This window comes from Leopardus geoffroyi, chromosome B2 (genome assembly GCF_018350155.1).
Source record: "Leopardus geoffroyi isolate Oge1 chromosome B2, O.geoffroyi_Oge1_pat1.0, whole genome shotgun sequence".
NCBI lineage: Eukaryota > Metazoa > Chordata > Mammalia > Carnivora > Felidae > Leopardus > Leopardus geoffroyi.
The window spans coordinates 5,188,997-5,437,237 of record NC_059332.1 but is presented as its reverse complement, the minus strand read 5'-3'; the positions used below and the strand labels follow the sequence as shown (position 1 = coordinate 5,437,237).

The 248,241-nt window shown below is 44.6% G+C and overlaps 4 protein-coding genes, 2 long non-coding RNA genes and 1 pseudogene across 13 annotated transcripts; 2 read left to right on the top strand and 5 right to left on the bottom strand.

Annotated features, from left to right (window-relative positions):
- Window positions 1-17,315: 17,315 nt before the first annotated feature.
- On the bottom strand, window positions 17,316-33,603 carry LOC123607951. Its single transcript, XR_006717001.1, has 6 exons — window positions 33,300-33,603; window positions 31,431-32,504; window positions 23,376-23,458; window positions 22,072-22,135; window positions 18,732-18,862; window positions 17,316-17,567 (listed from the first exon to the last, which is right to left on the bottom strand). It is a non-coding gene; the product is annotated as an uncharacterized LOC123607951 (long non-coding RNA).
- A 171-nt stretch (window positions 33,604-33,774) lies between these two features.
- MRS2 (magnesium transporter MRS2) lies at window positions 33,775-68,402 on the top strand. Of its 2 annotated transcripts, XM_045497229.1 has the most exons (11): window positions 33,775-34,062; window positions 35,858-35,931; window positions 39,467-39,503; window positions 40,733-40,845; window positions 49,434-49,607; window positions 51,433-51,563; window positions 52,000-52,116; window positions 53,398-53,550; window positions 53,793-53,910; window positions 65,477-65,590; window positions 66,126-68,402. In XM_045497229.1, the coding sequence occupies exons 1-11, from the start codon at window positions 33,891-33,893 to the stop codon at window positions 66,234-66,236; spliced, it is 1,314 nt and encodes a 437-aa protein (XP_045353185.1). In that variant the 5' UTR covers window positions 33,775-33,890; the 3' UTR covers window positions 66,237-68,402. The 2 variants fall into 2 exon arrangements, with proteins under 2 accessions (XP_045353185.1, XP_045353186.1); XM_045497230.1 differs by lacking the exons at window positions 65,477-65,590; window positions 66,126-68,402 and adding an exon at window positions 54,632-57,156 and having other exon boundaries at window positions 33,788-34,062.
- Window positions 68,127-139,045, bottom strand: GPLD1 (glycosylphosphatidylinositol specific phospholipase D1). 4 transcript variants are annotated; one of them, XM_045497223.1, is made up of 26 exons: window positions 138,802-139,045; window positions 134,371-134,646; window positions 131,768-131,823; window positions 119,206-119,284; window positions 115,994-116,091; window positions 115,460-115,570; window positions 113,575-113,623; window positions 112,542-112,596; window positions 103,252-103,359; window positions 102,997-103,024; window positions 102,764-102,903; window positions 92,377-92,442; window positions 90,610-90,733; window positions 88,226-88,365; window positions 86,105-86,291; window positions 83,270-83,380; window positions 81,906-81,980; window positions 81,653-81,809; window positions 81,022-81,163; window positions 80,141-80,246; window positions 79,962-80,055; window positions 73,694-73,870; window positions 73,192-73,352; window positions 71,965-71,991; window positions 71,792-71,842; window positions 68,127-70,199 (listed from the first exon to the last, which is right to left on the bottom strand). In XM_045497223.1, the coding sequence occupies exons 2-26, from the start codon at window positions 134,465-134,467 to the stop codon at window positions 70,113-70,115; spliced, it is 2,526 nt and encodes an 841-aa protein (XP_045353179.1). In that variant the 5' UTR covers window positions 134,468-134,646; window positions 138,802-139,045; the 3' UTR covers window positions 68,127-70,112. The 4 variants fall into 4 exon arrangements, with proteins under 4 accessions (XP_045353179.1, XP_045353180.1, XP_045353178.1 ...); XM_045497224.1 differs by lacking the exon at window positions 138,802-139,045 and adding an exon at window positions 134,846-135,314 and having other exon boundaries at window positions 90,610-90,730; XM_045497222.1 differs by lacking the exon at window positions 138,802-139,045 and adding an exon at window positions 134,846-135,309.
- On the top strand, window positions 137,762-161,110 carry ALDH5A1 (aldehyde dehydrogenase 5 family member A1). Of its 2 annotated transcripts, XM_045497226.1 has the most exons (10): window positions 137,773-138,303; window positions 141,625-141,708; window positions 143,086-143,256; window positions 144,849-144,965; window positions 146,260-146,403; window positions 148,291-148,434; window positions 150,455-150,613; window positions 155,019-155,188; window positions 156,754-156,812; window positions 157,789-161,110. In XM_045497226.1, the coding sequence occupies exons 1-10, from the start codon at window positions 137,986-137,988 to the stop codon at window positions 157,992-157,994; spliced, it is 1,572 nt and encodes a 523-aa protein (XP_045353182.1). In that variant the 5' UTR covers window positions 137,773-137,985; the 3' UTR covers window positions 157,995-161,110. The 2 variants fall into 2 exon arrangements, with proteins under 2 accessions (XP_045353183.1, XP_045353182.1); XM_045497227.1 differs by lacking the exon at window positions 144,849-144,965 and having other exon boundaries at window positions 137,762-138,303.
- A 204-nt stretch (window positions 161,111-161,314) lies between these two features.
- On the bottom strand, window positions 161,315-166,123 carry LOC123607950. 3 transcript variants are annotated; one of them, XR_006717000.1, is made up of 4 exons: window positions 165,373-166,123; window positions 163,063-163,192; window positions 161,890-162,012; window positions 161,315-161,424 (listed from the first exon to the last, which is right to left on the bottom strand). It is a non-coding gene; the product is annotated as an uncharacterized LOC123607950 (long non-coding RNA). The 3 variants fall into 3 exon arrangements; XR_006716998.1 differs by lacking the exon at window positions 165,373-166,123 and adding an exon at window positions 164,920-165,359; XR_006716999.1 differs by lacking the exons at window positions 161,315-161,424; window positions 165,373-166,123 and adding exons at window positions 161,495-161,673; window positions 164,920-165,359.
- Window positions 166,124-167,210: 1,087 nt separating this feature from the next.
- KIAA0319 (KIAA0319 ortholog) lies at window positions 167,211-229,559 on the bottom strand. The gene is given in 22 exon segments (XM_045500411.1): window positions 167,211-167,442; window positions 169,965-170,055; window positions 172,472-172,594; window positions 174,520-174,662; window positions 177,824-177,962; window positions 178,532-178,670; window positions 180,296-180,341; window positions 180,343-180,427; window positions 183,908-184,056; window positions 184,715-184,847; window positions 186,915-187,038; window positions 189,744-189,972; window positions 209,672-209,708; window positions 209,711-209,796; window positions 211,232-211,328; window positions 212,394-212,474; window positions 213,581-213,682; window positions 215,115-215,207; window positions 217,996-218,045; window positions 218,047-218,183; window positions 218,268-218,364; window positions 229,023-229,559. Coding segments are annotated over 21 exon segments (2,325 nt in total). The 5' UTR covers window positions 218,277-218,364; window positions 229,023-229,559.
- Window positions 227,206-227,637, bottom strand: LOC123609399 (annotated as a pseudogene).
- Window positions 229,560-248,241: the final 18,682 nt, after the last annotated feature.

The following is a 248,241-nucleotide window of genomic DNA, read 5'->3' as shown; positions in this document are numbered from 1 at the left end:
AAACCGAGCAACCCTTGGACCACTTAGTATCTAATTACTGGCTATTGGGGAGGGGAAGGCCTTGATTCATAGCTTTTGCCAATTTTTGTGGTTAAAATACTGCAAATGTGGCTGGTTTCCAGCTACCAATTTGTGGTCACTGAAGGCAAGAGATGCACGGTTGCATGCCGTTATTTGGTATTTCCACCATATCATTACAGTAGACATGGAACTTCATAGATAATAGTAAAATCTAGGTGGTGATGAATTTTGAGCATCTATTACCTTTGTTTTTAATATAACTTATTTAACTGTACATTTCTACAATTTAATTTTTTTAGTGGCTATGTTTGAGATTTTTGAAAATTTCACAACTGCCTCTCACAAGGCAGTAGAAGGCAGCTCTCAGCAGCCATGTTCCTGAACAGCTACCCTATGCTAGCAAAAGGCAGTCTAGACTCAACACGTTGACATGATCGCATGTTTTCACCAACACCACCTCTTTTCCTATATTCTCTGTCTCCATAAATGGACCCTCATCTACCCATCTGAACATGCACATTTCTCTTCCTCACAGAACACATTTAACTGCAGAGACACAACAACATAGCCACCTATTCAGTCTCTCTGCTCCTTCTGTTTGTTGAATTCGTTTGGGAGCTGTCCTCTCTTATGCAGAAACCCAAAACTGAGCCAAGGGAGGATTTCAGAAGCCACAAAGGTTACAGAAACCCTGATCACGAAGGGCTGAGGTGGCATGAGAAGCCACTTCAGGTGGATGCTGGGGAATGTTCTAGCGGTCACACACAGGAGAGTTTTGTTTCTATGCTTCTTCCTAAGTGTGAGAAAGATATCGGGAGTGAGAGATGGCAAGAGATTCTCAAAGAAGTTTTACTGTGCATCAAAAATATTGCCATAAAGGTATTTGGTATTTCTTCAAGAGCCTGAATAAATTTCTGAAATGCTTCTGATTCTGTCTTACTGTGGAAATAATAATTATTTCAAGGTAGGGGCGCCTGGTTGGCTCAGTTGGTTGAGTGTCTGATTCTTGATTTTGGCTCAGGTCATAATCCCACAGTCATGGGATTGAGCCCCAAGTCCAGTTCCTCACCAACTGTGGAACCTGCTTGGGATTCTCTCTCTCTCCCTATCTCTCTCCCTCTGTTTCTCTCTCTGCCCCTCCTCCACTCATGTGCACACAGATAGGTGCACATGCTCTCTCTCACTCTAAAATAAAAATTTAAGGGGGAGCCTGGGTCGCTCAGTAAACTTAGTGTCCGACTTTGTCTGAGGCCATGATCTCATGGTTCGTGGGTTCAAGCCCCACATCGGGCTCTGTGCTGACAGCTCAGAGCCTGGAGCCTGCCTCAGATTCTGTGTCTCCCTCTCTCTCTGCCCTTCCCCCATTCACACTCTGTGTGTGTGTCTCTCTCTCTCAAAAATAAACATTAAAAAATTTTTAAATAAAATTTAAAAAATAATAAGTTATTTCAATGTAATACTGTGCTGAAACCAGACCACACTGCACCCTGAGTTTTATAAGGGTTCTTCAGGGGTACCTGGGTGTCTCAGTCGGTTAAGTGTCCAACTTCAGCTCAGGTCATGATCTCGAGGTCTGTGAGTTCAAGCCCCACGTTGGAATCTATGCTGACAGCTCAGGGCCTGGAGCCTGCTTCAGAATCTGTGTCTCCCTCTCTCTGCCCCTCCCCCCCCCTCTCTCTCAAAAATAAATAAACATTTAAAAAAAAATTGTATAATGTTTCTTTAGTCACCAAGTTCTATCCATTCTCCCTCTCAAATATTTCTTGATGAGTAAATCCATTCGTACATCTCCAAATCCATTTCCACTTTCTGAATTCAGGGCACCATCATCACCTAAAATGTCACCTTGTCTCCACCTGTGTTTCCCTACTATCCATTCTCCACAGAAGAGCCTGGAAGACTGTTGGAAAACACACATCTAATCATGTCACTTTGCAGCTGAAAACTTATTGGACGTCCCCCGTTTTTTGTACGATGATATCCAACATCATCAACAGTGATCACAACAGCCTGGCTTTGCTGGCTTATAATGCTTGAATCCCATTCTCTTCTCGCTCGATTCTCCCTGCAGCTTCCCAAAGTCAAGACTTATCCTTCCACGTCCTTGAATATTCCTTTGCACATACTTTTCAGCTCCTTATCCCCCACTGCCTTTTTGGCTCCTTGCAACCAAGTCCCAATTAAATGTTATTTCCCCAGGAAAGATTTACTACCTCAGTTCCCAGATCAGAATAGCTCTGCGCATATTTTATATTTTCCTCCACAGTTCTTACTGATTGTAATGATAAGCCTTTGTATAATTACATGTTTAATTTTTGTCTTTGTAAAATTAGATGTTTAGTCTTTCTATAATTATATGTGTAGACATATAAATACCCTGAAGGGAAAGACTTGTGTCCATTTTATCCATCCATCTATCCCCAGTGCCTAGCACAGAGGCTGATATATATGTAATATATATATTATAGTAAGTACTAAATAATTTTCAGTTTATAAATTAAGCTGGGGCACCATTTTTTAAGCGTCTGACTCGGGTTGAATGCCTGAGTTAAGTGCCACTTCCGGATCCGGGCAGGAGGTCCGGCCCCTCAGAGCCACCAGGCAAGAGCATCCGGTGTCAATTGGGTGGACCCACCCGGAACCCCCGCGTGGAGTCGCAGGAAGAGGCGGGCCAGCCAGGAAACTTCCAAGGGGGCACAGGCTTCGCGCCTCCCGGAGGTCTGCCGGGGCTTCCCGGCCCTTGCTCTTCTTGAGCTCCGGGACCTCGCACAGTAGACGACGTAGCTGCTGCCGAGGCCCAGGGGGACCAGTGGACGCCCTTCCAGTCCCCGGACAGGCTCTGAGGTTACCACGTTCACCACCGGGGTTTGTACTCGGCTCTGATGGTTTCCTGTGCAGGAACTGTGTTTTCCGTCGAGACGTGGCTGGCTGACTCCATCTTCCACCTTAACACCCTACGTGTGCTGGTGCTGTAACCCTCCAGTCCGAGAGGGACCCCGCAGAGCAACCCTCTGCACTCTCTGCCGGATTTGCAGGCCACGTTTGACGCCAAGATGCCCACCTTCCAGCTTTTCTCTGTCCCGGCCAACATTCCCTTCACGTCTAGCTCCCGCTGACCTCCCACCGTGTTTCCCCTCAAAGTCTCTCTTCTGCTGCTTAAGCCCCGACCGAGCCGTAGTTCCAGAAATGGAGTGGATGAGCCAAGTCCTGCTGACGGTGGACATAGTTAACTCTGGGGACTTGATGGAAATCACCATCTTCGGACAGCCCCTGTGTACAGAATCGGGTGAAGAGCATGTTCCTGAGCCTGGCAAACTGGCACCGGAAACATCGTGCCCGAGGTGAGGCTCTCGGAAAACCTGCAGATGGAGGGAGCCACCCACGAACCACCGTACCTGCCTCTCTTCCAGCCTTTATTACCTTAGCAAAAGTGTTCTGCATGCATGCAGTGTGCTGGGCATCCCTTAGTGAGAGGAGTCTAAATAGGACCTTGGGAAAGTAAACAGATCTGACACATTCAGGCCCGTCACTGCCCACGCAGCCTCAGCTTGGCGTCACCGCTATGTCGGGGCCTCAGCTTCAGAGTCTCCACCTGAGAAGTGAGGCTGCGAGCACCTCCCCTCCTCCACCACGCCCCTCACTCAATGAGGAGTAGTTTGGAACAGTGAGCATTTTTCCTTATCCATCTGAGAAGATGAAACAACTTGAGGAGTGCTTGAAAGCTGATGTATCAGGTCCCTGGATTCCTAAACATCTTTTTGCATAAGTATTTTCAAGAGCATTGTAAGAAAGTCCTGCTTCTGCTGCTCAAGTTCAAGAGAAGCAAGTATGCATTACTCTCCGCATTCTTTTCTTTCTTTTTTTCCTGTGTCTTGAGCGGTAGTGCCTTGATTATTATGATGCAAAAGTAAGTTTGTGGTGCCTGGATGGCTCAGTCAGTTGGGCATCCAACTTTGGCTCAGGTAATGATCTTGAGGTTCGTGAGTTCAAGCACCACCTTGGCTCTGTACTAACAACTCAGAGTCTGGAGACTGCTTGGGATTCTTTGTCTCCCTCTTGCTCTGCCCCTCCCCCACTCATACTCTGTCTCTCCTTTCTCTCAGAAATAAACACTTAAAAAATTTTAAGTGAGTTGGTAGTGCCATTCTAGTAAAGAACTGAATTTCCTCTTTGTCCAATGGTACAAAGACCTTTGCTCACTTAAAATTAAATATAGGGAGAAAGGAAGGAAGGAAGGAAGGAAGGAAGGACGGACAGATGGACACAGCCAGATGGGGAGGAATGCACCTGCACAGGATGCCAGACTCTTACCCACCACTGAGTTTTGACAGTCTGTCAAGGCAATAGAGATATTTATGACATGTGGAACATATTCTGCTAGTTTTCCTTTGAAGAACGTCCTCACCGTTACAACTGGTGTTCTCATCTCAATCTCAGAACAAACACCTTCAGCTTCTTGAGACTGTTTCTTGGACATGCATTTGAATAACAGTGGCTGCTTCTGATAAGCCCTGCATTCCTCTTGTCCCATTAACTCAGCTGATGTCAGTAATGACCAAACTCTTCTTCATGTCTGTGTACTGAGTTGCCTACCCCAGGTGGCTGTATCTAAAGTGCCCAAAAGTGTAAGAAGGACTGTCCTTATCTCCTATTCACAGCCAAATCATGTAGATTCTACTTAACATGCCCTAAGCCTTCCCCTTCTCATTTTACCCCCTCGCCCTACCGAGGTTTAGAGCTTAGTAAGAATGCTTGCTCTATACATCACTATGTATTTAAGGAGTTATGAGTAATAAAAAGTAATCATTTCCTACTTTAGTTGATTTGGTGCCATTTAGAGTATAAGATGAGTAATCACAATCTCCTGAAACAATAAACTTGAACCTTCATTTTTTATGTAGCTTCCTGTCATAATGCAAACCCCAAAGAAACCTATAGCAATTTGTCTTTAAATTCTACATAAACCAGGGGCACCTGGGTGGCTCAGTAGGTTAAGCATCCAACTTCAGTTCAGGTCATGATCTCATGGCTGGTGGGTTCGAGCCTCGCATCAGGCTCTGTGCTGACAGCTCAGAGCCTGGAGCCTGCTTCGGATTCTGTATCTCCCTCTGCCCCTTCCCCACTCACACTCTGTCTGTCTCTTAAAAAATAAATAAACATTAAAAAAAATTTTAATTCTATATAAACCAAATGTCACATTTTTCTAAGTTACTATTTTCTTCTTCTGAAAAACATACAATTTCATGGCAAGAGATTTAATATCAGTGAAAAGCTTCAGTTAATTAGGGTATGATCTGCAAGCCCCACGGTAAAATGGCAAGTTTAGAGCCAGAGAGAAGTTGAGAGAATTCACACAGAGGGTTTCTATTTTCTCTGAACTGCAGAAGGAAATATTATCTTGCCGAAATCTTCTGGCACTTAGCATCATGGTAAAGGCAGGTATTTAATAAATATGTTACATGAATTAATCTAAGAGTTAAGGGTGATGCAGACATAAGAAAGAACCAAGGTATCTTGAGGAGAGCCAAACAACTACTATGATAAACCCAATGTTGTGTTAGGTGCTACTGTGAAATGTATTTGTTCATATATGATTTCTGCCTTTATGGATCCCTTAAAAAGGATATTTATAGAATCCCATTTCCAACATGAGCTAAATATCCTGAATCACTCTCCTTGTAAAACAATTACAAAATGCTGGATTTAAAAATATTTAAGGCTTTCAAAATAAATTGCCAATTTAGCAAGAATGAAAATCATTCAGAAAAGCCAAAAGCTGAGTGAAAACAGAAAGCTGGGGAGGTAATCAAGCACTGAAATCAGCTTCAACCCTAAGAACACCTGCCCATGCCCTGGTGACCTGAGACTCATGTTCTTTTTCTATTTTTTAAGATTTATTTATTTTGAGAGAAGGGGGGGGGGGGTGGCAGAGAGAAAGGGAGAGAAAATTCCAAGCAGGCTCCACACCAGTGCAGAGCCTGACTCGGGACTTGAACCCTGAGATCATGACCCGAGCCGAAATCAAGAGTCAGACCCCTAACTGACTGAGCCATCCAGGCGTCCCAGTCAAAGACCAAATTGAGACTATTTGCCATGTCTGATCAAAGTTCCAGAAGGAGACATAGATACAATGGAACAGAGGCATTATTTGAAATGTTTTCCAGAATGGCTGAAAGATATAAATCCTCATATTCAGGAAGTCAAATGAATCCCAGGTAGGATAAATTCAAAGAATCACCATCTAGGTACATTGAAGTGATTCTGCCATAGAAAATATACAAAATATGATCCTAAAAGCGGTTTGTGGAAAAATACAAATTACCACAAATGAAACACATTGATGGCTGACTTCTCAAAAGCAGCAATAGAAATAAGAAGACGGTGAACTAAGATCTTCAATGTGTTGAGGAAATAATTCTAAATATGAGATTTCTACCCCAGCAAAATTATCTTTCTCAAGAATGAGTGCAAATTAAGAGCATTTTCCACCAGTAGGAATTCTCTGAAGAAAATTTCAAAGAACTTAACTCAAGCATAAAAGAAATGATCTTGAATAAAAGTCCAAAAGGCAAGTAGGACTGATGAACAAAGACAAAGACATCATTAACTATATGGTCAACATTTTTAACAATTACGTAACACAGTAAGAACAATGTCTGATGTATGGTGTTTACGACACAATTTGAACTAACATACTGGAAAATAATTGCATATAAATGGAGAGGGGAGTGGCGGCAAAAGTTTAAGTATTATAAGAACTTTCACACCCACGAGGATGGTTGTGAGAATTTAAAGCCATAAAAATGAGTGTGGGGGGCACCTTGGTGGTTCAGTTGGTTAAGCGTCTGACTTCGGCCCAGGTCATGATCTCGCGGTCCGTGGGTTCGAGCCGCGTCGGACTCTGTGCTGTCAGCTCAGAGCCTGGAGCCTGTTTCAGATTCTGTGTCTCCCTCTTTCTGACCCTCCCCTGTTCATGCTCTCTCTCTCTCTGTCTCAAAAATAAATAAATGTTAAAAAAAATTTTTTTTAAAGAAAATGAGTGTTAATGAGTATGTGGAGGAATTAGAACACTCATACATTTCTGGGGGGAATGTAAAATGGTGTAGCCTCTTTGGAAAAGAGTCTGGCAGGTTACTCAAAAGTTAGACATGGTGTACCATATGACCCAGCAATTTCATTTCTAGGCATATACCCAAGAGAATTGAAAACATATGTTGGCACAAAAATGTGTATACAAATGTTCACAGAAACAGCGTTTATAACAGCCCCAAAGTGAAAACAACACCATCAGCTGACGAGTGGGGATACAACATTTGGATTTACATGGGAATTGGAAGCTGACAAGTGAGATGCTAATCTTCACGCTGTCCCATGCCCCGTGTTCCAGCCTTTGTTATTGGGACCAAATTTACTTCCCTTCCTACCTTTACTCAACAGTGTGTGTTTTTCTCTGGTGATGCCTCAGTTTCTCATACGAACACATTCCTAGCAGGTCCACCTGACAGTCTAGCAGACGTGTTCAGATGCATGTGAATCCCTGTAGTGGACACAGCTGAGACCTGAGCTAGGACGCCTTCCTTCCACCCCCACTTCTCTCCTTCCCTCCCTTCCCTTCTCTCTCCTCCTCCCCCTTTCTGTCTCTCCTTTTACACACACACACATATAACATTCATTTGCTCAACTATTTGGCAAGCACTGTTCTAAGCACTTGGAGCAGTGACAAAATAGACAATGTGTCACCCTTCTGGACATTTTAGAGAATGGCATGGCAAGTGCTATGAACAGGAAAAGGGTTGTGACAGACAGTGACTACGGGATACTTTACGTGGATTAAGGAAGGCCTTCCTTTCTTTCTTTTTATTTAAATTCCAGTTAACATGTAGTGTAATATTAGTTTCACATGTACAGTTGGATTTTTTTTGGATTCCGTACATCATCTGGTGCTCACTCCTTAGTCCCCATCTACTTGTGTTTTTTGTTTTGTTTTGGTTTTTGTTTTTTGTTTTTTAGAGAGCGTGAGCAGGGAAGGAGGGGCAGAGGGACAGAGAGAGAGAATTTTCACAGTGCAGAGTCTAAATGGGGCTCGATCCCACAATCCTGGGGTCACGACCTGAGCCAAAATCCAGATCTGGATGCTCAACTGACTGAGCCACCATTTTTAACTTTTTAAGGAATTTCCATACTGCTTTCCAGAGTGGCTATACCAGTTCCTAAAGAATGTGTAAAACTCAACACCCCTCCAAAAAACCAAATAATCCAGTTAAAAAATGGATAGAAGACATGCATAGGCATTTTTTTAAAGAAGACATCCAGATGGCTAACAGATACATGAAAAGATGCTCACCATCACTCATCATCAGGGAAATACAAATCAAAACTACAATGAGATACCACCTCACACCTGTCACAATGGCTAAACTTAAGAACACAGGAAATAGCAGTGGTTGGCAAAGACGTGGAGGAAGGGGAACCCCTTAAAACTGGTGATGGGAACGCAAACTCGTGCAGCTGCTGAAGATCTTTTTTTTTTAATTTATTTATTTATTTTGAGAGAGAGTGCGCATGTGAGTGGGGAAGGGGCAGAGAGAGAGAGAGAGAATCCCAAGCAGCCTCCACATGGTCAGTGTAGAGCCTGACTTGGGGCTCAAACTCACGAACCGTGAGATCATGACCTGAGCAGAAATCAAGAGCCAGTTAACTGACTGAGCCGCCCAGGTGCCCCTAAGGAAGGTCTTTCTGATGAGGTGAACATTCAGCTCGGCTGAATGACAAGAGATACTCAGCTGTGCAAAAACCTGGCATGTAAGCATTCCATACAAAGAAAACAGCAGTGTATATGTTATATCTTATATATTATATGCCATAATCTGAGAGCTTCCCTCACCCCTAAAGATGGAAGAAGTGGGATTTTACACAGAACCCACCCCTGGTTGGCTTGTTCCACTCATCCAGGTAGGATGCTGGAATCCACCTTGAGTGGCACCCCAAATGGGAGACCGCGACTCACAGGACCCTCAGCTGTGGGGACCCTCCACCAGATCCCTCTTGGGGCACCGCCATATTTCCAACCTACTGCACGCTCTCATGGGGCCTCTGGGCATATGGTTTTCAGGGTTTCTAACCTCATTCCACAGGGAGGGGAACTTCAGGGAAATCCCAGCCTAGGTGCAGAATCACAGCAAGGAAAAGCCAGCGGGAAGCCCTCCTCCCTTGCTTTTAGGGAATTCCGGACTCTGCATATCTAAGCTCTGGAAGACGAAGAGTGGAAATTTCTCCAATCCCTGGAGGACATTCTGATAGAGCAGGAGCATAAAACCCGGATTCCCCAAGAGGAGTAAGGGACTCAGGGCTCTTGTGCCCCTACGAGGGTCAGAGGGGACAGTGGTCAGCACCGGCTGGGCCTCCTCTCAGGCAGCCTCACTGATCGTTCCTGGCTTTCAGGGCCCTCCCTGACAGGGCTTAGCCATCTCGGCAGTGATGTCTTTTGAGTGAGTATGGGAGAGAGGACTATTTGCCTTCTGGATTCTTCCTGGGCTCATTCCTCCAGATTGTCTTCGCTCATTTTCTTTTCCTCATGAGGATTCCTTCCATTTCCTCTCCCATCTCTTCAGGGTATCATATCCAATCAGTTCTTCAAGACCCATCTCAAAACTCACCTCAGCTGGGCGGCCCTCCCTGAGTGCTGTTACTTCATTAATGTCTTCTTGGCTGAATGCCAACAAACACCTAGACTCTTATTCATACCCTCTTGTTATTTCCCCTCTCTTCCTCCCTCCCCACTTTCTTCTTTTCCTTCCTTCCTTCCTTCTTAATAATAAACTTACTCATCTCAACCCTTTTTGAAAAAAGTTATTACTAAACTTGGAATGTGTAATGATAATATTTCAAACATATGTGAGGGGTATAAAACATTAACAATAGGGGCACTTGGGTGGCTCAGTCAGTTGAGTGTCAGACTCTTGATCTCGGCTCAGGTCATGATCTCAGGGTTCGTGGGATCAAGCCCCAAGTCCGGCTCTGTGCTAACAGCATGGAGCCTGCTTGGGATTCTCTCTCTCTCACTCTCTCTCTCTCTCTCTCTCTCTCTTCCTCTCTCTGCCCCTCCCCCACTTGTTTTCTCTTTCTCTCTCCCAAAATAAATAAGCTTAAAGAACATTACCAATAATACAAAGATATGTATGCCCCCCACCACACACCAGTTCAAGAACAAAATATTACCAGGGGTGCCTGGTGGCTGAGTAGTTTTAATGCCCCACTCTTGATCTTGGCTCAGGTCATGATCTCATGGTTCGTGAGTTCTAGCCCCGCATTGGGCCCTGTGCTTACAGCAGGGAGCCTACCTGGGATTTTCTCTTCCCTCTCTCTGCCCCTCCCCCACTCGTGCACACACATGCACTGCTCACGCTCACTTGCTCTCTCTCTAAATAAACTTTTTTAAAAATGTTTAAAAAGAACAAAATATTACCATTTCCCATGATATCTCAGTGCTCTCCTGCCCACCCTACCCCAATGGGTAACTGTGGGGAAATAAGTTCAAGAATTCCTTATACTTACATAAATGGGTTAAAAAAAAGCTTGGGGTGGAAAGCTGCCACCACAGGGCGAAAGTGCCCAAGGTTAGTTAGTGAGATATTATAATGGAATCACGGGTAACTTGTTATATCACCTGCAGGCAACGACTTGCCATCTGGTGCCAATATGCTTTAATTACAAGCTCCACTTGTCCCCCAGACCCTTTGTTTCTTGCACACACAAGTTAATGATTACCATCTGATTGTTTTCTTCACATTCATCACATGTGTAAGATCTTAAGAACTCAATAAATAGAGACAAAAAGCCTGTTTGGGGGCTTTTGCCTCCTCCCAGACATTAGCCTCTCTCATTTTCTTTTTTTTTTTTTCTTTCTTTTTTTTTTTAATTTTTTTTTTTCAACGTTTATTTATTTTTGGGACAGAGAGAGACAGAGCATGAACGGGGGAGGGGCAGAGAGTAGCCTCTCTCATTTTCAATTCTGTGTCCGCTCTCTTGATGGACAAGAGAGAACTCCAGACTCATAGTCTGCGACAGGTAACCACTATCCCGAACGTTCTGTCTATCATTCTCCCTTACTTTTCTTTGTAGTTTCACCACTTTCTATCTCTAACCAGTGAATTATTTAGTTCTGCATGCTTTTGAATTTTACACCAGTAGAATTTTACTACAGGTACTTGTTTTGTGCATTATTTTTTGGACTCTGCATTTTGTTTGTGAACTTCCTTCCATGTTGGTGCATGCTGCTGAGTTCATTTTCACTGCTGTATGGTGTCCTTGGGATGACTGCATCATTATTTGTTTATCCATTCTGTTGTTCTTCCACATTAGGATTGTCTGTATTCTTAATTATGAGCTATACCTCTATAAGCATTCTTGTAGATGTCTCCTGATGCATCTGTGTGGGAGTTTCTCCAAGATATGTACAAAGTATTAGAAATGCCAGCTCTAAGAGTACACACATATCCAACTTTATAGAGATGCCAAATGACTTCCAGAGTGGTTGTCCTAGTTTACAGTCTCACCAGTGGTGGATGAGAGCTCCTGGGGCTCCACATCCTTCATGACCTCAGTCTGTCATCTCTTAATTTTTGCCGATGTGGGGGCAAAATCTTGGAGGGTTTAGTTAGAATTTCTTTGATTTCTATGAAGCTAAATATTCTTTCACATGTATTTATCGGTCACTTAAGTTTCCTCTTTTGTTAAGAGCCTGTTCAAACCTTTTGCCCATTTTAAAAATGGAGCTGTGAGGTATTTTTTTCTCCTTACCTTTCTGGATATTGAATAGCTCCTCAGATATTCTCAATATATGCAGTCCTGTATTGGTTGTATATTTTACCAATATCACCTCCTTGTTTGTGGAGTTTTTGTTTTCTATTTATGGCTTTCTTGGAACTGAAGTTCTTAATTTTAATTAAATTAGATGTATAAATATTTTCCTTTGAGCTTTGTGTTTTCTGTGTATTATTTAAGCAATTCTTTCTATCTTGGAGTCAGGATGATATTCTCTTACATTACCTTCTAAAAGCTTTACAGTTTTGCATATGGCATTTAGGGTTAATTCACCATGAATTGATTTTTGTGTGTTGTGAGAGAGGGATCAAATTTCATTTTGTTCACATGGACAAAAAGTTGTTGCCATAGTTTATTATATAGTGTCCAATATAATATGCTGCTACCTCTATTATATGTTGCTACCTCTATCATATGCCAACTGTCCAAATATAATGTGGATCTGTGTCTGCTTTCTCCTCTGTTCCATTGGTCCAATTAGCTAGGCTTGCAGTAAAACTGTGCCATCTTAAGTATTATGGCTTATAAGAAGTCCTGATATTTTCGTGAGGCATGTCCTAACACGTTTTTCTTTTTTTTTTTTTTAAGGATATTTTTGGTATTTTACTCCCCCATAACAAAAAGAGATAGGTTAAATAAATTAAATTGGAAATGAAAAAGGAGAGGATAATTGAAGTTGCTCCAGATATTGAAAAGAAAATCAGAGCATGTGTATACAACATTATACCAATACATCTGAAAACCAATACAATAAAAAATTCTGCAGGGGCGTCTGGGTGGCTCAGTCGGTTGGGCATTTGATTCTTTATTTCAGGCCAGGTCAAGATCCCAGGGTAATGGGATTGAGCCCCTTGTCAGACTCCAGGCTGAACATGGAGCTGCTTGAGATTCTGTCTCTCCCTCTCCATCTGCCCCTCCACACTCTCTTGCACGCACTTGCTTTCTCTCTAAAAAAAAAAAAAAAAAAACTAAAATAAAAAATAAGGGGCACATGGGTGGCTTAGTTGGTTAAGCATCCAACTCTTGATTTTGGCTCAGGTCATGATATCCCAGTTCGTGGAATCAAGCCCCTCATCGGGCTCTGCGCTGACAGTGCAGAGCCTGGTTGGGTCTTTCTCTGCCCCTTCCTACTCGTGCACTCTCTCTCTCTCTCTCAAAATAAATATAAGTAAATGATAAGATAAGATAAAATTTCTCCAAATGTATAACTCAGTCTGACTCAGCAACTGATTTTTTTAGAGAATTTTGTTTTCTAGTTATTGCTGACAATGTATATAAATGCAATAGATCTTTTTATAGTGTCCAGAAACCGAAGCTCTCCTGGATTTTGCCAGATAACATTTAGATTGGAATTTTTACATTAATGTAATTTGCTTTTTGTTGTTGTCCTTGGCCTATATATATTTTGACATAAAAAGGTCATGCTACCTTCTGAAAGATTTGGTATTAGATCAAAATTATAGCTCTTTAAATACTTGGTAAAACTCACCAGTGAAATTGCCAGTGAACTCATTTGGGTCCTGTTAGTTGTTTTTGTTTTAATCAGACTTGGGAAGTTATGTATTTTAGTACTATGTCCATTTCACTCTTCTTCAAGTTCACTGGCATAAAGCCATCCATTGCATCCTCTCATCTGCTAAAGGTCTGCAGGGTCCGTGGCAGGTCCCGTCTTGTCCATTTCCACCATTGTTCCTTTTGGCTGCATTCTTCTACTCTTCGTTAATTTCACCAGGGTTTTGTCAATTTTATTAGTCTTTTCAAAAAAAAAACCAACTTTTGGCTTTATTGATCATCTCCATGGTATGCTTTATTACTTTATCACTTATTTCCGGTTCTTTGAAAAACATCCCCTTTCCTGTTATTTCCTTGAGTTTACTTTGCTTTCCACCCCCCCCCAACTGCCTAAGATAAAAGTTTATTATTTATTATTTTTTAGCTTTTCCATATCTATCCATTATCAGAAGTTGTCCAGAAAACCCAAAATAAATATTTCACTACAAATTCTATAAAGCATTGAGTACAAACAGTCCTTTTATGCCATGTGTAAAATAAAATGTGGAGAGAAGGGGAAGAAGAGAGGCATTCTGGTGCAGGAAGCAGTGTCACCTTGGCAGTGTCTCCCTGGACCCTGAGGACTCTAACATGGCATCCGTGGCGGTGGCACCTGGCCAAACACCATGTCACTGCAGAGGCAATGGTGCACAGGTTCTGGCTCCCGCCTCCTCAAGCAGCAGATGCCTCGGGAAACAGCACCAGAAGGAGCGAGAGCAGAAAATGAGGGACATTCAGGAACCATGCTGATGAAAGGGCTCATTCCCTGGGAACTCCTAGAAGTAACTAGAGGGAACCTTCGGGACGAGGGAAGGTTATGGGATGCACAGGTACTTTTCATAGGAAGCAAGAGCCTGAAAAGATGTGCCTTATTAATTTTAACCAACTTTACCCCCTGGCCCGATATGGTCTGGGAAAATCTAGGACTTTGAGCCATGAGAGCAAGGGAGCAGGGTATATGCAAAAAAATGGATAGAATCTAGTAATGTTGAAAAAGACAAGTTAGTAACTATTTTAAATATCAGTGTGGGGTTTTTTCATTTTATTTTTAATTTTTTTTTAATTTACATCCAAATTTGTTAGCGTATAGTGCAACAATGATTTCGGGAGTAGATTCCTTAATGCCCCTTACGCATTTAGCCCATCCCCCCTCCCACAACCCCTCAGGTAACCCTCAGTTTGTTCTCCATATTTATGAGTCTCTTCTGTTTTGTCTCCCCTGTTTTTATATTATTTTTGTTTCCCTTCCCTTATGTTCATCTGTTTTGTCTCTTAAAGCCCTCATATGAGTGAAGTCATATGAGTGAAGTCATATGATACTTGTCTTTCTCTGACTAATTTCACTTAGCGTAATACCCTCCAGTTCCATCCACATAGTTGCAAATGTCAAGATTTCATTCTTTTTGATTGCTGAGTAATACTCCATTGTTTATATCTATACCACATCTTCTTTATCCATTCATCCATCAATGGACATTTGGGCTCTTTCCATACTTTGGCTATTATTGATAGTGCTGCTATAAATGTGGGGTGCATGTGTCCCTTCGAAACAGCACACCTGTATCCCTTGAATAAATGCCTAGTAGTGCAATTGCTGGGTCGTAGGGTAGTTCTATTTTTAGTTTTTTGTGGAACCTCCATACTGTTTTCCAGAGTGGCTGCACCAGTTTGCATTCCCAATTATCAGTGTGGTTTTAAGATAAGAAAACAACTCTGGATTAGAGTTTCGTCCAAAGATGCTGAGATTTACATTACTGTTTCTTCACAAACAGGCCATTCCACAGACCCCGCTCTAAAGGGGTAGAGTTAATGAGATTCTTTAACCAGTAAAGCCACTTGTAAACTACAGAAATTCTCAGAGGGATTCATCAATGCCCCATGCCTTCTGGAGGCATTTAACTAGCCACCTGGAGAATTTCCATCTCTAGACAATTATTTCACAATAAGGAAGAAAAAAAATTGCCTGAGGTTTTCAACTACAGTTAAACTCATTGGAGTCAACATGTCAGACAGTCGGTGTAGCTGCCCCGGGTCTGTTAGGCACAAAACTTTGCTCTTGAGGGATTGCTCATTTCCCACACTGGATAGCATATAGATGGGATCAAAAATTGTATATTCCAGATGACAGAGAATCTGACCTCCAAAATCAGCTCACTCAATAGTTATTAGTAATGATAGAATTTTATTACGAGAAAGAGATGAAGAAAATTGCTGAGATATTTATATTTTATTTTATTATTTTTTTTATTGTTTAATGTTTATTTTTGAGAGAGAGAGAGCACGTTACAGAGCATGAGCGGGGGAGGAACAGAGAGAGAGGGGGACACAGAATCCCAAGCAGGCTCCAGGCTCTGAGCTGTCAGCACAGAGCCCAACTCAGGTCTTGAACCCACAAACCGTGAGATCATGGCCTGAGCTGAAGTCAGAGGCCTAACCCACTGAGCCACCCAGGCACCCCAGATATTTTATATTTTATAATGCACACACACTGCAATGCATTCATCAAATGACTTAGGTCAGGTTACTTCGTAAGCATAAGGTATACTTTAGAGTCCCTGTGTGCAATCGAGTTCAAGCTGCCCTTGGTGAGATATTGCCTGAAATCACACCCTCACCTGGCTTCGTAATTACCAATCACCCTGAAAGCATTTCCGTACTAAGTCACTGTACACAAACCTATGACCTTACCCATTCTGAGTCTCTAACTTCCAGTCCTGGATCTTAACTGCCTACATGCATGCATGCATGCATTCATTCATTAGCAAATACTCAGAATCTACTCTGGACAAAGCGCTATTTCTCATTTACACAGTGTGGCTAATATTGGGCCCTTCCTCCCCCATCTGCACCTTCTGTTTCTCTCTCCTATACGTCACAATACTCAACTATGTAGCCTGGAATGAAGGGAGGAAGGGAAAAAGAGAGAAAGAAAAAGAAGGGAAGAATGGTTTGTTTCCAGCTGGATTCAAGCAGATCCTGGTGTCATGAAGGTGCACGCACCCTTCAGCACCCCCAATCCTCTCCCCGGTGGTGAAGCTCCCCAGTCAGGACCAGGGGTGGTCAATTTCCCTTCAGTCACCAGATGGTTTCTTTTTTCAATGTTTACTTATTTTTGAGAGAGGGAGAGAGGATCCCAAGAGGGCTCTTTGTGGACAGCATAGAGACCAGAGAGACCCATGCAGGGCTGGAACGCACGAACCCTGAGTTCATGACCTGAGCCAAAGTCAAAAGCTTAACCCACTAAGCCACTCAGGCACCCCTGCCAGGTAGTTTCTAATCCAGCTTTGGAGACAGGGACCATGGGAACGAACCCCAAGTGAAAAACATTACGCACCTGGGGCGTTGCCTGTTGGCTGTTATTAAACCACCTCTCCTACAAGGGCCTCTGGGTGGCTGCACTTCGGTTCAGGTCATGATCTCACAGTCCACAAGTTCAAGCCCCATGGAGGGCTCTGTGCTAACAGCTCAGAGCCTGGGGCCTGCTTCGGATTCTGTGTCTCCCTCTCTCTCTCTGCCCCTCCCCCACTCATGCTCTGTCTTCCTCTCAGAAATAAACATAAAAAAATATTTTTTAACCACTTCTGCTACAGAGCACAATCAGGATGCAGCCAGGATGAGCCCCATGTAGGAGCTGGACATGAACCAGAGGACCTCAGCTCCAAAACTCAACAATGGGCTGCCTGAGTTGCCACTAATATCCACCGATCAGGACGAGGCCCTTCCAACCAATCAAGATGAGGCATTTTTCTTTCCCTTTCTCTCCTTAGTATACTGGGCCCAGGGGGAACCTGGGTTTTGTCTGTTTAAGCAGTGTCCCCACTCTGTTCCAGGAGACTACATTAAGTATCCTCTGTCAGGGCTGTGTCTCTTTTCGGCTCCAGCCGTAGCCTCCCTAAAGCCTTCTTGTGCCTTTGTTTTTGGGGGGTCTCATCTCATCGCTGTCATTGTAGGGCCAAAAACGCACTTCCGGTAACGTTTTTGAAGGATTTCCCTGGTGTACCATCTCAGAAACTAGGAGACGCCCAGCATTTAATAACTGCCGTATGTCCCACAAGTACTGTGTGAGATACTTCATCTCAAAAACCAGCGGTCACGGGACTAGAGAGTGCCTGAATTCTGGCTCTCCACAGTGAGCGTGGCACTTACCCTCTCTATGCCCACAGTCTTCTCATCTGTAAAATAGAAGCAAGGATATTACCTATTCCATAGGTTATAGCCAGGATAAGACAAGACACTCCATGTAGAACATTTAGTACAGCTAATTATGAATGCTACGCTTCTTGGGTTTTGAAAAAAACCTTCATATTCTAAACCACCCTTTTTGTGTATGATCATAAGTACAATAAATTACAGGATCATAATGTTGAGAGGTTAACACGTTTAGCCTGTAATATAGATAAAAGACTATATATCTATCTTTTTAAAAACAGCATAACCTCAGAGTGAAGTGTAAAGCTGCCAAGAAGGAGCTAGTCCTGTTTGAGGAGCATGTATGTGTCTGTGGGGTCAGCCGGCCAGGCTGCAGGGTCACCCGCAGACTGGGGGGCTTAACAGAAATGTATCATGTCTGAGTTCTGGAGGCTAGAAGTCCTAGATCAAGGTGTCAGCGGGGTGGTTTCTTCTGAAACCTCTCTTGTGGCTTGTAGATGGCTGTTTTCTCTCTCTGTCTTCACGTCGTCTTCCTTCTGTGCAGGCCTGTGTCCTAATCTCCTCTTCGTGTAAGGATACCAATCTTTGAATTAGGACCCACCCTAAGAACCACACTTTGACTACCTCGTTAAAGACCTAGCATCAAGTGCAGTCACGTTCTGGGACAATAAGGCCTTAGGACTTCAATACATGAATTTTGAGGGGTACACAATGCAGCTCATAATTCATTATTTGTAATGAATTATTTGCCGATTCTAACCAGTCACCACCCCCTTTATTTTACATGCTTTTGTCCTAAAGAGCATCTAGCCCTTACACCGATTTGCTTCCTTTCTGGGAAAGTGGATAGGCCTGCAGGTCTGAAGTTGAGTTTAAAACTAGTGGCAAATGAAAAACACAAATCATCGAGTGTTTCAAAAAGCCTTTAAGTGGGGCGCCTGGGTGGCGCAGTCGGTTAAGCGTCCGACTTCAGCCAGGTCACGATCTCGCGGTCCGTGAGTTCGAGCCCCGCGTCGGGCTCTGGGCTGATGGCTCAGAACCTGGAGCCTGTTTCCGATTCTGTGTCTCCTTCTCTCTCTGCCCCTCCCCCGTTCATGCTCTGTCTCTCTCTGTCCCAAAAATAAATAAACATTGGAAAAAAAAAAAAAAAAAAAGCCTTTAAATGATAGTTGAGTTGCATGAGGTACCAGAGAAGGATGTGGCAGGAGTCAGGACTACAGCGATCTTCAGCTGATTCCCACTGGTTTGTTTCTGTGTATCTGTTGGCATGATGGTTCACAGCCCTCTCTGGAGCTCTCTGGATGGGATCTGAAACCAGCTGTAGGGGGGAAGGCAAGGAGACATGGAAGAAAGAGGCAGGCCATTTCAGTTTGGTAGGTGGCAGTTGTAAAAAACAAAGGAGCTTTCATGTCAGGTTTGTCTCGTCGGGAGCAAGATGAATGGATCCCTGCATCTGCCTGCCATATCTTAAAAGTTCATAAAGAGGCCCCAAAAGGGTTCAGTCACATATACCATGCAGGTGTTCTCAACACCACATCACCATCTCAAGGCTGTGTCCTTAGAGCAGCCTCTGGGGGCAGGAAAAGCAGGAGGACCCCACATCCCCAGGACGGGGGAGGGGGAGAGGAACCTCTAATACCCGAGTCCAGCTCGCAGGTCAATCGTGTCTTTTCAATGACCTTCTCCAACGTGGCAATATACATCATATGTATCATTGATTTCCTTTATTCTCGTACCCTCTAGTTTCTGGAAACAGAAGGATGAATCACTACATTATCTTACAGAATACCAGAACCCCTGGGAGAATGGATCAGTTATGACACAGAAGGTGTAGAACAAAGAGCCTGGCTTTTTATTTTTTTTTTTCCAGTTTATTTATTTTGAGAGAGACAGAGAAAGCAAGCAGGGGAGGGGCAGAGAGAGAGGGAAAGAAAGAATCCCAAGCGGGCTCCACACTGTCAGCATGGAGCCCAAATGTGGGGCTGGAACTCCTGGAACCGTGAGATCATGACCTGAGCCGAAACCAAGAGTCAGATGCTTAACCGACTGAGCCACCCAAGTGCCTCAAGAGCTTGGCTTTTTATTTATTTATTTATTTATTTATTTATTTATTTATTTTTATTTATAAGAGCTTGGCTTTTTAAATGATTTCTGCTTTGTGGCAAGAAGCTGCTAGGCGGATTTCACTTGCCTGCGGGACGTCTGGAAGGAGATATAATACTGGAAATTTTCTCTGAGTAATTTCACCTATGGCACAATTTGCTCTGTCACCCAAGGAGTTTGTTGTAATACTCTGGTTCTTGGAACAGAAAAGCTGTTTAAACAAAGCAGTTTCTCCTCCGTGGTGATTTAACAATCTAGCAATGAGGAGGGAAAAAAAAACTAGGCACAAAACTAGGCTACCTAAGCTCAAAATTCTTTCCACATTTCAGGCAAGTATACATCCCCTTCACTTACAATTAAATCCCTTGAGTCACTCTCAACAGAAGCAAGACTTTGATTCCAAGTTAATAAAATTGTTACTCATTGTCTTCAGCTGGGGTCTGTGAACTGGCAAAAACTTTAGGAATGGTTTGACTCTGTCTCTCGGCTCTAAATTATTTATATGCATAATCATTAAGTAAGTGGTATAAATATCTTATTTACATAAGGCAGAAGTGGTGTTTACAGATACAAAACCAAAGCTTAATTAGCAGTCAGTGTCTCCCCCCACCAAGAATTCAAGGTGCTGGGGGAGGGGCTTACTACTGCCTCTCCAAGTTATCATCAGGTTTCCTTAATGTGGAAATTAGAAGGATGCATATCTGAGGTTGCTGATTTCTTTGGTGGTGGTGGTGAACTGTGAGTTTCCTTTCACGATTCAGATTTGGAGCAAAGCAGTGAAACTGCATTTTAAGGCCTGTTCTCCAATATCTCAGGGACTTCTTTCATATTTTCCCACAATGGACAGACTTTTTCCACTGACCTTAATTCTATATGACTTCAGAACAAAAGTTTCTTTTTTTTTTTTTATTTCTTCCTTTCTTTCCTTCCTTCTTTCTTTCTTTCTTTCTTCCTTCCATTCTTTCACAAAGTTAAAAATCACTACCTTTAGGGGCGCCTGGGTGGCTCAGTCGGTTAAGCGTCCGACTTCGGCTCAGGCCCCACATCGGGCTGTGTGCTGACAGCTTGGAGCCTGGAGCCTGCTTCAGGTTCTCTGTCCCTCTCTCCCTCTCTGCCCCTCCCCTGCTCACGCTCTGTCTCTCTCACAAAAAAAAAACTTTAGGGGCGCCTGGGTGGCGCAGTCGGTTCAGCGTCCGACTTCAGCCAGGTCACGATCTCGCGGTCCGTGAGTTCGAGCCCCGCGTCGGGCTCTGGGCTGATGGCTCAGAGCCTGGAGCCTGTTTCCGATTCTGTGTCTCCCTCTCTCTCTGCCCCTCCCCCGTTCGTGCTCTGTCTCTCTCTGTCCCAAAAATAAATAAACGTTGAAAAAAAAAAAAATTAAAAAAAAAAAAAAAAAAAAAACTTTAAAAAGTAAAGTGTTTAGGGGCACCTGGGTGGCTCAGTCGGTGGAGCATCCGACTTTGGCTCAGGTCATGATCTCACGGTCTGTGGGTTCAAGCCCTGTGTCGGGCTGTGTGCTGACAGTTCAGAGCCTGGAGCCTGCTTGGGATTCTGTGTCTCCCTCTCTCTCTGCCCCTCCCCTGCTCATGCTCTGTCTCTCTGTCAAAAATAAATAAACATTAAAAAAATTTAATAAAAATAAAAAAAAATCACTACCCTTTAACACCAGCAAGATGACTTAGATGACTAAGTCTCTGGCTCTATCATCATTAAAAGGCTACTTCTGGCAAAATCTTAGATGCCCAGTTTGGACTATCAGTTGTTTAGTAAGCACTTTGGAAGGGTTTCCTTAGTTCACTGACAATTAGTGAGGTAAAATAGTACTACCACTTAGTACCTGGGAGGGTTTTGTTTTGTTTTAAGGCATGATGTCTTAAGCCCTGGTGGACTGTAACAAACAGAAGACTTTGATGAAAGAGAACTACCCCCTGCTGTGAAAAGCCAGGAGCAAAGTTAACCATTACAAAATACCAATTTTGCAAGAAATTATGTCACTGATGCAGAAGTTACTGGTTAACTGCAGTCCAGTCTCTGAATTAATGGAAGGAGCTGCCTTAGTGAACTATAATGTTCTGATGTCATTTAAAGTTTGGAAGTTCCAATTTTGAAGATTGGTATCGGTCAACAAGACATGACTAGCATAGCAAGTAGTATTATGGAAGCCAGACACCCTAGTACTTTCTCCTCACATATATTGATTTCTAACTTAATTATAAACTAACTCCAGAAGTTTCAATGATTGTGCAACAGAACATTTTTCAGCCCATCAGATTTATGGCCTATTTGATCATTTCCCAGTGACATTTTCAGATAGTGCAGAAAAACCATAAGGGGTGTAGATTTGAAAAGAACTTCTTAAAACATCTACATGAACAAATGAGAAGGCTGTAGGTCCATTTAAGTTCACATGCAGTAAAACCTTACCTATTTAAAACCCAGCACACCCTGAACTCTGCCTGATTTTTCCCATGATTAACTCAGTTTTCATCTGAAAGAGACAAATGAAAAAAAAATTAGTATCACGAATTTACTCGAGGCAGAAGGAGGAAGAGAGGAAAGAAAAAACAAATCACCACATTACATTTATTGCAAGATGCATACCTTTCTTCATCGTCTCTGAAGTCAGGATGTGCCTTACAGTCAAGGTAGTCTTATACCTGTCCTTGACCAAGTAGTGGTGTGTTGTGTGAGCAAGAAGGAATCAGGCCAAACGGTTTACGTTGCCACCACCCAAGCTGAGAGATGTGCATGGTTAATACTTCATATGTGAGGCTTAGTTCACTTTTTTATTCTTTTAATATTTATTTATTTTTGAGAGAGACAGAATAAATAAAATTTATTTTTGAGAGAGACAGAGCACAAGCAGAGGAGGGGCAGAGAAAGGGAGACACAGAATCCGAAGCAGGCTCCAGGCTCCAAGCTGTCAGCACAGAGCCTGACACGGGGCTCAAACCCACGAACCTCAAGATCATGACCTGAGCCTAAGTCAGACACCTAACCACTGAGCCACCCAGGCACTCCAATCATGGTATAATCTTTAAAAAATTCATTTAAGGGGCGAGCCTGGAGCCTGCTTCAGAGTCTGTGTCTCCCTTTCTCTCTCTGCCCCTCCCCGGCTTGTGCTCTCTCCCTCTCTTTCCTTCCCTCTCTTTCTCTCTCTCTCTTTCCCTCTCAAAAATAAATAATAAACATTTTTAAAAATTAAGATTAAACTATGATTTAACATTGGAACAACAAGTCTTAGGAGTGTCTTAACCAATATTTTGCTTACATTTTCCCATTTATGTACAAGACTGTTATACAATAGAAACCCATGTCTAAATAAAATCTGAAAAAGAGCTTTCAGTAAGTAAAACCTTTAAAAAAAATCTATGAGAAAGTATTGTGTCCTCATTTATTTGAAATTATCTTCCTCATTTGTTTGAAATTATTTTCCTTCTTAGGGTTCCATTAAACACTGGGGCGTCTTGTCATCACAGGTGTCTTAACTGGAAGAAGGAATGTCATCCCGTGGGGTCAGTCCTCACAGATCTCTCTGACAGCCTTGCCCCAAGACCTCATCCTACCTGACAAGCCCCTGCCCCTCCTGCAGCCACCACTTCTCCACCCCCCAAATCAGAGAGCCCCTGAGAGCACGGGAAGCAAAGCCGGCAGCCGCTTTCTCGGGATCCTGCCATCATCGGCCAACCATGATTGTAAGATGTTATGGCAATCAGAAGTCGGTTTACCTGGTATAAAACCCAGTGCCAGCGCATCACTCAGTAAGCAATTGCATTTAGCGTCATGACCCAGGTCACCAAAGCTTCACTGACTGTCGCAGAAAAGAAGAACACAGTCAGACACATTCCCAGTAAGAAGGGTTGAAACAAAAAGTGTCATCTAGCTAACTACCCATAACTAAATCTGAGCCTCATTCCCTGCACCCCCTCCTCAGCTTAAATGATGCCGTCCTGTATGGTAATTTGGATCATAGGAGACATTTCCTTAGGCATTTAGGACTATATTAAAAATGTGTGGTTGCATCTCTATCGGTTTCAAAATGTCACTTCTATGTCTGGTAAACTGCAGAAGGGGTGGCCCCAGACATTTCCCACATTCCCGGAAGAGTGAAATTCCATTCTTCCCAGATTATCCTAGATGGTTCAGACCTTAACATGGGCTTCCCGTTGTGCTGGGAGAGGAAGGAGGAGACAGTGATCTATCCTATGACAAGTTGGGTGTTTAGAAGACAGGAATGGTAAGATTAATAAAACTTAATACATTTTTGAAAAATGTATACATTTTACGTAAATTCATGTAAATTTAACAAATAGAACACACGTCACACAGGGTTTTGCTCTACTGAATTCTCTCTCTCCCAATCTGAACTACTTTAAAGTAAATTTTCATCAGATTCACCGTATCGTGTTCTTGGCTGTCCTCCACAGCCAGTTCAAGCGTATGATAGTTTGAAGGGCATGGACGTGTATTTTTTTAAAGCCTAGAAGTGTAAAACTTATTAGGCCTACTATCTTCACAAGCGAAAACTTAAAACTTTTGATAGATGCTAAATATTTATAAAAAGGAAAAAACTAATAATGAAACACACACACACACTGCCTCAGATTCGACACCTCCTCATCGTACCTGCAGATGTCCTATAGAGGTGGATACTACACCGATTAGCAGGGGTCTGCGCATATGTGCCCTCCTCAAAGTACAAGAGGTTGGTTCGAACACCTTCAGTCTGAGAAATTCTTTAAAACGGTTGCGTGGGACAGCAATCTTTTGTGTAAATTCTACCTTGGCCTGCTGCTTTCCAAAATTACAACTGCGAAATAGATGCAGTGGCAGGTGGGCACAAGCTTAGATCATAAGAACGGAGAGGTGTTTGGATTCCCGACGTGGATGGTGGTGATGGTTACATTTAGGTGCCGACTTGACGGGCACACAGAGTGCCCAGGCTGAACAGTATTTCTGGGTGTCTGTGAGGGTGTCGGCAGATGAAATTAGCACTTGAAGCAACAGACTCCGTAAATTGTTGTTGCCAGTGTGGTGGGCGTCATTGAATGGGTGGTGGGCTTGACTAGAAAAACCAAAGCAAACCAGCAGAGGAATTCACCACTTATTTGTCTTCGGCCTCCCTGCTTGACCTGGGATGTCTGCTCTCATCTTCCGCTCCCAGACTGGCCCTTCCACCATTGGGTCCCCCGCCCTCGGGCCTCAGACTCAGGCTGAATCACACCACAGGCTTTCCTGGGTCCGCAGTTTGCAGACAGCAGATTGGCAGACGTTGGAACTTCTCAGACATTATCAAGTGGGCCAGTTCTTCCTGACAAATCTCCTTTCCTCCTGTTGGTTCAGCTCCTCTGGGAAATCCTGACTAATACACTAACTGTGCCTCTGATTCCTAGGTTAGGAATTCCCTGTATCACTTAACTCTGAAAGCATGTATTAAAATAGTCAATAAATGAACAAGCAAGCACAGGAATAGTGCTCCCTCCTGTGGCCAAAGTTCTGAAAACTTTTCAAATGTGGGAAAGCTATCTCTTGGAACCCCCAAGTGGATCACAGACCCAGACCCCAGAGATCCCAATTTGCCACTGCAGGTCCTGGGTATAGACAGGATCATGATTTTATTTTTTTAATTTTTAAAACATTTTGGTAATGTTTATTTATTTTTGAGAGAGACAGACACAGAGCACGAGCGGGAGAGGAGCAGAGAGAGGGGGAGACACAGAATCCCAAGCAGGCTCCAGGCTCTGAGCTGTCAGCACAGAGCCGACACTGGGCAAACCGTGAGATGAGATCATGCCCTGAGCCAAAGTCAGACACCCAACCAACTGAGCCACCTAGGCGTCCCAACAGGATCATGATTTTAAAAGCTGGACTCGTGGTTTGTGGTAACGGATGCAAATAAATCAGGACACATGTTTAAGTCATAAAGAATAAAATTTAATTCAATGCTACAGTCCGGTAATGTTAGATTTGCACTTTTGAATGTCTACTATGTGTGAAGAAAATGTCTGTCAAAATTTAAAGAGGTCTAACTTGCAAAAGGAGAAACGGTCTTGGGGTTGGTGGATTCTTCTAATTCTTATAAAATACAGGGGTTCCCAGTCAGAAGTGATTTTGCTGCCCAGGAAAAAGTGATCACGCCTGGAGACATCTTTGGCTTCACATCTCAGGGCCCGTGTGCTGCTAGGACCTAGTGGGTCAGGGCTACTTCTAAATGTCCTACAATGCCCAGGACAGCGCTCCCTGCCAATAATGAATCACCTGATCCAAAATGTCCGTAGAGCTGAGGTTGAAAAACCTTGATACAAGAATGCTCTGTAATCCTTTCCATTCCTATGCAATATATAAACCTTCAGCTTGTACGCAGTACTTATTCAGTGCAAAACCAAGTACGTTTTGCTAAATTTCCAGCAATAAAGCCAGTAACTCAGAAAGGAAGATTCTTATGAATCATGAATCACGTCTGACTACATTCTCTTGGATTATGTATTTTTTCTTGGAACATGATATGCTAACAATTTTCAGCCATTGTTTTTCAAAATAGAAAATGTATTTGGGTGTTTTGGTTGATACCCTCCATGAGATATAAATTTAGATATTCTTGTCCCTCAGAGAAATACTAGAAAGGTGAAATTGTTTAAATTAAGTCTACATGGGGCTGAAATGTTTTCATTAGAAAAACATGCCTGCTAGCAACAGGTGCATCGAGAGCAGGAGAAAGGAGAGAGAAAGATTGACTTTAACATAGTCACCCCTCTGGCAACCATGGAAAAGCATTTCTTTTAGGACCAGGATCCCCAGCCTGGGATGCACAAATCCTGAGGCTCTATGACAATAAGGAGAGTCTGAAAGCTACTGTCAACATTTTAGAAATGACTTAATAATAATTGACCATTTATTTACTCGAAAACATATTAGACTCACTAAAAAGCAAAACAACACGTGCAGACACTTACTACGTACAAGTTTATTTCATCTGATGTAATAGTGTAGGAATTGCCAGATCTCTCTGGGAAGGAGGGAAGTAACCCAAAGCATCCTTTGTGATTAAACAAGAAGTTGGAGACTACTGCCTTGAAGAAACCTGGCAGTTAGATGAGGCTGTCTGGGAAACTAAAGCAGTAACACAATGTTGCACGGACCTTGTCCTCCGGTTTACTGCTTGTGGTGCTTAGTGCATGCTTGGTATATAACAGAAAACGCAATACGTAGTCGGGGTTGAGGCAGAACTTTCAAAAGAGTGAACTCCACTTCAGAATGATGGCAGTGGCAGTAAGAAAGCCCCAGGGAAAACAGTGGAGGGACAGTGCGCCAGACTTCCAAACCCATCAGAGAGAGCCTTCCTCCCACCCCACCCCCCACCCCCGCCCCCCAAGGATCTACATTCATTTTTACTAAGGAGAAGCCTGGGTTGTTTTCTTAGGGAACTTAATGAAGACTCAAACTATGGTAACTTCTAGTCCCCTTCACGTTCACTACCTTCCCACTGTAGTCAAATACAGCAAGCTCTCAGAGTGACTCCACTATTTTATTGGGGGCTCCTACCACTTGGGCTAGTCCATGCTGGACCACAGGGCCCATCCCCTTAATCTCTTGGGGCCCTCCTGCTCCAGGTTCCGGTATTGGTTGGTGTCCCCTGGAGAATGTGGTCTGGACCCTTCCTCCTTTCACATCCTCCCCGGGCAACCTCCTACATGCCCACAGCTTCGCTTATTTCTACTTGCCCAAGCCCCACATTTCTCCGTCTAGCCCACCGCGTTATCTCCTACTCCAGACCAACGTTATCTAGATATGTGCCCGGCAATCTCCAACTCAACAGGTCCAAATAGAATTCCCACTCTTTCCGCTGAACTCTTCTTCCTCCGGGTTTCCCTTACTCAGTACATCGCACTAGCCACCACCATCTTGCTTCTCTCAGAATCACGGGTTCATCGTTACTTTCTGCTATTGAATGTATGGTGTCCCCAAATGCATATCTTAAAGCCCAAACCCCCAGGACTTCAGGACATAACATATTTGGAGAGAGGGCCTTTAAAGAGGTAATAAAAATGAGATTATTAGGGTGGGCCCTGATCCAATCGAACAGGTGTCCTCACAAGAAGAGGAGATTAGGACACACAGAAACACCAGGGACGTATACGTGCAGAAAAAGGCACAGGGAAGGGCACCGTCTACAAGCCAAGCAGACAACCTACCAACACCTTGATCCTGGGCTTCTAGGGTCCAGAACCGTGAGAAAGAAATGTCTGTTGTTTAAGTCTCCAGTCTGTGGCATTTTGTTACGGCAGCCCCAGCAGGCTTATATGCCTTCTCCCTCTTACCAATCACCTGGTCCTACCCGCTCCACTTCTGTAGATCTCTCCAGTCTTTTCTCTCCATGACCGTTCTCCCTGCCCTCACCCAGCGCCCCCTCAAGTCTTGTCTGGACGCCTACAGAAGCCTCCCAATGGTCTTCCGGCTCCTCCTCTTCCCCTGCCCCAGACAGTCCCGTCTCCAAAGACGTCTCCAGGGTGGTCATCTAAGAATGAAAATGGAACCCTTCCCCCTAGCTTAAAGCCCTTTGATACTTTCCCTATTTCTCACAGAATGAAATCCAAACTCCTTAACTTGTATAAATCCCAGGACAATCTAGTTCCCACCTGCCCCTCTGGCCTCACCTAGACCCACTCGAGGGCCTCATCCACCATGCGTCGTCAGACACCTCTGGCAATTCTTCCAATGACCAAAAAAACCCCACTTGTTTTCCCACGCATTTTTCCCCTTTTTAGAAATGTTTCTCAGTCCCTCCTTGTTGCTAATGTTTATGCATCCCAGTCTCAACCAAACTGTCATTTCCTGAGAAAGGGTTTCCCTGACCTCGCATGTTGGTTCTCCGCACCCAAGTGCCCTGAGACCCTGCACTGGTCACTGATAGTTCTTCTCACAAGGGAAATTAAACAGTCGTCTGCATTATCATGTTTCTCAGGTGAGCTCCCCAAGACTAAAATCAATCTCTTTATTTTGTATTCCCTGGACCAAGTACAGTGCCTGGACCATATTTGTTGTGAAGGGATAAGAGTAACTAGAACATACATCTGAGGCTCCGAAGGAATTTACTTCTTACTAAAGGCCCACAATTCTTTGGCAGGAGGCTTTGATTTGAATTCTGAAGCCAAATATTAAAGAGCCACAAAAGTTCGAACTTAACAGTAAATTAAGCTGAAGGGAAACATAAAACTATAATGTGTTGTTTGCTTTTGATCTGTAGCGTGTATTTCCCCTCAGTAAAATTATTTTGTACTGGAAATGACTGGAGGAGCTTGGCTGGAATAACAGGTTTGAGGACACCAGTAAAGACTTAAAGGAGGTATTACGGGGAGAGAAGAGGGGCAGGGACTGAGAGAGGGCAGTGAAATAATCATCGGGTGGTAGTGAGGGCACAGCTGGGGCCCCGAATTTTATGGGCCCCCATCAACTAGGATTTAAGCTACAGGAAAGCAGGGTATGCATTTTCTGGGGCTGCCGTAACAAAGTACCAGAAAACGGGCGGCTTAAAACAACAGAACATTATTCTTTCACGGTTCTGGGGGCTAGAAGACCAAACTCATGGTATCAGCAAGACCTCGCTCCCACTGAAGGCTCTAGGGGAGAATCCATCCATGCTTCTTTTGGTTTCTGGTGGCTTCTGGTGCTCCTTGGCTTACAGCTGAATCACTCCAATCTCTACTCCCACCTTTACATGGTGGTCTGCTAGGTCTGAGTGTTCAAGCCTCCCTCTCCTTTCTCTGATAAAGACTACTAGTCACTGAATTGAGGGCACACCGTAAATCCACGATGATCTCAACTTGAGATGCTTAACTAGTTGAACCTGCAAAGACTCCTACTTCCAAATAGGGTCACATTCTGAGGTTCCGAGAGAACATAAATTTGGGGGGGGGGGGGGCAGCATTCTACTCACTACAGACAGGTACTTTGTTTCCTTCAAGCATTTACCCCAGAACCTAAAATAATACTTGGCACATTGTCATGCTCAGCAAGTACTTGTGAAATGAATAACTTCATTAATGAATAAAAGAAGTGCAAAGGATCCAGGGTGCTGAGGAATACAGGTGTTTCCGCTGAAGTGCCAAGATAGGGTACCAGCACCAAGGTCAGTTACCAACTTCTGAAGGGAATTTATAGAGAAGCCACTACACAGGTGGACCTCTCACGCAGGTGGAAGATGTCAAAGGATCAGAAGACTGAAGACTGAGGCCAGACATGGTGTGGAAGATTTAGAAGCACTTCCAGAGAAAGGGGTAAGGAGAGTGCTGGCCACTCACTCCAAGTTTATTGAGAGGGACGTCTTAACATCACTCTGAGAGCTTGAAGATGTCACAGGCTTGTACCTTAGCAAAGGATAGCAGCTCTATGCTGGGGAAGTAATTGTGCTCCCCTCTAATGGTGCATGAATCCTGGGGTGAACACGTGACAATGGGAAATCAGTCTGGGTTGCTTTTTAAAGGATCCTTCCCAAAAGAGCAGCAGGTCGGGAAGAGAGGAGCCTGGTCATTTGAGGCAAGAAGAGGCAGAATTTGTAAGCGATCAGGAGGGTCACTGTCCGCATCAAAGGACTGGCAACCAGACGGGCCTGGAGGGAAGAGGGGAAGGTCTTCCAGAGAACCCGTGGACATGCCCTCAATGGGGTCAGCTTCAATATCTGCCCTGCCTATAGAGAGCACGATGCTGCCTTTCAGTCAAAGATTCATTCATTCTAACTTGGCTTCACTGCCCTGGCAGAGTCAGAAATGGCAGCCATGGAGTAAGAAAAGGAGTGGGAAGGGGTTGGGGGGAGCTGTCCAAAATCTCTATCCACACCACAAATTCTTGTTTGCCTCCAGGCCCAACAAGGAGAGAGGTACCAAGTCCTTTCTTTGAATGAAGATTGCAGCTGTGATTAGTATAAGGGGTCTGATACTGCAAATTACTGAATTGAAATTGGTATATGGAGTGGACGTTTTCAATTACTGAATTGATAACAGAGTGAACATAGGGACGAGGGACCAGAAGAGTCATGGGACCTACCCAAGTTTTCAAGAGGCTGGAGAAGGACTAGCCCCACTCAGCAGGATTGGAGGGACAAAAATAAAGTAGTTTCTAGGATTACACCCCTGAATGCTACATGTTCCAAGTACTAAGTCATAGAGGTTTCAGATGATCAGTTACATAATCCAGGCTAGGTAGAGAAGGGAGAACAGCCAGCAAGGGTCTGATGGGAAAATATAATTGTGGGTATAAAGCCTCCAGAAGGCTAGTGTCAGAGAGTGTGTTACTGGTATGGCTTCCCTGACATGAAACATTTCTAGGTAAGAATACAATCCAGAGGTGGGGATGAGGTAACCGACATGCTTTGGAGCTCAAGAGGTGAGAAAAGAGATTAAAGAAACTTAAGGCAGGGTGCTTGGGTGGCTCAGTCAGTCAAGCGTCCAACTCTGAATTTCGGCTCAGGTCATGATCTCACGGTTCTCAAGTTTGAGCCCTGTGCTGACAGCGTGGAGCTTGCTTGGGCTTGTCTCTCTCTCCCTCTCCCTCTCTCTACCCCTCCCCTGCTTGCTCTCTCTCTCAAAGTAAATGAACTTAAAAAAATTTTTAAGGCTAAATTGTTATATAGGTGCAGAAGTCTTCTGGGACCTTGTCACGGCTTGGGCTGAATAGGAAGATGACTATTCAGACCCCAATCCCTACCCCTACAGAAACTGCTCCTGTCAAGATCACCAGGAAACTCCAGTGTCACTTCCAACATAAGCAATTCCCATTTCTCATCTTACCTGTCAGTAGCATCTGACGTAATTGAGCACTTCCTCTTTCTTGAAACACTTTCTTCACTTTGCTTCAAGGATTCCACCCTCTGATTTTACTCCTCCTTCCTGGCCACCCCTTCTCATATTCTTCTGCTGGAGCCACCTCTTTTTTCGACGATTAAATGCTGGAGGATCTAGGGCTCAATCATAGAAACTTTTCTCTTTGCTGTCTCGCTTCCTAAGAGATCATACCCAGTCTCATGGCTTTAAATACCTCTACACAGCTCCCAATCTATATGTTAGTACCAACATCTCCCCCAAACTCCAGACTGCCTACTTGATATCAATGCTTAGATATTTGATTTAGCATGTCCAGAATCAAACACAATGCCATAACCTGATCTCCAACTTTCTCCGCTCTCAAATTCCCTCTCACTAGATGCCATCATGATTGCCCAGTTGTTTAGGCCAAAAAAAAAAAAAAAAAAAAAAAAAGTAGTCAACTTCTATGCCTCTTTGCTTACATCCCATCTGCAAATCTTGTCAACTTGGTCTTCAATATATAGGACCAAGCTCGCCCTGTCTCCCCATCTCCATCTTGGCACAAACCATCATTGCCATCTCTCTGCCTCCACACTTGACTCTCTGTAATCTCTTCCCCACACAGAATCATCCATTTAAACATACCTCAGATCTTTACCTCGCTGCTCATTGAAGTCCCCCTATGGCGCCTACCCTTCTCAGGTTAAATTCCAAACCCTCGACATGAATTCCAAGGTGATGTGTCTGGCCATTTCCCAGAGCTTTTCTAAGGCTCTGCAAGGCCATCTTAAACAGAGCTGTCTCATTGAGCTGGGGGGTCAAGTTTTTTTTTAAAAGAATTATCACATATTGTCTCAAAGACAGGTCTCTGAAGGCGTGTTTTAGGAAGAACTGTTTCATCACTGAAGCGCTTAGTAAAATGAAAAATCTGTGAGGTACGTTCTTTCCAGATTTTAAGGCTTGATGTTATCCTTTGCTCTCAGTGCTGAAGTCAAACACCCCCTCTTCTGTGAAGTCTTCTGTCTGCTGGCTTCCTGATTCAGCTTCATTCCCAATACCCTACAGAAAAAACAAAAAGTTCTCCATTGTTGTGTTTATACACAGTGATTGGGAATCTGTGAAGCTCGTGTCTGTCTTGTGTTACTACTCTGGAAGCCACAAGTCTACTAACTCACGCTTTAAAAATATGCATATATATATACTGGGTGCCAGGGTGACTCGGTTCATTGAGCTTCTGATTCTTGCTACCGGCTCAGGTCCTGATCCCTCAGTGATGAGTTCAAGCCACTAGTGGGGCTCCTGGCTGGGCATGGGGCCTGCTTGGAATTCTCTCTCTCTCTCTCTCTCTCTCTCTCTCTCTTTCTCTCTGCTCCTCCCCTGCTTGTACACATGCATGCTCCCTCAAAATAAACATTAAAAAAAATAAAAATATACACATATACTGTATTTAATCACTTCTAAAACCCACTTTTTAAATAAAGACTGAAATTAGGAGGCGCCTGGGTGGCTCAGCTGGTTAAGCCTTGGACTTGATTTCAGCTCAGGTCATGATCTCATCGTTCATGGAATGGAGCCATGTGGGGCTCTGCACTGACAGTGTGGAGCCTGCTTGGGATTCATTCATATTCCCTCTCTCTCTCTCTCTCTCTCTCTCTCCCTCTGACCCTCTCCCACTGGCTAGCCTGTGCATGTGCACAGGCTCTCTCTCTCAAAATGAATTAAAAAAAAAAAGACTGAAATTGGGATGAGTCTTAAAATGATAGAAAGCATAATTTCTCAGCACTTTTTCTTTCTTGCTGGTACATAAAATAATGCTACCTTGGAATTGATACTATCTTACAGTTGATTAAATACTGAGTGTAAATCTTGTGAGTTTATGTGCTTCCATCTTCACCAGCACAAGTTTAGTCCATCATTCCTTATGGCAGTTGTTTCTGCTACAATACATTTACATATAAATTGAGTTAGGAACGCGGTATAAGTTCCTCACTTCCAAACTGCGTATCTGATCCTCAGTACGAAGACGCTCCAGAAACGGCAAAGCATTATAGTGTATTTCTTCACATCCAACCATCACCAATCACTAGCAATGACCCACCCTTTACGCTCCAGCCTGACCTCTGCAAGGTCGCAGGGGTTAAGCGCCGGCTCCGCAGCTGGGGTGGCGCAGGTAAGCGCGCCCCGCCCACCTACCCACCACCACCCCTCCCACGACTTGCCTCGTACGGGACGCGAACTCTGATTGGCCAAGGGACTCAAGGAGCTTGCCCAAAGTCACCTTCCGAGCATGCGCAGGAGAGGAGGTGAAGGCGCGGCGCCACCCGCGCATGCGCCGTACGCAGCCGTCGCTCTTTAAAGCGCGGGGCCGTGTCTTGCCGGCCGACCCGCCACCGTCCGGCATGAGGGGTTGGGGTATTGCTGTCACCTCCTGCTCGCTCAAGCACCATGGAACGCCTGCGGAGCCTGAGCCGGCTCCTGCCCCGGCGCACGCTGTGCGCTCTGGCCCAGGGCCTGACGCCTGGGGCGCGCCCAGTTGCCGCCTGCGGCCGCGCGGCCCACATCCTCGGGCGGAGCCGGGCCGCGCCGCTGTGCGGGCCCCGCCGGCCCCCAGTGGCAGGTACGGCCCTCTCCGCGGCCCTGGACGCCGATCTTGCGTCGACCTCAGGGCCCTGACCCGACCGTCCGACCCTGCGCAGGCCTCAGCCCCGAGTCCGCCCTTGGGGCTCCCGCCCGGAAGGTCCGCCCAGCGCCGAGGTCCCCACGCCCCTCGCTGCAACCCTCCCTCTGCAGTGCTCCAGGGGGAAGAATGTTCTTAACGAGAATTTCTCCCTAATTCCTTATATGGTAGCTCTGAAGCCGAGATTGGGTTCGTCCGCCTGAAATAATTGTCTGTTACTTTCTCTTCCCAGTCTTCTTTCCCTTCCTGATGGACACTGGTAACCCTTTTCCCATTGCTCAAGTGAGGAATGGGGACGCACCTATAAATAAGGCTGAAAACTTGGGAGACTTCGTAGTAAGAGTTGCTCCCGAGGAAGCTCTTACTTAGTTTTCCAGGGCAGTGTGACAGCCACAGGGGTCCGAGCAGTGGCGAGGAGGAGGAATCGGAGCTGTTAATGTTTTCACCATGTGATACAGCATAATGATCACATTTCCCCAAGTGTGAGAATGTGGGTGAGAATACTCAGAAACGAGCGACGTTACAATGTATGGCTCCTCAAAAGTATTGCGCTGCCCTCTCGTTAAGTTTTCTCAGTTTTATTCTCAAAAGCTGTCTGAAGTACAACTCGCCATCACCACGTCCTTCCCCACGCTCAACAGGGAGTCTATTCGGGTACATCGCATTTCCCCTCCTTTAATAATGCTCGGGATCCCAGTTTCAGCCCATCTGATGTTTTAGGACAAACGTTGAGATTCACAATCCCCAATTTGGAAACACTTTATCTAACTTGTGGTTGATTAGCAAATGCCGATTTACTATCGCTCTTTTACTTTTATTCACCTGACTCTTATAATTTGTATTTTGTAAAGGGGAAACAACAAGCCCCAGATGCTAACAATTACATGAGTCACTAAGTGTATGTAATGGGAAAGAATAAGATCGGAAAGGAGACTGTCTCCGCATTCTGTGGAGTCAGTGTGATTACTTTGGAAGTGTAAAATAATTGGTAATTTTTTTTACACCTTCTTCCCATTCCTTTTTAGTATTTTGAATACAGCATCCTTTGTGTCATTAAATCGACATGGTTATTCTTCAGAACTCACTGCAACTCAGTCTAATTACATGTTTTAAATAGATTTATTTTCGAATAAGGATTTGTTTTCATTCCAATTCATTGGGTTATCTTATGAGTATGGGATCTGCATTCCAGTTCAATGGGCTATCACATAAGTATTTACTGTGTAAAGTATATGTGTGGAAAAGTTAATACATGGAAGTAAAATCTGTAGGTTTCATGACTTAGAGATCCAATAATCCTGATCCTAGAATGCTGAAACGGGTTTTACTTGCAATGTGTTTTCTAAAATATGTCTACCAATATAATTTTCATGAGAAGCCTTTTTAAATTCTGCAAAAAAAGATGGACATTTTCTTTTAATCTCAGAACAGTGTTATACGTTTGTGCATTCAACTCTGAGATAGCAGTAATCATTAGAAAAAAGGTGGTTGGAATCCGTAAATTATTCTAGTACCTCATCTAAGCCATTACTTTTAAAAATCATTCCCTGCCAGATCTAATATAATCACCTACAAGTGTTAAAAGGGACATTCCTCTAGGAATTCCTCATTCCTCTAGGAAAAATGTTTCCCAAAAATAGTCTGAAGACTTCCGCATACTATAAGAGCTCTCTATCTTAGCCATACGTTGAAACCTGTTGTATGACCACAGAGAATTCCTTGATTTATTCTTCAGGTGAAATGCACCGGTTTAGAACTTCTGATGTCTCTCAAGCCACTTTAGCCAGCGTAGCCCCGGTGTTTACTGTGGTGAGTATGGATGGTACGTTTGATAACTTACAGAAAGTACTTCCCGTACTTATTAAGTTAACTGGGGTGGACTGGTCAGCCAAGATAATACTTATTTTTTGTTTCATAGTGAATCATTATACTTGTAAGTCATGTCGTCTTTGTGTTTTGTTTGGTGACCTGAGTGCCAGCTAGATTTGCTTAAGAGCAGCCTTGAAACTTTGGTGTTGAATGTGGAGGTCTTCTTTTGAGACTAGAACTGGTCGTTCAAATCACAGCTCCTCACTGCCTCCTCAAGATTTCCCCGTGAATATGTTTAGAAGTCCTTGAAGGCTGTTGGCCATACAGAGGCTTGAACCCGTGCTATGCAATATAATATATGCGGAAGCATGTTGAAGTGAAAAAGTGTAGTGTTTAAGAGTGTATGCTTTTTTTAAAAATTTTTTTTAACGTTTATTTATTTTTGAGACAGAGACAGAGCATGAATGGGGAGGGGCAGAGAGAGAGAGGGAGACACAGAATCTGAAGCAGCTCCAGGCTCCGAGCTGTCAGCACACAGCCCGACGCGGGGCTCGAACTCACGGACCGCGAGATCATGACCCGAGCGAGCTGAAGCCGGACGTTTAACCGACTGAGCCACCCAGGCGCCCCAAGAGTGTATGCTTTAAAGGTTCATGATCTCTGCGATGATCTGAAATGATTCAGGGGGGGAAATGAGTAAAATAATAAGAATAATGTGTATCACAGACACGTATCTAAGAAAGAGAAATAGGCCATTGGGGCAGAATCGTAGCAAAAGAGGACTCTAGGTGAAAGTTGCACAGGGTTTGGTTGTAAGATATTGCAGCTTTTTTTGTAGGGCTTTAACTTTTTCAAAACAGTTGAATTTAAAAAAAATAATGTGCCTGTTCTGAACGAGCATTCCTAAATTCAGAACTCAGCTCTACCTCTGTTAACTGAGCAGACTTGGACAAGGTGTGATAACATTTTTGTGCCTTAGTTTTCTCATTGGTATACACTGGGGGTAATAGTACCTAGTGAAGTTCAAATTAACTCTCAACTGTGTGTGAAACCCTTTAGATTCAGGAATAATACAAAGATGTCCACTCTTACCATTACTGTGTAATACAGCACCGGAAGTCCTAGCCTCAGTAATGACAACAAAAAGAAATAAAAGGCATCCAAATCAGCAAGGAAGAAGTCAAGCTTTCACTATTTGCAGACAACATAGTACTCTAGGTGGGAAACTTGAAAGACTCTACCAAAAAATTGCTAGAACTAATTAACACATAAATTTACTAAGTCACAGGATATAAAATCAAGGTGCAGAAGTCTGTTGCATCTCTATACACCAATAAGGAAGAGGCATAAAACCGTTAAAATAGTGCCTCACATGGTAAGCGCTTGATATATATTAGCCATTATCATCATTATTATTCAGGCTTATGAACATAAGAACTTTTCTTTATAAACTGTACGAAGCAGGGGTGCCTGGGTGGCTCAGTCAGTTAAGTGTCCGACTTCAGCTCAGGTCATGATCTCATGGTCTGTGAGTTTGAGCCCCGTGTCGGACTCCGTGCTGACAGCTCAGAGCCTGGAGCTGGCTTCAGATTCTGTGTCTCCCTCCCTCTCTGCCCCTCCCCCCATTCACAATCTCTCTCTCCCTCCCTCCCTCTCTCTCTCTCTCTCTCTCTCTCTCTCTCTCAAGAATAAACATTAAAAAAAATTTTTAAGAATAAATTCAGAAATTAAATACTGAAAGAAGGTTCTTTGCAGGTGAAATCATTGTGTACCAGAAACACTTAAGAAAATCAGGTGAGGGGCGCCTGGGTGGCGCAGTCGGTTAAGCGTCCGACTTCAGCCAGGTCACGATCTCGCGGTCCGTGAGTTCGAGCCCCGCGTCGGGCTCTGGGCTGATGGCTCAGAGCCTGGAGCCTATTTCCGATTCTGTGTCTCCCTGTCTCTCTGCCCCTCCCCCGTTCATGCTCTGTCTCTCTGTGTCCCAAAAATAAATAAACATTGAAAAAAAAAAAAAGAAAAAAAAAGAAAATCAGGTGATACTATTTGAAAGGAGAGCTCACTAATCAGCTCATTTTCTAGGTGATGTTACTTTATAAGATAAACATTTTTTAAAATCATAGTTTGTATGATCTTTATCAAAATAGTAAAGAAAAAATGGTGAATATTGACCTGCAAAAGTATTCATATATCGTTAAGTTGGAAGAGGAGGCACGGCTGCAAAGAAGTGTGTGTAACATGAATGTATTGAAGAGGAAAAAGGCTGGGAGAACGTTTAGTAAAATATTGGCATGGCTTTCTCTAAAATTTGTCATTTGGGGTGATTAGTTTTATTTCACTTTATTTTCAAACTTTCTTCAGCTGGCATGTGTATTTGTGAAATTAAGGAAACCTAGTCTGTATTACACAAAATAGTTCCTTTTGATGTAAATTTGCCCTTTGATGGCTTATGGTACTCATATTTATGTTGATCTTACCTTGCTCATGAGAAACCAGCTAAAATATATACTGTGGGATGTTGTTCTTTTGCTGTTAACACAGCATGCATATGTTTCCATGGTAATAACCCAGCATTTGTTGCTTCAACTATATCTTAGGGTCTTTCTGGAAATGCATATTTAACAGTAATTAGTGCAGCCTAGTACATAGTGATTCATTAAATGTTATTTGACACATTCAAACTTGACAAGTATTCAGTACTTGTGGACAAGTGTTGTAGAAAAATGTTCCCTCTGCTTTCTGGGAAATAGGTAGATTTTCTGCATTGGGTCCTCTCTTCAAACTATCAGAAGAGGCCTTTTCAGTAAATCGTTATTGATCCCCCTACACTCACCAGAGAGACTTGATAGCCTCCAGTAGACCCTGATTCACAAGATGAGCCACAGTTGGTCTCCATCTACTCAGAAGGATAAAGGATAGGAAACACAGAAGGGCAGCGTCAGATGTGTCCTCTTCAAAAGAAGCCCTTGCAGCCATCCAGCAGCTTCTCTGGATCCCATGTGACAGCTCAGGTACAAGGAGTTGATGTTCTTAAAGGTGGGTATGAGTTACACCTTGGCTCAGAATCCCCACACCTTGTAGTGCCGGTGTCTCCTATAACCAGCTCCAGGGCCCATCCAGGGCTTCCGAGAGGAACGCGGCCAGTTACAAGAGCAACCATGCTCCAGGAAAAGCAGAGCCATGGCTTCCCACGAGGTTTCTAATTTGTCCACAGTCTTCCTGGTCCTGTGCCGTCTACCAGGTATCAGGCATTTTTACCAGAAGCAATGTTGCCTATGACACATTGATACTCCTTTATCAGATTTCCAGTGGAACCAAGACAGAAAGTTAATCCAAGGTCACATTTATCCTAGCAAATGAAAGAGATTCTTTTAAACCTTAACTCATAACTGAATTTAACCTAAAGAAGCTGTTATGGTTTATCTGTGCATTTTTTTTTTTTTTGTATTTGGGAGATATAATACCATATGGTATAATACTATAAATAGTCTACTCATTTGGGAGAAAATAATATTTTGTTTTTATTATCTTTCTTCAGACAAAATTTGACAAAGAGGGAAACGTTACTTCTTTTGGTGAGTATGTTTAATTTTCTTGTAAATTACTTTTCTTTTTTAATCAGTGAGTGAATGAATCTGATGGAAATTAAACAATTGTAGTTTTTTGAGTAGGATTTTCTTTGCGTATGTGGGCATATTGAAAGAGATCTGTCTTCAGCATTTGTCCATCTGTCCTAATTGGAACTGGCAGTACCTGGACAATTCTCCCAGAACTGGTTTTTGTTTTTTTGTCAGGAGCCACTTCCTCTCTAACCGGATGTTAAAGGGATATTTTGAGAGCAGAGGCTGGTATGCAGCTGAAGTGCACTTAATTTCTCTTTAGTCTCCCTTTCACTGCCCTAGTCCACATACACATCTTCTGTCCCACATGTAAGACAGACTTACAGAATAGTATTGACATTGCAGTGGCAGTGGGTGACAGAAGACGGGAAGGACAGGGCACTAGACGGACTCTGCTGCTGATGGACAGTTACTTTTTAAAATGAAACTAAGCAGAGCTTTACTGTCTGACCTCAGATGCAGGCCGCAGATCTCTCATGTGCTTCCAACCCCATGATCCTGTCCCTGCCATTGCTGAGATCCTGGTGGGATATTTTGGGTGTGTTTTGCTCATTATGTCCTTCAAATGACTGTTGTACTTCGAGCTCTGTCACAGGTGTGATTTGACACTACAAGTACAGATGCTACTGTAACCATATCATTTCTTGAGTTTCTTCATCCATCATGCTTTCTCTTAGGTAATAAGTTTAGTTTTCAGGTAGGAGAATCTAGTGAAGAACTGACTTTATTTTCTCATGTTCTGTTAGTCCAAGAACCAAGAATGTTGAATTATCTCTTCACAGATTTAAAATACTGAAGATAGAAAACAGGAAATGTAGTTCTTTACAATATGTATTAAAAAACAAAAAACAAAAAACAAAAAAAAAGATGGTCCATCTCTAGAGCTTGAAATCGATACCATAAGTCCTAATCATGTATGGCTGTGGTTATTTTGGTCCCCGGGGGCTTCTATGTACAAAGACATTTTATGAAGTATGGATAAGACCAAAAAAGAATTATTAGAGTTTGACCAAATTTACTTAAATTTGTTTTGAGGCTAAAATGGCCATTAAAAAGACTAATTTTGGCTTGTTTCTGGTAGTAGAAAGTGATCTTGGTGGTGGGAGGGGTGCTCTGATACAAAACTAAACTCCTCACTTTATTGGTTTGGCCCAATCTTTTTGTTAAAAATCTTTCTTTTATAGAAAAGAAGAAAACTGACTTATATCAAGAATTAGGTCTTCAAGCCAGAGATTTGAGGTTTCAGCATGTGATGAGCATCACAACAAGAAACAATAGAATTATCATGAGAATGGAGGTAAAGGGTTTTTATGTCATCGTCCTTTCCTGCTTCCTAGCTGTCTTGATCAGTATCTAGGTGAAAAGTACCTTTGTACTGACAATGGATGTGTGAGACCTAGGGTACTTGATAACATAACGTGTCATTATGAGCATAACTCTTCCGTGGGTTCTGTACATATGTTCAGCAGGCATGACTCTTGCTCTATTTTGTGTTGGAAGAGTTCTGACTGCAGTCTCTGTTCTTGCTGTTGGAATTTGGTTTCTAGTTTCTGAAATGGTAGGGGAAAGAATCTTGATTATAATAGACATTTTCAGTTGTATACAGTTATGTGTCATCATAGCATAACTTTAGCCACCAAGAACATATATTCTGGTTCTTCAAATAGCCCAGGAATATCCCTTAAAATTTATAATCTTAACTTAAATTTTTATTTTAACAGAAAGCTTTCTAAAACAAGGTCTTCCCCTGTCTACTCAGAGTACACTAAATACAATGTAATTTTCCTTAGTGATTCAGAATAAATTTGAACCTATGTAATTTGGATGGGCTAATGTCTAGAGTTCAGAAATAGATGAGACATGGTTCTCAATGGTATTGGCCCTCCAGTAGACATGAGACTTGCTTTCTTTAAAAAGTCTTTGATGGCAGATTTCTGTCATTTTAACTAGAATTTTTAAACTAATAGTGGAAGCAGTCTTCAGAAAATATTCTTCACTTTTGTTATTGACAGCTAGAACCCTTTAAAAAAGTATTTGTCCACCAAAAAACTATAAGAACTGATATGTGAATTCAGTAAATCACAGGATACAAGATCAACAGACAGAAATCCATTGCATTTCTGTACACTAATAACAAAGTAGTAGAGAAATTAAACAGTCCCATTTACAATTGTATCAGAAATAGTAATAACAATAATACCAAAAATAATAAAATACCTAGAAATAAAACATTGATAAAAGAAATTCAAGATGACATGAAAAAATGGAAAGATATTCCATGCTCATGGATTGGGAGAACAAAGAGTTAAAATGTCCAGACTTCCAGAATCAATCTGCAGATTTAATGCAATCCCTGTGAAAATACCAGCAACACTTCTTTGATTTTTTTAAAAAATTTTTACTTTAATCACCAGTGCTCATCATGACAAGTGCAGTCCTTAATCCCCATGACCTGTTGTCCCCATCCCTCCACCCACCTACCCCTCTGGTGACCATCAGTTTGTTGTCTATAGTTAAGGAATCTTATTTTCTTGGTTTGTCTCTTTTTTTCCCCCCTTTGCTCCTTTTTTCTTTCTTTCTTAAATTCCATATATGAGTGAAATTACAGGGTATTTGTCTTTCTCTGACTTACTTCACTTAGCATTATACTCTTCAGCTCCATCCATATCTTTGCAGATGGCAAGATTTCATTATTTTTTATGGCTGAATAATATATGTATATATCTCATGTCTTTATCCACTCATCAATCAGGTATTTGGGCTGCTTCCATATCTTGACTATTGTAAATAATCTGCTATAAACATAGCACATGTATCTCTTCAAATCAGTATTTTTGTATTCTTTGGGTGAATACCTAGTAGTGCAATTACTGGATCATAGGGTAGTTCTATTTTTACCTTTTTGAGGGACCTCCGCACTGTTTGCCACCGTGGCTGCACCGGTTTGCATTTCCACCAACAGTGCATGAGGTTCCTTTTTCTCCACATTCTCCTCCAGCATCTCTTGTTTTTTGTGTTGTTGATTTTAGCCATTCTGACAGGTGTGAGGTGGTATCTCCTTGTAGTTTTGATTTGTGTTTCCCTAATAATAAGTGATAATGAGCATCTTTTCATGTGCCTGTTGGCCATCTTCTTTGGAGAATATGTGTGTCTTCTTTGGAGAAACGTCTGCCCATGTGTTTTGCCCATTTTTATTTGAACTATTAGTTTCTTGGGTATTGAGTTTTATAGGTTCTTTTAGACACTAACCCTTTATTGGATATGTCCCTTGCAAATATCTTCTCTCATTCCATAGGTTGCCTTTTGGTTTTGTTAATTGTTTCCTCTGTTTCCTCTGCAGGAGCTTTTTATGTTGATGTAGTCCCATTAGTTTATTTTTGTTTTTGTTTCCTTACCTCAAGAGACATGTCTAGAAAAATGTTACTATAGCCAATGGCAAAAAAGATACTTACTGCCTGTGTTCTCTCCTAGGGGTTTTGTGGTTTCAGGTCTCATGTTTAGGTCTTTAATCCGTTTTGAATTTGTTTTTGTGTATGGTGTAAGAAAGTGGTCCAGTTTCATTCTTTTGCATGTTGCTGTCTAGTTTTTCCAGCAACATTTGTTGAAGAGACTGTCTTTCCCATTGGATATTCTTTCCTGCTTTGTCAAACATTAATTAACTATATAACTGTGTGTTTATTTCTGGGCTTTCTATTCTGTTCCATTGGTCTGTGTGTCTGTTTTTGTGCCAGTACCCTACTGTTTTGACTATTGCAGCTTTGAAATACAACTTGAAATCCAGAATTGTGATGCCTCCCGCTTTGCTTTGCTTTTTCAAGATTTCTTTGGCTCTTTCAGGGTCTTTTGTGGTTCTGTACAAATTTTAGGACTGTTTGTTCTAGCTCTGTGAAAAATGCTGTTGGTATTTTGATAGGGATTGCATTAAATGTACAGATTGTATTGTGTAGTATAGACAGTTTAACAGTATTTATTCTTCCAGTCCATGAGCATGGAATGTCTTTCCATTTCTTTGTGTTGTCTTGAATTTCTTCTTTCATCAGTGTTTTATAGTTTCCAGTACAGGTCTTTCACCTCTTTGGTTACATTTATTCCAAGGTACCTTTTTTTTTTTTTTAATTTTTTAATACTTATTTTGAGAGAGAGAGCGAGAGAGAGAGAGCAGGGGAGAGGGCAGAGAGAGGGGAGACATAGAATCCAAAGCAGGCTCTAGGCTCTGAGCTGTCAGCAAACTCATAAGATCATGACCTGAGCTGAAGTTGGACGCTCAACTTACTGAGCCACCTGGGTGCCCCAGTATCTTATTATTTTTCATGCAATTGTAAATGGGATTTTTTTTTCCTAATTTCTGTCTCTGCTGCTTCATCATCAGTGTATAGAAATGGAACAGATTTCTCTACATTGATTTATACCCTGCGACTTTACTGAATTCGTGTATCAGCTCTAGCAGTTTTGTGGTGGAGTCCTCAGGGTTTTCTATATGTAGTATCACATCATCTGCAAATAGTGGAAGTTTTACTTATTCCTTGCCAAATTGGATAATTTATTTCTTTTTGTTGTCTGATTGCTGTGGCTAGGACTTCCAGTACTATGTTGAATAAAAGTGGTGAGCAAGCACATTCTTGTTCCTGATCTTAGTGGAAAAGCTCTCAGTTTTTCACCATTGAGGATGATGTTCGCTGTGAGTTTTTCATATATGGCCTTTATTATGTTGAGGTATGTTCCCTCTAAACCTACTTTGTGGAGGATTTTTATCATGGATGTTGTACTTTGTCAAATGCTTTCTCTGCATCTTTTGAAATGATCGTATGGTTTTTATTCTTTCTCTTGTGGATGTGATGTATCATGTTGATTGATTTGCAAATATTGAATCACCCTTGCATCCCAGGAATAATTTCCACTTGCTCATAGTAAATGATTGTTTTGATTTATTGTTGAATTTGGTTTGCTGGTATTTTGTTGAGGATTTTTGCATCTGTGTTCACAGAGATACTGGTTTATAGTTCTCTCTGGTCTAATCTTTATTTCCTTTTTTCTGCTGGCTTTAGGCTTTGTTAGTCTTTATCTAGCTTCTTCAGGTGTAAGGTTAGGTTGTTTATTTGAGATTGTTCTTCTTCAGGCAGGCCTGTATTGCTGTATATTTCCCTCTTAGGACCATTTTTGCTGCATCTGAAAGATTTTGGACCATTGTGTATTCATTTTCACTTGTTTCCATGCACTTTGTTTCCAGCTTTCTTCTTTTGTTTCCTGTTTGACCATTCATTGTTTAGTAGCATATTATTTAACCTCCATGTATTTGTGTTCTTTCCAGGTTTGTTCTTATGGTTGATTTCTAGTTTCATAGTGTTATGGTCAGAAAAGATGCACAGTATGAATTTGATCTTTTTCAATTTGTTGAGGCTTGGGTTTTTTTGCCTAATATGTGATCTATTCTGGAGAATGTTCCATGTGCACTTGGAAAGAATGTGTATTGTGCTGTCTTAGGATGGAATATTCTGAATATATCTGTTAAATCCATGCGGTCCAGTGTGTTATTCAAAGCCATGGTTTCCAGGTGCTGGGTGGCTCAGTCATTAAGCATCTGACTTCGGCTCAGGTTTTGATCTCATGGTTCGTGAATTTGAGTCCCACATCAGGTAATCTCGAGCCCTGTTTCTCTCTCTCTCTCTCTTTCTCTCTCTCTTTCTCTCTCTCTTTCTCTCTCTCTCTCTCTCTCTTCTTTCTCTCTCTCTCTCTCTCTGCCCCTTTTGGGATTCTCTCTCTCCGCCTCTCTCTCTTTTTCTCAAAAAAAAAAAAAACAAAAAACCATTGTTTCCTTGTTGATTTTTTTTTTTTTTTTTAAATATCTGAAATTTATTGTCAAATTAGCTTCCATACAACACCCAGTGCTTATCCCAAAAGATTCCCTCTTCAATGCCCATCACCTAACTTGTTGATTTTCTGATTGGATGATCTGTCCATTGATATAAGTAAGGTGTTAAAGTCCCCTATTGTTATTGAATTATTCTCACTTAGTTCCTTTATGTTTAACTATTTGATCTATTTGGTTGCTTCCATGTTGGGTGCGTTAATATTTACAATTGTTACATCTTCTTGTTGGATTGTCCCTTTTATAATTATATAGTGTCCCTCTTCATCTCTTATTACAGTCTTCGTTTTTGTTTTTGTTTGTTTTTGAAAACTTTAAGTTTGTTTATTTTTGAGAGATAGAGACAGAGTGTGAGCAGGGGAGGGGCAGAGAGAGAAGGAGATACAGAACTCAAAGCAGGCTCCAGGCTATAAGCTGTCAGCACAGAGCCTGATGCAGGGCTCAAACTCATGAACCATGAGATTATGACCTGAGCCAAAGTCGGGCATTCAACAGAGTGAGCCACCCAGGTGCCCCAATTACATTCTTAAAATCTATTTTATGTGATCTAAATATTGCTATCCCAGCTTTCTTTTCACTTCCATGTGCATGACAAATATTTCCACCCCCTCACTTTTGATCTGCATGTGTTTTTAGGTCTAAAATGCATCTCTTATGGACAGCATATAGATTGGTCTTTTTTTTTTTTAATCCATTTTGTTACTCTGTGTCTTTTGATTGGAGTGTGTAGTTCATTTACATTCAAAATAATGTATTTATGCCATTTATATGATTGGTGGTTGTTTCTGAAGATTTTCTCTGATCCTTTCTTTCATGGTTTGCTGGGTTTCTTTCGTGATATACTTGGAGTCTTTTCTCTATATTTTTTTTCATATCACTGGTTTTGATTTCTGGTTATCATTAGGTTTATATACAACGTCCTTTGCAGTCTGTATTAAGTTGATGGTCATTTAAGTTTGGACCCATTCTTTACTTCTCCCCTCCCGCCCCCACATTTTAGGTATACATGTCATATTTTACGTCCTTTTATTTTGTGAGTTCCTTGACTGATTTTTTTTTCTAGAAATGTTCATTTTTACTGATTTTGTGTTTCTTACCTTCATACTGTCATTTTTGGTCTTTCCTTTGCAGTCAAGGATTCCCCTTTAACATTTCTAGCAGGATTGGATTAGTGGCCATGAGTTCCTTTAGTTTTTGTTTGCCTGGGTAACTCTTTATCTCTACTTCAATTCTGAATGACAGCCTTGCTGAATAGAGTATTCTCTTTTTTAATTTTTTAAAAATATTTATTTGTTTTTGAGAGACAGAGTACAAGCAGGGGAAGGGAAGAGAGAGAGGGAGACACAGAATCTGAAGCAGGCTACAGGCTTTGAGAGTTAGCACAGAACCTAATGTAGAGCTCGAACTCACGAACTGTGAGATCATGACCTGAGCCAAAGTCAGACGCTCAACCAACTAAACCACCCAGGAGCCCCTGGATAGAGTATTCTTTCTTGGCAGCAGGTTTCTCCCATTTTGTACTTTGAATGTATCATGCCGTCTCTCTGTCTTGGAAAATTTCTGCTGAAAAAAATCTGTTGCTAGGCTTAAGGAGTTTCCTTTGTATGTAACTGTCTTCTATTGTCTTGCTGCTTTTAATATTACTTCTTTATCACTGTATTTTGCCATTTTAATTACAATAGGTCTTCGTGTGGATATGCTTATGTTGATTTTGTTGGGAGTTCTCTGTGCCTCTTGAATCTGGATATCTGTTTCCTTCCCCACATTAGGGAAGTTTTCAGCTATTTTTCTTCAGATAAATTCTCTACCTCCTTTTGTCTCTCTTCTTTTGGGACTCCCGTAATACGAATGTTATTACATTTGATGGAGTCACTGATTTCCCTAAGGCTGTTCTGTTGCATAATTCTTTTTTCTCCCTTTTGTATAGCTTGGTTACATTATTCTGTCTTCTAGGTCATTAATTTATTCCTCTGCTTCTTCAGCCTGCTGTTTATTCCATCAAGCGAAATGTTTCTCATTTCATGTATTGAGCCCTTTATCTCTTTGTTTCCTCATCTCTTTGTCAAGGGTCTCACTGATGTTGTCCACTCTTAAGTCCATTGAGTATCCCTATGATCATTGTTTTAAATTCTCCATCAGGTTTGTTACCTAACCTGATCCTGTTTTATTTAGATCTCTGGCTATGGCCTTGTCCTGTTCTTTTATTTGGGACAAATTCCCTGTCTTCTCATTCTGTATGAGTATCTCTACCTGTTTCTGTGTGTAGGAAAGTCAGCTACATCTCCTGTCCTTGAAGGGAATGTTCTTACGAAGAAGAGGTCCTGTGTAGTGTCTGCAGTGTAGTTTCCCTTGTTCCCCAGGGCCTGGTACTTCTGGTACTATCTCCAATCCATGCTCAACACCAAAAATACCAAATAATCCAATTAAAAAATGAGCAGAGACATGAACAGACATTTTTCCAATGAAGACATACAGATGGCCAACAGACACATGAAAAGGTGTTGAACATCACTCATCAGGGAAATACAAAACCACAGTGAGATATTATCTCACAGCTATCTGAATGGCTAGAATCAAAAATGCAAGAAACAGCAGGTGTTGGTGGGAATGTGGAGAGAAAGGAACCTCGTGCACTATTGGTGGCAATGCAAACTGGTACAGCCATTGTGGAAAACAGTATGGAGATCCCTGAAACAGTTAAAAATAGAACTACCCTATGATTCAGCAATCACACCACTGGGTATTAACCCAAAGAAAACGAAAACACTAACTTGAAAAGATATATGCACCCCTGTGTTTATAGCAGCATTATTTACAATAACCAAATTATGGAAGCAACCCAGGTGTTCATCAGTAGATGAATGGATAAAGGAAGTGAGGTATACACACACACAATGGAATATTAGCCATAAGAAAGTATTAAATCTTGCTATTTGTAACAACATGGATGGAGCTAGAGAATGTGATCGTAAGTGAAAAAAGTCAGAAAGACAAGTGCCATATGTATTCACTCATGTGGAATTTAAGAAACAAAAATGAACAAAGTAAAAAAGACACAAACCAAAAAACCAGACTCTTAGCTACAGAGAACATACTGGTGGTCACCAGTGTGGAGAGGGTGGGGGGATGGGTGAAAGAGGTGAAGGGCATTAAGAGTACACTTACAATGATGAACACTGAGTAACATATACAATTGCTGAGTCACTATATTGTACACCTGGAACTAACATAACACTGTGTTAAGTATACTGGAATTAAAATAACTCTTTCCCCTGATAAGTTTTAAAAAAATTATCTCTTTGAAGGAGAAGTGTGTGACAAAGCAAATTTAGCAGAATGCTAATTATACAGTCTAAATGATATGTATGTAGGTGTTCACTGTGATTTTTCAACTTTTCTGTATAAAAAATTTCATAATAAAACATTAGGAAAAAAATGTGAAAAATCTCTAATTTTTATGTCACTAATACAGTGGCCACAGGCTACCTGTCCATATGACTCTTCTCACTAAAAGGATGCCAGTCTTGAGAATAAATTTCTAATTTCGTGGTGTTCTAAATTAGAGCATTAAGATTATGTTTTATCTTTATATTTTCAAATAGCTTAATATGTTTTGGTAACATTTTAAAAAGGCAACTTTCCCATTTCAGCCAAACTAATCATGATTAAGTCATTTCTGAAAGTCCACCAAAACGTGACTTTTAAGAAAACCTTTTCTTTGTTCCCTGTTATTCTCATGATTACCCGTAAGTCTTCATATGTAGTTTGATTCCAGTTCTGTTGAGGGTTAGAGGTATCAAGACTTACATATATTTTAGGCTTCCTTTCTTTAAAAAGTATATCTTAGGGTTTTTAAAAAAAAAACCTAATTAACAATGATTTGGTTTAGGCTTAATCCAAGTTTAAAAAAGTATTAAACCCTACTTTATGGCTGTTACTCTTCTCCTGCAGCTCTATAACTTGCATATATGCATGTGTATGTGTTTGTGTATACATATATATGATTTTTTTTTTTACAGTATTTGAAAGCTGTGATAACTCCAGAGTGTCTTCTGATACTAGATTATCGTAATTTAAATTTAGAGCAATGGCTATTCCGGGAACTCCCCTCACAGTTGGCTGGAGAAGGACAACTTGTCACATACCCTTTACCTTTTGAGTTTAGGGCTATAGAAGCACTCCTACAATATTGGGTAAGCCTATATTTTTATTTAGCTTCTTGAATTTGTTCTTGTTTATTAAAAAAATTTTTTTAACATTTATTTATTTTTGAGAGACAGAGACAGCACAAGTGGGGGGAGGGCCAGAAGGAGAGGGAGACACAGAATCCAAAACGGGCTCCAGGCTCTGAGCTGTCAGCACAGAGCCCGATATGGGGATTGAACCCACAAACTGTGAGATCATGACCTGAGCTGGAGTTGGATGCTTAACCGACTGAGTGTCCCTGTTCTTTGTCTCGTTTAAGACAAAGTTGGTATTGTTGCAATGGCACTTTCCCTAACCACACCCTGCCTCCAAACGAAAACATCTCTAAGGGTCCTGTATAGAGAAAGAAGTTAATTCTTAAGCTATATGACCCAATCAAATAGATCTAAGGTCCCTAGGTATAGTTTACAAAGTTTCTTTAAGAGTCCTATTAGGACATTCCCTTAAGCACATTTTAAGTTGGCTGTCTTTTGTGCAGTGTTGATAACTGTATTCGGGGGTGATAATTCAAAATATTTAACATCCTAAGTATCATACAAGAGAACATATCAAAAAAGTTTTATATATATTCCATTTTATTCTGTAACTAAATTGTATATTGTAAAACCGCATATACATGATAAACGTTATAGCTCAGATCACTCATCAGATCATTCTAATACTTTCCACATCACTCTTTGTACAATGCTTTGTTTGAGACAGCTAGTGATGCCACTGTTTGAGACGTAGTTTGACCTAGGAGCCACGTGTAATTCTTCTAATGACTCCCCCATTATGTTGATAGTCACTGAGTGTTTGGAGACCCTGTCAGGCCCTGAACAAGGATGGTCACTGGCCTCCTGGCCCCCACAGATTGTTCATTATCTGTCCTTCTCGTTAGGTTAGTGTCCGGAGCTAGCTGCATGCAACAGTTTTAGGAGCATGCTAACCAGAGTGAGGGAAGGAAGCAGGGAAAGGGCACGCACAGTGGGTGAGGACCGGGTGAACCTGCGTCCCTTCTCTCTCGTCTGCCCTGCTGTACTGAGGGAGCTGGAAATGGCTGCATCCCCCACTCAACCCGGGCTAATGAAGCAGGAGCTCAAGCTGGTATGAGCCCATGCAATGGTGACTAGTTGGAGCAGGAGACGGAGAGAAGAGAAGGTGCAGCCAGAGGTCAGTGACAGGTTACATAGGCTGAGGAAGCTCTCGGTTCTCATGCTGAGACCAACAGTAAATGCTGGGATTTATGTCATTAACTAGTTTTACTAATTACTGCTTAATTCTGTTACACTCTGTACCAACTGTTATATCCATATTTAACCACTGGAATAGCTCTGTCAGTGCTTTCTTGCTAAATGTCTGCCATGCTTCTATATACCTGAATAATAGACTTTGACTTGACACTGATTTGTTTTTTTAAAGTCCCAAGTTACGTTTTGATTTTCAGAAGAATTTGTTATATAGGAATTTTGAACTGCATTCTGTTGACTGAGAACATGGGTTATCAACTGTAGAGTTTGTGTTGTAGCCGTGGAACGGCAGGTTTACTTTTAGTCCATCAGTCTTGTGTTCCTTTCATAATGAATGTTTATGCGGGAAGACTGTATGAGAGCTGATTCCCTGTTGACCAAGTGCAGGCCGGGTGACAACATCACGTGTGCTTATCTCATAACCTGGTAGATGTAGTTCTTGAATTGTCCAGAGTCAGCATTCCAGCAGTGACGTGTTCCCAGCCATTACAGATTTTTGTGTTTAATCAGAAGATAGATCACTGACCCTGAGTATTCTAAAAAGATTGTTTTAATTCTTATGAAAGGTCATGTTGTTATCTAGATCAGCACTCTTCAGGGGAAACTTAGCGTTTTGCAACCACTGATCCTTGAGACATTGGAAGCTTTAGTGGATCCCAAACATTCCTCTGTAGACAGAAGCAAACTGCACATCTTGCTACAAAATGGCAAAAGGTAAATACAGGTGATTTACCTATTTGGGAGATAGACACAACAGTGAAATGCGTTGTATAAATTCAGATACAAAATTAATATGTTTCTTACCTGTTTTAAAAATACCAACTAGTCTTGGTAATGGTAATGACTTACTTTCCATGTCTTCAAAATAGGAAAGTAGCCTAGGTGGGAAGTTGAGCTAAAAAGGGGACACGGGCTAATGTTTATTGAAAAGCTGTTTTGCATGAAATGCTGCATTAGGGTCTTTCATGTATTTTTGGTTTGGGAATTGATTCTTAATGTGCACGGTAAATATCAAAATTTTTTTACAAGTCAGTGTTTACCATCAATGTAGAAGTGATCAAGTTGATAAGATACTTTAAAAAGGCACTTTTCTTGTAGTGAAATGTGTAAGTTTATGTTATTGATCATTTCTATACAACTACTCTTCTAGTCTGTCAGAGTTAGAAACCGATATCAAAGTTTTCAAAGAGTCCATTTTGGAGATCTTGGATGAAGAAGAGAGGCTGGAGGAGCTCTGTCTAACAAAGTGGAGTGACCCACAAGTCTTGTGAGTATGTAGTCGTGCTTTGCTACTTATTTTGGTCGGATCTGTCACCTGTCTTCCTCAGGGTGGTTTTTCATAGAGAACGTAACGTTTTCTGAAAAGCAGAAAATAGAGGCACCTCTTATCCCCGGTTGTTTCACTATTTCCCCATATGTATTGCATCTTATTCAGTGTAAAAAGGATATATTGAGTGCACACTGTGCTGGTCTACGATGAGTATAAACACACCATTACCTGTATCTTCAAAGGACTGGCCACCAAAGTGGCCCACACATCTACCCAGACAACCTAGGGAGCACAGTGGAAGAGAGGGAAATATTCACGTGGGGATGGGGAGATGGCGGCGAAGGAAGGGAAGACATGGAAGACATGGGAAGATATGTTCTGTATCTTTTGTCTAGTGTAAAAACGCTTAATCTTATAAATCTTTTATGTCTTACAAAATTAGAAATCATTTACTCTCCTTATGCCCACTCAAGTTAAATGCTTACTTTTTAAGTACTCAATATTTTTTTGTTCTTTGTAGATGAGTTTTAGAAATTAATGGAGACATCTTTGTCATGTCCATAGTTTCCACAGTCTACAGATTTTTTAAAGCATTTTGAGACATTAGTTACCTATATTTTAAAAAGGAAAAATTAAGATTAAAAGGGCTATTATAGCAGCGAGATATAATAGCAGGAACTTGAACACACTCTTATTTGCTTTTTATTAGGCCAGGCTGTGTCTAATATACTTTGTAAGTGTCTTTCACAGAGCACTTCACTCCTTCTTACTCCCTATGGTAGGGTGGTAGGGAGTATAAGTAAAGGCTCACAAAATAACTATTGATATCATTCAAGAACACTTTTCTTCCTATATGAAAATAACATTAGGTATCTATCTTGGAAAGGAAATGCTATGTTCGTTTTTAGTTTTACCTGATTTGCACTCATTTGCACTCCTTCACCAGCATTTACACATCTGGATTTTCCTATAGGTGATAGTGCATATTTGCATGAGAATCCTGTGAATTGGGGCCCTGGAATACAGTGAACCCGGCTATCCTGCATTGGGGATAGGGCCTGTGCGCCCCCCCCCCCCCCGCCCCACTTAGTCTAATAGTGCTTGGGGTCGCCTGACAAAGCCACTCACAGACTCACCTCCATCACAATAAAAGAAAAGACAAAGGCCAGTTTTGTCATCGGTAGCTGAATATTGTATACAGAATCAGGAAGTTTTTGGTATGAATGTATGATGCATGTATTGGGGGTATGTTAATTATGTTAACGCTTTTAATTGAAGTGAAAAGAGCAGTGCAGGAATCGACCATGCAGAAGAGATGGAATTGCTGTTGGAAAACTACTACCGATTAGCTGAGGATCTTTCCAACGCAGCTCGGGAACTCAGGGCACTGATTGATGATTCACAGAGTATCATATTCATCAATCTGGACAGGTAAGAAAGCATTCTATAAATCAGTCAGTAAATATTTTCTTTTAAAGTAATTCTAAAGTGATAAAGCTTTTAAGGCCCTGCCATTTTGGGAGGAGTTACATCATCATCTATAAATGCCACATGGGAGTATGTCCTCTTTTTAAGGTGTAGATTTAATCTGTGTGGCCTCCAATAGATTATTTCGTGAATTTGCTGTATGGCTAGTGGGCCCTTCTCATCCAAGTACGTGTTGTCCTCTCCAGCCACCGTAATGTGATGATGAGGCTGAACCTGCAGTTGACCATGGGAACCTTCTCTCTTTCACTCTTTGGACTAATGGGAGTTGCTTTTGGAATGAATCTAGAATCTTCTCTTGAAGAGGTGAGACTGCATTTCAATAAGCTAGGGATTATTTTTTATGTTTTGAAGGTCATTTTTTAAAATGGATTTTAAGGGGTGCCCAGGGGGTTGGTTCGAGTCCCACGTTGGAGGTAGAGATTGCTTGAGAATAAAATCTTAAAAAAATACAGTGGATTTTAAGAAGAGTCTTAAAATGTATGCACCCCTAGTGAATTAAAATGTGTAGTCTAATTCATTCAAAATTCGGGCGGTGTTTTTAGCCCCTGTTACAACGTAAATATAACTGTAGCCTAGGTTACCTCAGGTTTCTTGAAACCTGGAACCACACGTGGGAAAGGTTTGACAAAACAATGTCGCACCGTGCACACTGCTCTTGCAGGATCCCACTGTGGGGCTCTGGTATGCAGGAGCACGGTGAGATGGTGCTCCCGGAGGATCTTGCCGTAGGTGCGGGTAGTGCGGGATCGCACCGTGAGGAGACCGTGGTGCAGGTCACAGGATGCGATGGTGAGCCCGCAGGATCTTACTGTGTCGTTCCGGTAATGCCGGATCACACCGTGAGGCAGTGCTTGTGCGGCGTGGCACCATGAGGCGACGGTAACGCGGGATCCCCCTGTGCGGTGTGTGCAGGATTGATTGTGAGGTGGTGCTCCTGCAGGGTCCTGCCATGAGGTGGCGGTAATTCAGAATCACAGAGAGGCCATGCTAATGAGGGACTTTTTTCCTAATTCTTACGTGCCAGGCATTGGTAGCTTGCTTATTTCAGTCAAGTCACAGCTCTGAAGATGGAAGTGTTACCCTACTTGACAGATGAGAAAACTGAGGCCCAGGAAATTGAGGTAATTTGCTCAAGGGCTCAGTGCTATAAAGTAACAGTTAGGGTTTGAGCCCGAGACTTGTCCTTTGCACTTGGCTGCACTTTCACATTAACGCAACACTAAACTGCCAGAGTTCTTCATATCATCGTAGCCTTGTATTTTCAGAAAATACCTTACTGTAAGACTTCCAGAAAATAATCTGAATACGCACTCAGCACTCTTTTTGGCTCCATGTCCTACGTAATCTGTAAGGTCGTTCTCTGTCTCTTTCCCTGTCGTCCTTGTCCAACCGGTGTCCTGTCTCATCAGGACACTTCCGCTTCTAAAAAGTGGCCTGTAAAAGAAGCACGTCTGGTGGTCACTCTTCTGTGAAACTGTCCAGTGGCTTTTGATTGCCCTTAAAGATCCAGGCTCCCTGGGCTGCAGGACTCTCCCTGGTGTGTGTGCCCTCGTCTGCACGTTGAGCCAACCACTCGGCCCCACTGTCCGTGCTGCATTGATCTTTCTGTACAGGCTCACTTCCTCCCACACACGTTCCCTCAGCTCCCACCTCCTCTGCCTGATTGGCTCCTACTTCCTCTCAGGTCTCAGCTTACTTGTCACTTCCAAGGACAGTCATCACCGAGGCACAGTGTTAGTCATTTTAGTTCTCCTTGTACTGAGATGTAAAGAAAAATAAATGCAGTCCATTCGTTCGTTCATCCTCTAAACACAGTTCCGGTGCCTGTTACACACTAAGCACTGCTTTCAGCCTTGGGGAAACAGCAGGGAGTCCCTGCCCATGTGGGGGTCACGTGACAGTAGGAGAGCGCATAGAAATAGACATGTAGTACGTTAGGTGAGAAGTGCCATGAAAGAAAAGCCCGGCACAAGGATGATGCTCACAGGAAGTGAGATGAGGAGATGGGCTGGTCAGGGAAGGTCCTTCCGAGGAGCTGACTGTACAGAGCGGGACGGTCTGTGGGAAGGTACGCGAGGCACAGGGGGCCGCACACGTACTGACTGCAGCAGGGATGGGCTGCCCTTCTTTAAGGAGGAGAAGGCCGGAAGGGGCAAGAGAAGGCGAGTCAGGAGGAGAGAGGTAGGGAAGGAGGTCACAGAGAAGACAGGTGGGAGATCGTGGTGATTTTGTAGAGCCAGATAGGGTTTGGATTTATTTTAGGTGTGCTGGGCATCTGTTCTGAGGCCAGGAGTTTTAGAATTCTTCTCTGATAGCTCCCGGCCCGTGCGGTCCCCTCTGGTAGCTCCTGGCCTGTGTGGTCCTCAGTGTGGAGCCGCCCCGTTGAGATGAGAGGTGAGTGGTTCGGGGGGATTGGTTCCCACACAACAAGATTCAGATCAGTACCTCACCCGTTACAAATTCCGTCTCTGGGGATCCTGAAGGATAGGAAAAACTTCTTGTTTTTTTCTTTTTAAGATAATTTTAGAATCTTCCAAGAATAGTCCCAGAATTCCCATAGAGCCTTCATGCGGTGTCTTCAAACACCAACATTACATCACATTCACTCTGTCATTGTATCTGTATGTGCAGCCTTTTTTCCTGTGCAGCCTGTTTTCCTAAGCAACACATGTGATGCCCCTTCACCTGTAAATATTTCACTATATACCTTTCAGTATGTACTTCCTAGAAACATGGGCATTCTCATATATAACCACAATGCAGATGTCAAAATCGGGAAACTGACATTGAAACAGTGCTGTTTAACAGTCTGCGGACCCTATTTGGATTTAGGCTTTTGTCTCGGTGCTGCTCTTTGTCTCTTAGAAGACCTTGGATCACATAGTTACCCTGTCTCCTGAGACTCTTAATGGAGACCAGCTTTCTGATCTTTGTCTTTCATGGCCATGACACTCACTAAGAAAGAGATTCGTTATTTGACCCTTGATAGCCTTTCTTTGTCCTGAGGTTCTGGTTATGCATTGTCAGTATGTTCTCACATTGAGTCCCATCAGGAAGCACATGATGTCTGTTTGTCCCGTTATTGGGACCATCGGCTAGGGAGGTGTCTGCCAACTTTCTCTCCTGTGAAGTGACTCTGTCCGTGGAGTGAAATGTCTCGGAGGGAGATACTTTGAGACTGTGTAAAAATCCTGTCATTCTTCAAATTTTCACCCTCTGGTTTTTGCATCTGTCACTTGACCAAAAACTAGTTCATGCCTGAATCAAATATTACTGTGATGGTTACCAAATGGAGATTTTTTTTTCTTTTTAAGTTTTCATTTTAATTCCAGTTAGTTAACATCCAGTGTAATATTAGTTTCAAGTGTACAATATAGTGATTCAGCACTTCTACACATCACCGGGTGCTCATCACATGTGCACTCCTTAATCCCCACCATCTGTTTCCCCATCCTCCCCCCACCTCCCTCCTGGGGACCATCAGATGGTTCTCTACAAGAGTGTGTTTCTTACTTTATCTCTTTTTCCCCCCTTTGCTTGTTTCTTAAATTCCACATATGAGTGAAATCATATGGTATTTGTCTTTCTCTTTTTTTTTTTTTTAACATTTGTTTGTTTAGAGAGAAAGTGCAAGCAGGGGAGGGGCAGAGAGAGAGAGGGAGACAGAATCCCAAGGAGACTCCACACTGTCAGCACAGAGCCCGATGCAGGGCTTGATCTCACCAACGGTGAGATCATGAGCTGAACCAACATCAAGAGTTGGTAGCTTAACCAACTGAGCCACCCAGGTGCCTCATGACTGACTGTGTGTGTGTGTGTGTGTGTGTGTAAAAAACACATCTTTTGTATCCATTCATTTATTGATGGACACCGAGGGTTCTTCCATTGTTTGTTGTAAATAATGCTGCCATAAACATAGGGGTGCATGTATCCCTTTGAATTAGTGTGTTTGTATTCTTTGGGTAAATACCCAGTAGTGTGATTGCTGAATCATAAGGTAGTTGTCTGTTTTTAACTTTTTGAGGAACCTCCACACTGTTCTCCACAGTGGCTGCACCAGTTTGCATCCCTACCAACAGTGCATGAGGTTCATGTTTCTCCACATCCTTTCTAGCATCTGTTGTTTCTCGTGCTGTTGGCTTTAGCCATTCTGACCTGTGTGAGGTGATACCTCATTTTAGTTTTGGTTTGCATTTCCCTGATAATAGGTGATGTTGAGTATCTTTTCATGTTGTCTCTTCTGTTGGCTATCTGTATGTCTTCTTTGGAGAAATGTTTGTTCATGTCTTCTCATTTCTTAATTGGATTATTCGTTTTTTGGGTGTTAAGTTAGATCAGTTCTTTATATATTTTGGATACTAGCCCTTTATCCAATATGTCATTTGCAAATATCTTCTCCCGTTCCATAGGCTGCCTTTTAGTTTTGTTGATTGTTTCCTCTGCTGTGCAGATTTTTCTGTTGATGTAGTCCTGATTGTTTATTTTTGCTTTTGTTTCCATCGTCTCAGGAAACCTATCTTGAAAGAAGTTGCTGTGGCCAAAGAAGTTACTGTCTGTGTTATCTTGTAGGATTTTTATAGTTTCACGTTTCACATTTAGGTCTTGAATCCATTTTGACCTTATTTCTGTGTATAGTGTAAGAAAGTGGTCCAGTTTCACCCTTTTATTTGTCCAGTTGAGCCAGCACCATTTGTTGAAGAAACCATCTTTTTCCATAGGAGGCATATTCTTGCCTCTTTTGTCAAAGATTAATTGACCATATATTTGTGGGTTTATTTCTGGGTTTTCTGTTCTGTTCCATTGGTCTGTGTGTCTGTTTTTGTGCCAGTATCATACTGTTTTGATTATTACAGCTTTGAAATAGAACTTGGAAGTCCAGAATTGTGATGCCTCCACCTCTGCTTTTCTTTTTCAAGATTGCTTTGGCTATTTGCGGTCTTTTGTGGTTCCATACAAATTTTAGGATTGTTTGTTCTACCTCTGTGAAAAATGCAGTCAGTATTTTGATAGGGACTACATTAAATGTGTAGATTGCTTTGAGTAGTATAGACAGTTTAACAGTATTCTTCCAATCCATGAGCATGGAATGTCTTTCCATTTCTTTGTGTCGTCTTGAATTTCTTCTTTCATCAGTGTTTTATAGGGTTTAGAGTACAGATCTTTCACCTCTTTGGTTAGGTTTATTCTAGGTATCTTTATTTTTTTTTATGCAATTGTAAATGGGCTCTTTTCGTAATTTCTTTCTCTGCTGCTTCACCATCAGTGTAGAGAAATGCAACAGATTTCTATACATTGATTTTGTACCCTGCAACTTCATTGAATTCATGTATCAGCTCTAGCAGGTTTTTGGTGGAGTCCTTCAGGTTTTCTACATATAGTGTCATATCATGTGCAGATAGTGAAAGTTTTGTTTCTTTGTTACCAGTTTGGATGCCTTTATTTCTTTTTGTCTGATTGCTGAGCCAAGGACTTCCAGTACTATGTTGAATAAAAGTGATGGGAGTGGACATCCTTGTCTTGTTCCTGATCTTAGGGGAAAAGCTCTTAGTTTCTCACCATTGAGGATGATATTAGCTATTGGGTTTTCTGGTATACAGACTATTTTGTTGAGGTATGTGCCCTCTAAACTTACTTTGTGGAGGGTTTTATCATGAATGGCTGTTGCCATTTTTGTCAAATGCTTTTGCTGCATCTGTTGAGATGATCAGTACGGTTTTTATCCTTTCTCTTGTGGATGTGATGTATCATGTTGATTGATTTGCAAATATTGAACCACCCTTGCATCACAAGAATAAGTCCTACTTGCTGGTAATAGGTCTTCAAATTTCCTATTTCTTCCTGATTCAGTTTTGGCAGGTTATATGTTTCTAGGAATTTATCCATTTCTTTAGGTTGTCCAATTTGTTGGCATATAATTTTTCATAATACTGTTTTACAATCCTTTGTATTTCTGTGACACCACTTATTTCCCATTTCGTTTCCGATTTTTTTTTTAATTTTTATCTTTTAATATTTATTTTTTGAGAAAGAGAGCACAAGCAGGGAAGGGACAGAGAGAGAGGGAGACACAGAATCTGATGCAGGTTCCAGGCTCCGAGCTGTCAGTGCAGAGCCTGACATGGGGCCTGAACTCACAAACTGAGATCACAACATGAGCCAAAGTCGGACACAACCCACTGAGCCATCCAGGCGCCCTCATTTCTGATTTGAGTCCTCTCTCTCTTCTTTTTCGAAGAGTCTGGCTAAAGGTTTATCAATTCTGTTGATCTTTTCAAACAACCAGCTCCTGGTTTCATTGATCTGTTGGGTTTTTTTTTTTTTTAGTTTCTATTTCATTTCTGCTCTTTTCTTTCCTTCTACTAGCTTTGGGTTTTGTTTTTTCTAGTTCCTTTAGATGTAAGGTTAAGTTGTTTGAGATTTTTCTTCTTGAAGTAGGCCTGTATTGCTATAAACTTCCCTCTTGGCACCACTTTTGTTGTATCTTGAAGATTTTGGACCATTGGTTTTTCATTTTCATTTGTGTCTCTGTAGCTTTTTTTTTTAATTCCTCTTTGATTTCTTGGTTGATTTATTCATTGTTTAGTATCATGGTATTTAACTTCCATGTGTTTTTGGTCTTTCCAGATTGTTTTCTTATGGTTGATTTCTAGTGGTCAGAAAAGATACGTGGTATGACTTCAGTCTTTTTGACTTTTTTTGAGACTTGTTTTGTGGCCTGATATGTGGTCTGTTCTGCAGAATGTTCCATGTGAACCAGAGAAGAATGTGTATTCTGCTGTTTTAGGATGGGATGTTCTGAATATATCTGTTAAATCCATTTAGTCCGATGTGTCACCATTTCCCTGGTGATACTCTGTTTGGATGATCTGTTCATTGATGTAAGTGGGGTGTTAAAAGTCCCCTACTATTATTATTGTATTGATTACTTCCTTTATGTTTGTTATTAACTGTTTAACGTATTTGGGTGCTTTCATGTTGGGTACATTAATGTTTACAATTCTTACATCTTGTTGGATTGTTTGCTTTATGATTATTGTAGCATCCTTCTTTGTCTCTTGTTGCAGTATTTGTTTTAAAACTATTTTTCCCATCTAAGCATTGCTACCCCAGCTTTCTTTTCACATTCATGTGCATGATAAACGTTTCTCCATCCCTTCACCTTCAGTCTGTTAGTGTCTTTAAGTCTGAAACGAGTGTCTTATAAGCAGTATATAGACGGGCCTTGTTTTTTTATCCATTCTGTCACCCTATGTCTTTTGGAGCATTTAGTCCATTTACATTCAAAGTAATTATTGATAGATATGTACCTTTTGCCATTTTGTTACTTGTTTTAGGGTTGCTTTTGTAGTTCTGTTTTCCTTTGTTCCCTTGCTCTCTTCTCTCACGATTAGTTGGCTTTCTATAGTGATATACTTGGATTCCTTTCTTTTTATTTTTTGCATATCTATTACTGGCTTTTGATTTGTGGTTACCATTAGGTTTGTAAATAACATCTTCTGCTAATATAGCGGTCTGTGTTAAGCTGGTGTTCACTTTAGTTTGAACCATCCTTTACTCCTCTCCCACATTTTAGGTATATGGTGTCATACTTTACATCCTTCTATTTTGTGAGTCCCTTGATTGATTTTTTACAGATATACTTATTTCTACTGCTTTTGTGTTTCCTACTTTTCATACTCTCACAGTCTTTCCCAAGAGTCCCCTTTAACATTTATAAGGCTGAGTTAGTGGTGATAAATTCCTTATACTTGTTTGCCTGAGAAACTCTTTATCCCTCCTGTTCTGAATGATAGCCTTGCTGGATAGAGTAATTTTGGCTGCAGATTGTTTTCCTTTCATCACTTTGAATATATCCTGCCACTCCCTTCTTCCCTGTAGTTTCTGCTGAAAAATTAGCTGATAGCCTTGTGGGGTTTCCTTTGTATTTGATGTTCTTCTTTTCTCTTGCTGCTTTTAATATCCTCTCTTTATCACCACTTTTTGCCATTTTAATTACCATATGTCTTGGTGTGGACCTGCTGGGTTGATTTTGTCGGACTGTCTCTGTGACTCCTGGATCTGGATTTGTTTCCTTTCCCAGATTCTTGACGTTTTCAGCAGTTATTTCTTCACATAAATTTGCTCTCCCTTTTCTCTTTTCCTTCTGGGATCCTTGCATTGCGAATGTTATTACACTTGATGTATCACTGGGTTCCCTAAGTCTATTCTCGTTTATAACTTGTTTTTCTCTCACCTGCTAATAAGCTCGATTACTTTCCATTACTCTGTCCTCAATGGATATGTTCTTCTGCTTCCTCCATTTATTCTATCTAGTGTATTTTTAATTTCATTTATTGTGTTCTTCATCTCTGATTGGTTCTTTATGTCCTTGTTAAGGGTCTTACTAATGTCCTCCACTCTTAAGTCCAGTAACTATATGATCATTGCCCTATATTTTCTATCAGGCATGTTGCTTATCTCCATTTCGTGTAGGTCTCTTGCTGTGATTTTGTCCTGTTCTTTTATTTGGGACATATCCTTCTGCCTCATTTTGTCTCCCTGTCTGTTTCTATGTATTAGGAAAGTCAGCTATGTCTCCTGCTTTTGAAGGCAGTGGCCTTGTGAAGAACAGGTCCTGTGTGCCTGCAGGACACCGTCCCCTGTTCACCCAAACCTGGCGTTTCAGAGGTGTCTCCTGTGTGTTTGGAGTGCACCGGACTGTTGTGTCTGGGCCACGTTTACCTTCGGTCCCGCTGTCTGCAGTGGCTCTTTGCCTACTCTGGGCGATGTTTGGTCTCTGTGGTGTTAGTGGGCCAGTCTGGTGCCACCTTGGGCTTGAGTTGAGTCACACCAGGCATTTGTCAGAGATGCAGTAGCACCGAACTGCAGGCTGCTTTCCAGCATTGTCCCCTGAGAAGCTTTCATTGGCAGACAGGGCCTGCAGTCAGATCAGCTTTCTGCCCCCAGCTCACTGCTGGGGCCACATTCTGACCTTCCCCTGTCCCCGGGCAGGAGGTACTCTGGAGCGGTGCTGGCCCCCATTGGGGCTGCTTGCACACAGCCAGGCTTGGGGGCGCTGCTTCTGATGGGCCCCTGCCCTGGAGTGTGTGGATGCACAAAGTGCCCAGGGTGTAGGAGTGTCCGTGTTCTCAAGGTTTGTTGGGTCTCCTGGGGGAGGAGACCACAGTGCTGGCACTGAGGCAGGCCTCGCTATGGGTGCGGAGGGAAATGGCACCTGCCAGGTCCTTTGTTTTGCGTGTCCCGGAGGGACAGACACCTTTGGGAGACTCCTCCAGGACACGCTCTCACACTGCTGCTTCTATGCTGTATCTCCCCTGGGCTGTTTCTCGTGTTGGCTCTTTAAAGGCAGGGACTCAGTTTCCTCTTGACCTCTCGGCTCTCCCAAAGTTGAGCCTGCTGATTGATTGATTGATTGATTTCAGTTATATATTTTTTAATTTTATTTACTTATTTTGAGAGACAGTGAGAACAAATGGGGGAGGGGCAGAGAGAGAGAGAGAGAGAGAGAGAATATCCCAAGCAGGCTCCACACTGTCAGCACAGAGCCTGACACAGGGCTCGACCCCATGAACTGTGAGATCGTGACCTGAGTCAAAATTGAGACATGCTTAACCGAGCCACCCAGGCACCCAAGTCTGCTGATTTTTTTAAATTCCAGGTTTTAAGTTTTGCTGATTATAAGAATTCACAAAATTTAGCTTCTCTGGTTTACAAAGCCAGTGTTATGTGGATTTGTCTTCCTGTGCAGGCCCCCCTGTGTGATGGTCTGTTTCTCTCCCCTCTTCTGTGCCAGCAGGTTCCTCCCTCGTGCACAGCCCCACTTTCATTTAGCTCCCCACCCTGTCTCCATACTCCCTGCCCTCTTGGATGTAGCTTCTTCTCTACATTTATTTGCAGAGTCTGTTCTGCCCGTCTTCAGGTCGTTTTCTGGGTTAGTAACACTAATGTGAGTCTAGTTGTGTCTAGTTGTGTCCTGGGACGAGGTGAGCTTAGGGTCCTCCTACTGCACCATCTTCCAAATGCAGTTTCTCTGTATTTTAGTAGCACGTGGAATTTCAAGCTCGGTTGGAACTTGGCTTACCTCTCGAGTGTATCACATTTTGGCATTCCCAGATGTTTGATTCATACGCGGATTACTGAATCAGTCTGCAGCAGAGATAGTAGTGATCCGTGTACACTAAGTCTCATTTAAACATAACTTTTACTTGGGACACCTGGGTAGCTCAGTGAGTTAACTGTCCAACTTCAGCTCAGGTCACGATCTTTCAGTTCGTGAGTTCAAGCCCCGCATCGGGCCCTGTGCTGTGACAGCTCAGAACCTGGAGCCTATTTAGGCTTCTGTGTCTCCCTCTCTCTCTGTCCCTCCCCTGCTTGCACTCTGTCTCTCTCTCTCACACAAGTAAATAAACATTAAAAAAAAATTTAAACATAACTTTTACTTAATAAACTAGGGCCTTTTTTTTTTTTTTTTGGATGACTAGAAAACGTGTGAACATTAACAAAAGTTAACTCATTTAGCATTTGTCTCCCTGATAGTTTATGTCTAACTCTGAGTTCATGTTCCATCCAGGGAGGTGGGTTTCTCCTTCATGCATGGTATGAATTTCTAACAGTGATAGTTTATCATTTGTGTAACGGAATTACCTGGGGGACAGGTGAGTTCTCAGTCACTGGAGCTAACGAGGCTGTGGTTGATCACCAACTGACAGAGCTATAGATGGAATCCCTTCCCTGTGGGATAGTAAACATCAAGTCTGGTTCTGTACATGGATGCATTACACTGCAAAAATACAACGATTCTGAAAATCACAGGGGAAATACTTACTGTATAAGTCAGAGCTTCCCAAACTTCCTTGGTCCATGATGCTTAGTGTCTTTCCATAGTATCACTAGACCAAAAGTTTTTTTATTATATTGTAGTTTTTGAGATGTTACCTAACAATTTTTATATGAAGTAGTTAAGTCAAACAACTTACTAGTGGTTCTCAGAGTACATTGCAGATGTCACTGTGTTCCTCTTAAAAACTTAAAACATTCTGGGGGTGTTGTGATGCTCAGGACACCACAGCTCACAGTTTGGGAACTGTAGCCATACGCAAAAAATGTGTGTATACTCTCTGTGTGTAACTGATCAGGTTTGTATGTATGTAAACAAAGACTGGAAGAAAACAAAGTACAAGTTATGTTTGGCTTATAGATGATTAAAATAATTTTTTTTACGTTTATTTATTTTTGAGAGACAGAATCAGAGCACAAATGGGGGAAAGACAGAGAGAGAGGGAGACACAGAATCCTAAGCAGGCTCCAGGCTCTGAGCTGTCAGCACAGAGCCTGACATGGGGCTGGAACTCCCAAACCGTGAGACCTGAGCCAAAGTCAGAAGCTTAACCAACTGAGCCATCCAGGCGCCCTGATTTTAAAATATTTAAGCCCTTTTATTTTTTATTTTTTTTTTAACGTTTATTTATTTTTGAGACAGAGAGAGACAGAGCATGAATGGGGGAGGGTCAGAGAGAGGGAGACACAGAATCTGAAGCAGGCTCCAGGCTCTGAGCCGTCAGCACAGAGCCCGACGCTGGGCTCGAACTCACGGACCGCGAGGTCGTGACCTGGCTGAAGTCGGCCGCTCAACTGACTGAGCCACCCAGGCGCCCCTATTTAAGCCCTTTTAAACCATGTTTTGCTTCTAATTTATTTCTGATTCTTGGGTCTCTGGGTGCAGTCAAGGCCTGTTCTTAGGTCCTTCCTACAGGAAGGAGCTGGACAGACAAGAGGCTTCTTTTAAGCTCTGGGGCAAGAGTGGTGTGGGAAATTCTACTGCTAAGGAACCCAGCCTTTTGTGATTAAAATTAACTGTGTTCTCTTTTAGGACCATAGGGTGTTTTGGCTGATTACAGGAATTATGTTTATGGGAAGTGGCCTCATCTGGAGGCGTCTGCTGTCATTCCTCGGACGACAGCTCGAAGCTCCTTTGCCTCCTGTGGTATGTGGTGTGGAGAGTCTGGCTCGCAGCAGTGCAGCACAGGGGTCACATGTGGGCTCCCAAGACACTCAGCCTGGGCTTACGTGGTCACAGGCTCTGCAACCCTGAACACATCACTTAATTTCTCTAAGCCTCCCTCACTTTCCCCATCAGCCAGTTAAAGTGCTAGTGGGAGAGTTAAATCATAGATGGAAAGTACTTGTTAGCACAGTGCCTGGCACAGTAAACAAGTTAGAAATACTTCTGTGTGCAGCACTGTGACGAGCATTATGTATTTAGACAGATGTTAGCAATTCTGCCGCAGGCTTTGTCATAACCCCAACTGAAATGTAGAAAATGTAGTGTTCTCATCAAGATAAAAGTTTACCCTTTTTCTTCCCCTTCTACTCCTTGTTCACACCAGGAGTAAACACGTAAGATGCTGATACAAGTCTTACGGTCCTTCCCTCATGTGGTAGGTAGTTCTCATTTTACTAGGGGCTTTTCTTTTCAGACAGACACCAACTAAAATGATTAATTTCCCTTCTTTATTTAGATGGCCTCTTTACCCAAAAAAACCCTTCAGGCAGACAGAAGCATGGAAATGAAACACAGCTTCCGGCCAGATGGCCCCGGATCAAGCAGGAGTGTCCTGACAACCCGGTAGAGACTGGACTATTTTTTTATAGTAGTCACGAGAAACTTCTGATACCTTTATTTTCTTTTATAGAATCAGAGACTTGAAAAAAATCACTGATACTTAAATTATAATGTCTGATAAAAATATTAGGGCACTCACAGTACTAGAACTTAATTGCAAAGTACTTGCTTTGTAAAAGGCCAAAATTCTATCTTCCACAAACTGAAAAGGCTGTTTTTAGAGACAGGATGTGAGGCATGGAGAGACTGATTTATACATATCCAAAAAGTACAGCCTCACGCCAAGCAAAGCCTGAAAACTTGATGAACCCGTGTGATGAGACCAGGTAGCAGCTCTTAGGAAGTTCCCAAGAACAAGATTCCCTGTGCTGACTCTCAGGTGACTGGAAAGGTAGGAAAATCTATATTAACCTCAAAACACACTTGGAAAGTTTGTGCTTTAAATCAGTCTTTTCTTGAATTTGCCTCCTTTTTATATAAGGCAAATAAAAATGAAACGATTGAACACCAGCTTACATGGATTCCATTTAATCAAGATTTCACTTTCTTGAACCCTGGAACAATTTTTCTTTGCTTGGCTGTAACAAAGCCTTTAGAAATAGTGTCAAAAGAAACTATTTCCCTTCTGTTACTTGGTTGTTCCCAGACTTTAGACAGAGGGGTCACCTCGACCACCCCCGAAAAAAAGTGTACATAGCCACCGATGGGCTTCCCAAAACCAAAAGGTGGATAAACTTCAGAATTTTGTCTGCAGTCAGGTTGGGATTCAAAACTGTGGCTATTTGTAAGTCTCAAAATTGCTATCCTACTTCCCATCTTAACTACCATTTTTATATTTTCTGGAGGTTAGTTATGCAGAACATTATAGCTTTCCTTCCCTTCAAAAGTGACACGGAAGATTCCAGAGAGTCCAGAGCAGCTCTTGTACTCCAAAGAACAAATATGCCAGTGATGTTGGGGTCACCTGATACTACAATAGGATGTCATATGGGGAAGTCTAGGAGTCCATTTACCAAGTGGTTTGGTGATAGCTCCTGGAACAGCATTTTTATTCCTAATTTGAAAGAAAACGGATGAAGTTGTCAATTTTCCCCACTCCCAGGTGTGGTTACAGGAGGCCTTCAAAGGTGGAAGATAGAATGGCAGGAGCTGTGGCCTGAGCTCGGGGCAGAGTGGCCCCCAAGTATGCTCTGTGGTGTGGGTGTTGGGACATGGATAGACGTGGCTCTCTAGTGTCCTAAATCTGTGTGGTGGTTTTCAAGACTAATCCTTCGATTTCACAGGACACTCTTTGGCCCACCTCAGAGCACCTGCTGCTGGTCTTGTGCTATCACTGTAAAGTAGGTTATAAACATTAACTGTGACAGGGGAAGAATTGAAAACCTAGAGGACTTTGATTTGACTGAGATCAGACACAATTGAATTTTGGCCTTTTTCCTCTTGGTGTGACTTAGTTTGCAGACTTGGGTAAAATAACTTTTTTGATGAGTCCCATCTCGTCAATAAAAGGGAAATGGCAATTACCTCTTTAGAGAAGTCACTGATGGTTTATCAGGTTCTCTAAGGTGCTCACATCAAGGAGGATTTCAAAAATGGCAGCTAGCTCTGCTTAGCGGACAGTAAGTAATAAGATGGCCTACACTGAAAATTATAAAGTTCAGTGGTTTTAAATTTTGAAACAGACTGAGCACATAAACTTCTGTAACCAAATACTTGGTTACGTAAGCGAGCAGTCTTATCGCCTGTTTAACAAGTTCAAGGAACAATATTCTTCAGACTGTCCATTTTTGGAAGGCAGAAAATAGCATCCTAAAATGACATCTGAACACTTGCTTTATTCTTGATAAACCGATTGTGATGAATAACCACTAAATAAAAAGATAGTGGGGAGTCATTCTAAGAGTTGTACACAGCTTTATTTTTTGGAATTGCAATGTTAAACACACTTTAAGTGGTACCTGTGGAGGTGGGCTAATGGATGGTGCCTGGACTGGGGCATTCAGAGATCTGAGTTTATTCTAAGACCCACTTCATATCTTTCTAGATCTGCAGTACAAAGGCATAAAACCATTCTGATCTCGAAGCAAGTTGTTACATATACATAGAAAAACAGACCGCAAGTATGTACATGTTTTGATATCTTGAAATAAAGGTAACTGAGTTAAATTATTAAGTTCAGATTTGTGTTAATGAGAGCTTAAAACCCTACAAGATGTTTCCATTTCTGTTACGGATTTCAGAATCCATGCTGAGAACTACAGTTAGTGGAGTGAAAACGTAACCACATAATGCATTGGACTCTGTGCCAGGTTGACCTCCGACAGTAGGAATACAAATTAGCACTTCTGAATATGGCTAAATGTCCTATATAAAATCCTACACGAAAACTTGCCTCCAACCTTATACATTTTAACCTTCTCTGCCTGGTGCTTGCTATCTGGTATGTTTAGGCATTAAGAAGAATGTAAGTCGTTAGGGCCTGTGTTGAAACACGATCATTATCAGTGAAGCATGGACGTCTTCCGAGGTGCTGGCAGCGTAAAGGAACCCACGCTTGTAAGGAAAGGTCCAGTACTAGACAGGCGTCCGTTCTGCACTCAGACTTCTCAACTTGTATTACAGTCAACTAATTTCTGGGCCCTAAAGATGAATTTCCCTTAAACTAAAAAGAATAATTCACATAAGTAGAACTAGCAATAATTGTTACCCAAATGAAACCAAATGATATTTGTGCTTTTTGCTGTTCCCTAGGGAACCATGCAGATGGCCTGCCTCTCTTTAGGAAAGGGGACAGTCACAGGACTCATCCAGAGGTGACTTTGTGTCCTGTTTCCCTGTATGTACTCACCTGTGCTCACACTTAACTCTAGTAGCTTTCCCTAGATTTCTAATTCAACTTTTACTCTTCTGCTGGACTCCTTCTTTGAACCAGTCTCTACTCTGCCTCTAGAGAAGCTGGGTTCTTGTCATTACTTCTCCCTGCACTTTTAGTACCTTTCACTAGTGTGCTTCCCTGTTACAGAATCAGTAGTAATGGTTTCTCACATTTTTAGTGAAGCTAAAACCCTGGGGTAGATTCCTTTCCCTTGACTATGCCACCCTGCAGGACTGGCGGATGAAATCTGCTAAAACCAGCCCAGAAACAAGAGAGACCAAGGCCTGCTTCTCTGCCTGGCCCCTTGCAGTGGCCGCTGGCTCAGGCCAGATCTCTTCTCTCTACATAGTTTGTACCAACTCAGTGCGACAGCAGCTCCTCTTGGGAGGTCCTAGAACAAGTGGAAAGTCACCAGACGCCACAGTTAGGACAGCCGCTTCTACAAAAGCATTTGAGGGCACTACAAGGTAAGGAGGTTTTAGTCTTGTATTTATCCTTCACTATACAAAACACTGAAAATGAAATAATCCTCCCAAGAAGGGACCAAATCAGTTACAGCAGGTGCCTTTACAGTTGTGAGGTTATCCTTCACCCCCTTACTTTTCACTATACTAGTTCTCTAATTTGTTTTCCTATATACTACACTATTTCACTTTGATTGGAATGGGTCACCGTTTTTAAAAGGAAATTTTTAGGAGCAATTGTGATAGAGAACCACAGAGAGGTCTTTCCAGGCATCAGAAAGACGTAGCTAGTCCTGTGAAGAGGAGAGACATCATACAAAGGTCTGAGCACAGGCAGTAAGTCAGGAATAAGTTTAAATGCAAGGGAAGCAAGGACTGAAACTCTGGAAGGGGAGGGGACCTGGCTCACCAGAGCCCCTGTCACCTTCTACTGCATCGTCGTCCCAGATGGGGACATCTCCACTCCCAGGAGCCCCGCCCCCAGCAGGAACGCTCCCCCTGGAGATGACTGGGCACAAGAGACGGATGCAGAGGAGGACAGCCTTTAGTCTAGGCCAAGGCTGTAGATGTGAAGTGCCCCAGAGAGTCGGGCTCCCAAAGAGCTCCTTCCAGCAGCAACGACAACTTGATTCTGCAGAGGACACAAAACATTTTGATGATTCATAATGCCTTTAGTTTCTGCCATAATCCGGGGGGCGGGGGGGTGCAGCGCATTCAGTGTTCACCCCCGGGGAATGGTCGTTACCAAAGAGAACGTGCAGCGTTGTACGCAGTCAACCATAACTTACTTCTAGATGATCTGTACCACTCCTCAGGTGGCAGAAGGGATGCTGGGTATGTGATTCTTACATGATACATGGGTTCTTGATAACATCTAACTTTCAGAAAATGCATTTTAAATGCAAGCCAAGCTTATGACACATTCTGTCACCAGATATTCTGAGAATCCTCCCATAAACTTCATCTCTTTTTCTGGATAACCCTAAACTTTTACTTAACCAGGCTTGACTATATAGACGGTAAAGCAAGACCGTTTGAACTGGTGGCCACCCGAGAGCAGTTTCACTAAACGGCAAGAAGCTGGAGGTCACCCACCCTGCCACCCTCCATGATCGACGAAGGCCTCCCATCCCACCGTTAGTACTGGGCCGACTTTCAGACTATGCTTTAGCCTTAATCCTGTCAACTTCCCACGTGTATAAATCTTGTTTCTCTCTCAAAGCTCACACAGTTCTGTAGAATGTCCTCTCCTAAATGAATGAATGGGTTCAGTACTTGAGCTTTATATTTGAAGATAAAACTCTTTAACTGCTGTACCCATTAAAATCCAAAATGTGCATACCTTTTGGTCTAGCAGTCTGCTAAGAATATCATTAGCAGCACAATTAGTTTCTTGTAATGGTTAGAGAGAGGGAGAGAGAATTCCAAGCAGGCTCCATGCTGTCAGCACGGAGGCTGACACAGGGTTTGATCTCCCCAACTGTGAGATCATGACCTGAGACCAAATCAAGATCGTCAGATGCTTAACTGAGCCACCCAGGCGCCCTGAGGCTTGCACAATTCTATAAAAATGGAAGTAACGGAGAAAAGGAACCAAATAAAACCAATACGATGCAGCCATTGAAAAGACCCCAACAGCTCCATGTGTACTGGTCTGAGAAGAGCCATCAGATGCTCTAGAGCACATGGAGGTGACGAGGCCGTGCAGGTAGAGCGCGTGCACGTGCACGTTTACGTGTTTGTCCCGGAATCCGGACGAAACCAGGCCAGCATATTAACAGTGGTTATCTGACGTGACAGGGTTTGCAAACTCTCTGAAAGGGCCAAGATGATGATTACTTCAGGCTGTGGGGGACCTCGGTCTCTGGGACAGCCAATCGCCCACCCTTGCATTACAGTAGCTGCCACAGAGACACGGGAGCAGGAATGTGTTCTGATAAAACTAGGGACGCTTCATACAAGTCTCAGGTGTCACCCAGCCACTTAAACTGTAATAATCATTTTTAGCTCATGGCCTGTACAAAAACTAGTCCCACAGGCTGTAATTTGCCAGCCCAGCCCTGAGGGTTGAAGGGGAAAGTGAGGAGATTGTGTATGGATGTTATTTCCTTTTTTGTGTTCCTCTTTTTCACATACAATCTTTTAGATGAAAGACCACCACCCCCCCCCCCCCCGCCCCCAGCCTTAGGATATAAACGTGCAAAGGACAGTCTTCATACCCACCTTGTTTTTCGACCTCACGGTAATCACGGAGCTCCCAAACCTTGAACTTGCCTGTAAAGCAGTGTCTGTTAATGGTCTTTTGAAAACATACTGTAATATCTTATCAGTTTAAAATAAGGGAAAGGGCGCACTTCTGTGGTTTCTCTTTCTTCATTCCTTCAGGAGGTACTTACTTCAGGAGAAATCAGTACGTACTGAGCCTGAAAGGAAGGGGAGAGAAGGGAGACTTGTGTTACTGTCGATGCAGGTTTTAACCACTCATCCTGAAGCCCCACACTCACATCTACATTCTGGAGAAGTCCTCAACTCGTGCATGCCCTTTGACACCAGAAATTCCACTCACAGGAGTGTAGCTCAAGAAGACAGATGGACAGAAATGTTCATATATGGATATTTATATCCTTACTTATAACTGTGAAATGAAATGGACTGAGGGACTAACAGTCCCTCAAATAACGTCTACGTAAACTATGGTGTGTCCACAGATAAAACAGGCAGCCAGGAAGTCCACTGTATGAGAATAGAAGGCATGGAGAAATGTTAACTACGTTGGCAGGGAAGACCAGATCAAGTTACAAAATTGTGGACAAGATGATCGCGGCTGTTAATAAGCCCTATCCACACACACACTGTAATGGTGAAGAGTGTCCTAAAGAATCAGCTCCTGGTGCAGGGCCCTGGCCCGCCCTCTCCTAGCACCCTGACCTGGCGCGCCTTCCTCACGGACATTCAATGTCTTCATCTGGCACAGTACCCACATAGTAGCTTGGAGGTGGCTTGGAGAAGCAGCGGTGAGGGAGACAGATCTATCAAGTGTTAACGCAGTGCCAAGTACAGAGTAAGTGCACAATAAATGGGAACCGTTAAGCCGAGAGAAAAGCATACCAGAAGGATACACCTCAGGTTAACAGAAGGCATCGTCTCTGCAGAGTGCAAATCTAGGTAGAGGACTCGTACCACTTGTATTTTCTAAAATTTTTACAATGAACTGTACTTTTGCAATTAAATAAGGTTGTTTAAATTTAAAAATGGTGTTTTAGGCCCAGGCAGCTTAAAAAAAACCTACCTGAGAAAAGGGATGAACAGGAAGCAGTGAACAGGAAACAAAAAGGGCATTTTGATGGAATCCCAGGGGGCTGCTGTGGGCCCTAACCAAGCAAGGCAGGCTGGGACCAGAACGAGCAGGACCCTACATCCAACTGGACTTGAGCTACAGCGGCAAGTAGCCATGGAAGAATGCAGGGCTGCTCGGGCCTATGCCACACAGGCAAGTGATCGTGCCCTGACCGCCAGACAGCTCAGAAACCGTCAGAGTTGCGCAGTGGACACGATGTCACAAGGCATCCGCAGGTAGCCGCCTTTCCCAGCGTAGCCTAGGATTCCACATGGTCCCACGTTACCTTTTCCTCAGGACATGGAGCTGCCCAGGATTTGCATCTGCCCGTCATGTCGCCAAAGGTGGTCTGTTTGCCATTGTAGACGTACACCCGGCCATCTTCCCCTCCCAGCAGCCCGGACGTGATGTCTGTTATCCGCAGTGGGGCTGCCACGAGGATTTCATCTGCAGACGACAGAAATCAGAACTGGGTCCTAACCCAACCCCCCGCAAGTCCCATGAGCGCATCCCCTAAATCGTCTACCCGGTTTCATCCCAGCACAGTCAAGGCTCTGGTCCCCAGTCGATCATTCCTGGACAACAACTGACATGCATGGCTCTCATGTTACCACCTTCAAGAAGTAGAACTTTCTCTTGGCTCTGGTCTTACCAAGCTCTAAAATCTACCTAAAGGCCTTGGGTCACTGAGCTGTCGATGCTAAGGGCAGAGCCTAGATGACCCAGTTCGGGGGCGGTCTGATGACTGGGGAGCCAGTTCTTGGCCAGAGGCCCTGTTCCTCTCCTACCTAAGCCGTCGCCATCCAGGTCACTCAAGTGCAGAATGCCACCGAATCGGGAGAAGCGGCGGTCTCCGCTGAAGGTGCCGAGCAGAGGTGGCTGCGTGTCCAGCGTCAGTTCATACATCCGACTGGTTCCACCCTGGTGCAAGGTCATGGTCAGGAACGCCATCTTAGACTTCTCATCTGAAACAAACCAGGGCATGGTGTCTGCTGCCATCACAGGAATGAAGAGAAAATGTAAAGCGCTGAATGGAGTCCTATTCTCGCTCAGTCTTCTGTACCTTGAGTGACACAACTGCTCAGAATCCCATGGGACTGGGGGGCGTGGGGGGGGGGGAGGTTAGTGCTGACCAACAGTGGCCATGAGGAGACCAAACACTGGGTAGGCTCAGTGATGTCCCATCAGACAGGTCTGACCCCTGCAATACATTCTCCAAACAACCATCTTGTTTTACATCACAAACTTCCTGTGAGATACACAGTCTAAATTCTTCACGAGGCCTTCCGTGGGCTCAGGAGGCCTTAGAGAATTGGCTACTTACAGCTCTAGTGTTTGGGGGCCACGTCCCCCTTCTCACCCACACGTCACCCATCACAGATTTAAACTACAGCCCCTTCTATTAAGTCTGGGCCTCTGAACATGATGTGCTGTCTGCCTGGAACCAGCATCCTTCCCCCACACCCCTCTGCCGGCCGACTCCTGCGCTTCTGGAACGCGGCCCTGCTCTCGCCTCTGCTGCAAAGCCTTCCCTTCCCTCCCGTGTGCAGCCACAACACTCTGTGCCTGTTGCTTCCCGTGCCCCTCGCAGGGGAGCCTCGCTTCTGTTCACTGGGCCTCTCCTGCACCTGGCTGTCAGTTCCATAAGCAATGGGACCGTGACTTAGTCACACAATGTGCTTGGTTCAGTGCACGTATGGTATGGATGGTTTTTAAATGGGTGAATATTGAACAGTTTTTAAACAAAGCTAGAATTTCGCCTATATAGATCATCTGGAACACAACATCGATTTCAGAAATAAGTACCTTCTCAAAAACAACAACGGCATCTGTCGGTTGGGGTTGCTGGTCCTGGGAGGCTTACGATGACCCAGTCAATGCGTCCATGAACAGGTGCAATCTTGTGTCATTGTCTTTGTGTGTAGAACTGACTACAGTAAAACCTTGGATTGCAAGTAACTTGTTCTGCGAGTGTTCTGAAAGACTAGCAAACATTGCTAATAAGTTTTAACCTGATCAATGAGCGATGTCTTACAATGAGTCATACATGACCCTGAATGTCACATGATCAGAGCTGAGCCACTGGTTCTTGAAATTCGCTTTGATGTACGAGTGCTTTGGATTACACGTGTGTTTCTGGAATGAATTATGCTTGCAAACCAAGGCCGTACTGTATTTTCTTGGACAGCCTTCCCTCATGCCCTGTTCATAGCCAGCTGTCAACTAGAACCAACTGAAAGCTCAAAGCACAGCCAAGAATAGCGGTGGGAATAACAGTGAGGACAAAAAGGAAACAGCCAGCACTTTGAAAGGCTCAGCAATCTGGGCTCTTGAACATAAAGGTACAACCTGACCCAGAACAATATTCCCAAGAGGACAGTGTTTCCATAAACTACAACTGCTAATATTCAGGGTGAAAGCCTAAAGTATGAAGAAACGTCAAAACGAGAGGACATTCTTACGCCCTTCTGCTTCCTGAAGGGACTCGAGCTCCCTGGGGTCACAGAACACAGTAATGCTGGGAGCTCTGGCCACAGAGAGGAGGATGAAGTGCCTGCCTGCAGGGGCGGGGGACAAACGTGGCTTCTCCCTCTGGCTCTGCCTGCCTGCAGGGTGGGCATATCATGTTGGTTTTGCTTCCCGTGGGATGCACACAGACCACAGCCAGGTCTGCCTTCTAGATGCACTCCTGAGTCTACACCTCTGCCGCTTGTACTGCAGGCCAGATGTGATGGCCTGCAGACCCAAACTCTCTCTCGGAGAAGTCACCCCATGGTCACTTTGTGGGCCAAGATCAGAAAAGCCTGAATGTGGCTGCCCATCCAGACCACATTCTCCAACCCAGTTTTTGGAAGACACATATTTTGATAGGAATGATTCATGAGTCCACTTCTCAAATGGCTCCAAGTGCAGAAGGTTGGGGGAGGGGAAGCAGTGATTAGCACTTCCAAAACTCTTGCTTTTTATCATAGTCACAATTTCAGCACAGTGTTGCTTTCAATTCTCAGAATTTGAAAAGGACTCAAAAATCAGCAAGCCATGAAGACATGGGAGAACCTTAATGCAGAATATGCATAATGCATAAAGAAGCCAATCCAAAAAGGTTGCGTACTAGGATCCCAACTGTATGCCACTGTAGAGAAGGCAAAGCCATGGGGAGGTAGAAAGATCACTGGTTCGCCAGGAGGGAAGATGGATGAAGAGGTGAGCACAGAGGATTCCTAGGGCAGTGAAACTATAGTGGATACAGGTCCTACGTTGGTCCAAACCCATGGAATATTCACAAAAAGTGAATTTTAATGTAAACCATAACCTGGGTTCTAATGGTGGGTCCGTGTAGGTCCATCAGGTATAACAGATGCACAGTCTGGTGCAGAAGACAGCAGGGCCCACAGTTCGTGGCGGTGGGGGGGGGGGGGCAGGAAGGGGTTACGGGAAATCTCTGTACTTTCCACTCGATTTTGTTGTAAACCTAAAACTGCTCTAAAAAAAAGTCTATAAAGGATTCAGATACTTTAAATTTTTGGCCATTCTTGGGGCGCCTGGGTGGCGCAGTCGGTTAAGCATCCGACTTCAGCCAGGTCACGATCTCGCGGTCCGTGAGTTCAAGCCCCGCGTCGGGCTCTGTGCTGACAGCTCAGAGCCTGGAGCCTGCTTCCAATTCTGTGTCTCCCTCTCTCTGACCCTCCCCCGTTCATGCTCTATCTCTCTCTGTCCCAAAAATAAATAAACGTTGAAAAAAAATTTTTTTTAATTTTTGGCCATTCCAAATACCTCATTTCTGACAGATGGTAACTAGAACTTCTAAGGATCATGTCATAATGTGTACGTTATATACACCTGAAACATATTTTTCAATAAAATAAATTTTAAAATACTTCATCTTCAGGTTGATGCAAATTAAACAGTGGCTTACAATACACATTTTAAGCAACAAGGGGAAAAGACAAACCCAAGGTTATGTTTCAGATTTTCTGCATCTGTTATTTGAATAACAAAAGTAATCCAGCAGACCTTGGGTTTTTTAAAAGGGACAGATCAGGGTCGGGGGTGAAAGTTTTTTTAAACACACAAGTGTTTTAGTCACTTCTCAAGACTAAGTTCACTTACTGTGACAGCAGAACACACAGCTGTCGTAACACACGGGTGTGTCCCTGCAGCTGGACCCCTGCACGAGCCACAGGAACGGGGACACCACTTTGCGTTGTGGCTCAACACTTGCGACTCATAAACTATGAATCATGTTACTTCCCGTGGCTGACTTTCCGGACTACCGTGAAATAGTCAAAACTAGAAGTGTCAGACTTGGGAATGCCAGGATTTTTTACATACCATTCATTACAAAAGGTGTGGAAAACACCCCCAAAAAAGTATAGTGAAGTTGTACAATGCATCTGTTTCTTTCTGGAGACTGACACCCATAGACGTGTTAAACAAAATGGAGTTTGTTATGGATTATAAAATTTTATACCCACTTAAGCCATTTCTAATTTTTTGCTATTATAATTAACACTGTGAGAAAGATCTTTCCCTGCAGCTCTGAAATAACTTTCTGAGAGCAGATTCTTAGAGACTATCCATACAGCATCCAAGGGAATGAGTATCTTTAAGGCTTTTGCCATTTAACCAAACCTTTCTAGAAGGGCTATATCAGTTCACATCTCAGCAGCACTGTGTGAGTGCCCACCTCCTCTCAACCCCTTTCAATACTGAAAATGCTTTGTAGGTCATCAACACCCTAAAGTCCCCACTGAATATGTAAGCCGTTCATTGTGGCCACGTTCTGAACCAAAGATTCTGCTGAGCCAGAGACAGAGCCCAGGGTGAAGGGGACAGGCCCGACAGGGTCAAGCTCCAGACCACCCGCATCTGGTGAGTACATCCAGTTGTTCCAAGTTAGGTGACCCTGTACCACAGAGCCGTGATTCCCATCTACACCAAAGCACTCCCGTGAGCCCCTGGGAGATGCAGATATGCTGACCCTCGGAAGGGAACACAGTGATGCTGTCTGCCGTCCACGTGAACTACCTGTTGGAGGCAGTTCATGGTTTTCACACTAGTTCCCTAGGATCCTTTGAGTGACATCATATCTTTGCCAACTGGGATTTTAGGGGTTATAATAAAGTGCAGGTACCACGAGAAAATCCATGTGGATTAAAAATGAGGGTGGTCATGTCTAATCTGATTCCAGGTTTCAGAAGCTATACAGCAACCAAAAGGAGCCAAGTTCTTAGGACATAAATACAGCACGTGCCACACAGGCAACCACACGGGGCCCCAGGCTTGGCTTGATGCTTTCCAGTCACCCACCTAAAATTCTGAATAATTTGTAACAAAGGCCTCCACATTTTCATCTCGTACCAGGACTCACAAATAATGTGGGTGAAATACAGACAAAATATAAGTAAAAAATAGGTAAATCTGGGGTGCCTGGATGGCTCAGTCGGTTAAGCAACCAACTCTTGATTTCAGGTCAGGTCATGATCTCACAGTTGATGGGCTTGAGCTCCGCGTCGGGCTCTGTGTTGACCGTGCAGAGGCTGCTTGGGATGCTCTGTCTCTGTCTCTCTCTGTCTCTTTGCCCCTCCCCCGCTCACATGCACTTTCTCGCAAAATAAATAATAAAACCATTAAAAAATAGGAAAATCTGAACAAGATTCAACTGGTGGATTACATCGTGTCAATAACCTGGTTGTGACACTGTTGTGGTTTACAAGTATTATCTTGGCAAAAACTGGATAAAATGTCATGTGGATCTCCCCATGTTATTTCTTACAACTGCATGTGAATGTATAATGGTCTCAAAAAAGGTTAAATTGTATAATACCCATGTAATAAGATATATAAATTAACCTTTTTATAATTTATACAGTATTTTGTAATAGGAAATTACTAAGACCGTAGGAACGTTAAAACAAAGTTTAGAAAGCTCTAATCACAGCATTCCAGTAGAAAGAGACGTGAGGCAAGTAAAATCACTAATGTGTGTTGCAGGAGTTTGGAAATCACTACCTTGACTGTGTAAAAAGGGGTGGGGAGTGGGGAAGAACAACTTTTCCAAAGCTAAGTCAGCAAGTTCCTGGTGTGACAATGCTGTGTCCTGAATCATGCAATGAAAGATCTCACCATTCTTTTGCCCAATCCGCTCTGCTTATTATATCGTATGAAACAAAAATCTTCCCGAAAAATAATTTGACAGTATGCAGTTAAGAGCCTTACTATTAGACCCTCTAGTCCAGAAACTCCACCTCCAGGAACCGATTTTAAAACTATTCAGAAAGGCAAGGTTTTCTGTACATGGATGTTCAATGAGACCCTGTTCACAACAGTGAAAAATTGGAAACATCCTAAATTTCCAGAATAGGGATGATGTTAGTAAATGTTGGCATGTGCACGTGGAAAAAAAAAATGTGATAGGTATCGAAAACCACATTTAAGAAGAATCTTAGTAACACGAGAACACGCACAAGATATAGAATAAGAAATCAGGTGTGAAAATGCGTATATATTATACACACAACACATAGTATGAGCTTAAATTGTTAAGTATCTGGATAAGGGTGATTTCTATATACATCTTTTATTTTCACAAATTTCTACAATAAACGTGATTCGCTTTGACAATCTTGAAGTAAATATGTTTTTGTCGGCTTTTTAAAACTCTTCCCCCATAAAGTAAATAAAATAATGGTTTATGAACAAATGTCCTCAGAACAGACCTAGTCCTGGTGAATGGATTTACAGAATCTTCTGGACTCCCCTCTCATCCAAGCACAGTGGGACAGGAGCTTTAAAAACACACTAGCTCACTTCCATGGGGGATTTTCAACAAATCTTTGAGAGGGACGTTATAATTTGTATTTTGCAAACGATGATGTTAACATTCAGGGAGGTTAAGTAACTTCCCCCGGGCTTGTGCAGCTTGTGATTAATGAGAAAAGGAAATCCTCAAAATCAGGTCTGTCTGGCTCCAGATTTCACAACTCTCCCCCAGTAGGGCACAGTCAAGGAGCCACGTGAGAAACAAGCAGCCAGGTTTCCTGGCGAATGACCTACCGTGGGTCGGGGCTCCAACCAGCAGCACCTGTTTCCGGGTCCCATTCACCATCACGTGACCACTTGACAAGGAAGTACCCAGCTTCCCCATTGCCTGTGAAATGCAAGGAGTCAGTATGGTACAACTCAGAGAACGCTCCGTGGCGCCCCCTGTCCTGGGGAGGGAGCAGCGGCCATACCTTGTCTCCAGAAATGGTGAACCAGCTTCGGCAATTTGGCGGGAAATAGCCATACACCCGTCCGAGGCTCTGTTTCTCATCCTGAGTGCGGTACAAACGGCCCAGACTGGAATGAAGCAGGCGGGGGTCAGCTGCTGGGGCCCGGGATTAAGAACTGGCCGGGTGTTCAGGTCCAGGACCGAGCAAAGAGAAGCCCCCTCTTCCCCACCCCGCCCCCCCTCCCCGGGATCCTTGGCATGGGAGCAGGGGTGGCTTCCAGAGCGAATCCCAGTATTAAGACTCTCCAGGTCTGGGGCTCACCACTCGGCCTCCAGCTGACAGCAGGTATAGGGAGGCCTACGGTCACGGCTGAACGGTGCTCCCCCAAAATTCGCATGTTGGAGTCCTAACCCCAGCACCTCAGATTATGTATATTTGGAGATAGGGTCTTCAAAGCGGTAGTTATGTTACAATGAGGTCATGAGGGTGGGCCTAATGCAATCTGACTGGTGTCCTTGTAAGAACAGAAAGACCAGGGAGGCGCACGGAGAAGAGGCCGTATGAGGATGGAGAGGCGGCCCTCTGCAAGCCAACGAGAGTCCTCAACCCTGCCAATACCTTGACCTTGGGTTTCCGGTCTCCGGAACGGTGAGAAAATGACTTCCTGTGCCTTACGCTACCCAGTCTGGGGCACGCTGTCACGGCAGCCTGGCAAACGGATGCGCCTCTCTACCTCGTTCTTAAACTTCTAAGGAGGAGGATTTGCAACCTCGCCCCAGAGCCGCCTTCGCTTTTCCTCGCAGAGTAAGGCCTCGGCCCCTGTGTCTGAGCCCCACACTTCCACGGGCTCCCACGGCGGCCTCGGGTGCCCACCGGTCCCCGGCCCCACCCTGGGCGCTTGCCTGTTGCTGTTCCTCCAGGTCGGGCTCCCGACCAACAGCAACGTCCTGTTGTCCACGCTGAGCCCGTGCAGGGAGTAGCCTAGCCAGGAGAAGTCCTCCTTGCCCCTCGCCATCCAGTCGGCCGCCTCCACGTCCAGCTTTTCTACGCGAGACCACCAGCGCTGTTTACCCCACACGGGAGGGGGGGCGCCGAGTTTTTGCCGGAGCTCTCAGATACCCCCCAAGCTGTTCGCGGGGCCCCCACCGTCAGAAATGGATCCCCCGCTTCACACGAGAAGGAAATCTCCAGAGCTCACTTCTGTGGCGCACAGGATGCAATACGGACGGGGGGGGGGGGGGGGGGGGCGGGGCGGGCATCCCTGGGATGCCTTCGGGCTTCCCACGCTTCCACAGAGAGACTCTGCCAACAACCCACCGGCCCCCTTGGATCTGGACCTAGAAGCTGGATCCCTTTTTGTACATCCTGTAACTCTATCCACAGCACCTGCGGGAACACCCGCCAGACTAAACGCTGGTAGATTTCAGTGAAATGATCACGGAGTGAGGAAGAAAGGACACGAGGCCACGTGCAACAGCACAGACTAGAGCCGGGAGGCCTCCGCCCCCCCCCCCCACCCCCAACAGGCATTACCTTTGCCGCTCCCGTTGGGGCCGGAATGAAATGCAGCTACCATGCCCTTCTGTTTCCCTCCACCCGGTGCAAAGGGGGAGCCCATCACCAGATCGGGCGCTCCGTCGCCATTCACATCCGCGGCCAAGAGCGTCCAGCCCAGGTTACAGTAGGTGTCCTGTAGGGGAGACCAGGAAACCGCGTGACTCCCAGAGGCCGACGGCGGGATGCGGCGAGGTCTGGTTCGCCGCCCTCGGCCAAGGCGCAGACATACCTGGCAGGTGATGGTGACGTTGGGGCGAGAAGACATCCCTCTTCGTGTGGGGCCGAAGTAGACGTACACGGCACCCTAGGCAAGGCAAGGCACGGGGCGGTCGGGAGGCTTGGGTGGTGAGCCCAGAGCCCCAAAGAAGAGCAGGACACGCAGGAACGGTGGTAACATAAGCCACACGAGTCCCTACTGTCAGGAGCTCAGTGACGGACGGAAACCCGGCCCATGCATCTGCTGCTGGGCTGAGACGGTTTTGAGGTCACCTCCATCAGACTGGTGGAGCCCCCAACGCGGACACAGTCACTGTCACTCATCTGTGCGTGCCACCCACACCTGTCCGTGCGTTCGCAGGACCACTCGCCCGCCTCCCCCGCCTCCCCCGTTCGAGGCCAGCTCGGTTCCCGGCTCCTCCGTGACCCAGCCCATCAGTCCTCTGGACACGACTTGCGTGTGCCTCGAGATGCACACGCCGTGCCATCACTCTGTGACGCAGACCATTTCCTGTCCTCTCACTTGCCGGTCTCCATCCTCATTCGTTCTAGAAGCATTTATGTGCCACTTTGGGCCAAGCACTGGAGGAACCATGATAAATAACAACACTCTGTCCTCCCGAAAAGCTAGCAAGCGGGCAATGACAACACCACGGCATGAGGGGCAGAGGGTGCCGTGTGAGGCCGGGAAGTGTCACCCACACCGGGGGTTGGGGGACAGTTCCGGCACGGGTCTCATGTGGCCTCTAAAGGAAAAGGGAAGAAAGGACTTTCCAGCAGGGAGGGAGCTGCCCAAGCTGGGTGGCTCGTGTGCAGGGGCCTGTGGGCCCAGGAGTGGAGGGGGGAGGGCAGAGGGTGAGCTCGCAGCAGGCGGTGGGTTGAGCGGGGGTTTGGTGACGAAGGGCCTTTGACCTTTGTGCTCACACATGGCACAGAAGCTGGGCCTGCCATGCACGGGGTACACGCAGACAAGAGCCCACATTCCAGGACCGGACCTGGGCAAGGAACAGGGACGGGGTGGCGTCTGTGCATGAGCGGGAAGATCCAGGGAGGTCACCACTCTGCTGGGATGACGGGGCCTCTGGATCGGCTGGAATCTCCGTCCCCCTCCAGCATCCAGCATCCGAGGGGGTCGGGGGAGTAATTTCTGGTGGAATTGAGGCCACGCTAAGGCCAGCAAGGCAGGGACTAGGTGGCACCTAGTAACCTGCGGTCACGTCAAGGACCCCAACTGGGGGACCCGAGATCATCTCCCTGTACACACTGCGGCCGACACACTTGGCTGTCCGCTTCCTGCAGAGGCTCTGTCCAGCCGGGCCTCCCGCCCTGGCCTCCCCCCTGCCCCCCCCCCCCCCCCGCCCCCAGCATCAGCCTTACTTTGTAGGTGAGCTGCTCGGAGCCCACGGACGGGGCTCCCACGGCCAGGTCAGGCACGCCGTCCTCGTTAAAGTCCAACACGGCCAAGGCCGAGCCGAACCGACCTGAGGGCTGAAGAGACACAAGTGACTCCCCCCAGGCCGAGCCACAACCTTCAGAAGCACACAGGACTCCCCGGGAATACAGAGACCCAGACCCCTGCCCTGGAGCCCCAGGGCCCAGGAAGGAAGCAGCAACCTGTGACACTCCTGAGACGCCCAGACTCCCCGCTGGGCGGCTCTGCCCTAAGGACATTTTTGGCAAGCCTGTCTTGCTTTAAGGGAGGGGGGGTGCCAGGAAGAAGAGGGTCCGTCCTCACAAGTTGCAGAGTTAGAAACCGGTCTAATGTACATTCTGCCCCACGTTCAGGGCCACACTCCCCCTGGGAAGCATCCGAAATGATCATCGCACCCACCAGCAACAACAGCTAATGTCTGATGAGCACTCAGGATGTTCTAGAGCCACACGATGGCCAGAGCAGGGGCCACGAGCTAAACGTGGCTCTTACAGTTAAAGTAATTCGCACCGAACACATTAAAAATTCAGCTCCCCAGAGGCACCAGCTGCCTGGCAAGTTCTCAAGAGCCGATGCACTTAGTGGCCCTCCGATTGGACGGCAGAGCTACGGGATGTCGCTACAGAAAGCTCTGGACAACACTGCTGAGGACCCCGTTCTAAGCACCTTACACGGACTAGGGCAGGCGCGTTTATTAATCCCCCCGTTCGCGGTTTACAGGTCGAAAACCCAGCCCGTTCAGGGACAATTTTCTTCCGAGGTGGATTTCCTAGACCTTTCATCCCCCACCCTCTGGAACCAGCCTCAACCCAAAAGCAACTCCCTTCGTCCTCCCGTTCTTACACAACTTCTAGAACAATGACCAGTCTTGCACAAGTGAGTGGTTTGCCACATACACACGGCCCAGAGTCCACATCAATTATGTGCTGGCTCATGGCGCTACACCCGCGTGCATGGTGCCTCTGAAGACTGCCCCTTCCTGCGAGGCGGGAACTCGACAGACTAGAAAGGAATGCTCCAGGGCACAAAGCACGTGGGCCACGAGATGCATTTCGCCCTACAGACAAGGACACAGAAAGGCTCACTGCAGACTCGGGCTGGACCGAAGGAGTCCCCTCCCTAGTCCCCGCCTTCCTCTGGCCATCTTCCTTCTCCTCGCAGGTCACTGGGAGACGAGAACACAGAGCTGCCCCCTCCACGTCCCAAGTGCGTGACACTTGATTGTCCCCAGGCGGCAGCCGCCGCTCTCGCTCCCCGTCTGCAGGAGCCCAAAGGGTCAGACCCTACCCAAAAGGCTGACACGGGAGTGGCTTTGTGGAGAAGTCAGGAGCAAACAGCAACGGGCAGACTGATTTCGGAACTTTCTCGTGTGGTATCAGAAGGTTCCAAAAAATGCTGTCCCTCCGGGACTGTGTAACCTCGCACACTGGCCAGCCGGCTTCGGACAAACGCTCACATACAGGGCCCCTTCCGTCAGGTCAGGTCCTAAACCCCGTGCTTTTCATTTGTGGACATGGGTCCAAGAACGTTGTCATCTTGTTTGGTCTCCACAGCATTAACTCGACAGCAGGGGGTTTTGCCGTTTACCCGGGACAGGAACCAGCTTCTGATCCAAGTCTGGGGCTCCCTCCCCCGGTGCTTGGTATTCGGAGCACGCAGTCCTGCCCCAGCTCCCACACTCGTCTGTGCCAAGGAGCGTGGCTGCAGACGGCTCTTGTGAGAACGAATGCCAGTCAGGTCCCGGGGGAACCTTCCAGGCTCCTGGTGCTCCCAAGAGGGGTCAATGCAGACTCTGTGCTGAACAGCCATGTAGTCCGTGTGGGATTTTTCTGCTGATGAACCACTTAAAACCGAGGAATGAGGGGCACCTGGGTGGCTCAGGCAGTTAAGCCTCTGACTTCAGCTCAGGTCATGATCTCACGGTCTGTGAGTTCGAGCCCCGCGTCGGGCTCTGTGCTGACAGCTCGGAGCCTGGAGCCCGCTTCGGATTCTGTGTCTCCCCCTCTCTCTGCCCCTCCCCTGCTTGCATTCTCTCTCCATCTCTCAAAAATAAACATTAAAAAAAACAAAACAAGGAATGAAATCCAAAGTCTGGAGTTTAGGGGACAGTCATGCCCTAGGTGCTGGTTCACACAAGACGTTAATTTAGGGGAAAGTGGGTACAGAACTCTGTCCTGTCCCTACAGCTCGTCTGTGAATCTGAAATTCTAACCAAATAAAAATTTGTGTATAAAAAGGGGGAGGTTTACAAAAAGTGGGGATGTAATATCAAGAAATCACGTCCTGACTGGCTACTCAGAGCAGTTGTAAATAGGTGTGTTTTCAGAAGGTATTCGACTAAACACATCCAGTTGATGATAGAATGGCATCAATGAAGTGGACGGGCTTTGAAAAACGGAAAAGCGTGGAGCGCCTGGGCGGCTCAGTCCATTGAGCATCCGACTTTAGCTCAGGTCGTGATCTCATGTCTCACGGGTTCGAGCCCCACGTCGGGCTCTGTGCTGACAGCTCGGAGCCTGGAGCCTGCTTCAGATTCTGCGTCCCCCTCTCTCTCTGCCCCTCCTCCATTAGCACTCTGTCCCTCTCTCTGCCTCTTCCCTGCTCAAGTGCTGTCTCTCGCTCTCAAAACTAAAAACAAGCATTTAAAATAAGCATCGGCCACCGGCTGTGTGTTGCTACCGTCATTCTTGTGACTGGCTGTTCACTCTGGAGACTCAGCTGAGAAAGACAGGCAGTGGCTTATGGACACCAAAAGGAAAAACTGGAGATGGGCGCCTCACCTCGAAGCCCTCCAGGATCACGTGGGCCTCCTTGTCAAGATCCAGGTCGATGGGGGGCAGGCCCAGGGCGTTGCCGTAGAGGAGGTACACGCGGCCGACCTGGACGTGGCCGGGGCGGCTGTATCCCGGAGCGCCCACCACCAGGTCGCCGTGCCCGTCCTGGTTGAGGTCAGCTGAGGTCATTGCCCTGCGGGGAAGAAGAGAGGACCCCCCGCAGTATCTGCTGAGAACTATGGGTAAGACGGTCTCCTGTGTCCTTCCTCCCTAGAACTTCCTCTTGTTGACTTCTTCACCCCGCCTGACTGCGGAGAGCATTCACGTCTGAGTTGACGTTGTTCGTGTGATTCGGTCTTGCTCTCCAAGAAACACAACGACGACGACACTGAGGCCACCAAGGCCTCTGGGCATTTCTGGGCCCTATGACCCGAGCAGGTGAAAAGCATCCTCACAGAGCCTCAGGTCCTCTATGCAAAACCCAGAATAGCTGTGCACGGTCCTGAGCTCGCCTGGCAAGAGAGGACGACTGCACCCAGCCCGTGGCACGGGCTCTGACAGGTCAGGTAACAAACAGACGCAAACTGAGTCTGGGACAAACTCGTGTTAAGTACACATGCTATCTCTACCTTAGCTGCACAGGGTGCCGTGTGCTGTGAAAAATACTAACTGTTCAATGTAGTTAGTAGATCTTGCTTGCTTTCTTTTTTTTGTTTATTCATTTATTTTTGAAAGAGAGCGAGACAGCACAAGCAAGGGGAGGGGCAGAGAGAGAGAGAAAACACGGCATGAACCCGTGAGATCATGACCTGAGCCGAAATCAAGAGCCAGACACTGAGGCGACGGAGCCCCCCCAGGCGCCCTAGTGGGTGATTCTAAATGAGAATCTATGACGGAGCAGGTACAGAAGTAGACAAACCCAAAGGCTCAAAGGTCTTTGCTGTGGCAGCTAGAAAGACCAGAGATCATCTGTTTATTCTCGTTCTTATGGCCACAAAAGCAATAAAAGGCAGAACAGAGGGAGACAAGTAGTTTCCAAGGAGCTGACAGGCACCAGGGAGACACTGCTGTTCCCTGCGCTCTGAGGCTGAGTGCAGGGGAGAGACCTCTGTCTTCACTGCTGCTCCCCCACCCCCACACCCCCCTGTCCTCACACCCCCCCTCCCGTGACCGCAAGCCTAGTAGGAGGCCTCCTTTGGCTCCTTCGGGAAGGCGGCCACGAGGAGCCATTATGCACGACTGAACGGCCAGTAAAAACAACATTCACCCCCCATTCCTGTGCTGGGGCTGCACGCGTTGGTGGCCCAAAAAAGAAGAGCTGTCAGTAAATGTTTCCAAGGGAAACAATGTCATATGGATTTAAGGAGCGTGGCTTAAAAAAGAAGTGTCCCCAAACCTCCAGAAAACAATCACTTCTATATACTGGGGCTCGGTTTCGGTTGATTATTAAAATCAGAGGCATCCCCAACATTGTATTTATAATTACCGTGGTTTACTAGGCTTTTGTCATATGAAGTTAGGATATTCCGATCACTGGATTAGCCATCTGTTCATATGCTTCTAATGTCATTAGGTTCCCAAACGTCTGTGACATTAGGTCTTCAAGAACATTGAAGCTTTGCAAATATTCTGTAATACTTTATTGTTGTAATTATTCAGTCAGGTGAAAGCTCCTTGTATTTAAACACATTTTCACCAATTTTAAGGAGATCGTGGTTATTGGGTTTTGAAAATTTTTTTAATGTATATTATTTTGACAGAGAGTCCGAGCAGGGGAGGGGCAGAGAGAGAGAGAGAGAGAAAGAGAGAGAGAGAGAGAGAGAGAGAGAGAGAGAGAGAGAGACAGATCCAAAGCAGGCTCCAGAGTCCAGGCTGTCTACATAGAGCCTGATGCGGGGCTTGAACCCACAAACCGTGAGATCATGACCTGAGCCAAAGTCAGACGCTTAGCTGACTGAGCCACCCAGGTGCCCCAAGTGGTTATTATAAAGATGAAATTAAATTAATATTTTTGTTGATGGTGACCGGAATGGAATATGAGGTGCTAACAGGTGCCATCCGAAATCTGTTCAATGACTGAAAGTCATGCTGATGATAGCATTCAGGAAAGGAGAAACTTCTACCTACCAACCGAGTCTTGCATAAGGAGAAGACAGGAAGTAAGAAGCCAAGGGGCTGGAGACGTGCTTCAGCGACTGCTGAGAGCCGCCCGTGAACATTGTCCGTATGTTCCTCTCCAGAGCCTGGTACGCAAAAGTAAGGGAATCCTGGAAAACAAAATTAGTACAGGCAGGTAAAGACACATGGCATCATCGGCAAAACTATTATTTCTTGTCAAAAGTATTAGACTGTCTAAGGGAAGCCAGTTTTGACAAGTGCTAAATAAATAAATAAATAAATAAATAAATAAAGCGCTGATTCCAATCAATAGCTAAGACCACTTGGGATGGGCAGTCAGGGCAGGCCAATCACTATCCCAGTATGCGGGGGGGAGGGGGGGAGCAGTTACAGCCCCAGGTCTCACGCCAGCAGGTAAGGAAGTTTGCTGCGGCTTAGCCTGAACCAAAGTCAGGATGGTCTGTGCTCTGTGTTAACCTGAAGAACAGAACGAAAGAAAGCTAATGGATTAAAATAGCTTAAAAGTTCATTCAATATAGAACTGATTGTGTATCTGTGTGTCTATGCATGTGCAGGGGCATGTCTACGTGTGTGTCTATGGGTGTGTGTGTGCAGATCTCTGTGTGTGTGTGCGTCGTGTGTGTGCGTTTCTGTGTCCGTGTGTGCGTGTCTGTGCATATTTTCACCCCCAAGAACTGGACCACCACCGAGATGCCCAAAACACCCTCCAAACCACAGCAGGTAGAGGCGCGCCAGGCGGGAGAGCTCAGCTGCAAAACACTGGAGCGGGGACCGGGCCGTCCGTGTGGGATGCTCAGCTGTTCGTAACTTGCTCGCGCACCCAAGCGGCCCTGAATAATCCGGCCACATACCAGATCCGTCCAAGCCCAGGGGATACAACTCTAAATCCACCTGAGGGTGTCACGAGACCAGACCAGAATTCCGAGGGCTGCCCCGGGCGGAGTGGCATCGGCCAGAGCAGGGGGACAGCCCCTCGCAGCTCGGGCTCCAGAGAAGAGCCCACTGAGGGCCCTGCAGGAAAGGCCCGTGCCTCCTGGTTTTCCCATCCAGCCCCCCTGGCGGGCTGCACACAGACGCCCAGCCTAATGCCCAGCTCTGCCTCGCTCGTTCAGCCAGGAAGCATTTAATCAGCACCTGCTGTGTGCCAGCCACCACGACAGGCCTCAGGAACATAAAGTGTTTCTCTTACAGGACTTCCCTTTTTATGAAGGGGATCCAAGTAACTAGGACAAGAGGATAAGTGCGTGATGGAGGATCCCGGGTCAGGACTGGCTGTGTAATTTGTGGAGCCCAGTGCAAAATGGAAGCACAGAGCCCCTAGTTCAACAGTGAGTAGGAATTTTAAGGCAGCAACAGCAGAGCGCTAACCCAGGTAAGGGGCCCTTCTCGGGGCGGCCGCAGCCCGTCCCCCGTGTCGGCACTGCCTGCACCCCACAGAACAGACCCGCCCAGGCCCTTGCCCGACTCCCAGAGGTGCCGTTTAGACGATGTCGCGTGAACCCTTCTCCCGGCGTTAAGAGCTCTTTCACAGTCCAGTGCCTTCCCAAACCTCTCCGAGTACCTTGTATCCCTTGTCTTGTTTTCCAGGCCAAAAAGTCTACCCGTATTTCCAAATATTCCCCAAGCTTTCCCAACCCACGGAGATACATGCTCACTGATGAAATATAACCTCCTGTTCAAGGCCTAAGTCAAAGAGGGAAGTTTTGTCTCACAGGCAGAGTATTGCCCACCCGCGTGTTATTTGTTGCATACTACGTACATATGATTATCTGTGTACTTATCACCCCAATTAGACACCTTTTCTCAAGGTCAGTCTATTTCCCTTTCATCTTACACGCCCAGTTGAGTGTCTGACACTTAACGTTCTTTTTATTAATTTTTGAGGGACAGAGACAGAGCATCAGCAGGGGAAGGTGAGAGAGAGATTGAGAGAGAGAGAGAAAGAGAGAGAGGGAGACATAGAATCTGAAGCAGGCTCCAGGCTCTGAACTGTCAACACAAAGCCCCATGCGGGGCTCGAACCCATGAACTGTGAGATTGTGACCAGAGCCGCAGTTGGACGCTTAACTGACTGAGCCACCCAGACGCCCCAAACTGTCTGACACTGAAAAGATGATCGCATGGATGGATTTCATATGCGGCATCCGCCAGGGCCACCTCAGGCTCCGCGGGACCTGCCAAAGGCCACAAAGGTCCAGACTCACATCTCAGGACGTCTCTAGAGAAAACCAGATTTGGAGGCCAAGGGTATTTGCTGGCCTGGAGGCGCACAGGGCGCTCAGTGAACAAGTAAACAGCCAGTACGTCTGCAGGTCAAGATCGCAGTGGGCAGCTCCCCCCTCCCCCCCCCCATAGCAACAGAAAACTCTTACCGAGGTCCAGGAATCCACGCGGAAGAACACTCCTCTTTCAGTATAGTTTATATTTTTTCCAGTCTCTTTAGTGAGGGACGCAGTCAAATTCCTATGGAAATCACTTTTCTGTACTTTGGAGCTGCTGGAAGGGAGAACCACAAAATGGGACAGACTGAGGAAACAACAGGCCCCCGAACGATGGACACGAAGTCAGGTCCATCTCGGGTGAAAGACCACGAAATCCTATTATCTGGAAGGTGAAAGAGAAAAACCTTCCCAGGACATGCCACAGAATTTTACTGAACACATTTCCAAGGTTTAAGAGCCGGTGCTTATAAAAAAACTACTTCCTGGAGCCTCAAACTCTTCTGGTATAAAAGGTGTGAAGTTCTTCCAGATTACTAAAAATAACAACAACAAGACGGGATTTCAGCATTTCATGCAAATGGTCAAGAGATAGTCGGTAGGTGGGGCGCCTGGGTGGCTCAGGTGAGCGTCGGACTTCAGCTCAGGTCGTGATTTCGTGGGTTCGCGAGTCGGAGCTTCGGATTCTGTGTCTCCCTCGCTCTCCCTGCCCCTCCCCCGCTCATACCCTGTCTCTCAAAAATAAACATTAAAAAAAGACCACTTAAAAAAAAAGAAATGGTAGGTGCTTGGGACGCCGGTATCCAGGCACACAGATTTATCTTCAAAGACACACTGGAATGAACCATGCAATAAAAGTATGTTTTCCAAGTCATATATTTTAAGAGGCAGAAAATCAGATGCGCAGAGGAGCGGGACAGAACAGCCGGGAAACGGGAATGAACGCAGGGGCCCGTGTACAACACCAGCCGGTGTAGGGACTCTGACACCCTAGACATTACAAGCTCGAGCCAGAGGCATTCAATTCAGTTACATTAAAAAAACAAAGGCTTACCTCATTTAAATAAATTAAACCGTGAGGGCTTAACTCTCCTGTTCTGCGGCTCTACACTCTCTCTCTCTCTCTTTCACTGCAGCGGCGTCCGAGTATCTACCCCTCGCTCACCCTGAAATATCCACGGAAACACCACTTCGTCTCCGAGGGCTCTCCTGTGACGGGGTCAGGGCACTCCATGCTACGTCCCTCCTGATGCTTGAGATTATCTACGAGTTTTGTTCAGTGCCCATCTCCCTGCCGGACACATACCCTGGGGCGCAGGAACCGTCTCTGTCCTGCTCACGATGAGGCCTCAAAGCCTAAACCAGCCCCTGGAGCCAGCGAGGAGGAAACACCCTCTCGTTACTGACGTGCAGAATACGAACACGCTTAGTAAGCGCACGTGGTCGGGACGGGGCCCCACAGGGACGCCAGCCCTCAGAATACAAGTCGGGCCCCCTGGCCCCCCTCCTCAGGAACCACCTGACCATCTTCTGCTCACCCGGTCTCCTCGAGGACCACCCAGATTTCACCCTAAGTTGATGAGTACTAACAGTGATGGTAATAACACCATGAACTACCATTTTGACTCCTTAGCGAGCGACTCGCTGATATGCCAATTGCTTTACATCCATGCTGGCACGAAATCCAGGCCGTGATTCTGGGAATATGGACATGTGTTTTTTTCTATCTTGCCAGGAGGAGGAAGTTGCACCTCAAAAAAAATTAAGCACCTTGCTTGAAAAATCACACGGCTGTAAGCGGCGGACCTACGCACCTACCTGTCTACAGATCCTGTCTTCGTGTCTACCGAGCACCCCTCGGTGTGTTCCTTGTTCGGTTTGCATGTTGTTTCTCTACGAACAGGTTTGGAATCCACTTACCCCTGGGCGCTGGTTTGTTGGCCGCCGCAGGCAATGAACAGAGGGTTCTCGGGCAGACTGCAGTCACTGGGGACACAGATGAATCAGGCATTTTTCTACTACCTTCTGTCCAGGCATGAATTTTACTGAGAATCGGCGGTGCACTTGAAGCCGCGTCCAGAAGCCTTAGTCTAGAGGCGTTCGTGACGGAGCCAGACGGCACTGCTGAAGGACCGGGGGCCTCCGTGCTGAGGGTGTATGAGCCGACTGCAGACAGCCCCACACCCTGGTCACCCCAGACCCCTCCCCGCGAGGAGGAGGAGAGGGACACAGGATCTAAAGCAGGCTCCAAGCTGTCGGCACAAAGCCCAGTGTGGGGCTCTGAACCCGCCCCCCTCCCTCCTGTGCACCTGCTCTGGTCACCCCAGACTCACGCCGCCCTCCTCCCTCCCAGTGAACCTGTTCCACTGCCCCACGCTACCATGAACCCTCTGGGAGTTGGAGACAAAAAGAAAGGGATTCCCAACGGCACCCCTCTCTGCCCGATTATGCCCGCATATGCTCCAATAGGTCTTATTTCCTTCATCTCATTCCTTTAAAAACAAAGATTTGTAAACTGACACGGCCACTAAGAGAACATAAGAGGTAAACTTTCCCTCTCCCTCTGGAAGGAAGCACTAAGCAAGGGAGTATTACATTACAAGAGTCTGTTCTAGGGGCACCTGGGTGGCTCAGTCGGTTGAGCATCCGACTTCGGCTCAGGTCATGATCTCACAGTGCATGAGTTCAAGCCCCGTGTCAGGCTCTGTGCTGACAGCTCAGAGCCTGGAGCTGCTTTGGATTCTGTGTCTGCCTCTCTCCCTGTTCCTTCCCCAATCATGCTCTGTCTCTCTCTCTCTGTCTCTCTCAAAAATAAATAAACATTTAAAAAAAAATCATCTCTCTCAGAGCCAGCGTTCAGCTTCGGAAAAGGTTTTTCCTCAAATGCTCTGTTCTCCAACACCAGGATCGGGATGGCAGCCTTACGGCAAGAACGCTACAGTTACAAATCCTTTTTGAATTATGCAGAGCTCCGGCTGCAAACATAACTACCATTCTTCCGCTGTTTCTTCCAGAAGCTACACTAGGAGTTTCCAGCGACAAATCTGCTTTGGAAGATAATTATCAGGACGCTGAGAAATCCTTATAATATGACAGTGGACACACTGTTTCTCCCGCTCCTGAATTTGCCTCCTTTTTCTTTGGAGCCTTTCTCCATATTTCCCCCAAGTTCCACAAACTCTGATGAATCTTTCTTTGTGTGTGAAGAGACAATCAATTCAAGGAATTTTCCGCCTTGAATAAACAGAACGGAGATCAAGAGACAAATCTGTTCCTTCTCAGAGAGTTCTCCTAATTAAAGAGTAAGGTTTAGGGGCACCTGGGTGGCTCAGTCGGTTAAGCGTACAACTTTGGCTCAGGTCACGATCTCACGGCTCATAGGTTCAAGCCCCGCATCGGGCTGTGTGCTGACAGCTCAGAGCCTGGAGCCTGCTTCGGATTCTGTGTCTCCCTCTCTCTCTGCCCCTCTCCCACTTGTACTCTGTCTCTCTGTCTCTCTCAAAAATAAATAAACGTTTAAAAAAATTTTAAAGAGTAAGGTCTGGCTGTCCATAACTATTTGGACAACCTACCCAAAACAAATGCCAAAACTATTCTCCACTTGAGGATCATTACACACGGATTTTATAAAACAAATAAATGTTGGAGCACCTGGCTGGCTCAGTCAGAAGAGCATGAGACTCTTGATCTCGGGGTTGTGAGTTCGAGCCCCATGTTGAGTATAGAGATTATTTAAAAATAAAATCTTTAGGGGTGCCTGGGTGGCCCACTCAGTTAAGTGTCCAACTTTGACTCAGGTCATGATCTCACGATTCAGGGGTTCAAGCCCCACATTGGGCTTTGTGTTGACAGCTTGGAGCCTGCTTTAGATCCTCTGTCCCTCTCTCTCTGCCCCTCCTCTGCTTACACTCTCTCAAAAAGAAAACTGAGCCTGGGTGGCTCAGTCGGTTAAGCATCCAACTCATGATTTCAGCTCAGGTCATGATCTCACAGTGCATGAGTTCGAGCCCCACTTCAGGCTCTGTGTTCACAGCTCAGAGCCTAGAGCCTGCTTCAGATTCTGCATCTCCCTTTCTCTCTTCCCCTCCTTCCCCCCCAAAAATAAACATTAGAAAATTTTTTTAAGCATCTGAATCATAGGGGTCCCAAAAGATGAAGAGAGAGAAAAAGGGGTAGAAGATTTATATGAGCAAACCATAGCAGAAAAGGTTCCTAACCTGGGGAAAGACACAGACATCAAAATCCAGGAAGCACAGAGAACTCCCATTAGATTGAACAAAAACGAACTATCAACAAGGCGTATCATAGTCAAATGCACAAAATACTCAGGCAAGGAGAGAATCATGAAAGCAGCAAGGGAAAAAAAGTCCTTAACATACAAAAGATGACAGATCAGGTTTGCAGCAGACCTATCCACAGAAACTTGGCAGGCCAGAAAGGAGTGGCAGGATATATTCAATGTGCTGAATCAAAAAACCATGCAGCCAAGAATTCTTTATCCAGCAAGGCTGTCATTCAAAATAGAAGGAGAGATTAAAAGTTTCCCAGACAAACAAAAATTAAAGGAGTTAGTGACCACTAAACCAGCCCTGCAAGAAATTTTAAGGGGGACTATCTGAGGGGAGAAAGGTTGAAACAAAACTAAAAGGACCGAAAGCAACAAAGACTAGAAAGGAACAGAGAATGCCACCAGAAACCCCAACTCTACAGGCAACACAATGGCAATAAATTCATATCTTTCAGTACTCACTCTAAATGTCAATGGACTAAACGCTCCAATCAAAAGACAGAGGGTATCAGAACGGATAAGAAAACAAGATCCATCTATATGCTGTTCCAAAACCAAAGACCTAAAGATGCGTTCAGATTGAAAGTAAGGGGATGGAGAACAATCTATCATGCTAATGGTCAACAAAAGAAAGCCGGAGTAGCCATACTTACTTATATCAGACAATCTAGACTTTAAAATAAAGACTGGGGGCGCCTGGGTGGCGCAGTCGGTTAAGCGTCCGACTTCAGCCAGGTCACGATCTCGCGGTCCGTGAGTTCGAGCCCCGCGTCAGGCTCTGGGCTGATGGCTCAGAGCCTGGAGCCTGTTTCCGATTCTGTGTCTCCCTCTCTCTCTGCCCCTCCCCCGTTCATGCTCTGTCTCTCTCTGTCCCAAAAATAAATAAACGTTGAAAAAAAAAATTTAAAAAAAAAAAATAAAAAAAAAATAAAGACTGTATCAAGAGATGCAGAAGGGCATTATATCATAATTAAGGGGTCCATCCACCAAGAAGATCTAACAATTGTAAATATATATGCCCCCAAAAATGAAACCACTCAACTATATAAATCAATTAATTACAAACGTAAAGAAATTCATTGATAATAATACCATAATAGTAGGGGGCTTCAGTACCCCACTGACAACAATGGACAGATCATCTAAGCAGAAAATTAACAAGGAAACAGTGGCTTTGAATGACACACTGGATCAGATGGACTTAACAGATATATTCAGAACATTTTATCCTAAAGCAGTGGCATACACATTCTTCTCCAGTGCACATGGAATATTCTCCAGAATAGATCGCATACTGGGACACAAATCAGCCCACAACAAGTACAAAAAGATCGAGATCATACCGTGCATATTTTCAGACCACAACACTATGAAACTTGAAATCACCCACAAGAAAAAAATTGGAAAGACAACAAATATTTGGAGACTAAAGAACATCCTACTAAAGAATGAATGGGCTAACCAAGAAGTTAAAGAGGAAATTAAAAAGTACATAGAAGCCAATGAAAATGATAGCACCACAACCCAAAACCGCTGGGATGCAGCAAAGGAGGTCAAAGAGGAAAGTATATAGCAATCCAGGCCTTCCTAAAGAAGGAAGAAAGGTCACAGATACATAACCTAACCTTACACCTTAAAAAGCTGGAAAAAGAAGAGCAAATAAAACCCCAAACCAGAAGAATACAGGAAATAATAAAGATTAGAGCAGGAATCAATGCTATCAAAACCAAAAATAACAGAATATATCAATGAAACGAGGAGCTGGTTCTTTGAAAAAATTAACAAAACTAATAAACCCCTAGCCAGTTTGGTCAAAAAGAAAAAGGAAAGGACCCAAGTAAATAAAATCAAGAATGAAATAGGAGAGATCACAACCAACACAGCAGAAATATGAACAACAAGGAGCACCTGGGTGGCTCAGTCAGTTAAGCGTCCGACTTGGGCTCAGGTCATGATCTCACAATTCACAAGTTCAAGCCCCACGTCAGGCTCTGTGCTGACAGCTCAGAGCCTGGAGCCTGCTTTGGATTCTGTGTCTCCCCCTCTCTGCCCCTTCCCTGCTCATGCTCTGTCTCTGTTTCTCAATAATAAATAAACGTTAAAAAACAATAAAAAAGAAATACAAACTATAGTAAGAATATTACAAGCAATTATATGCCAATATAGTTGGCAATCTGGAAGAAATGGACAAATTCCTAGAAACATATACACCACCAAAACTGAAACAAGAAATAGAAAATTTGAACAGACCCATAACCAGTAAAGAAATTGGTTAGTAATCAAAAATCTCCCAAATAACAAGAGTCCAGGGCTGGATGGCTTTCCAGGGGAATTCTACCAAACATGTAAAGAAGAGTTAACACCTATTCTCTCGAAGCTGTTCCAAAAAATAGAAATGGAAGGAAAACTTCCAAACTCATTCTATGAAGCCAGCATTACCTTGATTCCAAAACCAGACAAAGACCCCACTAAAAAGGAGAACTATAGACCAATTTCCCTGACAAACATGGACACAAAAATCCTCAATAAGATACTAGCCAACCAGATCCAACAATACATTAAAAGACTTATTCACTATGACCAAATGGGATTTATACCTGGGATGCAGGGCTGGCTCAACATCTGCAAAACAATCAATGTGATACATCACCTCAATAAAAGAAAGGACAAGAACCACATGATCCTCTCAATAGATGCAGAGAAAGCATTTGACAAAATACAGAATCCTTTCTTGGAAAAAACCCTCAAGAAAGTAGGGATAGAAGGATCACCTCAAGACCGTAAATGCCATATATGAAACACCCAACGCTAACATCATCCTCAATGGGGAAAAACTGAGAGCTTCCTCCCTAAGGTCAGGAACAAGACAGGGATGTCCACTCTCACCACTGTTATTCAACATAGTATTGTCAGTCTTAGCTTCAGCAAACAGACAACACAAAGACATCAAAGGCATCCAAATCGGCCAGGAGGAGGTCAAACTTTCATCCTTTGCAGATGACATGACACTCTGTATGGAAAACCCAAAAGATTACACCAAAAACCTGCTAGAACTGATCCATGAATTCAGCAAAGTTGAAGGATATAAAATCAGTGCACGGAAATCAGTTGCATTCCTATACACCAATAATGAAGCAACAGAAAGAGAAATCAAGGCATTGATCCCATTTACAATAGCACCAAAAACCACAATAAAATACCTAGGAATAAATCTAACCAAAGAGGTGAAAAATCTATATACTGAAAACTATAGAAAGCTTATGAAAGAAATTGAAGATGACACAAAAAAATGGAAAAAGATTTCATGCTCCTGGATAGGAAGAACAAATATTGTTAAAATGTCAATACTACCCAAAGCAATCCACATATTCAATGCAATCCCTATCAAAATAACACCAGCATTCTTCACAGAGCTAGAACAAACAATCCTAAAACTTGTATGAAACCACAAAAGACCCCAAATAGCCAAAGACCCCAAAAAGCAAAGCTGGAGGTATCACAATCCCAGACTTCAAGCTGTATTACAAAGCTGTAATCATCAGGACAGTACAGTACTGGCACAAAAACAGACACTCAGATCAATGGAACAGAACAGAGAACCCAGAAATGGACCCACAAACGTATGGCCAACTCATCTTTGACAAAGCAGGACAGAATATCTAATGGAATAAAGACAGTCTCTTCAGCATGTAGTGCAGGGAAAACTGGACAGCGGCATGCAGAAGAATGAACCACTTTCTTATACCAGACACAAAAATAAACTCAAAATGGATGAAAGACCTAAACGTAAGACAGGAAGCCATCAAACTCCTCGAGAAGAAAGCAGACAAAAACCTCTTTGACTTTGGCCACAGCAACTTCTTACTCGACATGTCTCCAGAGGCAAGGGAAACAAAAGCAAAAATGAACTACTGGGACCTCATCAAGATAAAAAGCTTCTGCACAGGAAAGGAAACAATCAGCAAAACTAAAAGGCAACTGACGGAATGGGAGAAGAGATATGCAAATGAAATATCAGTTAAAAGGGTTAGTATACAAAATCTATAAGGAACTTATCAAACTCAACACCCCAAAATCAAATAATCCAGTGAAGAAATGGGCAAAAGACATGAATAGACACTTCTCCAAAGACGACATCCAGATGGCCAACCGACACATGAAACCATGCTCAACATCACTCATCATCAGGGAAAGACAACGCAAAACCACAAAGAGATACCACCTCACACCTGTCAGAATGGCCAACATTAACGACTCAGGCAACAACAGATGTTGGCGAGGATGTGGACAAAGAGGATCTCTTTTGCATTGTTGGTGGGAATGCAAACTGGTGCAACCACTCTGGAAAACAGAATGAAAGTTCCTCAAAAAATTAAAAATAGAACTACCCTATGACCCAGCAATTGCACTACTAGGTATTTATCCAAGGGATGGATACAGGTAAGCTGTTTCGAGGGGCACATGCACCCCAATGTTTATAGTAGCACTATTGACAATAGCCAAAGTATGGAAAGAGTCCAAATGTCCATTGACAGATGAATGGATAAAGAAGATGTGGTATATTGGGGTGCCTGGGTGGCTCAGTCAGTTAAGTGTCTGACTCCAGCTCAGGTCATGATCTTGTAGTTCGTGAGTTCAAGCCCCACATCAGGCTCTGTGCTGACAGCTCAGAGCCTGGAGCCTGCTTCGGATTCTGTGTCTCCCGCTCTCTGCCCCTCCCCTGCTCACTCTGACTCCTTCTCAAAAATAAATAAACATTTTAAAAAAATTTAAAAGAAGATGTGATATATATATATATATATATATATATATATATACACACACATATACATATACAATGAAGTATTACTTGCAATCAAAAAGAATGGAATCTTGCCATTTGCAACTATGTGGATGGAACTAGAGGGTATTATGTTAAGCGAAATTAGAGAAAGACAAATATCATATAACTTCACTCATGTGGAATTTAAGATAGAAAACAGATGAACATAAGGGAAGGGAAGCAAAAATAACATAAAAACAACGAGGGGGGACAAAACATAAGAGGCTCTTAAATGCAGAGAACAAACTGAGGATTGCTGGAAGGGTGGTGAGTCGGGGGGGGGAGGGCTTAACGGGGAAGGGGCATCAAGGAAGATGCTGGAAGGGTGAGGAGTCGGGGGGGAGGGCTTAACGGGGAAGGGGCATCAAGGAAGATGCTGGAAGGGTGAGGAGTCGGGGGGGAGGGCTTAATGGGGAAGGGGCATCAAGGAAGATGCTGGAAGGGTGATGAGTCGGGGGGGAGGGCTTAACGGGGAAGGGGCATCAAGGAAGATGCTGGAAGGGTGAGGAGTCGGGGGGGAGGGCTTAACGGGGAAGGGGCATCAAGGAGGACACTTGTTGGGAGGAGCCCTGGGGGTTATATGGGGATTCCCATATAACTGGATTCCGTTCCTGAAGTTATTATTGCACTAGATCCTAACTAACTTGGATGTAAATTTAAAAATTAATTTAAAATTGTTTTTTAAACTAAAAAGAGAAAATCTTTAAAACAAATAAACGCAGGTCATTCACACTCACATGACCAACATAAACTGAACTTCCTTCCAATGGTGGTCCTAACACTAGGAGCCAACATTTATGAAGTGCTTCCCACACACTGAACCATTTACACGAGCGCCCTCAGGTGGACCTCCCAACAGCCCCGTGATCAAAGACAGAATTATTTCTGCCCCCATTTCACAGATGAGAAAACAAAGCTCAGGGAGATTCTTAGGCTTTGAGAGAGCAAATAGTTTTTCCAAGCTGTGTTCCTGATGTCTGTAGTGGCCACACTATGGGTGGTCTTGGGGGTGAGGGGGACAGGCGGTGCACTTGTAGTACTTGCATCTACCAGCGCTGTTAGTAAACGTGTGCCGGATGGCATTTGGCCCTGAAGCATTGAGTTTTACCTGCTGGGTATCCAAGGACATATGTGGACGAAGGTCAGAGCTCCATGATGCTTGGAATTGTGTGAGGTTCATGGGTATTGAGAGAGTTGCCCTAATAGAATGCCCATACATTTTTTAGGAAACCTCTGGAGGCCATCTTCTGATTCTTGTGCTTATCTCGTACAGGGACCATCTACAGTTCTCCTGTGACTTTCAAAGGCATCAATAATTTGTGCTTCAGTGTTGATAAGATTGTATGAGCATTTTCTGTGAGCTCAAATCACCTGTCACTTGTTTTGATGGTTAAGGGTAGGGAATTGAAAGTTAAACTTGGGTTTCAGTCTCTGCTTTGCCACTGTGTGATTTTAGTTACATAATCTCTTAAAAAATATTTTTTTTTTAATGTTTGTTTATTTTTGAGAGAGAGAGAGACAGAGACAGAGCACAAGTGGGGGAGAGTCAAAGAGAGGGGGAGTCACAGAATCTGAAACAGGCTCCAGGCTCTGAGCTGTCAGCACAGAACCCGACACAGGGCTTGAACTCACAGACCATGAGATCATGACCTGAGCCGAAGTCGGATGCTTAACTGACGGAGCCACCCAGGCGCCCCAAGACCTAATAGTTTTTGACTCGAGTTTTAACTTACTTAAGCTCAGGGAGGTTTAGCTACTTGCTTGGGATAACCCAGCAGTGAGTGGCAGGTCTGGAAAATTCCAAAGCCCATCCTCTACCATTGTGTGCACCCAAAACCCACGGCCACAGAAGGAGGGCCTGGAGATTTCACCGGAGGCTTATTTCACTATTAAAAATAGTATTTATATTGGATCGTTTACCTCACTGTTCCCCAGCTACTTAAAACAGGTTTAATATTTACAGTCTAATGTCAAATTTATCACGCAAGGGAATTCTGTTCCAAATCACAATATATAATTATGGTTAACGTTCTCTGAATACTAAAAGTGTTTTTATTTTCATGTTTATTTATTTTTGAGAGAGAGACAGACAGACAGACAGAATGTGAGCAGGGGAGGGACAGGGAGGGACAGGGAGAGAGGGAGACACAGAGTCCCAAGCAGGCTCCAGGCTCTGAGCTGTCAGCACGGAGCCTGACGTGGGCCTTGAACCCACTAATGGTGAGATCATGACCTGAGCTGAAGTCGGACGCCTGACCAACTGAGCCAGCCCCGGATACTAGCAAACGTCTTTAAGGCCAAAAGAACAGCATCCAGCATATAATATCCCAGAGCTACACACATTTGGGCCTCTCCAATTTATAACCCCAGTCCTATACTCCTTACCTAGAGCAGCCGCCATCTGGCACAGATCCGGCCCTAAAACCCTCTTTCCCACTGCCCTTGTCTGCATGGGGTGCTGCCTCCGCTGCTCCCTCTCCAGACCACCCCCCACCCCACTTAGCTGCACAGCGCACGGGGGCTGCATACTCAGTGGGGTGGTTGCAAGCCAGATCCGAGAGGAGCCTTGGCTCCCTCATCCAGCAGGGAGACTCTGTGAGCCCGAAGGTCTACTGCGGCTGGAAGCGGGCTGGTCTACCCTGGTCGGAGGCCCCGGTTAACACTCATCCTGGACACGCAGGGCGGGAGCTGGCGCTCCAGACGCTGTTCCACACGGGCTGAACGTCAGACTCCAACCGAAGGCTGCGATTTACAAACGCATCCACTCCTCGTCTCACTTCAGAGGAGGGAGTTTGGTGCCGCGGCCTCTGAAACCCTTTAACCCTGAGATGGCGGCAGGCGGAGAGGAGGCTCACTGGGCCCTGGCTGCCGCAGCCTGCGCACAGCTCGGGTCCTCCCTGAAGAGGGGACGCGGCACAGGGATGGACAGGGGGCCCTCCCACTGACCACAGTTCTGCAGGATCCACCTCTCCGTCCCCAAAACCGGAGACAGTAACACATGTAACCACATGGGAGCGCGTCGGAGCTTTGAGGTGAGGGAGGGAGTTCCTTGCTCTCCCTCCTCGGTTATGAGAGAGGCTAGCACTTCATGAGAGCTTTGCATTTGATCAGTGGAAAACCTGAGCACGATAGTTGGGGGGGGGGGGGGGGGTGGGGACAGGGCAGGAGGACCGCGTACAAGGAGAGCCAGATCTCACCTGGTCCCGTTCTCTAACATGAAGCTCGTCAGACGGAAGATGTTCGTGGACCAATACGCCATGTCATCCAGTCCCCCCAGGAAATATTCTTGGAATTGCTCCACCAAAAACGGGGATCTTCTGGAATAAGTGGGATAAAGCTACAGTAGAGAAAAAGAAAAGTTACCAATAAGTGCTTTTCCTGGTGTCTTTGTAATCCTTTAAATTGAGATTGTGAAGAATGAAGTCTTTACCTTGGAAACGGCTAGCATCTCACCATACCTGCAACACGAACAACAATTTTGCCTGTGAGTGTGGTTTGTACAGAGAAGCGAAGCAGATAATGAAGGAAAAAACTCCATTAACATGTAGCTACTATCATGCAACTGCCTTTGAATGAGCAAAATCCCGTAAATCCAAAACCCAACTCAGGAAACTCAAACGTCAGAAAGCGCCCTAAGGAAGTCACACTGAGATCAGTTGTAAGCTCTCCTCTGGGCGACACCTACATTTCCAAGAACTGAAGGTAGGTACAGTCAACGATTGCACTTTTGGTGATGACTTCTCGGCCATAGAGCTTCTTGTAAATTCCCAGCAGATCTTGGACGGGCACATACCTGAGAAAGGCGTTAGAATAAAATAAGATTCTGAAATTAAAGATAAATGGCCAGCAAGAGCAGCTACTGTTCACTCCATGATTACTTTGGGCCAGGAATTATGCAAAGGGCTTTCCATGAACTATTTATTTTGTCCCACCTACAAGCCCCGGTGCTTGGAATTACTACATTCCTGCTTGACATCAGAGGAAGCTAAAGCACAGAAAAGTGAACTGATTTCCCCAAAGATGCACAGCAAACAACTGTACCTTAACCCAGTATTTATGGAGGTACATTGAAAGACAGGAAATGAACTCTAACGTGTCAGAAGAATTAGTCTTGTGAATTCAGCTCAAGAAGCAATATATTTTTATTCTTTTGAGCACTGAATTGCTATTGAAAGTTCTTAGTTTTAAAACACCAAAATTGGGGGCGCCGGGGTGGCTCAGTTGGTGAAGCGTCCAACTTCGGCTCAGGTCATGAGCTCATGGTTTGTGAGTTCGAGCCCCTCATCAGGCTCTGCACTCACAGTTCAGAGCCTGAAGCCTGCTTTGGGTTCTGTGTCTCCCTCTCTCTCTGCCCCTCCCCCATTCATTCTCTCTCCCTCTCTCTCTCTCTCCCCTTCTCTCAAAAATACATAAACATTACAAAATATTTTTTTAAAAACACCGAAATGGCTCCTCACCCCAACATCCTGGTTTAGACCACACAGAAGTAAGTGAGACAGTAAAAAGAATTCTAAGTCAGGTTTTGATTCACAATATTCCTTATTTCAGTCAAAAGAGCAGCATACATTAGATTAATGCTGAATCATCTTCCGTTTTTATTTCTGAAACCTTAGAATACACCAGACAGAAATCACAACCAAATAAAACCTGATTTTAGTATATTTATGAGAAAGACTCTACGGAGAGATCCTTTTTTTTTTTTTTTTTTTTTTTTATAAGAGCACCAGAGTGGTCCTCCCAATAAAAATAGCTCCGGGCTGGACAAAATAACAAAAATATTTTTTTTAGATGAATCACAAAGCTAGCAAGAAAGTGAAAATTTTCCAAAGGCCCAAAATAAATTGAAACTGGAAACTTGAAGAGGTAAGCAAGTGGGGAAGCCAGGCTCTGCCCCAAGCTCTTGGCAATTTTGAAGGGCTGCAGAAGGTATGGGCTAAAGCACAGAAACCAGCCAAAGCTGGTTTCCACCTCGGAGGAGACTCTGAACTAATGGCTACGCCTCTGCACGAGTATTAGCTAGAAACCAACCTAACCTGTCAAGGTCAGCCAAGAAACTGACAATGGATAAAGGGGAAAAGATATAGATGTCCCCCAACATTGGTAACTACCACCAGTCGCACAAATGGTCTGTCCTGCATTCGTGCTATCTCTGTAGTCAGAAAAACTTCAAGGGCTGAATGTAACTCCGTATGGTCCTAGGTTAACAGTGTCTCCCGGGAGCCTGCAGAAGTCGACAAACCCTGCCTGGAGACATGCAACTCGAAGTCCAGCCGTGAGGAATTCAAGCACCATGGGACATAACCAAGAGAGCCAGCGTAACGACAGTGATAGTCGCTAAAGGAGACTGGAAGGCAATAAGCATTCATTGGCGATGAAGAGGGTCACCACGTCATGAGGAAAAGGTTCAACTCACCAGAAAGATGTAAGATTTTTAAACTTGAATGTACCTGACAACATATCTTCAAAACGTCTATATAGCAAATGACAGAGCTTCAAGAAAATGGAAAACAATCCACCATCACCAGGGGAAATTTTTTTTTAACAAATTTCTCTCTCAGTAATTATTAGATCGACCTAATGTAAATAAAAAGGCTAGTTTATCATTTTAACAGTAAATTTAATAAGCTTAAGCTAATAAGCATACGTACATTAGACCAAAAGTTGGAGAACAATCTTTTCAAGCGCATAAGGACTATTTACGAGTGTTGATCATGTTAGGTCTCAAATCAAGACTCAACAGGAGACTCCTGGCAAAGACGGCAGAGTGGGAGGACCCTAAATGGATCTTGTCCCATGGGTACAACTAGACAACACTCACATCAGTGCAGACAACCCCAAAAATGACCCAAAGACTGGCAGAAGAGCCTCCACAACTAAATGTAGAGAAGAGGCCACATTAAAGAGGGTAGAAAGGGTAGAGACATGGTGTGGGCTAAACCCCACAGGTCTGGCTACCAGAGGGAGGGAGCCATGGTTTCAGAGAGGGGCAAGAAGCAGGTTATCACACTGGGGAGCCTACTTGGTTCCTTGAAAATGGACGAACCTCTTGCCAGAGTCATCAGAGAGAGAGAGAGAGAGGGAGGTCGTAAATAAACAACCCCCCCCCAAAAGAGGAAAAGTAACAACTGACACCACAGAAACACAAAGAATTGTAAGAGAATATTAAGAAAAATTCTATGATGACAAATTGGACAATCTAGAAGAAATGGATAAATTCCTAGAAACATATAACCTACCAAAGCTGAATCAGGAAGAAGTAGAAAATTTCAACAGACCAATTATCGTTAATGAAATTCAATCAGTAATCAAAAAACCCCCAATAAACAAAAGTCCAGAGCCAGATGGCTTCACAGGCAAATTCTACCAAACATACAAAGAAGAGTTCATACCTGTTCTTCTCAAACTATTACAAAAGATAGAAGACGAAAGAAAACTCCCAAATGCATTTTATGAGGCCAGCATTACTTTGATACCCAAACCAGATAAAGACACCATTAAAAACCAGAGGTACAGGCTAGTATCTGATGGACACAGATGCAAAAACCCTCAACAAAATACTAGCAAACCAAATCCAACAATACATTAAAAAAACAAAACAAAACAAAACAAAACATTCACCATGATCAAGTAAGATTTATTCCTGGGTTCAAAGAGTGGTTCTGTATTCACAAAATCAATGAGACATATCAATAAAAGAAAGAATAAAAGCCTTATGATCATTTCAATAGATGCAGAAAAAGCATTTGACAAAGTACAACATCCATTCATGATAAAAACCCTCCACAAGATAGGTTTAAAGGGAACATACCTCAACATAAGAAAAGCCATATATGAAAAACCCACAGTGAACATCATAATCAGTGGTGAGAAACTGAGAGTCTTTCCTCTAAGGTCAGGAACAAGATGCCGATGTCCGCTCTCACCACCATTATTTAACATAGTATTGGAAGTTCTAGCCACAGCAATTGGACAACATAAATAAAAGGCATCCAAATTGGTAAGGAAAAAGTAAAACTATCACTATTTGCAGATGCCAGGATACTATCTATAGAAAACCCTACAGACACCACCAAAAAAATACTAGAGATGATAAATGAATTCAGTAGGATCACAGGATACAAAAGTGAATGTACAAAATTCTGTTGTATTTCTATATACTAATAACGAAGTAGCAGAAAGAGAAACTAAGGAAACAATCCCATTTACAGTTGCACCAAAACCAATAAAATCTCTAGGAACAGAAGAGGTGAAAGACGTATACTCTGAAAACTATAAAATACTGATGAAAGAAATTGATGACGACACACCAAAAAATGGAAAAACATTCCATGTTCATGGATTGGAAAAACAAATATTGTTAAAATGTCAATACTACCCAAAGCCAATCTACTATTCAATGCAATCCCTATCAAAATACCAAGAGCACTTTTCACAGAGCTAGAACAGTCCTAAAATTTGTACAGAACCACAGAAGACCCCGAGTAGCCAAAGCAATCTTCAAAAAGAAAAGCAAAGCTGGAGGCATCACAATTCCAGACGTCAAGTTATATTTCAAAGCTTCATTAATCAAAATAGTGGGATACTGGCACAAAAATAGACATAAATCAATGGAACAGAGTAGAAAACCCAGAAGTGAACCCACAACTATATGATCAATTAATCTTTGACAAAGCAGGAGAGAATATCCAATGGGAAAAAGACAGTCTCTTCAACAAATGGTGCTGGGAGAACTGGACAGCAACATGCAGAAGAATGAAACTCGGCCACTTTCTTACACCATACACAAAAATAAACTCAAAATGGATTAAAGAGCTAAATGTGAGATCTGAAACCATAAAAACCCTAGAAGGGATCACAGGCAGTAATTTCTTTCACATCAGCCATAGCAACATTTTTCTGATATGTTTCCTGAGGCAAGGGACATAAAAGCAAAAATAAACTATTGGGACTTCATAAAATAAAAAGCTTCTGCACAGCAAAGGAAACAATCAGCAAAGCTAAAAACATCCTACTGAATGAGAGAAGATATTTTCAAATGACATACCTGATAAAGGGTTAATATCCAAAATATATAAAGAACTGATATAAGTCAATACCAAAAGAACAACTAAACCAATTTAAAAATGGGCAGAGAACATGGACATTTCTCCAGAGAAAACATCCAGAGGGCCAACAGACACATGGAAAGATGCCCTCAACATCACTCATCATCAGGGAAATACAAATCAAAACTATAATGAGATACCACCTCACACCTGTCAGAATGGCTAAAATCAACAACACGAGACAACAGGTGTTGGCGAAGATGTGGAGGAAAAGGAACCTCGTACGCTGTTGGTGGACGTGCAAACTGGTATGGCCACTGTGGAAAACAGTGTGGAGGTTCCTCAAAAAGTTAAAAATAGAACTTCCCTACAATTCAGCAATTGCACCACAGGGTGTTTACCAACAGGATACAAAAATACTAATTCAAAGGGATACGTGCACCCCAATGTTTTCAGCAGTATTATCTACGAGAGCCCAATTAAGGAAGCAACACAAATGCCCATCAACTGACGAACAGATAAAGAAGGTGTGGTCTATATATACATGATGGAATATTAATTGGCCATAAAAAAAGAATGGAATCTTGTCATTTGCAACAACATGGAGTGAACTAGAGAGTATAATGCTAAGTGAAATAAGTTAGAGAAAGACAAATACCATGTGATCCCATTCAGATGCGGAGTTTAGGAAAGAAAACAAATGAACAAAGGAAAAAAAGAGAGAGAGAAAAGAAGAAACCGACCCTTAAGTATAGAGAAGAAACTGATGATTACCAGAAGGGAGATGGGTGGGGGGAGGAGTGCAACAGATAAAGGGGATTAAGAGTACATTTATCATGGTGAGCACCAAGTCATGGACAGATTTGCTGAATCACTATATTGTACACTAATATAACACTAGGTTAACGATACTGGCATTAAATTTAAAAACTTAAAAAGACTCTACACATTTTATAAGAACCTGAAGGAAATAAATATACGAGTAAAAAGTAAGGAAAGAGAAAGGGAACATGTAACAGAGAGGATCAATAAAGCCAAAAGTTCATTCTTTAAAAATAATAAACCTGAAAAATATTATTTGAGATTCATTGGAGAAGATGTAAGAAAAAACAGGATAAAGAACATTTATGGATGACAAGGGAACACAAGTACAAATAAAGAAAAAAATAAATTATGAACAACCTTATGCTACAGTGTTTAAACAGAGGAAATGGAAAAGTCCTAGAAAAATAAAACTCCTTAAGAAGAAGTTAAAAAACTCTATAGCCCTATAACCATTACAGAAGTTTTTAAGAAGTCTCTACAAAGAACACCTGGCCTAGAGGGCTTTACAAAGTCTACTAAACATTCAGGAAAACGAAGTTTTGATCTTACACAGACTTCCAGAGAACAGAAAAGGAAGGAACACTCTCCACCAGATGTCATGAAGCCAGCCCAACCTTGATACCAAAACCAAACAAGGACAGAAGAAAGGAAAATCACAGTACAAGCTCACCCATATACAAAAACGCAAAAGCCCAGGCAGCAACAGATGTAACAAATATGAAACAGAAAATAAGCTATGCCCAAGTTGGTTTGTCCCAGGAATTAAACTTGATTAAATATTGGCAAATGTAAGATTAATAGAATCACTGTATTAACAGATTAAGGAAGAGAGAGCTATTTCAACAGATGCAGAGTTCAATCCATAAGAAGTTAATTCATAACAAAAACTACTAGCAAACTGAAATAGAAGGGAATTACCTTGAGTTGATAAAGGATAGTCACAAAAACCCACAGCAAATATTATACGTGATGAATTTTGAAAGCATTTTCTTAGATCACAAACAAGGTAAGCATGTTCAGTATCACCATTTTTAATGTTTATTTATTTTTGAGAAAGAGAGAAACAGAGCATGAGCAGGGGAGGGTTAGAGAGAGAGGGAGACACAGAATCCGAAGCAGACTCCAGGCTCTGAGCTGTCAGCACGGAGCCTGACGCAGGGCTTGAACCCACGAACGGTGAGATCATGACCTGAGCTGAAGTCAGATGCCTAACCGACTGAGCCACCCAGGTGCCCCACAGTATCACCACTTCTACGGAACTGAAAACATTAGCCAGTGTGATGCACCAGAAAAAGGAAATTTCTAGAGGAAATAAGAAAAGCAAAATGGTGACAATCTGTAGATGAGGCATTGTGAGTCTACCGTAAATTTGAAAGCATCTCCAGACACATTTAAATTAGTTACTGGATACAAAAGTCAAAATTAGAAAGTCACTTGCATTTCTACACAGCAACAATCAATTAGAAAATAAAACTGGTACCAAAAGTTACCACTTATGGTAGCAAATAAAAAGTCTCTGCAACCAAATCAAATAAAATATGTAAGACCTTGATGACAAAACTTGTGAAACTTTAAAGTCATTAAAGAAGAGTTAAATAAAATATATAATAGATTTACGAATAAGAAGACTCAATATTGCAAAGTTGTAAATTCTCTTCCGATGGAGCTCTAGATTCAATAAAATTCTAATAAAAATTCCAACAAGATTTTTCTTAGAACATGGCAACTTGCTCCTATCACTTGATTTGAAAGAGCCAAGGCAAAAGAATACGCAAGGTATGTCTAAAGATAAAGGACAGGCTGAGAGACCAGCCCTACCACATGTCAAGATGTGTTATAAAGTCACTGCAATTTTTCAAAATCAGTATTGCACACGGACAATTAGATCAATAGAACAAAACAGAAAGCCCAGAAATGGACCCAAATACCTCTGGAATTTAATTTATGTCAGAGAGGGCATCACAGACCAGTGAGGAAAGGGTAGGCTATGGATAAGTGCCCTGATCTGGAGACGATCAGTTCTGTCTCCAGAAAGAAAGAAAATCAGATTTTATCTCAGAATATACAAAAAATTAACTCCAGGTAGATGAAAGGCAAAGTTTAAAAAATAAAACTATAAAAGCTCTTGAAGGCTAAGTAGGAGAATAATCTCACGCCCTCAAGTAGGGAAGGATTTCTTAAATAAGACATCATAAGTACAAATTACAAAGGAAAAGACCGATATATTCAATTACTATAGGTTAAAATTAAGTTCTGTTTATTGAAACACGTAAGTAAAAAGACATGCCGCACACTGTAAAAAGATATTTGTAACAAATAATGATAAACGGACCAAACATTAGGAGCCCTAATATGCAAAGAACACTCAGAAACAAGCAAAAAGGATAAGCAAACCAACAGAAAAATAGGCTAAACACCAAATCAGATTTTCACTTACTATCAAACACGATCAAATATGAAAGAACGGGGGCGCCTGGGTGGCGCAGTCGGTTAGGCGTCCGACTTCAGCCAGGTCACGATCTCGCGGTCTGTGAGTTCGAGCCCCGCGTCGGGCTCTGGGCTGATGGCTCAGAGCCTGGAGCCTGTTTCCGATTCTGTGTCTCCCTCTCTCTCTGCCCCTCCCCCGTTCATACTCTGTCTCTCTTTGTCCCAAAAATAAATAAATGTTGAAAAAAAAATTATTAAAAAAAATATGAAAGAACGTTCAACCTCATTATTAGTCATCTGGGAAATGCAAATTAAAACTTTAATGAGGTACCATTACACACTAAACAGGTTATTTTCAAGTTGGACAGTACCCAGCATTGGAGAAAATGTAAACGTCAAAAGAAAAAAATACATATAACTACCATATAAAACTGCGGAGAGCAGAAATTGGGAAGACCTTTCTGAAAGTCTGGGCTTGCTTAGTGGAGTTAAACATGCACATGCCCTACGACCCACCAATTCCATGTCTAGTGGTGATTATGAGAGAGGTTCCTCTCTGGTGTATGTACAGAAACGTTCATGGCAACGCTATGTGTGAAGCAAAAACACTCCATATGGCTTACGTATCCATCCACGTGAGAACAGAGTAATTCACCTGCTCTGCCCATGAAATGGATACCACGTAGTGGTGAAAAATGAACGAACTACCGCCAAACACATCCATGTGACTGTATCTCAGAAACAGAAACGTAAACAAAATTTGAGGAATACGTGCTTTACAATTCTATTTATCTAAAGTTTAAAACCGTGTACTACTGGGGCGCCTGGGTGGCTCAGTCAGTTAAGCGTCCGACTTCGGCTCAGGTCATGATCTCTCAGCTTGTGGGTTGGAGTTCCGCATCGGGCTCTGTGCTGACAGCTCAGAGCCCGGATCCTGCTTCGGATTCTGTGTCTCCCTCTCTCTCTCTCTCTGCCTCTTCCCCATTCATGCTCTGTCTCTGTCTCTCAAATATAAATAAACATTTTTTAAAAAACTTAAAAAATGTACTATTTTGGATATGGACACATCCCTGTGTTTTAGACTATAGAGAAAAGCAACAAAATGATTAACAGGAAACCCACAGTAGTGGTTACCCCAGTGGGAGAGAAGGTGAGGAGGGAGGGCAAGGAACTTGTAAGATTCCAGTAAGGCTCCATTTCTTAAGCTGAGTGGTAGCTGCACAGGTGTACATCATCTTTTTTTTTTTTTTTTTTATAAATATGCATTTTTAGGGGCACCCGGGGTGGCTCAGTAGGCTGAGCGTCCGACTTTGGCTCAGGTCATGATCTCACAGTTCGTGAGTTTGAGCCCTACATCAGGCTCTGTGCCGACAGCTCAGAGCCTGGAGGCTGCTTCGGATTCTGTGTCTCCCTCTCTCTGCCCCTTCCCTGCTCATGCTCTGTCTCACTCTGTCTCTCAATAATAAATAAATGTTAAAAATGTTTAAAAATATGCATTTTTACATGGTATAATTCACAAGTTTAAAGAATCTACTTAGACCGTTCTAATCTGCAATTTTACCTTTTAGAATTTACAAATACAGACGCCTTCTAGTTACATTGTAGGTTATATTTTCTAGAGGGATAAGAAGGGTCAATGCCATTTAGAGAACACATATGTGAGTGTACTTGCTCTTACCAGTGCCGTGCGAGGTAATTAAAATTAAACTCAAACTGGCTCAACACGTCTCCTCCTAGGGTACAAGAAAAATATGTACATTTGGTCAGTCAGAGACAATATGTAGCATGCTTCCTTAATACAAATTTGGATAATCCAGGTTATTTATCACATCGTCACACGTTTCTGTTTGTTGTTTCAGATATAGGCATATCTTTAAGAAAAAGGCGATCTTTTATATCTTAGGCAGTGAAACATATGAATTAAGAAAAAATACCCGTATTAAGAGTTTTTCACTTGAAGGAAAGACAAGCCATGAAAGTTCTTTAAAAACCCCATTCACCATCTACTTTGGATATTGGGAGGTAATTTACTACGGGAAAAAATGGAAGATGCCACTTTAAAGCTGAAATATTAGGTGATATTAGCTAAGGAGTTTCAACCTGATATAAAGTAAAGCTTTTCTAAATTATGACACAAGCCAATGATGAAATGTGATTTTGTTTAAATAAAAAAATACACATACGCAACTTTTCGGAAATACATTTCTATGTTAAAGTATACCCATACTATGAATTATTAAGATAGCTAGTTAGTATATGTACCGGTAAGATAGGATAAAAAATACATATTTTACTTTAAATATTTGGGGTTTTTTTAGTATAAATTGAATTTTACACACACACACACACACACACACACACACACACACACACACACTCACGAATGAGAAAGAGATAATGCACCAAGCCTACAGGAACTATGCACGTCTTTGCCCAAGGACGCTCCCAGAAGCATTACTTACTATCTAGACACCTGCCTGTTTATTAGACATTTTACAAAGTGACTTAATACCTATTTCATAGAGTATAAAAATTACATTTTTACTCAAGGGAACCACATCGCCAGTTCTAATTCACTATGAAATGGTCTCAGTTAAGGAGAAAGAAGCAAGTTACTAAAATAGGGGAAAAAATACAGAGTTAAGATAGTGACTCCATAGCAAGTGAGATATAACCACTGCAAAAGAAAATTTGGCAAGTGTAAATAGTACCGAAGTCACCAGCCGAATGCGCCTCCGAATAAGAGCCATGAAAATCAACCTGAAAAAGAAAGAGAAACACCCGATGTGTGTGTATGTATACATCACAAACTGTAGCCCAAACCCCTACCCCACAGCCAAACCAGTAGTGGGAAGGTGAATGTCTGTCTAACTGAATGAAATGCTAAGGGTACATATGGATGGACTCAATTTTCAAAACGATGTTTCATTTTATTATTTTATTTTACATTAATAAATATCTATTATATTAAAATACTTATTTTAGGGGCGCCTGGGTGGCGCAGTCGGTTAAGCGTCCGACTTCAGCCAGGTCACGATCTCGCGTTCGCGGTCCATGAGTTCGAGCCCTGCGTCAGGCTCTGGGCTGATGGCTCAGAGCCTGGAGCCTGTTTCCGATTCTGTGTCTCCCTCTCGCTCTGCCCCTCCCCCGTTCATGCTCTGTCTCTCTCTGTCCCAAAAATAAAATAAACGTCGAAAAGTTTAAAAAAAAAAAAAACAAACTTATTTTATTTGTTAAAAACTATATTGGCCGCTGAGTTGTATACCTGTTGTCTGGTAGTAAATAAAGCTATTGCAAATGTTTGCGCCTCAGAGGATATATACACAATCTTGACTGAGCCCAAGCATAAGCTTCTCACAGAATGGTACTAATGTCAACTGGTGACCAGAAGGGACTTCCAGAAATAAGTTACCAGGTAAGATCATCATTTTCAGTTTGGGGAATGGCGTTTTCATATAGAACATTCAAAAAGATGGGCAAAATGGATGAAGTGGGGGAAGGAGGTGCAGGCTTCCAGTTAAACGGATTAATCACGGAAATAAAAGGTACAGCATTGGGACACAGTAATGGTAGTATAGTGGTGTTGTGTGGTGACAGATGGCAGTGACACTTGTGAGCTCAGCATAATGAACTGAGACGTCCACTTGCTATGTTGTACACCTGAAATTAATGTAACAGCCTATCAAGAAAATTTTATAAAAGAAAAAACAAACATGCGGAACCATTACTTTCAAATAGAACTAAGTGGCAGGTCTTCACATCCTTATTAATACACAATATGAATAAAACATGAAATTTCCCCAATATTGTTTGTGACTAAACAGAACATCACATTTATCGCTGTTTTCAGTGCACATTAGTGAATGGCTAATGCCTGTGTGATGAATGTATAGGCAGCAGGAAGATTAAGAGGCATAAATAGTAATGGGTGGAAACCTAACAAATCCTGCTTTGGGCAAGAAATCTTGCTTCCAAACAATAGCCAAATTATGGAAAGAGCCCAAATGTTCCTCGACTGATGAACGGATAAAGAAGATGTGGTTTATACACATAATAGAATACTACTTGGCAAAGAGGAAGAATGAAATCCTGCCATTTGCAACAACGTGGATGGAACTGCAGGGTGTTAGGCTAAGTGAAATGAGTCAGAGAAAGACCGGTATCACATGATTTCATTCATATGTGGAATTTGAGAAACTTAACAGACGATCACAGGGGAATGGAAGGAAAAATAAGATAAAAACAGAGGGAGGCAAACCATAAGAGACTCTTAAATACAGAGAACAAATTGAGGGTTGATGGGGGTGGGGTGCAGGGGAGAGGGGAAAATGGGTGATGGGCATTGAGGAGGGCACTTGTTGGGATGAGCACTGGGTGTCATACGTAAGAGATGAACCACTGGGTTTTACTCCTGAAGCCAAGACTACACTGTATGTTAACCCGCTTGAGAATAAATAATAAATAATAAATTATCCTTAAAATAAATAACATGACCTCTGAATAACCTCAAGTTTTCCCCTCCTCTAAAAGGGTGAGCTTTTAATCCTGGGTGGGAAACACTCCCATAGCATCATTAACCCAAAGACAGGTACTCACAGCTGCCATTGTCCTGAGGAACCCTTGCTGGATCCCCAAGCTGTGCCAGCTGACATCGGCCACCATGTGAGAGGTGATTCCCAACAAGAACGCCACCAATTTCTCTGTGTCCTGCCAAAGAAGCGAATTAGAGTCCTAGGTGCTTGGGTTGGTCTATAAAAATCCTATTAACAGTTTTAATAAGTATGATTTCCATTACTGAGACTTAAACACTAAAATTAGAGGCAGGTACATTGTAGTTTCCAGTTACAAAAACCACAAAGGACTCTTCAAAATATTTTACAGATTTCAGATTAATTACCCTTGGAGCAAAACAGTGAAGTGACATACCCCAAACATTTATAAGTGGTTTATTCAGATATTAACTGGCCACATGCTATGTTTGGCATTGAAGGTATGCAGGGGTGGGGGTGGGGGGCAGCCCTCCCAGAGCCTGGCGTGGGGACGGGGGACAAACAGAGTAGATGCAGACATAAGCAAGGGACTCAGCGGGTCTAGAACAGAATTTCTTCTTGGCTTCAGGGCCGTGCCTACCTTCTCCCAAGGAAGAGGATAGTTCTCTCGGATGTAATGAACGCTCGCATTCAGAAATGGGGTCCAGTGAGTGCTCTCAGACACATCATGGAATTGCCCTGATGAAACAAAAGGTGTCAGGAGTCTTTCTTGAAAAGCTGGAGATTCCCAAATCTGCCGCCACTGCTGCCCGCTACGACCCTCCTCCTCCTCCTTCCCTCCGAGTCTCTTAGTTTCTTCTGTTGATGTTCAGAGGAAGCCTCTAGAACAGAAGAGCCAGCACAAAGAGAGAGAGAAAGGAGCCTGAACTGGCTCACGGCATCTTGACATCACCTGGGCTGCCACGGAAGCTGGAAGGGTTTCCAATTCTGTGCTCTAAAGGGAAGGAGAGGAGGGGGCGCCTGCGTGGCTCAGTTGGTTAAGCCTCCTACTCTTGATTTCAGCTCGGGTCATGATTGCTCGTGAGATGGAGCCCCACATCAGGCTCTGCACTGACAGGATGGAGCCCGCTTGGGATTCTCTCTCCCTTTCTCTCTGCCCCTCCCTCAAAACAAAATAACTTAAAAAAATAATAAAGGGAAGGAGAGAAGGGGTGTGTGGTGTGAGGGGAGGTGCAGTGGGAGGGGGGCGTATAGGTGTGGGGGGGTGTATATGTGCATGTGTGCAATCTCCATCCATCACAGTCCACCCCACCAGCACAAAGGACAACAGTAGATATACTCCAAAGGCTTTCAAGTATTTTTAATTTACAACAATTGTTTTATAATGGCACCGGCCCCAAGCATCAGCTGAGTGTCTTAATTCCCTTTATTTCCACAGCAGGGATAAGAAAGACAGGACCAGACATCTACTCGAAAACTCCCAAAGCCACACATTCTTCCTGGGGTGTCCAATGTCACGAGGGGCAACTGAAACCAAAACTCCAGAGTTTAGGTCCCTCAGTTCAAGTATTTTCACTGTCGCTAAAGTAAAAACAGCCTAACCAGTTTTCGATCATTGGTTTTTGTGGAAATGATTTTCAGAGACATTGCAACTAAGAAATTTGATTTGTGCTAATGGTTTTCCTAGAGATAAAACTTATAATTCCTATTTTACAGAACTCAGTACAAATCCAAAATTAAGTATAGAGGTAACCGTTTTGACAAACCTCCCCTTAACCAAATTGCCTTTTGTTCCCCTCTGGAATCTGACCAGAAGCAAAAGAAAGCCCACCCGGGGCCTGGGGGTGGGGGTAGGGGGGTGGCAGCCAGCAGGTACCTGTCCCCACAGCCAAGCTGTGTTACAGGAGTCGGCAGGGTTCCTTCCACTCCTCGCTAAGATGGTCCTCATTGTTGTAGTTACAGGATTTGTTCAGTACTAGGTAAAGTGATGCAACGGAAGTGTAAAAACAAAGCTGTTTCTTTGGCAGCTGAGCATTTGAGAACATTTGCTTTCGAAAGATGCCATAAAAGTGAACCCCTAAACACGAAAGAGACAGGTGCTGTGGAAGTAGGTATGTGTGAGACCAAGGGGAAATCTGGAAAATTTCATAAAAGTCTAAGTAAGAGGAGTCTGCATCGAATTCCTCATAATTGGCACATATTTTATAATTTTCTTATTTTTTTATTTTTTGAGAGAGACACAGAGTGCAAGCAGGGGAAGGGCAGAAAGAGAGGGAGACACAGAATCTGAAGCGGGCTCTAGGCTCTGAGCTGTCAGGGCAGAGCTCGACTCGAGGCTCAAACCCATGAACTATGAGATCATGACCTGAGCTGAAGTCATGCTTAACTGACCCAGGCACCCATATTTTATAATTCTAAGCGACCTCACTGATGAATTGGTCTGTGCTGTTTGGGGGAGGGCATCTACCACTGTGGGAAAAATGGAAAATTCAGGAGAGTGGGGACCCGTTTTATACTCTTCTCAAAGCCTGCAGTACTGTGTGTTTAATTGGTCTCTTAAAATGGCACATAGTTAAGCAAGTTTTCTCAAGTTTAATTGACAAAAAAAAAAAAAATCTTTTTACTTCTTTTTTATGGAAGAGATCAAGGAACTGTTAAATTATCGAGACATTATAGCTCCCTGAACACAGTGTTGGGAAGGGCTAAAGAGGAAATAGGTTTAAAAAAAAAAGCTGTAACAAGCAGGCAAAACAATAACAAGATTAAGAAAGGATAGTTAACAGACTAAGAAGGAAGCAGAAGAAAAAAAAAGAAAAACCCAACCTTCCAAACGTGAGAAATACAAAAGCTTAATTATCTGGGGTCATGACTACAGGTGTGGCACTAAACATTCCACTGACCCTACGAGCATCACTGTATTCAACCAAACATTGGGATAATGGCTATGACTCCAAGATTCCAAAAATGGTTTATGTGATGACCAGCGTACTGGATGTCTTCCATTTGTCCCTCGGATCCACGGTCACCCTTCTCTGCCCCACCCTGTGCCCCTAGGACCTGTTCAACTGGTCTCATTGCCCTCCAGCTTTGCTTGGGTTGGGTTTGGCCAATGGGGAGTGTGGAGAGGAGATCAAAGAGAAAGGAGAGAGAGGGAGATGGGGGTATTCATTTTCCCAGCTCCCCTGCTGTGGGGTCACAGGGACTGGCTGTGTCCACAGCTGAAGGTCTGGCCCCAGCAAGTGGTCCCCCATGCAGCAGCCTGTCCATTAACTGCCCCCTCCCTACACTGTCCTTCCCAGTTCTCTTATATTGTGCCCCTGTCTTTGTAAATGGTCACCTTATAAAACACCCCAAATCACTCCACTGGGGAGCACATTCCATGCCTGCTGGGGACTCCGACTGACACACCCATAAGCCCAATTTGCTGATAACACCACCTCAGGTCTGCAGAACACTTGACAAAATAATATGCATTAACACCAACAAAAATCCAGTAAAGAGGCAAACGGGCGTTTTTACTACGTTACAGGTGTGGAAACAGAGACTCAACACGGCCAAGAGTTTTTGAAAGTCACATGCTAACAGAACAAGAACCCAGACCCTTCAATCTCTTTCAAAATGTTTTCTCTTCCGCCACCAAGCAGTAAAGTAAGGGCGCACAGGATCGTGAAAATTCTCAGAATTTCCGTGCCCGAGTAGGTAGGATTTGATTACGTGGAAAATGCAGCTAACGTGAACCAAGTCATTGACCGACAATAGTGGAAAATATAATGTGCCGTGTGTTTTAAATCCTAGCCGTTCCTACCGCTCAAGTGAAGGTGACATCGTGTGGTCTGTAACACTCCACCTTACCTCTTTCGCAGATGCTGGGGTAAAACGCATCAGGAAACACGGCTCCCGCCTGATACGCGTCCTGGTGTTCAAGCAACAGCTGGGGAGCAGGAAAACGGAGAGATGAGGGGCAAGAGGCAGCAGCCTGGGACAGGCCCACCAACAACAGGAGGATGGAGGGCAGGCATACGTGATAATAAAAACTCACGCGTAATCCAAGACAACGCCCTACAATGGAGAACCTTGGGTTCTGTCCTAGCAAACACAGGCGGATCAAGAAGCAGCAAAAATCACTTATTTGCTCCGTTCACCCAACAGAGCGGGATTTCCCCAAGGCTAGTTCGCCAACTGCTTTGTAGAAGGATTTTCAATGATCCGGTGAAAAATCAGTGAGAGAGAGGAATACAGACATACACACGTGTACATAAAATACGCACATACACACAATATACGCACATATACATTTACACAGTTGACCCTTGAACACAGATTCAGACTGTGCAGATCCACTTATACGCAGATTCTTCTCACCAAATGTAGTAGAGTACTCGAAGTGTATTTTCTTTAATGTATTTTCTCATTAATGGTTTCTTTACCTTGCTTTATTAGAAGAATATGGTATATAATACATATTATACAAAATAAGTGTTAACTGACTCATCAGTAAGGCTTCTGGTCAACAGTAGGGTATTAGTAGTTAAGTTTTTGGGGCGTCAAAGTTATATTTGGATATTCAACTGCCTGGGGGATTGCCCCCACCCTGCCCCCGCAGCCCCTGTGTTGTTCAAGGTTCGGCTACGTACACACAAGTTTATAGCTGCTACCTGTGCTTTAGAGTAAGATTATGTCTTTTGCGCTTGGGGAGGGAGGGGTCTTCCTTGGGTGACTGGCTCACTCCATTCCATTCTGACCCCCTTCAGGGGGCCCCAGAGGTCTCTAGAGGCTAGAAAACAAAGACTACATTTCCCAGACTCCGTGGTGGAGCCCCCTCTCCCCCTCTGCTTCTTCAGCTAGCAGGAAAGTGCCTGGTTTTGCAGCAGAGGTCGGAGGGGCCCAGGTGTTCACAGGTAGAGTACAGAGCACCTATTTTGCTAGTAATGAACATGGCTGAGCTGACAAGGTCCTGGAGCCAACAGTCCAGATGGCAGCTTCTTACTCTCCAGACTGTGTAGGAGGCAGTTGGATCTGGATCTAGCAACTGGGGCCGTGGCTGTTTGACTAGGCACAGGTGACCCTGGCAGGCCAGTTCCCGGTGTCGTTCTGGGAGCCCTTCCTGGATGCTCAGCCCAGAACCTGCTCTTCGAGCGCTCACACGTCATCAGCACCGAGTTCCCCAATCCTGGGCATTGAGCCCCTCTCAGCAGAAGCTAGCCAGAGGGGTTTCTGTGATCTGCAGATGAACTCTGATGGCCAAAATGGGCAAAGTAAAAGCTTGGCAACCTAAACTTCTTAATTTATCCGTAAGGATTTACTAATCCCCATCGCCACCATGATGCTTGGCTCAGAGATACACGTTTGATGAAAGCTAGCTCAGTCAGAGCCCTCGCCGAGACTCCTCATCTCAAGCCATGGGGAGGACACCCTCTTCCCTTTAGGGATTTTCAGCTTGAAGGCTGAGTTCTGGATGGCCCGTGTCCCCCACGGGGAGAAAGACCGCCACTTGACCTGCGGGTGGAGTTCTGCTCCAGGGCTGTAAGTTACGTGGGCCCCTAAAGTCTCCTTGTTCTCTAAAGGTAGCTCGGGTTGGACTTTTGTCACTGCAAAATAATAGTTACCTTTATTGAATATTTACCTTGTCAGCCACTGTCCTAGTTACTTCACATGATAAAGACTCTAGGTGAGGGAGAGCCTGTTACTTAACATTAAAACAGAATTCTGAAGTAAGTTTCGAAAAGTAAATGTGTCAGCAAAATAGGACACTGCCGGCGGGGTGGGGGGAAATGTGGGGGAGGATGTGTCCTTCAGACGTAAAAATGTATTTTTCAGCTACAGAAATAAAAGTAGTAGGATCCTGGAGTCGAAAGAGATCAAAGAGAGTCAAGAAACAGACTCAAGCATACAAAACATTCAGTGAAGAGGAAAGGGGGGGAGTAACCAACAAATGGTGTCGTCGCAACCCTGTGGCCATGAGGGTTCCAGCGTGGCATAACAAGAGACAAATACGAGGTGAGTTAAAGAGTTAAAGGCAAAACAAGAAGCCACAAAATTAGGAACAAACTTAAGGAAATAATTGCACAACCTCAGAGTGGGAATGATTTTTCTAAGCAAAGCATACAGGCAAAATCCATAAAAGAACAGAACGGTGCACTTAAGTACCCCAAAATGTAAGCATTTTGCATGGTAAAAAGCACCAAAAGCAAATTTAAGCGAAAAATAACCACGAGAATCATTTGATACATGATGGGGGCTCATATATTTAATAAGTCATTTTTCCACATCAAGATAAATATCCTAATTGAAAAACAAGAAGATATAAATGATTCACATAAGTACTAGAAATAGTTGATAAGCACTTGAAAGTATATTTAACCTCATTCTTAATTCACTAAAATGCCAATTAAATCTCTAACAAAATACCATTTTTCACCTACCAAATTAGCAAAAATGAAAAAAAAAAAAAAAAAAAAAAAACAGGCTCCAAAAGTGAATGTTTCCAAACCTGAACATACCTATCAAGAAATTTCAATGAAATACATGAGCAATTAAGGATATTAATCCTTCCTATAGGTCTTTCCTGTTTAGTTTTTTCTTGTTTCTGGGCCAAACGGACTCCACTAGCAGTGCCAGGGCTGAAGGGGTTTGCCAAACATGGTTAGGAAACTGGCCACAAACAAGGGGACTGAGCACGTAAGAACACGTATCAAGAATGACAAAGGCCAGGCTTCTCACTGTTGGAGAAAGGAGTCACAGATACATACATAAGAAGGCTAGAACGAATCCTGTGATGATGGATCATAACTGGAGATATTTGGGGGTGAACTCATGGTTTTAAATAAATAGGCAGATAAATAGACACCAAAGCCAACTAGAGGCAGAATCTGGGACAATGGAAGCCTCAACATAAACAATAGTAATGTAATATAAACCATTAAAAAGAAATCCATGAACGTATATGGATATAAGTAAATATACAAATGTGGAAGAAGGAAAGGCTCTACTTTACAGTAGAATGTCGATAAACGTAGAAAGGATAATGGAATCAGGTAAACAATTTGGCCACCATCATAATAATTATTTCAGGCAAGAATTATCTTTTTTTTTTTTTTTTTTTTTTTTAATTTTTTTTTTTCAACGTTTATTTATTTTTGGGACAGAGAGAGACAGAGCATGAACGGGGGAGGGGCAGAGAGAGAGGGAGACACAGAATCGGAAACAGGCTCCAGGCTCTGAGCCATCAGCCCAGAGCCTGACGCGGGGCTCGAACTCACGGACCGCGAGATCGTGACCTGGCTGAAGTCGGACGCTTAACCGACTGCGCCACCCAGGCGCCCCTTTTTTTTTATTTTTTTTTATTTATTTTTTTTTTTTTAATTTTTTTTTTTTCAACGTTTATTTATTTTTGGGACAGAGAGAGACAGAGCATGAACGGGGGAGGGGCAGAGAGAGAGGGAGACACAGAATCGGAAACAGGCTCCAGGCTCTGAGCCATCAGCCCAGAGCCTGACGCGGGGCTCGAACTCACGGACCGCGAGATCGTGACCTGGCTGAAGTCGGACGCTTAACCGACTGCGCCACCCAGGCGCCCCTTTTTTTTTATTTTTTTTTATTTATTTTTTTTTTTTTAATTTTTTTTTTTTCAACGTTTATTTATTTTTGGGACAGAGAGAGACAGAGCATGAACGGGGGAGGGGCAGAGAGAGAGGGAGACACAGAATCGGAAACAGGCTCCAGTAAGGCAAGAATTATCAATGGATGCTAAAACCGATGGGAAAAACAGGGTATTTACATTACCTTAATATCTCTCCCCATAAAATATTTACTTGCTAGTTAAAAAATAGAATATACTGGGGCGCCTGGATGGCTCAGTCGGTTGAGCATCCAATTGTTGATGTTGGCTCAGGTCATGATCTCATGGTTCATGGGATTGAGCCCCACATCAGGCTCTGCACTGACAGCGTGGAATCTGCCTGGGATATTCTCATTCTTTCTTTCTCTCTCTCTCTCTCTCTGCCACATCCTCTCCTCCCCTCTCAAAATGAATAAACCTTTTGAAAAAGTAGAAAATACTTATTAAGTTTCCATTGTAAAAATGGAAAGACCCCATCTTACCAAAAAATTAACATCACTAAGACTTCTGCTTCCGGGAAGATCGAAGAGATGCACTTTTCTTATTCCCTCTTGCTAAACATAACTAAGAACCCGGGATGTTGTGCGCAAAGTGAGACTTAGAAGCCTCTGGAAGGTGGAGGGAAGTATGCAGATGGCTGGGGAAACTCAGGACCTGAAGACGACACCGTGGAGAGTTCTCTTGATTTTCTTTTGGCCTCTTATGTCCCCAACTGGATACCAGAAAAACTAGAAACTCCTATGAGCATAGACTAAACACACAAACGAAAGCCATAACAAAAGCCTGTTGTAACCATGCGACCAGGAAAGAGGCAGACCAGCAAGACAGAAAACTTTTAGACAACAGCCTCTCTACTGCAGCCAAACAACACAGAAAAGACTGTGGCCCCACCTTTACCAGGACTTTCATCTGTGCTGTCCTGTCTCCCATCCCTACCCCTCAGGGTGAGTGGAAACCATGGGGAGATCCTAGACATACAATCCCAACTGGCAGTGACATGGCACCTCACCCCATCCCCACTGGGTGGGACCAGAAAAGGCCCAGGGGAGAGTAGGACGTTCACCACCAAATGACACACACCCCAGCATCTGTAGAGGCCACAGTGAGGAGCAGTATTAGGTACTTCTACCCCTCCCAGCCAGGGAGGCATCAGTGGAGACCCCAGGGGGAACCTTGACCTCTACCCCCAGTTGGCAGTTAGGAGAGTTAGGAGGTGGGTATCTGCCCACTGCAGACCTCTCCCAAAGCGGTGCTGGAAGAAGTCAGCTAAAATAGAAGGTTTCAGGGGGGCTGAAACCTGGGGGCTCAGCCGGTTAAGCGTCTGACTTGGGCTCAGGTCATGATCTCATGATTTATGAGTTCAAGCCACACATTGGGCTCTATGCTGACAGCTTGGAGCCTGGAGCCTGTTTCAGATTGTGTGTCTCCCTCTCTCTCTCTGCCCCCACCCCGCACTCGTGCTCTCTCTCTCAAAATAAATAGACATTTAAAGAAAAATTTTAAAAATAGGTTTCAAGTAAGATCCAGAGTCTCAAAACCTGATACCCAAATGTCCAGGTTTCAATCAAAGATCACTCATCAAACCAGGAACCAAGAATCTCAAAAGGCATGAAAAGAGACAACCAACACTGAGATGGCAGAAATGTTACAATTATCTGACAAATATTTTAAAGCAGCCATCATAAAACTACTTCAATCACAAACACACTTGAAACAATCCCCCCCCCTCCAACCACCACCAAAGCAGTCTCAGGAGAGAAATATATGAAGAACAGCCAAATGGAAATCCTAGAAACGAAAAATACAATAGCTGAAATAAAAGTTATTATCACCAGAAACCGTACGCTTGACATTGTGAGCCTTCTTTTTTCTAGTTAATTTATTTTTTTAAGTTTATTTTTATTTACTTTTTGGAGAGATTGAGCATGCATGAGCAGCGGTGCGGGGGCAGAAAGAGAGAGGGAGACAGAATCCTAAGCAGGCTCCATGCTGTCAGCGCAGAGCATGATACAGGGCTCAATCTCACAAACTGTGAAATCATGACCTGAGTGGAAGTTAAGAGTTCTATGCTTAACTAACTGGGCACCTAGGTGCCCCGACATCGTGAGCCTTCTGATACAATCCAATGAGAATACAGCATCACCTCCATGTTCTATGATATTTCTGTCAAAAAATAACCTGCAATGGGTCTATCATGGAGAACCATCAGACAAAACCAAATTAAGTTGCATTCTAAAGAGTTATTGGACTTTGCCCTTTCCACAATATCAAGGTCATTAAAGACAAGGTGGGCCTGAGGAACTGTTGTAGGTCACATGGTGCCGGATTGGTTCTGGAACCATAAAGATTATTGAGACACAACTGGTGAGATTCGAATGAAACCTGAGGATTGGGTCAAAGTGTTGTTCAGTGTTGATTTCCTGCTGTGATTATTATGCTGTGGTTACATAGGAGCGTCCTTGTTTTCAGGAAATACACAATGATGTGTTAAAGGATAATGGGTATCCCATCAACAACTTACTCTCCAATGGTTCAGGGGGGAAGAAATCAATATGTATAAATAATGTGGAATTGCATGAAATCTCTGGACATTAAAGATCCCATTTTCCTGTCCAATAAATGAACTCTTGAACTGGGCCAGAAGCAGCAACTATTTGACAAGCAGTTGCTCATAAAATTTCAGCAGGACAGCAAAGTTAATTAATACATAGGAGGACAGTTTTAATTGATAACACCAATAATCAAGAAGATAGTCATCAGAAATTGTTCAACTGGTCAGCACCAAATTAGCAGGGTTTTTCCTTCTCTCCTTTAGCTAAATCATGGAATCACCCCTTCCTTTTTTCCTCATAAACACTCCTTGGTTTCCCTGAATGAGCAGCACACTTTTCTGGTTATTCTAGAATCTGTACTCTCCCAACTGCAATTCTGAGACTCAAATAAAGACCTTTGTTCCTTTTCAGTTCCACCTCCTTTCCTTGGTTGACAACACAAAGGATAAAAAGGGAAATATGGTAAGTTGTCAACAATTAGGGAAACTGGGTAAAGGGCATAAATGAATTGCCCGATTTTCCAGCTTTTCTATTGGTCTTTAATTACTTCCAAATGAAAAGTTAAAATATAGAACTGGTTGATTGAATTATGGTGCATTATGGATAACAGAAAAATATGTATTTGTTCTCAGTGATTCTGAAGTTCTCTACTGACATGGAAAGACATCACCAATATATTAAATGAAAAATCACAAGGTGCGGTGTGCAGAGTGTAATTTGGTGGGGTGAGGGTTGTACTAATAAATGAAGAGATGACACCTAGAATGATATAAAGCCAAGTGTTAATGCAGGTAGTCTCAAAATTTTTCTCTATGGTGAGCATCTATCAGTTCTCTAATTGGAAAAGAAAAAACCTCTTCTATGGGCAGGTAGAAGGAAGAAGGGCAGAAAGGACAGCAACCAAGCAAATAACTACCATTGCTATGATTTCATGGTTAAAACACCACATTCTGCATTCTTATAGAACATACATGCATATAATAAGTCCAACCATAACAGTGTGAAATTAGAAATTGTAAGAAAAACTAGGGGGGAAGAAACACATGGAGACCCAACAACATGCTAGTGAACAACCAATGGGTCAATGACGAAATCAAAGAAGAAATTAAAAAAATATATATGGAAACATACATAATGGAAACAATGACTGAAAATCTTTGTGGAGAGCCCCTACCTGGCTCAATCAGTGGAGAGTGCCACTCTTGATCTCAGGGTCAATGAGTTCAAGCCCCACACTGGGTATGGAGCCTACTTGAAGAAATCTGGGGCGCCTGGGTAGCTCAGTCGGTTGAGTGTCCGACTTCGGCTCAGGTCATGATCTCGCACTCTGTAAGTTCCAGCCCCGCGTCAGGCTCTGCAGACAGCTCGGAGCCTGGAGCCTGCTTCCGATTCTGTGTCTCCCTCTCTCTCTGCCCCTCCCCTGCTCATGCTCGGTCTCTCTCACTCCCAAAAATGAATAAATATTTTAAAAAATTGTTAAAAAGGAAGAAATCTTTGAGGTGCAAAGTTTATAGCAGTTCTATGTGGGAAGTTTATAGCAGTATAGGCCTACTATAAGAAACAAGAAAAATCTCAAATGAAGCATCAACCCATACCCCTAAACGAACTAGAAAAAGGACAGAGACCAAAGTTAGTAGAAGGAGATAGTAAAGATTAGAACCAAAATAACTGAAAAAAAAAAAAAATCAATCAATCAATCAATCAATGAAACCAAGAGCTAGTTCTTAGAAAAGATAAAACAGAATAAACCTTTAACCAGACTCATCAACAAAGACAAGTACTCAATGAGTAAAATAAGAAATGAAGGAGAAATAGCCAACATGATAGAAATACAAAGAATTAGAAAATACTATGAAAATTATATAACAAATTGGAGAAACTAGAATAGGAAAATTCATAGAAACATAGTCTTCCAAAATTGAATCAAGAAATAGAAATTTTGAACAGACCAATTATTAGTAACAAAATTGAATCTGTAATCAAAAAACTCCCAAACAAAATTCCAGGACTGGATGGCTTCACAAGTGAACTCTACCAAACATTTAAAGAAGAGTTAATACCTATTCTTCTCAAACTATTCCAAAAAGTAGAAGAGGAAGGTAAATCTCTAAATTCATTCTATGAGGCCAACTTTACCCTGATACCAAAAGCAAAGACACTACTAAGAGAACTACAGGCCAGCATCTCTGATGAACCCAGACACAAAAGTCCTCAACCCATATTAACAAACCAAATTCAATAATATGTTAAAAGGATCATTCCATGATCAAATGGGATTTATTCCTAGGATTCAAAAGTGGTTCAATATTCTCAAGACCAATGTAATAGGTCACATTAACCAAAAGGATTGAAACCATATGATCATCTCAAGAGATCCAGAAAAAGCATTTGACAAAATACAACATTTGTTTATGATAAAAACTCTCAGCACAATGGACGTAGAGGGAACCTACCTCAACATAATAAAGACCTTGTACAACAAACCCACAGCCAACATCATACTCAGGAACAAGACGAGGATGTCCTCTCTTACCACATTTATTCACCATAGTACCGAAAGTTCTAGATGCAGCTATGAGACAAGAAATAAAAGCATCCAAACTGGTAAGAAAGAAGTAAAACTGTCACCATTTGCAGATGATAGGATATTGTATATAGAAAACGCTGAGGACTACAAAAAAAAAGAAAAACTATTAGAGTAAAGGAATTCAGTAATGTTATAGGATACAAAATTAATATGCAGAAATATGCATATTAATATGCATTTCTACATGTGAATCATGAAGTAGCAAAAAGAAAAACTGAGAAAACAATCTAATTTATGATTGCACCACAAGGAACAAAATATCTAGGAATAAACTTAACCAAGGAAGTGAAAGGCTATACTCTGAAAACTATAAGACATTGATGAAAGAGATTAAATAGGACAGAAATGGAAAGATATTCCGTGCTCATGGAAGGATTAATGTTAAAATGTCCATATTACCCAAAGCAATCTTCAGATTTAATGCAATCACTATCAAAATACCTATGGCATTTTTCACAGAACTAAAGCAAACAATCCTAAAATTTGTGTGAAACCACAAAAGGCCTCAAACAGCCAACTCAATCTTGAGGAAGGAGAACAAAGCTGGAGGAATCTTGGAGTGTATCCAGATTTCAAGCTACGCTACAAAGCTGTAGTAATCAGCACAGAATGGTACTTGCACAAAAACAGACACATAGGTCAACGGATCAGAATAGAGAACCCAGAAACAAAGCCACACATATATGGTCCATTTCTCTATGACAAAAGAGTCAAAATATACAATGAGAAAAAGACGGTCTCTTCAACAAATGGTACTGGGAAAACTGGACAGCTATGTGCCAAAGAATGAAACTGGGCCACTTTCTTACACCATACACAAAAATAAACTCCGAAAAGATTAAAGACCTAAATAGGAGAGCTGAAACCATAAAAATCCTAGAAGAAAACATAGGTAGTAATCTCTTGGGCATTGGCCTTAGCAACATATTCATGGATAACTCTCCTTGGGCAAAGGAAGCAAAAGCAAACAGAAACCATTGAAACTACGCCAAAACAAAAAAAGATTTTGCGCGTGTGCGCGCGCGCGCACACACACACACACACACACACAAAGACAAGAAACACACAAAAGAACTCAATAAAACAAAGTAACTTACTGAATGGAAGAAGATATTTTCAAATGATGCATCCCATAAAAGGTTAATATCTAAACAACATAAAGAACTTACACAACTCAACACCAAAACAAAACAAAACACCAAACAATCCCATTAAAAAATAGGCAGAGGACTTGAAAAGACATTTTTCAAAAGAAGACCTACAGATAACCAATACACAGATGAAAAAATGTTCAACGTTACTAATCACAGGGAAATGCAAATCAAAGCCACAATGAGATATCACCTCACACCTGTCAGAACAGCTAGAGTCAAAAAGGCAAGAAAACAGCAAGTGTTGGCGAGGATGTGGAGAAAAAGGAACCCTTGTGCACTGTTGGTGGGAATGTAAATTGGTGCGGCCACTGTGGAGAACAGTATGGGGTTTCCTCAAAAAATTGAAAATAGTATTACTATATGACCCAGTAATTCTGCTACTGGGTATTTACCGCCCCCCCCCCACCCCGCAAATGAAAACAGTGATTCAAAACAATGTATGCAACCCTATGTTTACTGCAGCATTATTTACAAGAGCCAAACTATAAAAGCAACCCAAGTGTCTATAGATATGTGAATGGATAAAGGAGAGGTGATTACACACACACACACACACACACACACACACACACGAATATTACTCAGGCAAAAAGAGTAAAATCTTGAAATTTGGGATAACATGGGTAGACTCCACGGTATTGTGCTAAATGAAATAAGTCAGAGAAAGACAAATAGCACGATTCCACTTAGATGGAAATGTAAGAAACACATGAACAAACAGACTCTTAAATACAAAGAAACTGGTGGCTGCCAGGGAGAAGGTCATGGACGGAGGGGATCAGCAAAATAGGTGAAGGCGATTAAGAGGTACAAACTTCCAGTTATAAGACATGGAAATGAAAAGTACAGCACAGGAGATACAGTCAACAATATTGTAGTAATGCATGGGGACGGGTGGTGACCACACTTAGCGCGGTGAGCACTGAGGAAGGTATAGAATTGTCGAATCGTGATGCTGTACATATGTAATGTAGCGTTACAGATCAGCCACATTTTAGTAATAAGAAAACAATGGGAAAAAAGTATCAGGGCAATAATGACGCCCAATGTGAGGTCGGTTTGCTGTTTTTACAGTTCTTATAAATTAATGAACTGATTTTCTCCACTCGATGCATTATTCTTTTTGTGTAAGTCAAATCTTTAAAGAGAAAATATATTAACAAAAGATAACCCCAGAATCAACAAAACTCCACAGAGCCTGCCCCTAGATCTCCAGCCTGTGGGGGACGGTCTAGGCACACAGCTGGCATCCTTCAGGCCACTTCCTTCTGAATCATTTCACCAAACTGTACCATTGAGTCCAGAAGTTACCGAAGAGCAGGTTGGAATAGGGAGAAAATGATACTACAACAATTCCCACATACAGAGAGATATAAAATAGATCAAGAAAAGGGATTGGATAGTATCAGAAAAGGTGAAGTAATCCTGATCTTCATAAATTGAAAGCTGAAGGGTAAGCACTCAGGGCACTTAGTTATTTCTGATGACGACATCACTCTGCATCAGGGCGGATGCAGAGGGGAAGGATCGGTGTCCAGTTCATGTTTCAAATTAAGTTAGTGACGCAAGCATGAATATTTCTACTAGAAAAAATCGCTCTGTACACACTCAGGATTGATCGACCGTTCGCATGATCAATTAGGCAATCTTCCTCCTCCCCCTCTTGCCTGGCTGCTTTCCACCAGGGTCAATGAGGATAACCAACTGCTGTTGAAGTGTCAAGAAAGTCGAAACTAACGTCTAAACGAGGCATGAAGATATGATAGATTTCAGTGATGTTACCATCCTGCTTTCCATACTGAATTACCGGGACTTACTGGCAATAATTGGATCCAATCCTGACATGAGGAGCAAATGTTAACCACTCTTATCAAATGGAAGTACTTAATCCTCTGTCACAGCACACTGTTTAGCTATAGAACTAGCAAGAGTGTATAGGGTCAGAACGGGGGCAGTCGATTTGAGGACAGATGGTCCTACGAAGAATACAGTAGGAGGAGACGTCAGAAGAGCCTCTCAAGGGGCGCCTGGGTGGCGCAGTCGGTTAAGCGTCCGACTTCAGCCAGGTCACGATCTCGCGGTCCGTGAGTTCGAGCCCCGCGTCGGGCTCTGGGCTGATGGCTCGGAGCCTGGAGCCTGTTTCCGATTCTGCGGCTCCCTCTCTCTCTGCCCCTCCCCCGTTCATGCTCTGTCTCTCTCTGTCCCAAAAATAAATAAACGTTGAAAAAAAAAATTAAAAAAAAAAAAAAAAAAAAGAAGAGCCTCTCAACATGGACTTCTGAAGAAATCCTTCCTGCTCCTTGTACGGATGCAATTTTTATACAACACACAGTCAGGAGGTGAAAAACAATTTATCTCAGGTGTGGCTTCTCTTTGTAAAAACAGTAAGACGCACCGTTTTTAGACAATTCTTTCTCAGTTTCTCATATTATGATTTGTCATTAATGTTTTTTGGCACCGATGGAAGAAAGTTAATGAGCGAGAGAAAAAGTAAACGTTATACCTCTTTGTAGTTAATTCTCCCATCTTGAAGGTGGAGAAACTCCAGAGCTCTGTGTCCTGAAATATTAAATCAATTAAATTCAACTGTAACTGAAAACAGAACTTACTCGAGATATTTTAAAAGGAAAATGTAATTTTGCCATTGTAACTGTCAAGGAAGTGGGAAATGGAAATTCAGTGTGTACACACTAGTAATTTTCATCAGGCATAAGATTCTTATGATGTTTATTTTGTTAAACTACAGATCAAATCCACACGGGGATTTGAACTTTCTACTTAGGTAGCACTATAGACCTGGCTAGGCTAGGTAGCAGTTCCCTCCTAAGTAAAATTAAGTAAATAATACCCACCTTACAGGTTTGTTGAGAGAGTCACACAAAATAAATGCTGTGTGATGAGCACAATGGCTGATACACACTAGGAGCTCAGTAAACAGAAGGTGTCATCATTGTATTTTGCCTCAACAACCCACTGAGATAAATAAGCCTAAGCAGGAAATATGATACATGGCCAAAAGCATGGAATGAATCAATGACTCTCAATTTTTTTTCCATCAATTAGATGGACCAAAAAAAAAAAAAAAAATCATCTCAGGTCACCTGCTCCACCCACATGCCCATACACCCACACCCTGAATCTTCTTAGAATCTAGAAGATGAACATGCCTTGCGAAGTCACTTCCAAGGGTGATACCTTATTTTTTATTGTGCATCACATCCAGTTTTATAATCCATACAAAAACACAGCCACTACTAGAAGCATTAATACTATACGATACAAGCTCACGGCCCACACAAACGAACTGTGTAGAAGATTCCAGTGATTTACAAATCCAAACCACTGAATGAGGCCAAATCTAATTAACTCGCCTGAATGTCAACCTTCCACACAGGCTTTATAGAAGAAGTGAAAATAGGAACCAAGACATTTATAAAACCCTCTAATTAGTAAATGTTGGAGTTTTGTCTTCTACATAAAAATCTTCAAAATCTGGGGCACCTGCGTGGCTCAGTCTGTTGAGCGCCCAACTTCGGCTCAGGTCATGATCTCATGGTTCGTGGGTTTGTGGTTTGTGCTGACAGCTCAGAGCCTGGAGTCGGCTTTGGATTCTGTGTCTCCCTCTCTTTGTCCCCCCTCTGCTTGCTGTCTTTCTCTCTCTCTCTGTCTCTCAAAAATAAACATTAAAAAAATTTTTTTAATCCTCAAAATCTGTACAGGTTAGGAGTGGTCTTCAATTATGCTCAAAGTTTTATATTAATATACTACATTTAATATATATTTAATATATATTAATCTATTAGGATCTTTGTCACAGCCTAAAAAATAGCAAGCAATTATCTGATTTTTTTTTAATTTTATATTTCATCTGTGTTTAAATTCTAAGGATTGAATACTTCAGTATTTCTACTTATACTTGTTCTCTTTCAGCCCACTTATAGTTTTAGCCAATTTCAGTGTCCCAGAACTTACACTTGGAAAATACTTTTCAAATTCATTGGCAAGTTTGGCTTCCTTATTCTACGGGAGAGGAACAGAGAGGAAATGAACTGCTTTTGTGGCACGTACTTAGTTTACAGAGCTGGTATTAGAACCTCGGTCTCATTCTCTTTTCTGTTGTTTCCTGACTCTCGCTAGCAATAGATGTTTTTGGAAAGAATGCTGGACTGGCTGTCAGGACAGCCAGTCCTAGGCCAGCCCTCTAACGAGCTAGCTGGGAGATTCTTCTACATCCATGTCCTTGTACGTGAACCTCAGGGACTGGTCTCAGTGACCTCTAGTGCCCTTCCAGACAGTAAAATTCTGTGATCATAGGTTCTTGGGCGCTAGAACTCAATACCTAGGTCTATCCTGCACTGATAAGTTTTCACACTTTATTTGTAATGTTGTTCTGCTTTGTACCTTCTGGAAGTGGCCTAACTAGAAAATATTATTGTTTTTATCTAAAAGTAAACCCAGACATCAGGTATTAACTGAGATTAATCCAAAAATTGTTACAGAATATAATCCCATCTGCTTAGATTATAAATTGGCTGACTTTTTCCAGGAGTTAAAAAATAGTACAAATGCCCTTCATACGAGAACTGAATGTACTGTGCACCAATATCCGATACTCTGCCTGTAGCCGGCCCTTCCCGGCTGCTGTCCTCATCCTGGGCACCTCTAATGCCAGTGGCCAAGCTCCCTCACATCCTTCCCCTCCCTGAAGCCAACCCCTTGACTTGGGGGATACATTCTTGGGGCCACAAGTGGCCTTTCTGCACACTTGGAAATACAAAACAACAAAAATATCTTCCTCACTCTTACAGAATTCCACGCATCTTTCTCCTCTCTGCATTTGATCAGATGTTCTGCTTCTGGGCAGCCCCCAGCTCATCCAGCTTGTCTGCCCACCCAGAGCAACAGCCAGGGACCGTATCATCAAAGATGCATCGTTGCCAGGCCTCCTGCCCGCCCCTGACTCAGGTCACGGCCCGCCGCTCTCCACCCCCTGGCTGCTGGCTGCAGCTGGGGGAACTTGTTATCAATACACAGGACCAACCATACATCTCAATGCCTTTAGACGGATTTAGAGTCCTAATAGCACAGCAAGGTGCCGGCACTTACCTATTTCTACGTGCGTGGAGATGCCACATGGTGAACCTCTTGGGCACAGGGAGCCCAGTGCGATCAGCAGCCCGGGCCAGAACCTGCATGCAGACATGCCCTCGTTCCTCACCACTCCGGTGACACGATGTGTCTGAAATCCAGGCCCAGGCTCCCTGCTTTCCCTCTAAGTGGGTCACTGACACGGGAAGCCCAGCGTCATTTCAAAATAATAACACTGCCCAGCAAACTGTTTAACTACTGTTTAACTTCACCAGAACAGCAAACAAACTCCACCTAGGAGGGGGGGAAAAAAAAAAGCCATCAACCCAAATCTGAATGTCCTGAGGTTGAAGCATTGCCACTTTCTGACCCAGGGGGCCTCCAGATTTCTTTTTAACCCGAAATTTGTATGGTGACACTAGCAAAGTTTTTCTCCAAATATTCTTTGCTTTCTTAAAGAGAGAGAGAGAGAGAGAGAGAGAGAGACACTCACCTGTCTATATTGACAGTCAACATCCCCTCACAAGGGCTGATCTCTCGGGCATCGTTTCCACACACGTATCAGGTGCCCTGCGTCCTTGGCCTCCCAAGCCACAAGTGCTGGGAAAGCTTTTATGACAATCAGCTGGCACCAGCTTCTCTTTCAGTATTTGGCAACAGATACCAACACCCGCAAGGGGATTACACAAGAGCAACCACTCCTGGTCTCTCCACTTCTGGTTGCCCTTACGGGGCTTATCTCGAGCCTGTTGCGCGGTCAGATTCCTGCACCCCAAGAAAAGATATCGATTCCACTGGGGGCGGGAGACGTGGGACCAATTTAAGACTGGGAAACAAGAATTCAGAAAATGCTAGGCTCAGAATCCACCTGTCACGAAGGATCTAATCTACCGCACTTAATCCATGGGAAAAATTACGTGACGCTCTCAAAGCTCAAATTGTGCATAAGATACGGGAAAAGCAAGGAAGGAGATCCTAAAAGGGTGGGCAGAAACCATACTCATGCTCAGGCGAGCAAAGAGAAGAGACGATAGAATGTGGGATGATCTGAGATCCTTAGATGCCTGCCAAGTTTCCCCTGTAACCTTAGCTCAGCCACCGGCAAGCCCCAGAGAAAGGAAGCCCACAGCCATGAGGGCATTGGGCTGGGCTGGGCTGCTTCTCACTGCTTTTCGGCCAGAGACCTTTAATTGACATGGTTTGTCTGGCTAACAGGGTGCTTTACAAACCTAGGTCTAGGCTCCTCCTTACTCCAAGTGGGGGAGTGGATGGGCAAAGGGGAGAAGTAGAAGGTGGAGGTGCCCAGGACAAGGGCACGTGACAAAGAAAGTTCCTGGGTACTGATGGTCTTGCCCTCGCGGGCCCTGGTGAGCGATCACACCCATCCAGGCTCTGGGGGACATCCTAGGGGGGAATGTGCTCCCAACTCTGAACAGGGGATTGCACAGGGCACTAGACAGAGAAGGGGAGGCCAACAGCATGAATTTCCTCAGCCTGAGGCCTTTATGGGCCCCTTCCTTCATAAGGATAGAAAAACTAGATTTTACACTGGCATTGGCCTAAGTATTAATACTTATTAGTAGTTAGCTATTAATGGTTAATATTAATCATATTAAAGTTCACTTTTATCCTGATTTTTATAAGAAATAACAGTTTTGTGTGCCCCCAAAAGTATCATGGGCTCTAGGCAGTGTGCCTTTTGGAGAAGTGAGTGGACACTGTTGAAAACAGAACCTTACAAAGATAAGCAGACAGGGGCGCGTGGGTGGCTCAGTTGGTTAAGTGTCCGACTTCAGCTCAGGTCATGATCTCGCAGTTGGTGAGTTTGGGCCCTACATTGGGCTCTGTGCTGACAGCTTGGAGCCTGGAGCCTGCTTCTGATTCTGTGTCTCCCTCTCTCTGCCCCTCCCCTGCTCACGCTGTGTCTCTCAAAAATAAATGTTAAAAAAAAATTTTCTTAAAGATAAGAAGACAAACCGCAAGAGACTCTGGAAGAGAACGGAGGTTGTTGGAGGGGAGGTGGGTGGGTGGGTGGGGATGGGCTAAATGGGTGATGGGCATTAAGCAGGGCACTTTTTGGGATGAGCACTGGGTGTCATATGTAAGAGATGAAACACTGGATTCTACTCCTGAAGCTAAGACTATACTGTATGTTGAGTTTAAATTAAAAGAATTTTTTAAAAGATAACCAGACTGGGGGTGGAGAGAGGCAGTCACCGTTGCCCTAACAAAACGCGTTGCCCCAAACCCAAGACAGCAAGCTGTCAGTAGGGCTCCCTCTGCAGGCGGCAGGTGGAAACACACCAAGTCCCCAGTCCCCCATGACACCCACCGGCCAGCACTCCCTTCCAGGGCCCCTCTCTCCCGTTCCTTCAGAATACAGAAGGAAATAGCGAACCCACACACGCAAAAGATTAAACTCCGCCGTTCCCACTTCTGCTAGATGTGACGGACTCAAGACTGAGTGACGCCGACTCAGGAAAAACCAAAGTCAAAATCTAAATGCCTGGGCATTTTACAAATAAGAACCCAACGTCCTAGAGAAAGGTGAAGGGCCCACAGGCTCTGGAGAGGCCACCAAGAGACTCCACTCGGTAGGTGGGGAGAAGCAGAGAGATGCCAAGACTAGGGGTCCTAAATCAATGCATAGAATGGGGCTTCCCTTGAACCCACAAATTCCGAAGATAGCCCTATTTCTATTTGCATCCTCATGAATGCGGAGGCTCCCTTGCTGCTTCTGGAGTTGTATGCTCTTGTCTACTTGTGACTCTACCTCGGTTGATTCGATTCTGACAAATGGTCCCACTGACGAGTCGGAGGCCTAACTTTAATCGTAGCAGTGGCTTGTCCAAGGGCAGCTAGCAGGACTTTGAACGTTGTGCCCGATTTATTGCAGTAACTCTCCTAAGCAATTACGTTATCACAAAGAAAGAACTTTCTACCAAAAAAACAAAACCAAAAAAACCTGAGGTTAAGTAATTTGTCTAAGGTCATACTGCCTGTGGACAACAGACTCGGCTTGGGGCCAAGACGGTCTTCAGAGGCACGGCTACAGATCAGGGCGGGGGGGGGGGACGGTGACCCCAATTAATGGAGAGAATATGTAAACACACACCCAGAAAAACGTCCAGGCACAGCACGGAGCCACACTCGCCCCGCGCCCAGGACCCTCGGCCCAGAGCCCGAGCGGGCTGGGCTGAGGCGATGAAGAGCCGAGATCGCGCCCTCAGCGGTTGGGGCAGCACCGCCGGCGCATCCACGGACTCGTACAAATTCCGGTGGCGGGAGAGGCAGGTTTGGGGGGGGGGGGGCTCGCGGAAGAGGGAGCAGGTGCCCTGCAGTAGTTGGGGGGCTAAGGAATAATTATAGAAGAGCACTCGGGGCGGGTAAGGTGCGGCCGGCAGGTGCGTACCCCGGGTAGGGCTCCCAGGTCCGGCGGGGCGCGGAGCCGCTCGTGGCGGAGGGTCCGGTGCAGCGCCGAGGGCGCGGGAGAGGGCGCTGCTCCGCGGCCCCGCGGCCCGGGCGCGTCCCCGCCGCCGCCGCCGCCGCCGCCGCCTCGCTCCTCCCGCCGCCCCGACCCTTGCACTGGGGCGCGCGCTCGCTTGCCTGCTTCCTGCCGCCGCCTCCGGGGCCATGGCGACCTGCCTGCGGCTGCGGAGCTGCCGGGCCCCGCGCCTCCCGCCCGCGCCCGCGGGCCGCGGCCTGCGCCCCGGCTGCCCCGCGCAGCCCCGCCGCTCTGCCGGGGGCCCGGCCGGCCTGTCCGCGGCGCTGCTGCGCACCGAGAGCTTCGTGGGCGGCCGCTGGCTCCCGGCCGCCGCCGCCTTCCCCGTGCACGACCCGGCGAGCGGCGCCCAGCTGGGCTTGGTGGCCGACTGCGGGGTGCCCGAGACCCGCGCCGCGGTGCGCGCCGCCTACGAGGCTTTCTGCAGCTGGAGGGGCGTCTCGGCCAAGGTGAGCGCGCTCGGGGGCCCGGGCTTGCCCCATAGGGAAACCGGCCGCGTCGCTCCCCCCTCCCCGATGCGCCGGGCACGAAGTCGTAGAAAGGAGAGCAGAGGCGAGCCACGGGGAAGTTTGGAGCGTCGGCGTGGTCCCGACCGCGGTGCGGGGGGCTGGGGCCAGGCGCCGCCCTCCAGCCTCTGGAAACGTCCAGCCGGGCAGGCAGAAGCCGGACGAGTAACATGAAATGAGCAGCGAGCCGAGGGTGGGGTGAGCAGGTCGAGGGGCCTGACCGTGGGCAGGGGCCGGGAGGTGAGCTCAGGTGGCTCAGCCTGGGTCGTCGGGCGTGGTGCAGGACCGTGCTCCAGGTTTCGGCCTGCGTGGAAGGGCGCTGCGCTAGCGGGCATCTCCTGGGCCTGCAGGTGGTCGTCTTCTCACGACCTTCCCTCTCTACCTGTCCGTGTCCTTACCTTCTTCCTGTAAAGACGCTAGTCGTGTTGGGTGAAGACCCACCTGTATGACCTCGTTGAACCTTGATAACCTCTTTCAAGACCCTGTTCTGAGATACCGGGGGCACAGCAGGGGGAGACAATTCAGCCTGAGCATCAGGGTAGCTTCCCAGAGGACACGAGCTGCAATGATAAAGGCAGGGGAAGGGAATTCAGCTGGACCAAGATTCCCGAGTCAGGAGCGTGCCTGACCCATTTGTAGAGCAGCAAGGGGGTGGAGAGGCTCTGGAGGCGGGAGAGACAGGGGATGGCCTGCTGGATCCAGAGGGGAGCGTGGACTAGGTTTTACCTTGAGGGAGGTGGGGCACCGTCCCAGGGTTTCAAGCTGAGCGGTGAGCCGGCTTGCATTTGGAAAGGGTACTGGAGGCACAGCACGGAGAGGGAGGGGCGGTGGAGGCCCCTTAGGGGGCTGGTGGCAGTGACTGAGGCTTGAAGCAGGGCGGTCCGCGGAAGGGTCTGTTGTGACCGTGCAGGTAACTGGAGTCCCTGGCGGTGACAGGGTGAGAGAGAAAGAGGGGTCAGCTGGGACCCCAGGGTCTCTGGCCAGAATAGCGGGCAGGAAGGAGTGACCACCAGCTGAGACGGGGAAGGGGGTGGCAGGAGCTGGCGGTGTTACAGGCGTCCGCAGCTCTTCTGCCCCCATCTCTGCTCCGGTGGTTGGTTGAGCCCAGGGCTGGTGCCCGGACCGCTCACTGACACAGTCCCCGGGTGTTCACATCACCCACCTGACATCGGTGCCCTTGAACGTGAACGCGTGGCATCAGCTTGTCCTCCGGGAGCTCGGGCCTTCTCTCCTTCCTTCTTGGAACGATCTCGGAGCATTTTCCTGAGGAAGTAAGGGGCTCCGCCTTGCCTAGGAAGACAGGCCCACCTCTGCAGCTATGAGACGTGGGCTCCGATACGGCTTGTGTGGCCACCGTGACCCTCCCTTCTTGTCCCCAGGCCTGTGCCGTCCACCCCCGCCCTCAGCCGCTTTCTGCCCGCTTCCCTAGGCCTTCACGTCCGCCTGCCCACCCACTGCGGAGGTCGAGTTCACCTGTTGATTCTGCCGTTGGGCCCATCCCAGAGAGCTCCCAGCCTCACTATTCTCCCTTCTCTCAAGAGCGCAGGTTTTGCATTTCCTGTTGACATTTTTTTTGCCTCACAGCTTTCTTTTCACGTGTTTTAGGACCTCCCGTTTCCCACCTTGGGACCTCCTGGAGGAGCTCGGGGGAGAAGGGAGCTGGGTACTTACAGGCGCCTCATAAGCCGGCGCGTTGGTTTCCTGTGGCCGCTGTAACAAATTACCACAAACTTCGTGACTTCACACAACACAAATGCCCTTACTATTCTGGAAGTCAGAAGCCCAAAATGTGTGGACAGGGCTGTGTTCCTTCTGGAAGCTCTAGGGGTTTCCTCACCTTTCCCAGCTTCTTGAGGCAGCGCCACACTCCAGCCTCTTTTTCTGCTACTACTTGGCCTTTGACCTTCCTGCCTCTCTCTTATAGCGACCTTGTGATTACATTGGGCCCACCTGGGAAATGCAGGCTACCCTCCTCACCTCGAGGTCCTTAACGTAATCACACCTGCAAAATCTCTTTGGCCACGTAAGGTAACAGGTTGACAGGTTGCAGTGATTAGGGTGAGGCCATCTCTGAGGGCCGTTACGGTGCCTGCCACATCTGAGTACTGTTCTTGGTGCTTAACCGGTGCTTCCTCTAGTCCTTTATGATGGCTCTATGAGGTAGATACTCAATCCTTGTTTTGGATGAGGAACCTGGCTGCGAGAGGCTCAGAGTTCACCATCCACCACTCACCCCTGCTCAGGTGGGGGTTCTGGGACTTGAGCCCCACGTGACTCCGTGCACCGTGAGCCTCCCTGCTGGAGCCCTGCATGCTCACACAGCTCCTCACAAAGGCTGTGGAAGTTTCTGGGAGCTGCCCCACAAGCCTGATGGTTCAAACAACAGAAACAGACTGACTCAGTTCTGTGGGCTAGAAATCCAAAGTCAAGGCTGCTTCCTTCTTTTTTTTTTTTAACTTTTTAATGTTTGTTTATTTTGAGAGACAGAGTGAGAGTGGGGGAGGGGCAGAGGGAGAGGAAGACCGAGAATCCGAAGCAGGCTCCAGGCCCTGAGCTGTCAGCACAGAGCCCGGCACGGGGCTCGAACTCACGAACCATGAAATCATGACCTGAGCTGAAGTTGCATGCTTAACTGACTGAGTCACCCAGGCGCCCCTGCAACATGTCTGTTTCGGGCGGACCCCATTAGCCCGTAACACAGGCTGTGCATACTGAGGATGGTTCGTCGCCTCCCCTGGTCCCCGGGACATTGTGTTTTCTGCCACCAGCAGAATCGACTTTGTATTTTGCAGTTCTTACGCCGTTTCCCGTCCTTCTCTCGTTCTCTCTCAGGCAGAGCGTGTGCTTTACATCGAGCAGACCATGTACTCAGATATTTGATTGCTTTCTCCGAGCTAGGCCCCCTAGAACATAGTCTTTCCTCTCTCACCCAGAGGAAGTGCTGGCCTGTAGTCACCAGATTCCTACCTGGCAGAGCACAGGGCCGGCGGGAAACTGTACCTGTGTGCGGTGAAATTGTTCATATTTGCACTGTTCCACAGAAGCTGCTTTTCTCTTTCACAATTTATGACTCAGCATACGCCTTTACGTGCAACTTGAAATGGAATCTCATTACTTATCAAAGAGGGGCCTGCACACCTGAGACTAACATAACGTCATATGTGGATTATGCCTCAAAAAAGAAAGGTCAAGTTGTGCCTCCCCGAGAGTGAGGGGACACAGAAGGTTATTTTGTATGACTGTTGTTTTTATTTCCTCGGCCAGGAGAGGAGTTCATTACTTCGGAAATGGTACGACTTAATGATGCAAAATAAGGATGACCTTGCCAAGATCATTACAGCTGAAAGTGTAAGTTCAAGGTCCTAACTTGTTACCCTAAGAAAATGCCCTGGAATTCTCAGGCAAAAGCTTGGGAAAGCCTCTAACTTCAGGGCTGTTCTGCAGCTAAAGAAAATGGGAATTCTTCACCTAATGGTCAAATACCAACTAATCCTTTTTTTAAATGTTTATTTATTTATTAAAAAATTTTTTTTTTATGTTTATTTTTGAGATGGCGGGGGGTGAGGGGGGCTGTGGTGGAGGTGGGGAGTACAGACAGAGAGAGAAACACAGAATCCGAAGCAGGCTCCACGCTCTGAGCTGTCAGCACAGAGCCCGATGTGGGGCTCGAACCCATGAGCTGTGAGATCATGAGCCAAAGTCAGATGCCTAACCAGCCACCCAGGCACCCCCATAGATACAAACTAATCCTTGTGCCCAGCACCAACTGTTGCTAATGAAGCCAGGCCCTCATCGTTGCTAGAACCATTTGTATGTTGCACGCTTGAGTGACATAGAGAAACATGAATGGAGCTAGGGAGTATTACACTAAGTGAGATAAATCAGTCCAAGAACGACTGGTACATTTTATGATTTCCTTCTATGTGGAATTGAAGAAACGGAACAAACGAACAAAGGAAAAGTAAAAAGGACAAAAAGAGGTTCTTAAATACAGAGAACAAACTGTACTGAAGGTGGGAGGGGAGGTTATAGTGATAACCATAACACGTGAGAAATAGATTTTGAGTGAAACTATGTGAATAATGCTTTCTCACCATTCCCAGTTGTTTCCATGTGATTGGTACGGTTGATTTTTTTTCATGTTGTTTTTGTACGTTGAAAACGAGCCTGTAGCTTCTGGTAGCTGTAACAGTCACGGGACACCAGGGTCCCACCCTCAGGAAGATGTTAGGAGAACAAAGGAGGAGACGCACTTGCCCCTATCTTGGATGCGAACAGGATTGTGGTTTGGGTGGGGCTCGTTGCTTTCTGTCACCGTTTGTAACTCTGCTTTCTAAGACTTCTGCTGGGGTCACCGAATTTCTCAACAACCACGTGGGTTTTGTGAGGGGCGGGAGACTCGTCTGCCGTGCATGCGGCCTGGAAGAATTTCCAGGCGTGGAGTCAGGCTTTTGTGGTTAGAAGGCAGTGAATGTGTCCTTTTCTTTTTTTAATTTTTTTTAAGTCTGTTTACTTACTTCGAAAGAGAGAGCACAAGTAGGGGAGGGGCAGAGAGGAGAGACCGAATCCAAGCAGGCTCCGTGCTGTCAACACAGCACAAAGCCCAATGCGGAGCTCGAACCCGCGATCCCGAGATCATGACCTGAGCTGAGATCGGGAGTTGGACGTTTAACGGACCTTGCCACCCAGGCGCCTCTGAACGTGTCCTTTTCCGATCCGGTCCAGGGGAAGCCGCTGAAGGAGGCGCAGGGGGAAGTTGCCTATTCCGCCCTTTTCCTAGAGTGGTTTTCAGAGGAGGCCCGCCGCGTCTACGGAGATGTCATCTACACCCCCGCCAAGGAGAAGCGGGCGCTGGTCCTGAAGCAGCCCCTCGGGGTGGCCGCGGTCATCACGCCGGTAGGTGGACCGACGGGATGGGCAGGGGCCCAGGGTAGGAGATGCAGCGAGGGACAGCTCGCTCTTCCTCGGGGAGACGTGTGCTCCTGCCGGGGGCTGTCACCTGCCCTTGCTCCCTGATTCCCGGTGTGGGGTGGCGGCTGGGGAGGCCTGTTTCTAATGCCTGCAGAGGTGGGGGGACCCACGGCTTAAAGGCTGCTTCATGGCAGCGGCTCTAGCACATCTGAAAAGGTCTTTTTTCCTAGAGACAGGATGTGACACGTTGAACGTGCTGTGGCTTGGGGACATTTTTATGCTGAGTTTATGGTTATCATCAACAGCCAAGTGTTTGCGTGCAGCGGGCCAGGTTCTGGAGGTGAAAAGGCTAAGAAATACAACATTGTGTCTGCCTGCATAGAGCCACAATACGCTGGTAGGGCACCCAGCCCTGTCTGGGCCACCAGAGGGCCTGCCGCCTGCCAGGCCTCTCGTGTCAGTTCACCTACAGTGCCCGCTGGTCCCGAGACCGCTTTCTTCCCTGGCTCAGCAGAGTCACAGGCTGACGCCCCGCCTTACTGCCTAGACTGACTCCGTGTGACCCGGAACTAGATGTTCACAAGCTGTGTGACTTTGGGCAAGTTACTTAACTGCTCTGTCTCAATTTTCCCCAACGGATGTCCTCATTGTCCTCCAGGATAATAATACTGACCTCAGTGGGTGTTGATGAGGATTTAATTATAATTTAAAAGTGCTTAGAAGAGTGCCTGGCACAGAATCGGCACTATGCAAGTATTTGTCAAAATAAAATAGGGAGAGGTCTACAAATATAGATCTATAAATAGAAGGAAGTAATAAATCACCTGCCATTTGGAAAATTACCTTTGCTAATGTTTTCTCCTAGAGGGTCACAGGCAAGTACAGCTTTCAGGCCTAACCCAGCCCTGCTGCCTGTATTTGTGAATAAAGTTTTATTGGGACACAGCCACACCCATCCCTGCACGCACTGTCTGTGGCTGCCTTCACATTAGAACCACGGAGTACTTGGGGCGCCTGGGTGGCTCAGTCGGTTAAGCGTCCGACTTCAGCTCAGGTCACGATCTCGCGGTCCGTGGGTTCGAGCCCCGCGTCGGGCTCTGGGCTGATGGCTCAGAGCCTGGAGCCTGCTTCTGATTCTGTGTCTCCCTCTCTCTCTGCCCCTCCCCCGTTCATGCTCTGTCTCTCTCTGTCTCAAAAATAAATAAAAAAAAAAGTTAAAAAAAAAAAAAAAAAAAGAACCACGGAGTACTTGAGACAGAAACTGTACATCCCCCAGAGCCTAAATTTTTACGATCTGGGCCTTTACAGAAAAAGTTTGCCAACTCCTGGTGTGGATACTCTTGTACTGTTTTAAATTCTGAAAATGTTCCCTGTGTTGGCGAGCCTTTGTCCCCAGAGTCGCCCGGGAGGACGGGTGTCAGGTGTTCTGAGAGCTCACCTGTGCAGGAGGAGCAGGAGCACTGCTTTGGGAGTCGGTGTGTGCAATGGCATCTGTTGACTGACTTCCCGACCTGCCTGCCTTTGAACAACCGGGCGGTCCAGCGTCTCTCATCTCCTCTCTGCTCTTCTCACCGCAGTGGAATTTCCCCAGCGCCATGATCACCAGGAAAGTGGGGGCCGCCCTGGCCGCCGGCTGCACCGTGGTGGTGAAACCCGCCGAGCACACGCCCTTCTCCGCCCTGGCCCTGGCCGAGGTGAGCCTCTCCCCCGCGGTCGTACGGAGCTGACCAAGTCCAAGCAGCAGACTGAAAACCTGCCCCTTTAGCTGCATCTCATGCTGGATGGTGTTGGGTTTTAACTGACTAGCAGTTATTTTAAGTCTGACGTTTGAGAAAAAGCAACGATGGGGGACTTTCTGACATCTGTACACATGTTTTAGGCTGCCCTAAAGATGCTTTCTGTCCTCCCGCGCGCCCCCCCCCCCCCCCCCCCCGCCCTCAGTCCTCTGTGCGGAGTCTCTGGCCGGCACCTGCTGCTGCGCTGGGCGGTCACAGCGGCTGCTCTGGGGGCGCCTGCCCTGCGTTCCGCGAGCACCTGGGGGCCGCTTGGGCTCCTCCGTGGCCCGCCCGTCGCACGGCTTCCGTCCGCACCCACCGGTCGGGCCGGAGCAAGCCGCCAGGCTGTCGGTTCTCCCACAAGGCTGCGGGGTGGGTGCCCGGTGCCCGCGCAGCGGGGGGGCGGCCACGCGGTTGTCCCGACTGCCGTCTTCGCGGCGGACGGCCGGGCAGTCGGACGGGTGAGCGCAGCGGCGCGGGAAACACGCCGACCGTCCTGCGCACGCCGCTGCCCATCTCGTCCCCGATACTTCGGTTTGGCCGTGTCGTTGGCCTCGCTGGGTTTACGAGGGGACTCAGAGAGGGTGCAACACTCTGCTGCTCCCACCGTCTTCCCAGAATCCCCAGTCAGGTTCCTGCGGTTGACTGTTCAGGAGGTTCGGACGTGACGGTGATTCCTGCAACGGCTGTCCCAAGGAGGGTCAGCGTGGAAGGAGCCTGGGGTCCGGGCCCGGGCGCTGGCGGGTCGGCGTGCTGGCTCCCTTCGGCCCTGGTGTGCGGCCCGGGCGTCGCCTCCCTTTCCTCGCCGCTGCCCTGCGAGGTCACCTGTGGGCGGCTCTGCCCCCTGCGCGCCTTCTACAGGTGAACCCCAAGCTTCTTGAACTCTCCTCCCATTTTTCAGGGAAGAAATCCAAGGGGCTTTTTTCGTTTTTGTTTTTTCTCTTTATTTTTGAAAACAGAAAGTGGCATGAAAACTCATGCCGTAAAATAGCTCAGTGTGTGACAACACATTTAATATCACCTTGGCATGAATAAGGATCTCATTTCAGGCCCAAATATATTCTTATTCTGTCCCCAAGGTCAATTTAGTATTTCCCCCAGTACGTTTTGGATTTAAACAGCTGTTTCTCTCTTCCCGGTTCCGGTTTGATCACGTGCTGTGTCCCCCCCCCCTCCCCCCCCACTCCCTCCCCACCGCCTGCCGTTTCTGTAGCTCGCGGACCAGGCTGCAATTCCTCCTGGCGTGTACAACGTCATTCCCTGCTCCAGAGCGAAGGCCAAGGAAGTAGGAGAAGCACTTTGTACTGACCCTCTGGTGTCCAAAATCTCCTTTACTGGCTCAACAGCTACCGGAAAGGTAGGTAACTTAAGTGTCAGAGAAAACAGATGTCGTTCTCATATTTTCCTTGGAGACTGTGAAAACACTAGTTCATTGTTATCAACCTTTTGAGGAACATTCTCAGCAGAGTGTTTAAAGGTTTGTTGCATAAAGTAATGTCTGATCATCCTCTGGAGACATTTTGGATAGTGTCCCTTAACTGTGAACCTGACCCAGGCTTCTGACCATACCAAGGGGTGGGCACAGCTGGAGCTCTCAGGATTTGTTGCCCAGGAAGTGGCTGAAATCTATCCGTTGTGTTTCCTCAGTTGTGAGATGCGCATTTCTTTCACGATCTGGAATAAAGTTTCCAGAAACATACAACTGATGTTGGAATGGAGGTCTTGGAATTGAACAAAAATTGTAGGTAGTAGAAAGGTCCTTACAGAAATAGAAGGGCCTTTTTGTTCGTTTCCTTAAAAAGCTTTACAGTTGTGCGTCATTCTACAAATTTATACTGAGAATAATTGCAGTGTTATTCTTAACAGCAAGGAATTAGGAAGCTAAATTTCCAACAGATGGGGGCTAAATAAATTTATGAAACAGCCATGTGATGGAATAAAGGAATGTTCTAGGGGTGCCTGGGTGGCTTAGTTGAGCATCTGACTTCAGCTCAGATCATGATCTCAGTTTGTGAGTTTGAGCCTCACATCGGGCTCGCTGCGGTCAGCCCAGAGCCTGCTTCAGATCCTCTGTCCCCCTCTCTCTCTGCCCCTCCCCTGCTTGCGCTCTCCCAAAAATAAATATTAAAAAAAAAAAAAAAGAATGTTCTAGGAACATGTACTAACGTAAGAGAATCTTCACGTTATAGTGTTACACTAAAGGAATATGGTATAAAGTGCTATGAAAGTGTTAAGATGTTCCAGATATGTGGTTAATTGGGAAGATAAAGGTTACAAAACTGTATAAATCTACCATTGTTTTCTTTAAAAAAAAAAAGAGGAAGTACATATATATGAACTTGTGTGTGTGACCATAATCTGAATCAGTATACCTCAAAATTTTATCAGTGCTAAGCTATGGGCTATGGGATTCTGGGAGATTTTATTATCTTCCCTCTATTATGATTAAGCCAATTGTCCCGTAATTTTTTTTAAATTTTTTTCTTTTAACATTTATTTATTTTTGAGAGAGAGCGAGAGACAGAGTGTGAGTGGGGGAGGGGCAGAGAGAGGGAGAACAGAATCGAAACAGGCTCCAGGCTCTGAGCTGTCAGCACAGAGCCCGATGTGGGGCTCGAACTCATGAGCAGTGAGATCATGCCCTGACCCGAGGTGGGACACTTAACCTACTGAGCCACCCAGGCGCCCCACCACATAATTTTTTAATAGGTAATACACTTAGATGGATCAAGAAGCCAGACGATGTAAACACGCTCACATTCAGAAGGCTCTCTCCTGCTCCTGACTCCCTCCCTTCTATAAGTAAATACTCTTTGTTTCTTGTTACCTTCCTACTGTTTATCAAATAGAGATGTGTGTTCTGTCTTATTTTTGAGAGAGAGAAAGAATGTGTGAGCACCAGCGGGAGAAGGGCAGACAGAGAGAGGGAGAGAATCCCAAGAGAGAGAATCCCAAGCGGGTTCTGCACTGTCAGTGCAGAGCCTGATGCAGGGCTCCATCCCATGAACTGCAAGACCTGCGCCGAAACCGAGAGTCAGACACTTAACCGATTGAGCCGCCCAGGTGCCCCTAGAAATAGATGTTCTCATTTCCTCCTTTTCTTATACAGACAGTCATCCCACGTACACTACTGTGCGCCTGGCTTTTCCATTGCTGGGGAGTTGTGGGAGACAGAGGCTTACCGGTGCGGGTGGCTGGGTAGCTGCTCCTGCCTGGTGCTCACGGAGTCTCTGCTCTGTTGCAGATACTGCTGCACCACGCAGCTGGCTCTGTGAAGAGGGTCTCCATGGAGCTGGGCGGCCACGCCCCGTTCATCGTCTTCGACAGTGCCAACGTGGACCAGGCTGTCGCGGGAGCCATGGCATCCAAATTTAGGAACTCTGGACAGGTGAGTCCTGCGGCGATTTTCAGGGTGTGTGTGTGTGTGTGTGTGCGTTTCACAAAGATCTTACCACCTGACTCACCTCCTGGAAGGAAACTTGTAGGTTCCTTCCGTAATTCTTTCTTTACTCTTTGAGCACATATTTCTTAAGGCCCTCTTTTTGCCAGTGACTGTTCTGGGCTCAGAGGGTCCAAACGGAAATAAGGTGTAATGAGGAATTTCATGAGCAGATTTTTTTTTTTTAATCAAACTGTTCTCTTCCTACTCGTCAGTTATTCCCTCACCTCAGTTATTGTCTTCAGTTTTCCCTCACCGGGCTTTTCTCTGCTGCAATAGGTAAAGTCCTCTCCTCAGATACAAAACAGCCTGAACAGCTGGGGTCTGAGGCCCACAGTCTTAAGGAAAAGAAAGTAGGAAAATGTGGAGATGGTTCTGGAAAAACTCAAAACCCTGCTGCCTGGGTCTCACTGTCCCTGAGGTGGAGGCGGCCTGACAGGCACATGGTACAGGTGCCCAGGGGGTGTCCAGGCTGCCATCGGAGTGGCAGCCCGAGTTCACACCTCCAAGGAAATCTCGGAATAACACATCCGTATTTGTGTTATTGAAGGTACAAACCCTGCATTTTATAGATAAGGCAGCGAAACTCTGGAGAGACTGTTTGACTTGAAGTCGTACGTCCCTGGGTCGTAGTGCCAGCCAGGACTGCTAAGGAGCTGGGACTGTGGACCAAGGGGCCTGTCTCCTGGTTTCTCTCCAGGCTGTCGCCGGAAACCTGGCTTCTTACAAAATATCCTTAAGCACTTTGTCTCAGAGTACCATCAATAAGTGGTTTGATTTTTTTTTTAAGTTTATTTATTTATTTTGCAAGAGCTCATGTGAGTAGGGGAGGGGCAGAGAGAAAGAGGGAGAATCCCAAGCAGACTCCATGTTGGCAGCATGGAGCCCGACTTGGGGCTCGATACCATGATCCATGAGATCATGACCTGAGCTGAAATCAAGAGTTAGACGCTGAATGGACTGAGCCACCCAGGTGCCCCAATAAGTGGTTTTAAATGCATTCCAGAGACAGAAAAAAAACTCCCTGAAAGATTATATTGTGGGGGGAAAAAGGTGAAATCTTGTATAATACTCTGTATCAAATAGTTTTCATCCTTGTGTTGACCTTCGGTAATTAATTTTTCCCCTTTCATATAACCTTAAATAGCTTGGTTGTTTCCGAAATACCTGTTTTCTTTTAGAAACATAAAATGCCAATATGTGTAACCTTCAGAGTTATAAAGCTACAACTTTGAGGTATGTTGATTTAAGCCAGTAAAAATGCACAGGATGCAAAATTATCTATCTATATATAAGTAGATAGTTTCTATTAGAAAAATACATGATTAAGAAAAACATACAGGAAGAAAATCTATCAGTGATAACTGCAATTCCTATAATGTGGTTGTATTTTATAATTTTAAAATATTAGGTCTAATTAGGAAAAAATAAACAAAGGTCTTTTCAATAATTTAGGTTGACGTGGAAGAACGGCCATTTTCAAAATGTCAAATTCAGCCAAACCCTTAAATAGTTTAATAAGCTAGTAGATAGAAGTCAGTCTTTGACTGCCTTCCTTCCTGCTCCTGCTCTGTCACTGCAGCATCACTGTCTCTCGTGGAGTTACTGTTTTTTTATGCTCCTTTTTTCTTCCTGTTTGTTTCATAATGGCTTACTTAACCCTTTGGAAAAAACTTGAGTCAGGTGGCTTTCTCTTTTTTGTGCAGATGTTTGTACTTGCTTACTTGTTTAACCTCAAGGTGAGGCAGCTATGGACGAGGTTGGAGAACAATGAGCACTTTGTGCATTCGTCTTCAGGGCCCCAACCACATGGGGAGGAATATGGCAGGTTGGACACAGGACAAGAGCCACTTGGGGAAGTGTTTTCACATTGAGTATCTGATAGCAACAGTGACACGTTTATTGGTTGGGTCAGTAGCTTCTGACAAATGGTCTTGTGAATTTGGTTTGGGTTTTTTTTTCTGTCCAGACTTGCGTTTGCTCAAACCGTTTCTTGGTGCAAAGGGGTATCCACGATTCTTTTGTGAAGAAATTTGCCGAGGCAATTAAAACGAACCTGCGTGTGGGTAATGGATTTGAGGAGAGAACTACTCAAGGCCCATTAATTGATGAAAAGGCGGTAGAAAAGGTAAGTGCATTTGCTTTTCTGTTAAATTTCATGGTTTCAGTGTCAAGAGCTTTAACTAGCAAAAAACACTTTAGTAAGGTGCCCAGCAAGGCTGTTTTGGAAACAATGGAGAAATCAGAAAAAAGTGAATTTCTGCCCATTTGCATGAATTAAATAAATGATATCATCTGGCTTATAAGCTTTTCTGGCTCTGTCATTACACTGAGCGCTCGTGAGATGTCACTTTATTTTTAATGTTTATTTTTGAGAGAGAGAGAGAGAGAGAGAGAGCGCACACATGCACGCACATATTGGGGAGAGGCAGAGAGAGAGGGAGACACAGAATCCGAAGCAGGCTCCAGGATCCAAGTTGTCAGCACAGAGCCCAACACGGGGCTCAGACTCGAACCATGAGATTATGACCTGATCTGATGGCGGACGCTTAACCGACTGAGCCACCCAGGCGCCCCGAGCTCTGTTACTTTAGATCTCCTACTGCCCTCCCTAAATTTTCTCTGATAGTGGTGATCATTCTATCCCTGGCTGCCTCAGGAATTAGGATCTTGAAAGACAAAGTTCTTTAAATTTTTAAACAGCTAAAAGGAAAGGAAGACTGGTTTTATTTTTGAAATCATGGGTGTTTCAGCTGAAATGCTGGCTTCCATTGACAACAAAATGCCCTTCAGAAGAATCCTTGACAAAAGCATCTGGTAGGGAGATGCAGAGGAACAGAAGCCACACCCAGTATTTACAAATGCCAGGAGAGAGAAACTGCTTTTAGGAAGGATCTGTTTGTTCAAAGAAAGTCACGGTCTAGATAGATCACTAGCTGGGCAAGAGTTCTGCCCTTGGTGTTTTAAAACATAATCTCCTGTTTTAAAACATAATCCTTTTAAATAAAGAAGACGTACTACATATATACAGTGGCACATTACTCAGCCATAAAAAAAAAAAAAAAAAAGAATGAAATCTTGCCATTTGCAACAACATGGATGGATCTAGAGGGTATAACGTGAAGTGAAATAAGTCAGTCGGAGAAAGACAAATACCATAAGATTTCAACCATATGTGGAATTTAAGAAAAAAAAAACAGAAGAAATGACTCAAGAAAAATCAGACTTTTAACCACAGAGAACACACTGGTGGTCACCAGAGGGGGAAAGAGGGGGGTGAAATAGGTGATGGGGATTTAGGAGTACACCGATCATGATAAACACTGGGTGATGTCTGGAACTGTTGAATCACTGTATTATATACCAGAAACTACTAGAACGTGGTATGTTAATGACCCTGGAATTAAATAAATAAGGGGGGAAAACCTTATCCTTTTTAGAGTTACTTACAAGGAACTTTCTTGTGATATGAACATCCAGTATGCTCTTTAGATAAGTCTCTATTAATAGAAAGGATTTTAATGGAATCATTTAAGTTGGACAGAAAATGGAGGCTGGAGATTGATGTGCGGGGAAGAAAGGAGGTGGCCCAAAGACCCACGTCTGTTGCCTCACCCAGCGGAAGCCAAGGGAAGCACTGAGGTTTGTCAGAGCTCTGATAACTGTCTAGTGATTGCCTTGGCATTGCCCTAGTAGAGAACATGCATTAAAGTGTATGTTGGTACCACCTGCATTTTTGATGTGACTTTGGCCCCTGTGCCTTGATTGCCAGTGGAGACAATTTGGGTCTGAACTAGCTGTGGCTCGAGGGACAGAGTGCTGGTTCTTAACCCGCCCTGTGCCTTTCACAACTGCAGATGCCAGAGTCCTTCCCGAGGAGACGGGGTGTGAGTAGGGCCTCAGCACTGAGAGTTTTTCAAGTGCCCCCGCTGTTTTTAATTTGCCAGCCTGGGAGACCACTGTTCTAGAGATTTTGGTGTTCCTGCCAAAGTGAAGGTGCAGACATTGGCCTCTAGAGGGCGCTGTGTCCCAGGACTTCGAACAAGGAAGGTGAAGGATGTTTTTCAGAGTTTAGTAGAAAACCTCTCGCCTGCAAAAATCCATTGTGCCTGCTTTAGTATACCCACAGTCACAGGGTAAATTTGGGTGGGGGGGACACTGCACATGACATCTAACATGACCAGAAAAGGGCAGACCATATTCTCTCTGGGGGCAAAGAGGTGGCCCTTGTTAAACATAATTAGTTTTCGAGCTATAAATCATGGAAGGTAAGCCATGGCGGCTAATGGGGTTTGTTGCAGACAGTGGACTCTGAGAGCATGGTCGGGGGCGAGGGATTAAAAAGGGTGGTTCTGGAGGGTGGAGTGTGCCCCAGCCAGTATTTACCTTTCCTGAGATCCCGTGGAATATTCTGCCAAGAATAAGAGTCCTCCCCTGGGAGGTCTCCGGGGACCAAAGGTTGTGGAGAACTTCTGGAAGGAGGAATGGATGGTGCTAATACAAAAGTCAAAGCAGACAAAGCATTCCCAGGGGACGCCTGTAGGGGAAGTGGGTGCCATTTTTTAGGATGGAACTTTCTAGAAGTGGGTAGGGTAAGAATGGGAGCAGGGGAAACATGGCGCCAACTAATTATATTTTGTACAGTTTTCTGGGCCGTCCCTACACCATTGCACCTCGCAGCCACCACCAGGAGAGTGTAGGCATTTGCTCTGGGCAGGAGGTGAGCTACAGCTCCAACCTCAGTTGGTGTGCCTTTGCCCTCTGGGGACAGGGGTGTCCCTAACGTGAAGCCTGCCAAGTCAGAATAAACCTCAGCTTGCCGTTGTCCCCTTGTTCAGGGGAGAGACCGGAAACTGTAAAGGCCACTCACGTCACCCAGCCAGTCCTTCACGAGGAAGGTGAACAGCCAGGGTTTGGAGCAAACCCTCAGCAATGAGAGGAACACCTGACCCTCAAGGAAGCAGATGAGTCTGAGAACAGAAAGGAATTTTCTGAGGATCTCATAGCGTCATCTGTGTGCTTCTGAGAAGATAGCGCATCTACAAAACAAAAGCAGGTCCTGTGAAAATTGAGGCAGTGAGAACAAGAGAGTTTTCAGAAATTAAACACATGATGGTCAAATTTTTTTAAAACATCAGTACATGAAGACGGAAGGCAGAACCAAGGAGAATTTAAAGCAAAAGATAAAGAGATGAGGGGCACCTGGCTGGTTCAGTCTGTACAGCATGTGACTTGATCTTGGGGTCATGAGTTTGAGCCCCATGTTGGGTGTAGAGATTACTTAATAAATACAAGTTGTTGTTTTTTTTTAAAGACAAATGAAAAATATGACAGATTTGAAAAGAAATCAGAATTAATCTGAGGTGAGAGGCATATCCATTTTAGCTATAGGAATTCTAGAACAGACATGGAAGAAATAGCATTATCCAAAAAATGAGAAACGAAAACTCAGAGCCAGGGGAAAATGATTCTTCGGATGGAAAGACTTTACCAACTGCCAAGTGGAAGGAAAGCGGAAAGCCCAGATCCATTCTGCTAGAACAGTGGAGTGTCAGGAACATAGAAGATCCTAAAAGCTTCCAGAGATGGGGGAAAAGCTACCTGCCAAGGGGCAAGAACTATTTTGGAAGCGCTTTTCAACAACACTAGAAATAGAGACGTGTACTTAGCGTTCTGAAGGAAAGTTGGATGACAGTTCCACCACCAACCAACACAAGGTAAAAACATCAGACATGGCAGGCAGCTCTTCCTGCCCATGGGTCCTGTCCCCGTGCTTTCAAAAACTACCTTTTTTGCACCCCCCTAAAAAAAAGCGAAACAAAAACAAAACCATGAGACACGCAGTGTCAGGAAACTCAGGAAGCACACCATTTTGAGTGCACCTTTTTCAAAATGACCACTTGAGAAGAATGCATTAGAACAAAGTGAAAGTGAAGAGGACAGCATGGCACCCAAGAACCTGGAGCCAACTCAAGAGTGTGAGAACAGAGGCGCCTGGGGGGCTCAGTCAGTTCAGCATCCGCGTCTTGGTTTTGGCTCAGGTATAACCTCACGAGCCTTACGTTGGGCTCTGTGCTGACAGTGCAGACCCTGCTTGGGAGCCAGTCACTCTCTCTCACTCTCTCTCTCTGCCATCCCTCGCTCTCTTTCTCTCAAAAGAAATAAAGTTAAAAAACAAAAACAAAACAGAGTGCAAAGAACAAATGTCAGGGCAACTTCAGGGTGCCAGGCCCAGAAGGACATCAGGTCATACCAGACCCTTCAACAAATGGTTGAATGGAACAGCGGAAAAACAAAGAGCAGGGGAAGGCGGCACTGCACCTGCCACATGCCCTCCTCCTCCCTCTGCGTCTCCACGTATTTGCTTCTTTCTACCTAGAAGGCATGAGGGCACCTCGTTCTCAACCTGTTTTTTTAAGAAAAAGAAATGAAGAAAAGCAGTTTTCTGCAGGTTTAACATTCTAAGAGATTGTATCCTCTCCAGCGTATCTTCAAGCCCGCTGTCCCGGGCTCCTCCTCTTCTCTTCACGCAGGTAGAGAAACACGTGAATGACGCAGTGTCCAAAGGCGCCACTGTTGTGACAGGCGGGAAGCGACACCAACTTGGAAAAAACTTCTTTGAGCCCACACTGCTCAGCAATGTCACCAGGGACATGCTCTGCTCTCACGAAGAGACGTTTGGGCCTCTGGCACCAGTTATCAAGTAAGACCACCCAGCGGGTGGGTTGGGGAAGGAGGACACCAAGAAAGGAACGCGGTTCGAGTGCCGTTTCAAGGCCCTGGGGCTGGGACGGGGGGCTGCAGAGGCAGGGCTGTGTAGTGTCAGCAGAAGAACAACTCCCATTCATGGTTCTAAAATAATTTGTTTTTATCATTGCCTATGCAGAGCACAGAATTCAGCAGCTTCTTTACTTTGCCTCCTGACTTTTGTGTTTTCTGAAGTCATTTTTCTTCTCCTCGGAGCACATCCTCAAAGAGCTCTTTCGAGGGAGTTAGGGAAATGCACTTGCTGTGCTCTTAGGTGATGTTTTGTCTCACGTTCAAAAGTCAGTAATAATCAACCTGGATAAACTTCTAGGTTCAACGCTGTATCATTTCTCTGTCTCCTTATTTCTGGAGTCGTTACTGAGAAAGTTGGTGTCTGGTTCTTGTTTCTTTGAAAAGGATCTAGTTTTTTTTTTTGGAGACTATGAAGATTTCTCATGGTCTCTGACGTTAAGTTCTACCGGTGAGGCACATCGTGAGCGCCTTCACGCTGCGGTCCTAATGTCTCCCTTGAGTATCTAAGGTGTGTGTCTGGTCCCGGGAAATTGCTGGTCACTGTTTCTCCAGCAGGTTTTTCCCTCCCCTCCATTCGTTCCGTAACGGCCTCTAGGAGGTCTGTGATAGAGACACGTCCGTGTCACCCCGCTCCTCTTCGCTCTGTTCATCGTACCTCCTCATCAGTTCCCGACACCTTCTGGGACATCCCCTCCCTGCCACCTGCCCGCTGAGCCATCCATTCCTGAGATACATACACTGTGCCACCCAGCCCACCCACCGTGTTCCTTCAGTTACTGTCATCCGTGCTATCTCCACTTCTTTGTTCTTCCCCATAATGGAGTCTCCCCACTTCCTCATTCTCCCTTGTTTTGCTGTGGATGCTTATCCGTTTCCTACATCTTTTTCTGTCCCACTGTTGCTGCCTCCTGGCTTGTAGAGCATTCTGTTTGTTATCCTTCTCCGTCTCCTCCAGAGAGATGGCTGGCTCCTGCTGCTGGCAGATCTCTGAATTTAAGAACTGGGGTGCTCAGAGCCCTTTGCCCCGGAAGAATGCTTCTCAAATCTTGTTCTGGAAAGAAAGGGATAAAGCTGGAAGGGGCCGCATGGGGCTTTGGTTTCTCTGCTGTTCATCTCAGGGAGGAGCGCATGGGCGCGGAGCCGTGGCCCCGGCTTCCTGGGGACAATTTGCTTCTAAAGTGGTTGCTGATTGTTACAAAGTCTCTGTAGGCAGCAAGAGCAGTGATCCTTTTTGAAGGCATTTGGTTTGACGTTCCCGAGTCGCTGCTGTTCCCTATGGCCAGCCTGCTTGCCTCTCGTTCTCGCCAGAGAGGAACCGTGTGTGTTGAGCAGCGGGGCTCTTTGCTCCTGTGCTCGGCCCTGGGGTCTCTGCAGATCTCCCAACTTACCCCGTGCCATTATTCGGGAAACAAATCAAGAGACCAGAGAGCCGGTTTTCTTTGCCCTCTCCCCTACAGATTTTGCTGACAACCCCTTTAACTCTGGCAGGTTCGACACAGAGGAGGAGGCTGTGGCGATCGCTAACGCAGCTGACGTCGGGCTGGCAGGTAGGCGCTCCCGGCTCCGTGGGAATCAGAACCACTCCTGGAACCGATGCTGGCGTTTGCCTTTTAAACATCCCCCTGGGTTTTGAGTCAGAAACGCCATTGTAGCGTGTGTTCTGCTGCTTTTCAGGGCACGAGCGGGTCTGTGCAAGGTCACGGCCTCCTGTCTGGTCCTTCCCACATTTGGGAGCTCCTGGTGAGAGCTGGGGGGCAGCTTGTGGGTGGAGAAGTGCACACCCCAAAATTCCCACGTTCTCGGAGGCTTGATGCCTGGAAGTTCACGTCTTTTTCTTCCATTCCGCCTGACTCCTGGCGGCCTGAGCCAGACCTAGGGGAGCCACAGGGACCCTGAGAGTAGCAATGACTGTGCGTGCAGACGGAGCCTGAGTGGCCACCGTCCTTTTAGTTCGGAGATGGTCAGGGTGGCCACGGGACATATCCCACTGCCGGGACACCAGCGTATGCACATAAATGCACTGGCAAATCTGCATTTAGCATCCGCAGTGAGGGGAGTGCGCTGAGGAAGATACAAAGACATAGATACATGGTTGCTCGGTAGCAGCTTCCGGGGGTGAGCTCCGGGGGTGAGCCAAGTACGTGGAACCGGAGGAAGGCCACGCACACTGGGGAGGCCCTTCCCCCAGCTGTCTGTGCACACCTGTCACTAGGCTGCAGTAGGACGTGTGCCCGAGTGCCTCGGTGACACTGCGCCCGGCACGCCTTTCGTCCCTTCCCAACAGGATGCGGGGAGAGGAGGCCGCAGCCTGCATTAGGCAATCCGTGTTAGGCAGAGATGGGAGGAGAGAGATTCTGGGCCTGGGGGCCACAGGGGTTCAGTTCGGAAAGGGTGGTGGTGACGGGCGTGATGAAAGGAAACGCTGAAAAGGACTAGACAGAGGTCGCCTGTGGCATCCTCTGCTTTAGACGCGACGTCTGTAACGACTGTATACGCCGCGTGTGCCCTTTCTTCCCCTGACAGGTTATTTTTACTCTCAAGACCCAGCCCAGATCTGGAGAGTGGCGGAGCAGCTCGAAGTGGGCATGGTGGGCGTGAACGAGGGACTGATCTCCTCTGTGGAGTGTCCTTTCGGCGGGGTGAAGCAGTCCGGCCTCGGGAGAGAGGGGTCCAAGTACGGCATCGACGAGTACCTAGAGCTCAAATACGTGTGCTTCGGGGGCCTGTAGGACTCGTCAGTGCTTTAAAAAATAAAAAAAGGAAGCTGATGTGCACATACGGGGACATGCCATCCATTATTCTAGGTGAACTTCTAGGTTAGTGGAATTAGGGATTTTTCAAACTCCTCCAATACTCATGATCTTAAGCACAGGTGAGCCCCACCCCTCCCCTTACCTAATGAAGGACCAGCAGATGCCACACGTCTGGGGCGCAGACTCCCCAAGAACCAGCACTGCGTGTATAGAGCGAAGCCCTGGGACTCCACCAAGAGCTGGGTGTCCCGTCCCAGAGGCTCATCACTGCCTGGGCTGTGACCCCGCCATCTCCCCTGTGGCTCTGAGCTCACACCAGAGAGGGCTGCCCGGAGGACCCCTGAGCATGAGGACAGGCCGGGCAGAGGTGGGCCCACCGTCCCTGTCAATCTCCTGGCTCAGCTCTACACGCCCTTGCCGTGTATTCCTAAATGTTGCCACAGAGACTGAATTGATCATTTTTAAGACTTCGAAGTAGCACAGAACCTCCTGTGTTTCTGTGAGGAAAGAAAGAACACGCCTCTCTTTTTCTGGACCTTTTTTCTTAAGCTTATTTTTTCAGTAATGTCTACACCCAGCATGGGGCTCAAACTCACGACCCCAAGATCAAGAGTCACGTGCTCCACTGACTGAGCCGGCCGGGCACCCCGGGACCGTTTCAGTTAAAGCTTCATCATCCTAAATTTACTACTTAAAGATCATGCTCTCATCTCCATCCTGCTTTCCATTTCGTCTCTTGAGGAAGTCAGCCTAGGTGGAAAGCAGAGAGCAGCAGAGGCAGCTGGGAGAAGGGAAGGCACAAAGGCGTGGCCTGGCAGCCCTTGGGGGGTTGGGGGGAGCTTAGTTCCCGTAGATGCGCCATTCGGCAGTCCGTCCCTCATGCAGAGGAGAGATGCTGTATGTGGCTTGCTTAGTTCAATGGGAGATTGCGAGGCCAACAGAAATCGAAATGTTTGCAAAAAAGAAAAAGAAAATTCGGTGCCAGTAGAGGGACCATTATTCTTAGTAGCGGCAGAACCCCTCCCTGCCCCCCAATCCAGCTGTGGCTTTGCAAGGTGAGGAAGGCTGGGGCCCGCCTGCACTCCTAGCCAAGACTGAGCAGCTGTCGCCCGCAGCCTGCCCTTCCCGTCCTCACCCCCAAGAGCAAGCAGCCTCCCCACAGTGATCCCGAGAGGAAAATGAATTTCCATAATTGCCAGTCCGCCTAATGGAAGAGGTGCGAGGCCTTGAAATTCAGGCACGCCTTCTCCAGTAAGTTTTTACAGCTCATCATTTGTAACAAAAATGATGCTGTGTCTGCTTTCACTTGGTAAGAGGAGCTCTGATTAAGAAAATTCTAAGCCTTTCTGGACATGTCTCCCATGCATATGGATACACTGAGGAAAAGGAATAAAGGCTGTTCCTGGCCGTACAGGCAGAGAGGAAGCTCTTTCCCTTCCTACTCGCTGTGTGCAGAATCCACTGACACTCTGTGGGCATTCTGGGTAGTGGAAGGAAAAAGTAGTTCCTACCCCTCCCCCCATTTCCACCCTGTGATTTAGCATTTGTCCCTCCGCCACGGGGGAGCCTTGGGTAAGTCACTAGCGGTCCAGAATGCCCATGGGGACGGAGGAACTTAGAGCCGGTGCTGGAGCTCCCTTGACTTAGCCTGCCTCACTCCAGCCACATCCCGATACCCACAGGAGGAAGGACCAGAAATCTGCCTCCTGGTGACATGCCTCCCCCAGGCCCTGTCAAGAGTCACATACGCAGCATATTGACAGCTTATTTCTACCTTTTGTTTTTATCATTTGGGGCTTGTTTTATATAACATTCTAACTAGGATTTGGGCACGTCCATCTGTTTCCTGTTAATAAAATTCCTATAATGTTATTTGTTAGAAGTCAGGAACACGGATGCTTGGAGGTGTTGAGAGAATACGCTCAAAGTTACATGCGTCACTTTGCAAAACCAGTGGATCCCTTGGCTGGGTGGCAGATCGGAGTTTTCTTGTATATTTGGCTCACCAGGTACATAAATTCAGGTTCAGAGACTCATTGCGATATCTTTGATTAATTTTGTAATTAAAATAATTTGGGGAGGAAATAGGTTGCTGTTTCGTAAAATTGTTCCGGGTTGTGGGAAGAAAGAAAAGTGTCTTTCAGGGTTTGTTTTTCAATAAGATGAGCATGTGTGGCCAGGAGTTGGCAAACTACAGCTCACAAGCCAAATGTGGCCTGCCACCTGTTTCTGTACAACCCGGAGCTGAGGATCGTGTTTGTATTTCCAAATGACTGGGGGGGGCGGGGGGGGGCGGGGGGATCAAAAGGATAGTATTTCACGACACAAAATCATGTGGAGATTCAGATTTTCGATTCCATCCATAAAACTCTCTTGAAACTCAGTCACGCCCATTCATTTCACATTGGCTCCATGGCCACTTTGTGAGCAGAGCTCAATACTGGCGCCCCAGCCAGTATGGCCTGCAAAGCCTACATCATTTACTCTGACTCTTTACAGAACACGTTGGCCGTCCCCTCATCTAGAGATCCTGAGCCTGAGGGAGATACTGATCTTCCTGCGTTTACCAGGCATTCTCTTATTTTATTGAACACGTGTGTAAGAAGCACTTTTCTGGGCATCGCTCCAATGAGTTCTCACCAAGAATTTGCCAGCAATTATCGCGTGACTCAGGTGAAATTATCCGGATAACACAAGTCTGGCGGCCTAGAGAAAACTCCTCAATTTCCTTTCCCCAGCTAGGCAAGGATTCTCATTGCAACAGCCTATCTTCATCTGTTGTATTTACCCCTTTGAGTGGCTTTCAAACATGATTTTAGGCCACGTGTTGTGTCCTTTTTCCCCTTATTCTCATGGAAAGACTCCATGAAAAGAGATCAGAAGCACAATGCAAAGAAATCTATTTTATTGGTAACTTACTAACTTTAGATTGTGGCATGTGACTGCCTTCTCAGAAGGCTGGAGCCCGGGATTTTAATTATTCATGTGCAGCTATGTGAGACAGCATTTTACTTGAATAATAGTTATATGGTGATTTGTGTGTGTGTGCCATATTTGTGTATGTTTAATTAATAAATGTTGCATTAACAGAATTTCCTGTTTCTGCGTTAGGGTCTCTTGTGGTAGTGGGTTTTTTTTTCCTTGCCGGTTCGTTTTCAGTTTACATTGGATATTATTAGAGCAGTTCAGATATGTATGAAGACTCTTAGCAGACTACACCATCCCAAGCCTGCTGCTTTGGTATAAGGATTATTGTGAGCTGAAGATGCCCTGGAGAAGCAGATGCCAGAAAAGCTCTCTGCCTTCCCCCTATTTTCTTAAAAGCCGGACCTAAGTTTCCAAAGGTGCCCCATCCTCTAGTAAGGACTGAGGTTGGTCTCTGGAGACGACTCAAGACCCAGTCAGCCTGGAGAGGGCACCAAAGGAATCTATATAACAGATTTTCCCAACTGGCCTTTATCTCCCAACTGGCCTTGAAAGCCTATGACTGCTTCCCTCTGTCCTGCCAATTCTCTGCACACTGATCGTTCTTTGTTGAAGGTGCTCTGTAAGCCAAAGGGTTGAGCCACCTCTCTGTTCCTCATTCTCCCCCGTGTCTCCCATGTTTGCATGAGGCATGCCTGTTCATCAACTTCTGTGTGCTTCTCCCTTGTTCCTGTAGATTTCAGGGCAGGGGGCTCAGCCAAGAACACAGAAACGTAGAGGGAAAGTTATTTTTCCCCTCCTGCATGGGTAAATAGAGCTCCCTCCCTGGAGACCTGTGGTCCGTGAATGCCTCGGGCCAGGAGCCTGTAGGTGAAATTTTGTATCCCGGCCTCTGTCCTGTGATCTGAGCTCATTAGATATTTGCCAAACTGAACGGAAAACATACCTGGTTTGTAAGTGTGGCCACGTAACAGCATATTCTCCAGCTTTCCACATTTGCCAGCCTCACTCTTCCGCTCTTCCTGTTAATCCATTATGTACTTTTTCCCAAGTTTGGGTTTTTCCGATACTGAAAGGTATGGGGAAGAAATTCCCCGAGACTCTGCTCTTCAGATACAATCACTGTTAATTATTTTAACAATGTATATTTTCGCCCACTGTTCGTTTATATTTTAAGAAATTTCATGTGACCTTGCCGAATGTGACATTGAACAAAGGTAGATTTTTCATTAGAAGAAAGAGCAGTGCCACTGGATACCTCTCTTTGTCATTCCACTGATCTCATGCATTTCTTTTCACCTGATTTGATTTTTTTAATGCTTATTTATTTTTGAGAGAGAGACAGAGCATGAACAGGGGAGGAACAGAGAGAGAGGGAGACACAGGACCCAAAGCAGGCTCTAGGCTCTGAGCTGTCAGTGCAGAACCCGACGCAGGGCTTGATCTCACAGACCATGACATCATGACCTGAGCTGAAGTCGGATGCTTAACCGACTGAGCCACTCAGGCGCCCCATCACCTGCTTTGATTTTTAAAAAAATGAACATGGGGGGCGGGGCGCCAGGGTGGCTCAGTCGGTTAAGCGTTGGACTCCTGATTTTGGCTCAGGTCATGATCTGACAGTTTGTGGGTTAGAGCCCCACACTGGGCTCTGTGCTGACAGCATGGAGCCTGCTGGGGATTCTCTCTCTCTCTTTGCCCCTCCTCTGCTCTCTCTCAAAATAAGTAAATAAACTTAAAAAAAAAATGAACATATTGTAGTATTGTATTTAACTCATTAATGAGGAACCTGGTAAGGGTATTATAACCAGTGGAAAGGAGAAGCCAAAAGCTCCCCAAACTTGTATGGATGCACAACACTGAAATGGACGAGAAATGGAAACACACTGTGTAGGAGGGAAATCAGTCAAATCCTAGGACGGACAGAATTTGCATTTGGCACCGTTCTTCTCTACAATGTTAAAGTAAGAAAATGCCTCCAGGGCAATGAGTGTGAGAACCAGATAACCCAGGAAATAACCCTTTGCTGTGTATAGACAATGCATAGTTTTCCACTGACGCTGTTTTTGATTTTGATTTTTAAAATTACTTCATTACCAGCAGAAAACTCTCCACTTACCTCTTAATTTGTGGGGTTTTTACGTGCTCGGCCTAGGCCAGTACTTAGAAGCGTTATTTTCCATCTTCCTACCTTTTCTTCCATTCTGTCAGTAAATGTTCACCTGCTACAGCTTTGTTTCTAATTTAGCCTGCAACAAATTAAACAGCAAATTAGTGTGGTCTTCATTTATGAGGTCTGGGAAACCTCTCTGGAAAAACAGCAGGTCCTACTTATTCTGAGAGCATGGAGAAGCTAACCAACATATCCTATTTGCACATGTTATTTATAAATGAATGGAAATGGGTTTGGAAATCAGTCTGCAAGTTTACTTATCATCTATTTTTATCAGCTAACGAGAATGGTATCGCCACAGGTTAGGCCACAGACAGTCCTCTGTCCCAGTGTCCGAGGACATGGATGTTTTTGCAGGTACTTGGTCAGATTAGGGAAGACTGAGCTTTCTCTCTGTTGTGCTAAGGACTCAGGCCTTCAACTCTGGGCTCATCACCTTCAGGAGGACAGAGGTGATAATACTAAGTAGGCTTCAAATACAGGAAATTTGTCCATTCACTAAACTAATCTCAAAAAGGGAGACTCTCTGTTTAGCTGGAGACAAGCTGGCTTTGCATTTTTGTTTAACCTGTTCCTGACATTAACGGAAAAGCTTTTAGCATTTCCCTGTTAATCATGAATCTGTTTCCTCTCAACATCTTTCCACCCTTTATTCTGAAATAATTACAAATTCACAAGAGGCTGCAAAAGGAACAGATTCCTCTGTAACTTGCACCCATTTTCCCCCAGAGGCTACTGCTTACAGAACCAATAGCAGGAAACTGACACTAATTAGTATCATACTATTAAGTCAGTCCTTCTGCCAGTTTGCCCAGTCTTCATGTATGTTTAGATGTGCGTGATCCAACTTAAGCACATCAGCAGGTACGTTTGTGCAGTCACTGCCACGATCAAGATACGGAGCTGTTTCACCCCCACCAAGGAAATCCCTCCTACTATCTCTTTATACTTAGCTGGCTTTCAAAGTACGGTCACTTGGCCGGGTTTCTCGTTAAATTTTCATTCAAGTGTAACGTGCGTGCAAAGAAAAGCTTATGTAAGTGAACTCGCTGAATCTTCACAAACTGGGGACACCTTGTGACTGGGCACCAGAGAAAGAAATGGAGCACTGCCAGGCCCTGCCTGCGACCCTTTGGAATGACCAGTTTTTCAGGGAAGTCTCTGGACTACAGCTCTCTCTCTAGATGCCAGGAAACGTTTCACTTTCCCCCAAGATCAAAAGGAAAACACTTCTGCTTTGGGGAAGCTTTAAAGTAAGAGTTTATGCTAAGTTTCAGGTGGGCTCAGACTTGGAGGTTTTTTATTTTGTTTTGAATGTATTTGCAATAGTGGAAAGTCATCACTGTGGAGATTATAAAGATTTGACGCAAAGGGCAGTTTGGGTCTCTCAGTGAAAGAATACCGAGCTCCCGCAGGACTGAGGGCGACCTTGGAGCCCTGAACCTAGTTTAGGTAACCACAGTAGTCCCAACCCCATTACAGGGCTCTTTACTTCAGCAAGTATTTTCCTGGTCCAAGTTGCTAATGGATTCATTTAAATGGCTTGGAAAGGAGGAAACGTGACGGATAAAAAGCTCCAAAAGTGGATGTATATTATACGATCCCATTTATATGAAACTCTCGGATATTCCAGCTAATCTGTAGTGACAGTGGATCGGCTTGCCTGGGGAGGGAGAGGTTACCAAGAGTCAGAGAAAATTTCATCTCAACCGTGGTGACGTTTTCCCGGTTGTACACACACCGACACTTACCAAGTTGTACTATGTGTTTGCAGTTATTATGAGTCCGCTATACCTCACGTACCATTTAAGTCAACGAAGCTTTGATGCCAAGACTTTTACCCCAACCCAGTGGCTGGCTCGCTCATAAGCAGCCCATGTAACAGGCAGGCACGGCTGTGAGGCTTTAGGGAACCGACAGGTGACACGCCACCGTTCCAGAGTTCACAGCTGGGAACGCGACCACGCGGGAGGTACACAGTCGGGGTACACAGAAAACACGCGGGTTCCGCGGTGGGGAGAAACCGGGTTGGGGGCTAAGGCTTCGGTCCGCACACCTTCGCCAGCTGCAGGCCTCCTCCGGCAGGGAGCGCTCGACCGTTAACGTCGGGGCAGAGGTGGGGGCCTCGCGCAGGACGAGCGGGCCCCCTGCGGGACGGGCCCTCCAGCCCCCCCCCCCCCCCCAGAACCGGCTGAGAACTCTATGCAGGCTCACGATGGACCAGCCCCCCGCCCCAGGGTGCCCCGGGGAACTCACAGTGGGGGCGGGGGCAGAGCTGAGCTGGCGCAGTTCCTCCCGCGGGGGGGTGTCTGCGGCTGCGCGCATTGTTCCGCGAAGGGCCTGGAAGTGGGTGTGTGAAGTTGGGGCGGGCTCCAGAGACCGCTCTCCGCCTTCTTCAGTCACAGACACCACTGGCCCCGTAATGCGGAGCTCACGTCCTCCTCCACGGACTGGAAGCCAGCGGCGAGGGTCTCGCTGGCCGGCTTCTCCATCGCAGCTGCCGGGGAGCGTTCCCTCCACTGGGGACGCGCAGCGCTCCCGCGCCCCGAACGCCGCCCTGCCGGGCCTGCGATGCACCTGCCGTCAGGGTCCCCCGTGGTGGAAGGGAGGCAGAGGAGGTCAGGCACAGACCAGGGGCGGCTGAAGCAACTTTGAAACCCAGAGCCGTGGCGCAGGTGTGACCGCCCCAAGGCGGGAGACGAAGGAGGCTTCTGTCTTGTGTCCTCACCACCCGAAGGAATTCCTTTGCATCCCAGGAACAGATGGTCCGAAAAGGCCACCGAAAAGTTGCCCTCCTAACAGTTGAGGGTGGGAGGTCTTTGGGTAGTGAGGGAGGTGGGAGGAAAGATGGGCTTTACAGCTTAAAATTTTCACATTCAGTTCCCGGATCTACCACTTTGGGGCTGTGGTCCTTCCAAGGTGGACTGTCAGTCAGGACCGGTTGGGAGTACACAACACACGCATTATGCACACAAAGGTTTTAGCAAATGTGCGCTTCCTTTTTCACCCCTGCCCTCTCCCCCCACCTCCTATTTGGGCTTCATTCCCCGGTGCCAGAAATTTCTGGTCGTGCACAAAATTATGCAACTCTGTTCACGAGGTTATGGCACACATTAACGAAGATAAAGATCGGTGTAAAAAACATCACAGCTTCCTTCCGACATCACAGGGTGTGGCTAGTAACACAGAAAATGGAAGCATAAGGCAAAGAAATTATTTTTTCAAATAAAATTATAGTCTTAAACTTTTTAGTTGTGCCGTTCCCCATAAAATACAGTAATTAAAAACAAGATGATCTCATGAGGATGACTATTACCAGAGAAAACAAAAGCATCTTGAAAGCTTGAATTTGTTTCAAAGACCCATGGGACCTTTTCTCACTTGTTGCCACCCTGATGGTTTAAACTTGGTGGTTTAATCATAGTTTTACAGAAACTTGTACATCAGGATATTATTTAGGTGCCTGCATTCACACCCAAGGCCATGACATTGGTGCTCTGTGCTGTGATGGATCTCACCTCTCTTCTAATCTTCCCAAAGAATGCCAAGGGCACCAGCCTCAAGACTATGAGTGGAGAACAAGCACGAACCAACCAGCTTCACTCTAGTTCACTGCCCTGGGGTGCTCTGCAGTTGGGGATGGCTTGAGGTTTTTTTTTTTCCCATATATTTTAAAAGATTTATTTGGTAGAAAAAGGAAACCACTTTTTCTAAATATACTTTGTAGACATAAATACATTTTTTAAACATATGAAGCGAATGTCTATATCAATCCGTTATTATGGAAAGTATCTGTAGGGGCCAGTTATCATAGCCCTGCCATCCTATTTAAGACTGACTGTATTTCAGAGTTTGGGAATATATACAAAGTTGCTGAGTCATTATCACTATCTATGGCCCTCCAAATGCATGGCCTATGTACACATTCAACAAATGTTCCATGAGTTAATCAACACTTTTATCATGTTTAATGGAAACTGGGGCTAAGAGAAGCTTCAGTGTTGTTTGTTTTTCTAGGAGAAAGAAAAGGCCAGGAATGTTAACATGCTACCTTCAACTTTCAACCTACTGCTCATTTCTCCCCACTCCCCTTTCTATCTCCTCTGGACCTTCCTTCCCAAGTAGAGTGCCGGCCCCAGTCTGCTGCTCCCCCCTTCCCCAAGGTAACTCTCAGGCAAACGTCTGGATCCGATGATTTCACGGTGCCAGGTAAGCCTCCTGGAGCCCGCCTTACCGTATTTGGGCCTCAGCTCCGTTCTGTCCTGGTCATCCGTGTTATCCAGGGTGGCATACCTGGTGTTCTTCCTTATTTCGGTCCTCTCTCGTCTGCAAGGAAGAGGGAAAAGCTCAGGTCAGATTCTCAGGGAACTGGGAACCAGGAACTCAAACACGGGGCGGAATGAAGAGTCCACACTTGTACGAATGATGTGCACACATGGCCAGGTCTGGGTTCAGCGGACTCAAGTGCGCCGTGCATCTTGGGGAAACGTAGGAGCAGGACAGCCACCAGCACCCACGTGACTGCAGGCTCCCAGCTGAGCCTCGGGCCAGGCCCCTGGTAGGAATCCTCAGCACCTGTGTGTTTGCACAACAAGCTTTTCTTTGTAACTAATTCTTTACTCAGAAAAACCTGGAGGGGCGTCTGGGTGGCTCAGTCAATTAAGCGTCTGACTGTTGATCTGGGTTCAGGTCATAATCTCAAGGGGTTCCTGAGTTCCAGCCTCCAAGATTAGGCTGACAGTCCGGAGCCTACTTGAGACTCTCCCTTTCCCTCTCTCTCTGCCCTCCCTACTCTCTCTCAGAATAAATAAACTTAAAAAAAAAAAAAGAAAGGAAAGAAAGGAAAGAAAGGAAAGAAAGGAAAGGAAAGGAAAGGAAAGGAAAGGAAAGGAAGGAAGGAAGGAAGGAAGGAAGGAAGGGAGAAAGAGAAAGAGAGAAAGAAAGAGAGAGAGAGAAAGAAAGAAAGAAAGAAAGAAAGAAAGAAAGAAAGAAAGAAAGAAAGAAAGAAAGAAAGAAAGAAAAAGAAAGAAAGAAAGAAAGAAAAAGAAAGAAAGAAAGAAAGAAGAAAAAAGCCTAGGTGCACATGTTTTCCCTTGAACCTATACTGGCCTGGAATGCCCAAAATGTAGAATGAAAAGGCAACATAAACTAGCAACCAGAAAACAAAACGAAAAACAAACAAACCAGAAATATAACAGATCCCCCAAAACTAATTAGCAATAACCCGGTTTTTCATTTTTTCACAAGGCATGAAAACCACTGGGTGTGCGTCATCCTAAGCTGCAGGGGTTCTTTGAAAATACACTTCAAAGAATGGGAAGGTGTGCTGAGAACAGTTTCATGGCACTGAATCAGCTTTCTGATTGGTTGGTGACCAAGACCTTGGGCCTCTAATCCTTGATTTAGTGCTTGCTAGCTGGGCAACTCTGAGATAATTTTTTGATTGCGTCCTGACTCCATGTTCCCATCTGTAAAATGGGAGTAAAAACAGTCCCTTTTTATATGGTTGGTGGGAGGATTGGGAAATGTATGTAAAGCACTCAGAGCCACTCATCACAATGGCAGATACTTAATAAATGGTCACAGTCAACCACTTTATCATGACCGTATCTGCTTGATATGTCACCAAACTGCAGAATTTGTATTTTTTAAAACTTTCAGAGAAGTTTTACTACGGGATTGAGGCTTCTGAATACCTGTACACCACCCCCCCCCCCTTCACCAGCCTCACCTTTGGGAAAGTAATCACAAATAAAACCAAGATAATGGAAGTGGTTTCAAAAAGTAACTATTATTTAGGATACACATTCTTTTTAAATCATATCTCCCTTGGAGAGCATTTAGTGTTTCGTATAGGAAGTTGGGTTATCCCACACTGTCTTCTAAGGACTTGAGTAATCACTGTCTCTACAGATCCCCTCATACAGGGCTGGGCACAGAGTTCTGGAAGATTCAGTCAATGAGGCAGCTCATCGCCTTCTCAGTGGTCAGCTCCATGGAAAAAGAAAGAAAAACCTGAAGTAAAGCTTCTCTTTAGTGATCACATCGCCTTGATGAAAGTTTGGCATTTATTAAATAGAACTCAGATAGATTCTACTGTTGCTTCACACAAAAGAATCAAAATCTAAATTTGCTTGAGTGTTCCAGAACTCCTTTTTTTTTAATTTTTTTTTTTTTCAACGTTTATTTATTTTTGGGACAGAGAGAGACAGAGCATGAACGGGGGAGGGGCAGAGAGAGAGGGAGACACAGAATCGGAAACAGGCTCCAGGCTCTGAGCCATCAGCCCAGAGCCCGACGCGGGGCTCGAACTCACGGACCGCGAGATCGTGACCTGGCTGAAGTCGGACGCTTAACCGACTGCGCCACCCAGGCGCCCCAAGTGTTCCAGAACTCCTAACTCTCCTGAGGGCTGGCTGATCAGTCAGGCTGCTCCGGGAGTGTTAGAATGCACACAATGTGAGACGACACCAAGCAACATGAGATTGGATACAGAATTGCTGAACCTTCTAGGAAAGGAGAAGCTGCCTCTGCCATTATTCCATTTATCTGGGCACATACGCCTTGTGCGGGGCAGCGCCTCATAAAGGATTTTTTCTAAGTAGTCTCCACACCCCATGTGGGGCTTGAACTCACGACCCTGAGCTCAAGAGTTGCACATTCCACCAACTGAGCCAGTCAGGCACTCCTATAAAGGACTTTTAAAGTCTAGTTTGTCCCACAAAAAATGCGGCTATCGTATGGTTCAGCAGCTTGACAAAGCCCAGCAAGAGCGACTCCAGCTATCAAGTCCCGTTTGATGAGGTGTCTTGATTTCAGGGAAATACACAGACAAGCAGCCCAGGTACCCCTTGCAGCAGAAGATACAAAGCCAGGACAAGCCCCCTGTTAGTGTCAGAAGGGTGAGAACCACGGAGGTTATGGAGACTATACTCCACTCTGAAAAACAAGCAACCCAGAGTGGATGTGGTTACATACGACTCTCAGAACAATGTTCTCTCAGTGATTCACAAAGAATGTTTCTGAGTTCTTACAGGCACAGGCCATCTGTGGCCTGTGATCACGCCTCATGGAGCCAGTGGCAGAGCATAAGCAAGGTCAAATACAAATCAAGAATAACATGAAAGCACCCTACTTTTTCCAATCGCTTCGGGGACCTCATGGAGCATATTTCATGCTGACTTAAGGTCAGAATTATCCGAAAAAACAAATGAATTAAGAAGTAGTTGCCGGAAGCCAAGCTATCCAACCAGCCTGATGGCAGGGCCCCAGGCGGTGGACGGATGGGGACTGCAGGGTGGCCCACAAGTACAAGTACAAGTGAAGCTTCTCGTGCTCCCGCTTTTATGTAATTTGGCCTTAGCGTTGGTCAGGGCAGCCCCCCTACCAATGAAAGTACCTGGGGAATTGTCAGTTGGGGAATTGCCCACACCAGGCCCCCCAGGAAAAGAACCACTGGGGAAAGAAACTGTCCGCGGGGAAATTGTGTGGCCCCACATCCAGCCCTTGCCACCCCCTATAAAGACTTCTTTACCTAAAGGAAGGATGGGCCCATATATTTCCCAGCCAAGGAGGGGACAAATGGGTTTGAAATCCCCACTCCGGCAACAAAGGAACGTATCTATGGATACAAGTTACTCCAACCCCTAGGCCCGCTTGGCCCCCAGGAGGCGTTCCAGATGATAACCGGACCTGGTGGGTTAAGGTACAGAATGGTTCATTAGTTCCTAGGCATACATTGTTTCTCTGGGAATGCATTAAGCGTGGGTTCCCAGGGCCCTCTTGGCTCCCTCCTGGCACCCCAGACCAAAGCGAATACCTTTGTTCCTTGTAGTGCAAATGGTTCAAAGGAACAATTAAGAACTCATGTCCCTGTAAACGTTCCACTTGCAGTGTTGAGAGATAGATGACCTTTCATGAAAATAGCAAAGCAAATGCTTTATAGACAAATGTAGATACATAATGAAAATAATATGAAGAAATTAATCAATAAGCAAAAGGGCACAAGGGAACGTTACAAGAAAACACAGATATTGTTCCTTCATGGGTGATTACACAAAGGAATGTTTTTAGAATTAGGTAATGCCGAGAAACATAGATGACGCAGCTACAAGGAAATTGCTAACAAACATAATGCCACGTTTGCCACAATAAAGCGGCCAGTCTAACCCACTGCTGTTGTCTGTGTCCATTTGTTATTTTCTGTGACGCCGTTCATCCTTCGGGAACCCCTGGACCTGCTGGGGCTGGACCCCGGCAAGTAATGCCGCATGGGGTGTCTGGGTGGCTCAGTCGGTTAAGCGTCCGACTTCAGCCCAGGTCATGATCTCATGGTTCGTGAGTTCAAGCCCCGCGTCAGGCTCTGTGCTGACAGCTCAGAGCCTGGAGCCTGTTTCAGATTCTGTGTCTCCCTCTCTGCCCCTCTCCTGCTCGTGTTCTGTCTCTCTCTCCCTCTCAAAAACAAACATTAAAAAAATTAAAAAAAAAAAAAAATAGTGCCACAGACACCTAGGTACGGCGTGTCAAAATAGTCATGCCATAGGCACAAGAAACACAACCCTCCCCCCAAAGTAGGTCTGACTTGGTTTTCATAAAGCAAATAACATATCTGTGGGGCTGCCTATGACACGCAGACACTTTTCAGAGAGCCAGGCAGCAACTCAGAAACTACCTGATCTCTATTCCTTCCACATCCTTGCAAATGCCAGTGTAAAAAGCTCAGCCATGGCAATTCAGGAGCAGAGAAACCAAGGGGCCAAAGACATAGGCTTAATTCCATTAAGTGTTATACCTGCTGCTTGGAATAATGATCCAAGGGCTGACTATTTTCAAATTTTTCTGCCAAATATGTCCATCTGGATCTCCAAGGCAACGGAACTACCCTGAGAAATCGACTGTCATTAACATAGTTTCCTCCCCAGAGGAGACCTGAGGGCACCAGGCTGGCCAGCTAAGAAGGTGGCTCCAATTTTGGGTGCCTGCCCAGCCAGACATCCAGGAAGAGAAGGCCAGATTCTGTCCTTCGGAGATACTTCACCAGAACGCCAGCGGAGCCCAAGCCACGGTGGGTGTGACCTGAAAATGGCCCGTGTGGCCCAAAGCAAGTGTCTCAGCCGAGCTGGGGTCGTTTGCGAAATCAGCTCTGCCAAAGTGACTTTCCCCATCGGAAGTCTTCCGGAAACGCCTAAGCACACCTGCTCTGGTGGGAGGTGGGGAGGATCTTAACTCACTACTCCTCGGCCTTCGGGTGAGAAAAGGGTGAATTCTACAGCTGCAAAGCGGGGCACACATTTCTGGTATTCCCGAGCGGCCCGACCCGGTGCCCTTCACCCGCAGCTGCGCCCACAGAACTCACCACAGTTGCTCTCCCTGTCCTGGAGGTAACGTTCCATCGGGTTCTCCACCCACAGTGGACAGCACACACAGAGCTTTGTGACGGGGTCGCAGTGGCCGTGGCCGGAGGACTCCAGAAGGCAGTCTGCAAAGAGGGGTTGGTGGCTGAGGCTACCAGGGTGGGCAGGGGGTCCCAGCTCCCGCCTCCTGTGGACTTTCACTAGCACAGGCCCTGCAGGGACGCATCTTGCTGACTTGAGAGCCTCTTACGGTACCGTGGGGGTGCCAGGGAGTCTCTCCCATCAGGAAGCAAACGAAAGGAAAGAAAAAACCAATCTGTACCAGGAAACAAAAGCCTTAAAAATGTAGCAGGGACGTAGTACCCTCTGGCCTAAGCAAGATAAATTCTAAGAATCCATCCAGTGAAGACAACTGAGATGTGCACAACAATTTACCTATGATTACAGCATTATTTAAAGTCAACCTTAAAGTCCGTGAGCACAGGACGGGTTGACCACATCCAGGATCAAGGACCACGCAGCCATAAATATCCTACTGAGGGAGAATCATAAAGAATCTGAGAAAATGGTCATTGTAGGGTTTGAGGTTTAAAAGCAGATTAAAAATATCTATCCAATTATCCTCATTGTGTCACAGGTTTCTGGAGATGGAAGAACTGGACAGAAATGCATCAGAATATTAACAAAAGTTAAGTTTGGAGAGAGGGGATTCTAGGCTCTAGAATCTAGAGGATAGTTTTAAATTTTTTTTTTTTTGTGCCTTTCTGGATATTCTAAATTTCCTACAACAGATAGATATTTCTTTCGTAGTTAGAAAAAAGGGATTAGGGGCGCCTGGGTGGCGCAGTCGGTTAAGCATCCGACTTCAGCCAGGTCACGATCTCGCGGTCCGTGAGTTCGAGCCCCGCGTCAAGCTCTGGGCTGACGGCTCAGAGCCTGGAGCCTGTTTCCGATTCTGTGTCTCCCTCTCTCTCTGCCCCTCCCTCGTTCATGCTCTGTCTCTCTCTGTCCCAAAAATAAATAAACGTTGAAAAAAAAATTTAAAAAAAAAAAAAAAAAAAGAAAAAAGGGATTAAAAAAAATTAAGTTAGTGCATGTCAGCACTGAGGACGTCAGCCACACACAGACACGTCTCTGACACAAGCTAAGTGTTACGACGCGACGTCATTATGTCCCTTGTAATGCTCACAGTCCTCGGCACCTGCTAGAGGACGGGTCACGTCCCACATCGTGAGGGAGTCATGTTCCTCCTAAGGTAACAGAGAACGTGAGCAGAGAGCACGTTTGCACCCACACCCGTGATTCAGGCTGGTGCTGGGACGGGGCAGAAGCCAGGGACTGTGACAAGGAGGTACAATGGAAGGCACGTAGCGTGTGCCCCCACTTCCAGGGGCGTATGGGACACCATCGTCACCCCACCCCGATGTCCAAGGTAAAAAACCATGTGAACGCAGCTTTTCCGGCCCATAATGCTTCTCCGTCCTTAACACTGTTCTGACGGCTTAAGTACGACATTTCTGACAAAGACCGTTGTCTAGAGTATAGTTTTAACGACTGACCCGTGAGCCCTTGCTCCTCAGAGACAGAGAGCAGTTGGCAGATGTGCTGGAGGAAACGCCCTGGAGAGATACGTGCAGAACAAGTCTCCGGACGCCCACGAGCAAATGCTCGCACGCCACGCCGCTTTTTGTGCCAGCAAAACTCAGCCACGCCTGGCCAGTGTCATTCTTTTAGAATACTCCCCAGAGGAGTCATCCTGCAGGGATATTCTTGGAGGAATTAGGGTTAATATTTAATTTCTAATTAGGAAGATAAGTTTTGGACTTTGTTCCCACACAGCCCAAAGAGACCATGGGACCTCACCGCTGTCCTGTCACACCGGAAACAGATCTTGCTTCTCCTCCAAGAAATCTGTTGCTTTAACCTCAACGGGCAGTTGTTCATGTTTCTGGGAGATTCTTGCTGCGTTTATCTGACCGCATGTCTCGCCCAGCACCGCACAGTTCTGAACGGACAAGTATTTGCATCACGGGGACTCTGGAAAATGCACCTGCTGTGTCAACCCTCAAGACTGTGAAAAGCAAGAAATCCTCCTTCTCCTCAGGGAGCTGTCTATGCAGACCCCGCACCACGTCGGCAGCTTCGAGAACCACGGACGGCGGCCCGGTCTGTACAGAAAACACAGTCGCGGTGCTGCCGAGGAGACAAGGAGAGAGGACAGCCACGCGGTCAGGCAGTGACCGACGGGACACGTCCACGCCGGCCATGTGACCTGTGAGAAGGGGCACTGTCACGGCTGTGTCGTCTGGCAGGGGCGCGGGGGCGCGTCTTGTGGGCCGAGGAATTGACCTGTTTGCATTTACAAATGAAGGCTCTTCAATGGCAGAGCCACGGGGTCACCTGATGACAGACCTTTATATAAGGAATGTGACAGGCATATGGGTGCAAACAGACTCACCCGTGCACAGGGTGACATTGTTATCTTTTCACGGAGGTAGAATTTACTTACCTTGAAAGTCACCTTCTAACGCGTATCACTCGTGGCTTCTGGTCTATCCCCTGCCACCATCTGACTCCAGAACACTGTCGTCACCTCAAGAAGAAAGGCTGCGCCCATTAAGAAGCCACTGTTGGGGCGCCTGGGTGGCTCCGTCGGTTGAGCTTTGGACTTCGGCTCAGGTCACGATCTCACACTCCGTGAGTTCGAGCCCTGCATCGGGCTCTGTGCTGACAGCTCGGAGCCTGGACCCTGCTTCAGATTCTGTGTCTCCCTCCCTCTCTGCCCTTTCCCTGCTTGGGCTCTGTCTCTTTCTCTCTTTCAAAAATAAACATTAAAAAAAAATCTAAGAAGTCATTCTTCATTCCCTCCTCTCTCCAGCCCCTGACAACCACTAATCTACTTTCTGTCTCTCTGGATTTGACTATTCATTCGCTATAAATGAAGTACACGCGAGGCATTTTGTGTCTGGCTTCTTCCACTTTGCAGGATGTGTTTGCTGTTTACCCAGGTTGTAGCATCGATCGGCACTTCTTTCCTACTGCCGAATGATAGTCTACCGTATGGACAAACCTCATTTAATTCACGCATCCATCAACTGCTGACGTTCAGGTTGCACCCGCTCTGGCTGTATGAATAATGCCACCGTCCGTGTTCATGTGCAAGTTTCTGCGTGGACATACGTTTACCTCATCTCTTGGGCACACAGGAGCGGAATTGCCAGGTCATATGGTAACTACACCCAGCATTTTGAGGTACCGCTACACTGTCTTCCACGGTGGCTGCACCATTTTCTATTCCCATCAGCAATGTGGAGGGTTCTGCTCTTTCCACATAATCACCAACGCTTTGTTATGGTCGGTCTTTTGGATTACAGCTATCCTAGTGGGTGTGAAGTGATGTCTCAAAGGGGTGTTGACTCACATTTCCCGGTTAGTTCATGATGTTGAGCATCTTTTCACGTGCTTATCAGCCATTTGTATGTCTTCTTTGGAGAAATTTCTCTTCAAATCTGTATTAGTTTTCAAGGTTGCTGTAAAAAGTACCACAAACTGGGTGACTTATAACAGAAATCTATTCTCTTGCAGTTCTGGAGGCCAGAAGCTCAAAATCAAGGTGTAGTCAGGGCCATCGTCTCTCTGAAGGTTCCAGGGGAGAGTATGTTCCAGGCCTTTGTCTCACTCCCGGTGCCGCTGGCAGTCAGCTTTCCGTGCTCATAGATGCATCAGTCCAATCTCCGCCTCTGTTATCACATGCTGACCTTCCCGTGTGTCTGTCTCTGTCTCTCTTCTTATAAGGACTCAGTCACACTGGATTAAGGGCACCCTACAGCAATATGACACCTCAACTAATCCCATCTGCCACAACCCTATTTCCAAATACAGTCACACTCACAGGTCCCTAGAGGATAGGACATAAATGTGTCTTTTGAGGGGACCCAAAATCAAACCTACAAGTTTTTATCATAAAAGGCTGTTGGATTTCGTCAACTGCTTTTTTCTGTGCCTACTAAGATGATCATATGGTTTTTGTCCTTTATTATACGGTTTATTACATTTGTTGATTGACCCACCCTGCATGCCTGGGATAAATCCTGCTTGTCTATGGTGTCTACGTCTTTTAATATATTGCTGGATGTAGTTTCAAAGCACTTTGTGGAGGATTTCTGCTTCTATATTCACAAGGGACAATGATCTGTAGTTTTCTTGTAGTATCTTCATCTGGTTTTGATATCAGAGTAAACACTGGTCTGATAGAATGAGTTGGAAAGTGTTCTCTCCTCTTCTACTTTCTGGAAGAGTTCGTGGACTGGTTTGTAGAATTCACCAGGGAAGCCATCACTCTGGGCTTTATAGGAAGTTATTGATTACTGATTTACTCTCTTCACTTGCTATAGGTCTATTAATTCTAATTTCTTCTTGAGTCCTTCGTTATAGTTGTGTCTTTCTAGGATTTTGTCCATTTCATCCAGGTTAACTAATCTGTTGACACACAACTGTTCATGGTATCATCTTTTTTATTTCTACGTGATTGTAGGAATATCGCCTTTTATTCCTGATTTTAGTAGTCTGAGTCCTCTCTCTTTTTTCTTAACCAATCTAGCTAAAGGTTTATCCATTTTGTTGATCTTTCAGAGAAATAGTGTTTGGTTTTGTTGATTTCCAGATGTGTTTGGTTCAGTGGTTGATAGTTTGTAGTAAGGGAAATCTGTGATCTGTTTTGAAAGAATTCTATAATAAAAATAAAGTTTTTTTTTAACTTGGTATTTTTCTAAGTAAACTTTAGTTATCTGGAGAACAAACCCAAACAGAGTGACTGACAATAACTGGCAAATAGATTTACTGTGAATGGTAGGTTTTCATTCCCATATTCTCTCTCCTCCTTCCCTATTCTATCATTCATAGATTGGATAAAAGTTCAAAAATAAAAGCTCAATTAAATACATAAATCTTATAGGAGACAAAGGACCAAAGTTTAGCCTCCCAGGCTCCCAGAAGACAGAAAAGGTAATCGGTGGTCCTCTCGCACTGAGACAAGCCTCAGTCCTGTGACTATGGGGCAGGACTGAAGTCTGGCCATGAGACATCCTCTGTGAGAGCCCCAGGCCATTTGCATGCCCTCTGAAGATAGCAGAGCTAACAACCAGTCCCTGCTGGTGTTTGCTACCTCCTTCATTCAGAATGTTCTTGGTCAACAAACATTCACTGAGACTTGTAGGAAGGACCCGCAGTGATGTCGTCCTCACTGCTCCCCTTGGAGGAAAAGAGCGTATGAACGTGGTACAAGCGCGTGCAAACAACAGAGAAGCAGCAAAGGAAATGAACGGCACGACACCGGGCTGGTGTGCAGCTCGCACCTGAGACCCGAGTGGGCCTGGATCTTCTGGACCTGAACGTTCGCTGCCAGCTGCGTCATGAGCATGTCCTTCTGCTGCCCCGTCAGCTGCCCCACGCACACCTGCAGGACCAGCTTCACCAGGCCACTCTTCCTGGGGTCTGGGAAAGACAGCACACAGGGTCTCCGCCGGGAAGACGATCAAGGGAGCAAGGGCTGTACGAGAGCTTGAAGAGCTTAAAAGGATCCCTGGTGATTTCCTCACTTGCGTTTCAGGACCCGGACATATCTTTGCAAACAGGGCAGGGGCTGCTGTCTGAGAGCACGTCTTCCTTGTTGACAGTTTTCTTCCGGGAAGACAATCAGAGTACCTACACAGCCTCTGGGGCTAATAACACCGCACGCCCTGCCCCAGGCCTGGATGGGGATCACTGCCCAGGGCACGAGGCAGGTCGGGCCTCGCGTCCCCTCACCGGGGCTGCCTCCCTCCGCGCTTCCCAGCACCGAGGCCCTGTGTCCGGCAGGAAAACAAAAGTGAAGTGAGATTTGCTGCCACATCCAAGCCCCCTCTGTGAGTCTGGAGGCTGAGACCGTTTGGGACAATGAAGTGCAGAGACAGCCACCAGGTGGCTCTGGCCAGAAGCTGAGGCCGCAGGGGCGTCCCGCCCTGGCTACCCGACAGGGGACCGCCCAGCTCAGTTAACCCAGGGGCAGAAGCCCGTAAGCACACCTGGCCCCACTTCCCCGGTGGCAGTGTCCGTGTCCGCGGTCCCCTGGCTGTCAGCCACTTGCAAGTGGAATGTGTAGACGCCCTCCACCAGATCGGTAAGCCGCACGGCTGCGGTGCGGTCAGAGCCACCAGTGACATCCTGCAAAATCACACGCTTCGTGAGCCCGTGGTCAGTTCCCAATGACCAGTCTTCTGTCGGTCCCAGGAGGGATCACCCACGACCGCAAGATCATGCCCTGAGCTGATACATCAAGTCAGACGCTCAACCGACTGAGCCACCCAGGCGCCCCGGCATGTGCATGATGTGAAGGGGCAGGCTGGAGGGAAGAGGGGTGATGGGATAGCTGCAGATGGGGGTGGCCCTGCGCTCTCCCGCAGAAAAGACGGGGGACACGGAGCGCTCGCTCGGTGCTTCCTGAGCTGCGCTTAACCAACGGCTGTCCAGTCACTACTAAATCATTAATTTTGTGCAACAGAGGGAAAACCTGTTGAAATCAGGGGGAAGCACCCTGAGGAGTTTTCTGGGCCTTCTCTCCAAACAGCGTTCTACAAGCATCTCCTCTTGGGCCTCCCCCCAGGATATCACATTCCCCTTCTCAAATGACCCAAGAGCCGGAGTAGATCATTTCTGCTCTGGAGGCTCGAGGCTCCGAGGAGCCAGAGAAGAATGCCAGCCCCCCCTGCCCTGCACTGGCTCGCAGAAGAGGGCGGTAACCAAAGGGGACGGGAGCCGTTACCGGCAGAAGATCCACCGTCTGGCTGACGAGCGTCGGGTCCAGAGGGACTCGTTCGGTTCCTCCCCTGCGACCACTTGTTTGGTACGTTTCCAAGAGCAAACCTGTGTCTCTCAAGTTGCGACAATGGCAGGAATGAAGATGTGCCTACAGTTATACCCTAAGAGGTGGAGGAATCTGACAGGGAGAAACGTCGGCAAGGAGCTGAAAACTTGGGTCTGGTCTGGTTAAGGACGAGTTCGCTGACCTTGGCCAAGTCCTCTGCCATCTGTGTGAAACGGGGACAGCGCCCTTTGACCTGCTGACCTATCCAGCGGGAAGTGAGGAAAAGGGAAGAATCCACTTGGACCCAAATAAGAACAGCGGGGACACTGAGGAGTAGAATGACTGCCACGGGAGGACTCGGCTTCGAAGCACCCCCAGGCGATGATGCCCTTCCCCGTCCAAAGTCTGCAGTCCGCTCAGGGAAAACTCAGAAAGGACAGCTTTCGTTTGAATCTGAAAGCAGCCTGCTGCCTCCAGCCCCCAGAGGAAACCTAGAAACATGAACAGCTTAGTGGGGAACACAGGAAGGGAGACAAGGTCATAACAGAAACGCCGCTGCAGACTGAAGTGTGTTGCCTCCAAATGCTGATGCTGAAGCCCGAGCCCCCCAGTGTGACTGACCGTATTTGAAACGTGGCCCGCGAGGACATGGTTAAGGTTAAACGAGCTCCCGAGGGTGGGGCCCTGATGCCACACGTTAAGGTCCTTGTAAGAAGAGACACCACGACACAGCCCTCTCTCCCTCTCTGCCATGTGGGGACACGGGGAAAAGGCGGTCACCTGTGAGCCAAATGGAGAGCTCTCCCCACGTACCGAATCGCTCAGCACCTTAACCTTGGACTTCATGGGCTCCAGAACCGGGAGAAATGTCTGTCTCATGTGGAAGCCACTTAATTCACCCATTTGTGGTATTCCTTACAGCAGGCCAAGCAGACTAAATGCACGAAATGACACATGGGCCTGGGACAACCCGCTGAGCACTCACCCCAGCTGGGCTCTGGCCGTCCCGGATCCACAGGTGGGACACAATCCCTTGAACCGTCCAAAGTAATGCAGTTATTGGGAAACACAAGCACGTGCCGGCCACCAGCCTGGGCTCTGGGAGGGCTATTATTTTCTAAGTCAAATACAACAAAAATGAAAGCAAAGAGATGGATTTAAAACACTGGTGGTAGAAACATGCCATAAAATACACAACTGTTCTACCTCGCAGCTGTGTAGATTTAAAATATCCAGGAGGCATTATTTTTCTACCCATTAGATAATAGACTTTTTATTTTATTTTTTACATTTATTTACTTTTGAGAGACACAGAGAGTGAGCAGGGGAGGGGCAGAGAGAGAGGGAGACACAGAATCCAAAGCAGGCTCCAGGCTCCAAATGCTGTGAGCACAGAACCTGATGCAGTGCTCGAACTCACGGACCATGAGATCATGACCTGAGCCGAAGTCAGACACTTAACTGAGCCACCTAGGCGCCCCAGGATAACAGACTTTCTTAGAGCTCTGTTTATGCTCGGTTAGTTGTAATTTGGCAGCCTCTATAATGGGAATGTTTCCAATACTTTTATGGTTCTTTTCTTTTTAAAAAAGAGAAATAATGACTTTAGTTATCAGGGTCCAGAAAATGAAAATATTTTAATTTAAAATATATTCTGAATCATTCTGCACTGGTCCACACTATGTGGCCATAGAAACATCTACTCCTACTACTGCCAAATCTTGCTTAAGTAAGTTAAAACTCGAGTCAAAAACAATTAGGTCTTGGGGTGCCTGGGTGGCTCCGTCGGTTGAGCGTCTGACTTCATCTCAGGTCATGATCTCACGGTTCATGAGTTCGAGCCCCGCGTCGGGCTCTGTGCTGACAGCTCAGAGCCTGGAGCCTGCTTCTAATTCTGTGTCTGTCCCTCTCCCCCTCATGCTCTGTCTCTCTCTCTCAAAAATAAATAAACGTTAAAAAAAAACAAAAAAACAACAACTGGGTCTTCACTCCTCCGACTGGGTGTTAGATGTACATGAACAACGTAAGAGGCATTTCTGGTATTATCGCCTCAGGAGAGAGGGGCCAGGGAGAGTTGGCAGCCTGGGGTGCGGGAGGGAGAACATAATATGACCCAGCCCCGCTTTGGGGGGTGAGGCTGCCATGGGGGAGATCCTGCTTGCTCAGGTGGGGCTCTGGGGCCCTACCGGCCCCTGGCAAACACCCCTCAAAACAAGTCAAGCTACGGACATGGTATGAGAATAGCCAGATGTTGATCCAAGGGAGTAATGAGCATCCCGTCAATCCGCCGCTGCTTTCCCCCTAAGACCCCAGAGGTCAGAGCAGAGGTGACGGTACCACTGTCAGCGTTTCCACACTGTTCACCACGCTGCCTTTTGGGGAAAACCCGTGCTGGCGAGAACCTGTGTGCAGGAGGCTGAATTCCACTGTGGACAGAAGGGGAGGCTGGAAACCCCAGAAACAGGCCGGCAGCCGACAGAGTAAGCCTGAAAACCCTTCTGTGAAGAACAATGACTAGATCCTCTCTGGCTTCAAGACTGGACCTTAAGGTGGCCTCTTCCTTCCATGCTTCTGTCCCCGCGATCCTGATCTCCACTTAGGGGGCTGCCCCGGCACCTCTCTGGACATTCGGTCGCCGCAGACCCGCTGCGGCTCTCCCAGGACCGGTGCCCCCACCCGTCCGTGTGCTGAAGTCACAGTTCCTCCATCACTTAGACACCCTCTTTTTTCCCTCTGGAACCGTCAAGGCATCAAGTCCTGAGAACTCGGGCTCTAAGAGGTCTTGCCAGTCTATCGTTTTTTCTCTGCTCTCCCTGATTTTGGCCCCATCAGACTGGGGTTTCCTTTTGGAAAAAGCCAACTCTCTCAGGTAAAACCACATGACGCCAGGGTTTGCTTTAAAAACTCCAACTAAATATATGCACAATGGAATACTACTCAGCGATCAAAAACGAAACCCTGCCATTTGCAACAACAAGTTCCATCCAGGAACTACAGAGTATTATGTTACGTGAAATAAGTCAGCCAGAGAAAGATAAATATCACAGGATTTCACTCATATGTGGAATCTAAGAAACACAACAGTTGAACATAGGGGAAGGGAAGGAAAAATAAAATAAAAACAGAAAGAGGGGCAAACCATAAGAGACTCTTAACTACGGAGAACAAACTGGGGGTTGCTGGAGGGCTGGGGGGTGTTGAGGGGATGGGTTAAATGGCTGATGGGCATTAAGGAGGGCACTTCCTAGGATGAGCACTGGGTGTCATTGTAAAGATGAATCACTGGGTTCTGCTCCTGAAACCAAGACTACACTGTATGTTAACTAACTTGAATTCAAATAAAAAAAGAAGATACTGCAACCAAAGTAAAAGAAAGTATGAACTGATAGATGACATAAGATGAGCAAACTGATGATGGCTGTTGAAGCTGGGTGATGGGACATAATCATCCACTGAGGCTATTTTCTCTACTTACATATATGGTTGAAAATGTCCACAATAAAACATTTGAAAAAATCCATATCTACATCACTTTGCTGATAAAACTGCTTCAGCATCTTCCCCGCCGATGGCAGATACGTCCCAGCTTCCTCAGGACGCGTGACGCACACCAACCTTCATGGGTTGAGGCAGATGCTCAGCCACTCCCCAGGGCACCCAGGCCTGGCTGGTCTACAGTTCTGGATGTTTCCTAAGCACCATGCTCTTTTACGTCTCTGTACTTCCACAGAGCATAATTGTCTGTCCTATCATCCATTCATCCATCCATCTATCCATTCATCAATCCATTAATACATTCATCCATCCATCTATCCACTCATCCATCTATCCATCCATTCATCCATCCATGTATCCACTCATGCATCCATCCAACCATCCATCCATCCATCCATCCATCCATCCATCCATCCATCCATCCATCCACTCATCCATCCATCCAACCATCCATCCAGCCATTCGTCCATCCATTCATCCATCCATCCATCTATCCACCTATCCATCCATTCGTCCATCTATCCATCCATCCATCCATCCATCCATCCATCCATCCATCCATCCACCCACCCACCCCCCTATCCATACATCCATCCATCCATCCATCCCAGTACCCAGCACTTGCAATTTTCCCTGAGCCACGGAGGACACAGAAGTGTCTCGACAAAGGTCCTCGAGCAGCTCACAGCCACAGGACAGGACAGGACAGGACAGGACAAACAGACGAGTCCCTGAAGCAGAACAGCACAGGACTGGACCACAGATCTAGAAACCACACGGAATGTGAAAGCACCTCTGCTGGTAGGTTCCCGGGCAGAGAGAGAAAGCAGAATGCTGCCACGTGGACACGGTCGTTCACCACCAGTAGTGACAGGAGACTGGCCCCTGGAGAAGAGACACTCGACAAACAAAAGGAGACTCTGTTTCTCTGCAGAGGGAGACGAGGAAACAGCTAACACGGATGGACGGAAGAAGAATGAGCTCAGTATCCACTGGGAACAAAGAAGCACCACCATTTCCAAATAATCACGGCCTGGTTAGGGTCTCGTGAGACTGAAAAGCAGCAATGGTCCCCCTGCCCTACCGCTGAGCTGGGACTCACCCTTCCTCACGGCCACAGTGAGTATGCTGGCGCTGCTCAGCCCCCGCCGGCCTGTCACCGTCAGGCGGAAGCAGTGCATGCCCACCGGAAGCCCGCTCACGGTGGCGACAGCCTTGTCACTATTCCCCATCTCCACCGCCGCTTGGCCTCTGTAAAGCAGAGGCGGGAACAACAAAGGCAGAGGTATTCTGACTGCGGCAGGAGGGACATCTGTGTCCTAACACAAGTCCCCCTTTACGGCCAAAACATATGCCGTCTACGGAAGTCTACAGTAACTTTTTATCCACCTAAATTCTCTAGTTCAGCATATGGGTCATGAGGCAATGCCTATTTTAGACTAAGCCTGGGATTCCTTTGGGAATAGTTATTATTTACTTCTTAAGAGCAGATTCAGGATCCCAGGAGTTTGAGCATGCAAACCACAAAGACTGTCACATGACACAGGACCCCCTTAAGCTCTTTATCTCTTTGGTCTACAGATGGTTTAAACGAGTGTAGACGGGGGGCCTCGTGAGGGCCTCACACAGGTCCTCCCCACACCTCTCCCGTCCTGAAGCTCAAACCACGGCAAGATGGCCCTTCCGCCTGGCATGGCTCCACTTCCCCCCCAAAGCCAGCCAGCATCTATCGTGTCCGTCCACACTATTGTGTCTACTCTTCGGCAGCCGTGCTCGGACACTTCCAGAAAGGGGCTGAAATCCCAAGTCCCCGGAATGCTCAAGCTGACTGTTTAATGTGGAGACAGGACAATGCTGGCCCAGCGCCAGGGTGTGAACCCCGCCTGCAGCTCAGTGACAGAGGGACTACCTGACGGGCTCCCGGTGGTAAAGGGCGATGCCCTGGTCGTCTCTGCTTCTGCTGCCGTCCAGAGTGGTGCTCCCCACCGGGAAGACCAGCTCCTTGTCCGGGCCGGCCATGGCCACTGGGGGCCTGTTGATTTCTAGAATTAGAGAAATGCTATGAAAAACGGTGATCTCTTTGCATTAATCTGCAGTCCCCTGATTTTTTAAATGTTTATTTATTTTGAGAGAGGGAAAGAGAGAGCGTGCGCGCATGAGTGGGTGAGGGGCAGAGAGAGGGGGAGTCCCAAGCAGGCTCCACGCTCAGCACAGAGCCTTACGACAGGGTTCGATCTCACCAGGAGACCATGACCTGAGCCGAAACCGAGTTGGACACGTAACCGACTGAGCCACCCAGGCACCCCTGATTTCTTGATTTAAGCCAATTACTCATGTCTGGATCAGGCAGTGTCCTGAAGGAACCCTGGGGGGGACCACTGCAGGCCTGTGGCTGAGCCAGGACTACACCGTTCCGAGGGGGAGACCAGGGGTCCAGACAGCAGGTTTGGTTCTTTAAAAGACCTCAACAGTCATGGAGACAAGAGAGAAGGAAAAAGAACAAGGATGGGAAGCTAGAGGGAAGAAGGACTGGGGACAGAGTGGGGGAGGCAGGCAGGAAGGAACTGGATGGAAGTTAGTTGACATCTATGTGAACACGCCTGCTTTGTCAGGCAGGACTGACCCCCCGCCCCTTTGTCTTTGTAGCCCCGGGCCTATCACAGTGCCGGCTAAGTGATAAATGCTCAAAACATTTTGGTTACACGTTGAACAAAAGGAAAAGACATAAGGGGCACCTGGCTGGCTCAGTCTGTACAGCACACAACTCTTGAGCTCAGGATTCTAAGTTCAAGCCCCACAATGGATGTAGAGATTGCTAAAAAAAAAAAAATCTTAAAAAAAAAAAAAAAAGATTAAAAAAAATAAAAGGTATAAAGTACCACTGATACTGATATTGAAATAAATAGATTTTCTCTTAAAAAAAAAAAGTCAAGTAGTCAAAAACTTTAGTAGCAGTTACCCAATATCTCGACCATGTCCCACCCTCACTGTCCTACTCAGTAAAGTTCAGTGGTCCAGGGGCCTCTCTTGCCCTTAGGATAAAACACGTATGTGAACATCCATTTGCAAAGCCCTTGACGGTGGGCCCCTGCCTCCCCACTCCAGATCATCTGCAGGCATCCTAACCCCTGCCCCTCACACGCCCACATCCTCACTGCTTTCTCTTGTTCCACTACATTCTTCTTAATTCTTTGGACTACCAGACTCTCTTTCATCCCATGGACTTTCTCCATACTGTTTCCTCTGCCTAAAAAACTCTTCCTCTTGCCCTTCTCTCCCCAAATTCACCTGGCCAGATACAACCCAGAGCTCACGTAAGACTCTGCAGATGCCTCAAGCCCAGATAGGTGTGTTTTCCCTGGGCTCCAGAAGGACCGTGTCCATCCGCTAGAAATGCACTGATCATGAGGTTTTCACCCATAAGCCGCGGGAGGACAGAGCCCAAATCTATCTTGTTTAATGCCACATCCCCAGCATCTAACCCATAGCACCTACTATGTATTAACAGAAAAAATAAAATAAAATAAAATAAAAATAATAAAATATAACAAAACAATAAAATGCATTGTCTACAAATTGAGTATATTTTCAGTTGCCAGGACACTGGACAGTTTACAGGGACCAGCAGCATCTTCTAGAAAAGTTTGAAAGCCAAGACCATTGGCAAGCAAAAACCCAACTACCCTTAGGTTATTTAAATGTGTAGGAAGGCAGAGTCCTGGATTTCCATGAGACCATTACAGGATTGTGAGGTGACCTGGGGTCAATTCTCCAACATCTGGATACAAGCCATGTGAGTATCAGGCCACACATCACAATCAGCTTCTGCAGCAGAGTGGAACACGTGTGGGCGTGTCCACCTGGCAGGTGGAGCCCTCGAATGGCCCCGAGGATGTCCATCTGGTCCTTCACACCATGGTGTAGACGCACATTCAACACAAGATTCAGAACCACAATGGAAAACTGGCTTTATATTAACATTTAGCTCTTCCAGCCAATCTAAAAGATTTAGAGAATTTGCCACCAAATTTGGCTTGTCTGAAGCAAGAGGCCCAGGTGTCATTTCTGCCTTAATCTCTGGGGCCAAATCCCTTTCCCATCCCACCTACCAGGCTGGACAGTCACAGTGACCACAGCAGTGGACTGCTGTCTTGAAGAATCTCTCACCATCAGCTGGAGCGTATAGTTTCCTTCCTGCATTTCAGACAAATGAAGGTATGGTGTCTCGATGCCCTGATACCAAAGAGACAAGAAAAAAGGAAAGAAAAAAAGTAATTTTAAGAAGTAGTATGACATAATGAAAAATGAGTAATGTTGTTAAATATGGAGATCCTGCTGGAAAAAGAAATGTGTGTGCCCCAAGAAAATGCAATCTAAAGTTCACTGTGTATCCTCATGTGCTTCTTGAAGAAGTATAAATTAATATAGCCTTTTTGGAAGCCAATCTGGCAACATCCGTTCGCATGGCAAACGAGCATGCTCTTTAACCAGCAATCGCACTTCTTTCTGCCTCCACCAGAGAGAGCCCACGTGCACAAGGAGGCTCACCCCGGACCCTGAGGAAGCATGGGCTCTGATAACAAAAACTGGAAACACTCTCAATGTTCATCAGTGGGGAGGGGCCAGACCCGCCACGATACATGAAACAATGCTCGTTTAAAAGAGATTAATTTAGGGGCACCTGGGTGGCCCAGCTGGTAAGCGTTCGACTTCAGCTCAGGGCATGATCTCACGGTTCGTGGGTTCGAGCCCCATGTTGGGTTCTGTGCTGACAGCTCAGAGCCTGGAGCCTGCTTTGGATTCTGTGTCTTCCTCTCTCTCTGCCCCTCCCCCACTCACGCTCTGTCTCTCTCTCTCTCAAAAATGAACAAACATTAAGGTAGATTTATAATGAAATGGAAAGATGTCAAAGACATACATCATCAAGCAAAGACAGAAAGTTGTGGAACAACGCATATAGTGTGCCAGATACTGTTACGTGTCCGTATACATACACACGCAAGGATTCTGGAAGGACACACATTAAACTGACCAAAGTAATTTATCTCCAATAAGGGGACTGGGGCGGGATACGGGTTGTATTTGCACTTTATCAGAAGTTCACTTTTTTTTAACCATAAGAAGCAATTCATGTATTACTCTTATACCTAAAAATAATTTTTTAAAATTCTAAAACAAAACTTTTTGATATTTTTTTTCCATTGAGTATATCATAACTACACTTGTCTCCAAGTTAATAACCTTTCATTTTGTTGCTGTTTTGTTGTTGTTGGTAACATTTCCAATTATTGCTTAGGTCTGAAGTTCATGGCAACAAAGAAAGGATTTTTAATCTTAAATCCTCTTATACTTCACTTACTTTTATAGATCCCAAGATCGTCCAAAGATAAATACATCTGCATGTATTTGTTAAAGGTTTTAATGGAAAATTGAAAAAAAGATGATAGAAAACCAACTGTGTTGGCACAAGGGGAACTTGTGAAATTTGAAATATATACTTTTAAGAACTTAAAAAAAACACTGAGGTTTTTTTCCAGTTTTTGTTATCGGCTTTTCTTTTTTAATTTTTATTTTTGAGAGAGAGTGAATGGGGAAGAGGGGCAGAGAGACAGGGAGACACAATGCGAGTTGTCAGCACAGAGCCCGACATGGGGCTCAAACCCACAAACCGCGAGATCATGACCTGAGCTGAAGTCAAACACTTCACCAACTGAGCCACCCAGGTGCCCCTAAGTTATCTCTTTTAAACTAGCATTGTATAATGTATCATGGTGGGTCTGGCCACTCCCCACTGATGAACACGGAGACTGTTTCCAGTTTTTGTTACAGCTTTTCCCTACTTTTTAAAAAAAAATTTTTTTTAATGTTTATTTTTGAAAGAGAGAGACAGAGTGTGAAGAGGGGGAGGGGCAGAGAGAGGGAGACACAGAATCCGAAGCAGGCTCCAGGCTCTGAGCTGTCAGCATAGAGCCCAACGTGGGGCTCGAACCCACAAACTGCAAGATCATGACCGGAGCCGAAGTCAGAAGCTTAACCGACTGAGCCACCCAGGCTCCCCTCCCTACTTTTGACTAAATAAAGTGAAGCATTTTTCTCTGAAAAGCTTTACAAAAGTGTAATTTCCTAGTCCTCACTTCAAAATTACTACAGTTACATGAAGGCTTATGTACCCAGTACAGGGAATGTTGTGGCAGACGGGAACTGGGCAGACCGACATGTGTCACCTGGCGCCCACAGAGCCACCCCATCGGAGTGCTCCGTGGGCTTCCCCATCCGGAGCAAAGCTGCGGCAGGCTGCCTTGCATGACGTTTCCACGAATGTAAGAGTCTGGTTTACAGTCGTCTTTGTGATTTTCCAGTTAATAAAAAGTTCACCTCTTTTAACATCTTAATCTGTCAACCACTGGACAATAACCTTGTTACTGCAGATAAGGAAAAAATTCCTGATAATAAAGTTTATATTGGATTATTTCTAAAGTTTCTCCCAATACTAAAATAAAATAGTATTTCCGTAGCAAATGCTGGGTCAGACTTTCTCCAAACTAGCCTCAAGATCAAGCTGTCAACATGGGACCCACTTAGTTGCTATTCCGGGCTTATAGAGAACGCATGAGGGGAAAGGACGTAAATTTTGAAGATTTGTGAATTCCGGGGCTCTTCCAATAGTTGTAATCTATCAGATAATCTTGTAAAACATATTTTTTAGATATAACTGCCCCCCACACACATAGCAATACTTTAGGTAGGTAGGTAAGTAAATGTGTGAAGAGATAAACAGATGGACAGATGTACCGATGGATGGATGGATGAGCAGACAGATGGATAGCTGCATGGGTGGGTGGATGGGTAGACTGATGGACGGATGGGTACACGGTTGGGAGGGCAGGTAGGTGGACGGATAGACAAGTTAAAGTCTGAAGGCAGGCTAGAGAACTTGCCTGCATGGCCACCTCTTTGCTCTCAGTCCCAGGACCCAGGGACCACTCATAGAGGACAATATGATGATCATCACTGTTCCAATTTCCATTCAAACAGATGGAGTTTTGGGGCAAAGTTATGGTCTGATTTGGTCGTGCGTTAGCAACCGGCGGATGGTCCACAGCACTGCTGACCATGAGGACTGCAGTTGTGGAGTCAGTGGCTCCACCCGAGTCTGTAACAGTCAATCTACAAAAAGAAGAGGAGGCCATCAATGCTGCAGGAAGATGCCAAGTCTGAGAGCAAATGGCCAATTTAGTCGGCTTATGGCACCTTTCTCAGAACAACTCAGAACGGGTATAAACAGGAATTTGAGGACGAAGCTGAGAAAAGAACAGAGACTTGAGGATTTCTTTTTATTTGTTGCTGTCCATTCACTTTATTTTTAGCTAATAATCTAGTCACATGATGGAGTTTTATCTTATATGGGTTTTGAGATGCTAGATGAAAAAATCTTCCTCAGCCAACACAGGAGCCTCTCTCTCATACCTGAGACTAAGAATGTTTCGGGTTTAGGTCCCACCTTCAGGTCTGGCCGTGTAGAGACAGTAGATCGCTCATCAATTTTCATCTACAAAGCTTTTGAATTTTTTTCTTCTTTTATAGAGGACTTAATATAATTATGTTTTCAGGACACTCCTTTCAGGCAATTTAAGGATCAAGCACTTTTAAGTAAAAATGGATGCTAGACCTACACAAGCCAACAACAGAGAGAAGTGTACTGACCCTCATGCGGTAAACTCGCTCCTGATGTGGTCATGGATTGGGAAATACAGTAACTTCATCCTTTCGGGGTAAAGATGTCAGTTCTGAACAGCAATGAGTGCGATTTAGGTGTTAAGAGGAATCTGACCCTGAAGCCACGGGAAGAACACAAGCCTTGCTTGTAGTAAGGGTGTGTGCGGGGTCCATGTGTACAGGGCTGTGTATTCTGTGCACCCTTTCTCACTATCCCGCAGACTCCATACAACCAAGAGCTGGATGCCGGTTCTGGCTCTGACAGTGAATCAAGTATCCTGAAGTCCTCCCTCCTCAGCCAGGCTGTCAGGACGTGTGCTGGGCCCCTAAGGGAATTTCACCCTAGTAAAATGGGGACAGCAGCAGCAACCTGCCTCAAGCAGACGATGAATTTAATAAGTACAAATCATCCTCAACACCCATGAAATCGATCTGAGGACTGACGGAACAGACCACACAACTAGAGCAAGAGAAGAGGCCACATCGTGGAAGGCAAAAGGTGCAGAGACATGATTTGGGAGAGAAACAATCATGGGTGCTGCGGAGGGGAAGAAGCCCTGATCATGGAGAGGGACAGAGAGAGAGAGAGAGAGAGAGAGAGAGAGAGCGCGTGGCACAAAGGGGATCACACAAGAAAAGCACTCCCCCAAAACCACTGACTGGGAAAATGAGAGGGGCTGATTGCTGGGAGTCTGTACAAGGAGCAGAGCTCAAAGACTGGAGTTCTGGTAGAAGTCCGGGTCGTGGCTGGTGTGGAGCCCAGAGGGCACAGCGGCGCTTCTGTGGGGGAGTGGAGGCCCGGGAGCAGACAGTGCAGTCTGAGGGTCGTGCTGGGACAGACAGGTCCCCTTCTTGGAGTGCATTTGGGAGAGGCAGCAATGCCTCTCCGGGGCCAAAGAGCCCTCGGGCTCCACTGGGCCGCCCAGTTCATTAGCACAGGTGCAGAGACACCTGCTGAGGGCAGCTAACCTGGAGGCCAGCTTCTTGCCGAGCTTTCCCCTAAACTCTAAGTGCCTGTGCGTTTATGTGACTGACCTTCTGGGACAAACCAGCACCAGCCCCAGAGCAGACACCCTCACCCAGAGGATCAGCGTGGGTCCCTAAAATTCTGGAACTCAGCTGGTGCACTTGAGATAAAACACACGCCTGCTGGGCAGGCAAGGGGCCCGGACACAGACAGGGTGAAGGCAAGGATCTGAGGGATGCCTGGGACACATGAAGGGAGATTGTTCACCCTTCTGTGGAGGCTTCCTGGACAGTGGCACGTGCAAACTCCCGTCTCTAGCGACAAGGGAGAGGGCAGGTGCCCTTTTTCTCCTGCACCCATCAGCACTGGCAGACCAGGGAGCAGCAGAGCGCCCACAGTGCAGGCGTGACCCACTTACACCAAGCCCTGCCCCGCTGCACTCTGCAGCTGCTTCCGACCCAGGGCTATGGGCCCCTCCCCCAGAAGACCAGCACAAACACCCCCACCTGCACGCACCGAGTCTACTGACCACAGAGCGCTGCAAAGATTCAGCTCTAGTGGAAACTGGGTCTAGCTGCTTTAAGTAAGCAGACCAAAGTACACATACTTAAAACTCACCACACTCTGGCCAAGGGCAAAACACTGCCCATGGCAGGCAAAGAGAAACTCTGCAGAGGACTGACCTGAGGGAAGGAGCAGCCAAAACACAACAGCAGAGTGCACACAGCATACACCAGACACAACTCCTGAAGCACCAAGCTCTGGACAGTATATGACCTCTTCTTATAGCCATTACTCTCAAGAGGAGAAAACATAACAGGCTTTCCTAACACACAGACGACAGAGACTTAGACAAAGTGCCAAGATGGAGGAATTCATCCTAAAAGAAAGAACAAGAAAACGTCACCGCCAGGGACCTAATTGAAACATATATAAGTAATATGCCTGATTCAGAATTTAAAACAATAAACATAAGGATACTAGCTGGGTTTGAGACAAGCAAAGAAAACACCAGGGACCCCCTTACTACAGATAAAAGATGTAAAAACTAGTCAGACTAAAATAAAAAATGCAATAACTGAGATGCAAAACCAACTGGATGCAATGACCACAAAGAGGGCAGAATCAGAGGAACAAATAAGTGATATAGAAGATAAAATTATGGAAAATAATGAAGCTGAAAAGAGAAAGAAAAATCTTAAATCACGAAAGTAGACTTACAGAACTCATTGACTCCATAATATTAACATTCATTATCATAGGATTCCCAGAAGAAGAAGAGAGGGTAAAAGATGCAGAAGGTTTATTTGAGCAAATAAGGGCTGAAAACTTCCTAATCTGGGGGAGGAAACAGATATCCAAATCCAGGAGGCACAGAGGACTCCCATCAAAATCAACAAAAGCAGGCCAACACTTGCAAAACACAGAGATAAGGAAAGAATCCTAAAACCAGCAAGGGAAAAGAAATTCCTAATCTACAAGGGAAGAAAAATGCGGTTAGCAGCAGATCTCTCCAAAGAAACTTGGCAGGCAGAAGGGAGTGGCATGATATATTCAAAGTGCTAAAGGGGAAAAGTATGTAGCCAAGAACGCTCTATCCACCAAGGCTGCCATTCAGAATAGAAGAGAGAGAGTTTCCTGGACAAACAAAAACTAAAGGAGTTCATGACCACTAACCCAGTCCTGATGAAATATAATTGAGGACTCTCTGAGCAGGAAAGAAAAACCAAAAATAACAGAGAAAATCCTCGGAAATGACTTTACAGGCAATATGCTAGCACTAAATTCGTAACTGTCAATAATCACTCTGAATGTAAATGGTCTATATGCTCCAATCAAAAGACATAGGGTATCAGAATGTATAAAAAACAAGACTCATCTGTATGAGGCCAACAAGAGACTCATTTTAGACCTAAAGTCACCTACAGATTGAAAGTGTGGGATGGCGAAACATTTATGCTAATGGATGTCAAAAGAAAGCCAGAGTAGTTGTGCTTATATCAGACAAACTATATTTTAAATCAAAGGCTGTAACAAGAGAGGAGAAGGGCACTATATCATAATAAAAGGGTTTGTCCAACAAGATCTTACAATTGTGAATATTTATGTGTCCAACGTGAAGGCCCCATATATATAAATCAATTAATAACAAACATAAAGAAGCTCATTGTTAATACTATAGTAATAATAGGAGACTTTAATACCTAACTTAAAACAATGGACAGATCATCTAAGCAAAAAAACAACAAGGAAACAATGACTTTCAATGACACATTGGACCAGATGGGCTTAATAGGCATATTCAGAACATTTCATCCTAAAGCAGTAGAACACACATTCTTTCCAAATGTACCTGGCACATTCTACAGAATAGATCACATACTGGGTCACAAATCAGCCCTCAACAAATAAAACAAGATGGAGAACATACCATGCATATTTTCCAACTACAACACTATGAAACATGAAGTCAAACACAAGAAAAAATTTGGAAAGACAACAAATACATGGAGGTTAAAGAACATCCTACTTAAGAATGAATGGGTTGGGGCGCCTGGGTGGCGCAGTCGGTTAAGCGTCCGACTTCAGCCAGGTCACGATCTCGCGGTCTGTGAGTTCGAGCCCCGCGTCAGGCTCTGGGCTGATGGCTCAGAGCCTGGAGCCTGTTTCCGATTCTGTGTCTCCCTCTCTCTCTGCCCCTCCCCCGTTCATGCTCTGTCTCTCTCTGTCCCAAAAATAAATAAATGTTGAAAAAAAAAAAAAGAATGAATGGGTTAATGAGGAAATTAAAGAATAAAAAAATACATGGAAGTGGGGGAGGGGCCAAGATGGCAGAACACCATGGAAGTTTTTTTTTGCATCTCTCATCCCTGCAATACAGCCAGATCAACACTAAACCATCCTGCACACCTAGAATACTGATTTGAGGTATAACACAACACTGCACAACCTGAACCAGCAGGTACATGGCACGGAGAGGTGACTGGGGGAGAAAGCCGCAGAGGGCAGGGAGCTGTTTTTGCTTGCAGAGAGAGGACAGGGCCAGGGGCAGAGTACGGAAAGCATCCCTCACGCCTCAAAGCAGCTCGAGAGATAAGAAGAGTATGCAAGGGACTGAACAAAAGAGGGAGGTACTGCCTTGGCAACATGACAGCTTGATCATGGACAGTGTAAAAGCAGGGTGTGGACAGAATCCAGGGACAAAGGAGGGGTGCACAATTGCTGATCGGGGAGAGCACAGAGTTCTGATACTAGAGACTGGGTAGCTGGGTGACACCATTTTCACCCTTCCTGCACATGTGCATACACACCTACAGGTGCCACAACAATCCACCCCAGTAAGCTAAGCAGCACCATCTAGAGAGAAACGGAGCCGTAACACTAAGCCCTGCCCAACTGGGACAACCTTGCTCTTCAGGAATACCACAAGTCTCTCTGACTGCTTACTTTACGGACTATAAAGTGCTTCCTACTTCCACTTTTAGGGGAAACCGATGTAATTTCAATCATACCTCAGTCTGTTTACTGGTCCATCTATTCAATTTTTTTTCCTTTTTTTCTTATAATTGGATACAGAAACAGAAAAAATTTATTTTTATTTTCCATTTGTATTAAAAATATTTTTCTTTAGTTTTTTTACTGTATTTTTTTACTGTTTTATAAGTTTTTCAAATTCTATTTTTTACTTCCATCATTTCATTTTGTTCTCGTTGTATTTTTTTCAAAGTTTCAAACATTTTCCTTTTTTTTTCTTATCTTTCGCTTTTTACTCTAATCTATCAAGCTCCTTTCAACAATCACACCAGAACACACCTAAGATCTAGCATCCTTTATTCTTTTTGTGTTTTTAATTTTTTAATTTTAATTTTTTTTACCTTATTAATTCCTTTTCTTCCTTCAAAATGATGAAATGAAGGAATTCACCCCAAAAGAAAGAACAGGAAGAAATGACAGCCAAGGACTTAACACAGATACAAGCAAGATGTCTGAACCAGAATTTAGAATCATGATATTAAGAATACTAGCTGGGGTTGAAAACAGTTTAGAATCCCTTTCTATGGAGGTAAAAGCTAGTCAGGATGAAATAAAAAATGTTATAACTGAGCTGCAATCTTGAACAGATGCCACAGCAGCAAGGATGGATGAGTCAGAGCAGAGAATCAGCAATATAGATGACAAACTTAGGGAAAACAATGAAGTAGAAAAAACAAGGGAGACTAAGGCAAAAGAGCACGATTTAAGAAAGAGAGAAATTAGTGACTCATTAAAAAGCAACAGCATCAGAATCAGAGGCGACCCCGAAGATGAAGAGAGAGAAGAAATGGTAGATAGGTTATGTGAGCAAATCACAGCAGAAAACTTTCCTAACCTGGGGAAAGACACAGACATCAAAATCCAGGAAGCACAGAGGACTCCCATTAGATTCAACAAAAACCAACCATCAACAGGGCATATCATAGTCAAATTCACAAAATCCTCAAGCAAGGAAAGAATCATGAAAGCAACAAGGGAAAAAATTCCTTACCCTACAAGGGAAAACAGATCAGGTTTGCAACAGACCTATCCACAGAAACTTGGTAAGCCAGAAAGGAGTGGCAGGATATATTCAATGTGCTGAACTGGAAAAATATGCAGCCAAGAATTCTTTATCCAGCAAGGCTGTCATTCAAAATAGAAGGAGAGATAAAAAGTTTCACAGACAAACAAAAATTAAAGGAGTTCTTGATCACTAAACCAGCCCTGCAAGAAATTTTAAGGGGGACTCTCTGAGAGGAGAAAAGATGGGGGGGGAGGGAGAAAAAAAGGACCAAAAGCAACAAAGACTAGAAAGGAACAGAGAATGCCACCAGAAACTCCAACTCTATAGGCAAAACAATGGCAATAAATTCATATCTTTCAGTACTCACTCTAAACGTCCAAGGACTAAATGTCCCAATCAAAATACATAGGGTAACAGAATGGATAAGAAAACAAGATCCATCTATATACTGTTTACAAGAGACCCACTTAGACCTAAATACACCTTCAGATTGAAAGAAAGGGGATGGAGAACCATCTATCATGCTAACAGTCACTAAAAGAAAGCCGGAGTAGCCATACTTGATATCAGACAATCTAGACTTTAAAATAAAGAGATGAAGAAGGGCATTGTATCATAATTAAGGGGTCTATCCACCAAGAAGATCTAACAATTGTAAACATTTATGCTCCAAATGTGAGAGCATCCAGATGTATAAATCAATTAATCACAAACATAAAGAAACTCATTGATAATACCATAATAGTAGGGGACTTCAACACCCCACTAACAGCAATGGACAGATCATCTAAACACAAAATCAACAAGGAAACAATGGCTCTGAATGACACACTGGACCAGATGAACTTAACAGATATATTCAGAACATTTCATCTTAAAGTAGGGGGAATAAGCTTAGGAATTCCCTGAGCCTGCACTGATGGGTTAACAAGGCATAAAGAATTACAAAGCCATAGCATGCTCACATCCAAGCTTGCATAAACAAGATTAGGGCACAGGATAGAGCGGAGGGGGGCAAAGGCCCCCAGAATAGGGTAGGGGGGGCCAAAGCCCCAAGGATGGGGGGGCAAGGCCCCCAGAATAGAGAGGGGGGAAAACACCCCCATACAAATGTATATGAATTGTAAATTTATATATTTATTTATAAATAACTTTATAAATGCTTATAAATGTATAAGCAAGATTAGGTATTCAGGGCAAAAGCACCCCCTAATTTAGTGCTATAGCAGAAAGCTGCTTTCATAGGAAGGAAGGACCAAATCAGGTAAATAGGGCTATAAACCACTGCAGGTGAAGCTGCCCAGATGGGAGCTGATTAGTAAAAGAAAAGGTGCTTTGTTAACCCTGAGGTTACTTGCTCTATCTGTCTCATCCCCTAAGCTAGCTAAGACAAACAGACATGGCACCTCCTGTCTGTCATTAACAACCATCTGCCCATCTGCCCAGCACCAGGATTTTTTTTTATATTGACCCAAACCCCAAACACTGTATATCCTCAAAACCCCTTTTCCCTCATACCGTTGAGTTAATGTTCAAAGATTCATTGTCTGTTTGTGCAGGCCCATCACGTTTGTAAGCATTCTGATCTTAATAAACATGGAGCAAGGACCCTTATTCAGGGCTCTTGTCTTTTCCCGGACATTAGCCATCTCTCGGTTTCAATCTCACATCCACTCTCTTGCTGGACAAGAAAGAATGTTAGACTAAGAGTCTATGACACTAAAGCAGCAGAATACACATTCTTCTCCAGTGTACACGGGATGTTCTCCAGAATAGATCACATACTAGGACACAAATCAGCGCTCAACAAGTACAAAAAGATCCAGATCATGCCGTGCATATTTTCAGACCACAGTGCTGTGCAACTCGAAATCAAAAACAAGAAAAAAATGCAGAAAGATAACAAATATTTGGAGACTAAAGAACATCCTACTAAGGAATGAATGGGCTGACCAAAAAGTTAGAGAGGAAATTAAAAAGTACATAGAAGCCAATGAAAATGGTAACACCACAGCCCAAAACCTCTGGGACACAGCAAAGGCTGTCATAAGAGGAAAGTATATAGCAATCCAGGCCTTCCTAAAGAAGGAAGAAAGGTCACAGATACACAACCTAACCTTACACCTTAAAGAGCTGGAAAAAGAAGAGCAAATAAAACCCCAAAACAGCAGAAGACAGGAAATAATAAAGATTAGAGCAGAAATCATTGCTATTGAGAGCAATAAAACAGTGGAACAGATCAATGAAACCAGAAGCTAGTTCTTTGAAAAAACTCATAAAACTGATAAACTCCTAGCCGGTTTGATCAAGAAGAAAAAGGAAAGGACTCAAATAAATAAAATCAAGAATGAAAGAGGACAGATCACAACAAACACAGCAGAAATACAAATAATAGTAAGAGAATATTATGCGCACTTATATGCCCAAAAAATGGGCAATCTGGAAGAAATGGACAAATTCCTAGAAATATATATACCAAAACTGAAACAGGAAGAAATAGAAAATTTGAACAGACCCATTACAAGTAAAGAAATCGAATTAGTAATAAAAAATCTCCCAAATAACAAGAGTCCAGGGCTGGATGGCTTTCCAGGGGAATTCTACCAAACATTTAAAGAAGAGTTAACACCTATTCTCTTGAAGCTGTTCCAAAAAATAGAAATGGAAGGAAAACTTCCAAACTCATTCTATGAAGCCAGCATTACCTTGATTCCAAAACCAGACAAAGACCCCACTAAAAAGGAGAACTATAGACCAATTTCCCTGATAAACATGGACGCAAAACTCCTCAACAAAATACTAGCCAACCAGATCCAACAATACATTAAAAAAATTATTCACCATGACCAAGTGGGATTTATACCTGGGATGCAGGGCTGGTTCAATATCCACAAAACAATCAATGTGATACATCACCTCAATAAAAGAAAGGACAAGAACCACATGATTCTCTCAACAGATGCAGAGAAAGTATTTGACAAAATACAGCATCCTTTCTTCAAAAAAACCCTCAAGAAAGTAGGGATAGAAGGATCACCTCAAGACCGTAAATGCCATATATGAAACACCCAACGCTAACATCATCCTCAATGGGGAAAAACTGAGAGCTTCCTCCCTAAGGTCAGGAACAAGACAGGGATGTCCACTCTCACCACTGTTATTCAACATAGTATTGTCAGTCTTAGCTTCAGCAAACAGACAACACAAAGACATCAAAGGCATCCAAACTGGCCAGGAGGAGGCCAAACTTTCACTCTTTGCAGCTGACATGACACTCTGTATGGAAAACCCAAGATTCCACCAAAAACTTGCTAGAACTGATCCATGAATGCAGCAAAGTTGAAGGATATAAAAATCAATGCACAGAAATTGGTTGCATTCCTATACACCAATAATGAAGCAACAGAAAGAGAAATCAAGGAATCGATCCCATTTCCAACTGCACCAAAAACCATAATAAAATACCTAGGAATAAATCTAACCAAACAGGTGAAAAATCTGTACACTGAAAACTATAGAAGCTTATGAAAGAAATTGAAGAAGACACAAAAAAATGGAAAAAGATTTCATGCTCCTGGATAGGAAGAACAAATATTGTTAAAATGTCAATACTACCCAAAGCAATCTACATATTCAAGGCAATCCCTATCAAAATAACACCAGCATTCTATACAGAGCTAGAGCAAGCAATCCTAAAATTCATATGGAACCACAAAATGCCCTGAATAGCCAAAGTAATTTTGAAGAGGAAAACCAAAGCTGGAGGCATCACAATCCCAGACTTCAGGCAGTATTACAAAGCTGTAATCATCAAGACAGTATGGTACTGGCACAAAAACAGACACTGAGATCAATGGAACAGAACAGAGAACCCAGAAATGGACCCACAGACATATGGCCAACTAATCTTTGACAAAGCAGGACAGAATATCCAATGGAATAAAGACAGTCCTTTCAGCAAGTGGTGCTGGGAAAACTGGACAGCAACATGCAGAAGAATGAACCTGGACCACTTTCTTACACCAGACACAAAAATAAACTCGAAATGGATGAAAGACCTAAACGTAAGGCAGGAAGCCATCAAAATACTAGAGGGGAAAGCAGGCAAAAACCTCTCTGACTTCGGCCGCAGCAATTTCTTACTCAACACGTCTCTGGGAAACAAAAGCAAAAATGAACTATCATGACCTCATCAAAATAAAAACCTTCTGCACAGTGAAGCAAACAATCAGCAAAACTAAAAGGCAACTGACGGAATGGGAGAAGATATTTGCATATGACATATCTGGTAAAGGGTTAGTATCAAAATTTATAAAGAACTTATCAACTCAACACCCCAAAAATAAATAATTCAGTTAAGGAATGGGCAGAAGATGTGAAAAGACATTCGTTAAAGACATACAGATGGCCAACAGACACATGAAAAGATGTTCAACATTATTCATCATCAGGGAAATGCAAATCAAAAGTACAATGAGTTATCACCTAACACCCATAAGAATGGCTAAGATTAACAACACAAGAAACCACACATGTTGGTGAGGATGTGGACAAAGGGGAACCCTCTCATACTGTTCGTGGGAATGCAAACTGGTGCAGCCACTATGGAAAACAGCATGTAGTTTCCTCAAAGAGTAAAACATAGAACTACCCTATGACCCAGCCATTGCGCTACTAGGCATTTACTCAAGGATACAAAAATACAGATTCAATTGAACTCTAATCTTTGTAGCAGCAGTATCAACAACAGCAAACTATGGAGAGAGCACAAACGTCCACCAACTGATGAATGAAGGAAAGGTGGAATATATATACATGATGGAATACTACTCAACCATGAAAAAGAAGGAAACCTCGCCATTTCCAACGTGGATGGAACTACAGTGTTTTATGCTAAGCCATTTAAGTCAGTCAGAGAAAAACAATTATCATGTGTTTCATTCATATGTGAAATTTAAGAAACAAAACAGATGAAGATAAGGGAAGGAAGAGGAAAAAAGAAAGGGAAACAAGCCATAAGAGACTCTTAACGATACAGAACAAACTAAGGGTTGATGGAGGGGGAGGAGGGAATGGGCTAGGTGGGGGATGGGTATTAAAAAGGACACTTGTGATAAGCACTGCGTGTTGTACGTAAGTGTTGAATCACTGAATTCTACTCCTGAAACCAATATTGTGCTCTATGTTAACTGAGTACAATTTAAATAAAAACTTGGAAAAAAAAATGAATCAAAAGTACCTCGTAAAGTGACATTTCACTATACATAAATTTTATCCCAACAAATAAGTGCTAGAGAAAGGCTTTTAATAATAATTTTCCTGAAGTTCCCACAAGGTTTTATATGATGAAGCTCTCCCACAAGTCTACCTTAGTAAAACCCTCAGATACAAGCAAGCAATGATTTGGCAACATATGACAAAGTCCTTAAAAACATACAGGACTCTGACTGGAGATTTTACTTGTACTCCTAAATTTAACTATAAGGATGTTAGCCCAAACACTGAATAATGGGGCCCAATTTTTTTTCTTTCCTTTTTTTCTTCTTTGTCTTTATTTTTTGTGTATTTATTTATTTATTTATTTATTCAATATATGAAATTTATTGTCAAATTGGTTTCCATACAACACCCAGTGCTCATCCCAAAAGGTAATGGGGCCCAATTAATAAAAAACAATGTATCAGCACAGCACCCAACATGACGTTACAGAATATTTACTGACGTGGATAATCATGATACATGGAATCCAAATGCAGACCCACACACGTGTGAGAAATTGACAGAGTTGTGACCTGCAGCCTGGGAAAAGATGTGCCCAACCGGCCAATAAACGGTACTGGGACAACTGGCTGATTATCCATATGGGAAAATTAGACTGGCTCTCACAACAGTATAAAAACTTAGATGTGAAAGATAAAACTTTTAAATTTTCATTAAATATAGGGGCGCCTGGGTGGCTCAGTCAGTTAAGCACCCGACTTCAGCTCAGGTCATGATCTCACATTTCGTGAGTTTGAGCCTGCATAGGGCTCTGTGTTGACGGCTCGGAGTCTGGAGCCTGCTTTGGATTCTGTGTCTCCCTCTCTCTGCCCCTCCCCCGCTCATGCTCTGTCTCTGTCTCTCAAAAATGAATAAACGTTAAAAAAAAAATTTAAACAAGTCCAGAAAATCCTGGAAGATTTGCTCCATGTGCATGTAATCCACACATCAAAAAAAAAAAAAAAAAAAATCTAGAAGATAGCTTCTAAACATCCTATACATTTTGATCTAATAAGAAAAAACATGTTTTAAGTTCATGTAGGTACAGAAAAAAGACCATAAACATAAATGCCGCACAGTTAAGGGTGTTTATTTCCAGACAGACTTATGAGGGATATTTTTTTCTTTCTAATTATAGATACATGATGAATTTTTAAAAATTTTTATGGCAAATGTGCATTATTCTCTTTTAAAGGTTTTTTTTTCTTAAGTTTATTTATTTATTTTGAGAGAGGGAGAGAGAGTGGGACAGGGACAGGGGGAGGGCGGAGGGAGAGGGAGAGGGAGAGGAGGAGGGAGGGAGAGGGAGAGAGACAGAGAGAGAGAGAGAGAGAATGAATCCCAAGCAGGCTCCACACTGTCAGTACAGAGCCCAATGCAGGGCTTGAACCCACAAACCATGAGTTCGTGACCTGAGCCGAAGTCGGATGCTCAACCAACTGAGACACCCAGGCACCCCTGCTTTATTCTTACCATAAGAAGAAAAGTATATTATTAACTCCCCAATTATTACTTGTCTCTTGAAACCCTGTATCTCTTCTGGATCAAGCTGTGACTGCCTTGCCAAGGGGGTAAACTAAAAATAAACACACAGACCCCGCCCCAGAGACATGCTGATGGCAAACAGGCACAGGAAAAGAGGCCCCACCTCCCGCCACTGGGGCAAAATGCAAACTAAAACAATAATGAGAGAGCACCACACACCTGTTTGAATGGCCAAAGTCGAAACACTGATGGCACCCAGTGCTGGTGAGGGTGTAGAAAAGCTCTCCTTCACTGCAGGTGGGAAAGCCAAAGGTCCAGCCACTTTGCAAGACAGCTTGCTGGTTTCTTTCAAAACCTGAACACAGGGGCGCCTGGGTGGCGCAGTCGGTTAAGCGTCCGACTTCAGCCAGGTCACGATCTCGCGGTCCGGGAGTTCGAGCCCCGCGTCGGGCTCTGTGCTGATGGCTCAGAGCCTGGAGCCTGCTTCAGATTCTGTGTTTCCCTCTCTCTCTGCCCCTCCCCCGTTCATGCTCTGTCTCTCTCTGTCCCGAAAATAAATAAACGTTGAAAAAAAAAAAAAAAAAAAAAAACCTGAACATATTCTTACCGTATGATCCAGCACTCACACTCCTTGGGATTTGCCCAAAGGAGCTGAAGGCTTAAGTCCACACGAAAATCTGTACATGGATATTTACGGCAGCTTTATTTGCATTGGGTCAATGGAGAAATAAACTGTGGTCCATCCAGACAATGGAATATTACTCAGTGCTGAAAAGAAATGAGCTATCAAGCCATGAAAGGGCAAAGAAGAGCCATAAATGCACTTTACGAAGTAAAAGAAGCCAATCTGAGAAGGCTACTTACTGCACAATTCTGAGTATATGACATTCTGGAAGAGGCAAAACTATGAAGACAGTAAAAAGATCAGTGTTTACCAGAGAGGGGGCAGGGGAGACAGATGAATTAGTGGAGCACAGAGGATTTTTGGGGACAGAACACGATAGATACCTGCGCGATATCGATGTATGAGATCACGATAGCCATCTGCCATTACACATTTGTCCAAACCCATAGAATGTACAACAGCAAGAAGGAACCCTAAGGCGGTAGGCTTGAACTATAGGCTTCAACTGATTAGGATATATTAGTGTTGACTCATCCTGGGTAAAATACATACAATGCTTGCGAATGATGTTCATGATGGGGGCAGCTATGCATGCATAGGTCGGGGCAGAAGGCATGTGGGAAATCTCTGCACCTTCCTGTCAATTTTACTGTAAAACCTGAAACTGCTCTAAAAAAAATAATAAAGTTTAAAAAAAGAAACAAACAGACACACATGAACATTGGATGCCCCATGTGGCTGCTCACCCAGCCTTCACAGAGCCTACAGATTCCTCGGGATCCACTCTTAATAATAAAATAAGCTTGCAGAACTAGCTAAGTCTGTCTGTCTGTCTGTCATTCTTTGTCTCTCTCTCTTTTAGTATGGTGAAGAATATATAAAATAAAAAGTACCATTTTAACTATTTTTAACTATGTAATTCACTGGTATTAAGTACATTTACACTATTGTGTAATCCCTATGGCCATCCATTTCCAGAACTTTGTCATCATCCCAAACTGAAACTCTGTATCCATTAAGCACTAACTCCACATTTCCCCTCTCCCATCCCCCCGCCCAGGGCGACCACTATTCTGCTTTCTATCTCTATGAATTCGTCTACTCTACCTCATGTAAGTGGGATCGTCTGTCCCTTGTGAATGGCTTCATTCACTTCACCTAATGTCTCTAAGGTTCATCCATGTTATACTATATGTCAGAATTTCGTTTTCTGAGGCTGAATAATATTCCATTATATGCGTGTACCACATTTTGCTGACCCCTTCATCTGTGGATGGACATTTTGGCTGTCCCACCTTTTGGCTATTATGAGGAATGCTGCTATGAACATTGGTGCATGTTACAGACTGAATATTTGTGTCTCCCGCCCCAAATTCATATGATGAAACCTAACCCTGATGTGATTGGTACTTTGAAGTGGGACCTTCAAGAGGTGATTAGATCATTAGGGCAGAGAATGGGACCAGTGCCCTTGTAAAAGAGACCTCAGAGAGCTCCCTCACCCCTTCCTCAATCCTTCTGCCATGTGAGGACACAGCGAGAAAGTGGCTGTCTATGAACGAGGAAACGGACCCTCACTAGACACCCAAGCTGCCGGCACCCTAATCTTGGACTGCCTAGCCTCCAGAACTATGAGGAACAAATTTCTGTCATTTATAAGCCACCCAGACTCTAGTACTTTTGCTGTAATCGTCCAAACAGACTAAGATGGTATACAAGTACAAATCCTGCTGTCAATTCTTCTGGGTATAAATACCTACAAGTGAGACTGCAGATACGGTCATTCTAGGTTTACTCTTTTGGGGAACTGCCAAACTGTCTTCCAAGCAGCTGCATAACTTTACGTTCCTACCAGCAATGCACAAGGGCTCCCATTTCGTCATATCCTCACCAACACGTGCTATTTTCCAGTTTTTAAATGATAGCTATACTAATGCAGTAGAGTGCTTCTTAAACTGATATTACAAATAAACCAAAACAGGAGTTTTCACAACATGCATACAATTTAAAATGCTCCAGAGATGAATCCAGTCAGATGCTTGGGAGCTTCTTAACCTAGTCAGACCCTGGTGCAACTGGGTGGCTCAGTCGGTTGGGCATCGGATTTCAGCTCAGGTCATGATCTCGCAGTCCATGAGTTCAAGCCCCAGGTCAAGCTCTGCGCTGACAGCTCAGAGCCTGGAGCCTGCTTCAGATTCTGTATCTCCCTCTCTCTGCCCCTCCACCACTAACACTCTGTCTCTGTCTCTCTCAAAAGTAAATAAACATTAAAAAAATATTTTTTAAAACATCCTAGTCAGACTTCAGAAGATTTATAAATATATGGATGCACTGATAGACCCATGGATGGATTTCACAGAAGTACGAATATATGCTCTTTCTTTGAAATCACTGGATTCTTAAAGTGGTATATGAGATCTTAAAAATGTAGTAAACCAAAATGTTTATGATACAGGCAAATAGTGGAGGAAAATTATAGTTTTAAAAGCTTTATAGACATTCAAGGAAGATCTAATGTGAATGATCCAAGATTCTGGTCTAAGAATTTATAAGAAGAGCAAAGTTAACCAAAGTAAACAGAAGTAAAGAAATAGTAGAGATAAGAGCAGAAATCAACAAATTAAAAAACAGACAAAATAAGCAAAGCGCTAGTTATGTTAATAATTAGTTTGAAAATATAAACAAAATTAACAAAAACCTTAATCACACTGATCAAGAAGAAAAGAGAACACAAATCACCAATGGTGGAAATGAAGATGGGGTTATCACCACAGACCCTACAGACATGAAAGGATAATATGAAAATACTTATGAAATCCTTTGAACCAACAAGTCTGACAATTTAGAGGGAACAGGCAGAATTCTTGAAAAATGCAACTTACCACAAACCACAAGAAAAAAAACAGAAACAGAAAACCTAAACAGCCTTACAACTATTTTAAAAACTGCATTTGTTACCCAAAACTTTTCCAAAAAGAAGGGCATCTGGGTAGCTGTGTCCACTAAGCATCTGACTCTTGGTTTTGGCTCAGGTCACGATCTCTCAGTCCAAGAGATTGAGCCCCGCGTGGAGCTCTGTGCTGACAACACAGAGCCTACTTGGGATTCTCTCTCCCCCTCTCTCTCTGCCGCTATCCTGCTCACACTCTCTCACTCTCAAAAAATAAATAAATAAACATGTAAAAAAATAATAAATAGCATCCACTTAAAACAAAACCAGAAAAACTTTCCCAAAAAGAAAATTCCAGGCCCAGGTGATTTTACCAGTGAATTCTATAAAATATTCAAGAAGAAATACCACCAGTTGTTCACAAATGTTTCAGGAAGAGAAGAAGGAATGGATCACTAGCCAGCTTGTTTTAATAGGCCAGTGTGATCCTCAGACCCTAAGTTGAGAAAGACCTTGCAAGAAGAGAAAGGCATAGACCAATACCTTTCATGAAGACAAAAAAACCCTTAGCAAAATAGTAGTAAGTTTAATCTAAGGCTAAATGAAAAGGATATAATGACCATATAGCATTTAACCCATGAACACAAGGTTGATTTAACATTCAAAAATATCACACAATACGTAAAAATAACTCAAAATAGATCCTAGATCTGAATATAAAACCTAGAACTACAAAAGTTCTAGGAAAAAAGCATAGGAAATCTTTGCAGTCTTGGGATAGGCAATGGTTACTTAAAACAGAACACAAAAAGCATGAAAAAAAAGAAAAAAAATTGATGAATCACACCTAATAGAAATTCAAAACTTTTCCTCTTTGAAAGATTAATAAAAAGTCATATACTGGCAGGAAATATCCACAACACATATATAAAATAATAAACTTGTTTCAGGGCACCTGGGTGGCTCAGTCAGTTAAGCAACCAACTCTTGATTTCGGCTCAGGTCATGATCTCATGGTTCATGGGATTGAGCCCTGCATCGGGCTCTGCGCTGACAGTGCAAAGCCTGCTTGGGATTCTCTGTCTCCGCCCCTCCTCTGTTCACTTACTCTCTCAGAATAAATAAACATAATAAAATAAAATAAAACAAAACAAAATAATGAACGTACTACTTCAGAATGTATAGACTCTTACAACTAAATAGGGACAAAACTACAATTTTATTTATTTATTTATGTATGTATGTATGTATGTATGTATGTATGTATGTATGTATGAGAGAGTACGTGTGCATGAGTGTGAACAGAGGAGGGGGCAGAGGGAGACTCTCAAGCAGGCTCTACACTAAGCGCAGAGCCCCATGCGGGGCTTGATCCCATGACCCTGGGATCATGACCTGAGCCAAAATCAAGAGTTGGACCCTCAACCAACTGAGCCACTCACACACCCCAATATAATTTTCAAAATAAGAAAAGGAGGGGCACCTGACTGGCTCAGTCAATAGAGCATTGAAACTCTTGGTCTTGGTCATGAGTTTAGGTCCCACATTGGGGTTAGTTTACTTAAAAAAAATAAAAGGGTATTTAAAAAATAGAATAGGAAAAGGATACTTCCCAAAAGAAGTTATATGAATGGGGGCGCCTCGGTTGAGCGTCCGACTTTGGCTCAAGTCATGATCTCATGGTTCGTGAGCTCAAGCCCTGCGTCAGGCTCTGTGCTGACAGCTCAGAACCTGGAGGCTGCTTCAGATTCTGTCTCCTCCTCTCTCTGCCCCTCCCCTGCTCACACTCTGTCTCACTCTCTCTCTCAAAAACTAATAAATGTAATAAAAAAAAAAACCTTAAAAAGTTATATGAATGGTCAATAAGCACCTGAAAATATGCTTAATATCATTAGCCATCAGGAAAATGCAAATTAAAACCGTAATGAGACACTACCACCCATCAAATTAGATGAAATTAAACAGAGTAAGTATACCAAGTACTGGTGAGGATGTGGAGACTGGAACTCTCATACACGGAAGGTGGGATTGTAAAATACTACACCCACCTCAGGAAAGAATTTGGTCATTTCTTAAAATATTAAACTCACCACAGAACCTGACCTTTCCACTCTTGGGTAACTTACCCTCCCGAAATAAAAATATCTGTCCACACAAAGACTTATAACAGATATTAATGGCAGCTTTATTTGTAATAGCTCAAAGCTGTAAACAGCCTGGGGTGCCTGGGTGGTGTAGTCAGTTAAGCATCCAACTTGGGCTCAGGTCATGATTTCATGATTCATGGGTTCAAGCTTCACGTCAGGCTCTGTGCTGACAGCTTGGAGCCTGGAGCCTGCTTTGGATTCTGTGTCTCCGTGTGTGTGTGTGTGTGTGTGTGTGTGTGTGTGTGTGTGTGTGTGGTCTCTCTGTGTGCCCCTCCCCAGCTCACGCTTGGTCTCTCCCTCTCCTTCAAAAATAAACATAAAAAAAAAATTAAAAAAATGTTTTTAAGGCTGTAAACAGTACAGATGTTCATACTATCCATACTAGATGGAAGGATAAATACATTGTGGTACATCCATATGTTGGAATAGTACTCAGGAATAAAAAGGAACAAATCACAGGGGCGCCTGGGTGGCTCAGCTGGTTAAGTGTCTGACTCTTGATTTCGACTCAGGTCATGATCTCACAGTTTGTGACTTCAAGCCCCACTTTGGGCTCTGTGCTTATGGCGCCGGAGCCTGCTTTCCCTCTCTCTGCCCCTCCCCTGCACACGCGTGCATGCTCTCTCTCAAAATAAGTACACTTAAAAAAATTAAAAATCTGAGTTATGAAAAGAAACAGAGAAAACAGATAAATCATACGCTGCCTCACTTTGACTCTGAAGACACAAACTTTCTCTTACAGAACTCGACACAGCAAAAAGATGTGAGGGGCGCCTGGATGGCTCAGTAGGTTAAGCATCCGACTTCAGCTCAGGTCATGATCTCGTGGTTCATGGGTTCAAGTCCCGCGTCGGGCTCTGTGCTGACAACTCAGAGCCTGGAGCCTGCTTCGGATTCTGTGTCTCCCTCTCTCTCTCTGCCCCTCCCCCACTCACACTCTATCTCCCTCCCAAAAATAAATGAACATTACAAAAAAATTTTTTTAAATATGCCAGCAACATACCATTCCTGATAACCAAAACCAAACATCTCCAACAAGCCAGCACTTATAATGCACATCCATCAGTGAGGACTTCAGTCTCAAGTCGCTGCCACCCAAAACCCCCAAGGAAACCAAATGCACCTCGCCTCCCGACTGAAATGAGAAGCAGCACAGTATGTTTTACAGGCATCGATCCAAGGAACTAGTCAACACATAAGTACGAGGAAGCACAGTAAAGGTGGGGGAACCACTTGCCTGAAAGTATACTTTCCAGGAACAAGGTTAGACAGACTAAGACGGGGGACTTGGCGGGGGTCTCCTCTCGGAAGGGGCCGTTAATTCCTTCCCAGCGATAACTCACTATTCTCATGTCGTCTGTACTTTCTAGAAAGATTTAAAAGTGAAACCTAGAATGAAATGCAAGAACCGTACGATTTTGTAATTTACAGTCCTCATGCTTCAATTTGTTTTTGTATGAAGTCGCATAATTACACAGATATCAATGGCCGTGTATTATGTGCTACCAGGGGGATTTCTTCTTCTCCCTGGACTATCATCACTGTTGTTCTCCCGAATTTCCACCAGATTTGAGAGGGCTGTTTGCGCTCGGTTGTGAATCTTAAAAAAACACACTGACAGGTGCTTTGCTTTTTAAAACAACAAAACAACAAAAAACAGGAGTCAAACAGATGCAGCACACTGAAATGCTTTTTCTACTCACCCCACCCTAGAACATGATACCCTTCTGATGATCTGACAGAGGTATCTGAACTGACAGATTCATAAAGAACTAAGAGACACTTATACGTATTTTATGCGACACCTTTTACAACCCTGATCATTGAGGTGTAAATCCAAAGAAAGGTAGTACCTTATAAGAAAACTGCCCATTTCTGCTTCGGAAGAGAACAAAACGGGCCACACAGAATCACAGACATTTAGACCCGGAAGGGAGTCAGCTGCATTTAATTCAGTTAAAGAACTAGTTGGTGCGACACACGAATAATCCCAAACAGTTTCCTGTACCTGAGTCGTCCTGAATTAGAGAAATCAAAATGCAGTACATGTCCTCATGTAAATAGTTTCATCTGAAATATGCTTTTTTTTCAGGTTGTGAAGAGGGAAATGTGGGTAGTGATATCTGAATAGACACAAATGATCACGTCAGTGGGAATTCTGTATATTTGCAAAGTGGAACAGCATTAGCGGCTGACAAGTACTCTCCTTCCAACAACCAAGGATCTATTCTTTACAGGATCTGGTATTAGCTTTGTGATTAACTGCACACATATGCAAATACCGGTCACGCTGAGACTGATCATACTTTGTCATACACTGTCCTATATCTCGATCTATCTATACGAACGTACTGTCAAACGTAGGGGATGTTTTCCATCCACTGTCATTTGCACGAATGCCTGTAGTCACACAGGGGCCCCTTCCATGTGTAAGAGAAGGAACGAACTCTGACTGAATTAACACAACACAACCCACCCTGGACGAAGGCAACCCCTCTTGTGTGCATTAAAGTGATTTTCCTGTTGCTCATCTCATTTGCTACGTCAAAAGGAGATGTGCTAACAATGGCTTTAATTCCAAATCCAATGGCTGGGCCCCGAAGAAGTTTCCACAGACAAGTGAGACACACATGAGACAAAGGCCGTGACGAGGCACCTGAAGGGCTGGGAGCTACATGCCCCGTGAGGAAGACGCTCACGCATCCACACTGGTGTGCGAGGTCTCCCGGCCTCCACAAGGAGCACCAATAAACCTCGCGGCCCACGGGGCGGAGAGACCCTGACTTGTCCCAGATACCCATGGCTGCCGTCGATGAAGGCTGACGTCAAAGGCAGGGTGAGCGCTTGCATCTGGGGAGAAACCACTGCCGTGGGGGGCAGGTTGACTCTTCTGGCTGTATGACAGAGAGAGGGACACTGGCTGAGCCTGCTATGTGTGTATATATCATAACCCCAGTATAGCATCTGCTTTTTAAAAGTTGGTTATAGAGGCACCAGGGTGGCTCCGTTGGTTAAGCGTCCGACTTAAGCTCAGGTCATGATCTCAGGGTTCGTGAGTTCGAGCCCCGTGTCGGGCTGTGTGCTGACAGCTCGGAGCCTGGAGCCTGCTTCCAATTCTGTGTCTCCCTCTCTCTCTCTCTCTCTCTCTCTGCTCCTCCCCCACTCACACTCTGTCTCTCTCTCAAAAGTCAATAAACATTAAAAAAAAATGTTTTTTTAAAAGTTGGTTATAAATGTCCTGTCAAGAAGGTGTCTATCCCACAGGCCTCAGCTGTGGAGAGTACTTCCTCAAGTTTTGCAACCTTCCGATCAATTTAGGAGCTTGTCTGCAGGTTTACATTTTTGCAGGCTGAGTCCCGGCTCAGGGGACATGGTGAGAACCAGGTAATAACCTGGGAAATAACAACCCAGGGCTTCATCGTGGAACGTGGACAGTAGGTGCTGAAAGGGAGCAACGGAGTACGGTTCCAGCTCCTCCGACAGAGGGGAGTTTTGAGCCCCTGGGAGAATGGCTGGGAGGCAGAGCTGGCACACAGGTGGCCCACCCGGACGAGGGGCCACCTGTCTCTAATTCCCACAGATGCACTGACCCGGGGGCTGGTGGCAGCCCGAAAGCCCACTGCGTGCCTCCCCTGACCCCTCAGGGGCTCAGCCGACTCTATCTGAAAAAGCCTTCCGCGGCAGGTAAGGCGGAGTAATGAGGAAGGGGGTGGAGGGGTGACCAGAGCAAATGCCGGACAGAGAAACCTAAGGGCAGCCTTAAATAGCAGAGTTGAGCATGTACTGAGAATCACACAGAACAGAGAAAGGAAACCAAAAAACACACCGCATCGTTGTCGCTTATTTTCTCTATAGTAGAGCCAAATGTAAAAATAAAGAAATCCATTACCATTTTATTCAGGTACCAAAAACAGAGACACACCTGCACGACACGAGGCCATTCTCCTACAGGGGCCTACCTGGCCGAACAGTGACACTGACGTATCCTTCTCCAAAGGCATTTTCACCGGAAACTACTACTTTGAACGTGTCAAGTCCTGCTGACAACTGCAACAGAAATAAAAGCTACACAGGTAAACGCTCAAAAGACATAATGGGACCGTTGCCTCAAAAGTCCTAAGATACTGGAGCGCATGGGTGGCTCAGTCGGCTAAACGTCCGGCTCTTGACTTCGGCCCAAGTCATGATCTCATGGTTTGTGAGTTCAAGCCCCACGGTGGGCCCCGTGCAGACAGCTCAGAGCCTGCATGAGATTCTCTCTCCTTCTCTCTCTGCCCCTCCCCCCACTCGTGTCTTCTCTCTCTCTCTCTCTCTCTCCGTCAAAATAAATATACTTAAAAAAAAAAATCCCAAACTATCCGAGAAGCCATTCCTCCTGAAGTGAGCACAGCACAGGGGCTCAGGACACAGCCTCATCGGAGCCCTGCAGACATGGCCACAGGTGTGACGCCTGTGCCCCGTCACACTGAAGAGGCCATCTGCCCCCCAGAAAGGCCTGCAGCTGAGCTACAGGTGTTCCTGGGCTGTACCGAGGCGTAAGTGAGGGGGGCTGGCCGAGGGGGGCAGTTCTTAAACTCGTGTGCAAGGGAATCATGCCTTTTTACTCGCTCTGGTGAGTCAGCCATCAGCAGTCTGGGGGCCATGCTCAGAGGAACCATGCCCAGTGACTCGAGGCCGACGTGAGCTTGCACAGCACCCACAGCCGTGCGGTCTCTCGAACAAGGACGAGATAATCACAGGTGGGAAACCAGATCCTCTAGCAGCTGAGGCAGTTCATTCATCCTTCCGGGCCAGGAAGGGGGCGCGTTTCCTCTCGTGAGGTGCTGACATCTTGGAGCAGTACGTGATGGCCAAAGCATCCATGTGCGGGAATCAAACCGCTGGCAGTTCTAGAAACGTGGCTGCTCGTGGAGCAGAGATGACCAGAATGCCTCTACCTCTACCAAGAGAGGGAGACTTAGAACACAGGCTTTTTAACCTCAACAGAGATTCTGACATTTCACCATCTGCCCATCTACATGGTTGTGACTTGACTCATTTGTATCCTCCTTCTGATCTCAATCGTAAAACAGACTTCAGGGTTCAGCAGCTCAAGTGTGAACTGAATTCTGTGGCGTGCTGTCATATCCGGCCAGTCTCCAGGTACTTATTTGAGAGAGACTAAGCATTTGCATGTGTCTTTTGTTTATTTCATCTCGGTAGTCTACCGGGTGGCTTAGCAAGCTCCATTCATAGCTGTACGTGGTCTCTGAGAGCAAAAGAGGAATACGAGTGAGTAGTCATAAATTCTGAAAAGTTACTATATACAATCTGGGCAGAGGAAAGGAGAGGACGGCCCTAATTCCAGCAGAAGAGATGCCGGACATACCCTGAAACCAGCTTTCAACTAAGAAATAGCAAGTTTCTCTATCTTTCTAATGGAAAATTTCTGTCTTAGTAGGGAAACACATAGCTTACAGAAAATTCATGAAATGTGGAAAGTAGAAAAAAAGAAAAAGGAAAAAAAAATCTCCCTGATCCCACAGTTAGCATTTGATGACTTTCCTTTCCTTTCAGGGTGACTATAGATACATAGAAAGATAGATAGATTTCAACACAGTATATAACCCACTGTACTTTTTCTCCTTTTAATAAAAGGCAAGGAGATTTCCATTTGTTTCATCCGTCACGGGGGTTTACTGAAGGACGTAGAAACAGATTAAACTCTTCTGTATAAAGATGAAGTTGTCTCCCACAGTGAGATGCTAGTTCAAGTACGAAGTATCTCAGTAACAGGATTAAAGGAAATGCCAAATATTATCATCTCTGTTTAAATTTTGACCCATATGTGATGGGGGCAGGGGACAGATGAGGGACTAACCTGAATGAGAAACATCCAACACCCTACGAATGAATATACCTTAAGAAAGAATGCCTTTGACAGGTCAGAGGGATGGCTCCCATGTTTGCTGAATAGTAGGGCACAGGACAAGCAGAAGAAAGGGCATTTTGAGAAACGTTTTTGGAAGAGCTGGTGTGAGGCATCCTGAGTACCTCAGAGCCCCATTGCCCACACTGTAGTAGCTGAAAACAGCTTCGTGCCCCCTCCTGCCCCCTCTCCGCAGGGGGTTACCACAGGTTGGACTCTGGGATGTGGAAACCTCTCCTGCTCTAACACGTCTCTTGCTTTGCCTCTTCAGTAATGCATGGCTTTCTGTCTGGACCAATTAAGGGGTGTGTCCTATAGGAGTTTCCCATACTCTTCCTCCATTTTAAACTACTTCAGTATGGTGTTTTTTATTTTTTAACATTTATTCATTTTTGAGAGAGAGAGAGAGACAGACAGAGCATGAGTGGCAGAGGGGCAGAGAGAGTGGGAGACACAGAATCAGAAGCAGGCTCTAGGCTCTGAGTTGTCAGCACAGGGCCCGACGCAGGGATTGAACTCATGGACCACAAGATCATGAACCGAGCTGAAGTCAGACGATTGACCGACTGAGCTACCCAGGCGCCCCTAAACTACTTCAGTTAAGGTTCAATGCTTATGACCACCAAAGCCTCGCCACGACTCCCAAACCTTCAGTCGTGACCTCACACAGTGTTGTGAAAATGAATCCCTGCTGTAAAGTACCTGTAAAGACCAGTTAAGAGCAACCCAGCTAAGGGGCCCCTGGGGTCACACAGGAAAGTCAAACTCTCACCTGCGGGAGGCGCCGGCACAACAAAAGCCTTCAGTTCAACTTCATTTTCTGGTAAAGTTATTAGATTATCTCCAGTGGACACCAGTTGTTTCACTAAAAGTTGGTTAGAAATAGTACATTCCTTTATACATGATAGTGATGTTATATTACTTCCCTGCAACAGATTATTCCTTAGTAGCCACAAGATAAAATAACATATATTTTTCTAATAGTTCCTCCTGTGATTTATCGAAGACACTTTTTTCCTCTGGCTGGGAACTGAGCCATGACTCACATTCTGTTGCAGAACAGACTTCGTAAATTTTAAGCCATCTATGTGAGTTGACAAGGTGAAGAAAATAATGATTTGGATCGAGTGAGCACGGTGTTGGATAACAAGGTTGTACGGAACAGGTCGGGTACTGTGGGTGGAATCTATTTTCCTTCCTACCATCAAGCTCCTCTTACCTCCCTGGTATGTGCTGTTTTTATTAAAAACTGGAGTGTAATCATGAGTGTTTCTGTATCATTAGTCACACACCGCTCCGTTCTTCTGATAGCAGCCTCATGAATTGTCGCTAATGGCCTTGCTCTTGGAACCTTTCTAAGAGTAAACCCGGTCAACCTCCATATGAAAGAGCTATTTTAACTCAGGCAGCAGGAACATTCACTCTCATCAAAAGCGCTTACCCACTAGATGAGCACTCAGAACACTGTTCATTTACCGTCTCCATAACCAGCAGAACACTGATGTATTCAATTGGTGAGACGCCACTGGACGTTAGTCTCACTTGTCAAATACAACCGAGAGATGTCAGGATGTCACAGGGAGAAAAGCGAAGATTTTTTTTTTTTAAAGCTGAGTGCTCTTTAGAGGTCTTAGGTACGTGGAGGTGTTGGATGGGTGGCTCACTAAATCTGCTCCTCTTCTGTCAGTACCCAGTCCTTCCAGTACCTTCCTACACCAGCTGCAGGCGCCTCCCGAGCTTCTCTGCGGATCTCCTCTTACCCATCATTTCTACTGATTCTTTGCCCTGAAAGTCAAGCAACTGTGGACCCAGAGGGGACACTGGTATAAACTTATCATGTTACAGATGAGGGAACTGAGCCCTAGAAAGGCAAAGTAATTACACTGCTCAAGGTTGTACGAATAATTAGTAAAAATAGAGCCACCAAAACTTAATTATTTTAAATGTATTTATTTCAACAAACACACAAAGCAGATCACACCAGGCACAGTCCCAAGGGCTTTAAAATGATCAATTTGTCTAACCTTCCAGCAGTTCCATACAATAGTGCTATTAGAACCCACAGATCCGGGGCGCCTGGGTGGCTCAGTCAGTTAAGCACCCAACTTCAGCTCAGGTCACGATCTCACATTTCGTGAGTTTGAGCCTGCGTAGGGCTCTGTGCTGATAGCTCAGAGCCTGAAGCCTGCTTCGGATTCTGTGTCTCCCTCTCTCTCTGCCCCTCCCCTGCTTGTGCTGTCTCTCTCTCTCTCTCTCAAAAATAAATAAACATTAAAAAAAAAAGAACCCACGGATCCTAATTCCCAGCTGGTGTCCTTTCCAATATACCACACAGCTTCTCTTCTGCCATTACATTTCTGTCTACTGACGCCGAGGATCAAAGTAAGTGAACAGGCAGAGAGGGTCACCCCAGGGTACAGCGCCCACTGAATGGCCTAGGAAACAAGGTCTCTAACACCTTCCTTATTAGGGAATCTCATGGGAGCTTTTCAGCACTCGCCCTGATCCCTGCGGCCTCTGGCTCTTTCATGACCTCTTCCTACTTAGAAGTCTCTCTTTCCTTCCTGCTGTCCATGCCCTTCTCTTGACGTCCTGCTTCTCTGTAGGCTCCTTCTGTTCTTCCAACTCCTCAAGAAGGGAGGTCTCCAAAGTTCCTCGCAGGCCTCTCCCTAGCTCACCCACCAGCCGCCCTGGAAGGTCAGATCTGGGCCCTAAGCCTGCAGCAGTCACCTCTATGCCAATGGCTGCTGGTGCTTCGTCTTCAGCCGCCCATCGGTCTCAGGGTCCTGCTTCTTTCATCCTGCCGGTCAACCACTCATCAAATCCCACTGACTCCAGCTGACACCGCTCAAATCTGGTTTCTTCTCTTCAGCCCTGCAATCACTCCCTCCGGTCCTCAGGGATCTTCTTGCCTCCAGTCAACTACTTTCTTGAAACAATCTGATCATTTCATTTTCCTACTAAAGTCATTCAGAGATTCTCTCTACTTACCCAATGAAGCATAAATTCCTTAGCACAGATTACAGATCTTTCAAAACCTTGCCCTGCTCACCACTGTGGACTCACGCCTTGGTTCCCTCTCATTCACGTAAATCAGTTCCCGCCAGAACGGTCTCCTTACAGCTCTCCCAAAGTGTGGCCTGAGCCCCCCTGAACTTCTGCTCTCTTCCACAGGCAACGAACGAGGTGATGGGCAGGAAATGCTAAGCATGGTTCCCAGCGCTCGGTTCAGTGCTCACTGAACAGTCATCACTATTATTACACATGTCGCCACCTTGACCCGAACAACGCAGCGACCCCATTTTAGCCGGCTGGCTGTACCCTGGCACTACCGCCTCTGGAGAGGCTTCCCGGCCCTTCTGAGAGGGCAGGCCGGGTGCCTCCCCTGCTCCCTCAGCTGCCTGTCACAGCACTTACCAGGTGATAGGAAAACCGTCCACCTCCCTGTCTGTCAGTCTCACTTCCTGCACTGTAGATCACAGAGGCAAAAGACAGCGTGTGTTCGTCTTTTCACGCCTGGTGTGTAAGCACCATTTCTAGGACACACTCAACGACGCGCCTGGGGGGAACGAGTAAACTTGAAAGCTGTCACGACTCTCCTACAGCACGTTTTTGTACTTTTCTTCCGGCTGTACTAGGAGCAGTACTGTTACCTGTCCTGGGAGCAGCGGTGGGAGACACAGGTGGCTCAGATGGGGTGGACGCCGGGGACGACGCTAGTGGGAAGGTTCCGGGTGCTATGCTCCGTGCTCCATGGGGGGGCCAGAACCGGCCTCTTCTCTGTGGAAGCTGGGCTCAACTCCGGTCTGGCTGGAGGAGGATCACAGGAAGGCATTAGAACCTAGGAGATCAATTACAAAGACAAATTGCTATGAAAGAAAAAACAAAAACGGCTGCCCTCATCAAGCAATACAACGTCACTGACCTTTCTCATAAATTGGATTCAGTGCCATTGGAAAAACCATGTCTGATATCACACAACAGTAGAATTCTACACCATCTCTTTCCAATATGCTCGATATCTATTAAAAATGAAAGAAAAAAGAAAACTGTGGGTTGGACAATTATTGTAAGTGAACATGCACATCCAAAATCACTCAAGATAAAAAGAGAAAAAAACAACAACAAAAAAACCCTCCACAGCCCCCGAACTATTCAACAAGGCAGTAACTGAAGACAATCAGAACATTCAAAGACCAGGCTTCTAGAGTAAATGATCTCTAGTCATACCATCTATGTGCATAAACTGTAACTTAAAGTTACAGTTAAAGTTAGCCAACCTAAAGTTTTTAAATTAAACATTATGTGCCAGAGGGGAAAGTCTCGTAAAATGGTATCAAAATTATCTTCTGAGCTTAAACTGCCAGTGACTATAGGGTCCAGGTAAGTAAAAGTCAGGCTAAGAACACAGGAGACCCAAGCGGGGAGGGGCAGGGAGAAATCCACAGAAAGAAAAGCTGTAAGACCAATATAAACCAGGGAGGGAACCTCAGGTATTTACTGAAATCACAAACTGGTGTCTATTCTGCAGTCGAGGAAAGTAAGGACAGAGACATTTTGTGACCGGGCACCAGATAACTGACTTCACTGCTGATATTAACTAACTACTAGATACTTTAGTTCATACAGTTCAGATATTACGAGGCAACTGGTAAACCCCTTCAACAACAAATTTCAGGAACCAAGGCTGAAAGAAGACGAAGCATAAAATTTTAAATATATTGATCAGACCAAGACAAAATCAACTGACCAACATTTAAAAACTAGGTAGTGGGTTACAGGGAAGGAAGAAGTTCTCCCTCCTACTCTCCAACCTTTCTGCCCGATACCTCCACTCCCCGTAACAAAAAGGCTGATTAACAGAGGAAAAACCAGTTGAAGTCTGTGTGCCAGACGTACGCCCAGGTGCCCAAGAAAGAAAGGAGGTGCAAAGAAGGGAACAAAACAGGAAGTTTAATACATTTTAGGCAAAGAAACAATAGATTTGTGAACTGAAAGGACAAAGGGATTTGAACTTGGGGTAGTTAATGGTGAAGAAGTAATAACAAGGTGTGTTTGTACAGGCTTCTCCAGCACGGTCTTCTCTCTCTAAATCCCCGTCTTTGGGGCTAAGGGTGCCCTCTCCCCTCCTGGCACAGGGAGGCTACCTTGCCCATGGCACACTTCCGGCCTGCTTTCGGGGGACCACAGTGGGGGCGGTGTTCTTCTTGCACGGCACTTTCCCAGGTACCATCAATTCAAAATAATCAATATGCCAAAGTGCCATGTTGGATACTTTGAATCCCGACAGGGTCTAATTTTGAGATGCTCAGCTTGAGGTTTCAGGCATTGAGGTGTGGAAGGGAGTGCTGATATAGGAGGCTGGTCCTCACATCTGTGCTGACAGTAGTACGAAGTTCAGAATCCCTGCGACCAGAGTGCCAGCACATGGCAGTGGGGCCTCTTACCAAGTCACTACCAAGTTGAAATAAAGAATGGAGTCTACAGACAGTGGTCGGAAACATTAAGGCACCTGTCAAAGGCTTCCCAGTAACCAGGGGCTGGCTGAGGGGGATTACAACTCCTCCCCTCCCTCCTGTCTACACAATCAGCTTTCCCACCATGCTGCCTCTCTGGGCTGTTAGAGCAAGCCGGTTTTTTGCTTTCATTCCCTGGCTCCCTCTCCATGACCTTCACAGAGAACTCCTGGCTAAGTTATTGGTACTCAGGTTCTCTCTGCCACACCCCACCCAAAGAAAATGGATCCTCCAGGGAAACAATGGACACCCCCACACCCCCATTACAGCCTAGCCTGGACAACGGGATCCTTGAATGGCTCTTCTTCCTTTTTTTTTTTTTTTTTTTAATTTTTTTTTTTCAACGTTTATTTATTTTTGGGACAGAGAGAGACAGAGCATGAACGGGGGAGGGGCAGAGAGAGAGGGAGACACAGAATCGGAAACAGGCTCCAGGCTCTGAGCCATCAGCCCAGAGCCCGACGCGGGGCTTGAACTCACGGACCGCGAGATCGTGACCTGGCTGAAGTCGGACGCTTAACCGACTGCGCCACTCAGGCGCCCCTCTTCTTCCTTTTTTTCTACCCTTAACTACTTTGAAACAACTTCTTTTAGGTGCATCTGTCTGGTCTTGCCCACTTGAAAACACAACTGCAGAAAATGTCATTTATCCTCTACGAATTTAATCTTGACTTGTTTCGAATTTCTTGAATTTGTCCTATTTGGTCGCACTACTTGGTGAATAATGCTTCTATATACATTTGTGCGCAAGTCTTTGCATGTACAAGTGTTTTGCTTCTCTTGGGTAATTAATTACTTAGCAGTTCAAAGGGGGTTTGGGTCCTAAGGTTTGTAAGGCTCTGTTTATCTTTCTGAGGAACTGCTGGACTGTTTTAGAGTGCCTGTGCCATTTTACGTTCCTACCAGCAATGCCTGAGGGTTCTCATCTCTGTGTGTCCTTACTGACACTTGCTCCCTTTTGGTCTTATTCTAGCCACACTGGGTAAGTGGTATCCCAGTGTGGCTTTCATTTGCATTTCCCTAAAGATCAATGGTCCTAAATTATTTAAACGAGGAGACCTTTTGACCGAAGACAGAGATGTTGGAGGTGGGGGGCCAGTTATGACAGGTTACCTTGAAAAACACCGAAAACCAAGGTAAGGTTGTTACACAGATTTCAGTCCCCTCCTCCAAGGGTAAGAGTTTCTACTGACTTGGAATCATTCTCTTCCTGGTTCAGAGGAAGAGACACTTAACAAATGGAGATTTCCCTTATAAATGTAAATTTCCCTTACAAAAGGGACTACAGATAAATTCTACTGTTTTTAGAGCTTCTCTCCTTAGTGCTTTCTCTCAAAAATAATCAGTTCAAATAATCCTTATACCAAAGACACATATTTTGGGGTCACATATTCTGATACCCTTCAATCTATTTTGAGTTAATTTATGTAGCTTAAGGTAGGGGTCTAAATTTCGTTTTCATATGGGAGTATCCTGTTGTCCCAGTACCATTTGTGGACAAGACTATTCTTTTCCCCATGGAATTTTCTTGGCGCCTGTATTAAATACAATTGTACTATTTATAATACGTTTTTGGTGAGGGAAGAAATCTTTGGTTTTGTCATTAATTCCAAACTTTGTACTTCGGCAGAATAAAATTATTTATGTCTTATGCTGCAGAAATAATGTTTATCAACACTAATTCAAGGATTATCTATGACTCAGTTCAGTTCAAAAACACATAATGTGACAGTAGGGCAAAATCTGTATTTCAGTGGAAAATAAAACACGGTCTAAAGGATCTCTTGGTTATCTAATTCTAGTCTTTCTTGTATTTCAGCTATTTGACAACTCTACCAGTTGGAGGTGACTTATAACAATGCAAAATAACTTATTTATAGACAGATGTTCCCCTATACGAGCCAGTCTGGCCTCCAGTTGCACATTTATTTCAATGTTCTTCACCTATGTTCTTCAGATTCTCTTGTAAAACAATACAACATTGATTAATGACTAGGATAAAGCTAATGAATGTTCATTTTATATCTGTATAATTCATGACTGTACCTTTCTTTCATAATTATCTTTTAACATAACCAACTTCAAAGAACTAATGAGCCACGTTTAATACACACTTCCATCCATAGAAGCTATAAAATCAAAGACTTAGCAACATAAAAGAAAGTAAACTGTGCTAATATTTAGTGATAGAAGAACATGGTTAATCTTTGGTAATTTCAGATTATTTTTCAATTGGAAGCTTTTAACATTTTAAGACAATTACAAGTTTAGAAAAATCTAGAAACTTTGAAAAGTAATAGCAGGCAATGCAGTCACTTGCACTAAGCCCCACATCAGCAAAACAAGACTTAATACCTAACCTACCTGCAGTTACAACCCTCCCAGGAATGTAGTCTTAACCCATCAGTCTGGAATATTCTGGTCAACACCAATAGGTAAGCTGCTTGTCCACCACTGGTAAGTTACCTTAGCGTGTAACAACCCATTCTTTTCCCCCTTCTACCTCCAAAAGCCTTCCTTCTTGTACAGCTCCTCAGAGCTCCTTTCTATTGCCGGATAGGGTGCTGCCCGATTCATGAATCGTTCGATAAGGTCAGTTAGATCTCAGAAACTTCCTCAGTTGAACTGTCGTAATTTAACAGATTTGGCCCAGGAACGGAGGGCTCTGAACTGCACTTCTGAAGGCGTTCAGGGACGACGAGAAACACAGGCGTGGCGCCCGTGAGCCCCTTTCTGAGTTGTCTTCCTTGCCTTTCCCAAGGGCCCTGCATAAGTTCCTCCCGGTTCTGGGCTCTGCCCTCCTTGCCCTGAGCTCCCGATCTCACTTGCTTTCCAAAGTTCCCCGTTTGTCTGAAATCACTCGCTCCATCCACATGGGGGAACTGCCAGCAGTGTGGACACAATCCCCCAGGTGACCGGAAACCCCGGTCCTCGGCTCTGTCCCCACAGTCCACGTCGGGCACTGCCGCTGGCAGCTGGAGCCCCCGTTTGTTGGGGTCCTGCTGAGTCAACCCCTTCCCCGGCCCAGACTCCACGCTGGGAAACAAACGTTGGAGGTGCGCACAGGACTTCTCTCGGCCAGGACACGGTAACAGCACTCGGTGACTGCACGTTATTCGGGCGCACAGGCTTGCTTGTCTTGTCAGATGAAGGCTGGCGGAAAGACAAGGGCTCTCTGCATTCTGAAGAGTTAGGCACGTGACCTCTGGTGCACCTGCTTATTTTGCGTCTAAAGGATGGCAGTCCCGGGAGCTAAAGCCATCTCTACAAACGGCAACATCTTACTAAAACCACCTAGAATCGCAGTGGCTGTTACGAGGAACGTTCCAGTTAGAGAAGATCACTTAAGAAGTGCACTTGGCAGCAAGGATTCCCAAATGAAGCAAACAGGCTGGGATACGTTTTTTAATCGGCAGGCAGAAGCCTCCACAAAGGTTCAAAGTTCCCAAATAGCTTCATTCAAAGATTCACTGTGAAAGCTTATTACAAAATTAAGAAAGTAATTTTTACTGCTTCGCTCTACCCTCCTTTAAATCCTCTTTCTAGTAGTCTTATGTCTGCATTGCCTTTACAGGATTGTAAACAAAAGTCAGCCAAGTTAATGACCTTACAGACACCTTGATTGGCCAAACTGCCAAAGGTGAATACAAAAATTAGGGACATAAAAGGTACCTACAACAAAGACTGTAAGACTGACGGATGTGACCGCCCACAGCTCCCCTCCATCCTCCTTGGTCCGATACCCATTCCGGGGATCCTCTGTCCGGACTGCCTTTCCACTTGAAGAGACAGTCAACCTTCAAACTAACACCACCAATGTCACAGCATCCTCTCCCGGTATTTTCCTCTCCTAGTTCAAAGGCTGATCTAGACATCATAGTTAAAGAATTTCCTAAATTCAAGGAAGATCCTCAAAAGTTTTTAACACACAGATAACCTCCTGAGATTAATGGATTAATAAAAAGGCAGAAAACAGGATAGGAGGCCACCGTTCATGATCATAGCTGAGGACTCGGAAAAGACTTAGAACCAAGCCTGTAAATGGTCGGCCAAGTTGATGGCCTTACAGACACCCCCCTATTTACCTCCCAAGGAAGGCCTCTGCTCGGGTCCCTCCCAGCGTTGACAAGACTATGAAGGATTTTCGGGTGAACTCCTATGAGTCCCTTAAAACAGCCAAAGGGAAACTAAAATTAAAATTAATTTTTAAAAAACCTTGCCAAATTTTGGTAAATCCCCCAGCTACACTCTCCACTTTAAACTCCACTCAGGACCTACAGATGGGATCCTAGAAAAACAAGGACCCGGCTAACGGTAAGATTTGTACCACAGTCAGCTCCCCCAGATCTCTGCCTGTGGTGCCCCAGAGAAAAATCAAAATAAACTATCTTTTGCACTGTCTCTGGGAATGCCTCTTCAGTCCAAGGGGTTATCCAATACTCCCAGAAATATTTGTTTGTCCTGACCGAAAACTTCCTGGAGGAACTAACATTCCTTCCCTGTCCCTCTGAGAATCAAATGTTCTATAAACTTCAGTGAGGGAATTATAGAAAAACAAAAAGGGTAATGAAAAATCAAATATTGGTAGAAAAAGTTTTAGCTGTCTGAGCAGATAAACTTAACTTATTCCAACGGATTTTTCATTGGCCTAAATTTTAAATAACCTTTCCCCCTTTTGATCTTTTACGGTAAATGAGTTTCCATTATGATATCTGTCTCGGGACTATTTTTTTTTAATTTACTTATTTACTTATTTACATACTTACTGATTTATTTATAGGCTCCCTACCCAGTGTGGGGCTTGAACTCACTACCCTGAGATCAGGAGTCATCTGCTCTATTAACTGGGCCAGCACGTGCCCCATCATGGCTGAAGTTTTAAAACAAACATATGAAGTCTCTGTTTGCATCTGTCTCAGTGTTCATGTCGTGTCATAGATGTGTTATTTTCTACCTCTGGATGGCAATATCAAAATTTATTTGTAATAGAGTTCTATTTAATTGGCTTAAACATATAAACACTTATATAAACTAAATTCTCAAAATGTAATAGAAAATAACCCAAATGCTTTTCAGGTTCATGTGATCTAAGTATTATATGATATAAAAGCTAGTTTACGTTTGCTGGTTGATTGAAAATAGGCATGTCTCCAGAGTTAACAGCATTGCAATTCCTTCTGGGTTTAGTAATCAGCTAAGTCTGTGATGTCTTTGTTACAAACTCTGTCACCTAGAAAAATAACCCAGGATGATGACCGAAGTTGTCTAACATCTAATGAAGTGTTTGTAGTTAATCTAAACATAGTTGTTAACAATAAGTAAATTAAACGGATGTAAGTAAGATAAAAAAGTTTTAGGTACACTTCTGAAACAGTGTCTCCAAATTTTTTTGTAACCTAAAACCTTAAAGTTTCACTAACTTAAATTTGACTATACAGATCATTTCCTAATAAGATAAAAACACTGAAACATTAATTATTACATACAGGTTTATGCACTTTTTCTTCCTTTCGTGGAGGATTAAAGCTATTTTAGTCTAGTACTAAACACGTTTTATCCCACACTGAGAAATTTTCCGTGAAAAACCACGTTTCTAGAAATTATAAAGCAAAGATGCTAATGTAAAAGATAGTTCATTATTGCATATTTCTTAATTTTCATGAAAAAGTAAAAGAGGTTAAGGATTAAAAATCTAATATATGTGATTAAAACTACCGGAAATAATAGGGAAAGGAGTTTTAGGTGTGATCAGGACGAAGATTGGAATGAATTTAATTAATGAGTTTTACTTTCATGACTAAAATTAGTACAAAACTAGAATTCGGTTTTCTCTTTGTTAAAAGGACCAAGTTTTCGTGGACAACTGGCCTGCCTGCTCTTGTTAAGAGATTATGGAAGGTTTTTCTTTACCTTTTTCAGTCATCTGCCCAGAAGAAAGAAAGATTTTGTGCCTTGTCAAAGCAATTTCCTGTGGTTCATGATCAGGTCTTTTGTTACCCAAGAAAGCTGTATCTTCTCTATTAAAAGAGCTAAGTTTAGGGGCTCCTGGGTGGGTCAGTCCGTTAAGCGCCAACTTCCGCTCAGGTGGTATCTCACAATTCCGTGGGTCCGAGCCCTGCATCGGGCTCTGTGCTGACAGCTCAGAGCCTGGAGCCTGAAGCCTGAAGCCTGCTTTGGATTCTGTGTCTCCCGCTGTCTCTGCCCCTCCCCCGCTCACACTCTGTGTGTGTCTCTTTCAAAAACAAACAAACCTTGGGGCGCCTGGGTGGCGCAGTCGGTTAAGCGTCCGACTTCAGCCAGGTCACGATCTCGCGGTCCGTGAGTTCAAGCCCCGTGTCGGGCTCTGGGCTGATGGCTCAGAGCCTAGAGCCTGTTTCCGATTCTGTGTCTCCCTCTCTCTCTCTGCCCCTCCCCCGTTCATGCTCTGTCTCTCTCTGTCCCAAAAATAAATAAACGTTGAAAAAAAAAAACAAAAAAAAACAAATAAACCTTAAAATAATTTTTTTTAAAGGCTAAGGTTTTTTTTTTTTAAGTTTCTATATTTGCCTATGAAAACTTTCGTTGTTACTATGGTAATTGGATAACTAAGTATTACTTCATTTAGTATTTGACTAAGTGTTCTAAAACCTTTTGATATTTTTTGACAACCTTCCAAAAATCAAATTCTAAATGAAGTCCTTTTGACCTCAAATTAACATTGGGATTTTTCCAGAGCATCCTTGGAAAATCACACCAAAAAAGTATTCTCCCTCCTTATACAAGAGAGCTGTTAAACTAATTAGGCTTATTTCATATATTAAATTACAAGTAGTGTCAAATAGTAAGTAATACTAAGCTTTCTTTATTATATTTATACAAGTGTTCTGGAAATTTTATGAAATCCCAAAGTCTGATATATCTTTTTTTGGTTTTGTTGTTTTAGAGAAAGAGAGAGTGAGCAGAGTACAGGGGCAGAGGGAGAGAGAGAGAGAGAGAGAGAGAGAGAGAGAGAGAGAGAGAGAATCCTAAGCAGGCTCCACACTCAGTGCAGAGTCCAACTCGAGGCTCGATCCCACAACCCTGGGATCAAGAATCAGACGCTCATCCAACTGAGCCACCCAGGTACCCCAAGTCTGATGTATCTTGGTATAATGTTATCAGTCATAAATTAGCTATTATCTTAAAATGTATGTCACAGAAGAAAACAAATTTCCTTGTCAATTCCATTATAAGGAACTCAATCAGATCTCTTAACAATTACTATTTAAAAAGGCTTTTCTAAGTTATTTATGACAACTATCGTTCTATTCTGATACTTTTGTTTTTCTAGTTAGACAATGATTTTATTGCTGGAGTACAAAGACAGATTTATACAACCAGGGCAGAGGCTGAGGCTAAGTCGTATTTCTAACTAGGGGAGAGGACTCTTTTGGTCTTATAATACTGAAGCAACAAGTGACTACGGCTCTCGATCAGTATCAGTTGTAACTTAGCATCCTTATCCTTTCTCTTCCTCTCGAGATGCTTTCAAACAGCAACAGCTTTCTTAATCAAATGGTGGAGATCCTCAAGAAGATCAGGAGCAAGTCCTTTAAGAATTCTCAAGATTTTACTGTCACAGAACATACTCGAGTCTCTCTGGGTCACACCTACTTGTGAGGGAGTCAGGCCCTACTTGCCCACTTTGTGGAGCTGCTCCTTCATGGAGTCACATGTCAACTTCAACCAAGCAGGGGCGCCGCAGTGGTAAGGCAGTAGGGACTGGGACACGCCCTTCCCAGGAGTGAGGACGTGACCCATGACGGTGATGGTCAGGCAGCGAAAAAGTGATCTTTTTTTTTTTTTTTTAATTTTTTTTTTCAACGTTTATTTATTTTTGGGACAGAGAGAGACAGAGCATGAACGGGGGAGGGGCAGAGAGAGAGGGAGACACAGAATCGGAAACAGGCTCCAGGCTCTGAGCCGTCAGCCCAGAGCCCGACGCGGGGCTCGAACTCACGGACCGCGAGATCGTGACCTGGCTGAAGTCGGACGCTTAACCGACTGCGCCACCCAGGCGCCCCGAAAAAGTGATCTTTTGCAAAGGTGTTCCTGCCAAAGTATTTCATCTTGAAGCAGAGTCAAGGAAAGGTCTTTGGACAAGCAGAGGTTTCCAACAACCAAAGTTAAAATACTGTAAGGCAGAACTGGTAAGAATTTCCAGAACTGATGGAAAAACCGGATTCAAGCAGAACAAGAATTAATTACGTGGAACTGAATGAGCTGAGGAGGATGATTATGATTTTTAGGACTTCTTGTTTGAAACAGTGCTGTCTTTCCAGAATCAAAGAAACCTGTTCTCTGAAGCTACCTACGTGTCTCTTCACCTATAGAATGTATATGGTTTTGTGACTGGTACATTCCATTTGACTGATGACAGACCCCACTGAAAGAGTCACCTTTTTAAGCCAAGTGGCTTGCCCAGTGATCTTATGTGAGTGAGTTTCAGCACAGACCCCTCCTTGTTCAGCTAAAGGATAATCCAGGCCTCTCCTATTATAACGCATTAACTTTGGCCACAAAGTCTAGCCGTTTTTGCCAGGCAGGCATTGTTTCCAGCAGCAGACTCTGGAGCGTGTTCAAGCGATGTTCTGGGTCATAGCCCCGTCTGCACTTTTTCCGGCCAAGGAAACAGTGATCTACCAACAGAAGCTAATTCTGAACTCTGAATGCCTCCCGGTCAGCCTTTTTATGTCGATGATATAAACTCAGGGACGTTGAGCCATGAGGTGTCTCAGTCTGTTTGTGAATAGTCAGGGGCAACGGGAGATATCCTAAGGGGTGTTGTCTGCTTACGCCAACCACCCAAGCATTCATGGGCCTAAGGAGACTGAAAACCACTCCAGACAAAGACAAACTGTGAGAACACAGACCATTCCTGCTGAGGCGGTTCTGTGAACAGACTCTTTCACCGGGATTGTTACCTTTCCCTGTTCAAGCCAGCGGTCAGCCTGGGTTTCAGTGCCTTCAGCCTGAAAGGAAACGTTCTAAGGTTGAGGTTACCCCCGTTAGCAGTGGCCGGGGACACACACATGATGGCATTGTTTTCTGGACCAGTGTCAGCGTACAGGACAGAAAGACAGGAAGAGAGGGTTTCGTTTTGAAGTATGAAATATCGATCTGGCCTCTGGGAGGAAGCAGTCTACCTCGCGCCCACCGCTTCTCTTCCTCGTCAAGTCGGTTCAGAGGCTTCAGAGTCTGTACAGAACCAGATGTCAGGCGCGGCCTTCTTCAGCTGTGACACACGTATCCAAAGTGCAAGTCCCTGAACTTCAGTGAGGACGACCTGGTACAGGACCTTTACAGGAGATTCAAGGGTGGTCTTTGTTCTCAGTGGTCCCAAATCAAGGTGGGAGAAAACTGGAAATGGCAGTTTGGGGAGTCCTAGCCAGATATTTGAGGAAACTAGAAGAATTCAGGATCAAATCGGATTTAGAGGTACATAACAAAACCTCAGAGACAATTAACAGGACTACAGTCTAATGTCTACACAAGTGCAAACATAAGTTTTCTCTCTACAATCACCCCCATTTCTTTATCAAAGATAATAGAAAAACTAATTTGTTTGCATTAAACATGACCTAATTATCTACCTAAGTGAAGCAAGAGCAGTGATTGGACATAAAAGTTCTTTTAAAAATTGTTTTGTTGAGGGGCTCCTACGTGGCTCAGTCGGTTAAGCGTCCGACTTCAGCTAAGGTTATGATGTCATGGTTCGTGAGTTCAAGCTCTGCGTCGGGCTCTGTGCTGACAGCTCGGAGCCTGGAGCCTGCTTCGGATTCTGTGCCTCCCTCTCTCTGTGCCCCTCCCCCATTCACACTGTGTGTGTGTGTGTGTGTGTGTGTGTGTGTGTGTGTGTGCGCACGCGCGCGCGTCTCAAAAATAAACGTTAAAAAATTTTTTTTTTAAAAGTATTGTTTTGTTGATACCTTTTGAACAAGGTGCCAGATGGATTTCTTTTCACCAAGGGGCTTTACTGGATCCATAAAGTCAATTCTAGTTCTCTAAACCTATCTCGTCCTGAGTCTGTGCACATCTCTTTCAAATATGATAATGTAGTCAAAGCCTTGGTAACATAACCAGTGTTGTCAATTGTGTCCTGTTACAAGGAGAACAGACCTTATGCAAACTTTGTCCTTTTAACAGAGAGAAAACCAAATTCTAAGTTTGCACCAAGTTAGTTTTGATATTAAAATTGATTTCACTTGTTTAAACGTATTCCAATCTTAACCAGCCAGCCCTGTCCGTGCATAAAATCCCTCTCAGAAATTCCTTTTCTACAAACCTTTGACAACTTTTTTCTCAACAAAAATGCATCTCCATTTCTCATACTGTCTTTTACTGAAAAGACACATCCTACTTTCTTTTCACACAGAGATGTTTCCTTTATTATTTCTAGTAGGTTTAAAAATATAGTAGCATGTTTAACCATAAGTACCCTAGTTTTTAGTAAAAATAAAGAATTAAACAATTATGAACTATTATGTTAACATTCTGTGGCTTGGCAAAATTTTTTAAATACTTTTTATTATTTCTAGAAATACATGCTTTCTCATAGTGAAGTTTTCAGTGTGACAAAGGATGTTTACTAAAGGACCCATTTATCCTCCGCTCTTCTGCAGAAGGAAGCATGGGTTTAGTAAATAGTGTGTTAGTATTTTATCTTATTTGGAAATGATATGGATAATTAATGACTACCCGTTACGTAATTTAACATAGCAAAACTTTAAAGTTTCAGGTTACCAAAAAGATCTGGGGAAACGTTCTAAAAATTTTACCTGCACACTTTTGTATCCTATTTACATCTATTTACTTGTTCTTAATTATGTTTAGACCACCAGCAGAAACTTCCTGAGACATTAGACAAAGTCAGACATCATCCCAAGCTATGTGTCTTTTTTCCTTTTTTGAGAGAGAAAGGAAGCGTGCAAGTGGCAGAGAGGGGCAGAGGGAGGTGGGGGGGGGGGAGAGACAGGGAGAAGGAGAAAGGGAGAGAGAGAAGGAGAGAGGGAGAGACAGAAGGAGAGAGGGAGAGACAGAAGGAGAGAGGGAAAGAGAGAGAAAGAGGTGGAGAGAGAGGGAGAGAGAGAAAAAGAGGGACAGAGAGAGAGAGGGAGGGAGGGGGAGAAGGAGGGGGGGGGAGAGAATCTTAAGCAGGCTCCATGCTCAGCACAGAGCCTGATGAGGGGTTTGATCTCACAACCCTGAGATCCTGAGTAGAGCTGAAATCAAGAGTTAGATGCTTAACCAACTGAGCCACCCAGGTGCCCTCCCCAACTACGTTTCTTGATGACAAATTCTATAAGCAATAACAAGGACTTATTTGATAATAAAACCAGGTAGAGTAAAAGTTGTATGTATTATATTCAATGCTGTTGGTAACTCCAAAGACATGACCATTTTAATTAAACCAACAAAATTAAAATGGCTTTAATACTGAATATTAAATTTATATGAACACTTACTTGTTTAGGCCAATTAAGTAGAGTTCTTTTACAAATTAGTTTTGGCAATAGCATCGGGAGATAGAAAAATCCCACACATCTGTAACGTTTATGTATGGATACGTATAAACATACAGATGGGGCATCTGGGTGGCTCAGCAGGTGGAGCGTCCAGCTCTTGATTTTGGCTCAGGTCATGATCTAACGGTTTGTGGGACTGGGCCCCTCATCGGCCTCTGTGATGAGCCTGCTTGGGATTCTCTCTCTCTCTCTCTCTCTCTCTGCCCCTCTGCTTGCACATGCACTCGCACACTCTCTCTCTCAAAATAAATATACATTTAAAAAACACAAAAAGCAACAAACAGCAAAACCATACAGGCAGACATAAACAAAGACTTTATAGCTTCATTTTGAATTTACTTTCATGAATCAGGTACAACAATACAAAACTTACCAGTTATGAAAGAACAGTTAGAATAAATTACGGTTACCCTGCTCTAATGGTTAAACCTTTTTCGTCTTCTAGGCATCCTCCCACCACTACCAGGGCTTTTCTGGCCTGGCAGGTGGAACGTTCTGGTCATTGCAAAACATCGTCAATGCCTCAGAAATAAGAATGAGTTTCAGGCAGAGCACAAGTTAAGGGGTCTTGTCTATTCCTGGTTTTAACTGTTGGGGTCTATGGTTGAACAAGAGGACTAGCTGACTAGGAGGTCTAGACTCCCAAGTATTTGTTATTTCAAGTGCGTAACAAATCCCCCGCGGGTAAGCACACGTGGATAAGGGCTTCCTAATGAGTGTGTCAGAACCCTGCTGTGGGTTGCAAGTTGCTGTGTTCCTGTGAACTACATTGGACTTCCAGTCTACACCACTCTTTCCCCACCCACACCTTCCTTTCCTCACTATTCACAAATACACTCAGCCTTTTGTGAGAACACAAGACTCTTCGTCTTCCCTCCTCCCACCACCTTTTCTAGAAGCAACCCAGTACCTTTAGAAATTCATGAGCGTAGGAGGAGGGATAACAAAGAATGGGTCACACCTGGACACTGGCCTCTGCAGCCAGTCATTCAACGATGTGGTAATCTAAGGAAGGTGAGACATACGAATGACGAAACTGCAACAATTTCAAAATAAACTTGATGTCCTTTATTCCAGGGAAAACAATCCATGGACTGGGGGCCATTTAGTGCCTCAAAGGCCCTGGAGCACTCTTCCCGAGGGATTTGGGGCAAGAGCAAGTTTAACAGAGAATGAAGGGGGGCTTTCGGAAGATGGCGTCGTAGGAGGACGCTGGGCTCACCGCATCCTGCTGAGCACTTAGATTCCACCCACACCTGCCTAAATAACCCAGAAAATCGCCAGAAGACCAGCAGAACGGAGTCTCCGGAGCCAAGCGCAGACGAGAGGCCCACGGAAGAGGGTAGGAAGGGCGGCGAGGCGGTGCGCGCTCCACGGACTGGTGGGAGGGAGCCGGGGCGGAGGGGCGGCCCGCCGGCCAAGCAGAGCCCCCGAGTCTGGCTGGCAAAAGCGGAGGGGCCGGACGGACTGTGTTCCGACAGCCAGCGGGACTTGACATCTGGAAGGTTATAAGCTAACAGCTCTGCTTGGAGAACGGAAGGGCTGGAGGACAACAGGAGGGAGAGTTGTTGAGCCCTGGACGACAGAGCTCAGCTTGGCGGGGAACAAAGGCGCTTGCCAGCGCCATCTCCCTCACCCATCCCCCAGCCAAAATCCCAAAGGGAACCGGTTCCTGCCAGGGAACTGGCTTGCATGATGCAAACAACGAATGCTGTGCTTCTGCGGATCCATCCCTCCAGCGGCGGGTCTGACTCCCTCCCGAAGCTGACTCCCTCCCGAAGCAGATCACCGAAGGAGAAATGAGCTGAACCTGCCCCTCCCGCCCCTGTGCACCTTGCCTATCCACCCCAGCTAATACGCCAGATCCCCAGCACCACAAGCCTGGCAGTGCAAGGTATTCAAGACAGCTCAGGGGAAGTGCCCCTCAGTTGGGCACCACTCCAGGGACTATCCAAAATGACGATAAACGGAAGAATTCCCCTCAAAAGAATCTCCAGGAAATAACGACAGCTAACGAACTAATCAAAAAGGATTTAAACAATATAACAGAAAGTCCATTTAGAATAATAGTCATAATATTAATCGCTGGGCTTGAAAACAGTATAGAGAACAGCAGAGAATCTATTGCTACAGAGATCAAGGGACTAAGGAATAGTCAGGAGGAGCTAAAAAAATGCTATACCCGAGCTGCAAAATAAAATGGAAACGACCACAGCTTGGATTGAAGAGGCAGAGGAGAGAATAATAGGTGAACTAGAAGTTAAAATTATGGAAAAAGAGGGAGCTGAGAAAAAGATAAAAAAAATCCACGAGTATGAGGGGAAAATTAGAGAACTAAGTGATGCACTAAAGAGAAATAATCTACGCATAATTGGTATCCCAGAGGAGGAAGAGAGAGGGAAAGGTGCTGAAGGTGTACTTGAAGAAATAATAGCTGAGAACTTCCCTGATCTGGGGAAGGAAAAAGGCATTGAAATCCAAGAGGCACAGAGAACTCCCTTCAGACGTAACTTGAATCGATCTTCTGCACGACATATCATAGTGAAACTGGCAAAATACAAGGATAAAGAGAAAATTCTGAAAGCAGCTAGGGATAAACGTGCTCTAACATATAAAGGGAGACCGATAAGGCTCATGACCCATCTCTCTACTGAAACCTGGCAGACCAGAAAGGAATGGCAGGAGATCTTCCATGTGATGAACAGAAAAAATATGCAGTCAAGAATCCTTTATCCAGCAAGTCTGTCATTTAGAATAGAAGGAGAGATAAAGGTCGTCCCAAACAAACAAAAACTGAAGGAATTCGTCACCACTAAACCAGCCCTACAAGAGATCCTAAGGGGGATCCTGTGAGACAAAGTACCAGAGACATCACTGCAAGTATGAAGCCTACAGACATCACAATGACTCTAAACCCATATCTTCCTATAATAACACTGAACATAAATGGACTAAATGCGCCAACCAAAAGACATAGGGTATCAGAATGGATAAAAAAACAAGACCCATCTATTTGCTGTCTACAAGAGACTCATTTTAGACCCGAGGACACCTTCAGATTGAGAGTGAGGGGATGGAGAACTATTTATCATGCTACTGGAAGTCAAAAGAAAGCTGGAGTAGCCATACTTATATCAGACAAACTAGACTTTAAAATTAAAGGCTGTAACAAGAGATGAAGAAGAGCATTATATAATAATTACAGGGTCTATCCATCAGGAAGAGCTAACAATTATAAATGTCTATGCGCCGGATATGGGAGCCCCCAAGTATATAAAATAATTACTCACAAACATAAGCAACCTTATTGATAAGAATGTGGTAATTGCAGGGGACTTTAACACTCCACTTACAGAAATGGATAGATCATCTAGACACACGGTCAATAAAGAAACAAGGGCCCTGAATGATACATTGGATCAGATGGACTTGACAGATATATTTAGAACTCTGCATCCCAAAGCAACAGAATATACTTTCTTCTCGAGTGCACATAGAACATTCTCCAAGATAGATCACATACTGGGTCACAAAACAGCCCTTCATAAGTATACAAGAATTGAGATCATACCATGCATACTTTCAGACCACAATGTGATGAAGCTTGAAATCAACCAAAGGGAAAAGTCTGGAAAACCTCCAAGAGCACGGAGGTTAAAGAACACCCTACTAAAGGATGAGTGGGTCAACCAGGCAATTAGACAAGAAATTAAAAAATATATGGAAACAAACGAGAATGAAAATACAACAATCCAAACGCTTTGGAATGCAGCAAAGGCAGTCCTGAGAGGAAAATACATTGCAATCCAGGCCTATCTCCAGAAACAAGAAAAATCCCAAATACAAGATCTAACAGCACACCTAAAGGAAATAGAAGCAGAACAGCAAAGACAGCCTAAACCCAGCAGAAAAAGAGAAATAATAAAGATCAGAGCAGAAGTAAACAATATAGAATCTAAAAAAAACTGTAGAGCAGATCAACAAAACCAAGAGTTGGTTTTTTGAAAAAATAAACAAAATTGATAAACCTCTAGCCAGGCTTCTCAAAAAGAAAAGGGAGATGACCAAAATAGATAAAATCATGAATGAAAATGGAATTATTACAACCAATCCCTCAGAGATACAAGCAATTATCAGGGAATACTATGAAAAATTATATGCCAACAAACTGGACAACCTGGAAGAAATGGCCAAATTCCTAAACACCCACACACTTCCAAAATTCAAACAGGAAGAAATAGAAAGCTTGAACAGACCCATAACCAGCGAAGAAATGGAATCAGTTATCAAAAATCTCCCAACAAAGAAGAGTCCAGGACCAGATGGCTTCCCTGGGGAGTTCTACTAGACATTTAAAGCAGAGATAATACCTATCCTTCTCAAGCTATTCCAAACAATAGAAAGGGAAGGAAAACATCCAGACTCATTCTATGAAGCCAGTATTACTTTGATTCCTAAACCAGACAGAGACCCAGTAAAAAAAGAGAACTACAGGCCAATATCCCTGATAAATATGGATGCAAAAATTCTCAATAAGATACTAGCAAATTGAATTCAACAGCATATAAAAAGAATTATACACCATGATCAAGTGGGATTCATTCCTGGGATGCAGGGCTGGTTCAACATTCGCAAATCAATCAATGTGATACATCACATTAATAAAAGAAAAGATAAGAACCATATGATCCTGTCAATCGATGCAGAAAAGGCATTTGACAAAATTCAGCAACTTTCTTAATAAAAACCCTCGAGAAAGTCGGGATAGAAGGAACATACTTAAACATCATAAAGCCATTTATGAAAAGCCCACAGCTAACATCATCCTCAATGGGGAAAAACTGAGAGCTTTTCCCCTGAGATCAGGAACACAACAGGGATGTCCACTCTCACCGCTGTTGTTTAACATAGTGTTGGAAGTGCTAGCATCAGCAATCAGACAACAAAAGGAAATCAAAGGCATCAAAATTGGCAAAGATGAAGTTAAGCTTTCACTTTTTGCAGACGACATGATATTATACATGGAAAATCCGATAGACTCCACCAAAAGTCTGCTATAACTGATACATGAATTTAGCAAAGTTGCAGGATACAAAATCAATGTACAGAAATCAGTTGCATTCTTATACACTAATAATGAAGCAACAGAAAGACAAATAAAGAAACTGATCCCATTCACAATTGCACCAAGAAGCATAAAATACCTAGGGATAAATCTAACCAAAGATGTAAAAGATCTGTATGCTGAAAACTATAGAAAGCTTATGAAGGAAATTGAAGAAGATATAAAGAAATGGAAAAACATTCCGTGCTCATGGGTTGGAAGAATAAATATTGTCAAAATGTCAATACTACCCAAAGCTATCTACACTCAATGCAATCCCAATCAAAATTGCACCAGCATTCTTCTCGAAGCTAGAACAAGCAATCCAAAAATTCATATGGAACCACAAAAGGCCCTGAATAGCCAAAGTAATTTTGAAGAAGACCAAAGCAGGAGGCATCACAATCCCAGACTTTAGCCTCGACTACAAAGCTGTAATCATCAAGACAGCATGGTATTGGCACAAAAACAGACACAAAGACCAATGGAATAGAATAGAAACCCCAGAACTAGACCCACAAACGTATGGCCAACTCATCTTTGACAAAGCAGGAAAGAACATCCAATGGAAAAAAGACAGTCTCTTTAACAAATGGTGCTGGGAGAACTGGACAGCAACATGCAGAAGGTTGAAACTAGACCACTTTCTGACACCATTCACAAAAATAAACTCAAAATGGATAAAGGACCTGAATGTGAGACAGGAAACCATCAAAACCCTAGAGGAGAAAGCAGGAAGAGACCTCTCTGACCTCAGCCGTAGCAATTTCTTACTCGACACATCCCCAAAGGCAAGGGAATTAAAAGCAAAAATGAACTACTGGGACCTTATGAAGATCAAAAGCTTCTGCACAGCAAAGGAAACAACCAACAAAACTAAAAGGCAACCAACGGAATGGGAAAAGATATTTGCAAATGACATATCGGACAAAGGGCTAGTATCCAAAATCTGTAAAGAGCTCACCAAACTCCACACCCGAAAAACAAATAACCCAGTGAAGAAATGGACAGAAAACATGAATAGACACTTCTCTAAAGAAGACATCCGGATGGCCAACAGGCACATGAAAAGATACTCAATGTCACTCCTTATCAGGGAAATACAAATCAAAACCACACTCAGATATCACCTCACGCCAGTCAGAGTGGCCAAAATGAACAAATCAGGAGACTATATACGCTGGAGAGGATGTGGAGAAACGGGAACCTTCTTGCACTGTTGGTGGGAATGCAAATTGGTGCAGCCACTTTGGAAAACAGTGTGGAGGTTCCTCAAAAAATTAAAAATAGACCTACCCTAAGACCCAGCAATAGCACTGCTAGGAATTTACCCAAGGGATACAGGAGTACTGATGCATAGGGGCACTTGTACCCCAATGTTTATAGCAGCACTCTCAACAATAGCCAAATTATGGAAAGAGCCTAAATGTCCATCAACTGATGAATGGATAAAGAAATTGTGGTTTATATACACAATGGAGAACCACGTGGCAATGAGAAAGAATGAAATATGGCCCTTTGTAGCAACATGGATGGAACTGGAGAGTGTTATGCTAAGTGAAATAAGCCATACAGAGAAAGATACTGTATGTTTTCACTCTTATGTGGATCCTGAGAAACTTAACAGAAACCCATGGGGGAGGGGAAGGAAAAAAAAAAGAGGTTAGAGTGGGAGAGAACCAAAGCATAAGAGACTCTTAAAAACTGAGAACTGAGGGTTGATGGGGGGGTGAGAGGGAGGGGAGGGTGGGTGATGGGTATTGAGGGCACCTTTTGGGATGAGCACTGGGTGTTGTATGGAAACCAATTTGACAATAAATTTCATATATTGAAAAAAAAAGAGAATTAAGGGGAGCAGAACCCGTCATCCCAAAGCATGCCACTTTGGCATGAGGATTATTTTGAGCTAAAGGTGATCAATACCCAGTGGATTCACGAAAAACTCTTTACTTCCTCCTCAGCCGCCTATATTTACTTTGGAAAAGGAGCCTCTATGAGGAAGAGAGCTATTACCAGAGATAGCTTTTTACCTAAGAAACGTATCTGTATGAGAGGGCAACCTTTGTTTTCCAGATAGCCCCTTCTCCTTCCCTGTAAATGACCTTTCTCCCCCATTGTGTCCCTAAACCCCTACCCCTTTCCTTACCTCAGGATGTTATAGAAGTTTTAACTACCTGGCTTGCTTCTGGAGTCTCATATTTTTATGGGGCTCCCACACATATGAAATAAGGTTTTCTCCTATTGATCTGCCTTATATCAATTTGATTATTAGACCACCCAAAGAAACTAGAAGGGTAGAAATAAACTTTTTCCGCCCCTACAGGCATTAGAATGGGCAATGAGAAGAGGGCATGATTGGCTAAGAGATGGGAAGACTCCTCCTAAGGCTAGCAGGAACTATTTTCTAGCATAAGGTAAGCTTGCTAAAGCTGTTTGAAGATTGTGCTTGGTATATTAGGTGTTCTTGAAGAGATGTTTCCCTAAGTGCAGGGTGACTTAGGTTTAGATTTGTGATGGGCTGGGCCACTGAGGCAGCCTCCATTTTGTGGGTCCTCATAAACAAATTAACTTTATCAGAGGCAATTGGAAAGAACAAGGAGCCTATAAACAATATTGAACACAGCATTCTGTGGAAGGGGAGTTTTGGAACTACCAGACCTTGCTTTTGAGTTTTCGTCAGGAAACAAATCACAAGAATGCATCCTGTTCAACTTCACTGACAGCTGTCCTTGACGACTTGGAACAAGGCTGCTGCCCACCCTACAACCATCACGGGCCAGTCGCGGGGGGTGGTGGTGGAAGGGGGCCTCAAAGGGCCTAGTGTTATTGAGCTGTTGTGGACTAAGAGAGTGGAAAGGAGTGAAGGTGACCTAAGGTAAAGTCAGGAGGTAGCTATAACACTTCTGGATGTCCCAATAACAGAGGTCATCAGAACACTAACTTCACTAAGACAAAGTGAAGAATGCCAACATTTAGGAGCACCTGGGTGGCTCAGTCGGTTCAGCGTCCGACTTTGGCTCAGGTCATGATCCCATGGTACGTGGGTTCGAGCCCCGCGTCGGGCTCTGTGCTGACAGCTCGGAGCCTGGAGCCTGCTTCGGATTCTGTGTCTCCTCCTCTCTCTGCCCCTCCCCCATTCACGCTCTGTCTCTCTCTGCCTCAAAAATAAAACATTAGGGACAAAAAAAAAAAGAATGTCAACATTTAGTTAAGAGTCCCATAAGCTTCTTGCCTAAGACCCCAGAAGAACACCTGGTACTACAAACAATTTGCCATCTCACCACTTGAGAGGCAAGTGGACAGAAGGGTAGACTGGCCATCTTCCATCTGCAGGAACTGACCACTCTCTACTCAAAAGGCAAGAGAACAGCTGGGTCTCCGGTGATAGCATTCAGTCAGCTGCCCAAGATGCTGCCCCAGAACAGCAATGCTGCTGGTGGCCAGGGACAGTTGGTCAAGAATCCCATGGATAAAACCAGTCCCCTACCATAACGCTGGGTTCCTCTGGCCAAATTAAGAAAAGGCACCTATCTGGGCAGACACCACTCCAAAGGCACACAGCTTGGCAAATGGACCGTGTACCAAAGTTCCAACCCCTGGGCGCTGCGAGAGCTACCCTTGTATAACGTGCTTCCACAACAATACTGTAGCTGGATGGCAATTCATTGTCATTTTCTCCGTGCAAACTTACAGTGCTCAGCAACAAGAGTGTTTCCCATTCTTAAGATCATAGTTAAGATTCTCTCTCTTTTAAGTTTATTCATTTATTTTGAGAGACGGTGTGTGTGCACAAGCAGCGAAGGGGCAGACAGACGGGGAGAGAGAGACTCCCAAGCAGGTTCCACGCTGTCAGTGTGGGGTCTGATGCGGGGCTCCAACTCAGGAACCGAGAGATCATGACCTGAGCCGACATCACGAGTCGGACACCTAAGTGACTGAACCCCCCAGGTGCCTCTTAAGGTTCTCTTTATTCTGTACATTTATATGAGCAAACAATGGATCTCCTCTTCTTCAACATTAACAGGCATGTGGATCAGATGTTATCAAAAGTCGTTTGGGCTCTAACAGTTTGTAAGTTTTGCTTTTTTAAATACATAAGTAGTACTTTGTGGGTTAATTCACGTTTTGACACATTTTTCTATTTGATGCCCGTAACAACTCTCTCTGAAATAGTTCCTCTTATTCCTATTTTAATGAAAGGAAACCAAGTTTCAGAGTCAGATCTCAAGATCCCTCTGTAGCAGCCCCAATCCACCCCTACGGCTCTTGAAGTAAGCACATTCCAGTCCGGGCTCCTTAACAAGACCTTCCCCAGTCAGTCTCTGAACCCTCAGTTCCTGGCTGGAGCCAGGCCCTCTCCTGCTGTTTGCCTTATGCCCACCTTCCCATTGTTTTAGGTCTTCACGGAAGGGGAAGAAAACGATTAAGAATTCACATACAAAGCCTGTCTACCTTCCAAAAACTTTTTCCATTAAAGGTGGAGTTGCTTTTGAATGATAAAATAGGACTTTTAAAGTAAGGCTTCACAAGTTCAAACTTCTCTTAAAAATAATTTTTCATGATTTTTTCCTCTTCCTTGCCTACCTGTATTTTCTTTCTTTTTTCTAAACGGAACACATCTTACCTTTGCATTAATAAGATACAATTATAATCTTCATTTTTATTTTAAAATTTTTTTTTTCAACGTTTATTTATTTTTGGGACAGAGAGAGACAGAGCATGAACGGGGGAGGGGCAGAGAGAGAAGGAGACACAGAATCGGAAACAGGCTCCAGGCTCTGAGCCATCAGCCCAGAGCCTGACGCGGGGCTCGAACTCACGGACCGCGAGATCGTGACCTGGCTGAAGTCGGACGCTTAACCGACTGCGCCACCCAGGCGCCCCTAATCTTCATTTTTAAAGAAGACTTTGGTATCTTGACAAGGTCGTTCTAACACAGAAGCTTTTTTAAAAATTACAAACAGTTATATAGAATGGATATTTCTTGCTTTTTTTTTTTTTTTAAGATTTTATTTCTAAGTAATCTCTACACCCAATGTGGGGCCTGAACTCACAGCCCTGAGATCGAGAGTCCCATGCTCTACTGACTGAACCAGCCAGGTGCCCCTAGAATGGATATTTCTGACCCCGACATTGCTGACTTGATCTTGCTCTTAAACCTCATTCCTTCTCTGAGTATCTTATTGTCCGTGACTGCTAGACCATCTTGGAAGCCTCATCCCACCCGCAATCTTTCTCTTTGGATAGTTCAGAGATGGAATAAGTAAGGCTCAGGGACAAGATAGGAGAATGGATGAGATGCAGGAGTGGGGTGAGCCCAGAGCTGGGCCAAGTACAAAAATGTATCCAATAAGCACCAATGGAGCACTTCTTGTGCCAGGATCTGGACAAGGAAGGGATGATGAGGGCCAAGGGTGCAGAAAGAGAGGCTCAAGATAAGACGGCTCATGTGTACGCAGTGAAAATGATTCCCTTATTCCTTAGTAATGAGACTCAGGTTGTTATTTGGAGCACCAGGGTACCCAGCTAGAAGACTCCATTTGCAAACCACCCCCCCCCCCCGCCCCCACCAACCTGTAGCTTAATGAGGTCATGTGATTCAGTTCTTCTGGATCAGGTATAAAGTCCCATTGGATAGGACTTCCAGGGAAAGCTCTTTTTTGCCTTCCTCCTCTTTCCCTCTTCCTGCTGCCTAGAAAGAGCACGAGGGTTGGCGCCCCAGCAGCCATCTGTAGCTATGAAGAAGCTTTGAGAATGCAAACCAGCGCTAACAAGCATAGACACGGAGCACGGGGGCCGCCCTGGGCTGCCAACCTTTTGAGTTTTTCTGAGGATGAAATAAAACTTTTATCTCATTTAAGCCGCTGCCTCCTATCTTGAACTTTCCATCATAAGAGCCAGATGTCCTTTCAGTTGATAAGTGACATCAGTCACTTTTGTTTTTCAGCTTATAAGCTATAAAATGCTTAGGTTCAGATAAGCTCACAGCAGAGACATAGTGAGTCACACAGTGGAATTTCAAATGACAAAAATAATGCAGTTTGGGGGCACATGGGTGACTCAGTTGGTTGGGCATCCGACTCTTGATTTCAGCTCAGGTCACGATTTCACGGTTCATGAGATCGAGCCCCGAGTCCAGCTCTAAGCTAACAGTACGGAGCGTGCTTGGGATTCTCTGTCTTCCTCTCTCTCTGCCCCTCCCCCACTCTCTCTCAAAATAAATAAATAAACTTAAAAATAATAATAATGCAATTTAGCAGGAAGTTTGAGGTCCTTAGGTCAAGAGAAAACAATCCACGGGTTGGAGGAACACAGTGCCTCACAAGCAATGGAGCATTCCTCCTGAGAGACTTTGAGCGAGAGTGAGTTTTATTGAGCATCGGAAGCAGCAATGTGTAAAAGGGCACGAGGGGGTGGGAGGTTACCTGGGAGGCTGGGCATCTCCTTCTAAGGCTAGCAGGTCTTGTTTTCTAGGGTAAGTTAGCCAAGGCTGAGTTGGAGGATTGTGATTTGTGTGAGAACTCCTGGACAGATGTTTCCTGTAATTTACAATTAGATTTGTGATGTGGGCTGGTCCAGGGGGCAGCCTCCATTTCCTGGGTCCCAGTATATGAATTACCTTTATCAGGAGATTTCAAATGCTATATAAGACCAAAACTTTATGATAACTTAGTAATTGTTTTAAGTGGCTGATATGCCCATCAATTCTGAAACCACTTACATGCCGGCTAGCATATGCTTTCTTATGGGGGCAATGAACTTTTTCAGGTATATGCATATTTTCCCTCTAGCTAAATGAATAAACTTGAGGAAAGAGATCAATCTTAAAACATAAGTTGATGTATTTTGACTTCTAGCCTACAAATTTCTCACCTACTAACATTAATGAGTTAAGGTTTTAAAAAAGTTAAAGTTTATTGTAAGCATCCATGTTAAATAAAGACATGGTATTTTAGTTAAAAACATTAAAGTGACATTAAATAGGATTAAACAGGGTTGCTGGTATGCATGACAAATAACTTTGCAATCCCTCACGGTGAACAAAGAAGATACCTGTCTATTGTTAAACCTCAAGGAGCAAACGATTAATTTAAAAAACTAAACATAAGATTAAGTTGTGTCTACTTTTTCTTAGAATTTTTACCACTCACAATAATCAGAAGAAATAATGGGAGAATATGGCAACAAGAAAAGAACGTAAATGACATACCATAAAATAGCAACAACAGCAAACAAAAATAATAAAAAACAGAAGACGTAGGAATGAATTCACTACGATATTTGCCCTTTTTAAAACTTTAAAATGGGAAGTTGTGGGGAACACAAGAAATAAATGGAGAAAAACATGAATGAATGTCCATTCATGAATGAACATGAATGGATACATAGGCTCAACATCAGAAATAGGTCACTTTTTCCTAAATTAATCTATACATTTCTATCTTCCCAATAAAAATGATGCTGGCAGAAATTTCAATCGAGGGAATAGGAAACTAGACAAAACTGATTATAAAATTCACGTGGACAAATAACAAGAAGGGGAGGCCAGAATTTTTTGGAAAGAGAACTCTGATCTCAGAAGCTAAGCAGGGTCAGGCCTTCTATGGCCATAAACCCTGACCATGTCCAATCTCATCTAAGAGAGAAGAGAATTAAGGGGAAATTAGTCCTACCAGACAGTGAAACATATTGTGAAGTGACAGTCATTAAAAGAGAATGGTATAGGTGCGAAGAGAAATTAATTATTAAATAAATGATACTGGAAAAATGGGTAGCCATTTGGAGGGGGAAAAAAAGTTGTATCCCTACCTCATACCTTACACTACTCTAGGTTCCTAATGTAAAAAACAAAACTGAGGTGTCTGGGTGGCTCAGACAGTTAAGCATATGACTTTTGATTTCAGCTCAGGTCATGAGCTCATGGTTGGTTAGTTCAAGCCCCTGTGTTCTGTGCTGCTGGTGCAGAGCCTACTTGAGATCCTCTCTCTCTCCCTCTCTTTCTGCCCCTCCCCCCCACACACATGCATGCTCTCTCAAAATAAAGAAACTTAAAAAAAAAAACAAAACAAAAATCATAAAAGCACTATAACAAACCATGGGATTGATTTTTGGCAAAGGTACCAGGACAGTCCACTGTGGAAAGAACAGTCTTTCCAACAAATGGTACCACAATGACCAGGTATCAACATGCAAAAGAATGAAATTGGACTTCTACCTCACACCATATACAAAAATTAAATCAAAATGGATCAAAAACTGAAATGTCAGAGCTAAAATTATAAACCCACTAGAAGGAAACACAGGGGTAAATCTTTGTGACCTTGGGTTAAACAAAGGTTTCTTACAACGACAGCAAAATAAAAACAGCAAAAGAAAAAAACAGATAAAATGGACATCATAATTTAAAATCTGGGATTGAAAAGACACCAACAAAAAAGTGAAAAGGCAACCCATTTTATGGAATGAAATTTTTGTAAATCACATAATATATTATCTTATTATTAGATATCTATATCTAGAATACATAAAGAACTGTTACAGCTCAATAATAAAAAGACAAATAATTTTTCAAATAGGCAAGGGTCTGAACAGACAGTTGTCCAAAGAAAATATACAAGCGGCCAATAAGCACATGAAACATGCTTAGCATCATTAGCTATCAGGGAAATGCAAATCCAAAGGACAAGAAGATACTACTTCACACCCACTAGCACAGCTAATATCCAAAAGGCAAACAATGAAAAATGTTGCTGAGGATATGGAGAGAGTGAAACCTACATACACTGCTGGTAGAAATGTAAAATGACGCAGCCACTCTAGAAAACAGTTGGTCAGTTCCTCAAACAGTTAAACACACTTACCATATAAGCCAGCATTTCTACTCCTATGTATATATCCAAGAGAAATGAAAACCTATGTCCACTTAAAAATCTGTACATGCGTGTCCACAGAAGCATTATTCACAATAGTCAAAAAGTAGAAACAACCCAAAGGTCCACCAACTGAAAAATGGATAACATAATGTGACATAGCAGTTAGTGGAATATTATTCATCAATAAAAAGAAATGAAGTACTGACCCATACTATAAGGTAGATGAATCTTGATAACATTATGCTAAAAAATGAAAATATTATGCTACATGAAAGAGCCAATCAGAAATGACCACAAATGATGCAATTCCATGTATATGGAACACAGACAGAAAGCAAATCACCGGTGGCTTAGACTGGGGAAGAGTAGAATAAAATGGCGAGTGAATTTGGATGTGCACAGGATTTCCTCTGAGGTAATGAAGAGGTTCTAAAATAGACTATGCTGTGGGGCGCCTGGGTGGCTCAGTCGGTTGAGCGTCCAACTTCAGCTCAGGTCATGATCTCACGGTTCGTGGGTTCGAGCCCTGCGTCGGGCTCTGTGCTGACAGCTGAGAGCCTGGAGCCCGCTTTGGATTCTGTGTCTCCCTCTCTCTCTGCCCCTCCCCCACTCGTGCTCTGTCTCTGTCTCTCAAAACTAAATAAATGTTAAAAATAAATTTAAATAAATAAATAAATAAAATAGACTATGCTGAAGGTTGCACACCTGTGTGACTACACAGTCACTGAATTGTATAGTCTAAATTGGCGAATTGTATGCTTATATGAACTATATCCCAATAAAGCTGTTTATTTTTGAGAGAGAGAGAGCCCAAATGGGGGAGGGCCTTTGAGAGAAGGGAACAGAGGATCTGAAGCAGGCTCTGTGCTGACAGCAGAGAGCCCGACACAGAGCTTGAACTCACAAATGAACCGTGAGATCATGACCTGACCAGAAGTCGAATGCCGAACCCACTGAGCCACCCAGGTGCCCAAAATCTGTTTTGTTTTGTTTTTTTAAAGAAAAGAAACAGGGGCGCCTGGGTGGCTCAGTCGGTTCAGCGTCTGACTTCAGCTCAGGTCATGATCTCGCAGTTCATGGGTTTGAGCCCTGCGTTGGGCTCTGTGCTGACAGCTCAGAGCCTGGAGCCTGCTTCGGATTCTGTGTCTGTCTCCCTCTCTCTCTGCCCCTCGCCCGTTCACACTCTGTCTCTCTCTCTCAAAAATAAACAAACATAAAAAAATTTTTGAAAGAAAAGAAACTATGGGAGAATACAATCTCTGAGTGAGGAAGACCTAGGCATATGAATTCAGAACTCACAACAGAAAAAAATAGGAATTGTATTCATTAATAAAAGATATGGATAAATAAAAATTTTCATAGAAGCATCACCATAAAGTCAAAGTGTCAACAACAAAGTGGAAAAAATAGTTGCAACTCTCATCACAAAGAAATAATTTCCCTAATAAACAAGAATGCCTTCAAATCAATAGCTATCCAATAGAAAAAGTCTATCAATAGACAGAACACGGAAAATATAAATGCATTTTAAAGACCCCAAAAGATGCTCAAAGTCAGTAATAAAAAGGGGAACACAAATTAAAACTAACACAGCACGTTTTCACCTACGAGATGGTCATATATGGAAAAAACGTCCTACTCTCCTGTGTTGAGAATATGGCTACGTGGGCATTCTCAGTCCTTCTAATGTCATGAGTCTAAGTTGGTACAGTCTCTGTGGAGGGCAGGTGGCACTCTCTACTTCCAGTGACCCCAATGCAGGGAATTTACTTGGCAGACATGCCTGGGCACTTACGAAATCATGAGCACACTAGGTTGCTCCTGGGCACAATACTGGTTGTCAGCCAACTTCTGTGAGCAGGGAACTGGTTCAATAAATTCCAATCTTGCCCTATCTTGAAATACCCCACATTTGTGAAGAAGAAAGAGAAAGCTCGTTGCACGCTGCTATATAGCAAGACCTACTGTTAGGTGAAGAAAGAAAACGCAAAATAGTGATTTTGGTATTTACTATTTGTTCAAAAATGGAATAGGGTGGGGGAGGAATATAAATATGAACTTGCTTGAGAATGAATTACCTCTGGAAGAATATACAAGAAGTCATTAATATTTTTTATGACTAGAGAGAGGGCAGGAACAGAGATCTTTTTTTTTTTTTTTAAGCAAATAGCCTTTTGTACCTATTGAGTCATGTGAACGTCTTCAATATTTTATAAATAAATAAATTTAATGTGATGCTCGGTCACTGGAGGCTGAGATCCACTCAGCACCAAGAGCCTCAGTAAATCACAACAGCGATAGACATTCAGGAAATGCATGTAACACAGAGGGACAGGGATGAACAAGGCAGCCAGACTTAGCGAAGACGCAAACAACATTCCCGATTAAATGTGAATTTCAGACAAATCACTATTTTTTTTTACTGTACGATATTTGGCACATATTCACACTGTACTTTTTATCAGGCAACCCTAACTAGGAGGAAATAAACGCCCAGGCTGCCCTGGGAAGCTAATTAGCAACACAACTAGTGTATGTCTCTCCCCAGAAGGAGGTCTACACACACCAACGCTAGAGAAAAGGGGTGGACATTTATTCTTCAGTCATGGAAGTGACAGCCTGACCTAGTCATTATGCTGAATCCCCACCGGTGTGTGAAATCACTTCGTTTATGAAGAAAGGACACGAGGAGTTACCATCATTCTTCATCATTCAAGTGAATGAAAGAACCAAAGGGAGGGAAAGACTTAGGAAACAAGTCCGTGAGAAAAGGGAACGTTTTCGTATTTTAATTTTCAACTCAATCCCAATTTCGAAGAGATACAATGACCACGGTTCTCAAAGGCAGGTGACAGCTCTCATC

Coding starts and splice junctions, on each gene's coding strand:
- MRS2 (XM_045497229.1), top strand. CDS start 33,891: ATGGAACGCCTGCGGAGCCTGAGCCGGCTCCTGCCCCGGCGCACGCTG. Junction 53,551..53,792: donor ATATTCATCAATCTGGACAG/GTAAGAAAGCAT, acceptor TGTCCTCTCCAG/CCACCGTAATGTGATGATGA. Junction 53,911..65,476: donor TAGAATCTTCTCTTGAAGAG/GTGAGACTGCAT, acceptor GTTCTCTTTTAG/GACCATAGGGTGTTTTGGCT.
- ALDH5A1 (XM_045497226.1), top strand. CDS start 137,986: ATGGCGACCTGCCTGCGGCTGCGGAGCTGCCGGGCCCCGCGCCTCCCG. Junction 138,304..141,624: donor GGAGGGGCGTCTCGGCCAAG/GTGAGCGCGCTC, acceptor TTCCTCGGCCAG/GAGAGGAGTTCATTACTTCG. Junction 148,435..150,454: donor AATTTAGGAACTCTGGACAG/GTGAGTCCTGCG, acceptor TTTTCTGTCCAG/ACTTGCGTTTGCTCAAACCG.
- GPLD1 (XM_045497223.1), bottom strand. CDS start 134,467: ATGTCTGCATGCAGGTTCTGGCCCGGGCTGCTGATCGCACTGGGCTCC. Junction 88,366..90,609: donor GCGTGGATTCCTGGACCTCG/GTAAGAGTTTTC, acceptor TTTGTTTTCCAG/GATTCCCTTACTTTTGCGTA. Junction 70,200..71,791: donor CCGTGAGGTCGAAAAACAAG/GTGGGTATGAAG, acceptor TGTCCTCTGCAG/AATCAAGTTGTCGTTGCTGC.